The sequence below is a fragment of the Microchirus variegatus genome, assembly GCF_963457635.1.
Source record: "Microchirus variegatus genome assembly, chromosome: 16".
Lineage (NCBI taxonomy): Eukaryota > Metazoa > Chordata > Actinopteri > Pleuronectiformes > Soleidae > Microchirus > Microchirus variegatus.
Genome location: NC_139817.1, coordinates 11118094 through 11357982, shown reverse-complemented (window position 1 = coordinate 11357982; position 239889 = coordinate 11118094). Strand labels below are relative to the sequence as shown.

Here is a 239889-nt window from a genome sequence, read left to right as displayed (position 1 = left end):
AAAACTTACTGGAAGTGTACCACTGCACTGGAAGCCCGTGAAAACGTCAACCCGGGAATAACCATGAAACATCAAACTTTAAAGAAAAAGCAGATGTTTGCTCATAAAAAAACAAACAAACAGTTATATTATGGATCATTAAATTCAATGTATTTGTTTATAGAGCCAAATCACAACATACAATATTGTACATAGCAAAGCAGAAACTTTTATATAGAGAAGAGAAGAAAAACCGGAAGAAATAACAGGAAGAAATATTTGCCTCGACAGGTGGGGGTGAAAGGAAAAATGGGGGAGAGAAAGGTAGAGACAGAAGAGACAAACACATATATATATGTTGTATGGAGTTATAGGTCTAAACAAGATGATTCTAAATCTGTTATTTTTTTTGTTTTTATACACTTTATTAATCCCCTTAGGGATTTTTTTTCTCTGCATTTAAACCATCCTCTCTTAGGAACCTTCCTAGAATTAGGAGCAGTCCACCTCAGACCTGGCGGGGACTCGAACTGGCAACCCTCCAATTACAAGCCAAGTTCCGTAGATTGTCCGTAGACAAAAAAAAAATTATGGCTTTACTAGAGAGGACAGGAAGGAAAGGCACAAGGCAGGAAGTGGCAGAACAAGGTTAATGACATGTAGAACAGTCATATTCAGTCCCAGAGTGTGAGTAAGAGAGTGAGTGTGACGGAACCACAGAATTTCCCCAGAAAATAACTAAGAGATGGATTCATGTCTCCCTGAGCTTATATAACTATAAGCGTTATCTAAAAGGAAGGGAGGATAGATAGATAGATAGATAGATAGATAGATAGATAGATAGATAGATAGATAGATAGATAGATAGATAGATAGATAGATAGATAGATAGATAGATAGATAGATAGATAGATAGATAGATAGATTAAGATTATAGATTAATAAACCGCTTAATGTTTTCTGTATTTTCTGGACGTGTTCCAATGCAGTGATCCTGTAACGGTCATTACATCAGTGCTAAAACAACTAATCTAATTGTGGCCTGTACGACTCCTTTACACATCACTGCACTCGCATACATCACTTTCTACCAAATCCCATATGGACTTTTTATTTTTCCACAAATGATCATTTCCACTGTTGTGCAGCACTGACAAAGCTTTTTGCCCTGTTGTTCTTTTCCTCCCTTTCTTAACAAAGCGCCACAGGAAGCGTGTGTCCTGCCTGCTCCCTGCATCACTGCTATGTTTGACACGAATGGTGTCACTGACCCAGCGGACAAAGGCAGTTTTAACCTGAGGAGGCCTCACAGTTTCTTCAAACAGGAAGCTCGGATACATTCTGAAGAAGAACTCATGTAATATCATGTAATCTACGTTTACAATTCAGTTCTAAATGCCCATATGTGTGTGCCAATTTGAAACTGACATCCCTGCATTCTAGATTCAAGATAATACAGCAGCTGCTCCTGACCTGCGACATTTACCTGTCTATATCTGCCCTTCAGTACACAATTTACCTATAATGATTATATGATTAATAGGAACAGAACTTAGACAGGAGTAGAACCAGAGGAAGGCAGCGGCGCAACATTATGGACACCAACTGCTGTTAAACCCTTCTCATTTAAATGATATCATGTTTCTATTGCAGGGAATTCCCTGTGCAAATAATTCCTTAAACAACACCCACAGTTACATTTTTGTAAGAATAATAGGTCATGATATATCTGTATTGTCTGTTTCATTTGCACCCATTTGTTCCTATATTTGTGCTTATGTTTTCTGAATGTGTGCGACTGATGATCTGTCAGATCAAGTCATCATTGTTCTTTAATGATGAGCTGTAGCTGCTGTCATGACATGGCTCTGAGGTCAGAGCAAAAAAAACAAATCACAGTTCTTGCCTGAAATTGCTGCAGACAAATCAGAAACAAACTACAGGAAGCACACAAAGAGGTCACACCTCTGCCGCTGTTTCCCACAGTGTCACTGCACAAATCTCACAAAATGACATTTCCTTCAATCTGAAAATGGAGCTGTATCTATATCACCGAAAATATCACCATAGCACCATCCGTTTCTGCCTCGGGCCAATTTAGAATGAGTGAGAGATTTAGAGTGTTCAAATAACCTGTGCGTGTTTTTGGACTGTGGGAGGAAAACAGAGTACCTGTAGAAAACCCACACACACATCAGGAGAACATGCAAACTCAGTGTAGAAAGGCCCTCGCGTTTTTCTTCTCAGGTCAAAACATCCTCAGAAAATGTCTGTCCTTTTACTTTTGAAGTTACTCTGCTCACAGAAAAACCGAGACACTTCCTGTCGCTTAGCTCATCCGTCTTTGCAGAGGCCACATGTGAGTCACTGACCAAGGTGCTGAATGTGCACTGGCAAAGCTGGCACCGACTGTTGCTGTCCAGGGTGTTGCTAATGGTGAGTGCAGAGCTACACCAGCATCAGGAGTTTTCACTTCAAGTGTTGTACATACAGTGTGTACATGGTATAGATAGTGTATTTGGGATGGAGTGTAAATCAATGATGTGTAAATCAATGATGGAAACCATTTCCAAATCCATTTCAGTGCTGAAGGAGAGATCACTTATATGAAATGCATCCTCAAAGCCAACTGATTATTGTTCTTCTGCTCTCATCATCTATCAGCGATCTGAGTGGCTTTTTAGCAGCTACAACTTCATTCAGCCATTAGACATGGTCTGATAAAGAGTTTGATAATTAGACAGATAGAGTCATAAGTCTTCACGACACAAGGTTTACTTTGCCTCTGCTGTGGATTAGTAAACAACAGATCGTCTAAAGACCGACGAATGACCTTTTGCACGACCTGTAATTAGAACATTTAGCCAGAAAACACACGTGAATGTTAATGGATGTTGCATTAGCTTGGAGTCATTACAAAATGACCTTTTTCTGAAGTAACAACAAGGCCCTGGAATGCCATCACAGCACATCACTGTGTCATGAGGAGCACACGGTGCAGGGGCATATGATATTGTAAGACTCTGTGCTTCCATAAATAGTGCATAGTTATTATTCTGCCCGCCATCCCTCCCCTCTGCGTCATAACAAACCCCTACCCACACACCCATGCCAGTCCTTCTTCACTCAAATTCACTGCACTGCACCTTAACAGCTCTTATTCTATGAAATCTTTCAGAAGCATTTTTTTTTTCCACTTCACCCTTTATCTTTTACTTCATCCTTCAGGAGGATGATTCATGATCCCAGACAGTCAACACTTAGGTCTAATATTTTCTTTTTCTTCTCCTCTCAGAGGCACAAGTACTTCCGAACCAATTTCCGCCTCTCTGTCTTACAAGATGGTTGGTGGGCGTGTATGAAGAGGACAATCAAGACCCATAGAATTATTAAATAATGCATTATTCCAAAAATATACACATTCACCAACCAACTATCCACTTGTTGGGTTTGCTTAATGTTCTAATATGAGTATGGATTACATTATGTGCCAACTTTGTGAAGTTAATGCACCATTTACTCTAAATAGAGTTGGATCAAAATATCAATTTGGTGATATATTGTCATCCTTTCTTGTGCAATAGATAATCCATAAGGCAGGGCAAACACTGATATTTTAATAAAATGGAGGCGCTCTAAAGTAAACAGTCCCTGCCAGTTTCACTCACTCTCCTCATGTTGGCACTGCTCAAATGAACGAGGTGGAAGTTACCTGGCCTGAAGATGAGGGAGTTTACAGCGGGAGATTGGAGGAGAAAACTATGTTAAGAAATGCTCCCTTCACATTTAATACAAATACTTTATGCACTTTGTTCTCTATGTTGTGAATGAATAGAGAAATCCTGCACTTTTAACTTTTCACTTTTGACGTTTTGTTTTCTTCAGTGAGACAGATATCGTGATGTATCGCTATATGTTTGTCTTATATATTGATTATCACAGAATAATCGTATCATGATATTATTGGTATTGTGCACCAAGTATTGCATCGTGGGGTCACAGTGACTCTCAATCTTACATTTTAATGTCCTTATCCTTATTGCTTGCATATAGCAATCGTTGGTGATATGACTTGGACATAATGATGAAGAGGGCCACAGTAGTGGCTAGATCGGTTGCCTTGTAGCTAAAAGACATAGTCATGTTGTTAATTTGACACTCAAACCTGACCATGTGTGAGAGTGAATGGCTCTTTTTACAAGTGTCAGCTGTAGTTGGCTCCTCCTCTTTAGGAGGATAAAGCAGTAGATGAATGAATGAATGGTGGCAAAGAGAGGGTGAAGAAGTGTAGTAGCTCCAGCAGATGGTGCAATTTTGGCCCACTCTCTACATCTAAGATATATTAGGGAGCCACACGTTGAAAAAAAACAACCACATAAACAACAGAAATGAACCTGAAGGACATCGAGTATGCTCTTCATACAGGATATGTCAAAGACTTTTGTCAATATGACACCACCTGCTGGAGCGCGTTTATTCTTACACCCATTCTGGGAAACATGTTCCTATTTGTGGAACACAAGAATAAAAAGACAAATATAAAAATATATATGACCATGCTTGTCTGTCAAACAGTTTTTAGGTGAAAAACAAACAACGAGTCTTTATTTCACCAGCCTCAAAGTAACACACACCTGCTGTGCACTGGTAACAGTGATTACTGTAATGAAACCATTACTGGAGTGGGTGGAAATTAAGCAGTCTAAGCTCAAAAGGAATTAGCAACTAATTCCCTGCTATACAGCTGTGGCTGACTGGAAACAAGCACACGGAACACAAGCCACTGTGTCATTTAGAGACATTACAAGAAAATGGAATTTCTTTGTTTGTGACAGTTTTTTTTCTCAGGGTCATGGGTTTCAGAGCAGATGGTTTGTGTTTACAATTTAGAGACACAACATTTTACTTTGCCTGTTTCACGTGGCTGTGTCGAGACTTATTCAACAGGAGCTACAGACTTGGAGAGTTGAGAAACTCAGCAAAGGATATGAACTTGTGAACTTGTGTGTTTTGGCTGAAAATTGCCTCCTCGTCAATATGTTTTGTTAAAGAATCTGTTTACCTGTAAAGCACTTTCCCTATAGGTTTGTACAGGTGTGTTTTTTCCCAGAACCACAGGATAATTAATTATACACGTCGTCTTCCTGTTAGGATGTCTGTTACAGAAAGTAAAACAGACACTGAGAACTCGCTTCATCTGTCATTGGATGTAAGGTTTACAAAATGCCACCTCAATGAGCAATTGACCCTAGAACACGATCGCTCGAATTCAAAACAACATTACTAACGCCAGGTGATTTTTACCCGAGATAATACACCCAATAAAAAGTACTTGTCATCAAAATATATCAAAACATGACAAATTTGAGTAGTGTTCTTTTATTTGTGTCTAACAAAATGACAGAAAAGCATCATGAGGGGACCATGACCATGGGTAAACATAACCAGCTGACTAAAATAACTATAACTAACTATCATTATATGAATTCTCTTGGAAAATCACCACTTTGTGATAGTTATTCACAACCACTGCACTAAATAAAGACAACATGCAATTCCAGGACCACTCTTATATAATAAGTCTTATAATCTAATATGATAATGTAGTGCTTGTCTGAAAGAAAGAACATGCACAGTATGCTAGCAAGGTAATGTAGCTTCAAGCTAAAAAAAAATAGTTAAATGTGCCATATGTAAGAATGTGGCCAAAAACAGTTACTACATTCAAATTCAAAATACCGAGGTCTTTTAGGTTTCGTTTTCTGACATAACTGGCAACCCGCGGTTGCTCGGCAGCTGAGACTCTACGGACTGCAATGATTGGTAGACGGCGGTAGGTGGTAAATCAACCTTAGCTAATTTAGCTATTTAAGCATTGTATACAGATAAATAATCATATTCTTTTACGACAATGGGAGGAAAAGGAAGATGATTCAGAGCAGGAAACCGACGGCATAAGTTACAGCAAGGAGGTTAAACTGGAGAATATGAGGTGGACCATTACTGATGCATGAATGTCTATTCGAGTACACACACACACACCGTAAAACACTTCCATAGAAACTCTATCTTCATCAGGATTCACTTCGCTTTAAGAGAACATATTAATATTTCATTATTGGCAAAGTGACGTGTTGTGGTTCACTGGTTCACATTCAGTTAATCACCTCAAATTGTTTTCGGGTGAATTTTCAAAACCTTTGTCAAAATCAAGTCAACGTATTTTGGTCTTTATTGATCCTTTTTTCCAGTGCATTCGGCAGAAAAGTTCATCAGCTAAGTGGAGAAAATGTTTCGACGATTCAGATGAGGGAGCTCTTTCTTCACCTTGCAGCGCCCCGGCTATCACGTAGTTAATAATTTACACAGATGATTAATCTTTTAAAAGAACCAAACTGCGCCAGGGAGCGAGGTTAACAGGTATGCAAGATGAGTTCAGTGATAACAGTCGTTGTGTCATTGTAAAAAAAATACACTACAGCATGTACAAGTCAAACTGTACAATTTGAATCATTACTTTCAAATATTAAATGCCTTTAATTGAGTCAGATGTCCCTTAAATGGTAAGTTCAGGAATGTTTAGGCCACACATTGTGGTGTTATATCCTCACTGGACACCTAATTATGTGCTAGACGTGCTCTGCTTCCGTAGCCCGTAATTCTCAAGGTCTTCTGCATACCTCGTTGTAACAAGTGATTATTAGAGTCGCGAGTGGCTGTTCTGTTCATTTTTAAACCAGTCTGTCCTTTCTGCTCTGACCGCTGGCGTCATTTTCTCCCAGAGGACTGACGCTCGCTGCGTTTTCTCTCTTTTTTTAGACCGTTCTCCGGAACCCCTAGAGATGTTTGTGCCTCTCAACCTGTCTGCTATAGCAACAAATAAACCACATTTCTTTTCTCCATTCAGACGCTCGATTTGCGTCCACGTGCCTAAATGTTTCCTCCACTGACTGTAATTTCACAATGACGCCAACTCTAAAAAAAAAAAAAAGCAATATGAATACAAACATAATATTATAGTGTTGTTTGTTCTATACAACGCTTCTGACTCAAGCACCACTCACTCGCTCATTCCGGGGCCTTTGAAGGTCGTGTTACAGAGCTGAGAGCTCCACAGTAAGTGACTCTTGAGGCTGGATTATTACCTCAATAGGAAAAAAAAATCCCAAGTCCTGATATTTGTGAGCAAAGAGTGGAAAAAAATACAGTTTTTAAAGCATGTGTTTGGTAATTTCTGCATGCTGCATCACCCTGTTACTGTTTCTGTCTCTGTGGACATTAAATGGACCATATTGAACCTTGAGGCATTTGTCCCCCCCCACTGCTGCAGCCTAGTGTCTTCAGAGAGTGGGGAAGTGATGGGTGAAGAGAGACATTTATATAAGGAGAGTGCTATAAATGTTGTTAATGAACAGGTCTCCTGAATGACAAACATCTGTGTTTCAGTCGCTCGCCATAAAAATGTTGTTGTCTCATAGTTGTGCAACAGTGGCTCGGCACATGGTGACACTTTTGCCAGCACTCGATGAGGTGCACGAAGGATGAATAAGGTACAGCAGAGGAGCCGCAGCATGGCGGATGTTGCGTGGGGAGAGGACGCGAGGAGAGATGGGGTGAAACCTTCCTTCTCCCCGGAGCAGAGGAGACAGAGACACAGATGTCAGAGAACACAAATTCCCCAGAGAAATGAAGGCAGAAAGCTGCTCATTTCTCAGAGTCTTGCTGCGTTTGTACCACACTGAAGTCTAATTGGCTTCGGATATATTTACATCATCACATACGTTTGCCCTGCATTCCCTGGACATCTGCTGCGAGAGTTATGACCCAGGGTGTGCAGATGGGACAGCACTGAAGGGCTGTCACGTGCTTATTTATTTAATTTTTTTTTTTTATCTTCAGTCAACTCTGTTATGTTCACTGGCAAAAATGAGACATCATTTTGTTTGTGTGTTGATGTTACGTAAAGAAAAAAGCTATTGAGTTTGAATTAAATTAAATTCATATAGGAGGCTGTTCTAAGCTCTTAAAGTCTTCATTGAATTTGAAACTTGAGATGTTTGATGCTTAAGATGATGATTCGGTGACACTTTGGTTGGACTTAATGTCACAGTTCTTTCTTGTTCTAATTCTAGATCCTTCCCTCATTACCTTCACCTGTTTCCTTCTCCTATTGTCTCACCTGCAGCTCATCAAGTCATGAGTTCCTCAGTTCCTCTGCTAGATTGTTTTCACTCCAGCATCTAAGTTCTCATTTAGTACAGGTCCCTACCTTTAATTCTGATTATTTCCTGCCACATTTTTTGGGGGGGATTTGCTTGCCTGTTGGACTGATTTATTTTTATTTTTGACCAAATAACTTGGCCTTTGGTTGGTGTAGTGCAGAACTCTTGCCTTTGCAGCTAGAGTGCTGCAACAAGGTCCTCTCTGCATGGAGTTTGCATGTTCTCTCCCCTTGTGTGCGGATCCAAAATGGGGATTAGGTAAATTGGCATTGACCATATGTGTGTGTGTGAGTGAATGGTCTTTATGTGACCTTGTGATGACCTGTCCAGGGTTCTTCACTGGCAGTGTCTAACACATCATGACTTGTGATCTGTTTCTTATACGTCTAATCACTGAATGGTTCCTCACTGTTTCTATTCACAGCTTAAATCACCAAACTAAGCACTGAAGTGTGTGAAATCATCTCTTTTGTGGAATTTAATAGCATTTAAATATTTTTTTTCCAACAGTTTTGAACCAGCATAAGCGCTCCAAAGATTACACTTTACGCATGGAGCGCCTGAATCGCTGCAGATCAAAGGAAGCAGTCGCACAAACTTAGCGGACCCCCTGTGACGCGTCACATCTCCATCCATTCACATGTTTCATCAGCCAAGACTGTAGTGATGCTGGAGTGCGTGGATGAGGAGTAAAGAGGGAGGGAGAGAGGGAGGGAGGGGGGTACAGCTGATCCTGAGCACCTGCACGTGGAGGAGGACTGTCTTCATTCCCTTTTTTTACTCGACCCCCCAGCCTCCTCCAGCAGATCTTACTTCTCCTCACAGCGGCCAAACATGAGCTCCTCTCTCCCAAAGAGCGAGTCCACGACTTCTCTCCTCAAGTCGTCGGCGCTGAACCGCAGGACTGCGCACTCGGATCCCCGCGGTCCTCACGGTCAGAGGAGTCACCGCTATCACTGTCATCCCACCGGAGCTGGAGGCGGCGAAGATGCTGCGGACTGGACTGAGGAGAGCGAGCCCAGCGCGCGCAGACCTCTCTGTCAGCCAAGACACGGAGACTCTCGAAGTTCATCTGGTCATCAGCGGATGCAGAAAAGTCATTCTCACAGACAAGCCAGCCTGATGGAGGATGGTTACCCTCCCGAGGATGAGAGGCACGGGGCGAGCAGGCATCACAAAGAGCGCAGCAAGTCCTGCAAGTCCAAGCTGCCTCCCGCAGTTCTGCGCCACCAGGACAGGAGGACTTCTCCAACACCGTCCAATCCCAAATCTGACGCGGACGACACCACTTTCTTTTTCGAGCCCAGGAAGAGAGTCGTCACCGGGTCAACCTCCAGCCTCAGCTCCGACACACCTGCGACCTGCAGCGCACCTGTTCACCAACACCACCATCACCACCACAGCCGCAAACCCAAGAGACTGAGCACAACCTCCTCTGAGTATGACTCCAGTCTCCATCCCATTGTCAAGTCCGTGTTTGGCCAGGTAAGCAAACATCCACTCTTAACTATAGATCCTTTTAAAAAAGTTTATTAAGATAGTCAGCAGATAAAATAACACAACATTACAACAACAACCTTTTAATCTTCTTTCTATAATGTGATACAAAGGGAAAATCAAGCTGCAAAGTGAGCAAATCTACATTTACAACAACCATGAATCAACAGATCATTTGCAAGTTTTTATCTCAGCTTCAGTGACACGATTTGATGTTTTCTGTATAAAAAAGGACAAGACAGAGATGGGAAAAAATGGAAAATGATTACTAAAATGGCAACAGAGAGGTTTGCCTCAGTAACCCTGAAATGCAGTCAGTCTCCATCTCTCAATCCACTCACATTTACTTCAATTACATAACACCAACAATCTCAAAACACTTGGCTTCACTGTGTTATCTGTAAGACGCCAAAAAAAACAAGATTATAATGGAGCTTTATAGTTATTTACATATGAAACTCATAATCTTTACAGTGTAGCATTGGTGGTGGTGATAGTATTGCCATTAATATACGTTTGGCTTTTTGTACATACTGTAAAAGTACAATATAGGCTGATTTCTCAGTGAACAACTGTGTTTGAGACTTTAACGACCAACAGTGTTCAGTTCATGGAAGTCAGGACATGCATGCACCAAGCTAAACTGAACTCAGCCATTGTTCATTTGCTTGTTTCCATTTGCACGGCCCATAATGAGGCAAACATTTTCACTACATACTTATAAACACTGCACTCAGTCACATGTGACTTCACCTTCAGTCACCCCCCAGTTAAGGCTGATTAAAAAAAAATGGACTCATGCGTGTGTCATGCGTCCCCAATATGAGCTCTCTTTGTGGCTGTTGCCCGAACAACAGCTGTGGGATCGACTTTCTTGTGCGTGGAAAACTTCTCGGCGATGAAAGCTCATCAACACGCACACACAGACACGCACTCACACACAAAGGTAAGTGAACCCTCGTGCTGATATACCGCACATAATGAGAGACGTTATTATCCCTGCTGCCACCTTCACTGACCCTGTGATGAGAGTTGAGGGCAAAATATCTCTTCTTCCTCCCTTCATCACCTGCTCACCCACTAACACGCCAGGTCACGACAAGGCCCCCCCCGTGTTTCTCTGATCCCGTCGTTCTCCTTGTGTCGCTGAAATCCTTTCCGTCTGTGTTGATGATAAAAAGCTCAAGAGGAGACAATTACCTCTGTGTGTGCTAATGTGTTCCAGAAATAACTGCTCTCAATCCAGGCCAGAGCTTCAATCAGTCTTAGGGGTTCCACTGAGGCAAAATCCAGTGCAGTGGTGTGCTATATAAATATAAAGCCAGAAAAAGTGAAGAAACATGTGGGAATTCAGAGTTTTTCCTTTCCCATTGAATCTCTCAATAATCGTCTGAAAGGTTGATGCAACAGTCGCCTGCAGTTCATCGAGCACAAAATTGTGTTTGAAGGGTCAATCTTGCTATAAGCACAATACATTTTGTAATCCGAGTGAGAATTATTAAGATTAGTGATGTTTAAACCACTGTGCAGCATTTTAGACATGCATGTTCAATAGTCAGATTGAACTATTAGTCGTGCACATCAGCGTTTGTGCAGGAGTCCGGAAAGAGAAGTGAGAGAATGTAAAAGAAAGGAAACAAAAGAGCGCTTGAACACGTGCACGTTTCAGGTCAGATGTTACGCACAGCAAACTCTTTGGTTTCATATTTCTCTTTTCTTATATAACAAGAAGATCCACAGCACATACTATCTCAACACAACTCAGTGGCTGCCAGTGGAAGACGCTAAAAATAGCTCATCAGGACCTGATTATGGAGGAGGACAGGAATATTTATTTTATTATTATTATTATTACATCCTTTTGTTTGTTTTCCAATAAAATCGTTCCAATTTGAGTGGACGGGGTTTATAGAATTGTATAGTTTATGTTGACATATACTTATTTCACATTTTTTGGCAAACTGCGCTGCCTGACTGAGGGAATTTGAGGACTTAAAAGCATGCAGCCCGAGGAAACGTTCTCGTAATGTGCTTTCATATTCATGAGATGAATCACGAGCTCCAACAGGCGAGTGAGGCGGTTAGAATAAGGACAAATGTGCTTGTGCTGTAGATTGGTTGTTTTGTTGCTGTTGTTGTGAAAAGGATTTTTTTTTTTTTTTTAATGAAATTTAAATGGGATAATCTGTGTTTCAACCAGCAGAGGGAGCAAGCACTGCTTGTGCTAATAGGCTCACGTTCATTGAGAAGAAAGTGTGAGGGAAAGAAAAGGAGACCAGTGTCACATCAGCGAGCAAGGAAGAGTGACTGCATGGGGCAGGGGGAAGAAAGTGAAGTGTAGGAAAGGACATCGAGTAGAATAGGAAGAGAGAGTTTGTTGGAAGGACTTGATCAAAGGCATGAATCTCACTTCCCTTCCCCGCTCTCTCCTGACAGATCTGACAACAAAGCAAGGAAAGGTCTTCAAACACAGATTAGCCCCTTTATTTCCTCAACTGGGTTTTCCTGCGACTCATCTCTCACTCGCAGTCTCCTCTTCCTTTTTTTTTATTCGCCCTCACTATACCTCTCTCTCTCCCTGTACTCTCTCCTCATTCTCCTGCCAGGGTCACATTGACCTTGATGACATCAGAGAAAGAGAGAGTGAAAGGACTGAGGAGATAATGTAGCACATAAATTAAGAGATTAAGGTGAAAAGGAGAGAGTATAAAGCTTCATCATCCTATTCACCACACGGCATATGCCTCCAGCATGTCTACAGTATAGCACAGGCTATTTTTAGACACAGATGGGTATTTTTATGTCTGTGCCGGGCCGAGGAGGAAGTAGGAAATTCACTCTTTGGCTAAATCCCCCCCTTTTTTTTTTTTTTTGACGAGGATTAGGCAGTGAGATGTAAAAGTGCCTGAGAGCACAACTGCACATGCTTCAATGTTAAGTATATGCATTTGCATGATGATGCTAAATCATCATGCAAAATCAGAGAGAGACAGAGGGCGAGAGGGTAAATGAGTCAGAGGTAAAAAAACAACAACAACAGAGGTTTAATTGACTAAAATGAGACGTGCCGATATTTTTTTTCCCCTCTGCTGACGCATTTAGACCTTTAATCTGACCACTGCCTGAAATACCAGAATAAAACTTGAATGAGTTAATCATGAGGTAAGATTAACGGTGACGTCTCGAACGAGAAGATGACGCAAGTCTGTATTTTATGCTCTTTTTATGGCCTAAATGACGTCTGACGGTGACAAAAATGCACAAGCAGAATCTTCCCGTTCGTCACATTGTTGCCTCTGTCTTCACATCCTGATGCACTGCAGTGGAAACACGGTCGCTTAAATGACTCGTTTGACCATGAAATGATGGCATTTCCATTTCCACTGTGCAAATAAAAAAAAAAAAGACTCTCGTCTTAACATTCGAGAAGAGCAGCTCAGTGGACAGAAATAAAGAAAAAGGTTAATGATGAACCCACAATAGCTTGTAATAATTACACTCCTCCTTCTCCGTCTCTCAGCTCATTTAACACACTGGATGAATATGAATACATTTGACCTTGAAATCTTTGCTAAAAAGCAGAAGCATGTCATTTACGGATTCTGTCGTAGATCATGATGTAGATCATTTTGCATTGTCGGCATTGTAAAATGACAATCAGATCAACTATTCTCCCCCCTGAGATTCTGCGTCCGCTTCAAAGAAGTTACGTAAAATGTGAAAAAGTCAATTGTGTGCAACTAAGTGAACGAGATTGTGAGGGGGGAAAAAGGAGAGAAGGGTATAGCCTAAGAGAAGGAGAGAGGAGGAGAGAGCAGAGAGACAGATCCCGTGCCTGTGCTGCACTACTGTCTGACATTATGAGAACTGACGGCTCCTGTGTCTGACGTCTGATGTATTCTGAAGTTCACAATGAGCCTCCAGTGAGAGGATGGATGAATCATCCGCACAGGAGCCGCAGAGACGCCGGATGGAAGCTCGATGCGAAGCGGCTCCGGTGTGAATGCGTTTATTGAGGTAGCAGAGAATGGACAAGGTCAAACAGGAGAGGTTAATAAGACGGTGCATTAGTGCAGCCACGAGTGCAGCCAGTGAAGTCGGCTCAGGAGCAGAAGTGCTTTCCAAGTTCAGAATAAATTGCATGTATGTGGTGGAAGAAGAAGCTCTCGGACGTTTGGTTTTTCCTTTTGAGTGCAGAACTTTGATTTCACGTATGTGATCGGTGAGCTCCTTAAATCTCACTTACAAATGTATATGATTGAGTGCATTTTCGTGAGTATTTGAATGTTGTTTTTTTTGGAAACCATATCAGTGCAGATTATTTCAATGTTTTAAATCCAAACTGTGGTCCGCAAGCTTCCTCTGGTGGCACGCGTTCAGAGGAATGTTGGCCTAGAAAATGACCCGAATAACACTTTAATTACAAAATTTCTCACTCCAACTTAGGGTGAATTCCAATTCCTTGCTTAACCCTCAATTTTAACCCTCAATCTCAAAAATGCGCTCTCCCTCTAGTGCAAGTGCTGTCCCGATTCTCAGAAAAATTAAGTTGAGGGGCGAGTTTAAGGGCTGTATCGCCCTCAATATTGAGATTTTCCGAGACCACCCTTGGGAGCAAGGGCTACCCAGAATGCTTTCCGTGTTTTCACATAACAAAGATGGTGCTGAAAACAGCGAAACGAGTACGCTACAAATTAAGTATTTTCTTTGTTAATAGAGATATAAAAATTATGAAAACCATACACCACAAGCCGTGGTGTGTGGTAACTGTCAGCTGAATATGTCCGTGGTTGTGGTATTTGTTTGAGTATCATCTTATAACTAACTGACAACCTAATAACTTGACTGACAAATGGATCGTAAAATAAATAATTGTGACGTAAATGTGTTCTTCTTCTTCTTCTTTTTTGGAGTTGACAGACTGGACGCAGCTTTCGCGTTATTCTGCCCCCTACAGTCTGAAGACGTATCTGCATTTAAGGGGTGTCCCAATTCTAAGTGACAAAATAACCCTCAACACTTGGTTTTGAGGCCAGTTAAGATTAAGGGTTGAGCTTGAGGGTTAAGATAGGAATTGGAATTGGCCCTTAATCTAATTTCACTATATCAGTATGTGAAGAAGAGGAGGATGATGAGGGCGCAAATAACCAGTGAATAGTCTATAGCTGACTTTGCTCACTCTATTTACACCACTGTATTTTAAAGTTGAGGGATAATGGTGTTACTTCAAGAGCTCAGTATTTTCTCAGCTGGTATTTGGTATGGATAGTTTGAGAACCACTGTTTTATGTCATTAATGGATGGAATCTCTTGTGGAGAACTTCATACAGGTCTGCAGAGAAGCACACATTCATTCTGACCCCAAAGCAACTTTATAGCGCAACCTGATTCCAATCAGTTAAACGCGTTACGACTGTATTACATCATCTCACCACATACGGAGAAACCTGTGCTCAGTTTTATCGACATGACGCCATTTCACTTCATCTGGAGTCAAAAGAGTGACCGTTACTTTAACGGTTATAAGATGGCGCACACAATATATGTATATATTAAATCCACCAGTGAAAGATTCCCCCCCTCCACACAATTTACAAATAATTAAAGAACAAATCCAACATGTGACTATTAAATAAATGTAGTGGCACAAAAAAAGATTCCAGACCATATAGGACTGTAGCAATAGCCCGAAAGAAGATGGGGTTTACATCCTGGGTGGTTCAGAAAACCTTATTTGTAATTTCTGAATCCAAATCCTTCAAGCTTAACATGACTTTGTGATGTTTCTGTGTGTGTGTGTGTGTGTGGGTGTGTGTGTGTGTCTGTGGGAGAGAGAGATGGAGAAAAAGTAGGGGGATGGATGCTGAGGGTAGCGTAGGGAGGGATATGGGAGAGTAGGGGGAAGAGTAAGCGTGTTATATTTTTAGCATCACAGCCCCATATCCATGTGAGTTTAATCGAGTGTGTGTGTGTGTGTGTGTGTGTGTGTGTGTGTGTGTGTGTGTGTGTGTGTGTGTGTGTGTGTGTATGTGTGTGTGGTGTGTGTGTGTGTGTGCGCGCAGATTACTGTCTCCAGCATCTTGCTCAGGGGAAGGTAATGTGCTCGTCCGAACGAGCTTCTTCTGTCACAGTCGCACAGAAGAGAATCAAACTGTGGCAGGAGCGAGGGAGAGAGGGTGAAGGAAAAAAGAGAGTATGAGACAGACAGATGGACAGACAGAGATGGAGAGGTAGGAAGACAGAGAGAAAGAGAGAGAGAGAGAGAGAATGGGTAGAGGGGAGGGAGTGAGGACAGACAGTGTACGGGAGAGGATGGAATGAATAAATCTTGCTTTTTCTACTCCTGGCGCTTGCATCTCGCTCTGTTCACACGTGCATGCTTCCTCCTCTCCCTCGTCGATCTGCTCGTTCCTCTAATCTGTTCTTTGTTCTTGTTTACATATTATTTCCTCCCTCGTCTTCAGTGTTCCTCCACCTCGTACTTCCCAGTGTCCTTGCCCTCAGGTCCTCCCTGCACACGTCCTCCGTCCTTTTCTCTCCTCACCTGTCTAAATCTCTCCCTGGCTCTCCCTGCGTTTCCCCCCCAAATGTTGTCTTCTGTTATTAAGTCAATGACCTGCTGAACCCTCCCTGCCTTTCCACTCATTCCCCATCTATTCCCATGCATGCCCAGGAACATATGCAAACACACATGCATCCATGCAGGAAAACCAACACTGACACAGTTAGAGAGAAAACATAAAAGGATTTCCTTTTTCTTTTTTTCTTTTCATTTTTTTTTTTTGCAATGGGCAACTCTGTTAAGTCGCTTAAACACATCGACAAGAAGGTAAGCTCCATTCTAAAGGTTTTTCATGTGGCTGTGGTTTTCCCTGAATCCCCCTGCATGCTTGTCTCACCGTGTGTCTCTCACCTTGACTGGAATAGGACTGACTGAGCACAGCGTGGTGTTGTCACTACCAGACGGTGTTTTACTGTTGACCTGTGTTCTGTGTTCAAGCAGGATTAATGTAGGATGTTAATTGAGAAAGCTGGATGTTATCGTTTTAATTATGGATGGAGGACTGTATTGACTTACATAAAAACTTGCTGTATTAATATGATCTTTTTTGGATAAAAAGTGCTCCTGAATAAAACTTGTCTCAACTTCTCAGAGGAGGCGACTGATGCGGCACGTGTTCGCCCCATTTAGTGAAGCCAAGTGAATTTGAATGATGTCTCCAATCTCAGTGGATATTTAGCACATAATATTTGTGAAAAATAAGGAAATGCTTTTTATTTGTATTTTTCCAATCCCAAAAATCTACTTATCTTCATATAAGCAGCTGCAAACCCTTGAGAAGGCACAGGTTGAGCAGCAACTACCGATGGCATCCTTGTAAAAATGGGTTGCATTGCTGAAGAAGTTGTGTCGTTGTGTATTTTGGAAGGTGTGGGGTGGGGTGTGTGTGGGGGGGGGTTATATAACTAACTGCTAGCACGTGGCTTCATAGTACTTTTTCTGGCACGATTATGCCCGAAGACAGCCCTGCTCCACGCATCACTTGGTCAGATTAGCCAGTGGGCATCCGTTCCTGTGGTGGGAACTGTCGGAATGCACGAACTGGCATTAGGACTGGCGTGGCAACAGATGGAGAGTAAAGGTCATTAGTAAAGAGTACGAAGCGCTTTTACATGCTTAATTTACATGTATGATTTTTTGGGATTTTTAAATCTGTAGCCATGGGAAATCTGATGTTTACTGCCGTGACCCTCTGATGATGGGACTAACTCAGCCGTGAGAGATTTAAAGCGGCAACAAAAAATGGTTCCACTCTAATTCACTGTGACGCAGAGTTGACTTCGCTTGCTTGTGGCTGAATATCCGATTGATTTGGATGCAACGTTTTGGTCACTGGAGCTCAGGTTGAACGGTTTGTAAATAAAGTAAGAGACTGAGGAGCGAGAGTGATTATATTAGACAAAAGGTGTTAAAGATGGAGCTGCCAGGCAGAAGGAAAAGAAGAAGACCACAGAGATGTTCACGGTTGTTATGAAGGAGGACATGAGGACAGTTGATGTAACAGAAGAGGAAACAAGGGATAGGACAAGATGGAGGCAGTTGATTAGCTGTGGCGACCCCTAAAGGAAGAAGCAGAAAGAAGAAGAAGAAGAAGAAGAAGTCAGGCCAGTGGCTAAGCCTTATTTGTCTTTATTTTTTGTATAGCTGCAGGTAGTGATCACTTGTTTCTTAATTAAGCTGTAGTCGATATAATTGGATTAACTGCTGTGAGAATAACTAATCCCCTAGGTGAGCGACTAACTGGTGATTTGTTGACTGACTTTCAGCCTTATCTTTGGCTGAATAATAGTTATTCCTTGCATGCAAAGTAACTCTTGCCGCATGAGTCTCATTTCATTTGTCTTTCTCTGAAATTCTACCGGACACTGCTCAAGCAGCTACCACCATTTACTACTTCCTGTTCAACCATTTTCAATCCAATCCATTTTGACATCCTAAAAACACACAGAATTATGACTAAAACGTGGCTATTAAAGGATTAGCCGAGTTGAATTTAGTGCAAATATTTGTAATCTTTATAATTTCCTCTCAATAAGTATGGTAAATGAACTGAATAAATGTATAGGAGTAAAAAAACGATATATATGTATATATATATATATATATATATATATATATATATATATATATACTGCCCACAGGAAGTGATTTGTGTTATGTCAAGTCAGACGAAGGCAACAGAAACATTGCGCGAGTAAAGCGAGATAACGGACAGCTTGGAGCAGAGGCCAGATTTGATAATGTGAAGATTCCGGGGGGGCCAATGGTCCCTTCAGACCATATAAATGTACTTTTTAAATAGCAATGTAACCAAATCTAAGCCACACAGGACTGAAAAAAATGAAAAAATTCTGCCTTTCTTTCACATCTGGAGTCAGATAAAATAATGATAAGAGGTGAATGTAATTATCTGTCTGTCACTAATAGGTTTTGAACCAGGCCAAATTTCTGTCCCACTCCATCGCAGGCCATAAACAATGCATGATAAAACTGAAGCTGCGGGCCGTACAAAATCTAACAAAGGGCCGCGATTGGCCAGCTAACCGGACTTTGGACATGCCTGGCTGAGAGTGTGACAAAAATACTCAGCCAAGAAAAGAACACTCAGAAGTGAATTCTGCTGTAGTTTGACAGGATACATGCTAACCATAACCACTGCCACTGTGTACACACAGAGGCTCAGTCAGGTCTGATAGTGTTGCTTGACCCAAAGTTGCAAACTGAAGCTTTAAATGAATTGAGGCTTGGTAGTGCTTTGCATGAAGTCCATCTCTCTGACTGAGGTGCTTCCCTCATGACCGACCTGAATACACACCTCTGCATGATCTATCACCTCCTGCCTGTGAACCTCCCTCCATGTTGGCTCGTATTTGCTCCCTCCATGCTACCACGATCTGAGTCACAGTCTTTACCACTGTCTTTGCCCCCCCCCGCTCCTCTGTTTTGGCCCCCACCCTTGCTCCGGATGCTGCTCCAGGACCAGCAGAAGAAGTACAAAGCAGTGCAGTCCTGTGAGGAGGGGGGCTCTGGGGGGGCCTATCTAGAGCCGTTAGTGGCCCTGGCCCAGAACGGAGCCAACATGCACAACATACTGGGGCCTGCATGCATCTTTCTGCGCAAGGGCTTCGCTGAGAGCCGGCAGGCTGTACGTAAGTCCAGAACATATCATGTGCATGCATGCCAAGAGAGATTAGCACACAACACTGTAGCCACAAGTCACCATGAATGTGTGTGGTAATCCTCTCTCACTGTGATGGTGGCACTTAAAGGGATAGTTCGGGTGTTTGCACGTGTGGTTGTATGAGGTATTGTCACATGATCAACACTGACTTTATTGAGCTGCTGCCACATGCGGCACCATTTTTGTGAACTAACCTGGAGCCCAACACTTACTCTTAATGATAACATGGCTGTCGGCAAGGACAGAAGGGAAACATTTACATTTAACCTATTCAAATCTTTTTACGCCTGCTGAAGTCCACAGTTTTCAAGTTTAAACTACTCTCTCCCTGCACAGAAGTCCGTCGGGAAAATCAACAATTTTACATTGAGTTGTCATCATATGTATTGTCATATACTTAGACTTGACTTTATTAATCCCTTGGGATGACTCCCTCAGGGAAATTAGAGTTCCAGTAGTGTACAGTGGTGAGGACATAGAGCAGCAATATAATGTAATAAAAGAAAAGAAAATAAACAGTAAACTCTTAGACACAAAATAATTAGAATAAGATGAATATACTATGTAGATATGCAGTATAATCATACCACCTCTGTCACAAACTTCAATTGCTTTTGTGACTTTGGCGAATGGCTTTACACAAACGTACCAAATGATTTTCTTAACAAACTTCGGTGCGGATTATACATCTGACTGTAAGATGAAAAAAATATCCTTAAGGCATCACAGATTCATGTAATCAGTGAGTGGACGTGTGCAGCTCCCAGGCTGGTTTGTGTAAACTGTTAAGCATTCAGCAGTGATGTGATAGTGATGCGTCTGTAGCAACTCATAATGTAATAATAGCCCATAGTGTAATAAATTACATGAAATAAAAGTTTATGAAATAATAATTGGCTCATAATGTAATAAAATCATGAACTTAATCACGTCTTTGTATTTATTACATTATGAGCCCAACTGTATATCAACCCACAAAAAACAGCTAATGATTAATAGATTATATTGTGAAAAAGTGTTATTATGTTATGCGCTCATGATTTTATTACATTACGAGCCAATTATTACATTAGGAACTTTTATTACATGTAATTTATTACATTATGACTTGCTAAATGCGTACATACACCACAACGATTCAGAAAAACTGAACTATCCCTTTAAAGTGAGTACAGTAGCGTGGTAGAGCTGAGACAATATGACACCCTTAATTCCTGCATTGATGACTGCATCTGTGTGTGTGTGTGTGTGCGTGCGTGCGTGCGTGTGTGTGTGAGAGTGAGCATTACCCATGAATGAAGGAACTGGTTGTAGGATTATTGTGGTTATAGCTCAGTACCTGGCGATTGTGTCTCTTTGTTTATTTGCAGCGAGGCGTGTCGCGCACATGTTGTCATGTAGATGACCGCTGTTTAACTGATTCTTCAGGTGGATGTTGTTCATAGATGCACAAGTCAATGAGTTCAAGTCATATTAACGTAACAAACTGGCAAATTATTGGACTGTTAGCGTAGTTTACGTCTCTGCATATTCACACAAACATCAAAACACACACTCAAGTTACATGTGTTTCATTATATTCATATTCCTTTTTCCTATTTTAACTGTTACAATATTATGTTTATGTCATTTCAATGTTGTTATTTTATCATGACTTACACTACCGTTCAAAAGTTTGGGGTCACCTATACAGTTTTCCTTTTAGAGTCACACTTTTATTCATCAAAAGATTTGCAAAATGAGTAGAAAGTATAGTCAAGACATTGACAAGATTAGAAATAATGATTTTTATTGAAAATTATAACTTTGCTTTCATCAAAGAACCATCTGGTTCTTTCATCAAAGAACCAGCACAACTGTTTTCAGATTAGCAAACACAATGTACCATTAGAACACTGGAGAGATGGTTCTTGGAAATGAGCCTCTATACACCTATGTACATATTTCATTAAAAACCAGACGTTTGCAGCTAGAATAGTCGTTTACCACATTAACAATGTATAGAATGTGTTTCTGATTCATTTAATGTTATATTCATTGAAAAAGGTGTTTTTTTCCTTCATAACAAAGGACATTTCTCAGTGACCCCAAACTGTTGAACGGTAGTGCATCTTTTGATCATGTGTTTTATTGAAACACTTACTATCTGACAAGCTCTTCCTCTCTGGCTTGAAGGAAACCTGCTGAAGTTTTTGCAGCATTATGTTGTGTGTGTTTGTTTTGAAAATAATCCTAAATTTGCACTCTGCTTTCGTCCACAGGACCGAGAGTTGAGGCCAGAGGAAATGGATGGTAAGTTGTCCTGCTTCAGGACAAAAAATCTTAGATAGATTCTGCTCTTACATCGCATTCATACCTCTTATCTCGTGCTGCTTTTCAGAACTGCGTGAGGCTTTCAAGGAGTTTGACAAAGACAAAGACGGCTTCATCGGCTGTAAAGACCTGGGGAACTGCATGAGAACTATGGGCTACATGCCAACAGAGATGGAGCTCATAGAACTGAGCCAGCAGATCAACATGAACTGTGAGTACATCTGTGTCTTTGTGGGTCTGTCCATGAATTATTATGACATTTAACAACAGTGCATATGATGGAGCATAATTCTATGAGTTATGGACAATGAATATTAACCCAGCTGTCTCTTGTCCCTCTGTCCAACAGTGGGAGGACATGTTGACTTTGAGGACTTTGTTGAACTCATGGGGCCCAAACTTCTGGCAGAAACTGCAGACATGATTGGGGTGAAAGAGCTGAGGGATGCGTTTAAGGAGGTGAGGGTGATGTCAGACAAACTGTGGCAAACATCTGGAGGAGAACTTTGGAGAAGAAAGCGTTTGCTCTCTGTTCAACTGTCAACGTTTCTCCTCTGTTTTCTCTTCATTTTACAGTTTGACACCAACGGCGATGGACAGATCAGCACTGCAGAACTCAGAGAAGCAATGAAAAAACTTCTAGGACAACAGGTACAGCGAGTGTGTCCTCCGCTCTGTGTTCTCTCCATCAATCATGTGAAGTACACTTTGCACCACAAACTTTCACACCTTGACTGTGGCCTCTTTTAGGTCGGACACAGAGATCTGGAGGACATCCTCCGAGACATAGATCTCAACGGAGATGGACATGTAGACTTTGAAGGTGAACGATAACTTGCCGCGCGCGTGTGTGTGTGTGTGTGTGTGTGTGTGTGTGGCACTATAAATAATGTCATTTTACTGTCTCTCTTCCTTATCACACACACATTTCCAAATCCCAGTAGCATGCTGACAGTGAGGTGTGGGGATGAAGGCAGTGGGTCTGCCTGTCAGATTATCTTCATACCCAGGGATTATGTCACATTGTAGATTACCCACAGGGAAAAAAGATGCATGCATGCATCCACGCTGGCAGGAGCTGTTTTTAGGACTATCTGTGTGTCATGTAGAAACTTTATAAGCATTGTTAATAGTTGTTATTGTTTAGATAGCTGTGGATGCTTCTAACTCATCAGGAATTATGTATAAGCAATGTTTGTTCAAGATTAGGCAAATTAGGACACTCTAAACTGACCATAGGTACAGTATGAGTGTGAGAGTGAACGGTTGAATGGTGTCCCTGTGATGGACTGGTGACCTGTCCACAGTGTACCCCGCCTTTAGCCCTATGTCAGCTGGGATTGGCATCAGCGATCCCCCGCGACCCTTGTAAAGCGGTAGAAGATGAGTGAGTGAATGTTTGTTCAAGCAAATATTGAAGAAATGGAACGTGTACTTCTCTAAGGAGTCTGTAACCCCAAGGGCGCGTCTGTTACCCTTGGTCAATTGCATTGGGAATAATACACAATTCCTTATATGGACATCTTCTTCGTGTTCTTTTGTGTTGTTGAGTCAAAGTTATGATTAATTTTATACCACAAATTTTAAAAAAAAAGAAAAGAAAAAAAAAGAATACTGCAGTGATATTTGTGCAGAAGTTACAAAATAGACCATTTCTCTTTTCTTTTTGTTCATAAAAATGAGCCAAGCAAAACTCTGAAAATTGTGACTTATTTCCAATAGTACTTTTTGCTAAGGTGTGTTTATATAGATGGCGAAAATGGGAAAAAAAATCATCAGATTACCTATGTGTAGCAGAAAAAAAGGATATAACACACTCTCTGTTGCACATTCTTATAGCCTCTGTATATGTTTTAATATAGTAATGGCAAAAAAGCAGCCTAATGCTCCGTGTTCTCATGGTTAAATACATGCAGTTGAAATTGGTTATGCCGAAAACCAGTCGTGATGTCACCAATAAGAGTATGAACTACCATTGTGAAGCCATGAGACCTCACCTGCAACCATGCAGGCACCTACTGAACGATATCAGCTGTCATTCACACTGGTGTCCCCTAACGTGCTGTGCTTTATTGCCCATTTCCTTATATTGTCCATTTTCCATTTCTCATGTTCAATAGGAACAAGACCTGAAACTAGTTTTGAGTTTTTTTCTGCAAGTAGTGATGTTGCTTCTTATGTCCTGATTGACCATATTAAGCAAATCAAACCACTATATGTTATACTTATATACCATAATACCGTTCAAAAGTTTGGGGTCACCTATACAATTTTTTGGTGTTTTCCATTCAAAAATAGGGACATTTCTAAGTGACCCCAAAGCAATTTGGCTCACTAGTGCAGCATCACATTGAAACCAAAAACATTGAGTCTTGTTAACTCAAACTTTTCTCTCATTCACAGAGTTTGTGCGGATGATGTCACGGTGAGTTTTCCATGCAGAGAGAGAACGCTGAGATGTTACCAACAGACCCAGTGGGGACAATGGGAGGAAAAAAGGAAATAGACGGATTTCGAATTTAATGAAAACAAATACATATCAACCCTGCCCTGAAACTGCCACACACACACACACACACAGAGAGAGCGAGACTGACCTCTGCAGCCTGCAGGAGCAACACTGTCCATGACAACGCTGCTGTTTTTCTGAGAGCATTAATATAATCAACAGCTGCGTTTCTGACTTTCACAAAGTGTATTTTGAAAAAAGCTTAATATTTTCATTCATTGATGATGTTTTTAATGACAATATCATTCACTGATGATGTGATTTTTGGGTAATTCTGCTCAAAGTATTTATTATCAAGAAGACATATTTTCTGCAACAGTATGCCAGCAAACAAACGGCAAATATAACACTTTCCTTTATGATGCTGAGAAGCAGAAATACTGATATAATAATATAGCAATATGGAATTATTTCATCCCCTTGTGTTTTGTGCATACTGTTGTTTCTCTTTACCCCATACTGTAGAACTATTAGTATTAATAATAAATGACAAAAAGTATTTAATATATGCTCATATTTGTGTATTCTGTATGAGCAAACTGTACTTACTGTGTTAGTTATTCCATTTTCAATGCTAATGTTTAATGAGACTATATTTTCCAACCCTTACATGAAAGCAAAATCTTTTGTAACGATGTGTAAACGACGTAGCACTGATGCAGTTCTTCTGACGTAAATAACTTTATGCCTATATGTGTTACTGTGAATTGTCATTTTCAGTGTGTGAGCAAATACTCTCTACAATGAGTTGACTACTGTGATCGGCCTTTTTTACATTAACATTATATTTCACTGATTTTCAATATTACTCTGCATGAATACAAATCTGCATTCGATCTTTCATTTACACATGCAGATTTTGTTACGTTCATTGTTATCAGAAAGCTCTGATAAATGTACGTCTGCGGGTCTAACGTCGTCTTTAGCTGATACTTAATATCTCCATAACTGCAAATACAGTAAATATGATTTTCTACCTTCATTGACAATATCCTTAAAGAGGCAATTGCTTCTTTAAGGAAAAAAGCCAAAGAAAGTTTCTTAAAAAACAAAAAATATTACAGTGTATGCAGTATGTTTTTGGACACATATTCACTCATTTGATTTTTCTGTCCAAATGGCTGCTTCTAATGCCCGTGTGGCAGCTGAATTATTGCTTGACTGTTCATGAATGGACAGACAAAGATATATGTGCATGCTCTAAAGTTAACATGTTCCTCTAAAGGGAAAACCGACTTTGTGATACTTTTTGTCTTAAACTGTGTGAATCTATGCATGCCAGAAGACAACTGCAATCTGTAGCATAATATATACATACATATATATATTAAAAGTTTTTACTGGACAAAAGTGTGTGTTTCTCAGAGCAATAACAAAGTATATTTGTGTTTCTTTTATTCTTATGTGTATCTTTATTTATTTGTGTGCACCTATTGGAATTGCAACATATTACATATATAAGGAAAAGTAGATTGAATATGTCCATGAGATCCCATCCAACCAACCATCCATCCATCCATACAACATCCATTCATCCAACAACCACCCAACCATCCATCCAACCAACCAATCAGCCATCCAATCATCTAACCATCAAACCCTCAATCATTCATCATCCAACTTTCCATCCAACCCTTATTCATCCATCATCCATCCAACCATCAACCAAAAAAGCATCCAACCATCCAATCAATCATTCATCCAACATCCAACCATCCATCATCCCTCCAAACATCCATCCATTCAACCATCCATCCAACCATCAACCAAAAAACATCCATCTATCCATCCATCCATCAACCAACAAATCCTCATCCATCCATCATCCATCCAACCATCATCCATCAACCATCCACCCAACATCTGTCCATTCAACCATCCATCCATCAACATCCATCCATCCAGCCATCCATCAATCCAATCAACCAACCAACCATCCATCCATTCAATCATCCATCCATCCATCCATCCATCCATCCATCCATCCATCCATCCATCCATCCATCCATCCATCCATCCATTTCCTAGTGCTTTATCCTCCACATGAGGGTGACAGGGGGCTGGAGCCTATCCCAGTTGACGTGGGGCAAAAGGTGGGATACAGGACCCTGGACAGTTCACCAGTCCATTGCAGGGTCAACATAGAGACATACGGAGACAGACAACCATTCACTCTCACCTATGATCAATTTAGAGTGATCAAAAAAAAGAAAAAAAGAGTTATCATCTAACATGGAGAATCAAATTCCCAGGAGAAAAACCACACATGCTCACAGGGAAAACATGTTAATTCTACACAGAAATAATTAAAAGGAGCACAGTGTATGTGACAGTATAAAAGCACTAACAGGGATGATGCAGTGAAATATATATATATATTTTTTTTTTTTTTTAATTGTCATTTATGATTAGTATTATTTGCATGCTGGGATGTCGGACCTCCCATTGTGCTGGTAACATTTAGAATCCTCATGGTGCGACACTTGCAATTGGCATTTATGACACTCAGGATACAGACTATTTTCTGGACTGTGTAATATATAGACACCCTTGTGAATGAATACAGGCTTGTATAATATCAGTAAGATGGGTCAAAGAAGGGTTGTCTCTCTATTCTGAGCCATTTCATTTCGAGAGAGTGAAAATCAATGCTGGCCTTCTAAAGCAGCACTTAGTCATTAACACTTGAACATATTACAACCCTGTTATAGAGGTAACATAGGCCACACACACACACACACACACACACACACCCTCAGATGCTGCACTTCTCTTCTTCCCATTCCTTGTCTTGTAGCGCCATCATCAGGACAAACTACAAAATAGCATATGGATAACATTGGCGATGATAGCATATTCAGTAGAATTCATAGATTGTCCCTGAGTGTCAGAACAAAGATGAACCAGTTGATATTGCGCACTCTGCAGGAGAGAGCAGCAGGGTTGGAGTGTCAGAAATCCCTGAGGTTTGTGTTTGTATGTGTTAAAACCCAAACAAAATGTCTGTAAACATATTATAACATTAAGAGTTTCCTCTTCTGTGGAGATGTTATTCTATGTTTAATTAGTGAAACTAGTGAATCTACTTATTTTTATTATTGTTATGCTCGCTGTCACAAGAGAAAATTAGTTTTCAAAAAATCAAACCCTAATTATAAATCGTTCAATTCAGGAAATACATGGAATTGAGGGCGCTCCTGCAGAACAACCATACACTATACGAAAAAAATTAACAAGAAAAACAAATGACATAAAGAGTATCAATGAAGAATTATGAAAAAATAACAATACATGGAATAAAAATATTATCTTAAAATAGAGAACAGTATGCAAACTTCAAAGGTGCCATGTGTAAGAATGTGGTCAAAAACGGTTACTACACTCAAATTCAAAATACAGAGGTCCTTTAGGTTTAGTTTTCTCTGCCATTGTAGCTCAGACCTAACTGGTAACTCGGCAGCTGAGACTCTACTGACTGCAATGATTAGTAGACGGCGGTAGGTGGCGCCACATGCCAAAACATGATTTCAAGACATAAACATGATTTGTGGTCTGCAAAATATATATTTTTTAATGCAAATATTTTGCCTGTCCTGTTGTTGTTGGTAAATTCTGTTTGTTATATGAATATTATTCCTGAGTCTCTGTGACATATTAGGAGGATTTTATGGCCAGTTGCTTTAGATTTATTACATAATGCACCTTTAAAGTAAAGAAAAGATGAATATATGTATATATATATAAATGCTAAAAGATACTAATCATAAGCAACAGTAATAGCCTCTTTGTTAAAACGATTATTTATCTCATGGTGTTAGAAAAAGCTACTGCACCTCAGTATAAGGATACAAAAAAAACAACACATTTTATGATTGATAATATGTTGCTGAAAACATCTGCTGAACAAGGGAATGCAAACATATGAAGTTTTCACTTTCTCTGACTGATATTTGTATTTTTTCTATCCCACACGAGCAGCTAGCGACCTCTTCCTGACTCTTGCTGCAGTCATGAGGCTTCATACAGAAAAGTGTAAAGCTCAGACTCTCAGCCTCGCTGCACTCTGATTCACCTCTGCCGTGTCACCTCGGCTGACAGCAGGTCTTGGATTACATTTCCCCATTAACGACCTGCTGTGCAGGTTTGTTGAGGTTGACTCTCCTGTGCATCCTCATTATTGTGCCTGCTGTGATGAGAGTCTCATTAGGTATGTGCAGACTCTGTTTTTTTACTTTACTTTTATTTTTGTGTTTATTTTTTATGTAATGTGAATTTCTGTTGCAGTATACTTAAACATGCATTCCCTGCAGGGAAGTCACATTTCAGGGAGACTGTTAGAAACACATGGGGTTTACACTTTTCCTCTGGGACTCAGGCTTTGAAACCCATGAGAAAAACAAGCTTCTTCTTCTTCTTCTTCTTTTTCTTTTTCTTTTTTTTTGCTGTGGGAGTATTATAAGAGGTGGTGTAAAGACAGCAGGGAGCTCAGACTCCTGGGACGAAGCTAAGAGGATCGTTATTCTAAAGTTTGTTGTTTCATGTCACTTCAAATCTTTTCATGGTGTCATTGATAGTGATTATTAAAAACACATGATGTTCAGAAAGGGCAGCTTTGAAAATGATTGCACCGTCTATGCTGTTGCCATCAATGTAAGCACTTCTTTATTTTGTCATTTCTGCTTAATTTACTCTTACATCAGGTTGATATTATGACCTTATTTCAACTTATTTCGTGTGTTGTGGAACAGTCTTGTAGCTGGTATCTTACCTTGGTATCTGCTCTGAACAAGTGAAAGTACTGTATATATTATGTCACAATGTCAACTATGACACTGAGTATTGTGTAACCTTTGCCAAGATTCAACACTCCCATTAAATTCACTCAAACCTGACAGCTAAGCCAAATGCCATGAACGGCAATCGGTTCTTACTTCTATGATCCTAAAAATAAACAAACCAGGAGACCACTTAATAATTCTGTCTGCTTGAGTATTATTTATTCATTTTCAGTTTCCCGACAGAGTGAAAGCTCACAAGGAGGCTCATTACGTCTCATTTGGAGAGTTATTGTTGGATATTTCTATATATTTCCTTCTTTTACCCCCGTCTGCTCTCAGGGACGGAGGCCTGAAATGAGCTGAAGTGAATGAAGAGAAGCAGCAGAAACTCTGCAGCGATGTTCTGCTCAGTGAGAAGAAATACAGTGGGTGGAGGATGGAGGATTAAAAACTTAGAGCATATGGTTATTTGTATAATCTGTATGTGAGAATCAAAGGAAAGTATTTCATGTTGTAACATTAAGAGAGACATTTTTTTTTTTTGATCTATTCTGTGAGTTTTAAGTATATTTGTAATACTTTGACTTTTTCTGTCAATAATTAAAGTCTATGTTACTGTCGTTATTACATCACGGGCACGTTGACAGTTTGACGGGTGAGACACCACTTTGTTAATTGGCTCACTCAGCTTTAATCTAGGCTATAACATAAAGGTCAAAGGTCAAAGTGAGCGTTTATCAGAGACTGTGTGCTTCTTGATTCAGGGATTTTTTTCTTGTCTCATCGTGTTGTTGGAAAAATACTTTATTTAAAGCTTTTATGACTTGGGACGATACAAACCCACAGTACAGTAGCTCATGTTAGTTGTGTTCCCCTCTTCGAACAGCAGGTGTCAGTGTTCAGACATGAATCACCCTGTGGACCTGCTCTTTATGTCTTTCAGTGCTTCCACTCAAGGATAAACATTTAGATGGACTTTAGGGGTCGATTTAAACAGCTGCATATCCAAAACACTCCCCGTCCATCCTAATCTACTCAGGCTCATGGAGATTATTAGCACTTATATGCATCGAGCAGAAAGTACATCTATGAATGCTCCATTAATCCATTAATGGGCTAAAACAAACAAACAGTCAAACTATTAAAGAGCCTTTAATTCATTTCATGTTGAAATGAAAGAAACACTTGTGTAGAGTGTGTGTAACCGTTGCCTAAATAAAATACAACTTGGATCTGCATGTGAAATTGAATCCATGGACCCTATCAGCTGTCACGGTCTTGTCAGGTAACCTCCTCCTCCTCCTCTGTGGCTGCTGCAGGTTCCAGGCTCTGAATTATATTAATTCAGAGCAGAGAATTCTTGAGCTTTTATTTAGGACACAGTCAAACAAGGAAGCAGAGATCCATTTTACACACACACGACAAACACCAGACACACTCTTCTGAAAAATGTCAGCTCGTGTTTCAACACCACGACTCCAAATTCCTTCACTTGATGAGGACAATTCCACTGGACTCAAATGTCACTTCAAATCGCTTGTCTTGCAACTCACTGAACACAAGGTGCATCGTCGGGCAAACTTTTGGTCGCCCGGCAACAAAGACCTTCAAAATGCAAAACCCTGGTTGCACTCACAATATAATCATCGTAGAGTCACAGCATAAAAAAGGCAAATGAGATATACTAAACATTTTTGTTGTTGTTTCTCATTTGACCTACATGGATTAAATTTTCAGGTTTGGCTACATACTTTTTTTTAAATTCCCTGTGTCTGGTTTTCTGTCCCTTGTTTCCTTGTTTTTCCTTGTGTGTACTTTGTCATATTTTCCTTCCTGTCCTGTCTTCCTAATATGTTCTGATTATCCTTACTGTTAGTCTCTGTGTTGTGTCTTTGTTGCTGTAGTTTTTGAGGTTTCTCTGTTTGGTTTTTTTCACTTTTTGCCTCTTCTGCAACCTGTGTGTGGGACAACAACAACAAAAAAAACCACTACACTTTTCCACTTAATTTGAACATGAATCCAAAACACACAAACAAGGTTTATTTGATTCTCTGTAAGATAGTAGGACTCAGTTTTGTGAGCGATGTGTTTTATTTTGAAAAAGTAATTAAATCCTTCAATTATTTCCCGCCAAATTGTTTATGAACACACTCTGGAAACTTTGACCAAGTTTCAAAAAACTCCAAACTGAGGAGTTAAAGGTGCATTATGTAATAAATCTAAAGCAACTGGCCATAAAATCCATAAAATGTCACAGAGACTCAGGAATAATGTTCATATAACAAACTGAACTCACCAACAACAACAGTACAGACAAAATATTTGCATTAAAAAAAATATTTTGCAGATTGCAAATCATGTTTGTGTTTTGAAATCATGCTTTGGCATGTGGCGCCACCTACCGCCATCTACCAATCATTGCAGTCAGTAGAGTCTCAGCTAACGAGCAACCACGGGTTGCCAGTTAGGTCAAAAAACAAAAACTAAAAGACCTCTGTATTTTGAATTTGAATGTAGTAACTGTTTTTGGCCACATTCTTACATATGGCACCTTTAATTATGTTTACAGTACAATATGTATGTGCTACACAAATGTAAGTCTTAGTCTTAATTTAATCAGGCAGTCTAATTAAAATCAATATCTATTATACAAGAGAGACCAAAAATAGGACAAAGAACAATTATAAAACACAAATAACAATATCATAGATTAGGAAAAGCACTGACAAGAACCATAAAATCACCAATGAGAATGCAACAGTCTGACAACAGTTTGGGTCTCATTCCATATTAATGAAGCATTAAAAAAGTCACTTGACAACTCATTCTGACTCATTTAAGTGTTCTTCCAATGGCACAGGAGTGTGAGTGAGGCTAACTGGTTATCAAGGTGTTGCATGGTGAAGGGCATTGTTCTCAGGTGACAAACGTTTGCTAAGTGATTCATTTTAAGATTTAGAACGACATTTGTGTGAGAACAATTGAATTGTGCTCACATAATTTAAGCAATTTGAGAGTTTGGAGTCATAAAAGTGCACACATTGCAATTTTTTGCAGCTATTGAGCCTCTCTTTGTGGATATATGTGAGGGGGAAACTGTCAAATTATGTCCGTGAGTCAGTTTTAATCAAGTGCAGCTGATGACGCGGATGCGCTCTGACAGGCGCGTCACCGTGGATCAGGTGCGTCCCCGTCGTGGTGCGTGGATGAGCGCGCGGCAAGTGCACCTGACTGCAGCGCGCAGATCGAGGAGTGGCTCAACGTGGGTGGCGCTAAACGTGAAGTTAAACGTTTGACTCCGCCCGTTGCGCGAGTGACATCTGGTGGCGGAGATCAGGCAGCACATACTCAAACGTCAATGCTGTATAATAACAATAAATATATATATATTATATTATATAATTTATTATAGTATATTATATTATATAATATTAGATTTTATTATTGAATTATTTAAATGCAATATTATTTAATTTATTATATTATATATATAGCAAGAGATAATATAAATATATAATTGTTGTTTTGTAAATCCCTTTTTAAACTACAAGCATTTATTAATGGATTAAAATATTATTTACAAGTTGTTGCTATAATTTCAATTTTTATTACCATTTACAACGGCAAATTAATAACATCTTGTATTACTTTTTCTGTGACACCTGCAGTCCTCTATACTCACAATTCACGTACTTCTTACGGCTTCTAACTTATGTATACAGTACATATGCACATATATATGTACTGTACATAGACACATACACATATACACATGTTTTTTACACTCAATTATATTAGCTAAGTCAAATGAACCAAAGACAGAAGACTTTGCATCAATGATTTTTATTAATAAATCTCCCTATCCTCCCTCCCGTGGAGGATAAAACAGTAGACGATGGATGGAATTTACTCCCAGACGTTTGATCTGTAAATAGAAAAAGGTAGATGTTATAGCTTAATCAAGTACATTTCTCAAGCGTTCCATGAATGCTTTACAATGGCAAGTATCAAGGTATTTCGCTCTCCTGGTGGTATGATCAAACAAGTTACCTTTCATGGTGCTCGGGCCCTAATAAAGGTTGCAGAAGGATGAAAACATTGAAATAAGAAACACCCACAACAGGCAACATACCCCGTTCCCTGTTCAAGGTCTGTCCTGTTCTCTGCTTCCTCTAGAAAGATAACAAATTGTGGTTGTTATAGGCACAATAACAATGAAAGATGTAAACAAGATCAGTAGCTGATTTTAAGTATACTTGTTAAATGAAAATGGAGAAATGATTGTAAAACCACCTATACAACATAGATGGATGTGTGTACAATACTGCTGTAAACGATACCTGATACTGAATAGCACATTTTCTTTGGAGGGACAGCTTCCAAATCCTGAAATAAGTGGGGGGATTATGCTTTAGTCTGCAAGCAATAGTTGACTACAAGACTAATTAATTGCTGTGACCTCTCACCTGTTGCCCTCTTTGCTGCCGTCGTCTCTTTCTCTCCTGCAGTCTTTCCTCTTCAGGCCTTGGTGATTTAATGACAACATACATTCACCATGAAAACATTCACGTTGGTCTATTGACAGTGAGTACATGTTTTTTTGTGATGCCATTCTAAAGTGTGATATTGAGGGCACTTACGGCATTGGGAAGTTCTGCAGCAGCACAAGACACCACCATCTCCGGATTTGCAGCATGTTTTCCTTTGAAGAAGGAAATGTAGGAAGATTTCAATATGTTTTCAAAAATAACAACTTACTAAAAGCAATGTGTCACAATTTACACTTACCTCTCTGAAATCGCAACTGGCCCCCATTACAATGTACAGAGCGTACTGTATGTGAAGAGGTACTGGTTAATATAATGTCATGCATATTCCCCCCAGGATACATTTTTTAAAATCCAAATTGATCTCTTTTGATTGTAGCAATCAACATTTTATAGGTCTAATAATATAATAGGTCTTACCATCAAAACAAACACGCCACAGTTGTTGGAGAAAAATTGCTTTGTTAGGCCCTGAGGTGTGAACAACGTATTTTAATAAAAAGTGGCAAGAAAATATTAAAATGGCAGCAAATGCTATTATGTAATGTCTCACCTGGACATCATCCACACCAAGCTCCCTCCAGGGCCCAGGAGATAGGCTGTGAGCAATGTGCCTGTTCAAATAGTAAGCAGAAGTAAATAAAAGTAACTCGACGACAAGGAACTTTTGATTGAAAAGCATGCATAAACGCTTGGAACAAAGCTTGAACTGAATAAAGAAGAGGTTGTAAATTCAAATAAAAAGTTTTCATAACGGGCTTAAACAGAACTGCCCCACTGGAGATATAAGAGAGAATAAGATACAGAGTTCTGTTCTCATCTGTTTAAGGAATTAAAATAGTTTGAATATGTAATGTAATATTTTAGATCAAATGAAAACAGAACCATTTATTAAAACAAACAAAAGGACAAGTGGTTTAAAACAGAACTACCACTGTCCAGATAGGATGCTGTGAGGTGCCCTAAAAACCTGAAGAGAGGGGTTCTACTTTCATCTCTCCAACCGCTGTCACAGAGGGGATCTAGAAAGAAAATCTCTCTAGCCTGTGGCCTCAGTATCTGTTAAATGTTCACATTCAAATATAACAATACATTGACTTGTGGAATGTTTCTGAAATCCCAACATAGCTGACAAGCATTCAATTATAGCAAAACATTAAAATGCAAAGAGCATCTATGTTGTGTAAGTAAAAAAATAGAAGGAAACATAAAAGGTATTTACACAGAGTATCCAATGTCCAGGTACAAACACTGGCAGAAGAATCCACTCCAGACTGGCTGCATTGACCTGTAAAAAGACATCAATAGCTGAATATTAAATGCTCAAACTTTACTCAATAAAGCAAAATGTTTAAACAAATTACCGGCAGATGATCCATGGGGTTCCTCGATGATGGTGGGAACCAAGAGGAAATCACGTAGCTGTCTCCAGCAAACACATTTTCTGCTCTCTGTAACAGAGATAGTTTACTAAATCTCTTACTGTAAAAATATATTGACTATTGAACTAGACTATCCAATCCATTTGAATTAAATATTCCATGAGTGGGGGCCTGTGCGGGAGCCTCTGAATGCTGAGTGGGGGCCTGGGCGGGAGCCTCTGAATGCTGAGTGGGGGCCTCTGGGGAAAAGAATAGACATACAGTAAGGCACAACATCATTTAAAACCCAGATAAAACATAACTTTTACCATCTGAAAGGTACATGTACAGGTTGTGTGTGTGTGTGTGTGTTTTTACCACATTTCCTTCATCAGGGATGGCCTCAGGAAGAGGAATGATATCAGCCTGGGCTTGACAAGAGGCGTCCATTACACCTGTCATGCACACACACGCAACATATACACACACACACACACACAGTCAATAAAAGTAACTGTAGGTAACAAATGGACACGGAGAATGAAGGGATGTATCTCAATTATTGATTACCTTCTTTATTTCTCTCACACTAGGGTTTTATTATATTATATTCTAGGGTAGAAACACATAAATACAGCGCATTAGATACTGTGTTTATATACCTGGATTTTCTACTTGAAAATTGCCAAAAACACCACCTGAATGCTATTATTCACACGAGATAAACATGAGGCTTAAGTAACAAGTTACTTGCATGAATAGTTCTATTATCAACTTGCTCGTTTATCCATAAATTAGTTAATAATTTACACGAACAACGAACGGCAACTTACCTCGTGGCAGAAAAGCGCGCAATAAGGGAGTTACGTTCTCCCTCTTACGCCTGGTATTGGGAAAGTGAGTAAGTGGCCCAACGTGGGTGGAGTCAAACGTCGTTTAGCTCCACCCACGTTGAGCCACTCCTCGATCTGCGGGCTGCAGCCAGGGGTTACTCGCGCGCGGTCAGTAACCTGTTAATCTGTGGGAGTGTCTTGTTTTATTCAAGGCGCAAACTCAACGCAAACCACTCCCAATCAGCTGTTTCCTCAAAGAGCAGAAGAAAACTTTTCCTCCCTCCCTTCTTCACTCCAGTGTAACTGTGACGGTGAACCGGTGGTGAAGTGGACGCCACCGCGTTCCGTCGTGGGATTTGACTTTTCCTTTTGTTAAATCGAGATAATCCCGGCAACAGGTGGTGGTCAGTATGTCCTTTGCGGATCCGCAGTGGTGTCCCACCAGCGTCCAGGTAACGGTTCTCCAAGCCAGAGGCCTCAGGAGTAAGGGCAAAAGCGGCACCAACGATGCGTACGCGGTCATGCAAGTGGGCAAGGAGAAGTTCCAGACCTCGGTGGTGGAGAAGAGCGTGGCTCCGGTGTGGAAAGAGGAGGCGACTTTCGACCTGCCGCAGAGCGGAGGAGGAGGAGGAGGAGGAGGAAAGGGCACCCTGCATGTCCATGTCCTGCACCGGGCCTTGGTGGGTCCAGACAAAGCCCTCGGACATGCTGTCGTCGACCTGTTGTGTCTCAGTGAAGACAAAACCCGCAACAAAACAGAGTAAGTCCACACAGCAGCAGCAGCAGCAGGGCTGCAGCGACTTAGGGACACTGAGGGGCCCCCAAATATTTGCTCATTTTATTTTTCCTGCATTTATAACATATTATGTGCATATGTTTCCACTTTAGGGTTTGAAATGCGTTGTTGGGTTTTACAGAAGTAACACAAACACGTGTCTTTATGAGGGGGGAGAAAGAAAAAAAACCCTGAAACAAACCTCTGTGGACTTTGAGAGAATGAGTGCTTTACAAACTTCAGTTTCCAGACAGAAAAGTTTGTCTATCAGTGAGATGAGGCAGGGTTACAAAATGAGGAGTAAGAAAGGAGTGGAAAATGGCAGCATGTGCTGTGGCACACTAGTTGAAATCAGTATTTGAAAACTTCATACAACAGTACTTAAAAAAACTTGTCCCTTAATTGATTTTCTTGGACCCTGCAGGGGAGTAAATGCTGGCTCTGACATTGTGAAATTACAGAAAGCAAGGGAACGCCATTTCCCTTTTAATATTTCCACTTTTCAAAAGTGGAAATATATACACACACACACACACACACACACACACACACACACTGAGCCATGCATCACAACACATATCCACTCTGGTGGGTTTGACTTATGAATGTTGCCCACTCTCTCGCTCTACTGCGGCTTAAGGGATTTGTTCCCTTGGTTGCAGCCTTCAAAGATGCCAATCAGCATTACTTACCCTCAATTTTCACTGGCTTAACTTGACCATGACATGCATGTTTCTCAAAAGAAACCTTGTATTTTATTATTATTATTATTATTATTATTATTATTATTGTACTGCAATGGCACATGGCAAAATACGTGAAGTAGATAAATGAACTATTTAAAATATCACCCAACTTTTAACGCACTGTTCCCATGATGACATTTTAAGGAGGAAATAATGCATGTTCAAAGAAAAGGTAATCCGCAAAAAAACCACAATATGAATAATCCTGCCACCGTTTCATGGTTTTACTTTTCCAGCATTGAACAGTGTTTGGGTATTTTAGTCTCTGACCATGTGAGTGGTATTAAATGAAAGCAGACGGCATACCAGAATCACTGGGGTTTTTTTTCAGAGAAGCTTTTAAATGAGTTATTCCTTGAAAATGCCACGTCTCTCACTCATCTGTCTCCTGCTCAGGTTTGTCTCTCGTCCAACTGTTTGACCTGAGAAAAATCACGAGAGGCCGAGCCTCACCTGGCTGCAGTGCAACGCTGCGTTATGAATCATGCATAGTTTTGGGCTCGTGATGTGCACTCGTCTGACCACGTTTGCCCACTCAGAACTTACACCGCTGCTTTATTTTAGCACATGCATAGAGTTCATACACTGAATATTTCTGTAGTAGTTGTTGTCGATGGGGTTATTTTTTTTGTCAGCAAACACGCTGGTGTTGTGTCAGCACTCTGTTTGTTTTTTTTCTTTTTGTGTGAATGCACCTCCTGAGGTTTGAATCCAACTTTAACCTCGCATTCCTGACAGTCTTATCAGTGACAAACAAACACTGGTGACATCAGGGACAGTTCTCAAAGGTCTTTTTTTTTACCAGAGAGAGAGAGAGAGAGAGAGAGCCATTGTAGCTGTGCTGCTGTACGTCACATGTCACAAATGCTGCCAGTATAACAACTTTACTATTCAAGCTTCACAGTGTTTATCAAACTCTGGAGAAATCATCCAACGGCGTTCTGTCAAAGCCCATTTTAAAGGTCTTGTGTGTAACCTTTACGAGGGAACACGGTATGCGTGTAGACGTCGGAAAGCTGCCTTCTTGTGCCGTCCGTGTTTCTACAGCAGCCCTGATGGACAAAACACAAAACCAGCGTTACTTTAATAATGCCAACTGTTTCTGAAAGCTGAGAAGTTGCAGGTCAAAGTCCACATGTGTGGTTATTACGGTAATTTCACTCCCGCTGTAGGAGGAAGCTGGCGAATCAGCGTCTTTGTTACCAGAGAGGAGAGAGTTGGAAAAACGCCTAAACATACTTTGCATTTTCTGGCCTGTTTTGGGAAATTTAAGACTGAAACAAAATGTTACCTTTAATATGTTTTATACTGTTCAAATTTAACACGCAAAATCTTTTTTTTCTAAATAATGCTTTAACTAAATTGTTAATAGTGTTTTAACATGCAGTACATTATGGTTAAAATAAGCAAAAGAAAAGTCCAGATTGACATTTTGAGGCTTAAGAGTTTATGGGTTAAGGCAGAATCTTACTACACAATTAGACTATTGTAGTTTCCTGATGCACGTGGGAAAGAGAGGACTGAGTGAAGGAGTTCTATTACAATCTGCAGTCTAATTGTTAGTAGTAAAGTCACTAATTCTTATATAATGGACCATTTTAAATACATAATGCTTGCAGAAGACATGGATGTACAATTTGATGCTGTTGGGTCTCTTGTTTTGATGCGATGGAATCATGGTATGGTTGTGTTTTATGTTGGGCACATACCATTATTTTATTTATGTATTATTTTAGTTTATTCGTTTTTCTGAGCATTTGAAATACTGCAAACCTGTGTTGGGTTAAAATGAGTGAGCTGAATTTAGACGGTTTTACAATTACAATTACTAACAATACGTCAGCAATATGACACGTTAACACAGTCATATTGATGTGTTGTCATTGGTCCTTTTAGCAGACATTTGAACATTTTATGAACATATTATTTGTGGGGTTTTTTTATTGGTCAAACTCACATATTTTCTACAAGGACATGTCACAGTCTCTTCACAAACTGACGCAATCTGCTACAAGGACACTGGAGTAACATTTAGTGCTTAGAAACTGAAAGTCACAGTCTGATACCACTTTATTATCAAAATCTGTTAACTGAATAGCTCCTCTGCTGTACAAAATAAAAATGTTTGGGAGGGAAAATAAAACCTTTTCAGAATCGGTACTGAAGCTTTTGTCCAGAACACCGTGTGCTCCGTAAATAGGTCGAACAAAGTCGGCTTTTCCCATCATGCTCCTCTTCCTCACATGTGTGATCTTCTTGTCGAGTGAAATTAGATTAAGACGGAGCGAGAGATAAGGCGACTACTATCCGAGGAAGCTCGCGTACCACTACTGGTACATGTACCCACAGTTTGAGAACCATGGCTCTACAGTAGTGTTGTCATTGCCTTTGCTATAGCACAAGGTTCAATCTGTGGTTTGTGACACTTTTTTTTCTGTGTTGCTCCGACTCCTTTGTTCAGGCTTTAATTTTTTTTGACTCCATGCTTGTGGACCAATACAATCAGCCTCAGAAAACTCTTGGTCTTTGGACATTATCAGTCCACGCTTTGCCGTTGCTTTACTGGTTCAGATCCTCTCCCACACATGCAGCTGTTTTTGTGTGATAAGGGAAAGCTTGAGCCTTTCGGAGGAGGGGGAGGAGGGGGAGGAGGGGGTGCATTGTCTTATCAGCGGGTCAGGTTCAGCAAGGAAGGATGTGTTTTGTGCAGAAGAGCGGGGTTAGGATACATTTACAAAATGTCGAGTCACTTGTTCTCCTCCTCCTCCTCCTCGTCCTGGTTCTGTCTTTACGGCAGAGCAACATACTTTGTTCCATTCACACGGGTAGATTACAGAGTTAAAAGGCATCATCATCATTACCCAGGCATTCCTCCTCCTACATACTGCTGCGTACTACTTCAACAGACTCGAGCTGAAACACTTTTGCAACTTCCCTCCTGATTCAGCTGAAGTAGTTTCTTCTCTTTTTTTTTTTCTTTTTTTTGATAGTGACTTCTGTCAGCATGAGGGAAGTTGGTACGATGGTTGGAAAAAAAGCTTTTGAATTACAGCCTTCTACTATAATATACAATTAGTGTGTGATTTGTTATAGGCTACTTTATTAGATACACAGGACGTCTCACGAGGTGTCACAAGATACTCTTCTTTTTCCCTCCAGACCACTCTCTGTAAACTCTAGAGTTGGTTTTGTGTGAAAATCCCAGTAGATTTGAGATATTCAGACCAGTCTGTCTGAGCCATCAACAACTAGGCAATGTTCACAATCACTTAAATCCCCTTTTTTTCAACTTTCTTTTCGTCTCCATTCCATCCATTTGAACCTCAACAGGTCATCTTGTCCATGGCTACATGCTTTGAACGCACTGACTTCCTGCCATGTGATTGGCTGATTAGATTAGATATTTACAATAACAACCATTTTTGAACAAGTCTACCTTTTATAAAATGGCTTTTTTAGTGGTGTAATCTCATGATAACCATACTGCATGTTATACAAATAGGAATTATCTGAAAAATAATACCAGTCACTTAATTATAAAACAAACTTAAAGGTGCATTATGTAATAAATCTAAAGCAACTGGCCATAACATCCTCCTAATATGTCACAGAGACTCAGGAATAATGTTCATATAACAAACTGAACTCACCAACAACAACAGTACAGCCAAAATATTTGCATACATTTTTTTTTTGGCAGTTTTGAAATCATGTTTTGGCATGTGGCGCCACCTATTGCCGTCTACCAATCATTTCAGTCAGTAGAGTCTCAGCTGCCGAGCAACCACGGTTACATCTGAGCTACAATGTCGGCGAAAACAGAACTTAATAGACCTCGGTATTTTGAATGTGAGTGTAGTAACCGTTTTTGGCCACATTCTTACATATGGTGCCTTTAACTAACAATCATGATGCATCCCTAAGATATCAACAATACTTTCATATCATCCCCAAACCTTTTTCCAAAAACACTCTTTGCATTTTTAGGTACAGTTAACATTTGTTTTTACATAAAAAGTGTGAATAAGAACACCAGAGAGGATTGTGCAACACATATTTTTCGTTACTTTGTGCCAGAAGTTAAGTTTTCACTGCTCGTGGGAAGAAGAATATTATGCACACTGACTGTGTCCAGGTTTTACTTTAGAAATAAAAGCACCGATTGTGGAGAGGTGCTCTGCTGAAGGACAGTCATCGGGCAATTCATTCATATCGAGGCCTGATATTTGCAAAGCACATCCCACAGAACTCGTCAGCAGTAAAGAGCTGAAGAGCTGTGACAGCGTGTGTCTCACCCGTTTCATAAATTCCCTCCTTGGTTTGTTTGCGCTACACATCTGAAGCATTCCTGAGGGAAGAACAGCAGCAGCAGGAGGAGGAGGAGGAGGAGGAGGGATCTCAACATATCTGATTGAGGATCTCTAAGAAAAACACTGCATTTAGCTGTGTTTATTTATATAGTGTATATATCAGGGGAAATGAGATGAATACACAAAATTATTTTTAGATTACAATTCACCTTTAAAAAAGAAAAAAAAGTCCATACAAGCTTAGTCTTTAATTTTGTTTTGTCTTTTTTTCTTTTCTTTTCTTTTTTTTAAAATGAAAGATGCTGATCCACAGCCATATGGCGGAAATGTTCTTTACACACAGTCCCTTACTCATTTCCTCAGGATTTCAGATGGGCTTGTTTGTTCAGCGGTGAGCTGACCACAGATTTCTGCCCGATAGGCACTTTTTTATGCTGACTCTTCCTTTTTGGTCGTTCTTTCAAATGCTCGCTCTGAGACTCGGACCGTGACACAGGTGCACAAGCAGCACCAAGTGGACACAGGCTCGCCCGAGTCCGTTTTTAGCCTTTTGTACGTTTTCATTTCAGCAGTTTAAGCTTTGAGATTCATAACTGGAAGAAGAAAAAAACTACATTGCATTCTTAATGTTGTTAATACTGGTGTGGAAATGTGAGTTTGCACTGTACAAACATTCATAAATTGTCGACATGAGCGGCTGCTGCACACAGAGCAGTATTTAAAAAAAAAAAGAGGAAAATCTTTCCTTCATGGTGAGTTTGTTGGTTGTGCTTAAATTATCGCAGACTTTCCAAGAACATTGGAGTTGCTGTTGAGTCACTTTCCATTTTACCGCAGCATTGATCATAGTTTCCACAGAGACACGAGGAGGAGACTGAACATTTATGTATGATTCTCAGTTTAGTTTTTATCTAGTTTTAGACAAATACACGCAGATAGTGATCATTTAAGAAGATTTTTTTTATACTTTGTAATCTTTTAAATGTCCAAGGTTTTTTTTGGAAATTATGAATGTCGGATAAAATATTATTTTTTTGATTTTCACCTTTCATATCTCAACGCCGGGTGAAGGTTATGAATAAATGATGGTGGAATGTCATCATAATGAATATTAACTGCACGTTTTTTGGTAGAATTGAATTTATTCAATAATGATGTTAAAAGGAAGTTTGTGGATACGGGTAGTTGTGATTCTTCGTGTAAAATCTGAACATAAACAAATATCGTCATTGGTAATTAGCACCTGGTAGCACCTAATTTATGATTTTTGCTACTTTATAACCAACTGTGTGAATAATGAATTGTTTCTGCTGCCCCCAGGTGTTCAAAAAAATGCATCATTTGCCAAAATTTTTTGACCTTAAAAAATAAGTTAATTACAATACTATGCTAATGTGTTATTTCTTAAAAAAGCTTTGTTTGAGGAATTTTGCTGGTCTGTGGGTAAATGTCTGTTTTTTTTGGTTTTTTTTTACAGATGGTTTAAGTTACTGGACAAGACTGGCAAGGCAGACAAAGACCGAGGAGAGGTGCTTCTGGACATCCAGTTCATGAGGAACAACATGACTTCCAGCATGTTTGATCTCTCTGCTGCCGGCAAGTCCCGCTCCCGCTTGGGCAAGTTCAAGGACAAAGTCCGCGGCAAGAAAAAGGAGTCCGACGCCGGGTCCGGTGTGGTGCCGTCCTTCACTCAGGTTCTCACCGACAGCGAGGACGAGGCAAACGACGAGGAAGCTGCTGCTGCGGGGAAGGACGAGAAGAAGAAGAAGCATAAAATGAAGTCGTTATTCTCTTCCAAGTCCAACCTGCAGAGGAACATGTCTCAGTCCATGTCTGTTCTTCCTGCCAAAACCTCCTCGTTAAGCAGAAGCCAATCGTCTGGTCTGAATGTGGATTCCTCTGAGGGTCAGAGACTGTTTTTAATTGACTCAACTGCCTTCATGCCATTCTGTCACTGTTATGAATTTGTAACATCTTTTTCGTTTTCCTTCCAGGTAAAAAGAAGTTTAAGTTCATGATACATAAACGCTTGAGCAGCTCAGATGGGAAAGATTCCTCCTCTGGACACCAAAAACAGGGCGGGGCTGCAGAGCAGAGCAACATGTGCATTAATGGCAGCCATGTTTACTGCGACGGATCAAACTTCAGTCTGTCCAGTTCAGGTCATGGGTCCATGGAAGATGTCCCTGGAAGCTCCCCTCCATCTGTTAATTCGCTCAAAGCAGTGACACAATATTCTCCTTGGACTGAAGAAGAGGAGGAGGAAACTGCTGAGGTAGAAAACATAACGGAGGATGTGGATGAAGAACAGATTAGCGTGGAGAAGGAGAAGATTAGAGAAGAAGAAAGGATGAGGACGCATGAAGAAGCACTGGAGAAGATGGCTGAGGAGAAACGGAGGCAAGAGGAAGAAGAAACTAAGAGGATTGAAGAGGAAAAGGAAGAGGAGAGGGCGAGGAGAGAGGAAGAACATGAGCAGGAACGATTAGCAGACGAAAAGAGGAGACTTCAGGAACGCGAAAGAAAGAGAATTGAGGAAGAAGAAGAAAGGCAAAGAGAGGAAAGGATGAAGAAGGAAGGCGCAAGAAGGAGACTTGAGGAGGAGCGACTATTGGCACAGGAGACGAGAAGAAAAGAAGAAGAAAGACGAGCTGAGGAAGAGAAGGCAAGAAAGGAGGAAGAGGAAAGAATTATCAGGGAGGAAGAGAGGAGGCGAGAGGAAGAGGAGAAGGCTGTAAGAGAGGAAGAACAAGAACGTGCACGATTAGCAGAGGAAACGAGGAGACTGGAGGAACAAGAAAGAAAGAGAATTGAGGAAGAAGAAGAAAGGAGACGAGAGGAAGAACATCAATTAGCGGAGGAAAACAGGCGAATGGAAGAAATGAGAGCTGAGGAAGGTAGAGTTAGGAAGGAGGAAGAGAGAAGGAGAAAAGAGGAAGAAGAAATGGTTAGAAGACAAGAAGAGGAGGAGCGTGAGATGAAGAGGAAACTCGAGGAACAAGAGAGGAGATGGAAGGAAGAACAGGAAAAGAAGAGGGAAGAAGAGGAGAAAAGACAAGAGGAAGAGGAGAGGGCTAGACGGGAAAAGGAAGAACGTGAGAGATTGGTAAGAGAGGAGAAAGAAAGGGAGAGGATTGAGGCCGAAGAGCAAATTAAAAGGGAGGTAGAAGAAAGGATTAAGATGGAGGACGAAAGGAGGAGGGCAGAGCAGGAGAGGGTAAAGAGGGATGAAGAGCAAGAGGAAAAGAAGAGACTGGAGGAGCTGGAAAGGAGGAGAATCGAAGAGGAAGAAGAAGAAGAAGAAAAAATGCTAAGGGAGGAAGAGGAAAGGAGGAGACGAGAGGAAGAGGACAGGTTTAAGAAGGAAAAGGAGGAATTTGAAAGACTGGCAGAAGAAAAGAGGAGAGTGGAAGAACAAGAGAGGAGACAGAAAGAAGAGGGTAGGAGAAAGAGAGAAGAGGAAGAAAGATTGGCAGAAGAAAAGGGGAGAGCAGAAGAACAAGAAAGAAGGCAGAAAGAAGAGGATAGGAGAAAGAGAGAAGAGGAAGAAATGGAAAGATTGGCAGAAGAAAAGAGGAGACGAGAGGAACAAGAGAAGCATAGGATTGAAGAAGAGGAAATTCAAAGGGAGGAAGAGCAGAGGTTAAGGAGGGTGGAGAAAGAATTGGAAGAAGCCAGGAAGTTAATAACAGACGCAGAAGAACCGAAAAACCAAAGCAAAACAAAACATGGACACGAGTCCACCATGGCTGCACAGGTCACTGCTGACGTCACCTCCACTAACCCGTTTGATGAAAACTTCCCAGATAATCCCTTTGAAGATATTCCACGTTCTCCTAACCCATCTGACGGCAACACGGCCAAGTCGAGCGTCCAACAGGGGTGAGTTTAAACCATCATTATTTCAGATTTCAGATGTTTTTTTTCAGAAGTGGTAAACACTCAGCTGCAAAAGTAGCTTAAAAGTAGCTGGTTTATCTCACACTGTCTGTGTGCATTCTCAGCAATGGAAATAAAACCTTTGCAAAGTTGAAGCCCGTGTTGAAAACATGTGTTTGGTGTTGCACAGCCAGCAGTAAAACTACATTGCATTGTTAAAGCAACAGAATCGCAAAAGAAGCAGTGAATGAATGTTGATGCCTGATTAAAAAACTAATATAAACAAACCACCCGTACATAAATGAATGTGGATATTAAAGTGACGCTGTCTCACTTGTTTTACAGTGAGCGATTCCACAACAGCAGTTTCTCATTGTGATGCAACCTAAACTCGACTCCCATCATGAAAATTGCATAGACCTGTGTGCTTGTTAGGGTCAGTGCAGAGTAGACCGACGGACACAGAATATGTGCGTATTTGCACGCAGACTTGGGTCATTTGTGAAATGAGACTGTGAGCTCAAAGGTTTGCCTTATTATGCTTGGACAGGGAGTGGTTAATTAAAATCCAAACCAGTTTGACAGTGGTGGACAGAAATTTCACAGTCGTCTCTGGACATTTTTGCTTTTTAATGGTTCACTGCTTTGTTTTGACTGAGCAGACTTCTGCTTCTGTTGTGTGGTGTGTTTTTGTTTTGTCTTTTTAATTATTTTTTCTCAGTGAAGCACTTGCATCTTGCTTCCCCATGAGGATATTATTTTTGTTTTGATGGTAATTAACAACAAGAATGCCAAAACAAAATCATTTAGTCTGCTTTTTTTTATTTTCAGGTGTCAAATTGATTTGTCATCAAAGATCATTTCCATGGATGAGAAGAACCTGATTAATGCTCAGCGGGAGAAGCGTCCAGCTCCTCCGCCTCCAGGAAGGAGTATCGCTGAGAGTCGGAGGGAGCAGGATGTGGCTTCACAGCATCAGGCACAACACAAAAAGCAGAGTAATGACAAAGATGTCAAGACTGCCAGTGTTCTCCCTCAACGTTCGGGTCAATCCACCCCTCCTCTGAGTCAGTCTCGCACAGATGCAAAGACCGCTCGTAACTTAACACAAAGTAGTTCCACCAAAGGAAGTGAAAGTGCTGGTAAACACGGTAAACGTCTCGCACCGTCTCGACCTGCCGAGGAAGAGTCGTCGTCTGAATCCAAAAGAGTGTCGTCTGCTCGCGGAGGAGGCTCGAAGACGAAACGAGTCCCTGTCGTCTGTGGCTTGAATCCATTTGAAGATGATGAAGATGAGCTCGCACTTCGAGATGATGATGATGATGACGATGTTAAGAGATCAACACAGGGGCCCTCACCTGTGGCCCACGCTACTGATGAATCAAAGCTGAGATCTTCCAAAGTGACCCATGCTCCTCCGCCTCCACCTGCCACGTCAAGCACTTTAAATCATCCATCCACTGACAGGTGCCATGCTATGGATGCCACAGTTGTGCCTGCACCTGATAAAGGTGCACACCGAGCATGCGGCCCACAGCCAGAGGCCACGACGCTCTCCGTTCAGAACACGTCACCGAAAGAGCCCGTGAGATCACAGAGCACTGCAGAGGTCACGCCTGTGAAGAAGGAAGCCCCTCCTATAAGTTCACGCAGGTGAGGCAGTTCAGTTCCACCGACGGATAGTTAATCCAGCTCCGTCTTAAATTATAGATCGCGCACGTCTCGCTGCAGATTTTGTGGTGTACGGTTATCGTGCTGCACGCGGTCTTCTATGATTCAGCCTTTTATCATCTTTGCTCCTCCAGCTTTAATCCTGACTTGTATGATTAATTTAATAAAGTCATGGTTTTTAATGAATATTGAATAATGTATATTTAAAAAGTTCTCAGATTTGGAAACAACCTATGAGTAGCTCATTTCCTTTCACTCTAATACAACCAGTGCTTTTATTCTTCTCTGTGTTTGCAGGCTTCTACCTGTGAAGCCACTAAATCCTCTGGAGCAAAAGACTGTCTCCATCGTTCAGGGGGGTAAAAGTCCCAAATCCATTGGAATCCTTGGTGATGCTCAAGAGAAAACAAAGGTGTGTGTGTATATGTACAGTGTGTGTGTGTGTGTATATATATTACTGTGGTCTTAATCGCACTGTAGCTGTACTGTGTAACTTTAAATATAAGCAGTTATCTGGTACATTCAAACCATTGTCAAGCCTATCAGCTCCACTTTTTCCCAGTATAGCAGATTTTTATTTTCATATTTTGCCGCATGAATGAGCGATGAATTTTATGTCACGAGTAAACGGGCAAAGCAGAAGAAGCACACAGCGCAAGTAAAGCGAGACGGCTTTGTGACACAAAGAATTATCCACACAAAAAATGGATTCTACTGCTAAAAATAAACCTGCTAGTTCAGTAGGACTTCATAATTATATATATTTTTTATATGTTTCACAATCACAACTTTAGCTTCTTGAGAATCTGATTATCTAATGTCTGCCTTTGTTGGTGTATGAATATGTGTGACCTGGAAATGTTTTTTGGGGGAGTTCACTGGGAGCAATAGAGGCCCTAAGTTCTATGATTGACTAAATTGTATGTGTTTTTTAATACAATCACATTCTTTCTATTCCAACAGATAACGACTGACTCGGGGCTTAAAGGGCCGTATTCCCAGCTAACGCGAGAGGAACTTGTGTCCCTGCTGCAGAAACAGGAGAACCAGATGTCTGACAGAGACAATAAGATCTCAGAGCTGGAACAATACATTGACAAATTAATTGTACGTGTCATAGAAGAAAAACCAAGCATCCTGATGTCCCTGAACTCGCTCACGTAGGCTGTCTATGCAGAGTCGCGGCTCACGCTTCTATTTCTGCTCCACCCAATTAGTGAAGACTCAATTTATCATGGTTCCAAAATGAAACATTCACTGTAAAGTATATGTGAGATGTTTTGAAAGATGCTGATGATTTCAATGTTTTTGACACTTTTCTATGTGCTTGTCTGACTTTGAAACTAATTAATTGTTTTGTTTTTTTACTGATTTTCAGGTTGAGCAAAAAATGATGTGTAAAAAATAATCACTGATGTGTTGGCTTGCTGTTTTTCTTTTGGTTATATGTCAAGTATAAAGAAGAGCCTAACGTTGCTGTAAAATAATCTTACTGCTCTTGTACTACATGAAGGTTTACATGATGCTAACCTAAACGAGCACTTTTAAAAAGCCTTTAATATGATGTGTTCTGAATCGGTTTACTGCACTGAGGTTACTGCTACATGGTAATAAATATGCAAAATTAAATAAAATCAAAGAATGAATGGGTATTTTTTTTCCCCCCATGACAATCTACATGTGTGTCAGTGATGCATTTTTAACAGATTTCCTTGAGTATATACTGTTAAATCAAGTTAAATGATCTTCAAAATTCTAGGAATAGGATGCGTTCTTCCATTTCCTGTGACTGAATCCATCTAAAACATTACAAAATTGCATTACTACTTTACACAATACATACTTTTTAGACACTTAAACTACTACTACTATTTTATAAGTGAGTTCAGTGCCTCTTATGCTTTTAATAAAAACTTGAACTTAAAAGAAATCCTAGTTTTGTGTATATATATATACATTATATGTATGTGTGTATATATATATGTATGCATATACATATGTATGTATGTATATATATACAGTATGTATATGTGTATATGTATATATATACATATGTATATACGTGTGTGTGTATATATATATATTCACATCATGCTTTGATTAACTTGCATGTCACCCATGTTTATTGATATATTCATATTTAAATAAGATAAAAGACACAAAAGAGGTGTGTCCTGTTAGCATTGTGTGACAATAACATGATTAAATGTTGAAAAAGTAAGGTGAATCTCTTTTTTTTTTTTTTTTGAATATCAGTATTTTAAACAAATATAAGAACTAATAAACAATCTCAGAATGAGTTTGATCTCACTGGGTCACATGGAAGCTGTTACTGAAAAATATTGTTGATATTAATATTCACGTAGAATATAAAACACAAAAGAAAATCCAATATGAGGAGACACTTCTTATTGGTCCAGTGTAGTAATAAAATGTGATATTGATTTAAAGTCTGTGGGTCACATGAAATGGAAACCTTTAGAGTTTATGTAATTCTCCCTCTCCTGGAGTGACTTTCCCAACTGCATTAAGCGGAACCTTAGACGCTTTAAACCCTGTTCCGTCCCGGACACATTTAATTCGCGCACTTCAAACCAGGCGACATACGTGTTTACATCGCGGTAGTTTCCTGTTGGTGATAACTTAGCTGAGCCAACACTGGTGGCATAATTTATTAGGTTTGTTGAGAAAATGTCTCGCTCGGCTCTGCGCTGCCCGGGCTGCGGCTCGTCAAACATCATCGACGATGATTTGTACGCGCAGGCACAGCTGGTGTGTGTGGACTGCGGCGCCGTGGTGTCAGAAGGATCACTGGCCGACGAACACGTCGAAGGATCAGGTATGAACAGAACACAGTGTTAAACAGGTGTCGATTCAATGCGTTTTGGAGGCTGCAGATTTAAGTACTTGTTTGGTCTGTAAAATGTCAGAAAATGTTGAAACATGTTCATCAGAACCCGGAAATGATGATGTTATCGAATGTCTTGTTTTGTCCACAAACCAAAATGCACCAATGTTTTAATGATTTAACTGATTCATTGATTATCAAAAGAGTTGACGATTAAGTTACTATCATTGATCGAGGCATCATTGAATCTAGTTTTCATGTATTTCATAACCTTAATGTTATTTGTGTATAACCACTACAAGCAGACTTGTCACTAAGCAGAGGTGTGCCATATGAGGCCCTCCAGTCGATTTGCTGAGGCCCACCACTTAATATCAAGATATGAGTTATTTATGTATGTTTTATTATACAGCATGAATACAAATACATTTGTATTTGGAATTATATATTGCTCTATATCAATACTTTTGTTTTGGAATTCTGTCATCATAATTAAGTTATTGCAATAACAGATTATGGTGATATAATTTTCACATGCACCCCCCCACCCTGACTGAACAGTTGCTTTTTTCACTTGAGAATTTGAGAAACCGCTATATTTGTGGAAAACAGGTGGAGATCCCTAATATTCCTCTGACATCGCAATTCCTGTCAAAATATTCGCAATAGGATTGAGAAACATGGTGGTGGCCAATACTTAATAATAACAATTACCCAGCACCTCAATTGAACTTGCAGAGCTTTCTGCAAGGTTGACTCAAGGTCCACATTTCAACCGTTCTCTTTCATTAATTAAATGTTTAATTATTTGAGAACTGCTGCCTTCTCACCCCACACATAAAAAAACACTGTTGTTTTAGGTAGCACATTGAGAGTCATGTGGATAGCTGATAGGCTGAATAGGTATTGTGTGAACTAATTTGATTTGTTTACATTGCCTATAACTTTACAAACCAAAGTTTAGGTTATTCTAAATGCACTCTGCATATTTTGACAGTGTCATTAGTGTAATCTTCGCTCATCATTATGTTTGCAGGAAACTTGCAAATGAGTTTTCCTGCAGAGGGATAAAACTTGCCCCGCTCTCCTGTCCGTGCTAATTTGGATCAACACATTTAATCAGGGAGATGCACTTTGTATGTTTTGACAGTGTTTCTCCTCCAGGAGACAGGAAATAATTATTCAAGAAGACCTGCCTTGAGGTCCATATTATTTCTGTGGATATATTATTATTATTATTATGCGGTGCTGTTGCATATTCCAAACAAATGTACAATAAATTAAATTACCACAAAGGGTGACCAACACCAAGTGAATATGGAAACTTCAAGCCCTCAAGAAAAATTGAATTGCATCACGTTGTCTGTTCCTGCTTCATAATAATAATAATAATAATGATGGTGATGTTCTATGTTGGCGAATGGGACGAGTATTTATTTATTTAACAGCTATACAACAACAAACTTTGCTTTGCTGCTCTTTGTTTCTGCACTCCTTGCTGTGCACAGTGTGACAGCCTTTTCCAAGAAACACTGCATTCTTCTGTGGTTTGTTAAAGACTGTCAAAATATCTCACAACAGTAGGAGACATCTTTTTCCACCCAACAGTCAAGAACTTAAAATGATGAATAATGAATATTTAGTTAAATCTGTAACCCTGAAAATACCAAATGTTTGGAGTTTTCTTTTGAAATAACACTGATAATGAAGAAATTGCCATTGTTCTGTTCTCTTTATAAGGTTTTTGAAATTTTGCTTCGACCAAACCTCTGACAACTCCGTTTGATAATATTTTGCCTTTGCTGAATGTTTGATCTTTTCACAGGCGTGAACTTCGTCCGAGCCGTGACTTCAGACAAAAAGCCGTGTCCAAACCTGATAAAAGGTAAGATCCTCTCACCACGGGGGACTTTTGCCTAATAGATACAGTGTTAGAGACAACTCCTGCCACTGTATGCTGATATATCTTTGATGAAATTTCTTTTCAGGCCTGCAGCGTGTTAAAGTCATTTGTCAGACTCTCAGAGTCCACAGTGGAATTGAGAGTCTCTCACAGTCTCATTACCAGCAGGCCTATCAGCATGACAGTTTCATCAATGTGAGCCTCCAGAAGAAAGAAGTTCTCGCCGGTTGCAGCGTGCTCGTAAGCTGCCGACTGCTTAACTGGCCCATTACCATGGGAACCATCGGCTGCCTCGTGGCTGCTGATCTGGAGATGGTGGGAGCCACTTATAAAGAGATGGTCAAGATTCTGGACATTACCGCTCCGATTGTTAGCGTCACAGATGTGATGGAGGCCCACGTTCAGGAGTAAGTGAAGGAACTAACTTAAACAGGGTCACTTAATGTCCTTATTTTTGAAGGAAAAGCTCAGAAATACACTCTATGCATTGTTAATGTGGTAAACAACTATTCTAGCTGCAAACGTCTGGTTTTTTAATGGAATATGTACATAGGTGTATAGAGGCCCATTTCCAGCAACCATCTCTCCAGTGTTCTAATGGTACATTGTGTTTGCTAATGGCATTAGAAAACCCTTGAAAGCCCTTATACAATGATGTTAGCACAGCTGAAAACAGTTTTGCTGGTTGTTTGACGAAAGGGCAAAATTATTATTTTGAATACAAGTCATTATTTCTAATCTTGTCAATGTCTTGATTATATTTTCTATTCATTGTGCAACTCTTTTGATGAATAAAAGTGTGACTTTTAAAGGAAAACACAAACATATTGTATAGGTGACAGTTTATGCATATAACATTATTATTTTAACATTGACAATAGGGATAACAAAGATTTGAGAAGAAAAAAAGTCACAGTTTATGTAGATTACTGACTGCAATGTCACTGATTGGTGTAAATGTTTGCATTTGGGATGCTGCTCAAAAGCTACCGGACACACAAAAAAAGAACCAGACGTGTTCTGGATATTACGATAACCATTGCTTTGATGCTGCAGTTATACAATGTCTTCAATTTGAACTACACTAAATGTTTTTTGGTTTTTTTTCTGCCAGGTATAAAATCAGTTCTCTTCATGTTCCTGAAGAGCTGGCCGAGAACCACAAAGACTTGACCAAACGAGCCGTCGCTCTGGTGGAGCTGGCAGCAGACGCCTGGATTGTGACTGGCCGCAGGCCCATCCCCATCATGATGGCGGCGATCTATTTGGCTTGGCAGTCCTTGAAACCCACCAAGCACCGACTCAAATTCTCTTTAGACAAATTCTGTCAGATTGCCAAAGTGAATAAGCATAAGCCAGCTATGAAGAGAATAGCCGAGATGAAGGAGCTGCTGTGTAAACTGGGTAAGGAAATTCCCTGGGTCAGAGAAACCGTTACTCCAGATAATGTCGTTTTGCAGGTGGACGATGTTCTGCAGCACAGGTACACGCTGCTGAGGAGGGCGCTGAGGACCCATGACAAAGCTCTGCTGGACAATTGTGAAGCCAGTTGTGGGGACTCTCAAACCGAGGATGAAGAAACTTCAAATTCATCCTCTGTGGAAAAACACGAACCACATTCTAAACAAGGAAGTGGATGCGTGGATAACACGTGCACAGTGTCCGATCCACACGGTGACAGTCAGAAAAGCCAAGGTCCAGCATGGAACTGGGGTAAGAGAGTGCTGTTTGCTCCCCCATGTGTGGTTCATGCTAAGAGGAGGAGGAGAGCGGAACAGCCGGAGCTGAAAGACGTCACCGGTGATGAAGAAATCTCCGACAGTGAAATCGACTCTTACATTCGCACTCCGAAAGAAGCTCGAGACTTTGCTCTGAAGCAGGAGATGCTGGATGCGCTCAGAAGTCAGAAATCGTAGGAAATCAGTTCTATATGGAGAGTTGGAGACCGGTGTTTAGCACTTTTAGTCGTCGATTATGAACACGCCTTTTTATATTTTCCGACTTTATTTATTTTGACAATAAAATGTTGTCCATACTTATGCTGTTTTGTTTTTTCAAAGGAACACATTGTTTGAGATGAAATTAGCTTAAAGGTGACGTGTAATATGTACAATATCAAATTTTAAGTTAAAAACTCCAATCCCAATTGAAAACGTTGCAGGTACAAGTTACTCAGAGTGTCCACGGGATCTTAAAAAGTATTAAAAAGTTGATCAATTCATTTTGGGAAATTTAAGGCCCTTAAAAAGTATTATTTACAATTTCATGAGATTTTGAATTTTGTCCATAGAGTTTGACTGCAAAAAGTGTGCATGAATTGGCTCTGGGGGCCACGTGAGTACACGTGGCGCTACACGCCTCGCCTTTGGTTTAATTTATTCTTTCGAGCTTTGTTCCTTTCCACCTTATGAGTTCCTTTGTATGATTATGCTCTATAGATTTAATTGCAAACTAAAATTGTTTTGTAAATTAAATGTGTGATGATTACAGCTTGATGTGGCGATAAGGTCTTAAAATATTATGAGAAGGTCTTGAAAATGTATTGAAATTAACTTCAGGATTTCTGCATATACCCTGAAAACGGGGTATATGCAGAATGCAGAATATGTATATGTTTAAAGTTGATATACATACTGTTCAAAAGTTTGGGGTCACTTAGAAATGTCCTTATTCTTGAAGGAAAAGCACTTTTTTTCAATGAATATAACATTAAATGAATCATAAATACACTCTATACATTGTTAATGTGGTAAACGACTATTCTAGCTGCAAACGTCTGTTTTTTAATGGAATATGTACATAGGTGTATAGAGGCCCATTTCCAGTGTTCTAATGGTACATTGTGTTTGCTAATCGTGTTAGAAGACTATTGGATGATTTGAAAACCCTTGTGCAATTATGTTAGCACAGCTGAAAACAGTTTTGCTGGTTCTTGACGAAAGGGCAAAATGATTTATTTAAAAAAAAAAAAAATAATAAAAATCATTATTTCTAATTTTGTCAATGTCTTGACTTTATTTTCTATGAAAGGTTTGACTTTTAATGGAAAACTATATATATGTATATATTCTTTCATATATATATGAAAAAATTATATAGTTGACCCCAAACTTTTGAATGGTAGCGTATGTGATATATGTGTAAACTTAAGTTTACTGCAGTTACTGGATTCTCCACTGCACAAGATATTGTTGGCTTACCTTGGCTTAAATTCCCTGTACTGCTTCACCTGGTGAAACATATCCACACCAGTGTGTTTGCTGCAATCTGTACTCTGCTTCCTCTCCTGTGAACACTCTGGATAGTGGGTAGCAAGGCTTTAAAGGTTCAACTTGGCTGAAGTTCCTCACGTTGCCTCCCTGTCCAGGAGAAAAGTATCCATTGTGGCTTATCTGTCATGGTCCACTGGCTACTATCTCTCCCCTTTTCATCAATCTATAATATTTGAAGCATCTCCGCTGCGGGCCCTTGTTTTTCTCCTCTGGATCGAGGTGTACGGAGGCTTTTTGGCTCCAGTAATCAGTATTTTCTACTTAAGCTGGGAGTTTTGCTCGCCCTGCTGGTGAAGTGCAATCGGCTGCATTATTGGCTGGTTTTTCCAAAACCGAAACATAAACAACAGCTTGCAGCCCCGCAAATGAAAATGTACTTTGTGAATATACTGGCAGAAACATTGCTGTGAGTGAAGACAGTATATCAAAAGTTTCCTCAATCTCTGATGACACCTCATGGTCATTTTGTCAGTGATACATCACATTTTTGGAAATCAGGGTGAACGCGATGGTAAAATATAAATAAAAAGGAATTAGTTTAGTTTACAAAACAGCCACACTCGTTATGGTCTTTTACATTTGGGGAATGGAAAAATTTAGTAAATTATAAATGGTAGAATTCATTGCTTGTACTGTCATAGCTCATTTGGAGACAAGAATAGAGACGCATCTTTGTTAATGATTTCAGTTCCACCTGCCAGGAAAAGGCTCATAATGCCACGTTTCAAAGAAAAGCCTTTTGTTGTATTAATTGACAATATGCTTTTTCAGGTATTTTCACTCCGCTCTGCACTTGAAACTTCCAGATCATTAAAAACTTAAGTGTGTCATTCTGAGCTAAATCCAAAATCCATTTTCAGAGTGAAAAAACCTCTCTACATTTACACCGATAAAACTGTAAAAGCCTCTACAGAAGAGTTTTGAGGTTAAGGTACAGAGAAAGTTTTAATTTGTTTCCACAAATGCTGACTGACTTTAAAATAATTTGCTGCAGAACACTGACCCTGATTTAATAAGCTGCAGACAGAACTGACATACTAAAAGTTACACATGGTTAGCAGTGAAGAGCTCACCCATTTTGATCAGAATGAACAGACACAAAATCGCATTCACAGTGGGAAAAACACCAGTATACGTCTGTGTCAGAAAACAGCAAATATGCTGATATGATGAAGGAGATGAATAAATATATTTCCAAGCAGTTTCAGCGCAAGAACATTGAACAAGCTTGGTTTATATGCAGCAAAAAAAAAAAAAATGCTTATGTAATTGAAAAAACTAGGCATTGACAAACATTTAATTTTCAATCATAAGTAATCATGTATAATCACTTATAAATATCATTCATATGTCATTTATAATTCCTGTCATCAATACAGTATGCATGTTTTTTGCATGTAGCACCACAAACCATATACATGACTCACTAATAATTCTGATGATATGCTTATGTACCCATTCAGTCGCTGATTAATGCTGGGGAAAGGGCAAATAGGACATATTTTTCTTTTCATTTCAGTGACAGGAGTTATTACTGCTCTCATTCCCACTGGAAGCAGGCAAATGCACAGAATGTCACAGAGAGAGAAGATGCTTCACCGCCACGTTATAATGGTTCCACTTTTACAGCCGTGTTTTCATATACACATGAGCAATAACACAATGCTATCAGAAATAATTGGATAATTTGTACAGTGAGGTGCAGCTCAGGGCCACAAGTCCATGACTTCAATTTTACACCACATTATTAAGTCTTTAATCATTGGCCTGCTGCCTGGAGGAAAACAAACACATCTTCACTGACCTCTTCAATGGTCTCGTATGCACTTCACCTTGAGTAAAGCTACACTTTTTTTTTTAATCACGCACTCATCTTGCTCATTTATCTGTTAAAGGAAAGCTGGAAGCTGATTTCATGTTTTCATTTCGATATTTCTGCTGCTTCTGATCCAGAGTCCACAGTTAAATCTCTGGACGTTACCCAGATAGATTTAATGTCAGATGGATCGATCGATCTGTTTGTCCAACACTATCTTCCAGACACAGATATCGTGACAACTGTTGTTTCTGGTCTGAACATTGGCGCATGGGTGGTTTAATTTCACACCACCGTCATGGGAACGTTTCCTTCAACCCAAACTAAACACCTGACATTTTCCACAGTTTGTCCCTGGATAAGACACTTAAATCCGACATAGAAAAAAAGTGCTGCATATTATGGGTGAGGGAATGGGTATGAAAGGGTGAACGGCATCGGTGTATAGCGCACGACTTTGAAAGCGGCATATAAATGCACAAATGACTTTTTCTATAGAATCTGCTGCTGAAATATATATATTTTATTTCCCAGTAAGTGGCGCCGCACATCATTTTGAATGTTGTGAACAGTAATGACAATCCAGTTAGCAGATGCCCATTGAATTTGCCAGTCTTGCCATGATAGACTCTGTACATATGTTCTGTCAAATGATCAGCAATCTTATTCATTATCCAAGGTCACAGAGGATGAATACTGTAAATTGAACCAAAACACCTTCCCACTCCCCAGAACAATCAGAACTCTCCTGAATGGCCATTTCTGTGGATATTAAACGCAGCCGTGCTGAAATCCACAAATATGGCGCCACATTAAAGGATTAGTAAGTAACTCGGGCGATTACAAGACCCCACTGGCAGCACAGTGATTGGCGGGCACGCCGATGCGATGACGACACCGGCACTTGAACATCTTTCGCAACTCGGCGCGAAAGCGGGCGTGCAGCCACGCGTAGAGGAAGGGGTTGCAACAAGACGAGCTCATGGCGCACAGGTGGCACAGCAGCTGTATCAGCAAAAAGTAGCGCTTGTTGATGAGGTGGATGTCGATGTCTCGCAGCACGTTGAACACGTGGATGGGGAGCCAACACGCCGCAAAGGCAGACACCAGAAGTGCAACCAGGCGAAAGATCTTCCTCTTGCGAGCCTGCTGAGCGCCTGCCTGGTCTTGCGTCTTGTGGCCCGGTGCGACACACTTCCTCAGTTTGACGGTGATGCAGAGATAAGAGACGAAGACAGCGGACAAGGGCAGGACATATGTGACCAGCAGAGTGCTGTACGCATAAGCGCGCCTCTCCTTCTCCTGTCCCTGCCAGAACTCCTCGCAGATGGTGAAGCCTTCTTCCTTAAACTCCACGTGATAGGTGTGCATCACTGCAGGAGCCACCAGCCCACAGGACAGCAGCCATATGCCAGAGAGGACGAACGCACACATGCCCACAGTGGTGCGCTTCTTCAAGGGATGAACGGTTGCATAATATCTGCAATTTAAAACGACAACAACTATATATTTAATAATGCTATCACAAAACTTATAATATGACTAAATGGTTTATACCAGGGGTCTGCAACCTGCGGCTCTAGAGCCACATGTGGCTCCTCAGCCACTCTGCAGTGTCTCCTTGTAGCTTTAGAGATCAGGGCAACAAATACAAGTGTTTTAATATGTTGTGCATCACATCCAGCGTCGACGTAAAATGCAATATTCAGTACATGTTTGGATGTGTCCTGTCCGTCTTTGGATCCACATACCGTTTTCTCGAGCATGAACAACATACAATCCAAATATTTGCTTCATTTATTTAATAAGTGGGTTCATTTTAATTTCTTTAATTTGCCACAAACAATGAAACGATGGAAGAACCAGGTCTACGTGGGTCTAGAGGTTGGGTATAAACTGAACATGTTGTAGTTCTTAAATGCCATAAATGAAAGAGACTATTACTATTTTATATAGTTTGTCTGTATAAAAACCTTTATACGTGTTATTATCTTCATCTTGTGTGTTTTTTTGCGGCTCCAAATGATTTTTATTTGGGTGGAGAGACGACAAAAATGGCTCTCTTCATCCTAAAGGTTGCAGACCCCTGGTTTATACTGAACTCCTGTAGCACAGTTTTTATTAAAGTTCAAGTCACTTTGCGTGCATGTGATGACTCATACGTAAGATGCAGGAGAACAATTACAACAAAGAAGACCTGGATAACATCGAGAACAAAAAGAAAAAGAAACTAGTTTCAAGGCGAAGACTCAACTCGTCCAATCCTCACGTCCTCAAACCTCCACAGGGAGATAAGTCAGTGTTTTTGAGTGCAGAACAAAGCTCGCTGCGTCTGTTTGGGTTCTCGCTGAAGTGTCTTCGTGTCTTAGCAACAGAAACCTGAATTTTATTTGAGTGCACAATGTATACAGCTGGATACATCTTTTTTTTGAGTTTCATCTGATCATGAAACTCCAGTGTTAAATCAGTTGTACGTGAGATAGAATCTAGTATTTCTATAAAAGGTGGACGATTGGTAATAACTGCCTTTAGAACTATAGGTTCTGCCTCTGTGATAAAAACCCCATTCATATTTTATATTGAATATTGTATATTACAATAGTGTGCATGTATAAAGAGGAAGTTCATATTATCGCTCCATTAAATGTAACCCCAAATCTGCACTAGAGAGAACCCATACATGATGATGATAATAACCATCACTCCAATCTTTTTAGCAGATTCTTGGCCAAAGTGGCAGAGCAGTTGTTTCATAAAGCTACGGATTAATATGTGGAATAATTAAAAGAGGAAAAAAAAAGAAAGAAAAGGAGGCCAAAACTGAGCAGAGTGCAGAGAGATACACCTACCTGTCCACGGCGATAGCTGTAAGTGTGAAGACTGAGACGTAGACTGTGACGGGCTGGATGAGGAACACTAGATAACACATTGATCGGCCGAAAGCCCAACCGTGTGGATTGAAGGCGTAGGCGAGAGTGAAAGGGACACAGGACACGCACATGAGCATGTCAGAGAAGGCCAGGTTCCCGATGAAGAAGTTGGTGACGTTGTGCATCTTCCTGGTTCGCCAGATGACATAGAGGAGCAGGTAATTCCCAAAGACGCCCACCACCACCACCAGCACATAACAGGGGATGATGAGGGGCTTGAACCTTTGCAGCAGAGCCACATCTGCAAACTGGAAGCTGTGATTAGTGGAGTTGCTCTGTACGGCGACCTCATAAATGCGTCCGTCCATCTGTCCCCCTGACACAGATGGGTGTGCACTTCCGGCCAGGCTGCTGCCGTTTTCCTCCATGGCTGCTGCAGAGCGGGGTTCCTGTCGGTATACCTGCAACGTTTCAAGAGGTTCACAGCTGTAAATGGAACATTAGCAGTGTTGTTGGGAAAACAGGAAGCCACATTTAAGAAATGCTAGGCCATTACTGAGTAACCGTACTTTAGCTGCACAACTGAAATGTCAAATCACATTGGTTTACTTGAGATTGAAGGGTCACTCTGTACTAAGGCAATACGCTGATTCAACATAAGTGCATTATAATTACATGTATTATTATTATTGTCATTATGAGGCTTTCAGTTAGTTTTGCACCTTGACGTCACCATTTTCCTGGAACTTTTTTAATGTATATGTCCCTGATACATCTACAGAGACACTGTTGACAGAAATTCGCAAATAGGAATCTTTTTCATGAAGAATTATTTGATATTTGATGGGGAAAAAAACACTGTTTATTTCATTTTTTAATAATGGCTGTTGGATACGTGTCTTCAGCCACATTTTCTGTCTCCTAATATTTCAGGAGGCTCAAAAGCCTTTATTTTAAATCACTGTGATTTGAGAAGAACATGGTTCTATCACCTCTATTAAAAGGAAGTTAAGCTGAGTTGACATGCACGCAAGAGAATATTATGCAGACTTAATTAGACAGATTAACCCAGAAGGCGTTCATGCTCATGTTACTCATTGACCACTGCTCATCAGTGGAACTGCTCCATTTGAACTGCCGTTTAAAAGATCAATTGCAGAGAAATTGAGTGCATAAATTCAGTGTCATGGGCAAAGTAAGTGCTTTTATTTTGAGCTGTGTTTACACTCTAAAATGTGACTGCAGAATATACGCTCCAACTAAAGCTTTTTTTTATGAGGTGCTGATTAACTGTGAAGTCAATCAGCACTGACTTCCCCGTGCATGACGCCAGTATGATGTCTTAGGAAACTGTTCCGTGTTTTTCCTCACAGCTGGGCGGTCGTTTCTGTCTAGAAATGGATGCTAGGTCACCACTTACTTTCTCACACTTAAGTCCATGGAGAAAAATCAGTTACTTTAAAGGTTCATTATGTAAAAAATCTAAATCAACTGGCCATAAAATCCTCCTAATATGTCACAGAGACTCAGGAATAATGTTCATATAACAAACTGAATTCACCAACAACAACAGTACAGACAAAATATTAGCATTAAAAAAAATATTTTGCAGACTGCAATTCATGTTCGGCATGTGGCGCCACCTACTGCCGTCTACCAATCATTGCAGTCAGTAGAGTCTCAGCTGCCGAGCAACCATGGGTTGCCAGTTACATCTGAGCTACAGTGGCGGACAAAACGAAATATAAAAGACCTCGGTATTTTAAATTTGAGTGTAGTAACCTTTTTTGTCCACATTCTTACATATGGTACCTTTAAAGTTAAAATAAATGATCTTTTGACTTCAGTGTCTAAAATCCGCAATTATATTGCCATAATATCAGGTGTAGATTTTATTAGCTGAGCCACAGTGGTCGATGCCAGTACATCAGTACATTTCAACATTTCCTAACCTAGTGTGAGAAAGTGATGACACCTATCCAATCATACGTCAATATAAAACCATCTGAATGAACATAAAAATATTCACATTATAAGCCATTACTTAACAAATGGGAAATAAAGGATAATATATAAAAAAAAAAGTGTTGAGATCTGTGTCCCAACAATCATTTTTAATTAAATCTTGAAGGAAAATGTGCGAATAATAATACAATAAATAAAAGGGCATGCAATCAATTACAGATAAAAGTCACAAAGCAGCTTACCTCTTTATTATGTTGGTATAAAGAGGATAAAGAGGAGTTGTGTGAGAGTGTGTGTGAGTGTGAGTATCAGAGGCAGACCTTCCCTGAGCAACTCCACACAGTGAGTGAGCTGGAGCTGGAGCAGCAAGAGAGACAAACACACACACACATAGAGAGAGAGCGAGAGAGCGTGAAGTCTGTATTTGAGCCAATAAGACAGCAGAGACCCCCCCCAAAAAAGATGAATGTCCAGGTGTGAACCAAAGTAATTAGTTGGTGGTGAGTGCAGCACAAACAGTTTCTATGTACGTCTGAGAATGGCAGCAATTACTGACACTCTTTAATTCACAGGTACGTTGCCTGTTGTCTTCTGAATTAACCCGAATTATAGGTTCCATAGAATTAAGACAAATCTATTTACTACCACGAGTTTGTCCAGAACCAAAGATTTTATCTGCTCATAATAACAATAAGTATGATGATGGACATGCGGCAAAGCTTTAATCTCAGTTTAGAGCATCGTGTTCTATCTCGCACTCGGCTGCTTTTAGACTTTTTATGAAGAAAATGAATATAGTGTAGACCAGTGGTCACCAACATGGTGCCCGCGAGCACCTGGTAGCCTGCAGGCAGCCAATAAGGTTCCCATGGTCTCAATTCACTTGCATGTATCCATATGATCACTCATTAAAATGTCATTGATATTGTTTAATGTGTATGCAATTGAATGCATAATATTCATAATTTCAATGGGAAATTGCAAAATATGTAATTATGATAGCCCTCCATATTATTGTTTATCTTCAGATTGTTATTATATCTGTGGCTTTGTGGTCATTTTTTGGGGGGGTTAACATGCATAACAACTGCAAAAATACAATATTGTCATTGTGCTAGTTGAAACATGGATGGAGCAAGCCAAAATGAAGTTGCACTGAATTTCACAAAACTTGGGGGGTGGGAACGTGTGAGAGCCCGAGATGAACAAAAGAATCCATCGGGACCACGGCATCGACTCAACAGGAAGTCGGCCAATTTTGAATTTGGCATCGATCTTTGCACGTTTCATAAAAGAGCGTTTATCGTACCAACATAAAAACAAGACAGAGGCAAAAGTTATCGAAAAAGGTTTTAACGAATTCCAACCGTGACGATACCCTGCATGTCATCCATTCACACTCTGAGATGCTGAGTTAAGGTGCTGCCACATTAAATGGGGAAAATCTTGGCAAGGATCACACCTCACCAGGAGACGCACAGAGAAAACAAGAACAAACCTGCCACAAATATCACACTATGTTTGGAGAGAAGAGGCTGAACAGGATCGATTCGGCCTGCTGATATATCAGGGGAAAGAAAAATCCACATCTTATACAATTCACATGACAGTGTATGGGACTAGATTTACAAAACATGACGATGAAGACATTTAGATGGAACGGAGAAAAATAAATAGAACCCCTTATTCTCCAAATGTGAACAAATCCAAACTGTACAAATGTCAACTGTGAGTTGACATTTGTTCCGCGTGTGTGTGTGTTCAGTGATGTTTTGGGCTGTCTTAAATGGATTAATCGATGGGTCCCAAAAAAATCCACTGACAGACTACAGCTCATCCAAAACTCTGCTTCTCGTTTATTAACCAGAACCAGGAAGAGAAAGCATATTAGTCCAGTCTTAGCGGCCCTATACTGGCTCCCTTTAACCCTTTAAGGTACGCACCAAGAAAAATTATTTCTTTGGATTTTTTATTATTTTATTTTATTTACGTATGATAACAATAATGACAATCAATATTTTTTTTTATTTTTTTTTTTAAATTAGACCCTACAGTATTTTAGATACAAGCCTCTACCAAACGGTTGAGTCGTCTGTTCATAATAAACCTGGTTTGCATAATTTATAAAGTACAACATTCAGAACAAGTGACATAAAGTGTTAGTGAGTTCAGCTATCTATTTTCTTTTCTGTTTATTGTGAAGCACTTTGAGCTGCAATGCTTGGATGAAAGGTGCTATACAAATAAAGTTCATTATTATTATTATTATAGTTCAAAGACAAGTATTAAAAAAAAAGCTCTCTTCCCATCCACAATCCTCACTTTCGTGTTTTCAGATTTTCAACTCATAAGTGACTTGACCCACTGATCCTTTTACAACTTTACTCAGCCACACAGAGCGTCGTTCATCCAGCAGCACTTTTCCAAAATCATAATAGAAAATATGAATAACGCCCACGTGATGTAGTGATGTGAGGCGACTGTGGCATGTTGGAGGTCATTTCTGAGATGATGTGATTTTTCAAATCTTGGTTTGACCAAGTGTCTGTTATTATTGCCCTGGACTGGCGTTCTGTCCAGCAGGGATTGGCTCTGGTGACACATCATCAAGTTCTGCCCGGCTCAAACTACATCATTGTCCGAAACCTGGTGTCATTGGACAATTTTAAAGTTTTAAAAAATGTTCAATTGACTTGGAGACAAAAATATGACTGTAGATGTTTTTCCCTACATGCACTTTGTTGAGTTTATTGAATAATTTGCTGATTATGTGATTTTATATCCCAGATCTATCTATCTATCTATCTATCTATCTATCTATCTATCTATCTATCTATCTATCTATCTATCTATCTATCTATCTATCTATCTATCTATCTATCTATCTATCTATCTATCTATCTATCTATCTATGTATTTATTTATATGTATGTGTATCGTATATATATATATATATATATATATATATATATATATATATATATTACCTTTAATTTAATTAAAAGTTATCTATTTCCCAACAAGATTTTCCCTTTAAGAGAACTAACCTAATCTTAGCAAAAAGGCATCGCCATGACAACAACTCTCCAGGAAAGATTTGACGGAATGTTTTCGTACAACACTGAATAATAAACATATAGCTGTAAAAATGTGTGAAGCTCAGCTGACCATCATCTGGCTGTATAGCTGTGTGGTAATGGTCTCACCTCACTCTCGCTGCATTATAATGTTTTTGCACTTCCTTGGTTTGACTGCAGTGAAGTGCAGTCAAGTCCCGCCCTCCAAAATAAGCTGATTTCATAGCCACGAGGACAAATATGACTCTGTTTGTGACGCGGTTGGTCCCCGGTGTCATAGAAGCAAACATAGAAGTTTGATGTTTATCTATAAAACATACCCCTTATTTCTGCCCCACATTTCTATTTTCCAACCAAGAAGTTTAAAATATCCTTATTTCCCCCCCACAAATTGAAAGACCTCAGTTTATTTCAATTTGGCCACATATTTCATTAGCTGGGAGGTTACACATTAAGTATGCATCAGGACATGTCTGCGCTCGTGATGCATGTTATTCCCGTTGCCACGGCAGCACTGTGGTTATTTGCTAATTTGGGGGAATATTTATGAAGCAATGAAAACAGATGTGAACACACCGAATGTAAAGTACATTTCTTGACTCATGAAGTGTGTGACTGTCTTTTTCTGTCCCGGGCTCCATCTCGATTATTATACCTGCCAGGCCTGTATGTCTCACACATCAGAGGACAACATTTTTTAGTCCCTTTTAAGTGCATTTTTGTTTGCTGTAAATGTATATTTTATAGTGTGCAATGAAAAATACAAAACCCCTGAGGTGAATTCACAAAGTGATTGTAAAACATTTACACCGAGCACAATCATTTTGAAATAATTTAATTTGGATCTAAACCTTGTTGTCAAACCCTGTTTCCTTGAAAACCTCTGAGATTACTAAACAATGACATGACTGGAGAGCCCCCTCCCCCCAACACACACACGTGACAGACACAGATATTTGCAGTTGTTTGACTGTCCAATGTGGTGACAAAAACCTTTTAATTAAACCTTAGTGATGTTTTTCTCCTTCTTTGTTTCTCCTTGGCTTTGTGTTTACACTAAAGCATGTGAAAAGCCAGTGGGATGTGCTAAAGAATATATACAGCTAATGACAACTTCAACAGAGGAGTGTGTCCAAGGACAGCGCTGAGCTGCGTAGCTCTTGCGACAAAGACACCAAAACAAACCCAGAGATGATTCATCGTTTGCAAATCAATTAAAACCTGACATTGAACACTGTGCTATTCACACACATACATTCATCTCCAGCACTGCTGCAACAAACTTTCTCTGGAGTTATTTTACTTCCACCTGGTGGTCACCTTGAGTACAACCACTGCATGTTATTTCCTGGACTTGTAACTGTGATGGAGCTGCAAGTTTGAATGAGCTATGGGACATCGTCCTTAACTTGATTAGGTCCCACTTTACTGCATCCCCAAAATAAGGCTAGCATCCCGTTAATGTAATTGAGTCAAATGATGCAGGGCTGACTCAACAAATGAGGAATTGCAACCAATTAAGCAAATGGACTTTGCCAACCAGACAGTGATTAAAATGTTGTGCTGTAACAAGAGCAGGGGCAGGAGGCTAATAACACTCATCCTTTATGAGTATACTGCCATAAATCAGTCCATGACACATGGTCAATAACAAAAACACAGTCAAGTGTAAAAGGTTACAAATCTTTGGTTTAATTGGTATAAACAAAACAGCTAACTAAAAACAAGGCATGGTGGTCAATTAGTGAAATGTAAAGGCCATATAAACGGGAAAGGAATAAGAAGGAGAGAAGGTGTGGTCTCTGTAGCTCCGATGTTGCTCTCACTCGCCTCCACACAGCTCCAGCAGGATTTTGCGGTAGTCACCAGATGTGTCTCCCTGTGGAGTGAGAGAAAGAATCTGTGAGACTTCAAAGAAGAGGCAATGGGAAGAATTGCTCTCATGAAACTCAGTGAACGACACCAAACATTGCTGTTGCTTAAGGGCAAATCTTTGGCCAATCAAATGAAATGAAAGCAGTGGTAAATTAGTGCAAGTAGAGGAGCACATAAACTTAGAATTGCAATTATCATTATAGCACATAATGTATTGCAGTGCTTTTGCTGACTTCTACATTGCCACGCCCCTTGGATCCGGCGCTCACCTTGATGAAGGAGTGCAGAGTCTTGCCATACATCTTCAGGAACTGTGCCTTAATGTCCAGCATGTCAATCTCAGCCCTGGAAACCATAATTCTGATGAGGATACTGTCCGTGGTGCCCAGACCCTGACCAGAGAGAGAAACTGTGTTAATGCCAATTTTAACTATGATGATTACATCACTCAGCTTCTCTTATACTCCATGTTGAGTAATTATGTTGAACCTTTACTCTAATGACTCGCGAGGGAAGAATCAATGAGCTGAAAACATGCTTGTGACGTATTTTTTCAGGATAAGGTATAATTAATAGAGAAAATAGCACTGTGACTAGACACTGTAGATACAGTGTGTCTGTGAAGGATGTGATGGTTATCCAGGACAGTTGAAGCTGTTTCACGTATCATCCAAGAGGCTTCTTCAGTTCTAAATATTCATTCATTTGTCGATTGTCTTCTGCTTTATCCTCCACATGAGGGTCGCTGGCGCCAAATCCCGTCTGACATAGGGTGAAAAGCAGGGCACACCCTGGACAGGAGACAAACAACCATTCACTCTCACACCTACGGTCAATTTAAGAGTGTCCAATTTGCCTAATCCCCCAATCTGCATGTTTTTGTTTTTCAAAGTCGGGAACCTGGAGTGGTAACCACTACACCAACCGTGTAGCCCCAGTTCTGACTATCTGTTGGAAAAGTCCGGGTATTTAACCTCTGAAGACTGAATACCCCTCAAGAGAGTTGAGATAACCCTTTAAATGTAATGTCACACTGGGGTAAACCAAACAACCACTCCATAAACACATGGCACAGAAGAACAAACGGATCTGGACAGGACTTAGCTGTCCAGTTATTTCTGAAGGACACTCTTCTGATAATGAGAACGTGCCCATTTGGTCCAAGGAAGACAGATGGTTTTGAAAGAAGAGTGAAACAAGCCATTAATCATTGATGGAAGTGGCCGTAAGACACCAACTATTAACCACCTACAGTGTCGTCCTGCAGAGCTCTCCTCCTTAAATGGATCACAACACAGGTGAACTCTAACACTGTGCCTGTCAGGTGACATTAAGGACCATCTATCACACGTTGACAGGTGAAATGATCAACCTGGAACTGGGTCAGGGGGGGTGAAAGACCTTAGTTTTCTCTAGACAGGTATCCAGAGGCTAAATACCTGGATCCATATTAGGGTCACGAGGGTCTGGAACCAATCCAGGCTGACATCGAACAAAGGGCAGGGTACACACAGGACAGCTCAACATTTCAACGCAGGGTCAACATACAGATACGCACAAGTGTTCACTCTCACACTCACAGAACCCAGAGAGAAACCACAAACACACGGGGAGAACATGCAAACTACACACAGAAAGGCCTCCGTCAAACTGGGATCCAAACTGGTGACATTCTTGCTGTGAGGCAACAATACTAGCCACACCATCTGACCTTGTTTAATTTAAAAGTAAATATATATATATGTATGCTCACAGGTGGATGTGCATATGTAAGTCAACACCATGTTTATCATTTCTTTATGTAAATAATATGTCATGATTTGTTTATAAAATCCTAACAGCTGAAGCTAATTCATTAGATATAAGATAAGGAAAAAAGGTAGGTAATCATAGATTCTACATTCATCTAATGCACGTTACTGGCAACATATTACAGTCACGACAAGGATGAAATATTTACCTTCATTGATTTGTATAATCGCTCGGCAAAGAACGCTGGCTTGTTCCGCATGCACTTCACTGCAAAGCAATAACAAAGTCCCTGCACATTAGATGCAATAACCTTTATAACAGTAAATGCTTGGCTAGCTGTAGCACAGAGGAGTAGTAAAAATAAACCCTCTAAACTGTAAAGGGAAGGCAATATCACCACCACTTAGAGGCTCACATCACTCCTAGAGGTTAAATTTGTGCCTCAAAAACAGCGTTAACAAAACTTTTCAGCGTCGTTTTAGTTTTCTAGCATCTTCTTTGTCTTGGTCTCATTTGAACTTGAAAAATGAATTAAATGTCATCTATTTTTAGTCACATAAGGACACACACCTATGGCCAGGAAGGCATCCTCCAGACAGCCGGACATCTCTCTCTTGATGCTGTCCTCAATTTCTCTTCCAGAAACCTTCTTGTACTCCTCAAACACTGAAAGAGGGTACAGTGTTTCATTATCAGAGTCATGACTGCTCCTCAAAAGCCCACAAGGGGGCAGTAATACCACCGCAGTCTTACTCATCAACAAAAAGGAAGTATCATCATATGACACGAGCCACTCAAAGATATTGACTCCGCAGATTTTGACACAGTTTTGTCAATGTGCAGTAAGAATACCTCGCAGCAGATGGTTTTGGTTCCTCACACAGAGCACGGTGAGGAATTTAACCTCGTCTGTGCCCCATCGAGCCTCGCCAGCCTCGTAGATTTCCTACATTCACAAATGATTTTTTTGAGATATAAAAACCACATCATGATGTAAATACACCCTTTCATCGACAGACATGATCTTTACCTTGGCATCTTGAGCAGCCAGAGCTTCGTCCACTTTATTGCCTTCATCCCGTCCTGCCTGCAATGTAGGGAACACAGCAGTTTGCGATTAAATAAATGAATTATTAACAGAGGAGGAAACATAGGGGAAATAGTGAGAAACTGGTGTTGGACAATACAAAAGTGACTGTCCTTCCCTCTGCCTTATAATGTTTAACAAGTCATCTTGCTGTAAAAATGTAATGTAGAAAAAACACATAAACGTAATATTTCAACATTGAAGTTATCCAGAGGACAATGAATGGGATGAATGATTTTCCTTCATCAAATGTGATTATAATTTAACTTTTAAACAACAATGTGACATTTAAAACAGTCCCAGATAACATCCAAATGTGCCTGGAATTTCCAAAAAGAAAAAAATGTTGTTACTTCAAACACAGAGAGGTTAGGGAGTCATGTTTGCTTACTGTGAGTAAAGAGACCAAAACTCTCTGAAACATTCCAGATGTGTCTCCACACACATCTTTTTCCAAGTTCCCGTATTCTGAAAAAAGAAAAAAAGAATATAGAGCAGCAACTAAAGACAGAAAATCAAAGGACTTTATCTCATACTTGATAAGTTTTGAGTAACATGAAAGAAAAGCTTATTGTTTGGTCCATAAAATGTCAGAAAATGTTTGTGTTTTATCCACAAACCAAAGGTTTTAATGATTCTTTGTTATATGTTGTTCTCTGGAGCGAAGATCCAATGTATTTATGTTATGTTATCATTTTATGACTTCCACCATTTTCCACCATCACTGGTTCACAGTATTGGATGTCATGCTCAGCTCACACGCGTCAGCTGATGTCAAATGCTTTGGTACCTTTCTTGTAGAAGGCGCAGATGGTTTTAATTTCATCATTTGTCCTTGAAGCGAGAATATCGATGAGACAAGCCTCTTCTGTTCCGGCGCCCTGGCACGGAAAAAGTATAGAATTTAGTCAAAACAACATACATTAAATGTTGTACAGTAAATACACACTTTTGAAAGTTAGTCTGTCTCATCTCCAGCAGCCTTGTTGCCAAAAACGTTAGCTTTTCTTTTTCTTTTAAAGAAAGAACGTTCTGTATTGTTTGTGCGCTAAAGCTTTCAGTACTGTTGCTGATTAAAAAATATTTAGTGAACTAGTGGATATTTTTTTTTCAGCACTGTAAAGTGGCCTTGGACACCTTAAAAGGAACAATTCCCCTTTTAAAGCAGCAGGACTATGGAGGTGGGATTGCTTCAGAATAACCTTTAGTACACCAATTCAATTTGACAAGAAAATACTTAACACGCTGTGGCTCACAGATGTGTTTTTAATCGTTTTTGAACACATCGTCTTTATAATTCACAAAGTAATATGCCCTTTCAGGCTTTAGCAATGATAAAAGTCCACCAAACTTATCCACTAAAGACGAGAAGAGTGGATAACAAACACTGACCTTCATAGCACTTCTCAGCTCGTAGGCATCATACACAGGTGCCAACATTAGCAGACCTAAAACAACACTCCTGAAGTTCGCACTCAGCTCTGTGGACAACTCTGAAGCCAGGTCCTGCAGAACAGAGCGGGGAAAGATGGGTTAACAAAAAAAGAATTTCCAGATTATCAATACATTCATTTGTAATTAGATGTTGAGCATCTTAAAATCAAGAAATACTGGATTCAAGTTCAAGTTTTCTGTCACATATTTCACGTATATTGCAGCAGCATAACTAGTTTCCAGACAGTGTTTTTGAGAATGGAGAAGCTGTTCCACAAAGCTGGCCTTGTGTGACCACATGAGGGCGTAACCACGAGCTGCATGACTCACTCTTTCTGCCTGTGAGATTTCCACTCAGTCTTCGCTTTCCCTGCCGCTCCCTGAGAGGAACTTTCAGATCATTTTATAGACCATTTGCAGAACACTGCACCACGACCCGGGTCAATATGTCTTTATGTCAATACCATTAACATCCCATACTTCCCCCAGAGTTAATATATAGAAGTGTATTATAATGAAACAAAGAAAGTCAGTGGACTCTTATCTCTGTGGGTGCTTCTTTTTGACGAAGTGAACATTTCTACTTCCTACAGATTGCAACTCCATCTCTGCCTTGGCCTTTCTTTACAGGTACTTCTCATTTCTGCTTTAAAGTTAATAGTTAACTTGCACAAGATAACCCCGACCAAAATGCAAAAATAATGGGGCGAGCACCAAATGGAGAAACAGGCTTAGAGATAATACATCAGCTGCCAGTAATCTGGTTTTCACATTCCTGTAGTAATCTGTCATTTCTTTTGCTTTTTCATGTGTTTTTCAAACAAATAAGCAAACAAAATGCATGTTTTGGAGAAACTTTGTTTGCTGCTCCGAGTTCAAGCCTCGAAAAACTCTTACCTTCCCCACAGCTTGTTTGAAGGCCTCTTTAATGCGCTGCCTCTGAGCGATGGTACGATGAGCTATTACATCGGTAATGGCTGCTTCATCAGTGCCTGCAAGACACAGCATCGAAAACACTGAATCTCATAAATCTGCTTGCAATTAATTGTCAATTTCTAAAAAGTGCAAGTCACATATAATCCTTGTGCTGGGACTCAACCCTGGAGATGTTACTATCACAAAACCCTTTGTTTGATATTGACATAGGAACCTGTCTGTTTGCAATAGAGCTCAAACTGGAGTCAGGAGAAGACTATTAGTCTGTTAAACCATCAACATTCCACCACAGGAAAGTTTGCTGAGAGATTGTTACACACTCCTGAATCCTGTTTGTTAAGATGTTTTGAGAGTCATAACAGAGCTGATCCAATATCGTTATTGAGCGCCAACGATACTTGACATAATTCACTTCACTGATCCATATACCGATCCAGACACCAGTCTGTTGTTTTCATAGTATTTTTCAGATGTGTGTATTTATAATGCAATTAAATATATATATATACTTCATGTGATTATCTTTGATTAGAATGGATTTGTAATTACTTAGTTGTGTTTTACTACAGCCTCATTATACCTACCCATGACAACGATAAAACTCTAGATGCACCTCTGTAAGTAGAACCATTCACTTTCTGCATGGTCAGCAGAGTCTTGTGTACTTTAAACTCCATAGTAGCAGTGAGTACGAAGCTATACAACACACATAGGTTAAGGTGAGGCAAAGGGAGGCTCAGCAGAATTTCTATTTGATTTACTGTCATTTAGTACAATTTCAGTCACACTGACTTCTAGTGACCACTAAGCTTTGAATCCACAGCAGCAGTAAAAAGCCATTTTTAATATAACTTAACCCGGTCTCATTTGGTTTTACTGATGTATCTCTTATTTTATTTTATTTTAGCGTGTTGTTTTTATGCACACAGTATACACACAGGTGTACGCAGTCCACCTTTTATGGCAGTTTTTCACCTTGGTGGACAATGAAATTCTATTCGATTCTATTCTATTCTAAAAGTGTGGTTTTAGTTAGTTTGGTTTAATTCATTTATTTATTTGGCCTGCAGGAAATTTTGGTTTTAGTTTTTAATTTCCTGGAGAAGACGAGATAGAGGAGGGGAGATTACATTTTATCTTTCTTCCACTGAGCTTGAGGCCACAGTAAGACGTACAGTACGTTTATGTATGATGTTTTTTGTATGAATGGTTGGATCACTCACCAACTCCCTTCATGGCTTCTCTGAGCTTCTGAACATCTGCTTCTGGATCAAAACCAGACGCCTCAGTCACTGTTCCACGGTTTCCAATCTGAAAAAAAATCACATAATTACAAATATAACAGAAGCAAAACATTAAGATTTTGAGAGCTGCACGTCTATACACTTCACAGAGAATGATTGAAATCTGGCACATTAAGGTGATTTTCACATTCATGTGTTTAAATTAAATTGATTTATGTGTCTTTTATTTGACTTACAGTCCAGTTCAACTACTTTTTACAATTAACATTTTCCTGATTAGAATTTTGCAAATTGTTCAAAAGCAGTTTGTACAAAATATTAGTATAAGCACCGTCCTAGAATCTGAAGTTTTCTAGGAATAAGACGACTGTTACTGTAGTAAATACATTAGGTAATTGTATATGTGTTGAAATGCATCAAGATAGTAACAGCTGTGAATTCAAGGTCCAGTGTGTAATAATTAGTGACATCTAATGGTAAGACAGCAGAATATAACAAATGCAGCACTCTTTCCCATGTGCGTTAGGGAACAGAATATCTGTTTAATGAGATTCACGTTCAAAACACAAAACATTTGTCCATCTGAGCTCCTGTAGAAACATGGCAGCAACAAAATGGCGGTTATTCACTTGTAATATACTCATTTTCTGCCTCCTAAATATTACACACTGAACCTTAAAGACAATAAAGACCACAACCTGAGTGGCGCAAATTTAGTTTATGTAATTTGCAGTTATTCTTCATGCACTAATTCTACATTTTTAATGTCTTAGTGAGTACCATAAGTAACAATTACAAAATAATTGGTTTGATGTTCATCACAATTTGTGTTTACTATAAAATGAACATGGAACCAGTCCTATTATTCAAATCATGGGTTACAGTGGCACTGTTGTGTCACAGCAACAGCTGTGAACTATTTTAATTCACATAAACAAATGATGGTGTTCATTTGCAAGACCAGGCAACATGAAACTGAATATAGACTGATGAAATTCATGTAAATTTGTTGTTTGACCTCTTCCCTGTGTCACAATGGTGAAGACTTACCGCTGCCATTGTAGGAACTAGGAAGAGTGGATTTCCAAACAGGAGATGAGAGAGCTAGAAAAAAAAGAAGAAGAAAAAAAAGGAAATGTGAGTATGTCAGCTGCTTGGGAGAGCCTGTTAACGACGACACAGAAGGAAACACTGAACTATAGCAACGGGTTCAGGGGTGGTTAAGGGTCTCTGTTGTGAAAGTGAACCTCATTAACCTCTAATCAATATTGCATGCAGCTCATCATCTCAGAGAGGGCTTCCGCCACACACGTTCCACTGGATCTCACGTTTGTGCTCTCCCAGGAGCTTATCTTGTTAAGATATAGTGTTTGTGTGTGGACACGCCTGTAATTAGTCCACTGAGGGAAAAACAGTGGTGTTTCCCCGACATCTGCAGGGATCAACATGCTCACATCATAATGTCAATATCCACTTAGTTAAAACACACCTCCAGGTGACCCGGCTCGTCTACAAGACACTGTACTACACGTGGGTTACACAAATAAAATTGACATTTCTGTTCAGACTAAAATAGGACTCTCATACATACATTTAAACAGGGCTGCAATTAATCAATTATTAATTGTTTACTACTAATTTAATCCATAGCTAAGCAAACACGTTTTGTGGTTTCATCTTCTGAATATATTTGGTTTGTGGAAAAAAACAAAGCATTTACATTCCATTATATGGATCATACATCTTATTTATTAATAGGGTGGAAAAATCAACAGATCCATCAATAATGGAAATAATCATCAACGCTTTAGCAACTGATATTATATACAATTTATTTTTTGTAATTTAAATGTTATTTTTTAAGTCATTTTATCTTGTACCCTTTACTGTTGTGCTCACTAACCTTGTTTCTGTTTTTAAAATGATTTAATTGCTTTTTCTGGAACGCACTTGCGGCTTGTGTGGCCACAACTAAGTGGTCTATTTTTATGTAAATAGAGGGCAGGGGGTTTCAAAACACACACCATATGGATAGACTTGAGTGACTCATGTCACAGAATCGATGTAACCCTTTTCAGAGCGAGTGACAGCTTGTAAAGTTTGAAGTCACTTCACGACAGGACACAAAAGCTCTTCCTTAGACATGTGAGAACAAGTATGATTTCAGAGAGTCTGTGGAATTGATTGTACAGACGGCACAGAATCGAGGTGTTTCTTTATTGGTGAATTATTATTACACAATAGCCAACAGTTAATTTGACAGTTTAGTTTTTCTGATTGCCGATTTCATGTATAGTTTAATTTAGCTTGTAAATATTTTGAAGATATGCGAGGGTAGACACAAAATGCAGATAGGGCGGGACAGACAAAACAAGTGTCGTCCGGTAAAAGGAAATGTGTGTATCTGAGGGAAATTTGAAGGCAAAATAAATCAGCATCACATTTCATCCATCAGCTGATCTGATTTCTAAAGGTTGACATTGACCAAAGAAACTTTAATACAGGTCAAACTCTAGCATATGGCATCTAGTACATGTCATGTGTGTATTTATTGCTCATTTGTTCATGTAGAATAGATATTTAAAAGCTTTTTGACACATGTTTCTGCTTATAGTGCAGTCACTACTCATTGTTTGACATTGTCTATGCTGTCCATATCTGTGTGTGAATTCAAAAATAGCATTACTAACAACAACAACAACAGCAATAATAAACAAACGACATAATAATAGTAATAGTAATCATGTTTGAGTTAAACAAGTCATTGAAATGGGCCTGTCAGAACTGTTAATACTTAGCTCTTCTTTTCTAGGCAATTCTATTCAAATTCGTTTGTGTAGTTTTTCTAGGGTTACAGTAAATACAGTAGTATAAATGCGAACTTAAATGGAAGGTGTAGAAAAAAGTAATGGAAATCATCCTTTAAGCAACAACAATTGTGACTGACTTTTTTCCTCTCCAATGCCAAACATATATATTATAAAGTATAGTGTTCAGTAAAGGTTATTTGACACAATAAAGAGTCAGAACACAGTAAATCAGGAAGCAGCAGCAGCAGTTTGGTGGTTAACAGTTAACTTGGCATGATGTTCGCGGGCACACCCTGCCTTACAGGGACCACCCGTCTCAGTCTGACCTCCACACTGTCAAGTAGAACGAAACAAAACACGACGAGAACATGAATGCGCGTCAACTAAGCCACGTCTTACCTTTACCTACTTTGGCGGAGACAAGACCCTCAGGAGGATGACAGAAAAGTAAAGCAGCACGTCACCGCGACAAGGTAAAGCTTTTTAGTCACTAGACGTCGACTCTGAAGATCCGCCCACAACAGGATCCTCCTATCACATGCACGCGCGCATACGAGTAGCTGGTGGATTCACGGACTCGACAAAAGTGCAGAAAACTCCACTAAAGTTTTAATTGACACGCTGCATTATACAGCTATAGACAATTGTGTCGCCCAAGATTATTAAAATATAACCCACTTTTTTACTGTTTGTAATTATGAGGCGCCGATTGTAAAGCTGTGCATGCAAAAATAAACAGCACCTTTTTGCCACATTTATCAAAAAAAACGTATAAAAAACATGTGAATTTTTTGTTTTGAATGTTAGTTTTTACCAGATTTACAGCAATATTTGTGAATTTTGTGATATTTACTTCTCTTGTGAAAATATAATTTCAATGTTTAATCTGAATAAAAAATCTAAATCTAAATGTTAAATATAAATGTTAAATATAAATATAAATATAAATGTTAAATCTAAATGCTAAATATAAATTTAAATCTAAATGTTAAATCTAAATGCTACATCTAAATATAAATGTTTAAACTACATATAAATGTTACATCTAAATCTAAATGTTTCGTTTGAAACCAAATGTTTAGCTAATATGCAAATTCATACTGCCGGTAACATTAAAGGGATACTTGAGTAAAAGTACAAGTATCTTACCAGAAATAGACTTTGGTGGGTGATCCAAATTAATATTATTTAAGTAAAGGTCTTTAAGTCTATGACATTTACTGTAGTTTTAGAAGTAAAAGTATTAAAAAGGTGAGAAGTTACGATTGAGCAATGGTCGCTCAGTGGTGGGGATGTGGGTTCAATTCCTGGCCCTGCTCGTCTATGTGTCTTAGACACATTGGTAAATGATCACCAGTCATTTTCTTTCTACAAAATGTCTGGTATCTAAGCTCTGATAAATTCCTGACACATCCAATCATATCACGTTGGCTGCTGAGTTATTATGCTCTCGGTATGGTGTCCTGTTTTGAACGACGTCACGTGAACGCAACATACGACCATAACACGTAGGAAGGGGGCGGGGAGGTTCATCTGCTCCTTAAACTACAATACCCAGAGTTCCGTTCGCGCGTCAACAGCAACAGCTAGGATGTTGCGATAACGGTGGCAGCCAAAGATTGCTGTGGTTGCAGGGATTAGGCTGCAGGGAAGAAACCTTTACCTAATGTTTTTTTAGCTGTCAAATTCTTGTGGTTTCTGATTTGCAGCGACAGGCGGAGGCCCTCGCTTTCCTGACGTCTCCTCGCTTGTTTGTGTTAAAGAGAAAAGGCTGCATCGCGCTTGTGCGTTAGCTAACTAAAAAAAAATCTCAGTTTTTTTTTTCATTAATTGAAGGAAGGAAGGAAGGAAGTAAATAGCCAGACGAGCAGATATGTGGCAACCAACGGACGCTTCACCTGAATGAGAATGGAAACATTTTTTTTCCGGGGAACACAATCGTACAAGTTACACGTCGGATATATCGCATTCGGGGACGTTATTTTTAGAGGATAACCTGGATAACCTTACACGAAATGTCATAGCGCGTGAGTAGCTAGCACTGAGCTAGCTTGGTAACGGTTGGACGAGATGGAGAAGGACACGGTGTTATCATCATCAGCAGCAGCATCAGCCGAGCATGAGCAGCTGTATGGGTAGCTAAAGACAGACTTTCTCCGGAGATGCTGGGTGGTGTAATTCACTTACATAACAGCTCTACAGTCGCAGCCACTCCAGCCTTTCACAGGGTGGCTTGTGTTGGCAAGTGAATGGGACATTTGCCACCGACATTCTCAGCTTCATCATCATAATACGTCGGGAGAAAAACGGGGGCATTTCTGCATGTTTTGAGGCTGCACGCATCATATACAGTAGACTCTCCTACAGCGTCGGATTCAGTGCACATATTCAGTGCAGAGGGGGGGAAACAAGCATCTCATCCCTGTGTGTGTGTGTTAGCTTCACATATTCCTGACGTTTCGACAACATGAGGAAGTTCTTTGACTCTCGTCGGGAGTTGGTGAGCTCTGGTTCTGGAGGAGGAAGCTCGGGGTCCAGTCACGCAGGCGGAAATTTTATTGGACGAGGCTTCACTGTCGGGCGACACCAAGTCACAGTTGAGGAGGTTATTGCTGAAGGTGAGGAAAAAAAAACCTACCCAGGATTCAGGGGTGCTGCTAAAAAAAACTGGGTTCTGTGAACCAGTATAACACTGGGGCCCCACCCCCCCCAAACCCCCCCCCCCCCCTTGCACATACATGGAAACCTAATTTCACCTCGAATTTCACATAATTGTAGACTGGTAGCTTTACTGTAGTCAACTGAAGTTTAGTCTACATTCATGCTGCTGAGATTTCATTAAAAAATGGCGTTTTCGGATAAAATCAGTGATTAGAGAGTGCTATACTGCGACTAAAATATAGCTGTGTGGGACGGTCGCTGTCACTTTTTTTAATCCAAAGTTGAGCTATCTCGACAAATTTTGGCGTTTCATAGCATCCAAAAAGCAGGTTTTGGAAGTATTCCGGGTTCTAAACTAACAAACAAATCCCCACAGTCACTCGTTAGGTCCACTTAAGTAAGGCAGTGGAAGATGCATCACAGATGGTTCAACTGTCCTATGAATTCATATCATAAAGTTTGTGTGTGTGTGCATGCAGGCCAGGGAAAATCCCAGGATATTGTCAAAAGAATAGCGTGTCCCCTAATGTTTATTCAAGCTTGTCTTTTGAACCTTGGCTGATCATTACCATTGCAATTTAATGATTCCCCTCCGTCCCCATCTCTATCTTTCATTCAAACATGTTTTGTCATATGGACACTGACAGAAACGGAGGCCGGTGAAGTAAAAGCCTCTTAAACAGTGAATTAGTCCAGTGCACTTCATACAATAAGTCATTTTCTGATCTAAAGACAGACAAAACACTTTGATACCATGCTAGTAGTTGGCCGTCAGGTTGTTATTGTCTGTCTATAGCCCTCGATGGCGCAGTGTGTGTGACAGGAGTCAACGAGGGTCAACAGATGACTATAGAGCATGTTGAACTGATGTAACCAACCATCTTCTTTCATTAATAGGCCCTTGGAATTGACCTAACAGCCCTGTGCCCCCTGTCCCTTATTTCCATGCATGTTGTTGCAGCAAGAGTATGGTGTGTGTGTGTCCCAAGCCTAAAGTGTGGGTCATGTGTAGGGATGTAACCTTATATCCTCCCCACAGGAATGATGGAGCTCTGCATCTACCCCATGCTTAAGATGCAAAAACAGAGAGAGGCCTGCTGCTCTCTATTAGCTTCACTCTGAGTAGCAGAACAGTTTCCTCCCCACCAGTTTTTGTGATTCAGGGAGATGGAAGATCTATTCTGGTGCCCCACAATCAAGCTGTTATTTGATCCCATTTGAAATGAATGAACGGCTGAATGGAGGAGAGGTTTGCGTATCTGATGAGGTGGAGATCATTCACTCGCAGTACTCCCTTTTTATAAGAGCAGCAGTCAGTTCTTAGGACATCAGCACGCAAGTGATGCTGAAATGGAGGCCTGCCTACGACCAAAACAGTCATTTCATTATTATTATTGTTGCATTTAATGCATTCTTTGTGTTATTGTTCATTTTCAGTATTTGAATTATCCTCATTCATGATTGTCTGTGAACAGACACATGCAAATCCAAGCAGTAAACTGTGAATTACACACAGGACAGGAATATTCAAAGCATTCCTTTACAGTATTGATTACTAATTGAACACACCATTTCCCCTATTCTTTTTATTCTTTGCAGATTTTAAATGATGTAGAAAGACGGTGTTTTACAGCTGACTGTACTGACATGAACTTTGCATCAAAAGCTGACGCAGACACGGGCGTCTGTTGAACTCATCCCTGTCACACATGTCGAGCTGAAGATGCAGTGTAAGCTGCATTGTTTGCCCGATGACTGATGTCACTCTGTTACAACTAAAGTGAATTTGTGGCCTGAGCTATACCAGATGGTTAGGCCTCAATGTAGGCCTCTACACAATCCCTGCAGCAATGACATGACTAATACATAACACTAAAAGCCTGCAACATTTGCTCTTGCTTGTCCATATTGATGGAAGTCTGTACAGATACAAACCGTAAAATGTCTTAAAATCTGGATGGCTTAAGAAAAACTCAAAAGAAGGGTGTTTTGCTGACGTTGTGGAGGTACACCCAATTTTGTTTTGTTTTGTATTCATTATTGGCTTTTGTTTATCCGTGGCGTTTTAGCTCATATGTCTGCCACATGTCTGTGTGTCGATTTGGGAAGTTCCATTTTAATTCAGGCTCTTTCTAAAAATCCTGCAGGTGGTTTTGCAATTGTGTTCCTCGCGCGGACAAATCAGGGTGTGCGCTGTGCCCTGAAGAGGATGTACGTCAACAATGAGCACGATCTGCAGGTGTGCAAACGGGAGATTCAAATCATGGTGAGTTTATAATTTATCGCCTTGTTCTCACTTTGGCCTTGAGTGGCTTTATATTAACCACATGCAGGCAACAAGCAAAAGTCACTGTGCCTTTTGAAGCTCAAAATGTGCCTGCAGAATGTCTCCACACATGAAAGATGTCGTATTGTGTGGCAATTGAATTCAGTACACGGTCGACCTACAGCAGTTCTGTATTTATTCATCTGTTTTGTTAACTGTTATTTTGCTTGCTCAATCTTCCTCCAGATATGTTTTTTTAATTAGTTAGTAGTTATTTCAATGGAGATCAGTTCTTAAAAAGACTGCCCAGTACATTATTTTATTCCAGGATTAATTTATGCAGTCCTTATGTTAAAGTTGTGCCCTATGGGTCTGTAACACTTTGACAAATGAATGCTTCCTAACATAAAATAAAATCATCCATTCATGTCCGAGGTATAAATTCACAGTTTGTACTGATCACGTGCTGTAATGGTTGGGGAAAACAAGGATATTCTGGCACTATTTGACTGCTTGACCCGGTGAAATGCAAGAGCAGAACTGGGATTTATTTGGTCTATAAATAGACATGTTTGTCATTGTAGCCTACCACTAAATGTAATTTCAGCAGTCTTGGAAAAATCATTAGGTCATTTCTGAAGAGTTTGTCGAGTTCAGGGTCTGCACACAGGAGTCGTTCTACTCCGTCTGAAGGAGGAACCTTTGAGGAAAGTAAGGAAAGCAGTGGATAACGTTGCAAGAAAAAGTGGCACTGGAACAATGCAGTGTCTTGTATTTACTTCTGACACTAACACTGACATTTGATTCAAAGATGATGTCATGTGCCATTTTTGTTTTGTTTTTTTCTTTTGTTTTAATTCTCACACAAAGTCAGATTCCTGACTTTGATGACCTCACCCAGCACCTCCTCTCTTACACACCACACTTTATAAAAGGCTTTGCACTATATTTCTTGCTTGTGTCGCAGAACATGTTATCAAGGCAATTGTAATACTCTAATCCATTCACTTCTCGAGCCATATAATATGAACACTTCTGCAGCAGTTGTCCATTTAGTTGCAAACTTCATGCCCAGTGGTGTGTGTGTTAATGCTCTGACACTCGTGCTCTCCTTGCAGAAAGACCTCGTCGGCAACAAGAACATTGTTGGTTATCTGGATTCCAGTATCACGGCCGTGGGATCACGAGATGTATGGGAGGTTTTCATACTGATGGACTTTTGCAAAGGTGAAACCTCTCAAGGATCTGGGGTTCATTATTGTGACTATTAGAATAGGGGTATCTTAAAAGACTATGCGTTAGAGGATGTTTGTCTTGCCTGATTATAGAAACAAACACTAATATTGCTGGGGTTTTTTTTATTTTGCAGGAGGGCAGGTGGTCAATTTGATGAACCAGAGGCTGCAGACTGGTTTCACCGAGGCTGAGGTGCTGCAGATATTCTGCGACTCCTGTGAAGCCGTCTCTCATCTGCACCAGCGCAAGACGCCCATCATCCACAGAGATCTAAAGGTGACACTTTTTGCCACCTTTGTTCTCCTAAATGCTCTGCCCTGCAGTGCGGACGACAGAATAGGCAGGACATTCTCTGCCAAACGCAGGTGCAGATCATCATCACGCTGTGAGGCCCTTTGAAGGATCATGATTGATATGTTTATGGAAAGTGTTTAATTATGGATAGCTCCAACAGGAGGAGATTGGTGTCAAAATGCTTCAGAAGCCGCAGAGCTCAGTCAACTGTAGCGTGGTTGTTGAATTCATTTTAGGTAATTGTCACTCAGGAGTTTAAATCTGAAGATAAACTTTTTCCAAAATCTTGAACGAGATAAAACTAGAGTCGGCGAGTTTGTTGGATGATGAAAGCAGCATGTCTTTTCTAACTCTGCTTTAAATCGGAGTGTGACTGCACCATATCATTTGTATTCATCGTTGTCTACCACTTCCTGACACTTGAAAGTCCAAACTAGGGCATTGTCTTCATCGAAAAGCAGCTCTCAGCGTCTGTGGAGAGTCTCATCTGTGGTGCTATCTACAGGTGGAGAACATCCTCCTGCACGACAAGGGCCATTATGTGCTGTGCGACTTTGGCAGTGCCACCAACAAGTTCCAGAGTCCGCAGACTGAAGGAGTGGCTGCCGTGGACGAAGAGATTAAAAAGTTTGTGCCTCTTTTCACCTGTTTTGGAGATATTTGCAGCTCTCAATCACTCGCACTTCTGTTAGTTGATGCTTTGAAGCAAACATGAGCAGTGCTCTGCTGCTAAAAATACTATGGTTTCAAGAGTATATGCCCATTTATGAGTATGTTGCACTTCCTGTGGCTGTGCTGATTTAATTAATTAAGTTTCTGACTCGTCTGTTCATGTGCTCTTTCAGGTACACCACTTTATCATATCGTGCCCCTGAAATGGTCAACCTCTACAACAATAAGATTATCACCACCAAAGCAGATATCTGGGTGAGTGAGGAGAACAGATCTCTGTAATTAAGCACTGCCTGTTACTCACAATGAAGGTTTAACTAAGTCTCAGTTTAAGTAAAACAGATTCATATATAAAAAAAAGATTGATTATAGTGTCATTTAAATAACTGTATGTACACGGGGTGTTTTCCAGTTCGACTCTGTGGCCTTTTGTGAATATATGAAATTCAGTGGCTTGTTAAGTTGTTTTAGGGATTGTTGGTAATTAAAAGGAAGTTAAGAACTGTAAAAATGTGTTGTTGTACTGCTTAAAAGACAGAAATACTCCCTCTGTGTTGTTTTATAACCTTCCGCCTGCTGCTGTTTGGGGAAAATTACTTTTTTTTTTAAGATTCCTCTTTGCATATTTGGTAACCTCTCCTCTCCTCTCCTCTCCTCTCCTCTCCTCTCCTCTCCTCTCCTCTCCTCTCCTCTCCTCTCCTCTCCTCTCCTCTCTCTCTCTCTCTCTCCATGTGGTGTGATGGGGCCTACTTGTGTTTCTCTTCTCTAGGCACTGGGTTGTTTGCTCTACAAGCTGTGCTTCTTCACTCTGCCCTTTGGTGAAAGCCAGGTGGCCATCTGTGATGGCAGTTTCACCATTCCAGATAACTCTCGCTACTCTTACGATCTTCACTGCCTCATTCGTTAGTGCCTCTTCAATATCAGTATATGTTTTGATATCAAATTCCATCCTTAATTCTTTTTAGTCTCACTGTTCTTTCTTTCATGCTTTTTTTTAGGCTACATGTTAGAGCCAGACCCAGACAACAGACCAGATATCTACCAGGTGTCCCACTTTGCTTATAAACTAGCTCAGCGGACCTGTCCTGTTCAGAATGTGAAGGTTAGTCCCTGTCAGCACGAAGGTCAGCTGAAATATTTGGACTTGCTCTGCTTTCTCTGGTGAGGAATTGATTTCTCTTCATTTCAGCAGATACTGCTGTAGTTTTCTGTGTTTGACCTACTTAAAGAAACATGTTTTTTGCCACAGTGTGGGGAGGGGAAACCTGCACCAATTCATCATTTGCACACAGTCGAAAATACTTACAATTCTTAATATTAATCACAGAACTGTCAACTTAAAGGATCACTTTTATTTCTTTTTTTTTTCTTTTTTCGCTTTTATTGATGTTTTCTTTCCTAAATCACAGAATTCTCCAATTCCTTCTAAACTTCCTGAGCCAATCAAAGCGAGTGAGGCGGCAGCAGCAAAAAAGAGCCAGAATAAGCCCAGGCAAGCATGACCTTCTTACAGTGTATTATCATTAAAGCTGAACTACATCATGTTGTATTTCGGTAGCGGCATTGTTCTGACACTCTTAAAAATAATTATGTTGACACTGTTTGCCACAATTAAGTCCAACATCCTCCCTTTCTTTGTAGATTGACAGATCCAATTCCCACCACTGAAACCTCCATCACCCCTCGCCAGAGGCCCAAAGCTGCACATACGCAGCCCGCTGCTGGCATTCTACCCATCCAGCCTGCTGCTCTGACCCCACGCAAGCGGCCTAATCTCCCTTGTGGTGCAGTTCAGCCTGTCGGTACGCATGGAAACCAAGTTTTTTTTACATTAAGACTTGAATCCCTCTCATCCTTTGTACTGAATTATACAATTGCTGCATTAACATTAAACCTTTTATGTTGCTTGAACTATAGATTGATGTGCTTACATACCACCGTTCAAAAAGTTTTGGGTCACCTAGACAATTTTGTTTGGGTTTTCCATTAAAAGTCACACTTTTATTCATCAAAAGAGTTGCAAAATGAATAGAAAATATAGTCAAGACATTGACAAGATTAGAAAGAATGATTTTTATTCAAAATAATAATTTTGCCCTTTCATCAAAGAACCAGTAAAACTATTTTCAGCTGTGCTAACATAATTGCACAAGGTTTTCAAGGGTTTTCTAATCATCTAATAGCCTTCTAACGCGATTAGCAAACACAATGTACCATTAGAACACTGGAGAGATGGTTGCTGGAAATGAGCCTCTATACACCTATGTACATATTCCATTAAAAACCAGACGTTTGCAGCTAGAATAGTCATTTACCACATTAACAATGTATAGAGAGACATTTCTTAGTGACCCCAAACTTTTGAACAGTAGCGTAGATCAAACGGTTTTTGTGCTTTCAGAGGTGTAATGTGCACAACGTGTTGTTTTTTTCCCCACATCCCACAGGAGTCAGTTTAAACCTGTCCCAGCCAGCTGCAGCTCTGCAGTCACAGAAGGCCCAGACCTCAGCGCTGCCTCTCATTCAGTCCCAAAACAGTTCCAGTCAGGTGGTGGCTCCACAGAAGCAGGTACACACTACTACTACATGCACCAAATCGCTTCTCTAGATTCAAATGAATACAAAACATGTCGTTTACCTGCAAGACGAAGTATGTAAAAGCAAAAAAAGTCGTGCATAAACGTGTGATTTGATGAAAGAGATGGATGATTGTACTATTTCTCTCCCAGGTCTTTATAGTCAGACATAATTACATTTTCTAGAACAGACCTTTTTATGTATTAAATGCAGCATAATGGAACATCAATATTGCATTTGACAGCCAGGCATTGAGATAAACTAGTAAACTAAAGGGGGTCACTTTTCCCAGGTTCTTCTAGTAGGTTTAAACTTTCAAATGATCATATTCTGCATTTTTGTGCATGATCTTAACCTATTTCTGGTATATTAATGGTGTTAGCCCACAAATCTAAAGTTCACACCTGTTTTGTGAGCTTGAGCAATCGCAGTACTGAGCAAAACTCTTAGGGCAACACCAGCTTTCTTGTTTTTGACTTTCAAACTCTCGGATCATTGGAATTTTGATTGTAATAGTGTCTGTGAATGTAAATTGACATTCACAGTTTGAACAAGTTAAACTCATATATATATATATATATATATATATATATATATATATATATATATATATATATATATATATATGAAACCCTATAATTCAAGTGTAAGGGTGGGTTACACTAAATACTTGACACTAACCTGGAGAAGTTGTTTTTTATGAAGATGTTTTGTTATTTTTAAAACTGCATACATGTTTCCCATATCTTCTGGTTGTGTTCCAATAAATGAATCAATAAATAATTAGATTTATTGTTTTAGCAATGCTATAATGACCACGCAGCCTCAGACTTTAACACAACACTGTATGCGTTCTTCTTTTGACAATGCTTGGCTGATGTAAGCGTTGAAGTGACAGTACATAACATTGTCTGTGTGTTTGTGTGACAGGTCTTGCAGCCGGCTGCAGCGCCGGCAGCGGAGACCACAGCTACAGTATCACCAGTGACTAAGAGTGATGTTCAACCACAAGCACAGCCAACAGTCCAGCAACAGACCACACCTCCCTCTGCAGTTCAGGCGGCAGTGACGCCATCCAGCCCGGCCCCACCTCAGCGCCCAGCTCGACGCAGGCAGGTTGCCCAGCCTCAGCAGCCGGCTTCGCCCAGCAAAGTGGCCTCTCCTCAGCCACTTGTATCTCAGCAGCAGATCAGTCAGACACCAGCTGCACAGGTTCAGCCTGCCTCCATTGAGATCAGCCAAAAATCAGCTGAGACAGTGAGTGGTCTGCCATCGTTGTTACACAGTTGTATTCTGCGGGTTTTATTTCGGTTGTTTTTAATTTCATCTGTATCTTTTGATCAGACTCCACCGGCTTCCCCAAAGACAACGGAAGAACAAAGTCACCAATGCATTCTGAGCGACGCCACCGCAAGTAGCATTGCTGCAGTTTCAGTCAGTGACTCTCAGCAGCTGCAAGGAATTAATGGGGATGCTGGACTCAACCAGTAAGAGACACATTTAGTAGATCAGATTCTCTGGTCCTGAACTCTCTTTTTTTAATTCATGATATTTTGTGCATTTGTCTCTTTAGAACACTCACATCTCAGCCAAGCACCACCCTGCATGTTCAGCCCAGTGTTGCAGATGAAGTCCAGGACCAAAGCCAGACGGGATCCACTGTCCCTGCCTCTGGTGGTGCGACCAGCAACACCGCACAGGCTGCGTGGAACCCCTTTGACGATGACAACTTCTGCAGCCTCACCGCTGACGAGTTCAAACCAGAAGACAAGAAGCCTAATGGTAAAGTTTATTTTGGTATGTTTTGTAGTATTCTCAGTTACTAATAAACAGGACGTGTTATGACCATTTATTTTATTTGTTTAATTTAATTTGACCTACTTTTAGAAATGGAGACATCTTCTGAAGAGTTGATACCAGGCCTGCAGGCCTCAACTGTGGAAAATGAACACCAGGAAAAAAGTATGTTGCACTTTTTCTCTGTAGAGTTGTGTTTTCATTTCCACTGAGCGGTACAGTTTGGTTCAGTTATGTGCATTGCCCAATTATTTGTTTTTTAATTTTCCAAAACACAGATATGTACACTACCTTTCAAAGGTAAAAAAAAAAGTTGCAAAATGAATAGAAAATATGGTCAAGACAAGATTACAATGAATTATTTTTGTCGACATCAGTGCCATCCAGCCTACACGTCCTGTGGTGGAAACACAATCCAAACCAGGGTTTACCATCCCAAACTGTTCCATAACGAGCTGAACTGCACTGTACCGCTTGGTAAAGAAATGTGAAACAGTCATTCAGTTCCATCATTAAAGTGTTCTGTTTCTGACAATACAAATGGTCTCTACATGTACATATAATGACAATAAACTTGAAGCATATAATTCAGCATAAATTAGCATGAAATAGATTGGGTTAACATCACAACGAAGCAAACTTTAGAACACTCAGCCTGACATTGACATTCATATATATCTCTGATGCTGTGTAATGCATTGTCTGATCTGTCCTAAGCTGTGCAGCGTGATGTCAATCCGAGTCTTAATGCATCCGATAGCTTTTATGATGCTTTCTAAAGTGATGGCTGCTTGTGTATATCCCATAAATTAAACAAGGGTTTCGGTCGGACTGAAAGAAACACTGACATTTAAATGACTTTTAATGAGAGGAGTTCTGACAGGACCGCTGTTTTACCGAGAACGCGCAGCCACTTATGGTTTATGAACTGCTTTTAACAGGAGAATTGATTTGATCGTGAATAAGGTAATACTGTAGCTTTGAGTCTCCTGGTGTTTAAAAACATGTGAGGGAGAGTCACTCCATTTCCTCATTTGCTCTTTTGAAATGTTGTTAAAATAATAATTTGGCGTTCTGGGAAATACTTTAATTTAAGAGTTCGATTAGTCAACTTTCACGACTTAATGGTCAATAAAAAGCTACTTCTAGCTGCTAATTAGCTTTGAAGTTTGAAGCATTAATGTCGAAATGCATCAAGTGACTCCACCTAAAATACTCTCAAATACAAATCTGTGTTATGTGTTGTTGTTGTTTTGTTTCACAGATGAAAGACCATCAGCCATTCTTGACCTTGATTCGGAAGCCTCGCTGTTGGTTGTACCTGATCATTTCCATATCATCGACCTGTCCGATGCACCAGGTAAACACAGTTTTCTCTGAATGAGTGGTGTTTTGGCTTTCAGTCGCACAGTGTATGATACATGAAGTCAGTTCATCTACTTAGTTAGTTTTGCCTTCCAGAAATATTTACGCCCTATAAACCAGGGGTTCTCAAAGTTTTGATACCTGAGGGCCAATTTAGGAAACCAACATTGGACTGAGGGCCACCAAAGGAAAAAAAAAAAACATTCCAAATCCCATTTGTTATAATTTTAATGACCAGATTGCAGTTCTACAGTTTAGCGTTAAGTAATATAAGCGTTAATATAATGTAATTTAAGCATTAATATAATAACGCTTTATAATTTACTGGGTAATTACCCAGTATTTTGACCATTGTTCTTACCTTCTAATAACAGGTTAATACCAAGTAACACATTTCTGTTACCATATATTTACTGGGTAAATAGCTAGTAATTGTGGGCTGTAGCTACCTGCTTATAACCCAATAATACACTAAAATTCACCATATAGAAACCAGGTAAATACCCAGTATTTTTGTTTACACTTATTGGTCTGTATCCAGTAATGTCCAATAAACAATTAACAAGCTTAGTACCTCCTGGATTAAAACTATCAACTGTAATTCATTGCGGTGCACCAGAAATGTTTCTGTGGGCCGCCATTGGCCCCCGGGCCACACTTTGAGAACCAATGCTATAAACTAATGTGCTGGTTGTCCTAAAATATCCATACCCATATTAATAACAATGAAAAATGAATGATAACATGAATAAATAATGATATGCAAGTACCCGGTGTAAACATTACATATATGAGCAGCCAGTCCGGCTCCAAAACCGAGTAACATCACGTCGAACTATTGAATGTCTTAGATTTTCTCCTCTGTTGCTGTGGGACTTTCTATTGTATTTTCAGCTTTGTGTAATGGAGTGTGATGGAGTGGAAACACAGCTTGTTTTGTTAGCAGTGTCTTTCTATCAGCTCTTCAAGTGTTTTACTGCAGCTGATGCGGTGTTTTTCTACTGGGGATGGCTTCATACCACTTTGTTTGTGCCTGATACAATACCAACATTACAGCCTTCAATATCTGTATCTAATACTGATATCAGTCCAATAGTCTTTGTCCCACTTTTAAACAGCTAAGTATTTAATACGACATTAAATGGAAGTGTTGATGCATGTAGCAATAAGCTTTAACCAGCCCTTTCATATGCATAATGTTCTACCACCTTAGTAAAATGTTCCTGGATTTTAGCAATTCCATCATACACTACCGTTCAAAAGTTTGGGGCCACTTAGAAATGTCCTTATTTTTTAAGGAAAATCACTTTTTTTCAATGAGTATAACATTAAATGAATCAGAAATACACTCTATACATTGTTAATGTGGTAAACGACTATTCTAGCTGCAAACGTCTGGTTTTTAATGGAATATGTACATAGGTGTATAGAGGCCCATTTCCAGCAACCGTCTCTCCAGTGTTCTAATGCTACATTGTGTTTGCTAATCGTGTTAGAAGGATGATTAGAAAACCCTTGTGCAACTATGTTTGACAGCTGAAAACAGGGCAAAATTATTATTTTGAATAAAAAAATCATTATTTCTAATCTTGTCAATGTCTTGACTATATTTTCTATTCATTTTACAACTCTTTTGATGAATAAAAGTGTGACCTTTAATGGAAAGCACCAAATCTGCGTAGGTGACCCCAAACTTTTGAACGATAGTGTATAGGATGTTTTTGAAGTATTCTATCAGCTCGCCCAAATTGTCTTTCACTTGTTTTACATATGTCTCCTCCCCTTTTTTCTATATTTACAGAGAAGCTGATTGAAGGTCTCAAATCTCCTGACACATCTTCACTGATGCTTCCTGATCTCTTGTCATTGTCTGATCCCTTTGGTGGCTCCGTGGAAGAGTCTGCAAAAGGTGAGTGCTATAAAGACAGAAAGCGGTCAATCTTCTAGTCAAAACTAAACTTCACCCTCCTCCCTGATGTGTCCCCAGACTCTCTCACTGCAGAAGATTCTCTCCTGGGCTGCTCCCTCATCTCAGCTCCCTCCACCACTCCTGCAGCAAGCAGCACCACCTCCTCCGTATCTTCTGCTCCCACCTCTGCTGCCTCTGTTCTGGATGACTTCAGTCTGTTGTCTGGAGACTCTGCACAGCCTAAAGCAGGTACGCTCTGGAAGACGCTCACAGAAGTAGGTGGCAGAAGTCCCTGAATGTTACAAAGTATGACGATCCAGTTTAGCTTGATCAAGGTCCATAAGTGAAACACGGCCTTTTCATTTAGACAAATGCATTCTCTTCTGTTTGTGCTGTTAAGTTCAGCTTTTATGCCTCCTTTATGCCACACTTACGGAAAACATGTGGGTGTGTAAGATGAAAAGGATTTCATCTGGCTCCGTTTTGTGCAACAGTCCACAGTAATGGTATAGAACAGTTTCAGCTGGATGTAGAGACATGCATTTTCCTGCAGTATTCCTAAATAATTCATGCCCGACTTGAGGCTGCCCAATTATAAAAGCAAATTTACACTACATGTCTCCCTTTTTGGTCTTTGATTTCTTTGAAAGCAGACGGAAATATTATGTGCAACTTGCTGTAAACGTCAACCACTGGGTGGCAGGATTATCATTTTATTTTTGAACCAATGTCTCCTCTCAGTCTGTGTTATGTTCGTCTTCACGGCTCGATAAACGTTTTCACATGAATGAAAATGCCTATTTTTAATGGAATCTGTCAGAACTGTGCTGTGTTCACAGCTGTTTGCTCTCTCGCTGGTGAATAAAGGCATTTGACTGTTTTTGACAGTGCCAGCTCCTAATCACCAGCCTGGATGTGTGCACCAGCTGCATGATCCTAATTACAACTAATCTCTTCTCATAAAATCCTATCAAACAGCCATTTTTACCACGTGAGAGCAGCGGCTGTGTCTCTGCAGTTAGCTGTAATGATTTTATGAAAATGTTATTGTTAGACATTTGTCGTGTGTGTACTCCTCACGTTTCTCCTCTCCTTTTAAAACTGAAGGATTTCGTTCTGTTGCATTAAACACCCAAATTCTTTTGGTTTCTCTGCAGATTCCTCTCTCCTGATCTCAGACTTGGAGCCACAACAAGCCGGCGGAGAGGCAGGCACAGAGGACGACGAGTTTGATCCTATTCCCGTCACAGGCCGAAAGAACTCCCAAGGTAAGTTTTTTTGCAGTTTCAACTCTAGCTGAAACAATTAATCCATTATTAATCGATTACTAAATGAATCGTCAGCTATTTTGATCATCGTTTGTTGTAATTTCCAGGTTTTTTTGAACATTGTCTGACATTTTATGGACCAAACGATTAATCGTGAAAATATTCAACAGATTAATCGATTCCGAAAATAGTCGTTAGTTGCAGCTCTCGTTTCAACACGGGTGGGTCAAGATTAAGGATTACAGACAACACCCAGGGCTGTGTTGTTGTTCAGTCGCATGCTAGTTTGCTAACTAATCGATGACCTTCAAAGCTACTGATAACAGGTCTGCACTACTTTAACACCCTCACGTGAGGACATTTGAAAACCTGTCGAGGTAACTGGGTATATTCTGCCCTCTTCTCCTTCCTTTCTCTTTCTCTTTCTCGAATCCTCTCCCTCTCTCTGACTGCCGTGTTTGCCTGTTGTGACTCCCACTCCTCTGCTTCTCCTTCCCCCTGTTTTGCCTGTCCCCCCCCCCCCTCCCTCTCCCCCCTTGTCTATCTGGCCAGTTTCAGGAGGCCACTCGCGCAGTAACAGTGGCGGCTCTGAATCCAGCCTGCCAAGCCTGGCCCGCTCCCTGCTGCTGGTGGACCAGCTCATCGACTTGTAGGCGGCCCTTCCCCCCCTCTCTCCCCCGAGTAGAAGCTGTAACACTGGATAATAGACTGGCATAGCATAACTGCAATCAGCACTGTTGTCATAACTAGCTTCCTGCATCCCTGGCTGTCATCTTCATTGTAGATCCTACAATAGAAACCGCCTTCGCCTTCTCGTGCTTCTCCACCCCCACCCTCTCTGCATACAGATGACATTATCTGGCTTCTCTTCACCTCTTTATCTCTCTCACCTTCACACCTACATTTTCTCTCCGTCGTGGTCTCTCTGTGCATCATGTACCCCCCCCCCCCCCATTCTTTCTCAAGATGAACCTTTGCATCTCTCTGTCAATCCAGATATAATATTGCTATTATCCAGTTTGTTTGAATAATACTGCGTTCTGTCTAATCGCAAAACAATAGGAGATCATTGTTGTAATGTACAATAGGCATAGTTCTAAGTGGTTGTAGTAATTATTGTGCACAAGTGAATTAGTCGTTGTTTGGCTTTTTTAAGTCCTCCCCAGATTTATTTGCACATTTTAAAAGAAAAAAAAAAACAACTTTAAATATATATTTTCAATTCAGGTCATTTTATTTCTCCTGCGTAGGGAAACCTATTTGAAACGTGTCATGTAGCTTAAATTTGCACAGTAGCATTAGTGGCACCTCTGTCAGCTTTGAGCTGGAATATCTTCTAATAATATAATTTAAAGCTGCTATAGATTAGACTGAAAAGGACAAAATAATATCCTAATCTGGAAACAAAACAGCCATATCCACACATCCTGCTTCTCTTTCTGCTTCTGCACCACACACAGTTACAGTGTCGTGGAAAACAAAATAAAAAAAAAAAAAAGCAGGAGACGAGGTGTTTGTCTTATCGGACGAAACAGCAAAGTGCCATAAAGTAATCTGTGAACTGCTGACTGGAGAAGTCATGGACGTGTACAGTGTCTGCTAATCTCAAATTATATAACTACAATACATATATATATATAGCTGGAAGACGATGTTATTAAATCAAGGTGAACTTAATTTCCAGACAGAAGTGTACTTGAAGAACAGGGACCTGCTCTTATTTACTGTTGTTTTAATCTTTAACTTTAATTTTTGTCCTTTGGAGACAAAGCAATAGGTGGCTTCGGAGTTAGAAGACAAATCATGGGCCGTTCACCAGTGTTTATAGCAGTGTGCCATACCAACAGAAAATGCATGAAATCATGAAAATAATAATAATAGTAATAATAATAATAAAAATAACTACGTAGAAATGGCTATTCAGGAAATAGTCGGCACTAACGGGAAAAGATTTTCTTGCACTCGCATTTTTTGTCTTTTTAAAAAAAGAAACGTTGATCCCGCATCATGCATTCCTCCTTCCTACATTCCTGCCATTTATTCGTTTACTCATGACTTGTGTAAATATATATCTGGACCGGCCCCCGCCCCCCTCCCTGCTGACTCTAATCCAGATTATAGTCTGTGGACTATGGTGACTGTCATGAAGCTTTACGTTTGGAAAACATTCTGCTTTACTTGTGTGAAATCTGTCTCTCTCTCTCATATATATATATACATATATGCACACATATATGTATGTATATTGTTTCCTTGTTAATAAATGTTAATATAAATAGAGTGTTAGAGAATGAATGTAAAAAATAGATCTTAGTCTATGATTAAATATATATATAAATATATATATATATATATAGATATAATTCTTAACTCCGTAATCTATGAATACTATTGAAGAATACTCTATAAATATTTCATTCCTCCTTGTGTGATGAGAAAGTTGTTGTTTTTTTCCCCCCTTCAATAATTGTCAGTGCATTCAAATGTATAGATGACGATCCCTGGACGATTAGGCTGAATCCCTCGTGTCTTATTATCCGCCTGTGTTCTATTTGTTTACATGGACTGATGAAGGATTCTATTTTTTAATTTCCGAAACAGTCGACCGTTTTTCCGGAGAGAGTGAGAGCTTATAACCTCTTGAATCTTGTTTCGTGTCATTGCTGAATTAGGACTTCTTTTATTTTTCTCCCCTCTTCCTCAGAGATTGTGCTTTTGTTTTCCTCGCTTGACTGGTTTTAGTGATCACAGACTTCATATCGAAAAAGCATGGCAGTGTCGTTGAATGTTACGTTCATGTGTGTTGGTGGTATATACCGTGTTATGATCAGTATGTGTGTGTGTGTGTGTGTGTGTGTGTGGAGTCGGATTTGTTGGATGTGTTTTCCAGTAGCCTTCTTTGTGTTGTTGTTTGCAACAAACATGGCGACGGTCACCGTCGTCATTAAAATCTCTTCTGAAAGCACAGCCCTCTCCCTCTCAAATTCTCTCAGGTCGTCCGTGCTCCATGACTCTCTCTCTCTCTCTCTCTCTCTCTCGCTGACTCTCTTCTTTCTCTGAGAGTTGGGACTCATATTGGCTTTGTCTCGCTGTCCTTCGGAAGTCTGCGCTCTGATTTACAGCGAAGAGAATCTGTGCGACGTGTGATATGTACGGTTTTTGAGGGGCTCTGTGAAGTGTGAGAAAGGCGAAAGAATCTGTGTGAAGGTGCAGCAGTGGGTTTGACGATCTGTCAGCTGTCCAGGGTTTGAAAAGTCAGCTCTGAATCCGCAATATAACAGGATCAAACAGTCTCCACATGCATGATTAAAGTGGGACGACTAATCGCCAGCCCCTTCCTCTTTTCTATGTCCTATTAGAAAACAGTAGCATACAGTTTCTGTGTGTTACGATGTCTAAATAAACCTCATTTATTATTATTTTGTCATAACCATTTTCATCTTTAAATCTGTCATCGGTGTCGGAAAAGCCAAATCAAATGTAGTTGCCTATTATTAAAAGTATGAAATAAATAACACATCATTTCAAAAACGTTGTACGCTGTAATTATAGTGACTTATTCACATGATTAAAAGGGTTCATGTTCTGTTAGCCTGCAATGTAACAAATCGATAAACATCAAGGAGTCTCTTTTAGGTGCTGCATGTGCAACTGGTTGCCTTTTTTTTTTGTTTTTTTTTGAGTAATTCATCCTCCTTCCACTGAACAGCTCGAGTCATTTTTGCAGTCACTGTTTGAACCTATGCAACTCCCCGAGCTTTCTCCCTGTAGCTGCCTGTGCGCTGTTGTAAAAGGTGAAGCCGAGCAGGTTGTGTCCAGATTAGTCCTCGACGTGAGACAGGAGCCCCTCGTTCTCTTCTCTGCTGTTTTGGCCCCCACTCGAAAAAAAAGAAAGCGAAATCGGATCCTATTGAGTGTTTTGAAAATGCCTCTTGTCTGTTTGGCCCAAACCTGCGTCAGAGCTGTGGTATCGTGTGCTCCTTCTATTTTTGTGAGATACTTAGAAAAATTATAAAGGAATAGCAAATAAAATACAAATGTGAATGTCAATGTGTTGAGTGTTGATTGTAAGATTCTGCCAAAAATCCTTCAGTGTCAAACAACACAGCGATTTTGCCAAATTGTATGTACATTACTCACAAAAAGTTATGGATATTCAACAAGAATATCACTTTGAAAAGTTTATACTAAAGTGATATTCTACCATGAAAGCAGGGCATTTAAGTAGAAGGATGCAATGGTCATTTCTTTATCTCAAACAAGCGCTAACAACTGTGTTGGTAATACAACAACAAACAATCTCAATGTCTCAAAAACTTTTAAAATCAAGTTTGAATACAAATTGTAATTGAAACACAACATTTAGTGGTTCAATAACAATTGAATAACTCAATTCAATAATAATTGAACCACTTCATCTGACAGTTGTGATTTTTGCCGTTAATGTACTGAAACATTGAACAAGTGCATTAAAACGTTTTAGAGAAGGTTAACTTAAGTTCACCTGTAAAGGTTATAGTACAGTTTAGGTGCATTCTGGAATTGAATCCAAAAGCCAAACGTCCATAACTTTTTGTGAGTACTGTATAAGAAGAACACCTGTTTCTCTGGAGACCTGCATGTAAATATCATGTGCATGACGTATTTAGAGTTGGAAACTAACATGACTAACACTGGTTTGTTAAATTGGAGCAGAATATTTAAGGTTGGTGGGTGTAATTGTGTAATCACCACCAGTCAACGTCTTATTCTACTGGGATAACAGGTTAAATCCACTCAGGTAAGCTGAAACATCAATGGCTCCATGCCCCATTTTAAATCGATTTCTTTTTGTTTGTACATTATTGTGGCAATAACTTTCTCTTTCTACAAGTAAATACCATTTTTCATTTCACCTGAACACAATAGAATAAGGTCAGGATAATTAATTTAGGTAAGAGGTCTCAAAATTCTACTTTATTTCTGTCTGTTTGTGTCATTTAAAGATTAATTTTGCACCTTATTGTGGATTGTATCGTTTCATATCAAAACAAAGACTTTTACTTTGAAATCCTGGGGAAAAAAAAATCATTGTGAATAACACAATATTCCAACATATGATGGAATATTATGATGGTTTAAGTCGTCACAGATGCACAATCAGCTTTGTTATCCATCGCTGAATCACAAGAATGGTGCGGTAAAGAAGGGATGACGTGTGTTTGAAGTGTGTGACAATTAAATTAAATTTTGAGCCATAATGTCCCACTCAACAATTGTAACCATTCATTTAAAAAAAAAAAAAAAATGTAAATAGAAACTGAGACATAATGAATGTGCTTTCCCCTTTATTGGCTTTAAAACTCCAGTACTGACAGACCATCTCAACGCTTTAACTTTAATTCTTTGTAAAATATTCAAATATAATCTTGTGAAAAACCTTTAATCGATCAACTTTCTGTCTCTGTATTTTGATCCATTTGAGAAAAATGTAGTTTGAACATTAATTTCTGTGTCACTGAATGAAAATGATGCATTTTCTTATTATTTCTTCATTTCAAAGACCGCTCTCTGGCATGTCTCCTCATGTTTTTCCTGTTTTTTTTTTCTTTCACACTCAGACCTGCAGAGGGCGCTCCACAGTAATGTACAGCAAAGCTCTGGAGCTGTTGCGTCTGTGCAGCTCTGTGAGGAGAAGCCAGTGCTGAGGATCCAGCAGACATCTCCTCCACGTGTCTGCGATAAACACATGTTGCAACCAGATGAGTGGAGCACACAACACCACGCCATACAAACGCCCACCACCGCTTTTCACTTCAACGAAGCAACTCAATCCCAGCCTCCAAACAGCCTGGTCACCCCTGATGTCTTTCAGCTGGCCCCCTTTAAAACACCTGAGAAGATGGCTGCCTCAGGCTCCTGCTCCTCTTCCTCTCATGATGTTTTCCTCCAGGCACCCTTTAGAAAGAAGCAGGAACCCAAAGAAGCTGATGCTCAGTTATTTCCACAGCAGATTCAAACCAGCAAACAGTGTCACGTGACGCCGGTGTCATCATCTCCTCCTGCCCCTCGGCCTCTCCGTACGTGGGCTCCTCCTCCTCAGCTTCTGCTGCAGCAGCAGCCAGTGGCCGTGCACAGGGTCGTGTCCAGGGTGGGCCAGCAGGCGGCCGTGGGCTCCGTGGCCGTGGGGCCTCTGCACTCCTGGACCATAGGGGGACGAGCTCTGGAGGACCCATTTACCGCCGCACCGTTTCAGCCACGGTGTTCTCAGGGGAAACCCTGACTTTGTAATCGTCTCGTTTAAAAATGCCAAGTCATAGCTTTTAAGCCAAAGCTTTTGTGGCTGCAGTATCAAACAAACTAAATTATCCCTTTACCAAATATGTTACCGTTTAAACTTAAAATGCTCTACCTCAGTCAACTGATCCACTCTCAAGTCTGTGTTCAACATGTCAGCACTTTACAAACAGTGTGAACTTAGACTGAGAAATCATTTGGAAACACTTTCGTGGATTGATCAGGCACTTCATTTAAAATGTTAGATTTCTAATTATAACACGCCAAACATGGGTAACACTTCATAATAAGTACACACTATTACCATTAGCTAACCATTAATAAATATTGAATTCATCATTTATAACGTATGAATACTGATTAGTATGTAGTTTATAAACACAGTTCACAAGAGACTGCTCTCTCAGTACATGCTAACACTTCAGCACATGAGTAAAACATTTAGAACTGTGTTTATAAACTACATACTAATGAGTATTCTTGCGTTATAAATGATGAATTCAATATTTATTCATGCTTAACTAATGCTAATAGTGTGTACTTGTTATAAAGTGTTACCCAAATATGTTTTGTGACCATACCACACATTTAATTTGTGTTAAATGTGAGGTTTCTCACTTCAATCGTTTCATTTGTGCACAAATAACAGCATCACAAAACAGAAGAAGAAAAAATAGATTTTGCAGTAATTGCAAGTTTTCAATCATGATTCCATTTATGATTTGCCTCAGTGTTTAAAAAAAAAAAAAAAAAAGACACACTGTAAAAAAATAACAGATTATTTGCTGTCAAACATTAAACACAGCTGAAGGAGGGGAAATAGTTTTGCTGTTAACAAACATGTTCAGGAAAAAACAACCTAAATGTGTGATTTTGAACCAATAGTTTGCCTACTTTACTTATTCACAGCAGGTTAGTGCAGCCGTTAAATTACACTCAGTATTAAACAGAAACTGTAAACGTTTTTCTTTGCTCTTGGTGTTTTGAATGAAATATATCGACTTCACAGACGAGCTGTGGGTGGAATAAGGAGGGCGATACAAGCTGTATGTTCTCGAGAAGTTTTTCCAAGTTTTATTAAAATGTAGCTTTTTACTCTGGCAGAGACGTGGACTTTTTTCATAAACCATGCTGCCTTTCTCTAATAGCATCAGTGCATGCATAGTATTCATCATTTATATTGATAATGGACATCGGAAAATGTCAGTGAAAGTTGAGCTTTGTATCCTATTAAAGGTTTTTGAAAATATCGACGACAATCTGGTTGCAGTGTATTCAAGATTGATGTAACCAGCACGTATATGTATATATATGTGTATATATATATATATATATATATATATATATATATATATATATGTGTGTATATATATATACATATGTGTGTGTGTGTATATATGTATTTATACGTGTATATATACTGTATGTATGTGCATATACTGTATGTTTGTGTGTATGTATATATATATATATATATATATATATATATATATATATATATATATATATATATATATATATATATATATATATATATATATATATATATATATATATATATATATATATGCAGCTCTTATTGTGTTGACAAACTGAGATGTTTCTTATCGTAAATAATGTCTCTTCCATTTGTCTGAATTAATCCAGTAGTTCTCTTCAAACCTCAGCCTGAACCAGTTGCAGTCAGGTCTCGGATGTCAAATGTATTGTTTTTCCAGGAGATATTTAAGTTTATTGTCCTTTTATTTATACTTTAGCTGGCAGATTAAACCGCACACGCAGAGGTAAAATGGAAAAAGACGTAAAAACACGACAAGGATTCAAAATACTATAAATTGTCTGCTATTTCAGTGTAATTTTATACCTTTGCAGGACGAGCTGTAATTGGAGCTTGTGACAAAGATGAGCCTTGATGTTGTGTAACATCAGTCTTTGTCAGGGGAGATTTACAAGAGCACATGGAACCAGGGAGAGATTAAGTGAATGGAAATAGATAAAGACAGGAAAAAAATGTTTTTGTTATTCTTACACGACACGGTGACGTAAATGATGTTCTTTTGAAAAAATGTGAATTGTTTTGTCTGTTATGAAGGCCGTGTGGAAGCTACTGTGGAACTCATGTCATAATCCAGCGTGTAAAGATTGAGTGACATTCTGAGCTGTGTCTTACACCCACTACAAAGTGTCTTTACCATTTTTGTAACTGGACACAAGTTGTCATTTCCACACCCAGTGCCCTTCAGTGCTTTGGGGGGGTCATAATTATACCCTATTTTTTCAAGTTAACCTAGTTCCCTGGTGTCCTAATGAACATATCTTGTGACATGCTTTGGTCAAAATACCATAAGGATGAAGCACCACAGCAGTTCAATCACCCTACCAAAACAGCCCTGTTCAGAACGCTCTGTTTCGTGGTATCTCTTTATGTCCACCTTAAAGGTCCACCTTAAAAAAAGTAAAATAAACTTAAGGGACAGGAAATGACATCAGCCACAGAGGCTACTGGGAGCATTTGCAGGCTCTAGCAGGCACATTGCCGTCATATATAACATGTATCCACTGGACAGATAAATCCTCTGAGGCTGAGGAAGTTTGTGTAGAACTCTGTGATGCACTGTGGAGCCAAGAATAGAACTGTTTGCGGACTTCCGGTTTTCGGATACCGTTGCCCTCACCTGCACTCTCGCGTGTTTTACGGACAAGGCGGAGCTCCACGAGACAACAATTCAAGGAAATTTAGCACATTGTGACGTAACAATGAGTGCGGAAGTCAACATCGCGTGTTTTATCTCCTGTACTTAGACTGAGGAGGACCACAAAAACATGACTGAGTCATCTTTGTTCACACTTTGCCGACTGATGGGACATCCAGAGTCCCAAATATAAGGATTTAAATGATCAATAAGTTGATTTTGCATAATATGGGTCCTTTAAAATGAGGTTTGGTCATTGGTGTTTTGTTGGTGATTTGATGCAGTATTTTAATGCTTATTTAAATGGCGGTCAGATGTGCTTATCTGATTGCTATGTTCACATTGTGTACCAGAAAGTATGTTGTTATTCTTCGCTTGCTTCATTACCGTCTGTTTGGAAGCACAAAATGCTCCCTCTGGCTGCGGTCAGAGCCTTTCCTTAAGTACACATTAGAGGCTGATAAGGCTATGAAAACATAAGCAATTATACAAACATACTTATGGGTAGTAAGTATTCAGTTTCTGCTAATAAACCCCACTATTATTTTCTGAAGCTACGAGAAAGAAAAATGGCATTTGCAAAGCAAGAAGCAGCCAGGAGATTTAAGTCTTAAACTAGTGCTCAACTTTAAGTTCATACACTTGATGTGCTTAGCAGTTGGTGCTCTCATGTGAAGTGTAAACATCTCTGCCAGATCTCCACGGCGTCATCGTTAGATTTTCATTTTTTATTGTTTGTCTATAACTCGACTGCCTGCGCCCGTTTCTGGCAGTTTTGTCATACACGCCTCCGTGAGCTCACGCCGCCCACAGGACTGCGAGTCTGACTGTGTGCATCTGCAAAAGTATTTCCAATCGAAGGAAGAGCTGTTACTAAGTAAAGCACATGGAAAAAGATATATTTGGTTTTATTCGAGCTAAGCTGAGTAGAATAAAACTCCTGGTTGCATAATAGCAAGCAAAACTCGATTCGTTTACCAGTGTTCTTGAAAACGAACAGGGATAATTTCACACAATTTATTCATCGGACTATAATTGCATATTTTCTGTGATGCCAGCCAGGAAAAGAGAAAAAGAGCACCCCAGATTTGCTTATTTCAAGGAAATTCCTCCACATTTTCCACATCTGGTGGACCCTGAAGTATTTTCATTGTGCCCAGTCATCGTTAAGACAACTTTACCAGGTACACCCCATCTGCAATTCACCTCCCTTTTGTCCTGGTGGCAGAGCAATAAAGGCAGCCACTAAATTGCCTACGGGCAATAAAGTACGCTTTCCCCTATAAAGTCACAGTGGATGAGTCCACAAAAAGATCTATGCACCTATACTGAGTTTACATAATGCCTTTTGAAGTAATAATAATGACTCTTATTATGTGTCTCTATAAGCAGGGACCTGATTTATGAACACACTGTATCTCTCTATCTTAAACACACACAGGTTCACACAGCTGTCCCTTTAAGGACATCCATCCATCATCTACCGATTTATCCTCCACCGGAGGGTCTCAGCTGACATAGGGCGATAGGCGGGGTACACCCAGGACAGTTCGCCAGTCCATCTCAGGGTCACACATAGAGACAAACAACCATTCACTCACACTCTCACACCTACGATCAATTTAGAGTGAACAATTCACCTAATCGGGGAGAACATGCAAACTCCATGCAGAAAGGCCCTTGTTCCAACCAGGGCTCGAACCTGGGTCTTCTTGCTGCAAAGGTGAGAGTGCTAACCCTGGGCCCTTTAAGGACATGGATTTATATTAATTTGGACAGCCTAACATTAACCATAACCAGTATGTACAGTATGTAAGTAACTAATCTAACTAAATCTTGGGCCTTATCTTCCCCCTTAACCATCCATCCATCTTCTACTTAGGAGGAAGCTGGAGAACCCAGAGAAAACCCATGCACACACGGGGAGAACATGCAAACTACATGCAGAAAGACCCTTGTTCCAACCTGCAAAGGCAAGAGTGCAAACCACTACAACAACCGTGTGGCCCTTAACTAACCCAGTTAATCAGATATGAGGTTCTGCCTTGTTAGGAACAGGTCGCCATGAGGACTGCTGGTCATTGTTTATGCAGAAAAGGTCCTAAAGAGGCGACAAATACAAGTACGCACACACATAGTAGTTAGATATTGTCGCTATAAGTGAAATTAAATGGAGGGAAATTACTGCATGACCTTTAACTGTCATAAATTACAAGCATCGCTCTCATCAGGTCTGGTTGATGTGTTACAAAAAAAGAAGCAGACAGGTCACATACAGTATATACATAACGTATGGATTTAATTCAGATTTCTTTCCACAAAAATATACATTTGAAGACAGCACTCGTCAGACAGCTTTGCATTGAAATATGTGGCACATTATTGCTCAGGCAGTGGGATTGTCTGTTATTTTTTTCAAAGCAGTGAAAGATCAACTCATATCAGGCCCAGATTAAAATGCCAAGTTTGTAACGCTCGACCGATGGCGACAACATTTTGTTCTCAACCACGGACTGAATTGCATAGCTATAATCGCGTTGAATAGCCAAAGCTGTGCTCGCTACACTAAATATTAACTTTCTAGACTTTAAAAAGAAGTCATAGTTTGTTGCACACGACGAGTGAGCCACTTGTTGAGGGAAAAAAAGCACAAAGTTTTCACTGTGCACGCACGGCATGTTGAATAACCAGCAGCAACATTATGCAATGACACAGTGCAAAACGTCCCTTTATCGTTCCATCGTCAACATCATTATCATCATTGGCTTTCGTGATTTGGCCGTGGAGGAGGGCGTGACGGAGGAGGCGCTCTACAGGGAGGTGGCCCCTGAGGTGGAGGCGGCAGGGAGCCGGTTGGAGAAGGGGGTGCAGGGACGGAGTTTGAGTTGCCAGGAGGCAGGGCTCTGTTCGGAGGAGGCGTGTACATGGGAAGGGTGGAGGTGGTGGAGGAAGAGGAGGAGGAGGAGGAGGAGGAGGAGGAGGAGGAGGAGCAAGGAGGAGGGGGAGTGGACGGCAGGGGCGGGAGCACTGAGGTCGGTGAGGGGGGCAAATTAGAGACGTGGCCGCCCTCCGATGGACACTGCTGGAAAGTGTGTGGCAAAGTGTAGACGGGTGTGGACGGATGGTTGTAGATGGGGTAGCGAGGGGCGGCGTAGGGTTTGCCGCGGGTGAAGTTGATGCACTTGCCCTGTAATTAGGGGAAAAAAAGGTTCATTGTAGAGACTTTGTTGATTAACTTTATTCACGCATGAATTATGAAAACCTCAGTTTTTATTCAGCTTTGGCTACAGTAAACTATGGCCAACGGTCTCCATGGCCAAACCTGATCACAGTGGGTAGGTGGCAGTGCATGTGGGGGTGCACAAAGGTCCAATGGGGTGGCTCGTGTGCAACTGCACTATCAACGCCCACTATGCATGAAAGGGTTAAAACCTACACTACTGTGTAGAAGTTTGGGGTCACCGATACAATTTCTTTACATTAAAATGCACTTTTATTTTTGCCCTTCAAACATCTGTGCTAACATAATTGCACAAGGGTTTTCTAATCATCCAATAATCTTCTAACACGATTAGCAAACACAATGTACCATTAGAACACTGGAGAGATGGTTGCTGGAAATGGGCCTCTATACACCTATGTACATATTCCATTAAAAACCAGAAAAAGCACTCAGAGAGCGCAGACCCCCTGCCAAGGCAGCTCAGTGCCTACAAAATACACCCTGCCAGCGCGCAGCGTCTATGGATCTTAAAAAATGTAATTGTTCCTGGTACCATTGTGGACATTTCCTGAAAATTTCATCCAAATCCGTCCGTGACTTTTCAAAAATAAGGACATTTCTAAGTGACCCCAAACTTTTGAACGGTAGCGTATAAATAATCAATATTAAACTTTATATTACGTAGGAACTTTTCTTTACTGTGTGTGTGTGTGTGTGTGTGTGTGTGTGTGTGTGTGTGTGTGTGTGTGTGTGTGTGTGTGTGTGTGTGTGTGTGTGTGTGTGTGTGTGTGTGTGTGTGTGTGTGTGTGTTGGACTGCCTATCGCCCTGTGTCAGCTGAGATTAAACAGGTAGCTAATGGATGAATGGACTTGCAAATGTAATGTAATGTAAAAAGTAGTGGTAAAGTTAAACTTAACTGGTTACAATCAAACAAGCAGTTGATTAAAAAAGAAATCTAAAAATCTTAATTGCAAATTTCTCCTGTAGACAAGACACTGCCGTGTACCTAATAAAAAATGTATTGACTCTACTGGGAAAGTGTTGGCCAGGATCAGAGAAATAAAAAGTTTTCAACACACTGAAAGAGGAAATTCCTGCGTTAGTGAGGAAAAATAAGGAAAACAGTATTCCTGCCAAACCAGCCGTCCTGACGCTGGGAGCTGGAAGAAGCAGGCAGCATCTCCTCTTAATGACTTCTCCAGAAATAGAGCATTCTTCCAGACAACACTGCGATTGTTGTTTTTTGTTTTTTTTTACCTTCAAGGGAACTCTCAAGTGCTGCGGTGAGCAGCACTTGAGAGTTCCCTTGAAGTCGCCATACTCATGAAATGAAGCAGATTTTTCTCTTTTTTTTGAAATAACACAGATTAGATTACAGCTCAGTCGTCGTTGTTTGATGTTGGAGCATGGAGACCTTCCCTTATCCCTCATTTCCACGGGCCATGAATTCAAACTCTGGTAAATTGTTAAACATCTGCCTGCCAAAGGTCACATAATTGGTTCACGATGAATATGTGTGTTTATCTCACAGCTGTTAAGACCCTTTTTTTCCCCCCGTAGTTGTCGTCGGTTTTGTGTGATTTCTGGTTTGCTCACCTTGTCTCCAGGAAGAGGACGCATCACAGACACTCGGTCATAGCCTTTTCTCAGGAATACACACAGAGCATCCAGCTTTCCCTGGAAAATGATCACACACAAAAAAACACGGATAAAGAAAAATGATCATTTAATGTATAGGTTAAGAAATCAAAAACGTTTATCTTTGTGGCTCTGCAACACTGCAGTTTACTGCACTTTCTCTCCTCCGCGTCTCGCGCCGATTCGTGCAAAGGCAAAGGTTTAAATGGTAGGAAGGACATTTAGATAAAGAATTTATTTTCTTAGGAATAACACCCACTCAACAGATTCCATATTCAGGGGTGAGCTCAGTTCATGTCTGGTTCGTATTACTATCCGTTCAGCTGAATAATATGTGAGGAAGTGGATTTATTAACTATTTCCTGGTAACACATCACTCTCCCAGATATAAGTCGGACCCGCTTTTAAAACATGTGGCTCATACATATGTTCACAGTGTCATCGAATACATCCAGTGACAGCGGTACAGCTTTGTAATAAATGGTTGAAGGGAGGTATGAAAAAGTGGATGTTGAGCTCATGCGTTGTTGTCTGCAGACTGCAGTTATTTGAGCTGATGGGAATCTGATAATAAGCAGAATCTTGAAAAATGCATTGGTGGTAAAGGAATTTTGAGAACCTTGATGGGAGAATACCACTTCTGTGGGCGGGTGGACTTGTGCGTGTTGTAGTACGGCCTCATTGGAAGTGTATCGCACTCTTCAGGCATCACCACCCGAGCGTTTTTAGCCTTTTCCAGTTTGGCTCCTTCTTCAGTGGAGCCTTTATCTCCCCAACGTACCTGAACAAAGACAAAAGCTCAGAGTGAAAATAATGTACTAATCATAATGTTATGGTCTGTAACTCCTATAAGTTCTGCTGCAGATGCAAAGAGCTGCAGTGTTTGCCAGTGTTTCCATCCACACTTGTGGTGGTGGTGTGGCTCCAGTGTTGAATTTATGATTAGGCTGGTCCACCACCACTCGCTCTGCTGCAGACTTAAATATGTCAACATCTGCTGGATGGATTGTTACTTTGCAACTTCACTGCACAAACATGGATTGTTCACAGACAATTGACCTGATGATCCGCTGACTTTTAGCCAAAATGTCTCCACAACAACAAGCTTTCAATCTGCGTTTGGAACAGATGTCCACTGAAGGAATCTGGAGAAGTGCAGACGGTAAAAACCACAAGTTTGGTTTTTCACCAAAAACCTGTAAAAGCAGTTAACATTACCCCCGAGCCTGAGCTTTGCATTTATTTCCAATTAGCAAACATTAAAGGTGCATTATGTAATAAATCTAAAGCAACTGGCCATAAAATCCTCCTAATATGTCACAGAGACTCAGGAATAATATTCATATAACAAACTGAACTCACCAACAACAACAGTACAGACAAAATATTTGCATTAAAAAAAGATATTTTGCAGACTGCAAATCATGTTTATGTTTTGAAATCATGTTTTGGCATGTGGCGCCACCTACCGCAGTCTACCAATCATTGCAGTCAGTAGAGTCTCAGCTGCCGAGCAACCACGGGTTGCCAGTTACGTCAGAAAACCAAACCTAAAAGACCTCGGTATTTTTAATTTGAATGTAGTAACCGTTTTTGGCCACATTCTTACATATGGCACCTTTAACATTCTAAATTCACGTTTGAATCCTCACAAAACCTGCATTCCCACAGACGAAGCACGTCACTAAGCTTTTCCCCAGGTCTCTCCTCCCCCGACTAAAGTGTCAGTCGTGATTTGACACATCGACAGTTGAAGCCTGTACTGTCAAAGAAACCGTGGAAGGTCGATAGTTACTAAAATTCCCTCCCTTGCAGCTGCGACAGACAAAACCATGACGGCTCTGAGTTGGCCGAGGAAGCACTGAAATGAGGCTGCACATAGTTTCCACTGCTCTGTTTGGAAGCGGCACCAGCGGCTGCTCTGTGTGCGCCGCCATAAAGCACTTAACACTAAGTAAGAAGTGCGATTATATCTCCGTGACTTTCATTCACTCAGACAACATACGCATGTGGTTCTTCTTCTTGACATGAAGACGTGTCAGTCGGTCTCCTTTCTGTTGTTCTGTGGATGTCTGAAGACAAACTTCATGAACTTCTGTTACCGTTTTTCCATCCTTGTCACAACTAAGAGTTGATTTCTGTTGCCAAACTCATTTTTTGGAGTTCTGTGTCTCCTGAGCTGTGTGAGATACCTGAATTTCCCCCAGACAGGATTCATAAAGTCTACTGTGTCGAACACAACAACCACTACATGCAAACCTTTCCTGGTTGCAGATCTGCACAGACATTTTGGCCTAAGAGTCTTTAAAAGCTTGTGGTTTACTGACCAGATGGTCTCACGTTAACTCTCACTGGCTCCCAGAACAAAGCCATAACGACAAAGCGACTCTTGCCTACTCATCTCTTTTAAGGTATGAGTCAAGTCCTGCTTTTTCTTCGTAAGCCCACGTTATTTCAACAAGAGCTAAACGTGCTGAGTCGCAAGATTCAAGCTCGACACATTTGTCATCTGTGGACCTGATGCCATACCCTGATTAAATCTACTTTTAATAATGTCCACGTATTAAATAAAGCATTTCCAGATGATTTGGACCTCATTTAACCTCCAGTAGAGAGATTTTGTTTCACAACCTCAGACATTTATCTTCATTTACATCAAATATATTGCACATAATGAACATTTCAAGTTTTATTCACAGATGTATTTGCTCTTTAAAGCGAGAGTTACCTCCATTCTCTTAATGCCTCCAACTCCACGTCCTCCATAGTACGAGGCGTCCACAGTGGGCCACCTCTTCTTGGGAAAACCGTCTTCATCATCCTGTTTAAGACCACGTGTTTGCTTTATTAGGTAATGACTGTTGTAAATAAATGTAAATGTCTTTCTGATCGACTTACAGAGCTGTCCTCCATTACCGGAGGAGGCGGGTCACGGATGACCTGCAGACAAATAAAGTGTCCTCTTACTTAACATGAGTATTTTTGACAAGAATGTCGATCGTCACTTTTCAGGGAATCCAAGATGGCTGACGTACCACAGTGCAGCAGAGAGGCCAGAACCACCACAGCAGAAGGACGATGAGCAGGAGCAGCAGGATGAGAAGAGCGATGGCCACAAATGTCCCGTCAGACTGAAAGAGGGGAAAAAGATACAGAGCGTAAACAGTGGTGATAGTCACACACGTGCTGGGATGTGCTTTAAATGAAATGACAAAAAAACATTAGACAGACTTGAGTTTATTTAATTCCTTTTAACCTCACTTTCCTTCTTGTTTACTTACACAAGTGACTGCAGATATTGTGACGGAGCTGGATATGAAGCTCAGGCCGTTGTTCATGCTAACGTGGAGAGTGGCTGACCTGCAGAAACGGTAAGATCACTACTTTGATTGTACAAATATACTCAGAAGAGCACAGACGGTATTTCCACCAAGGTCAAACCATTTTTCTTTTTATCCCGAAAAGACCAAATTATTACGTGGATCTCAACACCACAAATATGCCTTAAGTCATTTCCTGAATCATAAACAAGTCGGATCTGATCATGGATCTGCGCCAAAACAGATCGAGTTCTCCTTGGTTCAGTCCTCTTTCCTCCAGAGTTTAACGCAAAATGAGTTCAGCACGTTTTACGTAATACTGGTGTCAATCAAACAAAAAAACCAGCAGATGTGAGTGAGGTAATATACACTTAATAATCAGCTCACACGATACAACAGAACAGAGCATATCGATTGAGAGTTGTGTGATGTAATGAAGTTTCCACTTGAATGAAATGTTCCTGTTTCTGTTCCTGTTTCTGTTCATCAGTGGTTAACTTACGTTCCATGTTTTTCCAGAACAGGAGCTGGGCACAGAAGGTAGGTGTCCCTCACCACCAGAGGTCTTTTCACTGTGGAAGAGAGTGTGTTTGACACTACATGTGTTAACAGAAGTGTAAAAGTCATCGTCAGCATGCTGCACGTCTGCTCATGAAACTTCAATCCCAGACTAATATGTGTACACTCTTAGAAATAAAAGTGCTAAGCAGAACCATATGAGGTTCTTCGGCCTGTCCTCATAGGAGAACCCTTTTTGGCTCCAGGTAGGTAGTTCTACCTGGAACCCTTTTAAACCCCTTTATTCAGGAAAGGGGTTTTAAAGGGTTCTCTGGATCAAAATTGAAAAACCCTTTCTTTGAAAAGGTGCTTTTCAGAAGCAAATGGTTCCAGGTAGAACCTCAGCCCTTGTAGAAGAAGGACCCTTTTGGAACCCTTATTTCTAAGAGTGTACTGCAAACTCTGGTCGTGTCTCTGTTGTTGTGCAAATGGAGCGGCTGTTACGCAAGTCAAACTTCAGACTTAACTGTCGGACAATAAAGTATATCATCATCATCATCGTCATCCAATTATTGTGTTACCCAATTTTTTGGACTTCCTCTCTTCTATGGAAAATGAAGCAAAAGAGGGAGTGTTGTGGTTCATGCTGGTTCCTGATGAGATTCACAGAGGAGGAGGAGGAGGAGGAGGTGGAGGGTGCTGATGGCTTTTTTTGGGGAGGGCAGGGATTTAAATCATTGTGAGCAGTAATTAACTGTGCCCCCATGTTTTAGGTGGAGCTGATCTTCTCAGGAAGATACATATAATATACATACTGTATTTCCAAATCAAACCAATGATTTAAGTACACATATGTTCCACTTGCTCAAGGTTTCAGACTGGAATAAGAAAAGGCTTGACAAATTTGGCCTAGACCATTAGCATTCATATGACTTAGCTTAGCATAGCTTGTTTTTGTTTTGTTTGTTTTTGGTTTCTGACACTTCCTGAGAGAAATAGCTGGCTTTTTAGCTGCTTAATGCTGTGCTATATGTAAAAAAAAAAGTTTAAGATGCTAATTTGCTATGCTGAGCTAACGGGAAGTGTAGAATTGTGTTGAAAGTAAGCCGCTCCTTTGCACAATCCTTATCATGCACAATCTTATGGTTTATATGTATTCTGACTTTAAACTTCTAAATGTTATCATATTGTCGATCTGTAAAAGCTCTAAATATCCCAAAGCTTAACACTGTCACACAGCTACTCACTCATCGTAACGGTGTCGTTGATGCGAAAGCTGCACAGAACCTTCTGCTCGTCTCTGGCTTGAAGGAAACCGTTTCCTTTGACGACAACCTGAAATGATTCTGAAACGACAGATGCGCTGATGTTCAGTCAATCTTGAAAAGAAAACACGAGTGGAGTCGCTAACTTAAATTGAGCACATAGCTGTATATATTGTGTTTAATCCGCTGGTTTGTTTCCTCACCTCCTTCACAGATGCTGGAAGGCTCTACGGCCAGGATCTCGATGCACGATTTCTTCAGAATCTACGAGGGGGAAACTGCAATTTAAGTACGTGAACTCTTATTCTTAGCAATGTGCACATTTCCATGTCATGCTTGTGTTGTTTGTACCGAGTCAATGACCCCCTGTAGAGCCTCGAAGCCATCATTGACAGGGAACACGTGGTCCTGACTGTCAGCTATTGTAGAGAGCTGTCAAGAAATGGGAAATTATTCAGTTGTCTGGTCTCTTTAGCTAATTTATTTATTTATTTATTTATTAGCCTACTTGGTTTACCTGGGTTTCATTGAAGTCTTTCACTCCGACACAGTAAACAGAGGCACCTAACTGTCGTGCTCTGCTCGCCTGAATTCAAATAAGACAGAGTGGTTGATGTAGGTCGTGAGAGGATATGAATAAAAAAATTAATAAAAAACCTTCCAAAGGGTTTTCACATCACCTCTCTTTGTGCCAAGTCAAACTGATTCTCTCTCAGTTCACCATCTGTTAGAGCGATGATGACACTGGCTGTCCTGTAACCTAAGCACCAGAGCCAGATTAAAAGAGAGGGAGAATTTAAATAAAAACACAGCAATAACATTTTTATTGTATTTTTTAAAATAGGGAATTAATGAGACCAGAAAAATATCATCAGAGCAGCCGTGTTTTTGGATTAAATCTGTGTCATGTAAACGGATAAAATGATTACAGAAAAAGGGAAAATCTCACCATCTCCAGTTCCGTAGTAGATTTGCTCACTGGCCTGAGAGAAGGGATGTTTTGAATTATCAGTGGCTTAATGTAGCTAATCAGATTATGGTGAGAAAAGCAGGATCAGTTTCCTCTAAACTTCACATACGACTTACTCTTTGAAAACCTTTGTGCATGAAGGTGTCTCCGCCCGGCTGCACCATGCGCAGCTGCTCCAGTCCAGCTCGGATCTGCTCTCTGATAATGAATGCATCCCAGAGGACACAGAATGGTTTTAGTTGATGTGTAACACACTGAGCTAAGAATGCAAAATATATCATTTGGTTGAGTCTGTGTTTGTTCCACCTGTCTTCTGTTAGTGGCATGAGAGTCCTTCCCTCTGTTGAAAATACAATAAAAGACATCCGCAGCTGAGGACTGGAAAAAAAAAAAGAGAAGAAGAAGACGCAGCTGTTATGTTTCACCGTCTGTTGTTTTCTCCTTCTCTCTGTGCATTTACCTAAAAAAATTCCAGTCTCTTTTGTTTTCCGTGTGAACCCACCTGATGAACTTGTGTGCCAAGTGGTCGACAAAGTAATAAATCTCATTCCAGTAATGTTGCACACTTCCAGACCTGAGGAGGAGAAGAGTCAGAGGGAAACAATAACACTGAACGTTAACCTCGTCCAGATTCCTTCATTTGTCAGGTAATTTCTTTCTTTGACATGTGTTTATTTTTTTATACCATACTGGTATGCATGGTTTTCTCCATGTTGTAGTGATGGGCAAACTTTAGTGATGATAGTGATGATAGATGACAAGTCAGTAAATATAGGCTCTTTCAGAGAGTAATCTCCTTCATGTGAAGTGTTAAATAAACAATAAAACTCTCTCAGGGTCATCTGCTGTGTCAGTTGATGGAGCAGACAGAACCCGTTAATAATAAAAAAATATTCCACAACTTCAAAGACAATCTGATGACATGTGGATGCACAGGATGAAATTCCTAAATTTATTAGGAACAGATCTGGCCTAATCTTTTCTACACATTCGCTGAAGAATTGTTCAATGGTACATGCATTAAATGAAGTTGTTATTCATTTATTGACTTTATATCTCTTTAAAGGAGCTGGTTTAATGGTTTAAATGACAGTATTATTATCAGAGAAATGATATCACACATACATTTGCTCTTGGGTCATTGGGCGGTGGTGTGTCGGTGTGTGTGTCCAGAGTGACGACACAAAAGAATAAATAATAATCATCTGTGACTCTGCTGGTTCAATGGAAGAAACATGTTTGCTTCAAAGACATGATGATAGAACAATGAGAAAGCGTTGCATTATCAAAAATAGAAGTGATGTAAATCAGATTTCAGTTATCATGGTTATTAGGGTTAAGGTGCTGATTTCCATTGGTTTCTAAATGGAACTGTATCTATGGATGAGGGAAAGCAACAGCAATAGTATCACTAATCTCCATTTATCCAAAACACAGTCATATTCTCATACAGTTCATACAATCTTGTCTACTTTCTTGAGTCCCAGCTAAGTACCATACGAACGTTTGCCTTTTTTAACATTGAAAAAGATTCAAAAATTCATTCTCATTTCATTTATATCCAAAAACTTGATGGTACTCTTCAGTGATCTTCAAGAAGTGATAATAGAAACTGCTACTGCTTACACGTACTGTATATGAGTGCTACATCAAGGTAAAGTGCTTTTGTTAGTTTATTGTAACAGTCAACAACATCTTAAAGGCACCATATGTAAGAATGTGGCCAAAAACGGTTACTACACTCAAATTCAAAATACCAAGGTTTTTATGTTTCGTTTTCTGACATAACTGGCAACCCGTGGTTGCTCGGCATCTGAAACTCTACTGACTGCAATGATTGGTAGATGGTGGTAGGTGGCGCCACATGCCAAAACATGATTTCAAAACATAAACATGATTTGCAGTCTGCAAAATATATTTTTTTAATGCAAATATTTTGTCTGTACTGTTGTTGTTGGTGAGTTCAGTTTGTTATATGAACATTATTCCTGAGTCTCTGTGACATATTAGGAGGATTTTATGGCCAGTTGCTTTAGATGTATTACATAATGCACCTTTAAATATAAAATACCACCTTGGGTTAAAACTTGGACACATACGGTAAACCCAGAACATGAATACAAGCTGTCTGGAGGTGAAACACTGCACTTTTCCGTGTAGGCTGTGCTTCAAGGGTACTTTAGGGTCCACTTAAAGGGTTCTTCTTCCTGCCAGTTATTATAGTGCGGGGACTTGTGAGATAAAGAACATGCCGCTATTCTATACACTCTGAGTCGTTTCCTAAGAAAATCTACACACCTGAGATTATTTTTGATTTAAAAATTACATTAATGATTAATCTGAATTGCTGGCATTTTAGCATGTAACTAGTCAGTTGTATCAGCTCATCATCTATTACCATTATTGTCACTTCACACACAGGGGATCAGTGAGTTTTAGCTTTTGTGTTTCCCCCTGAACACAACCTCATCATTGTTTCAGCATCAAACCGCAGCTGCTGATTAAACAAAACAAATCGACAGAAGAAAGTAAGTGTTTTGAATAGCAGCTCAGTAAATGGAGAGAACTGTCAGCCTCCTCTAATGCCACGCTGCCTCTCTTCTTCTTCTTCTTCTTCTCCCTCTCCCTTTGCTTATGTTTTCATCCATCCTGTGATGTGAGTGCCAGAGACGGCCAAAAACTCGGGATAGTCTGGAACATCTGGCTCTAATGGAGAAAGGGTTCTGCAGACTGAAGCAGTGGGACCTTAAACTGAGTCTATGTGGGCTGCTGCGCTCAGTTAACAATAAGACAACAAGAAACCGTGCCGTGCATTAAGTGGCTGCATGAAATCGTCAGTCGACAACACGCTCTCTATCAAATCATACAAATTAAAGCTATAAACCGCTGATTGAAAAAAGCATACAAACACAGCTGCAGTGTATTTATGTGCGCACGGATCGACAGAAATTGCCTCTTTTGGTCCAGGAAACTATGACTGTACGACCTGGCCGAGTGAACAACTTCACACTGACACTGATTTGATCTGCCCTTTTCAGGCGTTTTACATTAGCTGCGTGACAGATGAACAGACGCTGTAATTCAAACCTCATGTCGGCCCCAAAGAGAAGCCTCATCTGCAGAAATCTGTCTGTGTTTGCAAGGAAAAAAAAAAAAAACACGAATCTGCAAATTAGCTGGCAACAAGAATCAATTGATTAATTCAGGCTTTGTTTGTTAAGAAAGTTTTCCACCCGCTCTCTGATTTATGCTTCTCATAAGTGATGGTTTCCTGCTTTTTCTTCTTTTATATAAAATGGGAAACTAAATATATTTAGTTCAAACTTAATGCAAACATTTAATGCAGAAAACTCTCAATGCTATGAATCTAGAAAACCGTCAGAAAATTAATAATTCCCATAGCTCGTTGCAAGACTGATTATGTATTCTTGACATCGGTAATGCAATCAAATTGTTTGATCAGCTGGAAAATGTAGGAGCTTTAAAGATTCACTAATAATACAATGTTTTTTACTTGACTACAAATAATTAACAGATTTTTAAACTGCTCACAAAAAGCAGGAAGAGCCAGACAAAGATAAGCACCAGTTTTCCTTTGTCCAGTTAAAATAAACACTGACGCTCATCATTACAGGTAACACAACCTGCAGCTGGATAGGTGCTCCATTAATACCCCTGGAGAGTGAATTTTAATAGTGTTTGCACCTGAAAAGTTGAAGCACTCACTTGTCCAAAACAAAGTAGAGGTCAAATCCTCCATAGCAGGATGACCCTGCCTCCCTCCTGTCATGGATCTGTTCTGCAGTGCCGGCCACCAGGACGGTCATCAGCATGCCCACCTCCAGACCGAGCAGGACCTGCCTGCACCAGCTGTGGGACATGACTCCGAACTTCAGATGGAGCATCCGCTCGACCTCAGAAAGGAGAACCATAAATACTCTCCTGAGTCTCGACTGACTTTTCCTTCCAACCTTCTCCCTCACCACCCTGTGACACGGCGAGCCATCCTTCGAGGACTGGGATCCTCAAAACAGGAGTTGGAGTTAGTTCCTCTCTAGGATCAGTGTCCCATCTCCTGAGCTGCAGATGTGTGCTGGCAGAGGAGGAGTGAAGCTGAGTGTGCAGCTCCTTCTCTCTCTCTCTCTCTCTCTTACACTCAATCATTTCAGCACATGGTGCCATGAGTTCATGCTAAACTAAAGAAAACACATGTATTAGTGATTTAGTGATTCTTTCACTGGTATGTATGAATGAGCCTCCACTTTCCACTTCTAGTTTGTTTTTTTCCCCCTGCTTTGAACAGTTTCTCCCTTTAGATTCTCCTGCAAGTTTTTCTGATCTCTACACCTTAACCGTCAGTGCCACTTAGTGGTAAACAAATGCATCATGAAGTACTTCACTGCACTATATGTGCACTAATATGTTGGATATCTGTTATCACCAGCCACTTTATTAGGTACACAGGACACCAAAGAAGATTTACACTCACTGGATATTTTCTTTTTTTTTATAGACCATTATCTACAAACCCTTGAAATATTTGTGTGTTAAAATTCCATGTGATTGCTTAAACAAGCTGTTTATGTGCCTAATAAATTATAATTTTTTTTATTATTTACTATTTAATGGCTCACAGCAAAGTGAAACTGAAAAATATTTCATAAATACACATTTTTGTCTTTAAAGGAGAGTATACTAATTGTTCATCCTTTCTCGGTTCCCCCCCACACATAGGTGCCTCGTTCCTGTACCTGACCACCAGATGTCCTCTGTCTGCTCTCATTGTCAGCTGACCCTAACCCTCCCAGCTGCTGCTTATCACCAATACGTGTCTGTGTGTTTAAATACGACAGTTTCTGGGGTTGCTTTTGCCAGATTCTATGCGTTGCTTAACTGCTGTGACTTTCAAGCTGTTCTTGGTTTCCTGTTTATGTATAAAAAAAAGCTGGAGTATGAGCGAGTGTACTGTCATGTAAAAGTGAGACAACTAAAATGAGTTGAAATGTCAGATAAGTAACTTTTTCCATTGCACTTAAGGAAGAAAAACAACTGAATGCACATGTTCTAACACCACTATACAGAATTTCAGGTCTGTATTATAAGATTATTATCAGATTATATGGAATGTTTGGCTATTTAGGATATTTAATTTCCAGTTAGAGGTAAATGTGAGAAACGTAAATAGAGTTTTCAAGGTGAAATCTGGATTTGTTTACGACTGGACTGAGGCAACCTAGCTGTTTTCATGCTAATACTATCCAGCTGGCTAGGTTCAAGTCATTAATTTAGGAGAGTTTATTGACAGAAATAGAATATACAAGCATGTTTTATAAGTGTATAATCATTTTAGAATAAAAATAATTTGGTTTTTGTAGCCTTGAAGGAAGCCTTTTATGTAATTTATGTCCCCTGCCCTTCATGTTTAAGAGGTTGTCTCGCTCCAACACACCTGATTCAAACAACTTGGACTTTTATTTTGAAATTATGTGAAATATCATCATAATGTTTGACTTTTTTTTTTCACTCGACAGGCCTCCCACTGACCAAACGAGACTCTCAGTGGCCCCATTTGTGTTTGAGACCCCTGCTTTATGGTGTGTAAAGGCCTCTGCAGATCCATGGTGTGCATGTGAAAGGGAGGGTTTGTTGCATTCTGCAGTCTCACCAGTAGATGTCACTGAGTCGTTCACACTGAACCTTTATATTGAACTGCTGAGACAACATATGAAGAGGTCTCGAACCTGGGGGCCACTGAGTGTCTGTTCTGGTCAGGAGGGACAGATGAAGTGGAAAAAAAGTCCATATTTTTGTGGAAAAAAACAGCATAATACATAACAATCATTATATTATTGGTGACATTTCACATAATTTCAAAGTAAAAGTGTTTATTTTGGTATGGAATGATAAATAGTTTACAATAAAATATGTGTTCGTGACACAAATTGAATAAGTACAAAAAGCTGACTTTATATGAAGTGGAGGGCCTCGTGAAATTGATTGAGTTTAAAACCTCTGACATATGATATCACAATCAGATCACACAATATCACAAAAATAAATTAAACTGACTCGAAAAAAAACAAAATAAACCATGGGGACATTCCTGTTTCTCTGAGACTAAATCTTTGACTATCACTGTATACATGGTGTCACTGTGCTTCGTGATTCATCACGTTAAGGCTTCGCCTAATTAAAGGGTGCAAACAAAAAGCAGCAGTTCACATTCTTCTGGTTGCAGTGTGGCCTCTGCAGAAGAGCTCGTGGGAGCAGTGGAGAGAGAAAGTTTTAATTTCTCTCACACACACTGAGAGAACACTCTTTTTTTAAATGAAATTCAAGCATGTGTCCGCTCAGCCTGCATTGATTATTAGTTATGAGGGACACGGTTTAATAATTCCTGTTCTGGAATGCAAATAAATAACTATAATTTGACATCTTAAAATGTGTGGTGAACAGTAATTATTCTATTTTAGCATTAAAAATATAATTCTAAAGAGCTTTTACATACTGTTGGTCGTTACATGTGAAAAGGAGTAGGCAGAAGTATAAACATATATGTTCCTGTAGCCTATTCTTATTACGTATAATTATGTAGTGTTCTCACTACAACACAAGAAAACATCTGGCTTCAAACATGACCATTTCCATCCACGTCCTGGATTAAATTGCTGTTCTTCATCCTTATTATTTATTATTTCAAATTCTGTATAGTATAACTTTGGGAAATGTTTCGCATTGGACATTTATCATCATCGCATGGCAGGAGATCAAAACTCTGTAAGTAGATTTAAAACAAACAAACACAAAAACACTTATTTAAAATGAAAGAAAGCATGAAATAAAGTATGTCACCTTGGTGTGTGTGGGCTGCATGGATGTGTGTGTGTGAACTCTCTCTCTCTCTCTCTCTCTCTAACTGTGTGTGTGTGTGTCTCTCTCTCTCTCTGCTGTATGTCAGAGTGCATCACTGCAGCAGAAGCAGTTCACAAAAGCCCGTGCTCTGTGTTCCAGGAACTTATTTCTCCTCCTCCTCCTCCTCCTCCTCCTCGGGCTTTAACTGCCACCACCACCACCATCTTCACCTCTTTGACATTACTGCGATCAGAAGTGATGGAGGTCCGTGCTCCGTCCCTTGTCCTCGTGCTCTCCTCTCTGTTTGTGTCTCTCGAGGCTCAGTGGGACTTTGTGGACACTCGTGTCCTGGACCTCGGGGATGACATCGACTACAAGGATCCATGTAAAGCTGGTACAGTGCATTTTAACCTCTGTTTTTATTCCTTTATTGGTTATGTTTTACTGCTAATTTTAGCCGTTTTTCTCATGTTAAATGCGTGTTAATAACAAAGAAAATACTCATGTTATTGATAATCAAGTCAAAAGTAATAGTTTTATGGAAGACAAATATCAGAATAAGCAGAATCATATAAGATATTTCATTTAAAACCATTGTCAGAATTGCCTTTATTGGCATTGTTAATTGCACTCCATTATAAAATAGACCACTAATAAATAAATAATCTTTGTCTGAATTGGTGGATGAAACCTTCTTAGTGAACCCAGGTTGTACTTAATTTGTAATTCTTTTTTCATTTTGATCTGTTAATTCTTAGTTAAATAATCCAAACAGGTACATTACAAATGGAAAAACTGACAATTTGACATTTTACAAGTACAAGTGCAGTAGCAGCAAAATGAGACTGTATATTGTTAAAATAATATTAACTGTTTGTCACACATTTCAGTTGGTTTAGCTAAATATGATGCTGAGATTGTTGAACACCTCCATCTCAGCTGTATTTTTTGTGTGACTTATTCATTAATTCATGAATATTTTAGAAATATTTGTTCCACAAAATTCTCCATTCTATAAGTACTTTGTTCGATTTCACTGCTGATTAAAAATGTTGTAGAAACTTTTAGTACTTTTGAAGATTTAAATAATGCATTATGAAATATCGCAGTGAATGAAAACCCAAAAACTCTGATTAGTTGTGTCTTAAGTGGAGAAAAAGAAGAGGAAATTGCAAGACTCTCGTTCTCCCGTCATAAAACATACTGAAGGTAACTCTGGTTATCACAGGGGCCTCCAGCTGATTGAGGTTCCTCTTCTTTCTTTTCTTTTCTTTTTTTTTTTCCACTGGTGACTTCTGTAACTTCCAAAACACACCGTTCTTCTTCACTGAGGCAGTCGCCTGGAGACCGGAGGTCATTGAGTCCGTGCCAGCGAGGGCCGAACCTGGCCCAACGCCACTGAAGTCCCTTTTGGCTTCGGGGCATGGGGGTGCACACTGCGAGGGTGACAGTCATTTACAGTCACCCTTTGCATGAGTGAATGCACTTCCAAGGCTGACACGGGGTCTTTTTTTATTGTTATTATTTGGACCTTCAGGCTATCATTACATCATCAGGCTAAATGAGAGATTTCATAGGAGTGAGTGCAGTGAGCAGGTTGGCTTTGCAGTAGTGTAGTATCAGATGTTTTTTAAGGTCCAGTGTGTGACATTTATAGGCGTTTAATATGCACATATGTGTGTTTGTATTAGAGTATAATCATTCTGGGGTTTGTATTGTTATAATAAGCAATGTATTGTGTTATGAAGCCATCTTGCACCACAACTGCAAACAAGTGTATAATGTGTCGTGAAAGAACACAGAAAAAAACTTATCGACTTTGTAATTCAGGAAGGACTGCAGGGTCTTCTCCTTTCATTTGAGCTTGTGGCATTATTGATTTCTTTTCACTCGATCAATAACATCAATCAGTTTAAGACCTGCTCAGGTCCCTTTAGCCTGAAGCCCCTTAAGTCCCTTAAAATGCGTCCTTTTTTTGTTGAGTGTTGTGAATCTTGTGCTCAGTCACTGTGTTTGTTAATAAAAAAAAATCTATTTCTAATTCTGATGTTATTATCATTTTCATTACAATTTACTTGGCATTTGATGCAATCGTCGAAAAGATAAAACAATCAGGAACTATTGACCTCTAAGTTCCAATTCCAATACAATTTAATTGTTTAGTTCTTGCAGTATAGCTGTTTTATTTCATCTCATCAGGCCTGTAAATGTATTTCCTTTGGTCCTATCCAGTAATAACACTGACCTTACTTACTCAACTGTATAAAAAGATAAAATACTGTGTCAAATCAACATCACTTCGTGTTTGTTGATAATGAAGCTTGTGGCACATGTTTTGCAAACATCGTCAAAAAAAAAATCCCCCGTGGCAACGAGGCAGCCATTGTGCGTGAAAATGCTGATTTGTACAGTATGTCATCATCACATGGTCCTGTCCATCGGTCCTGTATCATAATCCACTGCACCATCCTCAGAGTGTGGTGTAGTCTGTGTTCAGGTGCCTGCAGAATAACGTTGTGTTTGACAGCCACGGTGGAACACTTTGAGTTTGATAACTGACAATCCTTCATCGACTGAAACACTGAGCTTGGACTGTCATTTCTGTGCATTAAATTAAAAATGTACATCCTGTAGACATGGAGCCTAATGTAGCATAAAGTCTGGAATCAGAGAAAGAGCTTTTCTGGCTCTGACCAAATTTTTTTATATATATATATATAATCTACCCGTCAGCACCTCGATAATAGATTATTTCATATGATGAATGGAATTATCTTGGTGCTTTTAGGCTAGTTTTGCTATCAAGTCCAACATTTTCGCTTCCGTCTCAAGCCAAGCTGATTCTCTCATAAACCAATTGAGAAGACATGTAAATTATAGTATTTTTCATAATATAATTCATATACATTTATTAGGCCACCTGTCATAAAAAAACAGGACATTTTTAGGCAAATAACAAACTGAATTTACCTTTTTATCTCCTAATGTGAGCCGTACTCACTGTGCATCTCTGAGAAGTTAGACATTAATCAAGCATAAGATTCAACCAGCAACACAACCACAAAAAACTTCTATTCAGAAATCCAAGTAAATAACTATAATTTGACATCTTAATCAAGAAATAATCATGTGCTTTACTATTTGTCCATTTGTTGTTGTTGTTGTTTTGTAAAACAGTACATTTGAAAATCCACAGATAACAATAAATATAATCGGTAACACTTTAGATTAGTGAACACATATTCTCCATTAACTAGGTGCTTCCTAACATGCGTATAAATCGCATACTAGCCCTTTATCAGTTAATATTATGCATGTAACACCATATGTAGGAAAAATAGAATAAGGTTATGTATAATAAGGTGTTAATACATGCTTAGAAATGACTAATAAAGGGCTAGTATGTGACTTATATATGTTAGTAAGCACCTAGTTAATGGTGAATGTGTGTTCCCTCACAACAAATATTATTATTAACACTGCATTCCAGTTCACAGTGTCTCTGTGTGTCCCTGCCTCAGCTGCCTTTCTGGGAGACATTGCTCTGGACGAAGACGACATCCGCATGTTTCAAGATTTCCGCGGCAGCGATGGTGAAGAGCCCGCAGCCCGCAGCAACCAAACAGACTCAGGTATCAAAGCAAGAGTGAGTTTAATTATCAGTGAATATTCTGACTGACTGACTCCTACTCTTCAAAGTATACTTTGAACTTCTTCTCCTGTTTTTTTTTTTTTTTTTTTTTTGGAGATCAGACAGAGCTAATCAATGAATAATGTCCCCTATTATTACAGTGAACATTTCCACCTCAAACGAGACTATCAGAAGTAAAAGAGCGGCCAAGATGGTTCTTCATCGCCTGAGGAGAGCGGCCACCTCCAGACCTGAGCGCGTGTGGCCCGATGGCATCATACCGTACGCAATCAACGGCAATTTCAGTGGTGAGATGTGTGAGATGTGTTATATTCTGCTGTGCTGAACAGCCAGAATGTGTCTGTTATGATGTGTGGTTTCCAGAATCCTGGAGCTGTAAGATTCAGCAATTCAGAGTTTCCTTACAGGCAGTCAGCGAGCCATTTTCCGTCAGGCCATGCGTCACTGGGAGAAACACACGTGCGTAACGTTCACCGAGAGGACGACTGAAGAAAGCTACATTGTTTTCACGTACAGGCCGTGTGGGTGAGTTGGAAGCTCCTCGACCGTTCTCAGAGAAACGGTTTCCGTTTAGTTATGTACGCACTGTAACAAATCAAATATTAATGGGGTGACATTTTTAAAGTGTTGATAGCAACTGAAAGTGCTTTGCACTAGAGTTTTGTCATCCACACCCACATTCACGCAGCACATCTATTATCCAGTGTTGGATTCACACACTGCTGACACAGGTTTTCATTATGTAGTGTACAATCAGAGGTGGAAAGTAACTAAATACATTTACTCAAGTTACTGTATTGAATAGTTTTTTTGTGTATTTTGTATTTTTTAAGTACAATTTAAAATCAGGATTTTGTATTTTACTTGAGTACATACTGACTCAAGTATTGTACTTAGTTACTTTATAAATCCTACTTTTACTGAATAAAATAAAAATTCAGCACAATGAAGACCAACAGGGGGAAAATATGCACCAGAACCAGACCAATGATGATGTGATTAGCACCAGCACTGGCGCGTGAACAAAAGTGACGTAATATCCTGTGTGCGCCTGGCGCGTGAGCTACAAAATAGATTTGGATTTCTGACCCCTTGTCATATTTCTACTATCCTCACACCCCACGCAAAGTAACTAAGTAACTTTTACTTAAAGTACATTTCAAATGAACTACTTTTTACTTCTACTTGAGTACATTTTCAGATGACTACTTTTACTTCTACTTGAGTAATATTTCATCAAAGTATTGGTACTTGTACTTGAGTACAATATTTGAGTACTTTTTCCACCTCTGTGTACAATCTTAGAAATAAAAGTGTTCAGTAAAACCATATAAGGTTCTTCGGCTTGTCCTCATAGGAGAACCCTTTTTGGCTCCAGGTAGAACCTACCCTTTTGGAGGGTTCCACCAAGAACCCTTTTAAAACCCTTTATTCGGGAAAGGGGTTTTAAAAGGGTTCTCTGGAATAAAATGGTTCTTACTGGAACCATTAGTGTTACCAAGAACCCTTGAAAAACCCGAAGCAAATGGTTCCAGATAGAACCTCAGCCCTTGTAGAAGGACCCTTTTGGAACCCTTATTTCTAAGAGTGTAGTAATGCAGTATGAAATGTAGACTAAAGGATGCAGGGATCTCTGACCTCTGACCTTCTGCTTATAAGATGACCCCCATCCCAAACCACACTTTAAGTTGCCTCATATTTACTTTACATATTTTATCAGAATATCTGCTTGAAATCTTGTCATCAATGGATCAAAGCATTTTGTGTATTCCAAAGGTTTTTTTTCTCACAGTGACAAGGCCAACGTTGGACTTTGTTACATGAACCAGAAGCCTTTGAAAACACACGGAATCTGTCCTATTTGTTTGAGTCGTAATACAATTTGGCCTTGATCTGGAGTCAGTAAGTCGTGTGAAAAAACAAGCTGATGAAATAAGGTCTTTCAATTATTAATTCAAAGTATAATCATCAATTAAAACCAGCATAAACAGATGTTTTGGTTTGCTTTGATTTGGAATCTGTGCGTGATCTATTTCTATAGGGATTGGAAAATGTTTGATGTTTAATAGGTTATTGCTCATCAGATGACCCAAACATCTGTCTATAATAATGTTTTATAATGTAACGTGCAAGTTTCAAGAGGATTGTAAAAACAGGAGAGGGATAAACAGAGTAAATGTATCTGGAAAATCTATCTCTAGCAATCTAGTGAAAAGTAGCTTCGATTTGTAAACACTCCTAATATTCACAAGTCGGAAGGAGTCGTACGTTTGCTCTGCAGGTGCTGCAGGGTGTGGCCCTGAACAGTGTCGCCCCCTGCAGGTGTTGCTCCTACGTGGGCAGGAGGGGTGGTGGCCCTCAGGCCATCTCCATTGGAAAGAACTGCGACAAGTTTGGCATCGTGGTCCACGAACTCGGCCACGTGATCGGTTTCTGGCACGAGCACACGCGTCCGGACCGCGACGAGCATGTCAGGATCATCAGAGACAACATCCAGCCAGGTACTGTGACTGTGTGCACATGTACACTGTGTTTTTACATTTACTCCAGTGACTGTGTGTTTGTGAGCAGGACAGGAGTATAACTTCCTGAAGATGGAACCGGGCGAGGTTGACTCACTCGGGGAAGTGTACGACTTTGGGAGCATCATGCATTACGCCAGGAATACATTTTCCAGGTTGGTGTGTGAGCATTTTTCAGTTGGGTTGAGGATTTTGTCACTTTTATGTCTTCAAATTTTTTTTCTTTCTACCCTGACTCACACTCATTATGCCATTTTAACCTTTAGAACACAGAGTGTTTAGCTGCTTTTTTCCTATTACTACACCACTGTTCAAAAGTTTGAGGTCACTTAGAAATATCCTTATTTTTGAAGGAAAAGCACTTTTTTCAATGAATATAACAGTTTTACTGGTTCTTTGACGCAAGAAAAATTATTATTTTGAATAAAAATCATTATTTCTAATCTATTTTCTATTCATTTTGCAACTCTTTTGATGAATATAAGTGTGACTTTTAATGGAAAACACAATTTCTTTTTACAGTTGACCCCAAACTTTTAAACAGTAGTGTATGTTAAAACTTGAAATATAAGAATGTGCAATATAGAGTGTCTTGTATGCTTTTTTTCAGCACAACCTATAGGTTATCTGATGAAAAGGTGTTTTCTTTTTTCAATTTTCACACACCACACAAGTTAGTTTTATTTTTCAAATCGGATTGAATCTCTGAAATTTTTTAAATAAGTCAAAGTTCACTTGGCTCTTTTTTAGTAACAAAAATAAAAGAAAAAAACGTTTATTTTGTGCACAGATGTGTGCCTACGAACATAGGGAGAACGTGCAAACTCCACACAGAAAGGGCCATCGATCAATCCGGGATCCGAACCAGTGCCCTTCTTGATGCAAGGCAACAACCTAAACCTATTTGAATTAAAATTAGAAGGTCATTCTTGCCCTCACACAAAATTAATGATTGTGAATTTGACCTCTGCATTAGTGAACACACACAAACCAGGCTACTTATGTACACCTGGGGAGCAATGAGGCGGTTAGACGCCTTGCTCGTGGGCAACTTAGCCCTCAGCCCTTCCCAGGATTGGACCAGTGTGTAGGATTTAGTGGCATAAATGGATGAAGTTGCATATGCAGACAGGTGGATTTAACAGTAAAGAAAGTAAAGAAAGTGCTTAATGATTACTAATAAAGAGCTAGTTTGCTACTTTGTTAGTAAGCACCTAGTTAATGGTGAATATGTGTTCCCTCATCTAAAGTGTTACCAAAAGTTCTTGAAATGCATTTTTTTTACAGTATTTTATGCAGCTAATATCACGGTGCATAAAACTAAGCCACTGATCCACCGTGTGTCCCTTTACTCAGCTCCGTAGGAAACCTCAGTCGTCTCCTGAGTTTCACATGTCTCCTTTTCACGACTGTGTCGTGCATGTTGTTGTCCCGTTGTTTCTCCCTGAGCTTTGTTTTTTTTTTTTTTTTTTAACCTCGATCACTGCTTTGCTGGTGTAGGTCATGGAGGCAAGCCAAGCTAGATAAAGGCCTGGCAGTTCAGGCTTTGTTGAACAATTTGGGCTGGAGTGGCCTTTTTCTCTGGCATTCGGCTGTTGGCTCCACTAAGCCGGCTGGCACCGGCAAAAGGCCCCATTCAGGGCACTGTGTTTACACATGGCTGTCATTCATGGGTGCATCGCCATGGGAACTGTGCAAGAGTCAGCTCCACACTCTAGAGAGAGATTATCAGAATCAATAAAGTATCAAGGTGCTCATCAGTCTTTCCAATTTGACCTTTTAAAAAACACATTTTCGTTTTGCACATCATCGCTGTCAGAGGATGTTGATCCACGTCAGGCTTTGTTCGTCTGCGTCTGAGATTGCATCGCGTATGTCGTGTCTGTGATTTGTCCAAACCAGAGGGATCTTCTTAGACACAATCTTGCCACGTTACGAAGTCAGTGGAGCCAGGCCATCTATTGGACAGAGGACCAGGCTCAGTAAAGGGGACATTGCTCAGGCCCGCAAACTCTACAAATGTGCAAGTAAGACACATTTGATTCTTTTTTTTGTTTTTATCCCTGGGATTTGCATTTAATGTTTCTGGAGGTGACCATTTTCTAGCAATTGTTGTGTTTTCTTACGGTGTGATGATTTGACAGAGTGTGGGGATACCCTGCAGGAGAGTGCTGGAAACCTTTCCTCTCCTGGTTTCCCCAACGGTTACTCGGCTTACGCTCACTGTGTGTGGAGGATTTCTGTCACTCCGGGAGAGAAGGTGAGCAAAGACTAAGATAAGATGATCCTTTATTTGTCCCACATGGGGAAATTTGCAGTATTACAGCAGCACACAAACACAACAGCTAGAAAAGTAGACATACGGTAAGGAAATAAAGACAATTAAATACTATTAAATGTGTGCAAGAAACAGAAACAACAAACAACTAACTCACATCTCATCTCATTACAACTTTATTCCATAAGGCCAAAAACCACCAAGGCACCACTTGAATTGTTAATGACATTAATGTGACAATTCATTTGTGGAATATATTCTTCCAGTTTGCAGAATGTACATGCAAATAAAGCTGGTTACTGTCAGATTCAAGTTTATTCATGCAAAACATTTTACCGATGCCATGCGATGTAACCATTTCCCTCAGATTGCGCTGAACTTCACGTCCATGGACCTCTTCAGGAGTCACCTGTGCTGGTACGACCACGTGGAGGTGCGAGACGGGTTCTGGAGAAAAGCTCCGTTAAAAGGTCGCCAGTAGTCATGGTAACGACGCTCCACCTCTCTGTGTCCTTGTCTCATACCCGTGTGTATGCACTCTTTTTGTGTCCATTTGCAAGTCGTTTCTGTGGCGACACACTTCCTGATTCAGTCGTCTCGACTGACAGTCAACTGTGGATTGAGTTCAGAAGCAGCAGCAGCTGGGTGGGCAAAGGCTTTTCAGCTGTTTATGAAGGTATATACAGTAATACTAACTACTTTCATCCAGGATTTTTATTTGATTCCACCGCATAATAGTTGAATAAAGCAAAGACAGTGAGTCATGATGAAACAAACTGCCGTTTAATGTCATTTCTCACCTTCTGTGAAGCCATATGTGGGGGAGAGGTGAAGCGAGACAGCGGCCAGATCCAGTCTCCCAATTACCCTGATGACTACCAGTCCAACAAAGTGTGTGTGTGGAAAATCACAGTGGAAGAGGGTTTCAATGTCGGCCTCTCGTTTCAGTCATTTGAGGTAAAATGTTCTTTTTACTGGAACAGTAAATATGAAGAGTAATAAAGTGTAATACAAGCATATTTGTGGATTATTTCTGCATTCAAATACCCCACAATGATTAGATTAATATTATATACCCTATTTTGTTGAGTAGTGGACTTGCATTAGCCAAAATCTTGGTCACCTTTTAATGAAGTCATCCACATTTTACCTGCTATAACTTTTGGGTAAAGCTCTATGAAACACAAGAGTGAAGAAGTATTTGTTACTACAGTAATTAGCCAGTGCAACTGTATGATGATAATGATCAAAGTCAGATTTGTATGTTGTCTTTGAAGCGATTTCCATCACATTCTTCATGTCCAATGAGACATTAAACAGAGAAAATGTAACAAGACAGCAAATGTATGATGTTAAGTGTATTGGGACTGTGTTTTCAAATTTACTTAACTTAAATCTCTTTTTTTAGGGACAAATTTTGGCCAAGTGTATTACCATGTGTGTATTTTTCTGAGAATGGATCAAAACAACTCGAGCACAAAGGCTTTTAGGAATCAAACAAGACAAAAATGTTGTTGTTTTCCTTTTGATTGAGAGCCCCCCTAGTGGCAGAAATGATATACTACACATTGAAAAATCCAGTGTGTCCGAATTAATGACAAATGGTGAGACTGAGTCATTTGTCTTTCGTTTTTATAGTTATAGCTTCCTCTTCAAAACACAAAAAAAAGCTAGCTATACCTGGTTTGTCCTTTCAGGCTGCTGTAGAAACATGATCCAAAATGGCGGCCGCCGTAAAGCAAGGCCTTTGCCTGAAGTACTTAATACGACAATGACAACCAACACAACTTTCACAAATATCATTAAACCATCATTAATGTTTCACACCTGATCTTTTACTCTCTTGTATTTCATGACTCCGTTTGACTCCAGGCCTGTCTGGTCCAGTATCCGCCCTTTGTAAACATCCCAGTGTTCTGTTTCCTCTGCAGACCGAGCAGCACGACAGCTGTGCCTACGACTACGTGGAGCTGAGGGACGGGAGTTCAGAGAGCAGCCCGCTGCTCGGCCGTTTCTGCGGCTACGACAAGCCGGACGACGTCAAGAGCAGCTCCAACCACCTCTGGCTGAAATTTGTGTCGGACAGATCCGTCAATAAAGCCGGGTTTGCAGCCAACTTTTTTAAAGGTGAGTCTGCAGTTTGTGGTTTGGTTTTGTCAGGATTGCTTGTGTGAGAGAGCTCAAAATGTTGATTTTCGGTAACACACACATGCATATAAATAGCGTACTAGCCATTTATTAGTAAATGTTAAGCATGTATTAAAGCTCACATAGAGTGGTCCTGTTGCACATATGTGAGTTGTGGAGGTCTACTTACATACATTAACTTGTTTTTATGGTCAAAAACCTCCTAGTTGCTGTAAACGAGCCGATAGAAATCTCTCTTTTCTGACGCTCTCCTCAGCCGCGATATTTCAGACATAAATCTCACCCCCAGAAGACAGACTGTGTTGTGATTGGCCAGCCAGCGTAGAGCCTTCCCAACTGTCTTGTGATTGGCCAATACCCGGAAGTGACATATTCAGCATACCTGCTCTCAGAGGCGCAGCTCCCCCCTCTGGAACGGTGTATGCACTGCTACTCATTATCAAAACACAACAGAAGTCACTGTCGCTCGTGAAACACCTCAACAACGGCCGTTCTTCTTCTTCTGTGGCTCAATGTACGCAACCGAATGTACCCAGACTTGTGCCCGGACCAGGAGGATCTGCTGTTCAGGAGAACCACTGTTTACGTAACCGGACCGGGTTTTTCCCGAGATCTCGCTGAGCCCGAGATTACAATAAAACACAGGGTTCTCAGCAGTGGCTGAACTGTTTGTTTCGAAACTTCAGGGCTTCGTAAACAAGGTAATGACGCATATACACACTAAAAAACAGCGTTAATTGGAACTTCCGGTCTAGGTCCGCTTTAACACCTTATGTTGGAATATCTTCATTCGAAACCGTAATCGTGGTAGAATAAGCTTATGTAGAATAAGGTGTTAATATGTGCTTAATGAATGCTAATAAAGGGCGAGTATGCTACTTATATGCACGTTAGTAAGCACCTAGTTAATGGTGAATATGTGTTCCTAATCTAAAGTGTGACCTGATTTTCTTTTCTTTTTTTTCCCTGACAGAGATGGACGAATGCTCCAGACCTGACAACGCTCACTGCGAGCAGCGCTGCCTGAACACACTGGGCAGCTACAGGTGTGCATGCGACCCCGGGTATGAGCTGGCAGCTGACAGACGCAGCTGTGAGAGTGAGTGCACAACAACATCATCATCATACTGTCAAATGAAAATGGGGGGAGGGGGGGGGGGGGGGGGGTAAATAAATAAATAAATGAAAAAGGCCTTTAGAGGAGCAGCATTTGTTCATGTGTTCCCACTTGAGTTCATTCAGCCCTTAGTTCCATTCAACAGCTCAACCAGGCTGAGTCAATAAAACCTGAGAGCGTCTGCTGGGAAATGTTGACATTGCACAATTAAGTCCATAAAGTGTCCCTAGTTGAAGTACTCAAGTATCATCTGTTTTGCATAGTTGAATATTTCCCTCTTCTACCACAAGAGGGCACTACTCCCTTGCAGCAACCTCCTCCCCACTTTTTTTTTTATTCTGCAACCTTACTCAGCACTACAATTTCCAAAATAATTCCACGTCATTTCCTTTTCTTCCATTTAATGTGTTGTGATTCAGGTGCTCGTCTTTTATCTTGCAGCGAAAAGATTCGACAAAAACAGCAAATTCACACTGCGAGCTGCGTAATTTATTGTTATGCAAGTGCTTTTCTTTCAAACTCCTACCACTAAAATCACTGCTTTCTCCCCACCAGCAGCTGCCTGTGGTGGCTTCATTACCATGCTGAATGGCTCGCTCACCACCCCAGGCTGGCCCAAAGAATACCCACCCAACAAGAACTGCGTGTGGCAGCTGGTGGCGCCCATCCAGTACCACATCACTCTGGTATTTGATTTGTTTGAGACTGAAGGGAATGATGTAAGTTCACAAACTCACTCAACAATGGGAAAACGTTTCTGCGACAAGTTGTCTGTCTGACAAATTTCACTTCTTCTTAAAATCTTCTCGTTTGTTACCATCAGGTGTGTAAATACGACTACGTGGAGGTGCGAAGCGGCTTGAGCTCAGACTCAAAGCTTCATGGGAAGTTCTGCGGCGCGCAGAAACCGGAAGTCATCACGTCGCTGCAAAACAACATGAGGATTGAGTTCAAGTCGGACAACACAGTGTCTAAGAAGGGCTTCAAGGCTCACTTCTTCTCTGGTGAGTCAAGAATTCAGGGAGAACACAGGAGGGATTGTCAGGTGGCACAGACTAATGTCCAGATCCGGTGTCGTATAAGACGTGCAAAATCACACTGAGAACAATTCAGGTGTTTGTCTTCATTTTTACCACATCAAAGAAACCAGTATCAGTCCGATACTGGATCGGTCGAAATCACTGGATCGGATATCTGACAGATACAAATCAAATCCAATCCAAAAAATCCCATATATTTCTCATGCTTCTTTAAGTAAATAAAAATCAGCAATTGCATTGTAGCTCAGTCATGTTTTCACTGTTTATTTCTTCTTTTTAGGAGAACAATAGTTGTGATACAGTTGGAGAATGATTCAGTGTTTAAAATTTCTAATATTGGTATCGATAGATACTCAATTTTCAGTATCAGACACAAAAAAAGTGGGATGGTCCCTAAATTTAACCCATGAAAGTATTATTTTACTGCCTTTTATCTGACAACTTTTATTATTATTGATTATTGATATTTGCTGTTCCACTTAAAGGGCACCATATGTAAGAATGTGCCCAAAAACAGTTACTACATTCAAATTTAAAATACCGAGGTCTTTTAGGTTTCGTTTTCTGACGTAACTGGCAACCCGTGGTTGCTCGGCAGCTGAGACTCTACTGACTGCAATGATTGGTAGACGGGGGTAGGTGGCGCCACATGCCAAAACATGATTTCAAAACATAAACATGATTTGCAGTCTGCAAAATATTTTTTTTAATGCAAATATTTTGGCTGTACTGTTGTTGTTGGTGAGTTCAGTTTGTTATATGAACATTATTCCTGAGTCTCTGTGACATATTAGGAGGAGTTTATGGCCAGTTGATTTAGATTTATTACATAATGCACCTTTAATATTGAATGTTTTTATTTAACTGTTCAAATATTTATTTGTTTATTTGTGTATGCATTAATTTCTCTCATCTTACAGCCTTTATTCTTCAGTTTAGTTGTCCTTTTTTACACTAAACCAGCACCTGAAGGGTGATTTCACGTGTGATCGATGTTGTTTCATACAGCAGATTCTTTCCTTGTTTTGTGTGCGTGAAGAATACAGAAATCCTTTGTGAACTGCAGATCCTGACAAACCCCACAAGCTGTGATGAGGAATTCTGACCCCAGGTTGTTGTGTCATTTTCCTCAGATTTGGACGAGTGCTCCAAAGACAACGGAGGTTGCCAGCACGAGTGCGTGAACACCTTCGGCAGCTACAGCTGTCAGTGCCGCAGCGGCTTCATGCTGCACGACAACAAGCACGACTGCAAGGAAGGTAGAGTACAGTACAGTATGTGTGGCCCTGCTGCTGACCCTCAGACTGAAAGGCTCAGTTCAACTAGATTTGTGAAGGCGTCGTGATGGGATTTCTCTGGCTTTTGCACAACTTGAAGCTAAACTGAGCTGCTGCGTTGAAGTAGCTAAAGCTGTATGAACAAAGGTGATAAACATGTTTTTACATCAGCGACCTGTTTTTGATTGATGTGAAACTGGAGTCATTTCTCTCAAACATAATAGAAACCTGGGCTGAACAAATACTTGCTTTCAAATTAGTTAAATATGAAGTCCTTCATCCATCAACAGGGCTATTATTATAAGATTAATTGATTATTAATTGATTACTGAAATAATTGTCAGCTATTTTGTAACAAGCTTTCTGATTTTTCAGATTCATAAATGGGAATATTTTCTGTGGGGTTTTTTTCTCCATATAACAAAGAAATCATTAAAACTGAATTATTTTGGTTTGAGGACAAAACAAGATCATTTCCCGGGTTTGGAAACACCAATCAACTCAATTCATCGATAAAATAATCGACAGATTCATCCATAATAATAATAAAAATAATCATTCATTTCAGCCCTAAACTGAGATATTTTACCCAAATTGTTGAGCCCTAACAGAAACTTTGGGGTTAAAAATGACAATGCCAACAATGATGAGATCATTGAAGACACAACTTTACCTGCCTGTGTTCGCCTCAGCACTTGAACAATTGCGCAAAGATCGGCACTTTTTGTTGTTTTGTTGAAAACACTGATTCAAACTTGTTGCTATGGTGCCACTAACCTGCTGGTATGTTGGTGACTGCGTGAGTGTGTCTTTGTCCCTGTATTATGTGCATCTGTGTGCTAATGTGTGAGTGCACGTCTAATCATCTGACCTGAATCAGATGCATGTGTGTGTGTGTGTGCGTGGTCAGCTGTGGTTTAACGGTTGCCATAGGGATCATAAGAGATCGTGAGGACACTTCTTAAAGTTTTCTTTATCACTGAAGGACCGTACATTACCGTTCAAAAGTTTGGGGTCACTTAGAAATGTCCTTATTTTTGAAGGAAAATCACTTTTTTTCAATGAATATAACATTAAATGAATCATAAATACACTCTATACATTGTTAATGTGGTAAACGACTATTCTAGCTGCAAACGTCTGGTTTTTAATGGAATATGTACATAGGTGTATAGAGGCCCATTTCCAGTGTTCTAATGGTACATTGTGTTTGCTAATTGTGTTAGAAGGTTATTGGATGATTAGAAAACCCTTGAAAACCCTTGTGCAATTATTATTCAGCACAGTTGAAAACAGTTTTTCTGGTTCTTTGACCAAAGGGCAAAATTATTATTTGGAATAAAAATCCTTATTTCTAATCTTGTCAATGTCTTGACTATATTTTCTCTTCATTTTAATGGAAAACACAAACAAATTGTATGGGTTTCTATACCCAACTTTCTATAGCAACTCTGCTGAATGCAGCGATGTTAACTGTGTTGATGATAAAAGTGACAACACGTTTTAAAAGTCCCTCTTGATTTTCTGGTCTTACTGAGTCAGTTCGATGATTCTTCTCCTTGTAAATGTTTTTTTATTAATCCCTGAAGGGAAATGACTTCTCTGCATCAAACCCATCCTCTTCCTAGAATTAGGAGCAGTTTGCAGCCACTGAGGAGGAATGAGTGTTGGGTATCTTGCTCAGGGGTACCTCAGCCCTTTTGACCTTGTGGGGACTCAAACCGGCAACCCTCTGGTTACACTACAACTTACTGCCTTATACTCACAGGCTCCTCTCTCAGTCGCTGAGCTTCACTAGTTTACATTTACATTTGTTCATAAATCCCACTCATAACATTCTGTTTTCTTTGTCACCGTGTGAGAATCATCTGCAGCTGCGTATAAAAACGTCTCTGGCGGTGCAGAAAGACCTCTTCAAAAGGCCTTATTTTTGCATACATTGTCACCACAGAGACCTCCACAGTGTAAAATCTCCATAGGAACTAACCTCAGTGTGTTTGGATGTGGAAAAGTTTATGTTTTTTGTTTATTTGTATGATGATTTTCTCTCTCTTTTTTTGGGGGGGGTAGGGAAAATGCCTCCGATGACACACAGAGCAACTAGCTTTCTTTGTTTTGTGCTGATGTCTTCTTGTGTTCTGTTTGCTTTCAGCTGGATGTGATCATGTTGTGAACAGCGTGTCGGGTGTAATCAGCAGCCCCAACTGGCCTGACAAATATCCCAGCAAGAAGGCCTGCACCTGGTCTCTGTCCACGACCCCGGGCCATCGAATCAAACTTGTATGTCAAACCTTTTTGTTTGTTTTAAATCCAAATTAAAAGCACTGAGAGAATAATCACAGTTTTTTTCATAACGGCTTTCAGGTTTTCAATGAGATCGACATGGAGGCTCATCTAGAGTGTGCTTATGACCATCTGGAAATCTACGACGGACAGGACGCCCGCGCGCCGAGCTTTGGCCGCTTCTGTGGCTCCAAGAAGCCGCCGCCGGTCATTTCCAGTGGCAACAGAATGTTCCTGCGTTTTTTCTCAGATAATTCCGTACAGAAGAGAGGCTTTGAGGTCTCATACAGTGCAGGTGGGGAAAAAAAAATGTTACCTACCGTTCAAAAGTTTGGGTCACTTATACAATTTTTGTTGTGTTTTCCATTAAAAGTCAGACTTTTATTCACCAAAAGAGTTGCAATATGAATATAAAATTTGGCAAGACATTGAAAAGATTAGAAATTATGATTTTTATTCAAAATAACCATTTTTGCACAAGGGTTTTCTATCCAATAGTCTTCCAACACGATTAGCAAACACAATGTACCATTAGAACACTGCAGAGATGGTTGCTGGAAATGGGCCTCTATACACCTATGTACATATTCCAAAAACATTAGACGTTTGCAGCTAGAATAGTCGTTTACCACATTAACAATGTAAAGAGTGTATTTATGATTCATTTAATGTTATATTCATTGAAAAAAAGTAATTTTCCTTCAAAAATAAGGACATTTCTCAGTGACCCCACACTTTTGAACGGTAGTGTATATTGAAAAAAAGGGAAAGAATAAACGACTCTGCCAAAAAATGTGGCATTCCAAGTATGAGTTAGTTTTCTGCTTTGTTTAGAACTCTGCATTCTTTCCTCACTTTTTATGAGTTCCCTTCTTGTTTGACCCTCTAATTTTGTGGTGGTGCCTTCCTAGGATGCGGAGGAAGCCTGAAAGCCGAGGTCAAGACAAAGGATCTCTACTCTCATGCACAGTTTGGAGATAACAACTATCCTGGTGGCTCCGACTGCCTGTGGGTGGTCACTGCGGAGAAAGGCTACGGCGTGGAGATCATCTTCCAAGTGTTCGAGATCGAGGAGGAGGCAGACTGCGGCTACGATTACGTGGAGCTGTACGACGGCGCTGACATCAAGTCTCCGAGGCTGGGCCGATACTGTGGCTCTGGGGTAAGGTCAAAAACCATCAATCATGTGTATTAAATATCTTACAAATGAAATATAAACCACGCCTGTTCTTTGCAACCCAGGTTCCAGAAGAGGTCTACTCAGCCGGAGACGCCGTTGTTTTAAAGTTTCACTCAGACGACAGCGTCAATAAGAAGGGCTTTCACGTACGCTACACGAGCACAAAGTTCCAGGACACGTTACATGCGAGCAAGTGACTCGCTCAAACCTAACCCCCAAAAACCTAAATGGAGACTTCACCCCTAACATTTGGGCGTACACACCCTTCTCCAGACGAGGAGTTGAATGCATGGACTGATACCACAAAACCAACACGCATACTTCACATTCACATCTGCTTGGAGAGAGAGTGAAGCCTCTCTTTTTCTCCCTCTTTCTTACTCTCCCTCATTATGTAGCTTCGCCAGGATGAACAGATCACTTTAAAGAGGCTGTTTTCCTTCAGCGTAGTCACAGTTATAACACTGTGATACCGACATATAAACATGTATATATTGTGATATAGTTTGCTTTGTTCGTTAACCGTGAAGACTTTGATCATTTCTGAAGAATGTAATGTTCTTTGATACTTTTACAAATGTGCATCGTTGTCATTATCACGAATGCAAAGTCTAATCTGTTTTAAAAGCTTTACTGGCATTTAATTTCCTCCTCGCTGGCTTTTTGCTGCAGATCGTTGTTTTTTATTTGTTTTATTCCTCTTGCAGAAACATTAACATTCCCTCATTCCCTCCCAACATTTTTTTTAAAAACCACTATTGTGTGTGTGTGGTTTTTTTTTTCTCATGCAACACATGCTTTACCTCGGACTCTTGTTTCTGTGCTTAAACTTCTCCTGCAGCAGTTCAGCCTGGCCAATCGTTTTACCCGCACCTTTATCTCTACGTTCTAAAACCTCAAACTCACACGTGTGGTTCTAGGCTTTCTTGACAAGGTGTACTCCAATAGATCATGTTTCCTATCACAGACATGTACAAAGAAAGCTGCAGGTCCCACTGTCATGTCGTTCTTATAAACCCTCAGGTTATAAAACTTATGTCAGATACTTACATCAAAGTAGAACACACACCGAGTCACACTCTTAAGCAATTTGAGAGTGAATTACTGGTAAGAAATCAAACAAATCAGTTGACCTTTCATCCAAATTAAACAACTACGGTAACACTTCATATTAAGTACACACTATTAGCATGAATAAATATTGAATTCATCATTTATAACACATGAATACTCATTAGTATGTAGTTTATAAACACAGTTATATATGTTTTACTCATCCCATAAGCTGAAGAACAGTGTCCAAATAGCTGCTGTACTCAAGCAGCCAATCAGCATCCACCTGCAACAAACACTTCAGCACGAGTAAAACATTTAGAATTGTGTTTATAAACTGCTAACTAATAAGTATTCATGTGTTGTAAATTATGAATTCAATCTTTATTCATGCTTAACTAATGCTAATAGTGTGGACTTATTATAAAGCGACTGCTGCATGTCGTGCCCTTCTGTGTGTGCAGGTCTAGTGTCATGTTTAGTTTTCACCTGAACAAACAACAACTCGAGCTTCAATCTACACTCTTTGTTTCTTTTATTATTTTTCATGCCGGAATAATATCAACAAGCACACAGCAGAAAGAAAAATCATTTTAAGGTTCCCCATATTGTTCTGTTTTTAATAAATGGTGTCACTCTCTCACATGCATCAGGCTTTGGATCAACAAGGATAAGAAGCTGAAACACTTCATACGTTTACATGTGCAGAAAGTGCATAACTATCGCATACATTTAAAACATCTGCGCAGATAAAAACATACATGTTTTATTTCACATTGAAGCAGATTTCTTCTTCCTGTTCTTAATATACTGAGTCAACTCAAAAAAGCCTCATGTTTTCCAAAGCTTCTGAATGTTTGAGATCCAGGACACTCGTCAACATAAACACCATGTACATTTACAGATAATAACACACATAATAATAACTGTATCAAATGATTCATGATGTAAAAAATATGGACTTGTATACATAACCGTAGCACATAGGCTATTGAACATTAGAACAACAGTCATCACTGAAGCGTAGATCCAGTCTACGTTCTGAACAATGCGTGTGTTTTAACTGAACACATTAGTCGACTCATGTACATCACTGTCTGTATCTAATTCTTGACACTATAAAGTTTGTTTTCTCTTTATTTCCCTGCAATTTCATTCATTGCTTTGTTTTGGTGTTTTGTTAAATCTTTGGTAAGAAAACTTTAAGTGGCTCATTCTCATGCACTTTGTCCAGGAAGCCCAAGTTGAAGTACGGGTACAGCGTCTCGGTGAAGTTCTCCCTGAAGGTGTACAGGTGTGTCATGCTCTCCGCGTTGTAAAAGGACACCAAGCCTCTCTTATAGTCCAGGTAAACCCCGATCCTGGCCAGTGGCTCCTCCAGGGACAGGACGGTGGGAGGGGAGGTGCCGGCCATGTACTGTATCCCATAAGACAGGGACAGAGTCCAGAAGCCATTCGCTGGAAGGGCTTTGATGACTCCTTTTCGAGGCACCGACTCCCGAGCCACACCCACAGTCCACACCGTGCTGCTGTACACTTCGATCTCCCAGTAGTGGCGCCCGTGGGTGAAGCCCTGGCTGCCGAGCAGCGACAGGGCGGCGTTGAACCTGTAGGGGTTGTCTTGCACGGTGTGGTTGAAGGTCTGGTAGCGAACGCAGGTGAGGGACGAGGTCAGGCTGAGCCACGGGTTGGCCGTGCTGGAGTTAAACGTGATGGCTGCTGGGACTACAAACAGGAAAGAGTGTGAGAGAGAGGATTTTCTACATACACTACCGTTCAAAAAGTTTGGGGTCACTTAGAAATGTCCTTATTTTTTGAGGAAAAGCACTTTTTTTTAATGAATATAACATTGAAAACCCTTGTGCAATGATGTTAGCACAGCTGAAAACAGTTTTGCTGGTTCTTTGACGAAAGGGCAAAATTATTATTTTGAATAAAAATCATTATTTCTAATCTTGTCAATGTCTTGGGTATATTTTCTAATGGAAAACACTGTATAGGTGACCCCAAACTTTTGAACGGTAGTGATCATTTGGGGGAAATGGTCTCTGTCATTTACATTTTTAAAGAGCCTTTAAGTACCTGGATAGATGCTTCCTTTCATGGATTTCCACACTCTGTACTGCAGAGGTCCTGCAAATCGACCCTCGCACAGACTGGGTGGCGTAAACGCAGGTTTCTCAAACTTCAGCGATGGTCTGCCAACAAAAGCCGAGCCCAGCAAAGACAATGAACAAAGAGAAAACGAATAGAAACGAAACCAACATCCAAGATTAAAAAAAAAGAAAAAAAAGAGCTGAATGTATTTATTCTGACACTCACCTCTGGAGCAGAACTTTGATGCTCTGAAATGAGACACACGAGAAAACACAGGAAAGGAGCGGACGGAGAGTGACGATTAGCTTTGTTGTATCAAGAAAGAAGAGAAAGCTTTTTTTTCCACATTACATCAATGTCTGAGCTCACACTATCCCACCCTGTGGGATCTCCCTGTGGCTGGGGGAAAGTCCCGCAGCTGAAGCCAGAGTGTATGGCCCTGTGCCTGCACGAAACTCTTTATCCTACAGATCAACGAGTGAGCTCACTGGCCTACATCCTGTCTGCTCTCGCTGCCAGTAAGTCTTTTGTTATTAGAAAAGCTTACAACACGTCAAACATTGCGTACAAAGCGACATGGTCAGTGTGTTTATGGCCTACAAGATGGTGTTTAAACCCAAATCTGCACACTTAGACAGGCAGACTGTTCTTTTTTTTACTTTATAAACTACAAGTTACTTTTCTTTGCCTGACAAATTACCTTGAAATAAAAAGAGCTCAGCATTTTTCCCTCTTATCCATTCCCGTATGTGACTCAACATGTTATTGTTACTAACTTCCAGATGGACTGTATCGGTCGTCTGTGAGGATTCATGTTGACTCACACTTACTCGCAGCAGCGTGAATGGGTCCTGCTCACTCAGCTTGTCCTCGATCTCGTGGACGGCCCTCTGCAGGCGCGAGATCTCCACACAGAGCAGGGCCTTGTGCTCGTCCAGGCGGATCAGCTCTCTGCGCTCCTCCGTCTTCAGCTTCACCTGCAGCAGCTTCTCCTCCTGGTACAGGAACTGGTGCAGGTCACTGAACTGGGCCTCGATGCGCTGCTTCAGGTCAGCAGTGTGCTCCTGGGAAAATGCAAAAAAGAGAGTATATGACTTCTCCCCTACTCTCACAGACTATTAGATACACATACACTACCATCAAAAGTTTGGGGTCACTTAGAAATGTCCTTGTTTTTGAAGGAAAAGCTCTTTTTTTCAATGAATATGACATTAAATGAATCAGAAATACACTCTATACATTGTTAATGTGGTAAACGACTATTCTAGCTGCAAACGTCTGGTTTTTAATGGAATATGTACATAATGTGTATAGAGGCCCATTTCCAGTGTTCTAATGGTACATTGTGTTTGCTAATCACGTTAGAAGCCTATTGGATGATTAGAAAACCCTTGTGCAATTATGTTAGCACAGCTGAAAGCAGTTTTGCAGGTTATTTGACGAAAGGGTAAAATTATTAATTTGAATAAAAATCATTATTTCTAATTTGTCAATGTCTAGACTATATTTTCTATTCATTTTGCAACTCTTTTGATGAATAAAAGTGTGACTTTTAACGGAGAACACCAAAAAAAAATTGTATAGTTGACCCCAAACTTTTGATCTGTAGTGTGTACATCTGTGCGTGTAGATGTTTCCACCAACCTTGAGCTTCTTAACCTCATCCTCGGCTTCTCTGTCGTACTGCAGCGCCGTGTTGAGCTCAGCTTTGAGTGAATCCATGGAGCTGTTCAGAGACGCCTGACAAGACACAAACATCATCACTGCATCAGGAACTGCCTCACACTTTGAGTTCACTAAATGGCTTTTGTTTTGGAGCAAAAAGATGCTGAGAAAGAGCTGGTGTTCCTTTCAAAATCAAGGCTGATATCGCTGACTTTAGAATAGTGGCAGACTATTAAAAGTGTCATAAAAGTGCCAAATATGATGCTTAACACCATTATCATCAACAATTGTTGAGTTTTTTAACATTAAAATGCCAATTATCCATTTTTTTTTTTGACCTATCAACATTCACCTAACTCATGTCAGTAAGTTTTGAAGTACAAAGGAAAAGAAAAGGGGAAAAAAAAGGAATGGAATGAAGTTTGCATCTCCACCCCTTCAAAAAGCCCTGAAGGCAGCACAAGTGATCCACAGATGACTGAGAAAGAACAGAGAAAACAAAGCTCAACATTATTCTTTTTCAAATAAATGTTATTATTATAGATTTATAGCAGGCACAGATAAGAAAGATTGTACAACTTAGAAAGTCTGCATGTTTGCTTGAGATTTTCAGTTAGTTAGACAACATAACCTTCTGTGTTGAAACAATACACATCATCACAATGTGTTTATTCACGTTTTTTTAAGGCAACAGGTGAACTTTCATTTCATTTCCAAGTTCAACCATCTTGAAATGTGACAGTGAAGATGCACACCTGTGTTTTGATCCAAATGCAACACAAAAAACAAATGTTCAGTGATGAAACAGAGCAACCCGAGTGTAATAAAATTTCAGTTTCCATTACTCCCACCGTAGATCAGGAGAAGGCCACTGTTGACTCACCCTGTACTTGAGCTCAGCCTCCTGCACACACAGCATGGTGTGGTTCCTGTGCTCCTGTGAGACCCCGCAGACCAGGCACACCAGCTCCTGGTCATCCTCACAGTACAGCTTCAGCTCCTCTCTGTGTCTGCTGCAGCGAGGCACCGGGGCCGGAGCCCTCTCTGCCACCCCGACATCTGCCAGATGAGGAGCCGCTTCAGTCTCCTCCAGACCGTGACAGTAGCTCTCCACTATGTTGGCAACGATGCGGTTGGGCCTGTAGCTCGCTCCGGGGTACACCTTCCTGCACTGGGGGCAGGAACCTGTGCCCCCCTGCCCAGGGCCACGGGGACCTGTCCAGTATCCCTCGATGCAGACCTGGCAGAAGGTGTGATCACAGGGCAGAGACACCGGCTGCTTGAACAGATCCAGGCAGATGGAGCAGGTCAGATCTCTGCTGATCCTGTGAGCCGAGCTCTTGTTCACTTTCCCAGCTATGGGAGGCTGCCGCAGCTTTTCCATTGCTGTCTGCACAGCGAATTCTCCCTCCTTTGGCTTCCAACTTTTCTTTTCTGGCTTTATCCCTTGGTTTAGTTTCTCCAAGTTCTGCAGATAGACTGACTGGATTTTCTTCACTTCTTTCTGATTCTTGCTCATTCCTCTGCCTTGATTGTTTTCCTTTGTTCTAAGAGTACAGCTGGACCTCTACGTCCTTCCTCTCCTGCAGAGTGTGGACCAATGTCTTTGGCCTCCAGTCTTCCTGTTGACTGTGGGGAAATGGAGGGGGTGGTGCAAAAAGCAGCCTCAGCCTCTCACATCACCAGAAGATAGTGAGAGGATCTCAGAGGGCCCCCCCCTTTTCCCCCCAGAGTGACATCACGTCTTAGTCAGGAAACCGAGGTGGGACATGGATATTCTATCCTTCGTGTGTTTGTGTTGAGTCTGGTCCTTCAGAACTGCTTCAGATTAAGTAGAGAAAATGTAAATCCATTGAGTGTGACTCTGACTATGTGTGTGTGTGTGTGGGTGTATGTTTGTGAGCGGTCACAATGCCCTCTGCTCTCCTCCCTCTAAATAATCACTGGGAAATGAAAGTAAACAAGATCATTAAGACGTTTTCACAAAGGAGGAGGAGAACATCTGACAGGATGAAAACCTCAGAGAAAACATGAGTACAGTACTGCAGGCATCCTGTGATTTCCCTTTGCCTCGCGCGGTTATTATTATCATCATTATTACAGATATTTACAGCTTGTTTCTCTGACGAGTAAAACATCTGTGCAGGAAATTAGACTTCCATTGAAAATTAAAGCTGTGCGCTAATAACTATTGTGACTTTCTAACACGAACACACGCAGCTATTCTTCTCAGGAAACAGCATTCATCTGGCCAGCCGAAACAATGTGTGCTCTCTAACCTTAACCATAACCAGTGAATGTCTTACCCTAACCTTAAACTAAACACAATTCAAATTTTAGCCCTAAACTTCCTCAGAAATGCATGTTTTGATCTCCTCTCATGCCAGAAAGTGTCCTCAATAGGCAACAAATACAAGAACACACACTCTTTAACACACTCTTTAATGTCAACTACATTTTAAAATATGACCATAGCCATAAAAAGATACATATATACAATAAATGTACATGTTCAAACACAACTTTCATTACACCAAGAATAAACACTATAAGTCCTCAGCGTCCTATTAGTCCAGTTATAAAACAGACAACACATCATTTGGTCCAAACCACAGGAGGCTTCAGTCTGCGCTGCTGCATTCCATGACCTTAACCAAAAATCTGTTATGAAGAGAACGACCTCGACCCTCACATGAGCACAGTAATATTCTGCGGTTTGGCCTCATGGGTGAAGAACTGAGAGTGTGTCCATGTGCTGTGCGTCTTACAGACAATAGTGCCATCTGGTGTGCAGAGTGACATTTGAAACGTACGCTCAAGCTTGTTTGTGATTTGACATGTATTCAATATTAACACAGTAAAACACAGTGAAATAATAAATAACTGCAACAAGTGTGATGGAAATTTCAAAGGACAATCACCCTGTAAGATTTGCCATCTAATTTTAGATGGGGTGCTTGACAAAGCATTGTTTCACGCACATGTGTCAAACTCAAGGCCCGGGGGCCAGATGTGGCCCGCCATGTCATTTTATGTGGCCCGCGAGTGATTAATTGGTCTTTAAAATATGTGTTAAAATATGTCTATGCTGCTTTAAAGGTGCATCATGTAATAAATCTAAAACAACTGGCCATAAAATCCTCCTAATATGTCACAGAGACTCAGGAATAATGTTCATATAACAAACTGAACTCACCAACAACAACAGTACAGCCAAAATATTTGCATTAAAAACAATATTTTGCAGCCTGCAAATCATGTTTATGTTTTGAAATCATGTTTTTGGCATGCGGCGCCACCTACCCCCGTCTACCAATCATTGCCGTCAGTAAAGTCTCCGGTGCCGAGCAACCACGGGTTGCCAGTAACGTCAGAAAACCAAACCTAAAAGACCTTTGTATTTTGAATTTGAATGTAGTAACCGTTTTTGGCCACATTCTTACATATGGCACCTTTTAGGCGTGCGTTGACCCTAAACTACATTTCCCACAATGCATGGTGATTGTGTTACCCGCAAAGTGACGGCATCCTGCCCCTAGATCGCAGTGTGTCATTGTATATGCATCATGCGACGAGTGAAATTGAGATTGACAATGTGAATTGCAGCAGAATGTGTTCACAAAAGTCACAACCAAAAACCATGAGGCAGTGAAAGCTAGCTTTATTGTGGCTGAAGAAATCACCCGTGCTTCAAAGTCATTTTCTGAGGGTGTGTTTTTGAAGCAGTGCATGCTGAAGGTGTGTGAGCAGGTCTGACCTGACCAGATACAGACACTTAAAACTGTTAGTTTGTCAAGAAACACCATCGTGGACCGGGTTACGTCTATGATGCATCATATTTGTAACTTGAATTAGTAAGTAATAAATACATAAAGTTATTTAGCAATAATATTATATTACATATTATGTTACGGAGTAGTTACCTTTATTTTACATTATATTTGGTTACATTTAGTTACATTTATTCTGTATGACAGTTACATTCCAGTTTTCATTATTTCTTTCAGAGATTATTTAAAACATATTTTTAATTTTTGTACATTTTCATGTACAAATAATGTATAAAAAATAATCTGTTATATATATTAGTGCTGTGCGGACCAATGTTAACACGCGCGTTAACGCACGACACGTTTCCATGACGACTGACCGGAAATAGACGCAGATGACGTCATGTTTACGTGCCGCGACACCGGAGTCCAGGCACCTTGTGTCAGTTAGCTCCATTAGCCTCATTAGCTCCTTTTAGCGCCGTTAGCGCGCCTACAGTCGAACTGGAGCGGTCTGTTCATTAAAGGAAAAGAGCAGCTCTACAAATAACCAGCGTACCTGTTTAACTGCGTATGTGTGCCTCTGTTTTTTAAAGTTTAGCGTTACTTTAGAGACTCATTTTAACAATCGGGAGTCACGTAAACATGACGTCACGCGCGTCTTTTCCCGGTCAGTCGTGCGATAACGTTGACGCCGTTAAACGCCGTTGACGTGTTAATGTTTGACAGCACTAATATATATACTTTTGTTGTTTTTTTAAATTTGACTTGTGTTTCTTTGCTTCCTGTTTTATTTAGAAGTTTTTCCTTCCTGTGTACCTTGTGAGCATTTTTACTTCCTGTCGTCCCTGATTGTCTGGGGCCCCGCCCTCATGTGTTTCACCTGTTGTCTTGTTTGTCACACCTGTGTTTAATTAGTGTTTAATGAACTAGTGTGTTTAGTCTCTGTACTCTGGGTCTCTTAGCTGTTTTGCTATTTAGTCTTTATCTTAGAATGCCGAGTCATGTCTAGTTTGTTTTGTAACTGAACGCCAAACCACATACTCATCCTGCTGCACAACAAATCTACCTACAAGTATAAATAAATGAACCTGAATCAAAAACAAGGTGAATGATGTTGTCTTCTCGCTGCAGATGAAGGCCAGTTGAGGATCAGATGGCGCCAGGATCCATAACGCAACCAAGTGATGGTACATTTAATTTATGTTATCGTCTAAAACTCTTCCCTCTTGAGTAACTTAGTCCACAGAGACTACGGTTAAGTGCACAAGCTGTAAATAATAAAAGGGAAATGTGAAGTGTGATGCTCTGTTTGTGGATGTGTTCTCTCCTTCTGCACCAGTGCAGTGTGCAGCTGAAACAATAAGCTCTTGTGTTTCTTTTAGGCTGGATTAGGCTGACACAAAGACACACAGGGAGCTGATGGAGGAAGCAGGTGAGGAAGGACACACATGGTGCCTGTGAGTATCCACTCCACAACAGCTCTCACCCTCTCCTGATTATGTTTGTATGGGATGCAGCTGTGTGTCAAGTAGCCCAAGAATGTGTTTATTTTTACTTCCTGATCTTTAACTCTGTGGTGTGGAACATTTCCAGGTATGCAGCAACATTCCTCAGATTAAACATGTTTCCAAATACAGCAAAGACTCTACGACCTCACCTCTGATCAGAAATGCAAAAAAAAAGAGCCAGACTCTCCCTCTTTTAAAGAGGTTGAATTTCTTCTTCTTCTTTAACTTTTATTGAAGGCTTGATGATGGGAAGATTACAGCATGAAATTGGAAAAATACCAGACAATATTTACTAAAAAAAAATATTACATTCAAACCATTTTATGTGCAACCACATAGATTCATGTTTCTCTTTTATTATTATTACTTGTGACTTCAAAATGTCAACATAAAAGAAATCACATCTACACAAATTAGGTTTATTATTGTTGCCGTGTAAAACCTTTTAACTGAAATATTCTCAACCTATAAGAGAGGGCATGTTATTCTAAGAATATGTTAACTTTAACACCAGTGTATACTGATTTATATGTCGGCACAATACAAATATCACAAGCTAGAGTATCTACCGATGCTGATATTAGTCCGATACGGTCATTTTAAACCATTTATGAACATATGAAGCTGTTAACAAGTCATTTCAAAGACGTAATTCCCCAACTATGTGACAAATATTATAATTAAATAATAATAATGATGAAAAAATAATATGATTAAAAAAACACATAATATTATAATAAATTATAATTATAAAATTGTATCTGAGATTTTGACCAGTATCAGACCGTTGACAGTTCTTCCCATTCCTAAATATGTGAAACTAAATTGCTGCTCGGACACATTTGACACCATGAACCTGGTGCAAGTACATTTGTTACTGCCAGACAAAAGAAAAGCAAGGAGAAATAATTACGAAATAAAACTTTAATCTGCTGTATTTCACCTTTTGTACCGTCAGGAATGTGATTGCACATGGTTTAATTAACCTGTAACCTTTGTGCGGTCCTTAATGACAACGACCATAACGGCGTCTTCAGACCTGCTCAGGACCACTTTTACTTATTTCTCATGTGGAACAGATTAGGTTTTGTTAAGTTAATTAAAACGTGTAGCATTAAGATTCCTGCAAGTCTCATGAGTCATGGGGAAATTTGAATGGAGTGCAGTGGAGGGTGAATTGGTATAATATACTGTTCTTTGGAAACAGTTTTTTTAGCTCTGTGGGTGTGATAAATGGAGTAAAGTCAAGAGCATATGAAATGTGTTCCAGCACTTTCTGCTTTTCTCTTTCACACTGGAGTTGTGATGTTGTTTGCAACAGTGCAGAGTCGAGAGTGATGAAGAGCATGAGAGGAAGACTTTGTGCAGGACAGATTATTTCCCTCTAGTCTATGGCTGAAAGTTTTAATAAAAGCTTTACAGTATTGCTGTAGAAAAAAATAAACATGTTCTGAAGTAGTTTATTGTATAGTTTTGTTTACTGGGATAGATGCACTCATTTTAATCTCAGCTCTTCTATATTATTTCTTTTTGCTTTATGATGTGTTTGGCCCTTTTGGAAGAAAGAATTCAAACTAATTTTATCTGCCCTAAATCCTAATTTAAAGAATTAACGTAAACTCAAATTAAGTCACGAATAGTGGTTTCAATGTCATTTCTTTTACATCGAGGAAAAAGTGGAACAGTCGGGTGTGAATATGTGAACAAATGAGTGTTTGTGGAAAAACCTTTAAAAGAGAGCGAGAGATTCATCACAAAATGACCAAAATCTATCCTAAGATTTACACATTTACTGACCTTTTGTTGAATATTAAGAAACAGAAACACTGAATTGAGAGTAGATGTTTCTGCATTGGTGTGTTCTTTGTTTTTGTATTGGACTTTGCTCAATCTCTGTCTTGTTGTGGACTCTCTTCCCGACCTTTTGACTGCAATTGTCATCTTGAATGGCTTGGACACATTCATATTTTCTTTTTGTAGGCTGGCTTTTTCTGTGCGTTTTCTTGTCCATTTGTTTTTTTTATTATTATTATTGCTATGTTAGTATTTTGTTTTGATAAAAAATATAGCTGTACTGTGTCAGCTAACCATTGTCAAATGATTTCACACAATGCTGATAACGTCTTAGTCAGACTATGGTACTAAGGTCACCGCCAATTCAGACCATAAGCAAGGAAATTTAAATATCAATAATGGCTACATTACATGAAAATTTACAAAAAATGGAAAACAAAAGAAAGACAAAGAAAATCAAAGAAATACAAAGAAAATCAGGTCCACAAAATTCAGACTCAGTCAACTCATGTGTTTACATTTTGTATTACAGTTCACAGTTTAATCGAGCTAAGGCCGTAGTCTGGCTAAGAGGGGCAATCGGACAACTTTCCGTGTCTGAGTATACATGTGGAGGAGAATATGATTTTTTTTTTGACCGTGTACGTCTGACTCTGCCTCCATAGGTGGCGCAGTGTCTCTCTTTTGGCAAGTGTGAATTGAATCAGTTGTTGACCTTTACGTCACACACAAAAAAAATTTTGAACAACAAGATGGGGCAGTGAGATGGATCGTGCTGTGGTTCTGTATGTTTCGTCCATGCTGTGCATGTTAATCGTAATACAAATTAGATCGAGGAGGATTCTTGTCTTGTGGTTGCTGTGTTGTCCAAAGAAAGACACCATCGTCGTATTGGAGGACATTTTGGCTGCAGACTCCAGTCCAGCTCAGCGTATACATGCAGGAGTAATCGGACTATGAATCACATTATCCGGGTATGTTAGTCCGATTAAGACTAGTGTCATTTTAGTCAGACTAACGTGTTTACATGACATTAAGAAAGTTTAGTCCGACTAAAATCGGACTTTTAACGTGCATGTAAGCACACTGAGTGTAGTTTTGTTTTCGTGTCTGTGGCTACACTTTCTACATCGTAACTGACTGCAACTCGAAGCTCCAAGTTTTCAGACTGTGAGAGACATGAACAACACAACTCGAATGTCATGCAAACAGACAGCTACATTTCCTGTGTGTATGTGTGTGACAGAGAGGAGGGGAAAAAAACTAGGTCATCGAGACCCCAGTGTTTTGATAATTACTCAGATGTCCACAGGGGGCGATGGAGGTTTCCGCACAAGCGCTTTAAAATGCCTATAAAAATGTGCAATATTTATGAGAAATTAAAAGAACCGACTGTTCACAGACACACATCTGCACTGAGCACATATCCTGGATTAAACCCTGCACTGATGTGCGAGGCACCAGGGAAGGAAACTGGAGGCTCTGGAACTGTGGAACTAAAAATAGCTCCAGTGTCTGCAGGAGTGAGACAGAACAGTGGGAAGATCAGAGCCACAAGGACAGACGGAACAGAAATATTGAGTTCCTCAGTTTTTCCTCAATGGCTGATGAAGAAAGAGATATTAATAATTTTCACATCAACTCCGATCAACCCAATGATGTTTAATCTACAACACATTTATGACAGGTGTGTTGATGAATTACTAAATAGCTCAACAACTAATAGCTGGATTATGTAGTGACATTCAAGTGTCATCTCCTCCACCAACAACTATCACTTTAGCTGTAATCATCATAATTTCCCTATATTTCCTAAATAAAAAATGAGCGTGAAAACCATGAATTATTTCTACGCATCGTCCAACCATCACCATCCTTCTCTCTGTCTCCCTCCATATACTTCATGACTGTCCCGGAATTGGAGAGGAGGCTCTCAGGCGATGTCGGAACATATTGTGGGCAGCTTTTCTGCACTCATACTCATTTACCTTTCAAGTTAATGTGAAACTTTGAGTGCACTGTACAAAGTGTACCCACCCTGGGTGGTAATCCTCAAAGGAGAAGGACTTTTTACAGCAGCATATGATTTTTTTTTATTCTGTATTTATTTTTCCTTACAGTAAATTCCCTCCTAGTAACAAATACATTTTTAATGTATTTGAATTTTAATGAAAGCAGCACATGATTGAATATAAGCCAGGGGCCTAAAATGACCCGGTTGAGTGAAAAGTTTGGGAAAAAATTAACTGTTTAGAGATTAGAAATTAAAATTATATTGTGATAATCCATCATGACGTTGCAATGAAAAAAAATATATATTAAGGATTAAAGTGTCTGTCCTGAGATATAATTCACAACACAATATATGTTTTTGATGCAAAATTAACAAAAGCAGACAATTGTAATTAAAGCTTATATATATATATATATATATAAAAACCAACATTTTATATATATATATATATATATATATATATATATATACATAAATAAATATATATATATATATATATATAAAATGTTGGTTTTTTGTTTTAATGTGATACATATAAACATTTATTATTGTAATATAAAGAACATTTTAATTAAAATAAGTGTTGAGACCCCTGATATAAGCAGTAAAAACTTGGAGCCACATAATCATGAAGGAGTAATAATCGGGTTATATAATCGATTAATCTGTCTATTTTCTTGTTTAATGAGTACTTGTTTGGTCCATTAAATGTCAGACCTGATGATGTTTCTTAAATGTTGTCCATAAAACAAAATTAAACAATTTTAATAATGTATTTGTTATATGGAGCAACGAAACCAGAAAATATTCACATTTGAGAAGCTGAAAAATGAGAAGTCTCATAATTATTTAAAAATATCTCAAATCGATTCATAAGAATTAAATAATTTAAAGCCAAGTGTGGAGCTCACACAAGTGCACACATTATTATATAAAGTAAGAGCAGGATCATGCAGGCAGACAGATTAAATTAAACAACTCTCAAAGTGTTTATGAAACACAATGATGCTGTTTAATTTCCTCTGAGACTGTGTGAGTTTACACCATCATCATCATCATCACTGCTCTTCATGATCACACCTCTAATAACAGACCAGTCACAATGCACACGTCTCTCTCCCTCTTCACCTGTGCAGAGACTCAGTCATTTCCTCTTCTTTTTATTATTATACTCTCTCTCTCTCTGCTCTGACTCTGCAGGTGTGCGCTGGTTTTTCTCACCTGCAACACGTGGATGTGGTTGTCACGGGTTAATGGTGACTCCTCCTCAGCTCAGTGGGGACCAGAGAGGCTTCACTGCTCCTCCTTCACTATCAAACAGCTGCTTTAAGTCTCTCTCTCTTTCTTTCTCTCTCTGCAGGCTGCAGCTCCCTCCCTCTCTCTCTCTCGCGCTCTCGGACCAAGCGTCGTTAAAAGAGCGCGTGCAGGATTGCAGCGGATTTTCTCTCCGCCAAAAGCGACACAAACCCGGACGCAATGCAGGTGCAGTATATACACATATGCTGTTTTCACGCTTTAATAATTTACTTGTTGATGGAACAGTTCTCTGATGACATAATCCCAGATTAATCACTGTAATCCTGCAGTGGAGGAAAAAAAAAGTACTGCTTTCAAAATGTCACTATAAACTATAGTTTTTTTTTTGTTTATTCATTTATTTATTTTATTTATAGAATGATACAGAAGTTGGAAATGTGATATATCAATGTTTTTATTTGTATGCATGCATAATATGTTATAGAGCATTTGGCTTTATTTGTTGCAAGTTTTTTTTTTATGTTTATTAAATTCTAATTTCACCTTTATTTTACAAAGTCACACTAAGATTAGATGCAAGTGAAATGATTTGGATTTAAAGTAACAGTAAGAGTGTCAGATGAAAAACTGACTGAAATAAAAGCAGATTATAGAGAGAAGTCATTGTTTTCAAACAAAGATGAAAGGCTGAACAATCAGCAGCAGAACTGTGTTCATGACGATGATGATGGTGAGGGAACATCTCACACTCGGCACACGTCATTTCATCTGACCTGAAATCACCCTCTCTTCACATCCTTTAAACCCAGTTATTTTAATCTCACTGTGATGGACTCTGATTCACATTTTAGAAATGACTTTATCTGTTTTTGTTATTATAACTCGACATGACAGACGGCTGAAGGAACCGCACATATATACAGTATAACATGCATATATGAATGAGAAAGCTTCATGCGCTTGAAAATGCAACCATGCATATGTATTTCCCATGTGTGATGTCTGCCATGGATGCATACAATATGACTATAGGTGTTCATGTGTATGTGTGCGTGTGTGTATTTGGTTGTTTATGTCTCTTTTGGATGGTCGATCAAGTGTCGGGCTGTTTTATTCGGAGTCATCATTCGCCCCTCTCAGCTGCGGCCAAACTCAGATCTTTTATTGATGCCGTTTTAAAGAGTGTGAATTATTGAGCAACACTCTCTTTGGCATCCTTTCATATTCAAAAAGGGGGCAAAGGGAGCTCTTCCCCCCCCCCCTCATAGTGCGTTGGTCTATTTTTCATGACAAACTCTTTACATTGCTTCCTCAGCCTTCCTCTTAAAGAAAGGCTGCTTTATTGTGAGACTGCAGAGACGGAGGAAGGAGACAAGAGCCTTAAGACTGGGATGAGAAAAGCCAAAGGAAAATAAATGAAAACTGGGAATCACACACTCAAGGGAGGAAATGAGCATTTGACTGAATTAAAACAAGCTAGAAAAGCTGAAAATGAAGAATCACTGTCATGCAAAAGATACTGAGCGTTGTCACATTTATCTTCTCCAAAACTTTTCACAGCAGATGCATAATTGTACCATTTTACAGTCAATGGGTTGTATTTGAAAGTGCACGGTCACTGAAATATTAATGCGCGAGTATAGAAACACTGAATGTGTGTTCAGTGTCTGAAGATCAGATGATGGCGAAAATAAACGGAAATACAAGAGTCCTCGTACGTGTTTCTATTCTCAGACGAGCTCTCGTTACGACGACAATAGATCATTTTACAATCGTTGTTTGTTTTTCTCCCCAGAAATTGAACAGGTTTCAGACTTCATATTATGTATTTTATTTGTAATGGGACAGGTACATATTAATGAACATATAAATGTAGAGCTGCAACTAACGATTATTTTCGTAAATCGATTTATCGAGAAAATAATCGACAGATTAATCGTCCATAAAACGTAAAAGAATATTGATGGGAAAAAATTATTCAGTTTTAATGAATTCTTTATGTGGAGCAAAGAAACTATTCACATTTAAGAAGCTAAAACAATCAGAAATCTTGTTTTTAATAATAAAAAACTTAAAACTATTAATCGATTATCAAAATAGTTGGCGGTTAATTTAGTAATCTATTAATAATCGATTGTGTTCAGCTCTTTATCAATGTAAATATACAAGAAAATACTGTATTTCCATCAGTCTCCTTCAGTCCCTTTGCAGACCAGTGCCAGCCACACAACACAACATCAATAAAATAACAGTGGGATTTAAGTGCAGAATAATAAGAGTTAATGTTAAGAAAGAAATATTGTTGATGTCAGCAAAAGAAAAGTACCACAAATGACCACAATGACCAAGATGTGCTGAGTGTTAAAGTGCATTATTGATAGTTTGTGCAAATTTGCACACACACACATATACTGTATATGACCTCACATGAGGTCACAGGTCTGTTTTCAACAAATAGATAAACAGACAATGCAGTTATAATGCTGTACACATAAGGAACAATAGAGATTACAGAAGAGAACCTGCCGTGTTAATATCAAGTTTTGAAGCCTCGATATTTACAATTTGGCCACTGCTAAATTAATGTCTGATAAAGGGAAGTTCACACCAGGCACGGCAGGCAACTGCTTGGGGCCCCGTGCCTATAGGGGGCCCCCCGACACTCGGAGCCAGAGGGCTGTTTTTACTGAAATGTGCAGTGACCAGCCGCCTCCCCGTCCCCCTTAAACAACAATGGGTGATTTGCAATGACATCTCAGTAGGAAACCTCCCTAAAGGGGCCCCACTTCACTTTAACCTCTGTGAAGTTATCATTCTGCAAGTTGGAAAAAGAAGAGGATTGTTTGCAGTGTAATGCATATCTTTTTTACTCAGTTTATATGTTTTTTCAGTTATTTACAGTATTTTATTGTTCTATATATGTATTTTGTTTTATAATGTGGGTTCTTTACAGTGTAATGTGTTTTTTTAACTAAGTTTATATAGTTTTTTAAAAGCTATTTACAGTATTTTATTGTTCTTTACATTTATATTTTCACATACTTTTTAATTACAAGGTTGTTCCATGTTATTTCATTCATTTTGAAAAAAAATATTTTGAACTTGAACCAATGAACATTTTTCATTGGTGTCAGATTATTTGTAACCTAAAGGCCACATTATACTTCTCCGACTGCGTATGCGTTATCCGTCTGCGTCACCACGGAGACGCCTCGAGCATTTATACTTCTGCGTCGTGGTGACGGACACTCGCTGCAATTTCCCGCCCGATCAGTAGGGGTCGCTGTGCAAGGTTGTTGTGCTTCTGGCTACAGTGAGCAATGGCGTCCGAGAAAGAAAGAGAGAGAAAGACTGTTGTTGTTGAAAAAGTGGCCGTTTCTCACTTTTCTGTGTCACGGAACGCAGTTTTAAGATAATTTGAGGCGAGAAATTGGCCATTTAGAGTCTAAACATGTGCTGAGTGTGTTAAGATATGACGTATTTATAGTTCGGCAGCGGCGTTATCGGCGGGGATCAGCTCCGCCTCTGTCAGGACGCCCGGAGCGCACTGAGAGCCGGCACAGAGCAGCTTAGCTCAGCCTGTCCTGAGGACCAATCGCAGCTCTTGCCGTCTCCGTAGTCCCTTGACGGAGTGACGGACACAAGAATATTTCGTGCAGACGGAGACTACGCAGAGGCTCTTCGACAGTCTCTGCGTCGACGCAGAGTCTCTACGTAGCCTACGCAGAGCACTTTACGCAGAAGTATAAATTGGGCTTAATGGTGATGAACACTGGTTGGAAGGGCCCCCTGGGACTTTTTGCCTAGGGCCCCTACAGACTCTAGAATCGCCTCTGATGGCTGAAAAAATTCACACAATTTACTGTTGAATTAGACCCAAAACTATAATCGAGACCACTTCTTATAGGAAAGTGTTTACTGACATGATGAATCAAGTATTTCCCCTGCATCCAGTGGAGTCGCCCCCTAGTGGCTATTCTTATTTCCTTCTTGGCTTCAGTCGGGAAAGTTGTCTCCTGTCAGAAGACAGAACTACACACAAGTAGTGGTGTTTCAGTGGTGAAAAGTGTCTGAAAGTAACTTTACATTTCAACAACACTGACATAATAATCTGAAGTTAAATAAACACCACACAATAGAAACGATGATGCAGTGTAATTAAACACAGATCTGTCCCTGAAGTGTGATCTCATTTGGCAGGTGGTTCCAGTATCTTGTGTCCATCTCTATTTTTTTTCAACCCCTGGAGTAAATGGATGAACTCGCAGAGCGTATCAGACTGCATCCTGACTCGGATATACAGTAAAAAACAAAAACAACACTGCAGTGAAGTTAGAATCTTCTGTGCTATAGATATTAATCTGACGTTTATTGTGTCAAAGTGTTTTCTTCAATGTGACCCACTGATTCCCCTGAACTGGACACATCTATGATTATTATAGTCCGACCTGTATATCCATTAGAGCGGCAATGAATTATTATTTCCATAATTACTTAATCATTTGGTTCAGAAAATGTCAGAAAATGCTAAAAAAAAAAAAAAAAAAGATTGTTGATCAGTGCTTGTCAAACCTGGAAATGACGATGTTCTCGAATGTCTTTTGTCCACAAACCAAAATGATTCAGTTTTAATGATTTCTTTGTTATGTGGAGCAAAGAAGCCAGAAAATATTCACATTTAGAAGCTAAAACAATCAGAATTCTTGTTTTAATCATGAAAAAAGCTTCAAACCAATTAATCAATTATCAAAATAGTTTTTTGATGTCAAGTTGATCTCCATCTGTTTGAGTCTGTCCATGTCATCAGAGCTGATGCACACAGGCTAATTCAACCTCTTAGATTTTATCTGGGTTAGAGTTAAAGTTACCCCATTAAGGTCAAATAACACGGACGCTAATGAGTGGGTGTTTTTCCAGGTGTGGGTGTGGCGCTTGTTTTCTTCTCCCTGCCTGAGTTCGGTCAGGTCAGGTGATTTGTCTTTGTCAGAGCTTTTAAGCGGTCTCTCCTCTTGTGTTTCCTTTTCCCTCAGGCCAATGAGAAGGTGGTGGATGGCAGTTTGGTGCCTGATGCCAATGGAAAAGATCCAAACCCAGGCGCTCAGACCGAGGGCTCCAAGTGGCAGAAGCCACGTCTCAACCGTAAATCTCTAATGAAGTGCTGTCTCGTCAAGTGGATCATCGCCAGCACCACGCAGCAAGGGCCAGGTATTACCACCACACCGAGAAAATCTATACAAAACACACTCGTATTGAACGCCTGCTTGAAAGTATATGACAGCCAAGGGGGAAGGAGGAAGAGTCACTTGGGACGTACAGACACTACAGAATACATGCATTTTAAAGCAACTGCCCCATTTACAGTATAGATATACATTCAAAATTCAGTGTTCGTGCCTTTTCTTCTCCTTATTCAGTATTTACAGCACAGACCTCTCTATTACTTAAAAATGTCCGTCTGGACTTTGTTTTTGCTTATTTAAACCATTAAAGGGCCAGAAATATCTCCTGCGAGTAAGTGCTTTTGCCCATTTTTTTCAGAATAACTTTCAATATCTGGCAGTTGTTTACAATTTACTGCATTTTAAAATGGTAGTAAAGCAAAAAACACTGTAGATGTACATGAACACCAGATTCTGCATGTTATACTTGAAATTTTAACAGTATAAAACATATTTAAAGTAAAATTTGTTTGAGTTTTTGTCTCAATGTCCAAAAACCGGACCACTATGTACAGGCGTTTTTCCAACTCCCTCCTCTCTGGTGACAAAGACGCTGATTTACTGGCTTCCTGCAACCACGTCGGCTTTGACGTGCAATTTTTCCCCATAGCACAAACCGTGGCGTAATTGCGGTGATACGAAGTGCACTTGCGCAAACGTGTTTGTGTTAAAGGATTAAATCTATAGAAATATGCATTTCTATTCAATATACACTACCGTTCAAAAGTTTGGGGTCACTTAGAAATGTCCTTATTATTTAAAGGAAAAGCACCTTTTTTAACTGAATATAACATTAAATGAATCAGAAATGCACTCTAAACATTGTTAATGTGGTAAACGACTATTCTAGCTGCAAACATCTGGTTTTTAATGGAATATGTACATGGGTGTATAGAGGCCCATTTCCTGCAACCGTCTCTCATTTTGCAACTCCTCTGATGGATAAAGGTGTGAGTTTTAATGGAAAACACACAAAAATTGTAAAGGTGACCCCAAACTTTTGAAAATTTGACTCCACACATGTGCTGTGTGTGCTCCCTGTAGAACATCACTTTACAGTCCAGTCAGTGGCTCTGACCCTAGTTTTAATCAAAAGTGACAATGAGCTGTGTGAATGCTGCGGGCATCGCAAACAAGTCTCATCTGAGAATATCACTTTGTCTGGGCAGCCGGACTGATTTATTGTTAGAATGTATTATCTTTCTCGGTCATTGGTGCATTGATATGCAGATTAGAAACTCGACGATCCTGCTGCTGTCATCAAAGACTCATTCACTGCTGACTTTATTTCTCTGCCAGCAGACAGATGCAGGCTGTCTGCCTTGGACATTGGCCCATTTTAAGACAGTAACAGCCAGAGCATAAAGCTCTCCTGGCTAACAAACCATTTCCTGTAAATCAGAGACGTTATAATCATCATATTTAAACATCAGCAAGAACACGGTCTTGTTTCTTTTGATTTATGTGATCTTTAGCTCGGTCTAGAGTTGGACTCTAGTACACTCTTAGAAATAAAAGTGCAAAGTTGAACCATATAAGGTTCTTCGGCTTGTCCTCATAGGAGAACCCTTTTTGGCTCCAGGTAGAACCTTTTTTATAAAGGTTCCACCTTGAACTCTTTAATTCAGGAAATGGGTTTTTAAGGTCTATTGGGGTCTTACTGGAACCATTAGTGTTACCAGGAACCATTAGTGTTACCAAGAACCCTTGAACCAAAACCCCTTTCTTTGGGAAAGGGTTTTTCAGAAGTAAATGGTTCCAGGTAGAACCTCAGCCCTTGTAGAAGGACACTTTTGGAGCCCTTATTTCAAAGAGTGTAGATATGAAGTAATGTGAAAGTCCTGAAGCTGAAACGACATTCTTAAGAGCTTTATTCAATACAGTTGCCTTTGTTTCATTACTGCATGATTTCATCGCCATCTGCTGGTTTGTAGATATTATAACACCCAAATGTCTCCTGCAGTCTTAGCTCGGCATGTTGATGGTAGCGTTGCAGTGATCCTCAAATTGATTTGTTTTGGCGTTTTTTCTGAAGATTTCAGGTCTTTTGCGGTCAAGAATGCTCACCACAGAACATATAAGACTTGTTTTGTCGTTGCCAGAAAATGTTATGCCTATGCTTTATATGAATTTGTGAATCACACAGGATCAGCACCAGAAAATGTCACACTGTGTTTTGAGTCGTTTAATTTACCGCGCACATACTCTGTTAGAAATAATTTGTTTACAGCCAAATAAGCTTTGTCATCACTGAACAAACTGACCGTACATTATGACATAATATTTTGCTTTGGCCTTTGGCCGGAAAATCCTATGCTGTGAGGTGTAGCGTTGGTGAAACTGACGGCAGCACTGTCGGCATCTCCGGGTGCTTAAGCCACCTCATTCTTATCTGTGTTTAACAGAAGAACGTAGACCGTTCAGCACTTAAAGGGCATTAAACATTATGGTGTTGCATTATTTTTTATGGCAGGCATCTTACATGAGCGCAATTAACACACCCATTAGTAATATAATGCAGAAAGATCCACAGGGGTATGTAATACCTTGCCGAATGGTACCGTGATCTCACCGTTTTGTCATATTTATTTATAAGTGGAGACAAAGTGAACAAAACAAATCAATCGCATCAAATCATTTGATTGAATCAAATCAAAACATCATCAGGATAAAAAAGCAAGCTTAAAATCTATAACTTAAAGTTGTATACATTTAATGTATGTTAAATATCCACTGGAAAAGTGTACGAGTAAAAGAGAGTAAGAGAAATTCACTGTGTTGTTTCCCTGTCCACTCCAGCATATCTGTGGTTTGTCATCAACTTCCTCTCCGTGTTCAGCTGCCTGTATTTTAACATATCTCCACTGCAGACCCTCGGTTTTATTCTTCTCTGGTCAAGACGTTTTTTTTTTGGTGTTTCAACGGCTGAAGTAGCCCATGTTGTTTTCCACACTGTCACATCTGTCACTGTTTCTCATCAGCTTCCTCTACTTTCAGCCATTTACACCATGTAGCATCTGCACTGCAGACCCTTGTCTTTCGCCGTCTCTGGTTGAGATGTTTTTGAGATGGTTACTGAGACTTTTTTAGGTCCGATATCAAGTAGTATTTTCAATGCTTAGCAGATTCAGTAGCTGCTCTCTACACTTTATACTGCTGGCATCCCGAGCTGTGATATTGGCTGAAAGGCTGAGTGGCACAAAAAACACCAAACCAAAACATGAACAGTTTACTTCAGAGCGACTTATTTCTTGATCAAAATATGGATATTTGCTCAATTTTGACTCACCGTTATTTGATTGGTAACTAGTGCATTTGTTTTAGAACAGGAGTGATTGTTTAATGCTTTTTTTGTACGTTGTCAGTCTGGTGGCAGCTGCTCTCTTGACTATCTGTAATCCGAAGAGGGGGAAGTAGGAGTTGGTCCCATGCACTAATCTAAGCAAGTGGATCTGAAAGTATAACTGTTTCTAGGTCTTTTAAAAATGATTTCTACCTGATAAAAGTTGGCGCCCGCAATGTCAGGAAGGGCTTTAGAGAGAAGAGACAGGATTTGTGATTGCAGAGTGAGAGTTGTTCAAAAGGGCACCAAGTACTTGTGATAAACTCTGGACGGCCAAATGAAGATTACTGCTCACTCATAAAAGCAATGTTAAATGATCATTCTACATATGAATACATCGCTCCAGTAACTGGAAGATCACAATTTTATGACCTCAAATATATAAAGAATTGTTTCATCAGAACTCCAGAAGAGTGATGAATTCCCCATGGTTTTTTGCAGTTAATAATACACCTACAACATTGTCCTAACAGTGCTTTGCAGCCATAGATTTTGTTTTTCATAGCCTCTGGCATTATCCTATAAAGCTCATTAGTTATTTCAGTAGTTGTTTGACTCAGACATTAAGCACAAGCCCATTTAGAGTCTCTAACTTACATAAACCCTCCTCAGCCACTGAAATGCATTTCTCTGCCTGCTCCTTCAACAATATTTTATCCCCCAACAATTGATTTGCCCTCCTCCTCCTCCCCCACCACCGCCGCCACCACCCTTTCCTACTTAAACTGAGTCCATTATGTTGTGCAGAGTCATCAGTTGTGAACTATACGCACATTCGTCTTTACGCTCATTTGTCCTCCACCGCAGCGCGATCGCACAAAGAGGCAGGAACGAGGAACAAAACGCGCACTCAGGGAAGCGACGATGCTCGACCTGTGAACTGTGCGACACGTCAACTTCCCCGTTCTTAACTACAAAGTCGTGGCTGTTTGGTTGTTTTTTTTTACAGTCACAGTGGCCACATTGTTTCTGGGCTCTGAGTTATCGAGCCTGTGTATCGCTGAACGACCCAGTAGACGCACAAGCAGCGCCACAAAGGGCAGGGCAGGCTCCTTCACTCTAAGTGCATATCCCAAACCATCAGTGGATGTGGATCAATGCTTAGTTTTACAGCTTTGCATACTTGAAATGACTGAGCAAATAAAGACAGCTCAGACTGTCAATCAGAGTCTATTAGTAAAAAAAATTCCTTCAGTAACAACCACACACACACACACACACACACACACACTCACCGCTCAGGGCAGAGTGATGGAGGATGTGGAGTAAGTAGGGGTGGAGCCCCTGAGTTGATGGAGTTGCAGGACAGATCCTAAAATGAACAGGAGTAGAAACGGAGATGGATGTTTGGCGCGTGGACATAGATTTGGATCATTTTGGACAGTTAAGACTGTGAATTTCACTCGTCATTTTGCGAGAACACATGATGGACCTTGGACCTGTGTGTACAGAAGAGGATGCTCTCCACTCACTCTGAAAGAATGTTGTTTTTTTTCCCCCCATCCCTGACTGGTCAGTGGTTGAAGTCATGGGTTTCATTTAAGTGAATATAACTGCTGATGATGCCTGAACAAAAGCGCTGATAAACAGGAGGCGGCTGGAGGGAAAAGGAGATGATTGGCAGCAGGTGATGCTGGTGGACGCGAGCTGTTCTCATCAAATTATCTGTTTAGGAACACCCAGAGGGGACACAATCCACAATTCCTTCAAATCGAAGCTTCCGCACAGGTCGTGTCTAATGCAAGGCAACGATGGGGTTGGACGGCATGGAAGTGCTTGCCATTATTGTTGTGATTGGACTGTTTATTGTCGTGCTCAAACAGTTTGGGATTTGGGAGCCCTTATCACTGGAAGGTAAGGTTGTTGGTGTTCTGTGCAGCCGTGAGATTCTCAAGCATCGCTGTTATGACTAGTAGTAGTCACACAGGGTCTCGAATAACAGAAGTTAAAACAAAATAAATGCATACGGTATATAACCAGCAGCAACTGCAGTGATCTGTCCTTTAAAGTCATGTTAACTGTGTTTGGTACATTTGATTGACCTGTGACTTTCTTCTCCCCCCTCTGATTCCTTCACTGCTCCTCTTCACTCCCTCCCTTGTCTTTTTCAACTTTCTATTTGAATATAATTCATGTAAAGATGGTGAGTACATACTGTACATGTGTGCCTGCAGCGGAAGTTTCATTTTAATCCTTTCCCTCCATTTATTTAGCTTCTTGTTATTTTTTTAAAATCATATTTAAATTGAACTTTTATCCCCTTTGGCTGATTTATAAAACTTTGTTATGGTGGGTTCAGTTAAATGATTGTTACATTATCCCAATTTTCTTTCTGCCACTTTATCTAAATGTCAGTTTTGGTTAAGGTTTTGCTCAGTTTTTGCAAAAAGAAGAAAAGAATACCTGCCCTTACCCTAACTGCTATAAGTTACTCTTGATCATAATTTCCCCTCATCTTTTCACCTGTACCAAGGATGAAACATATTTTTAACCAGAATGTGTCTTTTTTTGTGTCTGTCTGTTTGTGAGCAGTAAATCTTAACAGATATTGAGTAAAGGTTTTGGGGATGTGTAAAGAAATTTTGTTGGTGATGCACATATGAATCCGAATTCAGGAAGTGTTGGCGGTTTATTCTCCTCTGATTTCTTCCTTTTGTTTTATCCTTTTTAATGATTACATCCGGTATTCATGTCTATTCTTCTCCCTCCCATTTCCTTGTCTCACTATTTCTTCTTCAACCTCTCCTCCATTTGTCTTTTGGTTTGTGAAGATGGTGAGTTTCTTCACCTCTCGTCTATTTTATTTTTCCAATATGTGACTCCTTCCCTGCCCGTTCTTCCTCTTTTTGTTATTCCTTCTTTCTTTCTTGTCTTACCTTCTTATCCCACCCACCCCGTTTTGTGTGTGCGTGTGTGGTTTTTTTTGTGTGTGTGCTTGTTCCCCAATGACAGATAGCTGTGACGGTGACCTCGAGCTCTCCATGGTGCGTCACCAACCCGAGGGCCTCGATCAGCTCCAAGCCCAGACCCAGTTCACCAGGAAGGAGCTGCAGTCTCTTTACAGAGGCTTCAAAAATGTACGATTAAACAGATTCATGATGCAGTAAACTATGAAAAAGTCATATTCTAAGCACAATAATATGATATATATGGACAAAAATATGTATTTACTAATACTATTAAATATCTCATTCATCGTCTGAATAATCATCATCAGTCACAAGAGTGGGAGATGACTGTTCTTTGGGGTGTAGTGAAAACCTGGCTTGCATGTGCATATACAGGTTTAAACATCTTCTACCGCGTTATCCTCCACATGAAGGTCGCTGGTGCTAATCCCAGCTGACATGGGGCGAAAGGCACAGAGAAAAAAACAACCATCCACTCTCACACTCGTGGGGGTCAATTTAGAGTGTCCGATTTGCCTAATGGGTCTGATGAAAATGTTTTCACTTGACTCAGCATTCTGGCCTTTAATGATATTCTCGTTATTGATAGTAAACCAATATGCAGATATCATACAATTATAACTAGAGACATTATAGAGAATGATTTATCCCAGATTTGCCCAGAAAGACAAGGAAAAATCAGCTTCTCTGTGTCTTATATCTATTTATTTCTGGGGATGAATGTCAAGCTCACAAAGCTCACAGAGACAAACATCTCTCAGGTTATGAGGATACCGTTCATTCCACGCCCTCTACTGTCCTCATCCGGGCACTGCAGGCAGTGGTTGTCTGTATTTTACTGAAAAATATCAATAAAATCAAAATGGGGCAAACGGTTCAAACTATTCACAGTATTTAGGTCATGCATGTGTCTGTTCTCTATAATCACAGATGCTAAAAGTCCACACATTTGTATTATTAAGACAAATTATAGAACATTTACTATAATGTCAGCACACATAGTAATGGATTTATTTTAGAAGAGATGAATGTTCAGATTAACAAAAACCTGTCTTTTATTTGTTTACTTGTTGGTAGGAATGTCCCTGTGGACTTGTGGACGAAGAAACATTCAAGAACATTTACTCACAGTTCTTCCCTCAAGGAGGTGCAGTATGTTTTTCCAAAAATGTTGACCATAAACAGTCCAGTTCAGTTTATTACCAAATAATAAAAAACAGATGATGTCTCAGATGTTTTTACTTTTGGAAGTCGCACACAACCAATCAGTACAGAAATCAGTACAAATTGTGAAGGAAAAAGAGTTTGAGAAGATTAGAAGTGTTAAAAGAGGTAAAACAAGTACAACAGGGCATCATATAATCAGTATTATACTATATTGTATATGTGATATTATTAGAATTATTATCACAACTGCAAAAGTATTGTTCAGTATGCGCATTATCACTTGGCACAATTATTGTAATCACATAATCTCTTTTAATGTGCATGTCTTGGTTATGAGGGTCATGGTGGGTCACATGTTTATGTTATTAATTCAATAAGAAATGAAAATTATAAAATGGTATTTTTAATTTTTTTTCAAGTATATACATTATAGATATGTGTATATCTATATATGTCCATATATATATTTATGTGTATATATATATATATTTATGTATATGTATATATGTGTATGTATGTATATAATATATATATGTATGTATGTGTGCATAGGTATATATTTTTTTTTTCATTAAATGTGTTATTCACCATCATTTCACGTTCATTTGCCTCACTTTATGTCCATCACTTGTCCTCAGATGCAACCACGTATGCACATTTCTTGTTCAACGCCTTCGACATGGACAGAAGTGGCTCCATCCGCTTCGAGGTGAGTTCATCTAACACCGTACGTCACTTCCTGTCATTCTGATGAGCAGCAGCATTAACACTGACAGAGTCTTTGTTTCACAGGACTTTGTCATCGGCCTGTCCGTGTTGCTCCGAGGCTCCGTGACAGAGAAACTCCGCTGGGCTTTTAATCTGTACGACATCAATAAAGACGGCTACATCACTAAAGACGTACGCTCACAGTACTCGTACATGAAATCAGAATGTATTGCTGTGTGTTGATGCACTTTATTCACTTTATTTGTGATTTCTGTAGGAAATGTTGGCAATAATGACATCCATATACGACATGATGGGCAGGTATACTTTACCCAGTGTACGAGACGATTCCCCTTTTGAGCATGTGGAGAAATTCTTCCAGGTGTGTTATCTCTATAAAACTATATACGTAAATGTTATTACAGACAGATATTTTAGTGACACATCCTGTATTTATTGTTTTAGTGCTAGAGTTGTTCCTTTAGCAAGAGAGAGAAGATCATAATGAAGTAAAATTTTACTTCTACAGTTTAAAATAAGGGGATTAAAAGAATTAAAAACTCAAGTTCTGCACAAGTAGATAAAGAATAAAACAAATTATAAGAGAAAAACTGCAAATGTCAGTTAGTGTCACAGTACTTACTCACATTCCCTTAGTGAAACTGGCCTCCGCTGCATATGCTATAATAGTATGCTATGCTATATAAAGTATTCGGGCGCCAACATTACACCAACATGGACTGTAATGACATTCAAATACAAATACAGTACTGTAATATGGAGTCAGTCCCGCCTTTTGCAGCAAAAACAGCTTCCAAACGTGTGTCCATTCATTCTGTAGAGCATTTTCTAAGGTCAGGCACTGATGTTGGACGAGAAGATCCGGCTCACAATCTCTGTTCCATCAGAAATGGAGATTGTTCTTTGTTCCACTTCTGATGGAGCAGAGATTGTTCCGTGCTGGATGGGGTTGAGGTCAGTGGGGGCTCTGTGTGCGGAAACCGTTGCCACCAAGTTGGAAGCATAGCATCATCCAGAATGTCTCCGTCTATAGTCCAAAACAATATCCACTCTCTACTTTTACAGTTACAGTTTGTCACATGTGATTTACTGAAACAAAGTGTTCAGGTTTATTTTCCTTTATGTTACGTCTCAAGATTAAAAGTCTCTCTCGTGCATAAATGTGATATTCCACAGAAAATGGATCGCAACAGAGATGGAGTGGTGACAATAGATGAATTCATAGAAACTTGCCAAAAGGTAAAAAAAACTCTGATAATAATAAAGTATGCATGATGTAATGAGGCTTTAAACTACGTGGATTGGCTAACTTCAACAGCACATCTGTTTTTCCTCACCAGGATGAAAATATAATGGCTTCCATGCAACTCTTTGAGAATGTCATCTAAGCGTCTTTCAGCGACAGACGTGGTTCAGTGACGCTGCATCGTGCTTCCCAGGTCTGAAAGAGTCACGCGACATGTTTTTTTTCCTACATTTGAATACAAACACCCCTATTTTTCCAGGCAGACTCTGTGCAGAAAACTCACTTGAAAGAAAGAAATGTTTCTTTGCATGACAAATTCTTCTTCTTTTTTTTTTTTTCTACACATGCAAAAGAAAAAGAAAAGATGCCTTATCGTTGCTACAAGAGCATGAGTGATTGCCCCACAAGTTAAAGCATGTGATGCGAACCACAGTTGTTGAACAATTTTAGAAACTCAGGCATAAGTGGGATTGGAATTATATTGCACTGCAGAGAACGTAGTCATTTATTCAGATGTTTTTATTAGAGTATGTCGAGTATCATCTTTTTTTAAGTTCCTCACAGACGGTAATAATAAATCCTAAATGTGCCCAGATGCTCTGACTTGTTTTTATTAAAATGCACAGTATGCAATAAATGCTAAAGTAATATCTTATCCAGGGGTGTCCAAACTCTTTTTTTTAACAGTGAACGTTACACACAAATGCATTTTCTAAGAATTGGATTTTCACTGTCACAAATATAATTTTTTAAATGGCAATGTAACCAAATATAAGCCACGCAGGAGTGAAACAATCAGCTTTTCTTTCACATCTGGAGTCAAATAACATAATAACAAACCACAACTCCTTACCAGCCTTATGTGACTAGGGCCGATTTTCTGTCCTACTCTGTCCCGGGCCATAAATAATCCCTTCTAAAATCGATGCTGTGGACATGTCACATCTAATCTATATAAATGCTGATATCTTGCATAGCAGCTGCACTCAATATGTGGTGATGAATTTGAACTAGTGCGCCTGCAAAGCCACAAAAACACAGATCCAAGCCAAACAAAACGGCAATTGTCCAAACTGTGCCCTGAGGACGATCCTCTAAACCCGTGACTCAAAGAAAAGTCACTTATTTGATGTCGTTTCACAAAATTGTCTGTTAATTCTTGGAGTTTTTAACCAATCACATATTCCCGAACAGTCGTCTCTCTTGTTCGATGTATTTCAGGCTACATCATCGTCTTGTAATGCCACATGAATAGTGCGGGTCTCTTTGTCGCCTGCCATTTAATTTTTACTCAAATGTGTTCACTTGTGCTCTGTCCTCATTGTGCGTGACGGATCTTTTCACAGAAGCACGCTACAGATTCCACAGATTGTTTTTCTGGGTTGATGATAAGACAACAAAAATAAGACACTGAACCTTTTTTATGAATTACACAACCATTCAAAAGTTTGGGGGTCACCTACACAATCATTTTTTTGTTTTCCATTAAAAGTCACACTTTTATTCATCAAAAGAGTTGCAAAATGAATAGAAAATATAGTCAAGACATTGACAGGGTTAGAAATAATAATTTTTGTTCAAAATGATAATTTTGCCCTTTTGTCAAAGAACCAGCAAAACTGTTTTCAGCTGTGCTAACATCATTGCACAAGGGTTTTCAAGGGTTTCTAATCATCCAATAGCCTTCTAACACGATTAGCAAACACAATGTACCATTAGAACACTGGAAATGAGCCTCTATACACCTATGTACATATTTCATTAAAAACCAGATGTTCGCAGATAGAATAGTCATTTACCACATTAACAATGTATAGAGTGTATTTATGATTTATTTAATGTTATATTTACTGAAAAAAAGTGTTTTTCCTTCAAAAATAAGGAAAACTTCTAATTTAAAGGTTTTTGAAATTACTTAATATAAAAGGTATGTATTTATAATAATGGGAAATAAAGTCACTGCTTATTATAATAATAATAATAATGTGTTTGTTTGCGTGCACATTTGCTGTGTCATGAGATGAAACCAGGTGCCAGAACTTGTGGCATGTGAAATGCCCCATCATCAGAAATCATTGAGCCTGCTCTGTATTATCAATCGATAACCAATAGCAGCGCAGGGTCTGTTTTTGGGGGGGGAGGAGCTGTGCTGTGGCTGTTGATATGGAAATGATATTGAAAACCAACATGCAGCTCTACTTTACTGTAAGTGTTGTGATTTGGGAGGGGGGAAAAAAAGAAGGGGACCAGCGCTGCAGCATCGCCACGTCTCTGCCTCACCTGTCACAAAGGTACGTAAAAAATATTGAACCCATATTCAATGGATTCTTATATTATCAACACTAAAAGATGTGATTGTTTACCTGTTGGTTTTAACCTTGATTTCAGTTTCTAAACATGTATTGATGTAATTTAATGTTTTGTTTAAATTAATAAATAAATCATGGGGTAATGCATTTATCTGAGCCGGGGAAAAACAAAAACACTATGACAGGGAAAAATATGCATCACACACACACATAATGTCCAGCTAATCCATGTGTTGACAGAACGTGTGGATTGTTCTGGACGTCTTTTGTGTTGGTGTGACGTTGGCTGTGCAGTGATCAGAACTGAAAGCTTTTATGGCAGTTTAACATTCTGGAAGGTCCAGTGTGTAACATTTATGGGCCGTTAATTGGCAGAACTACTCATATTCATGTTTGTTTAAGTGTATAATTGCTTTAAAGTAAAAAAAAATGTGTTGGTAGCCTTAGAATGATAATTTTAGCTATACTATAGTACATTTATACAGTGCACTATAAAAACATTTTAATGGTAGAATATTGTGAGGTGTGTGCAATGCTGAGTAAAGCCATTAGGTGGCAGCAGTGAACAACAAAGCTCCTGTTGTTGTAAATTTTGTGTCGGAATCAGGATATGATAATGCTGCAAAATAATAATATGCATCATAAACTGTTTTTACATTTCATGTTTTGAAGCAGAAGCATATACCGCACTGATGAGGGAAAAAATATGGCTCCGCCCACATAAATCCAACGTGTAAATCAGCAAAGTCCATTTGTTGCACTCACTGATTCCCACACATTGTGCCTTTAATTCCTATTAATATACTCTGTCCAAAAATATATCAAAACATCAACAATCTAATATTATCCGCACGAGGAAGAAAACGTTTCAGGATTATTTCTGTCCTCTGCGTCTCCATGTGACACTTTAATATTATTATGATTGTGCATTGATGTGTGTTTTTGCAGCGTGTGCACTTCCCAATAATGGCCGACCTGCAGAAGCTTGCCTCGCTCTGGGTTTGGCTGTTGCTTATGGCAACACTGTGCCCAGGCGCACAGCATGTGTACAGTAAGCACACTGGAGACAGCTCCAGAGGACGAGGAAAAGGTGACGGCAACAAAGTGTCTCTCTCTAAGAGCAAAGGCCTCCTCCCAAAGCCGGGCCTGAAGTGGGCAGGAGCGGCTGCAGCTGGTATGGTGGGGGGCACGGGCACTGGGTACGGCCTTGGGTTCCTCGGGAAGCCTAAGCACGGCTCTGGGAATCGTCACGGCCACAGGTCCGCCTCTGATGGAGATCAACAGCGTTACTACAACCAAGGCCAAGGATATCACAACCGGAGAGCCTTTGGAAACGCAGCTGCCCTTGCTCCCTCAACTCACTTCCTCTGTCTCACATTTGTGGTGTCTTCTCTCGCAGTCTGGGCAAGAGGTGATTCATTTATGCTCTGATCAAACCAAATAAAAACAACTTTCAAATTGGCTTTTCTTCCTGTCCTTTCTTGTTTATTTTGGGATGATTGTCTTAAAGTCTTAAATTCATATTGATATCCTGTTGACACGTGGTAGCTGTATAGAGGCCCATTTCCAGCAACCATCTCTCCAGTGTTCTAATGGTACATTGTGTTTGCTAATCGCGTTAAAAGGCTATTGGATGATTAGAAAACCCTTGTGCAATTATGTTAGCACAGCTGAAAACAGTTTTGCTGGTTCTTTGACCAAAGCAAACGTATTATTTTGAATAAAAGTCATTATTTCTAATCTTGTTAGAAATCTAATCTAATCTAATTTTTATAATATCAGTTTTTCGTTTATCAGTATGTCAATACTAAATATTCCGGAATCAAATGGTCCACAAAGCAAAAGAAGAGATGATCCACAAGTTCCATTCTATTTGTCTATTTAAAAATGAATGAATGACAGTGTGTGACAGTGTCTGTGAAATGACATCAACTCCTCAAATACGTTGATTTATTTATGTTTATTTCACATGTAAATGTCCATGACAAATATTTGAATCATACTAACCTTAAAAATTAGTTGAGTGGAGCTTAGACGATTGTAAAAACCACAAACGAAACGAAACGAAATCAAAACGACACACGCGGATGTCTACAAACTCAGTGCAAGCTCTGCAATGCAGTTACAAAATATCCAGTCCGAAGGGGAAATAAGTGCACTTTACACATTTTACAGCAACGACATAACCAGGATTTTCAAATCAACTGAATTTTGCCAGAAAGAACAAAATGGACGATCTGTGGGTGTAAAAGAAAAGCAACAACTAAAGAAGAATCATCACAACAAAGTATGTGTAAATGTCACTTACAGTTTTTCTCGATTGTTTACACACATTTTCTGAAAGCATGCCTCATGCTCTAAGAACTGTACACACAAATCTAAAAACACACACACAATGGGCAAAACCCATGAAAATGTACATTCAAAACAATGTTATTTCTTCTCGAAATGGTATTTTGTTTTCAAATGACACACACAAACCATCATGTCGATAGACATTTATAAGAGCCAGTTCAACACTGATGTGCTCAATGTAAAACACTATGATGAATGGATAGTAGATAATGGATGGGTTGTTTTTATACTCAAAACACACAAATACACAGTGGTCTACATACAAAGCAGAAGAGCTCACCCTTTTATGCCCTTTTGTGCCAACGCACTGAATGCAAATTGTAAACCTGTGTGACAGGTTTTTTCCCATGTGACGAGTCAGTTTGCAAAGTCGGGAAATTAACTGGAATTTTGAATGACAGTTTTGTTCCTTTTATTTTCAGTATTAGTACTGCAATTTGAGTGTAAAGCAGGAACTGTGCTTGTAGTTTAGCAGAGTTGGTTCAGGGGGTTGGTGCATGATGTTACCTGTTGTGGTCATTGTGTCTCAAGTACCAGCAATTTGTGTGTAAACATTTGAGAAAAACTAAGATATACAGCACACAGTGGCTGCACAGAATCAACCGCTCTTGACTTGACTTGACACATTAATACATATTGGTTATTACACACTAAATAATGGAGCTTGTTATCCAAATGGAGAGAAAGAAAGAAAGAAAGAAAGAAATAGTGAAGCTAAAAGAATACACAATAAAATGCACCAAACACACAACTGTGTGTACTGCACAGAGCTTCACATCTTGAAACTCACAGCATTTAAACGATGGAGCTACAAGAGGACGGGGGGATAAGGACGAGAATTCAGGGGCCTGGAATGTCTCACTGAAACATCAATTTCATTCAAATGAGGCTATATTCATGTCCAATGAAAATCAAACATCCACTGTAATTTCCAGTAATTCCCAAACATTTCAAGTTGGCACCAGTGCCTCCAGTTACTCGTATGAGAGTGCGACACTAAAGTGTGACAGTTGAGGGGCGTGTTGCAAAGTGAGAATGTTTATGGAACACTGAAATCGTAAAAAGCCTCCGGTTTAATTGACCGCTCTCAGCGAGAGGCATCGACGCCGTCGAAGGCATCATGCTTCCTCTTCTAAGACCTGTGAGATGCACTCTGAGACTTCACAGGCAGCAAAACGACAAACAAACACAGCGAACGAAAAGGGCAACACGTACCTGAGAGAGACATGACACACCTATTCTGCATAAATTCAAACTCCTCACAATCATGACCTGGATAAATGAGAATCTCCACAGTTGCTCTTCGTGTTATCCTCTTATTCTCTAAGTCAAACAAACATGTACATGGGTAAAATCTTCCGTTGTGCAAAACATACTCTTCCAGTATCTCCCAGTTTAATTAATGTTGTTTATAACTGTTGAGGAGCTTAATGATGATTTCTAGGGAATCCGTCAGGGCCTTTATCATCTCACAATATCATTGTGGTAAGTCTTTACCAAACATTAAAGGTGCCATATGTAAGAATGTGGCCAAAAACGGTTACTACATTCAAATTCAAAATACCGTCTTTTAGGTTTCGTTTTCTGACGTAACTGGCAACCCGTGGTTGCGCGGCAGCTGAGACTCTACGGACTGCAATGATTGGTAGACGGCGGTAGGTGGCGCTACATGCCAAAACATGATTTCAAAACATAAACATGATTTTCAGTCTGCAAAATATTTTTTTTAATGAAAATATTTTGGCTGTACTGTTGTTGTTGGTGAGTTCAGTTTGTTATATGAATATTATTTCTGAGTCTCTGTGACATATTAGGAGGATTTTTTGGCCAGATGCTTTAGATTTATTACATAATGCACCTTTAAATCCATGTAATTGCCTCAAAGGAATCCATCCTCATATATGTGTGAATGATAAACAGTGCAGTGTTAAGCAGTGACACAAAGTTTTGAAACGTTATCTCTCTTTGAAAACTGAAATACGTGGCATCTGTGCAAATATTCATTATTCAGACCTTGATTTTAATTAACATTAAACTTGTTCGCCCATATGTTGTTACTGGTGAAAGGGTGACTACATGGTCTACATATACACTGTATAAAAGTCGGATACATTCCCATTGTATGCAGTAGCAGATGCAACTATAATCGTAATTTAAGTCACAAAAACACAAAAACCCTGAATCTGTTCTCCGTGTTCACTAAATAAGAGAGAAGATGCAAAAATGCACGGCACAAAACTAGCTGATATTAAACTGACTGCTGCATCTTCAAATGCTGTTAAATGTTTGTATGATTCACACGTAAACATGTTCTTACTGTTTGTTAGTCTGCAGTGACACAAAGTGCTTCACTAAATATGACATAACGAGCTCCTACAGGATGTACAAGCGTAAGTGGAGACAAATATTTATACGTAGATTGCGGTCATGCACATACAGTATAATGGAGGAAATCGAAACCCATGTGGGGTTTGGTGAAAGAGAGGCTAATTGTTCTCACTGGAGAAGGAGCATGCTGCACAGAAGCATGGCAAGGGAGGCGAGCAGCTCCACCAGCCCACAGCTCAGAAGGCTGCTGCGATTACTGGGTTTCCTGGGATTCATGTGGGGCCCGGGATCCTTTTGTTTCTCGGCTTTTCGTTCCACCAGAAATTGCTCTGAATAAACCATGTAGTTCTCCACACATCGACGCATCTTCATCTGATCAATCAGAGCCGGGTATCCAATTTCTTCAATGCCGACGGTGTCGTCGTCCCCTCCGTCGTTGTTTTTCAGCAGGTCGGACCTGTTCATGCAGCGCTCTATGAAGCTGTCGTACGACTCTGCCCGCGGTGGAACTTTGTACTCGAAATCACGGCCATAATCCTTTTCATCTGTGGAGCGGGAGCCATAGCGGCGGTACATGTAGTTGTTGTAGTACTGCTCTTCTTCCGGGCTGCGGAAATTGAAATGTGGTCGAGGGAAGCGGCCTAGACCGTAGCCAACGGCCATTCCGGCCACGGCGCCGACACCTGCTGCGACGATGGCTTTTTTGGCGAAACCTGATGACTTTGGCCTGTATCCCATTTCCTGCACTGATCGAGAGAACGGCGACCCTCCCATCCCATAACCGCCATGTCCATAGCCTCCTCCCCCTCCACCGTAATGTGGACTGTGGATCTTATTGTTTGGGTTCCAGTTGGGATGACCACCTGGGTAGCCACCACCGGCTGCTGGGTAGCCACCACCGCCTGGGTACTGGTTAGGATATCCTCTGCCTGGGTATTGGTTGGGATAGCCACCTGCTGGGTACCCACCACCTGCCGGGTATTGGTTAGGATATCCTCTGCCTGGATTTTGGTTGGGATAACCACCTGCTGCCGGGTACCCACCGGCTGGGTTCTGGTTAGGATATCCTCTGCCTGGATTTTGGTTGGGATAACCACCTGCTGCCGGGTACCCACCTGCTGGGTTCTGGTTAGGATATCCTCCCTGGTTGGGAACACCTCTGGCAGGATTTTGGTTGGGATAGCCACCTGCTGGGTACCCACCAGCTGCCGGGTTCTGGTTAGGATATCCTCCCTGGTTGGGGACACCTCTGGCAGGATTTTGGTTGGGATAGCCACCTGCTGGGTACCCACCAGCTGCCGGGTTTTGGTTAGGATATCCTCCCTGGTTGGGGACACCTCTGGCAGGATTTTGGTTTGGATAGCTACCTCCCTGATTGGGGTAACCACCAGCTCCTGGATTACCTGCCGGGTTTTGCCTGGGATACCCACCTGGGTTGGTGTTGCCTGCTCCAGGGTAACTTCCACCAGCAGGGTAGGGGTTGGGGTTTCGATTGGGAGTCTGCGGCTGTCGAGGATAGTTTCCTGGCTGAGAGCTGGATGGTTTAGAATTTGACCCACCCCTGTTGGAGGACGACGTCTTTCCTTTGCTGCCGCTGCTGCTGGAGGAGCTGCCAGACCTTTTAGCCCATGTGGATTCAGTGTTCAGGAAAACCATAATAAGGAGGGTGACAACTGCAACCTCACACAGCTTCCCCATTGTGGCTCTGCGGATAAAAGCATTTGAATGTAAATGCAAAAAACACAATGCATGATGCACAGCGACGCTACATTAAATGAGAAATAATTTATTAGTGTATATTAGAATAATTATTAATCTGCTAATCCACGCTGCCTTTATCAATCCTTCAAAAATTAGTATTTAAAATACATTTCAACATGACCATCTGGTTAATCTAACAACAGATTAATACATTACATCAACATGTCAGCCCTAACCTACATATGTAAGCACTCAATGTACCAGGCCTGTCTGTTTTTATATTTAGAGCAGTAAGAGGCAGCGCTTCTTCGTCATCATCATCATCATCATCATCCTCATCATCAACCGGCCGTTCCGTTATATTTATCATGAGCTGAATTGTTTTGTTGTCGATATTTACATAAAATCATCGACGTGTATATAATGCGAATTGCTCCTGATTCTTACCGTGAAAATGGATGTCTCTCCCTCTCTATCTCTGGGTGTCTCTGTCTCGATGAAACTGAGCTGTTGTGCTATATGGCATCGGTGTGGGGTGGGCCTGCGTCGACGGAGGTGCGCTCGTTTTGTTGCACAGGAAGTGCTCTGGGGGGGGGAAACACGTCACTGGTTCGAAATAAATCATTTGATGTTTTAAGAAATAAATGTTTAATGTGAATAAAATCAATCACGAAATTCATAAATAAATAAATACATAAATAAACGAATGTAGATTTGAGTACAGTTGATTATCCGTTACAGAGGGAATTCACCTGTTACAGCAGCAAGTGACAAGTGAAAAATATGATTAAAATATGAATATGAATAAAACGAGATTGTTTGGATTGTTAGACATAGGTTTCTTAAATCAGGACTATCAATAACATAGCTCACAATAGCTTTTGAAAACAACTAATTATATAATTAAAGGTGCCATATGTAAGAATGTGGCCAAAAACGGTTACTACATTCAAATTCAAAATACAGAGGTCTTTTAGGTTTTGTTTTCTGACGTAACTGGCAACCCGTGGTTGCTTGGCAGCGGAGACTCTGACTGCAGTGATGATTTGCAGCCTGCAAAATGTTTTTTTTAATGCAAATATTTTGGCTGTACTGTTGTTGGTGAGTTCAGTATGTTATATGAACACTATTCCTGAGTCTCTGTGACATATTAGGAGGTTTTTATGGCCAGATGCTTTAGATTTATTACATAATGCACCTTTAATTAATAGCAAACAAAACACACGCACACAAAAAACCACATTGGAAAACAACCTAATGTCTGAGATAATTTTCTTCTCAGAAATCTGACTTTATTTTCTCAGAATTCTGGATTTTTTTATTTTTTTTACATTTTGTTTGCCAAAGATAAATCATAATGGGGCCCTTATCCTCTTCCCTTGTATCAGCGTGTGTGACGCTGATACAGTGGCTGAAAATGCAAGTTTCAGCCACTGGGTGGCGAGCTATTCTGCAGAGCAGTGCTGATCAAACAGCTGTTCCCCAGGGGTGTTTTTTGTTTTGTTTTGTTTTTTTCCAAAAAACTTGCCAGCACATACAGGTGCATATACATACAATAGATAAAAATATGCTGGTTTTATTCATTTATTTATTTATTAAACAACACAAAAATTAAACACTTTAGAAGAACAGCATTCAATAATATTTAGTCATTTTAATATTTCATCATTACTATTTTTGATGTCTTTATAGTTCTGTGAGGGGGAGATTGTTGATATAAACTATTATAATGTTACTGATATAACACATACATATGTCCATATTTACTGTGGAATTTTGGAGAAAATCCATTTCAAAAATCAACATTTTGACGTTTTTATTGCAACAGTTGCTGATTTTGCAGTGCCACCTAATGGCCAAATAATGTTTCCCGTTGAATGTCTCACCTGATTCAAATCGTCGTCAGCGTGTGTGTGTAACGTTCTGACATTACCACCCTAACTGTTACACACTGGCCCTTTAGGTAAGACTAATATAATATAAATATAAACCATTATTCTGCCATCCACCTGTGGGTCCCGACGAAGGCTTTGGGAATGACTCTTTGATGGGATACGATCTGACCGTTACACCCCGGTAAATAGAACAAGCGCACCCCTAAATCCTGCGCAGTACCGCGGGGCTGTGTGCTTCTCGGAAACTTCAGTGGCAGCAACAGATCTGGGATCAGCGCAGCTGTCATTGGTTAACACGGCGAAGGCTTGTGACGTGCTTGTAAACCGTCAAACACCCGTATGTTCTCGCGGCTCGCACAGTCCGGTGTCCACGGGCGGAATCATGTTGGGAAGGAGAGACCTCCACGGAAGAACTGCGTCCACGAAAGTAACAGCGGGCACCTAATCAGTTGTGGGTCGCACGGTAGCGTTTTATGCCAGGTTGGATGAGCGCTACTACCCGGGGACTGTGTTAGTATTTCACGGAAGTGAGACTGTCGGTGTCGAATGGACGGATAGAGAGAGGCAGTCAGCCGGGGCTTGACACGAAGTAGTAGCCGAACAGGGCAGAGGAGGAGGAGGAGAGGAAGAAGAGGAAGAAGAAGAAGCGCGTGCGGGGCTCACATCTTCAGCTGGGGGATGTTATCGGTACTGTCTTATGGCAGACTCGTAGCCAGGGCGGTTCTGGGTGGACTCTCTCAGACGGACGGTCGGGACTACAGCCTGATAACCGCCAGTTATGGCTTCGGCAAAGACTTTCGTAAGGGGATCCTGAAGAAAGGGATGTGCTACGGGGACGACGCCTGCTTCATAGCCCGGCACAAAAGCGCGGATGTGTTGGGTAAGCTTCGCCGGCACAGACTACACCGACACCGGCCTGCGGGTGTGGGTTACACACCCTCTGTGTGTGACCTTCAGTGAGATGGAGCCTCTACACGTGCAATGACCCCTCGGATGAAAACACATCACCCACCACCACCATCCTGCAAAACAATGCTACAATCTTCCAGCCCTTTGTGGATTATTTAAGTCACAATATATAGTTTCCTTACAAGTAACACATTACATATTAGCCTGTGCTTCACGTGTCAAAGTCGCGTTGTTGTTTTTATAGCACGTCCTCTTTGATTATATGTTTGTTTTGAGGAGAAACACCGAATGACCTTTCACCTAGTTGCGTCTTAAAGGCAGAATACACCGCGGTAACGCGACATATTGAACACATTTAATCGGGGGTTTCAGTTCTCAACAGTTCGGCGTGAATAGACCCGAAAAGCATCTCATGGCGGCGTTTAAGACTGAAAACTACAATGTCTTGCAAAGGTCAGAATGGTTGAGCATGGAGGCGGCCATATTGCAAACACCGTCGTTAGCCTCCTAGCTTAGCCTCGCTTCGTTTGTTTTTGCTTTGTCCTCATTGCACACAGTCACTTGAGGGCAAACAACGCGATATACTCGATTAACCACGCTGCTTATTGACTTATACGAAACCCGTCTAGTACTAGTTAAACGTCAACGACACGCACATGTGTTTGGTTTGTTTATATGACGTTAAATAGGCAGGAACCACAGTCTCGTGGCTTCACACGTTTACACAGGGCAAACTCAAACTAACATGTCAGTGCTGGTGTTAAAAATACACGAGAACTATCAATATAACCTTCAAAACAATACAAACCTGTTTGTATGGATCATGTGTTATTTCTCCAACAGCACACGAGGAGCTTCACCAAGCTTCACAGGGTTATTTTTCACTTATTTCAGGATTTTATCTAGGGTTAGCAACGATGACATTCAGGGCCGTTTCTGGCTTTGTGGGGGCCAGTGTAAGATGCTGTTTATGGCCCCCTAGCTTGCCAAATTACAAGATCCACGAAGATACCACTATCTATGACAATTCACAAGCAAAACCGGTAACGGATAACCTCAAGTTCTCACAACCCAAAACCCTTAGAGTTAGACAGCATCCAGCTCGATGTGCAAATAATAAAAACAAAACCCCACATGAGTCTGAACATGCAGCTTAGAGGGCCCTATGTCGTCGCATAGTCCACTTACTTTACTTTCTTAAACGTATATATGTTCTCCTTTCTTGACTTAATATAACGAGAAGAACTGGTTAATGTTGGTTCATGGACAAAACAAGACACCTAAGAACACCTAACAACCCTTTTCAGCTTTTTGTGACATTTTATGGACCATAACAATACTCGGTTAATCGAGGCGGTAATTTCCAGATTAATCGATTATGAAAAATAATTGTTAGTCGCAGCCATAATCTTATCCAACAATGTTGAATAACTAAACAATTCAGTAAATGCTATGTGTATTTTTTTTTTTTTTATACACTTGCTGCAACAAGTATTCAATTGTTGTTAAATTGTCACCATCTTTCACAATAGCTTTTCATTGTTTTTGTGAAAGTAAGTTCACTGATTTCAGCTTCTTCACTGTGAATATTGCTCTTCCATGATGATTCGATTGAAGGATGGACACATTTTTGGCAATGGAAAATAATTGTTCATGTCGATTAGATTTCTCTTAAAGTCTTGCAGTATCGTTATGGTACATTGTAGTCTGTTGGCTTACTTTTTTAATCAATCCCTTTTTAGTTAAACACCAGCTGTGTGTTTGTAAATGTGTGTGAGAGAGAGAGGTGTGGTGTCATCTGAGGTGTTGTCACATTTTCATTCTGGCCTAACTTAAAAAGTTAATTACTTAAGCAGATGATTAATAATTGACATTGCAACTGAGAGGAGTTTTTTTTTTCAGTTTCACTTCACTCTAAAATGGAGTTACACTTCTCCTCAAAATGTGTGTGAATTAAATGTATACCTTTTTAATGAAAGTGAACAGTCTGGTGTTACAGAGATCAACAAAGATGACATTATCCTAACTTTTATACTGTTCTCATTGAAGATAAGACAAACAGTGCATTATCTCAATACTTTTATATTTACTCTTATTTTTAGCATTGGTTTGTGGGATGTATAATTAAGCACAAAAATAACCTTTTGTTCAATTTTTGTCCCATCAGGTGTGGCAGATGGCGTAGGTGGTTGGCGAGATTATGGAGTTGACCCTTCTCAGTTCTCTGCCACCTTAATGAGAACCTGTGAGCGACTGGTGAAGGAAGGACGATTCACTCCCAGTTATCCAGTGGGCATCCTGACCTCGGGCTACTATGAGCTTCTACAAAATAAAGTTCCCCTGCTTGGTGAGTAATTTCGTCGTGGTGTACAGACAGCCCGTGGTTGAGTGAGTCACGCTTGCCATAGCTAAAGTATGAGTCAGTCGGGACAGAAATTTTAATGGGGTAATTAAAATGAATAACAGATGGAGAAATGCAGAAAAGATACTCTTTGTATAATCATTGTCATTGCTTAGGGTTATCATTAATTCAAGCTCAGCTATGTGTCCACCAAGTGACGTTATACCCACGAGGTAACTAGCTAACTTGATCTCCCTGTGTTTTGTTATGCCGCCACTTGAAAGTTGAAACTCTGTGACCTTATGGGGTTCAACAATTTCCCTTTTGCACATAGTGAACATTTTGCCTCCAGAATGGTTGGGCGTGCACCTGTGACATTGCTTGTTGAAGGCCTGAATAGATTTTAAAGCCTGGCTGTGTCAGACATGTGACCAAGGTCACATTTCTCCTGAAACTCAGTATCTCTGACCCACAGTCAGTGCCAACACCAAATGTGAACCTCCCCCTCATGTTTACCAAAGGGCCTACTTTCATTTTGGGAGCCGTGGCAATGACTAAGTCTGTGTTTGACCTTCCCTGCTCAAGGTCAGTAGGACTGTTTGCTCGTAAAGCTGCAGTCTCTTGGGATCTCGGGTAAGCAAAGTGTGCATTTGCATCACTTTCATGGGGAACATGCACACATAAGCAGTACATGAGTACTCTTAAGGCAGCATTTTATGTCCAGCCTCTGTCTAAGTTATTTTTGCACGTTTGTATTTTCATTGTGGAGTGACCAGCTCTTCTTTCGTTCACAGGGAGCAGCACAGCCTGCATTGTGGTTCTGGATCGGCAAAGTCACCGGCTACACACATGCAACCTTGGTGACTCGGGTTTCCTGGTTGTTCGGGGAGGAGAGGTGGTCCATCGTTCAGACGAGCAACAGCACTACTTTAACACGCCCTTCCAGCTGTCCATCGCTCCCCCTGGAGCTGAGGGCGTGGTGCTCAGTGACAGGTCAGTCGCTCAGTGTTGGAAACATTCTTATAAATCACACGCGAGCATAACTAAAGGGCAAAAAAAACAAAAACAAGCTATGGTGACTGAGCGAATGTCTCTGCGGTAGGAACTGTCCCACCTTGTTTAAAGGTCACACTCCAGTGTGTGCTGGTGGCGACATGTTTGCTGCCAAACTAAGCTATGCATCTGGAATTACCAAAAACTACTTTGGAGTACTTTTGTATTCTCCATTTTTGTTTGTTTTTTTCTTTTTGTTCCTGTCTGCAGATTATGTCGATAAGCACATAACCGCCTCAACTAAAAATGCATTTAGTGTCTTCTTCATTTAGAGTCGATTCAAGGTCTTTTCCCCTCACTTTCTGCACAGGTTTAATGTCGTAGCTATGGTTTGAGATAAAGTACAACAACGAAATGTTCCTTTTTTTGGTGTGTAGTATGCTAAAAATAAGTAAAAGCCCTCCTTACCAAACAAAACATAATGTTAAAGGTTCCCAGTAAATAAAACTCAGTATTGTGATATGTGCCAGTAAACTGGAGGAAGTCTCTGAGTCTGCTGAGGACTCACAGGACAGGCAGCTCCCAAGTCAGCTGTGGGATTATCACCCATTGCCGTGTCTTTAGGATTTGGGAGAGTGACATGCTTAATGCTGACCTGCTTGATTACACACCAGAAACTGTCAGCAGCAGCTCAAGCATCACGTGCTTGTGTCATTTCTGAGACTAACCTCGCCCTGCTGCCCTTCTGTCCTGTAGTCCTGAAGCAGCCGATAGCTCCTCTTTCGACGTGCAGCTCGGGGACATCATCCTAACGGCAACCGATGGCCTCTTCGACAACATGCCAGACTACATGATTCTTCAGGAGCTCAAAAAACTCAAGGTGCCACGTCTGAACCTATTTCACTAACACTGTCATGAGCTGTGTCCAGTTTAACATTGCACGTTGTGCTGTCACATTTCAGCGTTTTCTTTGTTTTTCCATTCTAGACTACCAACTATGACAGCATCATGCAGACTGCGCAGAGCATAGCAAAGCAAGCACATGACCTTGCCTACGACCCAAACTATATGTCACCTTTTGCACAGTTTGCCTGTGACAATGGCCTGAATGTAAGAGGTAAGTGTACTGTGCTGTGTCACTTGTAGTGCACACCTTTTTTCTTGAAGATGCACTGCAATTCCTGGTGTTTTTGGTTGTATTATTTGTAAATTTACTTAAAGGAGAGGTTGCTGATTGGCATCAAAAATAGAATTCTTGATGAATTGCTTGTGCAATCGTAATGATATGTGAAATACAGTATGGCCTCAGCTCCTCACACTCTTTTGTCTTTTTCTGCAGGAGGGAAACCAGATGATATCACGGTGCTGCTGTCTATTGTGGCTGAATATACAGACTAAATGTGTGTCTGTCTGTGTGTGTGTATGTGTGCTTCTTTGGGGCTGATCCTTCCTTCCCGTTCCCATCTGCCTGAGTCTTCCATCTGCAGCCCTCCCAAAGTGCACTGCGTCTCGAGGGCTGTTCAGAGAGGCCCAACGACATGACACGACACACTCCTTGCTGCGGGACTCGCATGCATCCGTGTAACAGTTGGGGTATTTTATTGTTTCGGTGCTTGGAACGGTTTAGAGGACGCAGGCAAAGAAGACAGTTTGACGTTGTTCCGGATGCAGTAGGAGCCGAATACAGTGCGTTGAAGGATGGTGTCATGGTATGACATTTACACTTTTTAGGTGATTTCACGGAGACGCAGTAATCCGCAGCAATTTGGATTTACAATGGGTTTTAAAATTGGTAGACCTTGTGTATAAAAAGTGATAAGAGGAGTAAGCCATGGTTTTTGGATTTTTAAAGACGTAAATAATGTGTTGTACTTTTTTTTATTATTATTTTAAAAATCTGGTCCATGTTGTGAACATGCTTGAACAAACCGCATCGGTGGACAGAGTAAGATGATGTTGGGAGATTTATGGAGAATAAAAGACTAGGCGTTGGTAATGTTGAACTACAGAAGGGTGATTCCATCAGATCGATGAAATCACATGTAAGGTTAATAGGTTTCGTCACTTGACCAAGGGATCCGTCAGTGCACATCCTGATAAGTTGTACATATTTTTTCGTTGTTTTTTGGGGGGGGGAGTTCCGGCCTTTTCTGTTGTTCTTTGTTCAAGTAAAGAGATATTTTGTTACTGTTGTGGATGAGGTACACATGCATTCATAAATATATTTTTCCTGTATGTATAGACGTTAATTTGAAGTGAGCTTTATCAATCCCACACTTCCGTTTGCTGAAATGAACAAGACATTTTTGTTGAGATCGATTGCTGCAGTTTGTGTGGTCGGAGGGATGTTAGGTGTGTGTGTGATGTGAATAATGGAATATGTGATGTATTTTGATGTTGATATTTGTTATCTCACAAAGCTAAAGCTAGCCTCTGGGAATGCTTACAATTGCAATGATAGGTCAGGCAAATAAAGCAAAATATGTATTTTTTTATGTTGTATAGTTTTAAAAGAAATGAGTTTGAAAACGTCTAACATTTATGTGATGGATGAGTGAGTTCTTATTTCACTGTTTACCTTTTCCCCTCTTTATTTGTTTGCTGCCTCTGTTTAGTAATCGAGATGTCTGAAATGACAACATTTATTGTGTGTGTGTGTTTCTGCTGGCTTTCATCCAATTACGTTTATCAAAGACACAGACAACAATACTGTCCTGCTCATGATATTCCGTCCCTTTGTCCAACTGCTAGCCCCATTTGTTCAGTCTTTACCTTTTAAAAAGCAGGTGCACCAAAGAGTTTTCTTTTGTATGTCATTATGCTTTGTTGCTGTGTAAACCCCCCCTGTGCGCCTCCATTCTGAAGTGTCAGTTAAATATCTAGTATGCCTGAAGTAGTGTGAAAGACGAACATACCGTTTTCTTGGTCTAAGTTATCTTAAAGAACGTAAGCCACAGGTTTACAAACCAAAGAAGGAAAGCCATTCATAAATATGTGACGAGGGGGCAACGCTCTATACGGCCCGCTGTAAAGACAAGATTGTGATGATGGAGACCAGTATTGTCACTTTGTTGTTCTCATGGTAGACAATTTATAATTGCTGCCATATGCTACCAACAAATCATCCATGTGATGGCTCAGCAGTGCAACACATTACCACATTTGACAGAAATTTAACACGGTAGCAAGTTATTGAAAGATATTTTTTTTTTTTCTGTTTACTTTGTTTGCCCCAGTTTCCACAATTGTATCATGTTCTCACCTTTTGGAAGTTTGTGTACAAATGTTCTAAACTTGTATTTAGTCTAATGATAAAGCTATATTTGACAGAGGGTGTAACCTATACACAGAGGGAGGGGTTGGTGGAATGGATCATGGTGCTGTGTACTTAAAAAATGTGTGAGTGAGCACAGTTTCAGCCTTAACAAATAGCTAGACCTGTAATCAAGAGGCCTTTCCTGTCATTGCAAGCTTGTCTCGTCTCCCTCACTTTGCCCAGTGTTTGATGTCCGGTAAATGCCCCCCACTTGTTCTGTCCTTCAAAGTTGTTCTCAAAGGTGCTTCTGCAGTCTCTATGGTGTGATTGTCCTCCAAGCAAGCAATGTTTGTGCGTATGAAAGACACACCTACAGCGGTGTGTACAATGTGTAACAATACAGGTCTAATTTATGTAAATATGTTTTAAAATATGTACAATATTTAAATAAAGAATCTAGTATTTATACTAAATGTTTTTGCTTTTCCACTTTCTTGCCATGTTTCATCTTCAAATGAAGATTAGACAAAAGGATGGGTTAAATGAGGTCAAATTCACTGTCTCTAATTGGTGTGTGTACAAAAATTGCTAATTCTAAACAGTGTGTGATTGAAAATATTTACATAAAATATAACATGCACTAAGATCCATCCAATACATAAAGGTGTGTACTGTTCGTCCAAGTACTAAGTCACTATTTGGAATGGTTTGGAACCATTTTCTCTTCCATTAAAACTGGAAACTTGACTGTCATCATCCAACCAATAACGAACTTCACCCCTCATTCACAAACTTGTGAACCTGCGTGTGATGTGTGTTATTTTCAGCAGTAGGTGGCGGTGGAGAGTCATTTAGGACGCCGTGGATGTTTTGTTTACTAATCCACTCCACCTTCCTTGTAGCCCACACACGGCTAACTTCACATTCCTGCTGACAGCAGTGATTCCTACGTGTGTGTGTGTGTGTCAGCTGACACTAGTATGATGCTAGCATGGTAGCTTCGGAGTTAGCAGCTACATTATCTGCAATAGTTCGTCGAGATAGCAGCGCTCAACTCTCACATGGTTTGACGACTTGAATTGAAATCGTTTCTCCTTGGCGCAAACACCAATCAACGTGTCCAAAGGGGGGTGTTTTACTTTCTTACAAAACTAGTCTACCTGTTTGGAGCATTAGCAGGCGGCTAGCAGCTAGGAAGCAAATCCTGCTAGCAACAGTAGCGAGCTATGACTTCAGGTTAGCTAACCTGCGGGCGTCTTCATGGAGAGCTTTAAAGTCTTTGCGAAGCTTTTCACTCTGGTGCTAAGTTGTGAGAACAGACTGTGAGGTAAATGTTAATTAAATGGCAAAAACTAAGCAGGGCAATGGACTGGACTTTCGGGGCAGCACAGACAAGCTGACAGATAATGGGAAAGACGGGCTGTATGGACCTGAGGCAGAGGTAAATGGCAATGCCATCCCTCAGGAGGAGCGGGTTGACAAGTACGGATTCATCGGTGGAGCCCAGCAGTCCGGTGGAGAAGCGTAAGTTGAGTTCCTTAAAGCTTTGCAGCTGCTCACAGAAACTGAAAAACAAGTGGTTGACAGCAACATAGCCGCATATTCTCTGTCACTCGCACACACTTGTGTCTCTCTATAGTTGTGAGGACACTCACAGATATAATCCAGTCTGGGTATCCCAGGTATGGGCCCGATATTTTCCCCAAAAAAGTTAACCATAACCATACTTTTGTCCTCATTAGGACTACAGCTACTGAAAAATCCAGTGTTTGTAATAGAAACTGTGATATAACAAAACAAATATGTGAGTTAACACACACCCTAGAAAAAAGCACATTGTAACCAACAGTCCATGTAGTATCTGTCATTTCATTTGTATGAGGAATTTTGTGTCCATTTGAATATGGTTTAATTTTTATTGATTAATTTATCTTGATTTGAATGCTTTTTTTCCCCAATGTAAAACCTTTTAGTCATGCCACATGAATCAGCTGTTCCCAGTGTGTCTACATGTCACATGTTTTTTATAGGTTTATGAGTTACACAGCAAGAGGAGTGTTTTCTTCTCAAAGCACCATTGGTAAATATGATTATTTTGTGAATTAACCAGGACACCCCCAATATGGGAATAGGAACCAACACCACAGTAAACAACTTTTTAGGCGGTGTTCTTTGAGCAACCTTCTTTGCCCAACCTTCCTCTTGCATCACATTATTTCTGTGCTTGACTCTTCATATACAAAGAGTATGTTTAACATTCATTTTGATAATAGTTTGTTAAAGTTCTTCTGGCCTAAAGACTAATCTAGGTTGTTACATTGATCATGTTACCTACACTTTGTTTGTCTTGTGTTGGCAGATAAGTCCCTATTTATACACATTAGTTCAGCCAAATCCCTGTGATAAGTTTAGAAGTGTCTGACAAATTGTAATCTATTGTTTGAAAAGGCATGGAAATATTGTATTTGTTTGCCAAGAAAAACAGACTTGCGCTGTTCGGGAGTCAAAATGACCCCTCTGATCTTCAGTAGGGATCCAGTGGAGGTGGGGTGGCTTGTGTTTTGTGTTGGTGGTCGAAGGGAACTGAAGTAGGGGAAAGTTCTCCCAATGCTTCCTGTTTTCCTTGTTCTTCGCTGCGGATGGCAAGTGGTCCACTGTATGGTCTGAGAGTAGGTTTCCTGTTTGGACAAGGAAGAGATGAGCCCCTGCACAGTGCACACGCACTCGCTCACTCACCTACCCCTGTGCCTATGATGGGGAAATCCCTGTCATAAAAATACTTTGTCTCTTATCATAATCGTTTCTCCTGCTGTCACAGTACAGAAGAAATTCCCATTGAGGTCCTGAGACTGCGAGAGTCAAAATGGCTGGAGATGCTCAACAACTGGGACAAGTGGATGGCCAAAAAACACAAGAAGGTCTGCACCATTTACTTGTATCTTCATTTTGTTCATTACTAATAACAGTAAAGGGCATTTTCCATGTTATTTAGTAAGCAATGGAGTATTTTTGAGCTGTAAAATCAGAAGGCATTTGTGCCAGGTTTCAGTTTTTGTATTTAAGTGTTAAAGAACATAAACTTCAAAAGTGTCCCAGCTGCCAAAAGAAACCAGAAATCTAAAGACAGTCTTGTTAAAGGCTCTTGAGTCTTAACTGTGTACATGTTGAATACCAGGTGAAAGAGCGCTGTCAGAAGGGTGTCCCCCCATCGCTGCGTGGCCGAGCCTGGCTCTACCTCACTGGGGGTAAGGTGAAGAGGGAGCAAAACCAGGGCAGATTCCAGGTCAGTTATCTATATATATATATATATATATATATGAGGTTGTGAGTATGTGCTTTAAAATTGTTGTTGCACAAATGTGTTTCTTTTTTAATGTTGCAAAACTGATTGTTTTTAGGAACTGGATGATCAACCAGGAACTGCAAATTGGGTAGACATAATTGAGAGAGATCTTCATCGGCAGTTTCCCTTTCACGAGATGTTTTCAGCAAGAGGAGGTCATGGGTAAGTGCTGTCGTCCAAAGGTCTATTATGATTTTTTTTCACTAATGCTGCAGTGGTTAATAAAATATACTGAACATATATATATTTATCCATACATGTAGGCAGCAGGACCTGTTCCGTGTTCTGAAGGCTTATACTCTGTATCGTCCCGAGGAAGGTTATTGTCAGGCTCAGGCTCCCATTGCTGCTGTTCTCCTGATGCATATGCCAGCTGAGGTGAGCATATAGTAGAATTTTAACATCAACAGATGTATTTTTCTCTCTAATATATAAATAATAATTCACATGTTCTTACTCATAGATACTCAAGTGGCCTTCTTTTTAATGCCTTACTACACAAAAATGCATCTAAAACAGTGATATTCTCATTCTGAAAGAATGTTATCTGATGACATAACCTTGAGTGTACTTTCATATCTAGCTTTTTCTGAAACCGGGGGCGTTTCGGGTCTAATGGGCTTGTGTGTGAACACAGCAATTGCACACCGTTTTGGCACAAAACAACCGCCCAGAGAGGGTCGTCTCAGCTTAGTCGCAATTGCTCCACAGAGCGGTTCGTTTACAGTGTGTACACTATTTAGGAGTAGTACCCAGCTACATTTACCCACGAACCGGTACGACCAAGAGCGCTGATGCTGCCACTTCCAGAAACAACTTTGGTAAACAGAGTATAAATGGGCTATGTAACCAAGCAGTGAGTCGGTCATTATGGTGTCTGGATGCAGCAACAGTGCATCTTCTTATCACCATCAGATACGTGGCATTGTTTTCTCGGCGCAGCCCAGTTGCTCGCTCAAATTGGAAATGTTCATTTACTGAACACTGGTTTATCACCAACGAGAGATCAGCACATTTCCCACAAAATTATGACCAATCACAAAACTAGCATTGCATGTCGAGTCTGGACTACAATGTGAAAATTAATCAAACTAAGGTTAAGTGCATCATTTTAACATATTACTCCGTGAATCTGAATGAATTTACAGGTATGAAAACACCCTGAAATATAATAGGCGTGGACAAGATCAAAGTAGAACCTGTCAAGCTGGTTTACTAATAATTTTACTAAAATAAATACCTTCTCTCATTCTTTTCTTTGTTGCAGGATGCTTTCTGGGTTCTTGTCCAGATTTGTGAAAAATACCTTCCTGGATACTACAGCACAGGACTGGTATGTGACATGAAAATACATCATACGACTGAATCTTTGCACTCATTTTTTTTTTGTTGTGTCATAAATTAAATTTCTAGTTGAAATGATTAAATCAGCAGTCATAATATGTCTGTCATGAGGTGGTGAGTGACGAGGCCGCAGGGCAGCATAATCACACAATCAGGTTAGACTGAAGAGAAAAGAATGTGCTCCTGTTCGCTCTTCACTGACTGCTGTTCCGTCCGTGTGTCCACAGGAGGCGATCCAGCTGGACGGCGAGATCCTGAACGCTCTGCTGAAGAAGGTTTCCCCTGTGGCCTATGGTCACCTGAAGAAGCACAAGCTGGAGCCCATCCTGTACATGACCGAGTGGTTCATGTGCGCCTTCTCTCGCACTCTGCCGTGGGCTTCGGTGCTGCGTGTGTGGGACATGTTCCTTTGTGAGGGTGAGGGTCTCACACACACACACACACACACACACACACACACATACACTTATCTAACAACAAGACATCATGACAACAAATAAGACATCATGATGGAACGTTCTATGTGCTGTACATGCTCTTAGGTATGTAGTTCTAGTTTTACCAGTAAGACCCAGCCCTTTCCTGCAGATCCTTGTTGTCATGCCCTCTTTACCTTACTTGTAAAATATTAGAGCAGTGGTTCTCAGACTTATTATACCAAGTATTGAGCACTCAAAGTAACTCTGTTAAAATACAGTGGTGTAAACAGGCTGAGCAAAGTCAGCTATAGACTTTTCACAAGAGGCAGATCCAATTTCAAAATATTGGACAGCGTTGCGACGTGGGTTGTCTTGGAGACATTATTTGAAGGTTGAAATCTTTGAAATGTATTTTTCTGAAGATGTATCATAGCCACTTGTTAACTCATTAAAATAAACGCATTTCATAATGTTCTTCAGCAGTTATGTGAAGCTTGTGTGCTGTCGCTTGTTCACATTCGTTGCAAACCACGTGTCTCGCTGCTTTTGTCTGCTCCTCTCAGGAGTGAAGATCCTCTTCAAGGTTGGCCTGGTTCTCTTAAAATGCATGTTGGGATCTCAAGAGAAACTGAAGGCCTCCCAAGGTCTCTATGAAACAATGGAGCTGCTCCGAGCTATAAAGCCTCAGTACATGCACGAGCGGTTCCTGGTGCACGAGGTACGGTTAAACTCACTGTGTTTAATGTCTCATTGTTCTGACTAGAGCTGCAACTAACGATTATTTTAATAACTGATTAATCCGTCGATTATTTTCTCAATTAATCGTTTGGTCCATAAAATGTCAGAAAATGTTAAAAAACGTTGACGATGTTCTCAAATTGTTTTGTCCACAAACCAAAATGATTCAGATTTAATGATTTCTTTGTCATGTGGATCAAAGAAACAAAGAAAATATTCACATTTAAGAAGCTAAAACAATCAGAAATCTTCTTTTAATCATGAAAAAAAGCTTCATAATCAAAATAGTTGACGATTAATTTAGTAACTGTTTCAGCTCTAGTTCTGGCCCAGCACCAAACTCACATATACTATCCCCATCTCTCAGATTGTAGCATTACCAGTGTCTGAGAGAGACATCGAGAAGGAACATCATACTCAGCAGCGCCGCTGGAAGGAGACTCGCGGAGATCTACACTGCAAGTCCCCTCCCAGAATGCACGGCGCCAAGGCCATCATGGCCGCCGAGCCACCCAGCCGGCAGGACCTGAGACAGAGGCCCACCATCATCGTGGAGTCTCCCCTGGTGACCAAGACGGGCGGCGTGCAAGCAGAGGATGCAAAGTGGGGCAGGAATTCGAAGAAGAAGACGACAGTCCTTACCCCGGTGGAGACGGTGAATCCTTATCCTCCTTCCAGTGACCCGTCGCCTCTCCTCAAACGCATAACTTTGCAAGAGTCCAAAGAAAGTCTGAGCAGTGCAGAGCATGACACTTACCTGTAGCAGGGTGGTAAGTATCACACCAGTTTACCGATGGAAAAAAAATATATTGCATATACACTACCGTTCAAAAGTTTGGGGTCACCTATACATTTTGTTGTGTTTTCCAAACTCAGTCACACTTTTATTAATCAAAATATTTGCAAAATGAATAGAAAATATAGTCAAGACATTGACAAGATTAGAAATAATGATTTTTATTCAAAGTAATCATTTTGCCCTTTGGTCAAAGATCCAGCAAAACTGTTTTCAGCTGTGCTAACACGATTAGCAAACACAATGTACCATTAGAACACTGGAAATGGGCCTCTATACACCTATGTACATGTTCTATTAAAAAACCAGACATTTGCAGCTAGAATAGTCGTTTACCACATTAACAATGTATAGAGTGTATTAATGATTAATTTAATGTTATATTCACTGAAAAAAAATAAGGACATTTCTAAGTGACCCAAAACTTTTGAACGGCATCGTAGCCTTTACTAATTTAGTGGATTATAGTCGTCTGTGAGCCTGTCCTTCACCTCTGACAGGTTTCAGCTTCAATTAATATTTTCCTGTCAAGACACTCCGACAAATGTTTTGAAATGAATAAAAGAAAGTCAATTATGAAGTATTTGTAAAAGTAATCAAAATGTTTAAATCGGACAAAAATCAACGTTTGCAGTGTCAATCATGTGTCAATGCCAGGGAGTAACAGCAGGTGGCGACTGTGTGCACTTTTCTACTCCTTTTGTAAAGTTGAATATGACAGCTCTGAGCTTCGTGTGACTGAACATGTAGGGATTTACAGACTCACTATATCACTGTTAACAGCTTCTGCTGCTATTTAAAGTCTTAAATCAATGCTCTGATTCTCTGCTCAGTTTAGAAATGAAGTTTTTATTATTAGTAATCTTAATTTTCTTGAGCACTTTCTAGGTGACATCAGCCAACACAGAGATTTGCATTCTTCCTGCTTTGTCGTTTTTGGTAATTTGCAGACAACACTTTACTGTTTTTTTGTTTTTGTTTTTTTGCTGCATTTGCTATTGTTTGACACTAGAGGGCGCTTTGAGATTATCTCTCTCTGCCTCAGCAGAAACCATCATAAATGGGATTAGGAGAGCAGAAACTGACTTGCTGGGTGACTCGAATGAAGGAAGAAGTGTGCAGGGATATTTTTTTTTATTTTTGAACGCCACTAAGCCAAAGATTTATATAACATATTGTTTTTGAAAAGTATGTTTTCCAGACAATTTATTTTTGACGTACAGTGTTTAGTTGATGGGAAAATGTAGGGTTTATATTAATGTAAAATATTTAAAAAAAACGCTAATATGAAGCTGTTTTGTACAATCAAATTTATAGAAAAAATATATTTGATGCTCGTAAAAAAAAAAGAAGAGAATATGGCATTGGGAGATTTTTTTTCTTTGTTTTATTAAAATGCTTAAATAGTTGTATATTTTCAGATTACTTTGGGGTTTTTTAATCCAAATGAATTACACACAGAGAAGTATATGTTAAAGCATTGTTGTCAAAACTGCATAAGCTTATCAATCAACCACGAAGGTCAAATAATGCTCATTTAAATGGCACCATTAGTTCATACCTGCGTGTGATTTCCAGGATTTTATGCACTTTAATTCAAAGGACTTTTCTTAAAATTCTACAAGTCAAAAGGCAAGAGACGTAAACCTTTGATTGAGCGATGATGTGCAGATGTTCATCCTCTTTAGGATGAGGAAACAGATTCATAAGCAATGAATATGTAACATCGCCAGTTCTTGAGATCAAGTTATGAAAGTTCATCATAAGAGTCATAAAAAATACTTTATTTACAAACTCTAAATGTTACAGGTTTATTTTTCACACACACCACACTTTTCACTGACATGCAGTTCATACTCTACTGTCACTGAGCTTCATTCAGGGATTACAAAGAGTCGCTGTCCAGTTATTCTCAAGGATGAAGGATACACAGGATGTTGTTTGTCTCACAAAAATGTTGATTTCCTGTTTTTTTTCTGTCTGTAAGATACTCATTATTCCTCAATTATGCTGAAACATTACAATGATTTAGTCTGCGGGCCGTGTTAATGTGCGACTTCGGCTGTTTGAATCAGTATAAATTATATCAAGTCGTTTTCTGACTATTTTATTTAAAAATCAAATTAGCAATACGTGCAAGCACGTTTTTGTACCAAATTACATTCAAATCAATAAAATTTGAACCTCTTGCATCACGCTTATCTGTCCTACTTGTTTTGTTCCAACATTTTCTCTGTAATTTACCAAGAAACAAAGGAAATGAGACAAGAGGAGCAAAAAGTGCCACACAGAGTGGCGTGAAGGAGTGAATTCAGCCTGTGTTATCATTCAGCGCTCCCTCGCTCACCCACACAGCAGCACACTTCCTTGGACACCTGTTTCTCCGGCTCTTTCAGCTCTTTGTGGAATTTGCATCTCAAATAGGTCGAATTCCCACAGCGTCTCACCCAGCCATTTGCCTTTGGTCTCTGAAAGGACTGCGTACAGAGCAGACCCTGTCCTCCTCCTCCTCCTCCTCCTCTTCCTCCTTCTTCTTCTTCTTCTTCATCATCAACAAGACTCAGCTGCGGTCCAAAAACATGACAGCCAAGAATGCTCTTCTCTATGTTTTAATTTGCTATTTAAAATGTATTTAGGGACAATTGCGGGTGGCTTTGGACGTAATTGTCGTCCCGCAGTTCTTGACGTCTCAACACTTCCTCGTCTTTTGAGAGTACACTTGAGGACAAAGATGAGAGATTTATGACGTCCATCTGTCAAATCATCTGCATCACATTCTGGAGACTCTCTCTCTCTGTGGAGCGCTCACAGTGGCTTTTTCCTATTTCTGCGCTTCCTGCGAGGTCGCCTGTTATTTGGGCATTTTTGTATTTCTGTCTCCTCTCATCATCATCATCATCATCGTCCCCTTTTGTGATTTTCACCCGTCTGTAAACAATGACAGCTTTTCCGCCCGTTTGCAACCCTACTCCACCCTCTCACCTCAATCCAGCCACACCCCAACTCTTCCCCCCACCCCCCACCTGGCTGTCAGTCACTCTGTGCTGGCATAACCGGGGGGGGGTGACAATGGAAGGGTGGAAGACTGGTTTCATGGCTAATCAGAGAGGAGGAGGAGGAGGAGAAGTGACCCAGTCGTTCCTCAGCCGATGAGACTGAATCAAGTGTCAAACCTTCAAAAACAAAATGTATAATAACACACCTTGTTGGAGCAGTCATTTCTTTTAGTGCATTTTTCTGCATGTGAACTGCAAAAAGCATTGCATACAATCGTTACTGTCAAAATAATATTGTGTACAATTCCTTTTTAGCCGATCTGCTCTGGACAGGTTCAGTTCTTGGGCCTCTTCTCTTCTCCCTGTACTGACTTCCTCTTGGATCAATTCTCCATAAAATCGCTGGATCGCCATCTTTGGCTATCCAGTTGATCTGGGTTCTTCATGTCTGGAAAGCGATCTTAAACAAAGCTAAAGCATTAGCCAAAGCTAATGTCGGGCTTATCTAGGTGTCACTTGCTCAACTACAGTTGATTCAAAGCTCAGCTTTTAACTGGTAAATTATTTTATTTATTTTTAAATGTCTTTGTGGTTTTTCCCGAGAAAGACAAAGAGGAAGCTCAGAGGTGACCATATATTTACAGTTTCTCTTTACTTTTAAGGCAGGTTCTCATTTCCTGTTTTTTAAGTTCTCTCTTAAAACTCATTTTATTTCTCTTTGGCTTTTAACTCCCTTAGATATCGCCTTTTACTGTCCTTATTGTCTTATTGTTTTTACTAATTGGTCCTCGTGTGTATACAGCACTTTGGCCAACCCTGTTGTCTTTAAAGTGCTTTAATAAAGCTGGATTGGATGTTATATACAGATGCCGTTCAGCCTGAGACATGGCTGCCAACTGTTTCCAGGTGAAAACAGAAGTTTGTAAACGCCTCATAATGTGTGAGTGTCTAATCCAGCAAACCTCTTCACGATCAGGACACTTTAACACACACTTCCAGAAGCTGAAAAATGTACGCTCACACTCTTCACAATCTTCTCACGACACACTTGTGTGTCTCATCTGTTGGGAAACTCATGTGTCTGCAGTATGATATCCCTCACATGCGATGCCTGTTCATACACCGTGGCTGTTTACGGTGGTTGACAGAGCGCAGTGGAGTGGATGATCTCATGAGACCATATGTGTGTGTAGCGTCTGGGAGATTATAGTCTGGCTTTATGAGTTGTAAAGCTTCTCTAAAGCTTTTTGGTAACGAGGATTGATGATCTGCACTTTTATCCCTGCTCCTCCTCCTCCTCCTTCACCAGCAGCCTCATGCAGGAGTGGATTACAAGAGGTGGAGGTCAGGGTCAAAACAACAGTAGCTTGAATAGTTACATTTGGTTACAGCTGTTTTTCCTGTTTGTTTGTACATATGTGAATTGAGGCCTCGTGTTGTTTTTGAGGTTCTCCCACGTTTTTTTGGGGGAAAGCTTTGATGAAAAAGCTTGAAGTGGTAGAGTTGCACGTGTGCAGCAGGAAGCAGAGTTGGAGTGGAAGGTGTCAGGGGTCAAACAGATGTCCATTGAATGTACGGTGGACAGGAAGTGTGTGTGTGTGTGTGTGTGTGTGTGTGTGTGTGTGTGTGTGTGTGTGTGTGTGTGTGTGTGTGTGTGTGTGTGCGTGTGTGCGTGTGTGCGTGTGTGCGTGTGTGCGTGTGTGCGTGTGCGCGTGTGCGCGTGTGCGCGTGTCCTTTCATGGCTCCTGCTCAGGATCAACGGTAGCCGCAACATGCGGCCCTAATGATCTGAGATACCATCAACAGTTTTTTGTTTTTTTTCTGATTCTGATTTGTTTTAAGGAAATGAGACAAACACCTGCTTGAGTCCAGCTGGGGATCCCCCTGCCCTGGTCTCCTTCAGAGCAGCTGAAGGAGCCTCGTGAATCAGAAAGACTCATTTATTCTCATCAGTGCATCACAACGTCAGGTCAGTGTCCAGGCCATTGTTCCTGATCTCCAGCTTCCCCCCCGCTCACACTGCATTGAGTCTGTATATGACGACCAAACGGAGGCAGAAATATGACATAAACGTCAACAAAACTTGATCACACAGTATAAAGTACAACTTTCAAACCTGTGACCTTTGAGCTGTCAAACAGATTTTCTCCTCTCTCTCTCACTCACTGTCCCTCACTGTTGACTGTTTCAACTTCCTGCTTACATCTTGATTCCTGCTTACATCTTGAACTAAGAAAATAGTTTGAATTTTATCACTTAATTCTATTCATATTTGCTACCGTTTACAGAAAGATGTGTAAAAGAGGTTGAATAGCGTGCAGCCATATGGTTTCAATATGACTACAGAACTTGTGTCAAATTGATATTAATTTACCCTACGATGCATTTTTCGATTGCAAAATACAGTAAACTTAAACTATTTAAGCAGCTGACGTAGTATTCTAAAGTCATCTCAGACAACTGTTTTGTTTTTCTTGCTCTGCTGGATGATTCCTTTTTACGCCACGCACGTCCTCACGACTCTGTGTTTATTTGGGACTGTTTGTGTCGCTGCGTGTTTATCTCTTCACTGGGGATGTTTGCTGTGTTAGTGTCTTTTCCACTAATCTCAATTGATCTGAAGTCACTTCCTGCCATTATTGTGTCACATCCACGCTGTCTCCTCTTTTCCCGTCCATCTAGTCCTCTCTTTGCCCCGCAAGGAAGTCGGGTGCTCAGAGAGGATACACAGGAGGGAGGGGTGCTGTCGGTGTGCGTGTGTGTGTGTGTGTGTGTGTGTGTGTGTGTGTGTGTGTGTGTGTGTGTGTGTGTGTGTGTGTGTTTGTGCCAAGCCAAGAGAGAGAGAGACATGCTCTGCTCCTGCAAACCTGAGCCAGACTCAACCGAGACAAGCAGATGGTGAGCCTGTGATAAGAGAACTGTTCGACCCACTCGATTCAAATAAAAAGAAAGTTCGCCTCATGCAACAGAAAAATAAAAAATTTTCAGACAGTGACCTTGTGCACGTCCTCGGGATAATTACACAAATACAGTGTTCTAACATGAACTCAATATCTATTATAGCCGAGTGTTTGGCAATGCAACTTGCAAATGTTGCAAATGTTTTTCTTTGTTTTTGTTTTTTTAATGCTTGCACATTAAGTTGGTTCGTTGTGCATGTGTGTGTGTGTGCATGTGTGTCAACAGTGAGTGACCCCACAGCCTGTTATAACTGAGGCTAATGACAAAAGCACATGAACATCAAGACCTTTGGTTTGGTGTTACAATAGCTTATTGTATTGCACACAGTGTAGTCATGGGTGTTACATAGTGTGTGAACATGTAGGACTGTGTGTGTGTGTGTATTTCAACCTTGAAACTTTAGAGTGCAGGCTCGTGTTTCAGAACTCTGTGAAGTTTTAACAGCCATTAAAGTCTACAAAAATGATTCATGAAAGAAAAATACTTTTCTAAATCCTGCTAAATGCTTTGAAAGATATTCTCACATTTCAGACCTTTTGTGTCCACTTACACAAAAGTGCTTTATTGCTTTTTGTTCCTCTTATCTATATTTTTAACATTTTCTACTGCTTTTTATAAACATTGTTGACGCTGAATTCCAAGAATGCACTTGAAAATTTCTGGTATTTGTGTCAATAGAATAGAAATTAGTGAATTGTGACGTTTGGGAAAAAACAGCTTGACCAAATGAATATTAATAAACTTGAATACATTTTTTTTCCCCAAAGAAATTAAAAAAGGAAGTGGAAACTGCGGAAAGAGCAGAGGAATGGAGAATGTTTCCATCGTTACTGGTATGTGTGGAGAAAAACACAACTAAGATACATACAGTACATACATTTGGGCCAATGCAGTCTTGTACGTTCTGAAACCAGGGCTAAGGACATAATAATAACAATAATAATAATGATAGTAATAATAATAATGCTTTGAGCTAAATGCAAGCATCAACACGCTCACTGTGACCACATCGATGTTGAGCATGTACAGTAAAGTTTTGCATGTTCATGTTTCTTGTCTTAGCATGTTTCTCTATCTGCAGCAAAAGACCATACTTCATGTGGCTTTTGAAGTATGGTCGAGGAGAATCTCATCTGTTAGATAAAGGTTGCTAAGAGAAGACATATCATCATCTGTTAGCTAAAATGTAGCTAAAAGAAGACTGCTAGCTAAGAGAAGACATCTATCTCTATTATCTGTTAGCTTAAAGTTGGCTAAAAGAAGACATTGTGAGCTAAGATCTATCTATCTATCTATCTATCTATCTATCTATCTATCTATCTATCTATCTATCTATCTATCTATCTATCTATCTATCTATCTATCTATCTATCTATCTATCTATCTATCTCATATGTTAGCTAAAAGAAGACATTGTGAGCTAAGAGAAGATCTATCTATCTCATCTGTTAGCTAAAAGAAGACATCATCTATCTGTATCATCTGTTAGCTTAAAGTTAGCTAAAAGAAAACATTGCTAGCTAAGATAAGATATCTAGCTTTATCTTCTGTTAGCTTAAAGTTAGCTAAAAGAAGACATGCAAGCTAAGATCTATCTATCTATCTATCTATCTATCTATCTATCTATCTATCTATCTATCTGTCTGTTAGCTAAAAGAAGACATTGCTCAAAGACAAAGTTAGCTAAAAGAAGACATTGCTAGCTAAGAGAAGACATCTAGCTATATCATCTGTTCATTGTGATCTATCTATCTATCTATCATATATTAAAGTAGTCACCACTGCTCCTGTAAATAATACATGAACGTCTCCCTTTTGTCCCTTCTGTTTTTAACAATAATGTCATTTGTCAGCTGTGGTAGAGACAGGGCGGCGCCCCCTGCCTCTCTAGCAGTTATATGTTCACTGGTGACCTTGGATACAAGTCTGAGCTATTTATGTGACTGTTTGGGGCTTTCCCCGCTCCTGTCTTCACGTCCATATTTGATAAATATTTTTCTGTCCATGTTGATATTTATACAGTAACAGTGTCTCCTGTTCAACTGAGCCACACACAGAAATCCCCTGACTCTGAGGGGAAGTGCAGAAAAAAAAAAAAATACACCTATACGGATAATTACTGTAAGGGACTTGTTATTTTCCCATATGAATCTAGAATGTGATAAAACAATATTTTTTATAATGTAGGAGGATTCACACTAGCAGTAATAAAATAGTAAATTTAACAACAAAAATCATGATTTACTGGCTGTTATTAAATTAAGGTCTGTATTCTGGTTTTAATAGATGGTTTTCTGCATTGAGTTTGAGGATGAACGCACAAAAGTTATAAAATAACTTATTTTCAGTGTGCTAACATATTTATTTGCAGAATGTAGTAAATGGAAGACTCCTCACCTCTCACCATTTCCCAAGTGTATCGAGGGAACTATGATGACATTTGAATGACAGTATTAGTATTATATATTATATAGTATTATAGAAAAAAATGATACAAATGACTTTTTTTTCTTTCTTTTTTTTTAAACTTCCAGAAATAACCACAGTCATAACTTGATATTAAAGTTTTTCTCAATTGTTTACACTCAAATACTGGCACTTGAGACACACTTGACCACAACAGGTAACTCATGCACCAACCCCCTGAACCAACTCTGCTAAACTACAAGCACAATTCCTGCTTTACACTCATATTGCAGTTCTAAAACACACTTTTTTTTCCCAAAACACTACACACAATTCTCTACATTTGGCACAATTTTCATGAAGAAAATCTCTTGTTTTCACCAGGAACACACTGTCATTCAAAATTCAAAAAGTGAATTTCCCTACTATGCAAACTGACTCATCACATACCTGTCACACAGGTTTTACAATTTGCAATCAGGGCATTGGCACAAAAGGGCAACAGGTGAGCTCTTCTGTTTTGGAGCAATGGACGCCAACATTGGAAACAGAGGCAGAGACAGAAGAGTGAGAGGACGAGGAGGAGGACGAGGAAGGCCAAGGACCGTAATCTCTGATGAGATCCGAGCTACTTTGGTCGACCATGTGGTGAACCATGGTCTAACAATGAGGGAAGCTGGGCAAAGAGTACAGTCACATTTGAGCAGGTACACTGGCATCCATCATACGGACTTTACGAAACAAGAATAGGTAAGAAATGCAAATGCAAAGAAAAATAATAGAAAACGATGAGATATTTCAAAATATTGATAGGGTAAGTTTATCAACGCTGGACTGTGTCTTGCGCAGAAATAATCTGAGGATGAAGCAGGTCTACAGGGTGCCGTTTGAACACAATTCAGAAAGAGTCAAAGAACTGCGATATAACTATGTGCAAGTAAGTCCTATACGATCCCCACAATTGATGCATACTCTCAACACATGAATAGTGACCACTCCATGTCTATTTCTGATATTGTCATGTGTGTTTCAGAGAGTCCTTGAGTTGGAGGCGGCTGCAGTGGAGCACCAGGTCATCTTTGTTGATGAGGTTGGATTCAACATCACAAAAAGAGGAAGGAGGGGAAGGCGTCATCCATCACCATGCTACCCTTGGCCCCTACGACACTGCCCATCTGATCACATTCCTGGACACCCTGCACATCACACTCATTCCAGCAGATCAGATAGATGAACCAGAGCAGCTCAGGTACGTCGTCATTTGTTTCCACCGGGCTGCTCTGGTTCGTAACTGGTTCGCTGCCCACCCCGCGCTTTTTAGCTGTTTATCTCCCTCCATATTCTCCATTTCTCAATCCTATCGAGGATTTTTTTTTGTCTGCCTGGAGATGGAAAGCGTATGACCGAAATCCACAAACGCATATACGCCTCCTCCGAGCTATGGAAGACGCATGTGGAGATGTAGCAGTTGATGCTATTCGTGGCTGGATTCGCCATGCTAGGCTTTGCTAGATTTAAGCTTCTGCTTCCAGCGAGTGACTTTGAGACTCTACAAACATGGTAAATCACATCTTGTCATAATCTTCTATTTCTTTCCTGTCCTCCTAGTCCTGACATGCCTTCTTTACATTTTTTTCCTTTACATTTCCCATGTATCAACCACAGTTTATGTATTTTCTCATCCATCCATCATAAGACAGCTGCTTTCCTGCAGTCATGGTATAAGTTACAGCTCTATGATATCAAGAGTTATCATGGCACCAAATTTGTCCCAGTATAGAAGCACTAGCTAGGAATCAGTTCATTGATTTTTAAAAAAAAAATCTTATTTTATGTTCATTTTTGTTTTTTCATTCCACAAGCTATTGTCTCACCACTTTAACAATGCCCTGGTATGGATTTCACCATGTTTTACTCACTGTTGTCTTCTTTTATTTCCAGGTCAAAACCCATGGAACTGTGGAACACGTGCAGAGATCCAAGGCCAGACTGTGTCCAGAAGAACACGGCACGCACTAGCAATTCAACTCTTTCACTTTAGAGCCATTTTAGCCACACTAACTTGTGGACATGTTATTTCAAGGTCCAGTTTTGATTCAGACTAATACAATTAGCCTTTCCTTTAGTTTGCACATGAGAGAAGGTGTGAACCTCTCCCACCCTGGTGGCCTTTGTGTCTAACAAGCTGGTGTCAATCACCCCGTCGTCCCTGCTGAAAGGACATAATGGGGAAAATGGAGTGGAGCGGGCGGCAACAACAACAACCAAATGTGGAGCCCTCCAGCTGTGTGCAGAGTGTTAGTTCTGGCATCTCTCAGTTAATGAGAACCTTAGATCCGACTGTCGATGCCACCGGGTTATGTAACTGGTGCAGATGACGGGTCGAGTATTTTTTTTCGCCCGAGAAACTGTTAATCATCACTGCCGTCAAGCAGATATCGGGTGATTTGATTTGGAACGTGTGATGTGCAGCGAAACTCCAGTCAGTGACTCAGAGTTGGTCAGATTGCAAATAAAGGCCCTGGAGGAACCAGCTGTCTCAGCACAGAGGGGGGAGTGCATGCATGTGGTCTGTGACAGCTTAACACACACATCAAACAACTGTCAGACCCCCACCAACCCTCACACACACACACACACCGTCAACAAGAACACACACAACACATCTCAAGCTCATTTGTTGCCGAAAGTATCACCAAAAACAATCGGGCTAATAAACAGTCCCGATCATCAACATCAAAGGTGTTCCCTAAGGCCAGATCTGTCACTGAAGAGTGCACTCAAAGAAAATCCTCTTCTATCTCCTGTTTTCTCTAACTTCAGTCGTTGTTGATGGATGACAGGCAAGGAAAAAAAGAGTGTAATGCCACCAGAAAGCTCCCGGTGTGTGGTTTACAGCACCGGGCCACACACAGGAGGACGACGACAACAACAGCAACAACAATCAATTTAAGACACAGGTGGGGAAACAGAAGACAAACTTGTGGAAACAGGGTCTCTGGAATGCCGAGGGGCAGAGACGGATGCTCTGCGAGGAAGGTTCAAGCTCAGTCATATTGGAACTTGTCACTCACTCACAGAGGCTTAAAATAGAGAGGCGTGAAGTGTGAAGAAAATGTGGTGTCACTCAGAATTTACATCATGTTGATTTGTGGAGTCTTATGTCAGGGTGTGTATGTACGATTATTCATGCGTTTTACAATGACAACGTCCGACACAGGGACTCAAGCCGAACAAAAAAAAGAACGAAACCCAATCGTTCTTTTTAATTCAGTGCTCCGGTCATAAAGGAAGTACTGAACTACACCGAAAACAACTGGTTTGCTCTTCACTAATTTGTGTCTTTGTGTGTCGCGTACAAAACGACGTCACGTCGGTGTTTCGTGCAGCCGCGCTATGACGACTCCGCCCACAATGAGACGGTGCTATAGTAATGGAAAACGACCTGTGCCTTATACCAGACTGAGTAGAGTAGAGCTGAGCCGTGCTCGAACTGTATCATGGAATATCTCGACTCACAATTGCAGAATTTCAGTTTGAATTAGGGATGGAAATCGGTCCGATATTGGTCAAAATCACTGGATCGGATATCGGACAGACAAAAAATTTCAGTCAAAAACAATCCAAAAAATACAACCCATAGATGTTGCATGCTTCACTGTGCACAGACTCTTAAAAATCTACATTAAAAATCAGCGGAACCATTTTCGCTGAGTCATGTTTGGGGCCGTTCATTACAACAATATTTGTTCCACAGTTGGAGAATTATGTCTTTGAAATGACTCAGCATAAATGTGCTGTTAACAGCGTCACTAAGTGTGTAAAATGTCTGTATCAGACCAATATCGGTATCGGTACATACTCGAGTTTGTGATATCGGTATTGGTATCGGACTCAAAAAAAGTGATATTGTCCGATCCCTAGTTTAAATGACATGTTTACACAATTTTAAAAGCACATTTAAGCATTTCGGAGACGCTTTTAAATCCAAAGCGAATTACAAAAGAGGAATATGCTACATGCTAATGTCTTCTATGTCAGACATGAGCCTCGCACGCGTGAGCATAGCGAGGCTGCAGTTTTGGAACTTTAGCTCCTTTACGAAAAGAAAAAAAAAGTTGCTGTCAGAACAAACAACTTTTCTTATTCATGTTTCACACCACTACTCCCATAATGAAAGGATGGAGTGGGTGGACTGATGTTTTTATCGGAGCCTGCTGTTTTTCATAGCTGTCCATTCACGTTCCTGTCAGCAAAGTTGTCTAAAAACAGACCAACGTCTTTACTACGGAGCAGATAGGAAGCTCGCTTGATTCCCTCCACTTTGCCCTTTTCCTGTCCTGCAGTGGACGGCCGCACGTACAAAGAGTTGGACGGACAATCAAACGGGGGCACGAGAGGATGGAGCTCGGGGCGGAGGAACACAAACACAATCGCATCATCAGTTTGATTATCAACCGCCACACGCGTGCATCACCATATCTGGCAACAACAAACAAATTTTTTTCTCGCTGGTAAAAGCAGAGGAGACGGGAATCAAAACCTCGTACTCATAATCAGAGGAAGGCAGAGACGCGTGGTGGGGGAAGGGAGGGAGAGAGAGGAGGGTGGTGGGCCGGAGGAAGGGATCAGTGGAGGGAAAAAGATTGTTGAGTGATACAGTAGTTGTGTCTAAAATGTTGGTGCTCCGGCGCCACTGCTGCCACTTTGCTGAGAGACAGAGCAGAGTGGAGAGTGAGCGGTTCCACCTGGGACAACAAACACCCCCACGAGATGGGAAAGAACACAAGGAGAAGAGGAAGAGTGTGACTTATTAGTCGACCGTTCAACGCAAACTTCCCACTCTTTGTTTGGTTGGGAAAGTTGGCAAAGTCAGCTCATGTTGTTTAGTTAAATCTATATATTAACAGTTATAAAGTCAATCCAAAAAGGGATCAAACTAGAGCTGAAACAATGAATCGATTCTTCTATTTTTTTCATTATTAAAATGTGAATATTTTCTTTGTTTCTTTGCTCCACACCCAAGAACGATTAATCGAGAAAATAATCAACAGATTAATCGATTTCGAAAATAATCCTTATTTGCAGATAAAACTGTATGTTTTGTAACCCTTTAACACAGAGAGCATCGCTGACGTCGCGTTTGCACAAGCGTGCTTTTATGCACCGTAGTCACGCAGCGGTTTGTGCCATTGGAAAAATCCCACCAGTTTGTGAAAGATAAGAAGCCGACTGTGGTTATTATGGTAATTTCTTAGTTACCGTTTTTTGGCCTGTTTTTGCGCATTGAGACAAAGACTCAAACAAATGTTTTTGTAAATACGTTTCATACTGTTTAAAATGTAAAATTTAACACGCAAAATACAGTGTTCTTCTCAACAGGATTTTTGGTTTTCTTCATTTTAAATTGTTAAAACACTTTTTTAACATGCAATAACTGTGATATTGGAAGTTATTCTGGAAAAATGGACAAAAGCACTTAGTCACAGGACATTCTATGAAGCATAGTACGATTTAAACCACTTTCAACCTATGAGTTAGAAATCTTTCATTTCTGTTATTATATTGAAATATTTATTTAAAAATAATATTTATATTAAATTAAATTAAAAAAAACTCCTATTTGATTTCTGTCAAATGAAATTACCTCAAAAAAATCTTATTGGTTATTTTCACCTGAAGGCCTGAGGTCAAAGGTGTCTTCCTCTGAGCTGTGTTTCTCTGTGTGTGGACATGTAAAGACATGAAAACCAATAACACTCGCATGCTAATGTGAGTGCTCTGACGTCCAAACGACTCTCAATTGACATTTTAATTGACAACTTCATGAAACTTGTCAGGCCCAGGCCTGACTCCTGGGCTTCCGTCCAAACATGTCTCGCTTAATGAATCTTCATTCCCTCAAGGGGGAACAAAAAATCATGTTGCACTCTTATTTAAAGTGTTGTGGTTTCCTTTTTAACCATGGTTTATAAAAATAGATCCTGAAACAAACAATAGCATTACATTGGGTTTCCAAATAAGCAGTAGAAAGTGAGATTCAATTACTGTGAATGAATGGGGAGAGGAGGGGTGAGCATGTCTGGGCAACAGCGTGTTGATCCGAGCCAGAGGAGGAGGTTCAGTGGGAGGGGAGGAGGCGGAATCCTGGTGGTGGAGGGCGTATATAAAGGACAGCCCATTTCACATGAGGTTCAAACCCCACAGAGCTGTCAACTGCTGTGGAGCTACCTCCTCCTTTACCCTGTTTCAAATAAGAAATAAAAATGGAGCAAACTGAAGGTCCTTATGCCTACGACTATGACTACGACGAGACAGAAAACTCCTCCTCGTGTGACTACTCTGAGTGGACTCCGTCGTACTCCGTCGTCCCCGTGCTCTACATGCTCATCTTCATCCTGGGCCTCTCTGGAAACGGGGTGGTCATCTTCACAGTATGGAGGGCCCAGGGCAAGCGGCGCACTGCCGACATCTACATCGGCAACCTGGCCCTGGCTGACCTCACCTTTGTGATCACGCTGCCCCTGTGGGCTGTCTACACCGCTTTGGGCTACCACTGGCCCTTTGGAGTGGCCCTGTGCAAGATCAGCAGCTACGTTGTCCTGCTCAACATGTACGCCAGCGTCTTCTGCCTCACCTGCATGAGCTTCGACCGCTACCTGGCCATCGTCCACTCGCTGTCCAGCACCCAGCTGCGCTCCCGTGGCCACATGCGCGGCTCCCTCATCGCTATCTGGCTCGTGTCCGGTCTCCTGGCCGCTCCGACTCTGGTCCTCCGCACCACGAAGTACGACCCGACCATCAACCGCACCTCCTGCGCCATGGACTTCAGCCTGGTCGTGACGGACAAAGAGCAGGAGACCCTGTGGATCGCTGGCCTCAGCATCTCCTCCTCAGCCCTGGGCTTCCTCCTGCCTTTCCTGGCTATGATGGTGTGCTACGGCTTCATCGGCTGCACCGTCACCCGCCACTTCAACACGCTCCGCAAAGAGGACCAGCGCAAGAAGAGGCTACTGAAGATCATCACCACCCTGGTAGTGGTGTTCGCCGCCTGCTGGATGCCCTTCCACGTGTTGAAGAGCGCGGACGCCCTCTCCTACCTGAACCTGTTCCCCGACACCTGCGCCTTCCTGCGCTTCCTGCTGGTCGCTCACCCCTACGCCACCTGCCTGGCCTACCTCAACAGCTGCCTCAACCCGTTCCTCTACGCCTTCTTCGACCTGCGCTTCAGATCCCAGTGCCTGTGTCTGCTCAACCTGAAGAAGTCGTTGCACGCGAGTCCCGCCAGCTCCCTGTCATCCCAGAAGACAGAGGCCCAGTCTCTGTCCACGAAGGTGTGACGTCAGCCGAAGGCCCAGCGGCATCCTGGGAAACATGTGAACATTGCAGAACAATGCAGGTAAACAAACCAGACGTCCACATTGCTGCAGAGTGTCTTCCTCACAGCGTCCTCTGCTGCCCTCTGACCTCGTGGACGGCTGCAGGGATCTGTGTTGACGGTGATGGTCAAGGCTTGTGGATTTTTCGATTCTAAAACTGAACCTCTTTACACAAGGGACCAAGCGTGAAGCAGACTTTAGTTTTTATTTAAAAAAAAAAAAAAAAACTTAACAACAAAAAATTAGAAAAAGAAAAAGTGGAATGTATTTTAAAATGGACAATACACACACTGTGGACTTATCTTATGCAAAGTGCTTTGAACTCAAAGTCTGTTACTCGAAACATTTGCCGCCCGCTGTTCATGTTTTCATTTCTAAGCACTTGGGGTGTGAAATCGACTAAAATGACCCCCCCACACTCTGCCGCTCAGTATCTGCCTCACAGCCTGCGAAGTGTAAAGTGTGCGTATGTGTCTGCATGTGTGTGTAACAAGGGTTTGCCAGCCGCCGTGGGGTGTTGCAGTTTGATAAGGGTGTTGTAAGGGGAGACGGGGGATAGTGTGAGCCAGGGTGGGAGTCCCAGACAGACTGACAGACAGATGGCAGCTGACAAATGTTTTCAGGCTGGTGGCCAGCACCAATTAAAAGGTGACTGCTTTAGCAGCCTATGTGAATGTGAGTGTGTGTGTCTGTTCATGAAGGAATGAGACGTGTGTGTGTTTGTTGATCGTCAGAAGGACAATGAAATGACTCCTGACAAATACATGAAAAGCATTTTGTGAATATTTTTGAATTTGTGTCTATATGGTTTTGTATTAAAAAAAAAAGGAGAATAAACAAGTTGCTCTAAAAAAAACAACAACACAAAGCTTCTCTCTGGTGTCTCCCAGTCAATTGTTTTTGAAGCTTGTCACATCATCTTGCTGGAATGTATTTTCTCTCCCATCCAGTGAATGTGCTTCTTCCTGTTGGTGCGTTGCTGAGGGGAGGGAGTCAAACAGCCATTGTGTTTTTTGCAGGGGCCATAATCAGAGCATGTGTCTTACAGGAAATGCACGTTGGAATTCTATTTCCTTCTCCCAGCGCATTTGCTTCTCCTCTTTTCACAGTCACAATCAGTGAATACAAACATTCCCGACATTGGATCAAGCACGGGGACATTAAGCTTTGTGTTCATTATAATAATCTAAATAAGTCTTAAATGCGTTACAGTGAAAAGTATTGTTACCGGAAAACAACAGGTTGTTGAGCTTTAAACGAGAATTCAGGGGATTAATCATCTGTGACTGTAATGAGCTTTTTTACAGGACATAATCGGCAACAGCAGGGAGATGGAGAGGGAGTGGATTTATCCCAGGTTACTGCTTTGTAGTGGGAGTGGGACGATCTGAGCCCTCTCTAATACCTGTTAATGAGAGTGGCTTAAGTCTGAATCAGCTACAATTACAGAATGCTTACAAAGCTGAACTCCTCATCACTTCATATGTATGTTTCATCTCAGAGAGGTGGAAAAAGTTCATGAAAGACACATGAAAGGGATGGGAAAAAAATGCAACAGCTGCAACATTCACTCTGCCTCCGTCACCACCGGGGTCTCAGCACTCTTTAATCTGACTCACAGACATGCAAACAAAAGCCTGAGCATTTTAACGAAGGAGAACATTGAATATTAAGACGGCCTGACAGTGAGTGGAATAGGCTGCATGTTTTATTAGGGGGAAACATCATACGGTACATTACAAAATTCCACGCTGCGGCTATTTCTTACAAGATGACTCGTCACGTTATCCTCCACCTGTCGGCATCAAAGTCCAATTCCTCCTGTGAAAGTTAATACGGACTGATTGTTTTTCATCGCTTTCCACGTGATCGTGTTACCGAGATTTCACGGAACGAAGTTGCTGTATAAAAGAAACGAGTGCCGTTGACCTTTGCCCCCCACACCGTGAAAGGCCTGGTGCAAGCGTGTCTGACAGGACTGTTTTCCAAACCGTCACACAAAGGTTTTCATTCTTCTGTAATAACAGTGTGTGCGGAAACGGAGTTTGCGTCCACACCTGCAGAACGGCTCGCCAGGCAGTATAAACAGACCTTACTCTCCATTTCAGCTACAACATCTACAGAAAACATGATTATCATGCGCTGCCACTCATTAAATAACAGATCTCTGCACTGATGATGTGAGAGATATTGTCAGGAGGAAACAGTTGTTCTGCCAGTGAAAACACACCTGATGGAACAGAACAGTAACACCACCATTAAAAAAAAATACACCTCTAATGAAAACTGATGAAGCTTTTCCACTGACAGAAAGTGCATTAACTCAATTTTGACTTAATCGTCAAATTTGAGGATTTTTCGTACATAGTTACATATTTTAGGAGGAAATACAACATTTTATATTGACTTTATACAACATCATCTTGTATAAAGTATCTAAAACTATCTTACAAGAAAATTACTTTAATAGACATTTAATATTACTTATAAGTATATGGCATTTACTGTACTAAAGAAGTCATTTTCTGATATAAAACTTGTACTTAAGTTTTAAAATTAAAAGTATTTTCTTTAGAAAGTGTGCAGTTAGGATTGAACCATGGCAGCACAAGTTTTCTTTCAACTGGTAGGTTGTGGGTTCAATTCCCGGCCCTGCTATAGTCTATATGTGTCCATGAGCAAGACATTTAACCCCATGTTTAAGCATGTGAATCAAAACTACACTCTTAGAAATAAAAGTGCTAAGTAGAACCATATAAGGTTCTTCAGCTTGTCCTCATAGGAGAACCCTTTTTGGCTCCAGGTAGAACCTTTTTATAAAGGTTCCACCTGGAACCCTTTTGAAGGGTTCCACCAAGAACCCTTTTAAAACCCTTTATTCGGGAAAGGGTTCTCTGGATCAAAATGGTTCTTACTGGAACCATTAGTGTTACCAAGAACCCTTGAAAAACCCTTTCTTCAGGGAAATGGTTCCAGGTAGAACCTCAGCCCATGTAGAAGGACCCTTTTGGAACCCTTATTTCTAAGAGTGTATAGTGCAAACCAGTTCCAACTCTTCTTCTCCTGATTTTATTTGGTAATAACGAGCAACAAAGACAGTTAGTGGAGTAAAAGTAAAAGTTGCTAGAAATATATATAACAAAGTAAAGTAAAGATCTGTGAATGTTGTACTGAAGTACAGTAAAGTAAGTATTTGTACTTGTGTTACATTACAACACTAAAAATCATGTATCCCACATAACATAACATCAGCGTCAAAACCAAAGCATTTGTGATGACAAGCAACAGTTGTGTGTGTGAAAATTTTTGTTTGGGTAATTCCAGCTTTAAATGGTTTTCGAGGCAGTAAAAGAGAACCGTGGAGGTCAAGGGAACAGCTGGGGAGATTAAAAAAACTCTATGAAAATGTGAGAAATAATAGAAGGTGACAAAAAAATAAAAACACACACACACACACCACAACCCCCTCAAAACAAACAGAACATGTTGATTCTGTTGATATAAATTCATTTAATTAATAAAAAAAAACAATGCATTTACGGTTAAAGAAAGGTTTATCTCTTTGCAACACAGGGTTCAAAGTTCAACAAAATGGAAAGTATCCAGTGTTGCCTAATTGTCTTTGCTTGCAAGAATAGATACTGTAATGTAGTGTGGCCCAAAACCAGATACAAGATAAATACAAATGAATAAATGTTTTTATTCCCTGAACTGGCACTAAAAACTCTCTGTGCCTACACAGAAACTCAACCCAGGGTGAGAAAGCAGAGTTTCAATGGGGTGCTTTCCTTCACTCGTTCATTGTCATATCAATGGGTGGCAAAGTCTTTGTTATTTTAAATCAGGCCTGCAGCCAGGCACACTGCTGCTGCTCAAGTCCACGCTGTAATAATTTAGAACCCAATAAACCAGGTCAAGCAGAAAATAGACAGAGGAAGTTTGTGCACATTTTCCCCTCCGTCTTAAACAATGGAGCCCGGTCCTGACCACGGCGTAGTAGGATGAGATGTTGACCCCTGGAGCGTCTTGAAGGACCTTTCAACTTCCTGCTGCCTGGTCCTTCGGGCTCTCCTCCCTGCACCGTCCCCCGGAGGATGACTGTCTTCACGGACAGGATAGGAGTCAGCAGGCCAACGCTGCAGGAAAAGCGAGTGGAGGGTGGGCAAGGTAGAGGTTCCTGGTCAGGGATATCCTGTCATTCAGAAGCATCTCTCTGTGCATTTAGGGCCCCCGTTTGCAAGAGGTGCAGGCTTCCCCTGAGGTCTTGAGGACACTTCATGAAGAATACGCACATTGCATGTGGAGAGTTTCAACCAAGAACTAAGTAAACACTACATTTTGAGCACTCTGAACCACTCAAAACTGATATTTTCACCTGCGTAACATTTCCAAACTCAGATCTTTTGTGTCATAGGAGTTAGAAAATGATGCTTTTATCTTATCTCGTCTCGACTATTGCATTAGTCCTTTTACTTGTTTCAATAAGAAGGAGCTTGACCATGTGCAGACTGTCCAGAATTCAGCAGCTAGACTTTTAACTCACACAGACAAAAGAGCACGTATCTCCCCTATTTTAGCGTAATTTTAGAATACATTTTAAAGTCCTTGTGACTACTTTTAGTGCTTTAAATTGTCAGACTCCTTCATACAGTGCAACCTTTACTACCCAAGATGTAATCTCAGGTCAGCAGATCACTGTGGTTCCCAGATCAAAGTACAAAACTAGAGGAGACCCTGCATGACATGTGTCCACTCTTAAAAGGCAGCCGAAGACTTAGCTTTAGTAATGATTGTCTGTGTTTGTACTTTGGCCTTTCTTATTATTTTATTTTTATTGTGAAGCACGATGTGATCTGTAAAAGGTGCTATATAAATACAATGTACTTACTTTCGTTCTATTAACATAGAATGTTTCCTATTCCTATAACTATTCTGATATTCTGAGAATGTTAATCTCTCGTAAGTCACTTTGAATAAAAGTATGTGCCAAGTAAAAAAAAGAAGGACAATACAGGTTGAAATAGAGGTTTACATATGACTCAAACACCTGAGAGATGACAAATGCGATGTCTCTCCTTCCCGCTCTCACCCTCCACTCTCACTCTTCATCATCTGTCACTGCTGAGATGGCAGACATTTCAAAGGCATTCACAGGAGAAGATCGGCCATCGTTAGTGGGGACACGTCGTTTCCGACAGCAAAAAGAAACAGGGAGCGGATGAGACCAAGCTTTGGGTGACTCCGGATCTTGGTTTATGTGAGACTCAGGGTTGATCATCCTCTTCACAGTGCACAAAGTGTTCCTTCATTCCCTCCTCTATCCTCTCTATTGTGCATCCCCCTTTTGCTTTTTGGCTCTAAATGAGACTCCCTGTCTTCTGCAGCAGGAGCAGACCAGTTTAGAGGCTCAGCTGCACTGGTGTAGGCGTCGCAGGTAGAAAAAGATATACAGTAACACACAGACGGGCACACATGCAAGCAAAAAAAAGACCTGGTTTTATGGTTAAGGTTGGAATTATTTTTATGTCAGGATTAGGTTAAGGGTTAGACATTTAGATGGGATGGTTGAGGGAAGGGTCTCAGTGATGTCAGTGTTCTAAGAGGAAGATGTCTGCAAATCTGTGTGTGCAAGTGCATGTGTGTACTTGTATTTGTGGCTTTGTGAGCACTGAAAATCGTACATACCACACAGAGTGAAGACATTTTGGGGGTTAAGATCTGGTTTTAAGGCTACGGGTAGGGTTGGGTTTAGGCATTTTTTTAGTTGTGACGGTTAAGGTTAAAGGGAATTGGGAATGAAATAAGTCTATGAATCAAAATGTTGTTGTACTGTGGTCCAACAGGGCAGTGTAGATAAAATTATTAAAATTATTGACCAATCTTAAAGGTGCTATATGTAAGAATGTGGCAAAAAACGGTTACTACATTAAAATTCAAAATACCGAGGTCTTTTAGGTTTCGTTTTCTGACCTAACTGGCAACCCGTGGTTGCTCTGCAGCTGAGACTCTACTGACTGCAATGCTTGGTAGACGGCGGTAGATGGCGCCACATGCCAAAACATGATTTCAAAACATAAACATGATTTGCAGTCTGAAATTTTATTTTTTTTAATGCAAATATTTTGGCTGTACTGTTGCTGTTGGTGAGTTCAGTATATTATATGAACATTATTCCTGAGTCTCTGTGACATATTAGGAGGATTTTATGGCCAGTTAATTTAGATTTATTACATAATGCACCTTTAACTTCTGTAAAAACACTTGTGCAAGTTGCAAAATGGACTATGATCAGTCCAAAAAGTGCTGTGCTGTAACAAAATGTCACTCATTTCCTCTTCTATAAATGAATATGAAACATTCAAATTCGGGATATCGATGAGTTAATTCTGATTATCTTAAATGGACAATGTCGATATCTTCAAATGTGTCAATTAAATATATCTAATATGCCATATTTACTGCACTAGTCTCGTCTTAGTTTGTACTGCAGTGTTGTATAGAAAAAGAAACTGGTCAATACTGACCCCTGGTGGCAGCACCGGAAACACGCAAGTTACTAAGGCCGAGCTTTGAAAGGACGACCCGGAAGAAGTTTACAAGCTAACAACCATAAGCTAGCTTGGAGAACAACACGTACATATGTGTCCATGGTGTCTAAAAAACAGGAGCGGGTGTGGAGGTACGTGGACGAGGGCAATTTCCCCAAGCTCAAGTCGTACCTGAGCAAACACCGGGACCTGAATGTGAGTTTCAGCCTGGGCTCGAAGCAGAGGAGCCCGCTGCAACTCGCCTGCCGCCGCGGAGACGACGCCGCGCTGCGGTTGCTGCTGAAGCACGGAGCCGACGTCCTCCAGAAGGACCGCAAAGGAGACACGGCGCTGCACACAGCGGCCAACAGGGCTCTCAAACGCGGGTGGACAGGTGACGAGGACCCGAAGAGAAACGGCTGCTGAATTATTACGAGTTCTCATTTTTGTTTTATTTTAACACTATTGTTTGGTTGTCTTTCAGCGTATGAAGACCTGGTTGTCCCCCTCAAGGCGAGCTGTCCAGAGGCCATGGCTGTCCCTAACAGTGCAGGTGTCACACCCGAAGATCTGCTGGGTTTCATGAAACGTACTAAGGTAAACAGCTTTGGGAACTGTGCTTAAACTGAAAATGACATAAAGAAAATGTTCATCACCACATACAGCTTCCATTTAAGTAGTTACAATAGAACAAATAAACACATCATGACCATATTTTTGGACTTACATCTCTGTTGAGTATGTTTGCTAAGTGACAGTTTTTTGAAAAACGCTGGATATCATTCACATCCCTTTTCTTTGGACATTGGTCTTAAATCAACTGACCAAAAACATCCCATAAATTCTAATGATGATGGCAAAAAGCCACAACAAAACACTGGCTCAGAGAAAAACTGTCCCTCTGCCAACTGCTTTGTTTATATTGTTGTACTGTTACATTTTCTAGTGAGGATGTCCCACTCTTTATGTTTCTGAAAAATCATTAGAGGAACACTGGAGAAAATGGTGTGGTTATTTAGCCAATGATTCATTGTGTGTGAACATGACGTCTTTTTTTCCAGGTTTTCACTAAAATGTAATTGAAAAATCCAATTCAATTGAATAAATTCTTCATCACCAAATGATAAGACCTTTGTTGGCTGTTCTGTTCGATCATACTGTATGTATATTTTCCCGTTTCGTTTTCACAGATGGCAGAAAATCAAAGTCGTCCACGTGAAAAAGATCCTGAGAAGGAGTGGCTTGAGAAGCTGTTTGGTGAATGTGAAGATGAATTCAATGAAACCTTTGGAGTATATGATGGTAAATACTGATTTCCTTCATTGGTGCTGTTTTTATTTTAAGTTTTCTCCACTTGTTGATAACACTGCTGCTGTATTTAATTCACAGCTGATGATTTCCTTCCTCTTGATGACGATGAGGAGGATTTTGGAGACTGGTCCGATCGCATCAGGAGAGAATATTTTGATAAAAAGAACGCTGAAGCTCAGAGACTGGCGTCGATGGCGTCCTCAGGAAGGAAACCGAGGAAGAGCAAGCAAGAGAAGGAGCAGGAACAACAAAGCCACAAGGATTTGCATGAAAAGCTAAAGAGGGAACATGAGGACTATCTGGCTCGAGCGGCACGCAAAGAGGAAGAGACCCGACTGGGTAAGAAGCGCAGTTACGACGAGAGGTGCGCAGCTACTTTCCACGGCGAAAGTTCAGCTGGCAGCTCAAAGCTGAGCTACAGTGACATCCCATGGCCAGCTCCCAAAGGCACAGTGCAGGAGATGGTGGACGTGATGCTGCACGGCGTGGACCGCAAGGACGTGCCCGCGTTTCGAAAAATGCTCCTTAAGCAGCAAAGGCTGTGGCATCCGGATAAGTTCGCTCAGAGGTGCGAGGCCCGGTTAGAGGAGAAGGATAAGCGCAGGATCCTGGATACAGTCACAGCTCTGTCACAGGAGCTCAACAGACTGGTGCAGAGTCTGAGGACTTGAAACTCTCAGCATTATTTTAAATAGAAGCCTATTCAAGTATTTGTCTGGAAATGTGTCAATTTTAAAAACTCCATACATAAATGATTTACACCAACAGCAATGTGTCTGCTACATTTGTGTGGTGGAAGCATTTTTCCACAGATGTGTCTGGGTTTCAGATGTAGCATTTACCCACGTTGTTCTTTAATTTGCAGTTAAATACGGAATCCAAAGTTCTCCCAGTGTATGTGAATGTGGGGTAAAAATAATAAATTATTAAGTATGGTTTCCCTGCAGTGTTTAAATAGTGTGTTTTACACGGATGGTCATGTGGGATTACTACCGGGTTATTTATTCATGTGACCCACAGCTTTATTATTATTTCTAACGAAGGTCAGAATGCAACATTTTTTTATAAAATGAACACAAAAACCCCACCACAAATAAAGGATTTCTCACACAAAGAAGAGCAGATGGTCGGGCCGTTTTCAGTGATGGAACGGAATACGCCGGTTGCCAGGCTTGTGAGCTAATCCCCTTTTAATAAAAAGTTGCCAAATAGTCAGGACATGTACCAGTCATGGTTACAACATAAATGTAAACGGTGTCTTATTCTCACTTATTTTCCAAGTGGGATTAGGATTATTTAATGAATGTAAAGTGAATGAGAATTCTGTTCTTCAAGTGTCTAAGATGTCTGATAAGTATTATTACTATTATTTTTACATTGTAACTATTAACCAAGCATTGGTTTATGGTGTATATATATATATATATATATAACTGGTGTATCTATATACTGATTTGAAGAGGAGGCAGGAACTGGAAATTCATCCAAAATAGCATAATTATGTGTAAATGGTTTTGAACATTTCATTGTTATTATTATGAAGGTAAGATTTAAAAAAAAATTGTTTTAATGTATTTCTTTAATAAATAATTACTGTTACAGCAACAAATATAATCAAAAGTAAAGGTAATATCTGTGAATATAGAAAATGTCAACATATACGTAATATTTAATATGCACACATTACAGTTATAATCATATACATCATTATTACCGCCTAGTAGTAGTAGTAGTAGTAGTAGTAGTATTTTCTGCATTTTTTCGTTTGTTCATATTAATTTTGTGATAAAATGCGATTGTTCACTGGGATGCGACAAATCTGGCAACCCGGAGACGCAATCCGTGTCAATGCCGGTGGACGTAGCGCGCGCCGAGGCCGTACAGCCTGTGTGCGTGTGTGCGCGACTGTGTCTCGTCTTAAAACGTGTCTTTTGTCTCCATGTCAGGCTGACGGTGATTGTCTCTGCGTGTTGTTGCCTGTTGCTCTTCGCCGCCGCCTCTCCATGAAGAAGAAGATGATGATGATGGCGTTGACGAAGATGGTGATGATGATGATGATGGCAGGTGCTGAAGGGAGAGAACATCAGGAAGACGCCTGACGCTGCGATCTCTCGGTGCAGGAGTCGCATTAGCGGAGGATTGTCTCTTTGTTTTTCACCGTATTTGTCCAGCCTACGTAAAGCGGCCGAGGAGAAACACAGCGGCGCCGCATCCACACGCAAAATGAGGATTTGTTCGCTCGCGAGAACCGTTTGCAATAATAGGAATAACTGTGACAACAACGGACAATAATCAGAAGCCGAAGGAGCGGGTTAATTGGTTTAAAGCGGCGCGCACACTCGGTGAATTTGTGATGTTCTATTTTGGGGAACGGCTCGTTGATTAGTGTCAGTGGGCCACAGCAGATTATAAGGCACTGTGTGTGTGTGTGTGAGTGTGAGAGTGTGTGTGTGTGTGTGTGTGTGTCAGAGAAATAAAGATGGTGTTCAGGAGCGAGGAGATGTGCTTGGCGCAATTGTTCCTGCAGTCTGGCTCTGAATATGACTGCATCAGTGAGCTGGGAGAGCTGGGGCTGGTCGAGTTTCGAGATGTGAGTACACACACACACACACACACACACACACACACACACACACACACACACACACACACACACACACACACACACACATATAGTAACACACACACAACCTAAAACCAAGTCAAGAACCTCCTAATGACCATTGAAGTTGTAAAGATCTGTCCAATAACCAAGATATACAAAGACACATACACACAACCCTAACCCTAAAACCAAGTCTTAAACCCTAAGTTGTAAGGACCTGTGAAAAAGTTACAGAAAAAAATATATACAAAGACAGAAAGAGAAAGACACACAAACACAACCCTAAAAACCAAGTCTAGACCCTCCTGATGACCACTGAAGTTGTAAAGACCTGCTAAAATCTCCAAAACACAAAATATGCAAAGACACAAACACACACAATAACGTTTTTATACCTTAGCCAAGAACCATATCCCTAGCCATAACCATCACAACTAAGTGCCTAAACCCTAGCTCTAAAACCAGGTCTTAACCCCCTGAAAAAGCCCTCAGAATTTGTGAGGACCAGACAAAAATGTCCCCACAAGGTCAAAATGTCCTCACAAAAATAGGCTTTTTTTGGGTTAGAGCTCACAAAAGTACACACACACACACACACACACATTTCTAAATGTGTCACCTGATTATGTGGAGGCTCTTAATTCTAACAAGGTCAGAATAAAGTGTCTCAACCCTCAATTTCTTTACTCTTTTCTCCTTTTTTTTTTACCATCCATCCATCCTTTCTGTCTTTCTTAATTCTTTATACAACGAAGTCAAGAACAGATCATGCACAGAAAAAGCTTTTATTTACTACTAACAAAAGCAGTAAGCTAAAAAAAAAGGAAAAAAAAGAAAAACCCTGTGGAAATTTAAGAATTAAAAATCAGCACAGGCCAGGTAACCTCATTGGAGATGCATTAATGTGTTAATGATCATTGCAGTTATCATTTTCCTCAAGAAGAAATCCTTTAGTCCATTTTCTGTTAATGTTTTTCTCATATTTTGAGAATTTCTCATGATAACCTTTTTGGCCTGAGCAGTGAAGTATTTATATTCCTGAATTGTAACACCATATAACACGAATGAATGGACGTGCACTGACTGATGATGCAATGTCTTGCCACCTCCTGACCTGTGATTCTCTTCTGGCTTCAGCTAAACCCGAGTGTCAGCTCATTTCAGCGGCGCTTCGTCAGCGAAATCAAGAGGTGTGAGGAGATGGAGAGAATTCTGGGTAAGCGAGAGCAGAGCACCTGTGTGTGTGTGTGTGTGTGTGTGTGTGTGTGTGTGTGTGTGTGTGTGTGTGTGTGTGTGTGTGTGTGTGTGTGTGTGTGTGTGTGTGTGTGTGTGTGTGTGTGTGTGTGTGTGTGTGTGTGTGTGTGTGTGTGTGTGTGTGTGTGGATGCAGCCTTAGAACACAACGGTCCCTCTTGAGATTAGGCTTCCACAGCTGGCTTTTTGGCCATTTCACTGGTTCAGTAAATACCTTGAAACAAAACTATCAGCGTTTTCTCTGTTGACAGGTTTCCTACTGAGGGAAATCCAGAAAGCTCACATCGCCGTTCCTGAGGAGGATGAGAGTCCACTTGCTCCTCCCCCCAGACAAGTCCTGGAGATAATGGTAGGAAGGGTTTTTGTTTACTTATTTAAACTGGATTTTACAATCAAAGTTCAAGCCCAAGTCTGTCAAACTTAGATATGGTATACACTACCGGTCAAAAGTTTGGGCTCACTTAGAAATGTCCTTATTTTTGAAGGAAAATATATGTTTTTTTCCAATGAATATAATATTAAATGAATCATAAATACACTCTATACATTGTTAATGTGGTAAACGACTATTCTAGCTGCAAACGTCTGGTTTTTAATGGAATATGTACATAGGTGTATAGAGGCCCATTTCCAGTGTTCTAATGGTACATTGTGTTTGCTAATCGTGTTAGAAGACTATTGGATGATAAGAAAACCCTTGAAAACCCTTGTGCAATGAGAAACAGTTTTGCTGGTTCTTTGACAAAAGGGCAAAATTATTATTTTGAATGAAAATCATTATTTATAATCTTGTCAATGTCTTGACTATATTTTCTACTAATTTTGCAACTCTTTTGATGAATAAAATTGTGACTTTTAATGGAAAACACAATAAAATTGTATAGGTGACCCCAAACTTTTGGACTTTTAGGTTATTTTTATTAAGTAAAACTATGTAATCTTACCTGTACAAACATTGTTTCTTTGACAAATGAAGTTGGATATTTCAGCAGGTAAAGCGCAAGCTGATGGTTTTAAAGTCCTTGAAGTCGTAGTAGAACTCAGCCGTCGTTAATTGGAGCATTTATTACGTCTCCTATTGTGACCTGTGAAAAAGTTCCACAGCAAACATCTTAGCGAGTCTTTTAGACGGCATTCATGACTAACTCCTATCGAGAAAACATTATCCCACTATTGTCATTTGTAACCACAGTGGTCACTGTGAACCACAGGCCTCTCTCTTTGTACGCTTACAGTATTACAACCTGTCAGTCCCACATTATACTGTCCACAAATGAGCAGATTGTCCATCTGCGTGGTGTGTTCGATGTTGTGTTCAGGAGCAGCTCCAGAGGCTGGAGATGGAGCTCAGCGAGGTGGCGAAGAACAAAGAGAAGCTGCAGAGGAACCTGCTGGAGCTCACAGAGTACACACACATGCTGAGGATCACACGCACCTTCATACACAGCCGCTCCAGAGTGAGTGTGTGATTATCTACACAGCTGCTCATTTTAATCATCTCAGACATAAAGGTCTTGTTTCTGTGGCTGAAGAAGTGCTGATCATTCCAGTGTGGAACCATTTTACCCGTTAAGCTGCTATGAATGAACCCTGTCTCTTTTTCATACTCAGCACGAGGCTCTCGGTCCCCAGTACGAAGAATTCCCCACGATGGAGACGGACTCGGTGACGGGATGCACTGGTATGCAAAGACTTGGAGCCAAGCTGGGGTGAGCTGCAGGATGTTATACTGCGTATAGTGCCATTATCATACATACATCATTATCATAGAGAGACTCCAAAGCTGATGTGATCTCTTCTGGCTGTAGGTTTGTGTCAGGTCTCATCCAGCGAGTGAAGGTCGAGGCCTTTGAGCGCATGCTGTGGAGAGTGTGCAAAGGTTACACCATCCTCAGCTACGCAGAGGTGGACGAGAACCTGACCGACCTGGACACGGTGAGTTTGCAACAACAGAGATCAGAAGGAACGCTAAATATCAAGCAGGATATCTTTAGATACGTTTTCGCAAAGTTAAAGTGAGTGTATGCATTTCGTGGTCTGTGTTGTTTTTTAGGGCGAGATCAGCAAAAGTGTCGTGTTTCTCATCTCGTTCTGGGGAGACCAGATTGGACAGAAAGTGCAAAAGATCTGTGACTGGTAAGGAGAAAGCATCATCGTACCACTTTACCACTTAACTTAACTAAGATAAAGATCCTTAATTTACAGTAGCTCTGTATAATAATATTAAAAAACAAGTAACCTATAATAAAAGAGTATAATAATGACATAAAGTACAGTGCATAAACACTAATATGGTATAGTAGAAATATAGTCTAATAGTAGGTACAGGGTTAGGGTACAAGACCGCTAACCGTTCAAAAGTTTGGGGTCACCTATACAAATTGTTTGTGTTTTCCATTAAAAGTCACACTTTTATTCATCAAAAGAGTTGCAAAATGAAATAGAAAATATAGTCAAGACATTGACAAGATTAGAAATAATGATTTTTATTCAAAATAATAATTTTGCCCTTTTGTCAAAGAACCAGTAAAACTGTTTTCAGCTGTGCTAACATCATTGTACAAGGGTTTTCAAGGGTTTTCTAATCATCCAATCGCCTTCTAACGCGATTAGCAAACACAATGTACCATTAAAAAACTGGAAATGGGCCTCTATACACCTATGTACATATTCCATTAAAAACCAGACGTTTAAAAAAGTGCTTTTCCTTCAAAAAGGAAATTTCTAAGTGACCCCAAACTTTAGAACGGTAGTGTATAGATAGTTATACTATATATAAATGAATAAATAAAGTACAGTTAACAATAATAATATGTTACTGATGATTATCAATGCATGTTATATAGTGATAATTTTAGTATTAACATGTGTTCTAAATTATGTATTCTGTTTTATTAAAATCCCTCAGTTATCACTGCCACCTTTACCCACACCCCGAGAATGACGAGGAAAGGGCCGACATGGTGGACAGACTGAAGACGCGCATCCAGGACCTCAACAATGTAGGCTTTTCATCCAAAACGGGACTCAATAACACTTTCAGATATGGTATTAAAAAAAACTGGCGTTTCCTTCCAGGTGCTGCACCGCACTGAGGATTATTTGAGGCAGGTTCTGCAGAAAGCCTCAGAGTCGGCCTACGCCTGGGTGGTGCAGGTGAAGAAGATGAAGGCCATTTATCACATCCTCAACCTGTGCAGCTTCGACGTCACCAACAAGTGTCTGATTGCCGAAGTGTGGTGTCCCGTCAGTGACCTGGCAAACCTGCGGGGGGCGCTAGAAGAGGGCTCGGTAAGTGTAATAACCAGAGACTGTACCCTTCCAGTAGTGGTTAGCACTCTTGTCTTTGCAGCAAAAGACCCGGGTTCCTGGGTTCGAGCACCGTTTGGAACAACTTCGGAACAAGGGCCTTTCTGCAAGGAGTTTGCATGTTCTCCCCGGTTTTCTCCGGGTTCTCTGGCTTCCTCCCACAGTCCAAAAACATGCGATATGGGGATTAGGTGAATTGGTCACTCTAAATTGACCGTAGGTGTGAGAGTGTGAGTGAATGGTTGTTTGTCTCTATATGTGGCCCTGTGATGGACTGGTGAACTGTCCAGGGTGTACCCCGCCTATAGACCAATGTCAGCTGCGGTAGATAATGGATGGATGGATGTACCCTTCCAGGTTTTTCCTGAAGCCAAATGGGAAGTGAAAATATATTGAATAGCCACTAGGGGGCAATTCTGCTGTGAGCAAAATGGATCTATGGGGAAAATGCAGTGGTCTAGAAGTGCAAAGCATGATTACAAAAGCATGAAACACTTTTACAAAACCTTTTATAAATTAAAAAACACATTTTTGCAAATTAGTTTTTGGAAAATATAAATTTGTCTTTTGAAAACCCTTGTGCAATTATGTTATCTTCTTTGTGTTTGTTCAATCATCAGAGAAAAGGCGATGCTACTGTACCGTCCTTCGTGAACCGCATCCCGAGCACAGACACGCCACCAACTCTGCTGAGGACCAACAAGTTCACGTCTGGCTTTCAGAGCATCGTGGAGGCGTATGGTGTGGGGGATTACCGTGAGGTAAGCCCAGGTAAGAACTCACACCACATCCTGTAAAAAAAAAAAACTCAGAAAAGATTCTCTTAGTTTCAGAGTTAATGAACATTAATGTGTTTATCTCCCTGGCAGCTCCTTACACCATCATCACGTTCCCCTTTCTGTTCGCTGTGATGTTCGGTGACTTTGGCCACGGCCTCATAATGAGTCTCTTTGCCTTGTGGATGGTGCTGATGGAAAAAAAGCAGCAGAAGAAGAAGAAGTGCTCGAACAACGAGGTGGGAGCAATTTCTCCTCCTCCTCCTCTCATCCATAATGCAAAGTCTTATTTTTGTATTTGTTTCTTCTTCTTTTTTTTCCGCTGACGCCTGTGTTTGCTGCTGCCAGATATGGGCGACATTTTTCCACGGGCGCTACATCATCCTGATGATGGGGCTCTTCTCCGTGTACACCGGGCTGATTTACAACGACTGTTTCTCCAAGAGCATCAACATATTTGGCTCTCACTGGAGCGTGAAGGCTATGTTCGCAAACCAGCAGTGGACGTGAGTTTTGAAGGAGACATATGATGCAAAATCAACTTTTTTAATAATTTTAATACTTATATTTGGGACTCTAGAGGTCCTATGAGTCGGCAAAGTGTGAAAAAAGATGACTCAGTCATGTTTTTGTGGTCCTCCTCAGTCTAAGTACAGGAGTTAAAACACGCAAAGTTGACTTCTGCGATCATTGCTACGTCACAATGAGACATTCCTGGAATTGTTGTCTCGTGGAGCTAAAAAACGCAAGATTGCAGGTGAGGGCAATAGTTACCGGAAGAGTGGAAGTGTTCTATTCTTGTCTGCACAGTGCAGCACAGAGTTCTACACAAACTTCCAGCCTCAGAGGATTTACGTGTCCAGTGGATACATTTTACATATGACGGCAATGTGCCGGCTAGAGTCGGCAAATTGTCACTTTTCCAAATGCTAACTGCTGTTAGCTGCCGGAGCCTCAGTGATGCTGACATAGTTTTGTGTGTCTCATTTGCATTTAAAGAGACAGGCACTCAAAACATAGAGTTCTGAACAGGGCTGTTTTGGCAGGGTGATTGAACTGCTGTGGTGCTTCATCCTTAAGGTATTTTGACCAAAGCATGTCACAGACATAGATGTTCATTAGGACACCATGGAACTAGGTTAACTTGGAGAAATAGGGTATAATATGTCTACTTTAAATACGAATACACACAAACTCAGTTCACGTGGTGTTTCACGGTCGTGATTCTCTATTTTTTTTTCTGAACACTGCAGAAACAAAACGCTCCAAACGAACGCTTTGCTCGCGTTAGACCCGAACATCAGCGGCGTTTTCAGAGGACCGTACCCGTTTGGCATTGATCCTGTGAGTAAATGTAATGACGAGTTAGAACATAACATCACTCATTGTCATTTCTTTTTTACTGAAATGCATTTTTGTTTTATCAGATATGGAACCTGGCGGTGAACCGACTGTCCTTCCTCAACTCCTACAAGATGAAGATGTCGGTTATAATTGGGGTCGTCCACATGACCTTTGGAGTGGTGCTGAGCGTCTTCAATCACTTGTGAGTCCGTGTCAGCAGCCGCACACCGTCTTTGTTCACGTCGCCCGCACATGACTCACTGGAGAAACAGGAAGATGGGTTTTATTTTTAATAGAACAAAGGAAAAGGAACACTAATCGCTTTCATTAAAACCCATACTTTGTCCTCCTTTGTTCTCTCTCTCTCTCTCTCTCTCCTCAGGCACTTCCGACAGAAATTAAATGTACACCTGCTCTTTCTTCCCGAGCTGCTCTTCCTGCTTTGTCTCTTTGGCTACCTGGTTTTCATGATTTTCTACAAGTGGTTGGCATTCGGCGCACAAGACTCCAGCCAGGCTCCCAGCATACTCATCCACTTCATCAGCATGTTCGGCATGCAGGGGAAGGACATCGCTCCTCTGTACCCAGGACAGGCACGTGTGTCATCCGACTGTACCGTCTTAAAGCTGTAGCGTGTAACTCTTTGAATGTCTGATTGAGCCTGTCGAGAGTAACATCGTGCTAGTAAAGCAATATTATGGAGCCCAGGTAGGAACATGGTGGGACATACACTACCAGTCAAAAGTTTGGGGTAGAAAATATAGTTGGCAACATTGGCAAGATTAGAAATAATGATTTTTTTATTCAAAATAATCATTTTTCCCTTCAAACTTTGCTTTGGCCAAAGAACCAGCAAAACTATTTTCAGCTGTGCTAACATAATTGCTCAAGGGTTTTCAAGGGTTTTCTAATCATCCAATAGCCTTCTAACACGATTAGCATAACATAATGTACCATTAGAACACTGGAGAGATGGTTGCTGGAAATGTGCCTCTATACACCTATGTACATATTCCATTAAAAACCAGACGTTTGCAGCTAGAATAGTCGTTTACCACATTAACAATGTATAGAGTGTATCTGATTTCATTCATTTAATGTTATATTCATTGAAAAAAAAGTGCTTCTCCTTCAAAAATAAGGACATTTATAAGTGACCCCAAACTTTTGAACTGTAGTGTATGTTGTGTTGCTCAGTGACGTCGCTGCTCTGCACACAGCAGCTTATTTGTTTAATGTCAAGATGGACAATGGGTAATATTGTGCTAGTAAAGCAACTTTACGAAGCCCAGGTAGGGTCATGGTGGGACATATTTGTGAGAATTAGACTGAAACTTTGCTTTGGTCTCCTGCCCAAGGTCAGCACTCATCCTACAGCCGGAGCTCCACGGCTCCAGTAAATGTTACAAATTAATGAAATGTCTGCAATATACGGAGAACATTTCACTTGCTATTTGAAACTTGGGCTCTATATATTGTAGCCATTTATTGAGTGAAGTGAAGGCGAAACAGTTTGACTCAGGCATGGGGAGAGGAGGAGCAGGTGCCATGCACGGCTGGGCAGGGGTATCTGTGAGGCACAGGGAGAGCCGGGAATTGAAACACAAAAGTTATGGCAAGGGAACTGCTAAAAATACTTCCCACCATGACACCTACTCATGCTCCATCGACACAGTTAGACAATGGCTGAAAACACAAAGAAGCGCCCACGAAATGTTAGTTTCAGAGGTGAAATCTACTGTTCAAAGAACAGGGTTTTCAGCAGTTTGACGGGATAACCCTGTTCTGCTGCTGTATACGTACAAATGCTCCCTCAGTCAGTTCCGATAGTATTGTGTGACACAGCGTACAGATAATGTTACATCATTTCTGTTCAAAAACACCAAACAGAGGCAAACTAATCACAACTAAAAAATGTTTTACCAATAGTTACGCACTGCAGCTTTAACTAAAAATCTAGCAAGGTTGAAAAATTGTTGAAAATCCCTAAATTTACATTTACATTTTGAGTTATTCTGCGTTGTTATTAATGGCTGTGCTTGTTTCCATGATTCCACAGACCGGCATTCAGATCTTCTTAGTCGTCATAGCTATGCTCTCAGTTCCTGTGATGCTGCTGGGCAAACCTCTGTACCTGTACTGGTTGTATCGCGGAGGCAAAGGTCTGCGCGGCTGTGCAGTAAGTCCAGATGAGCATGTACTGTATCTGTATCATAAAACTGTCTCCTCCTAACTAAGCAGTTTTTTTTTTCGTGGGGTGGAGAACATTTCACGGAACGTTATTGTCGCATCGCAGGGTTACGAGAGGGTCAGGCACGCCAGCGAGGACGATAACTCTGCAGCGCCGTCGTACGACGATGATGAAGAGGATGGCCTTGATGAGATGACCAGCAGAGAGGCTCTTTCCAAAGAGGTCAGAGAGGTCAAACCTCATCCCGTCTTTGTAAAAATAAATGATGCAGCGACCTTCAGTGACTTCGCATCACACACAGGACAAGCTCAATGTCAGGAAAAGTGGGTCGAGAGTGGCCCACTCTTTGGAGTTAGTCGTTCACATATCTAATACAATCCAACAATAAGAGGGCTAAAAGACACACATAAAAGCCAATAAAAGAAGCATTTAAAAATGAAATAAATAAGAAAATAAGCTAAAACACACATAAGAAACAACATATGACCATAGACGTGTATATAAAAATGGACATAGGCACCTACTGGACGATGCCAGCTGTCGCCTTATTGTCTATTTAACTAAAAAGTGGGATCATAACTCACAAAAGTGACTTTTAGTTCTTGTTCTGATCTGAAACTTTGCGCTTGAGAACATTACCTCCTCAGGGAAAATGTTTACGGGTGTTATATAAATCAAGCATGAAGCAGGCTCAGTTTCCCCCCCCATCACCCCCTGGTAGCTCACTGACTGCTACTTTCTACGCTTTGCTTTTCAAATCGGACGACGACTTCTGTATTTTTCACTCATTTGCTGTGAATTATCCAGAGATTTTCCTTTTGCATTCACACATAGGCTCATGTTGGACATTGTCCACAAACATTGATGATTAGGTAGATGAAGATCCAGACAATGTCCCCGTCAACATTTGCAGTCATATGCTTTCTCATATACAACAGGAAAAACATCTGAAAACAGCTAATGGAAAGTGAGTGTTTTTTTTAGATGTGCTGTGGTTATGGGGCTGAGGTTGGTGGTCACTTGAAGAGGAAAACAACCATTTTAAAATGTATTATTCATATTTTTTTTTTGTTACAGTTTGACTTTGCAGATGTGTTGCTGTACCAGTCCATCCACACCATAGAGTACTGCCTGGGCTGCATCTCCAACACTGCGTCCTACCTGCGTCTCTGGGCCCTGAGCTTGGCTCATGCCCGTAAGTGCTCTCACGTCTGCACACGTGCATTTCTTTACCTGTTGATGTAGACGTGTGTGTGTGTGTGTGTGTGTGTTCGTCTTATGGTTTCAGAGCTGTCTGAGGTGTTGTGGGCCATGGTGATGCGTCTGGGTCTGAGGATCACGACGCGTTTCGGGGTCATGTTTTTGGTCCCCGTGTTCGGCCTGTTTGCCATGCTCACCGTGTCCATCTTACTCGTCATGGAAGGCTTGTCGGCCTTCCTCCATGCTCTCCGCCTCCACTGGTGAGTCACACTTAGTAGTAATAGTACTTGATCAGTCAGTTCAGCCATAGAATGAAAACACTGTAAAATCATAATTGTCCTATTTTTTATTATTTGCATATATAGTTAAAGGTCCTCTGTGTAAGAATTAGCAAGAATAAGTATTTTTTTGACACTAAAGCAAATGAAATGAAATAATTTTCCTTAGAAAACTACATAAATATAATAAAATTAATCACATGTTTTTGTATGTAATGGTGCTAGTAGTCTGGCTACCCATGCTTGGATGCTTTGAGTGTGTTTATCTTTTAGGGCTGCAACGAACGATTAATCGTGTAATTGTTAAATGTCGAAAAATGTTCATCATTGTTTTTCAAACTTTTAATAATTTCTTTGTTATATGGACCAAAGAAACCAGACAATATTCACTTTTTAGAAGATAAAATCAGAAAACTTAAAAAAAAAACTGAAACTGAAAACAAGCAACATGAAAACCAAACATTTTTTAGGATTTTAAAGCTCCCATAGAGTTGTCCTATCGCAACATTAGTTATGGAGGTCTACTTACATACATTAACTTGTTTTTATGGTCAAAAACCTCCTAGTTGCTGTAAATGAGCCGATAGAAATCTCTCCTCACTGAAGCTCTCCTCAGCCGGGGTGTTTCAGACCGAAATCACCCCCAGAAGACAGATTGTGTTGTGATTGGCCAGCCAACGAGAGCTTTTCCAACTGTCTTGTGATTGGCCAATACCTGGAAGTGACGTAATTAGCACACCAAAAAAACATTAATTCCGTAATAATTCCGTTCTATGGAGCTTTAAAGCAACTTTATACACATTGTATAAACCTACTGATTGGTAGAATGTTCGATTTCTGCTACTAACACACTGGACCGTTGAGAGGGTGGTTATTTTCACCCACTGTATCCACACATTCCCACTCTCATGTTTATATTTGCTTCACGTTTCTTCACATTTCAGGGTGGAGTTTCAGAACAAGTTCTACCATGGGACCGGTGTCAAGTTTGTACCCTTTGACTTCTCCCTCCTTCCGTCCGTTTTTGAGCAAGACGGCTTGCTTTAAGTCGAACGCGGACCCGCGAAAGTGCTGGATATGATTTCGCTGAAACAATTCACACTGTGATGACAAACCTTTGGGAGGCCGTGGATTGGAAACTCACTCTTGTAGCAACATTTTTTCACCATGACGATTTTTTAGAAAAAGATCTCTCCGGCTGTGCTGACTGCCTTACTTATACTATACCCAGCAAACCTTTAAATATACAGAGGTTCAAAATGTTTGTTCTTATGTTGACTTTTTAGGGTGAGATAGTCACACCGGTTAAGGGTTGATTTGAACGTTTTAATTTGCATCGTGCTGTGTAACCTGGTATTTAAAGATGAATCGACTCATCACCACCACGCCAAGCATCCTGTTATAGTGCCATAGAGATATATTTCTGATGATGATGATGATGATGATGATGATGATAGGGGTGATGCCTTAGGGTTTTTCAAAAAAAAAAAGAAGAAGGAAACACATTTTACTGTAGGTTTAAAACTAAAAAAGACATTACAACCCTTTTTGAGGCACATTGTCACAAAGCACTTTGCAGAAAATGATTGTACATTTTACAGTTTTCATGAATGACTGTGACGATGCCAAATGAAAAATAATCAACTGTTTGCTCTTTGCTTCTTTACTACTTATTACTGCGTTTGTTCCCCTGTAACGGATATAAATGATCAAATACCGACGAGACAAAAGTCTTTCTTTGGTAATATTGCTTCTTCACAATTGTTAAAGGTTATATATACGAGACTTTAAATGTTAATGCGGGCAGCCGGGCAAACCTCCATCGCGGGGGTGACGGCGTCATGTTGGGCTTCTCTCTGGGTAACTACTGTACTCAGTTGTGCTTCTGGTTGTGTGTGTTTTTTTACGTGACATCCATTGGCAACAGACACATAATATGTATATATGTATAACCTTTAATGATCATTGTGTTTATTTAAAATTGTCATCCGTACAAGAGTCTTCTTATAATATTTTATCATTTTAATGTCGTCGTTTTGAGAAATGCAAGCAAATAAAGGACTCATGCCCAAATCCCGTCAAGTGGTTCATTGATAACGAGAAATAAATTAAAGCTCCCATAGAGTGGTCCTATCGCACACAAACCTGCTAGTTGCTGTAAATGAGCCGATAGAAATCTCTCGTCACTGAAGCTCTCCTCAGCCGCACTGTTTCAGACTGAAATCTCACCCCCAGAAGACGTGTTGTGATTGGCCAGCCAACGAGAGTCTTTCCAACTGTCTTGTGATTGGCCAGGTACCTGGAAGTGACGTAATTAGCACACCAGCTCTCAGAAGCGCAGCTCCCCCCTCTGGAACGGTGGATGCACTGCTACTCATTATCAAAACATTGTTTTAACAGTGTTTAAAAATAGCTTCGTCATGAATCCCCGCCGCAGTTTAAGCTTTTGACCCGGAGTCGGACCCAGAGTCAGAAGACACCTCCACAATGGACGTTCTTCTTCTTCTGTGGGTCAATGTACGCAACCAGATGTGCCCGGACTAATGCCCGGACCAGGAGGATCCGCTGTTCAGGAGAAATGCTGTTTACGTAACCAGAACAGGTTTTTTCAGACATCTCGCTGAGCCCGAGATTACAATACAACACAGCGTTCTCAGCAGTGGCTGAACTGTTTATTTCGAACCTCAAGGGCTTCATAAACGACTTAATGGCGCAGATACACACCAAAAAAACTGTTAATTGGTACATCCGTTCAAAATATCGATTTTGGTCATTTATCGTTATCCTTCCCCGTGCAATGCGATAATTGATATTTTAATTAAGCAAACCGTTCCACTTTCACTACTTCATGTCTGCTCATGGTGTCATCAAATATATCATTGTCTTGCAATATAGTGATGATCACAGAATCGTTGTATTGTAATATTATCGGTATCGTGGATCATGTATCGCGGATCGTATAGTGTGGTAACCATGTGATTCCCACACTACTTACACTTAATCTGGGTCTTATATTTAAAGCCAGTGATAGCTGCATTTTTCTGCTACATCACCCCTCTTTAAACAGTATAACCCTCAGAAAGAATTCACTGAATTAGACTAAGGTAGATGTAAAATATGTGTATATAAAAGCAGATCCATTGTTCCATCCATATAATGAACTGCAAGTGGTGTGTATTATATTGCACCACTGATTATGTTCTAAAAATAAATGTAATCAATTTTTTTCCCTCTTCCTCCGACAGACTCTTGTAATGATGCAGGAAATTGCAGTGGGCTTAATACCATATGTTACACACACACACACACTGTGCACACGACGCAACTTGCGTCATCAACGCGCAGGCTGCTGTGTGTGCAGCCCAGATTTAAGAAAGTGCAAAGAGTGCGTTGGGTGTGCGTAGACAGCGCATGCGCCTACTGAATTACCGAACCACTGGAGGAGTCGGTGGAGTGAGCAGAAAAACCATTTTCGACAACAGAAGAAGTAGTCGCCAAGGATAGGCATTCGAGCCTCAACCTACACTCTTAGAAATAAAAGTGCTAATAGAACCATATAAGGTTCCTCAGCTTATCCTCATAGGAGAACCCTTTTTGGCCTCAGGTAGAACCTTTTTTTTATAAAGGGTCCACCTAGGACCCTTTTGGAGGGTTCCACCAAGAACCCTTTTAAAACCTTGTCATGTTTAGGTTATTTATTGTTATTCTTCTTCTTTCTTTCCGGGAGAACAATATTTGTTATACAGTTGGAGAATGATGTCTTTGAAATGTCAAGTGCCGCATCTAAATGACAGTATCGGACTAATATTGGTATCGTTTGAGATATCGGTGTCAGTATCGGTCACAAAAAAGTGGTACGTTCCGTCCCTACTGTACACACACACACACACTCAAAGAGAGAGAGAGAGCTGCACGCACATGCTGCTAACCTCATGTGGGAGAGACGTCATGATGATGATGCTCTCTCTCTCTGTCTCTCTGTCTCTCTCTCTCCCTCCACACCTCGTGTTATTATCATTATCACATTATTTATCAGACAGATGCAGCAGCAGCAGCAGCAGCAGCAGTAGTTTCACGTCCTCTCGTGTCGCGTTGCCTCGCGCTCGCTTGTGTCACGCGACAGACATTTAAAACAATCTGAGAGTGAGACAGTGAAACAGGATCTGCTGCTGCTGCTGCAGTGTGTGCTGCAGAGACACAGAGTCCACACAGTCCTCTTCCTCCTCTTCTTCCTCTTCTTCTTCTTCCTCCTCCTGAAAACGGGGTCAGATGAACGAGCTCGTGAGGAGTTTACCGTCCCCGACTCTGCCGGGACTCCACCTGCCGACGTGTCTGCTGCTGGACACACACAAGGGCTGGCTCTTTAAATGGACCAACTACCTGAAGGGTTACCAGAGGCGCTGGTTCGTCCTCAGTAACGGCCTTCTCTCCTACTACAGGTAAACCTACACTCAGTACATATCAGTTTATATACATATGTATATAATAAGTGTTATCCACAGGACTGGAGTTTTACTTTCTTAAGTGTAGGACTGAAACACATTCTCAGGCTGTTTGGGTTCATTTATACTCGTTTTGGGGTTGATTTTAACATGTTATTGCTGTTGTTGTTTTTTAAAGCTCTTAATGGTTTCTCTTAATGGCTCTAAACTCCTCCTTCTTCTTCTTCTTCTTCACACCCCATCCTGAGCTCAGAGGTCTGATTTTAGATGTGCCAAAATCCAGACTAAAAAACCCTGGGGCATTTATTTAAACATGGAGTAACACATGGAAATGAAATCTGTCTCCACCACTGAACATTTTAAATCACTTTTTCTTCTCTTTGGCCTTAACGTCAGGATAAGAATAGTTAAATCAGACACTTTACTATCTTATATATGTCACTATTTAACTTGATAGTTTTTTGCCTTTAACTCTTAACTGAAGCACTTCGGTCAACCTTATTTGTTTTTAAAAATGTGCTCTCGAAATAAATTTGACTTGACTTCACTATAAAGTATCGTATACAAATCTATTAAAGGACAGAATTAGAATTTCTTCATTACATTAAAAACATTTGAATTAGACAATGTAGGCATTAGAAATATTGGAATTAAAATAAAATACAAAGGTTTCAAGGCTCTGAGGTATCAAGTTTGAAAAGGGAGCAACTATACCATAAAGAGAAGCAGCCCTCTGTTTAAATTGGATCCACTATTCCAAGATGGATTGTTAAGAGTTTGAGGCCGGCTCAGCAAATCCTGTATGCCAGTAGAAGCCATGATGCACCTGGTTATCATACCTAAAGATCCTCACCTCACTACTCTGATACTGAAAGTACATCACTGAGTACATTACTTAACTGAGATACTGACATTCTGAATTGAAGTCTCAGTTTCTGGATCCCCACTGCAAATTCCACTATAAGGAGATTTCTGTCAAGATGCGTCATCTGCAGAAAGGTCAGAGCCAGAGTGAGGGGAACAAAAAAAATGGCCGACTTCAGCCAGACAAACCATCGTTCGCACATGTTGGCACGGACTACTTTGGACCATTTTTGGCTAAAAGAGGACGCTCATTCGTGAAGAGATTCGGAGTTATAGTCACATGCTGGACCACAGGAATCAGGAGGTTTAGGTGCAGTAGAGGTCAGCTGCTCGGTCAGACAATGGGACCAATTTTGACTCCATGAATCAAAACAAAATACGAATAAAGACACAATTCGTCAAAAGGAAGTAGAGTGGATCATTAATCTTCCGGCAGGTTCACATTTTGGTGGTGTCTGGGAAAGGCAAATTGGGACAGTGAGAAAACTTCTAAAAGCTGCATGAAAGATCAGACTATTAATGATGAATCCCTGTAGACACAAATAAACGACCTGTATGACCTCGAAGCTTTGACCCCAAATCACCTCTTGTTATCAAAGATGGAGACAGGTGCAGTACCTCACTGACGTGAACATCTGCCTCTTCTACAGGAGTGTCAAAAACTCAAGTGAAAAAACAAAAAAGCTTGATCCTGGAGACAAAAGTGATGGGAAAAAAAGTTGTCGTTTTATAAAGTTGCTAAATATGTACACGCAAACGACATGAAACATAAACAAACAGACATTATTTCCCTTTCTGTCCTCTGGCCTGGTTCATTCTGTCTCTGTTTCCGTTATTGTTTATCTTTAATGTTTACAACGTCTTCTTCTCTATTTTCGGTGTAACGTTACAGCGCCACTTACAGCCCAGGCATAAGTACTACAGAGTTTTTGAGTCGGCATCGTTTCAGGAAATATCTCAGTCCGCACGGAACCTCCTGAAACGATGCCATCATTTTGAAAATTCCAACTTAATCCAGATTTCCTTGTTGCAGTGAATAGTGGGAGTAGTTAATTGTTGTCTAGAAGGTAGATAGAAAATATCTAGCAATGTTTTGACTGTTATATTACTGTTAAATCTATAAATCGGCCTTCACAACCTTGTATGTGTGGTTGATCCCAGAGAGGCTTGGATATATGTGGATGGAAATGTAACCTGGCTGTGCACAGTGCATACTGTATACGACTAAAGCCCATTGGAACCTGCCCATAGCTAACGGCTCTGGGTGGCTTAATCATTCAAATCCTTATCAAATCCTTATATTTGTGCCTGCTCGAGCCTGCAAATGATCACTTTTCCAAATGCTAACTGCTGTTAGCTCCCAGTAGCCTCTGTGGCTGATGTCATTTCCTGTCCCTTAAGTTCTGTTTTACTTTTTTCACAGGCATGTTCATTAGGACACCAGGGAACTAGGTTAACTTGGAGAAATAGGGTATAATATGACCCCTTTAAACTTTTACGTTTGCCACGAGTATTGTTGACTCAGAGAGTGCACTGGGTTTCCCCTGTAGGACTCAGGCGGAGATGGCACACACTTGCCGGGGCACGATCCCACTGGCCACAGCGCACATCGAGGTGGGGGACACCTGCCACTTGGTGTTGACCAACGGGGGGCGACACTACCACCTGAAGGCCACGTCAGAGGCGGAGTGTCAGCTCTGGGTCACGGCTCTGCAGCAGGCCAAGGCCAACGCCACACTCCTGATGCATCACTCAGGTGAGAGGGACAAATACAAGCACATTCATTTATTTATTTATTTATTTATTTATCATAAATAAGCTAATTATGAATGGCTTATTATGATAAGAGTTTTTTTCTTGTCCAAAGATCCCATGCATCTCCTCACACTAGCAGCCTTTATAGGACGGAACAGTTTGAAGTAATTGTTCCTTTCAGCGAATAATAATATCGCACAATATAAAAACTTCAAACTGAATTCAGGCTCCTGCAATGGGCTCCAGCTTATGGGAATGCTTTTATTTATTTATTTAAAACATAAACAATAGATAAATAAAAAATGTTTGCAGCCTTTGTGCGATCAAGAGCCACTAGAGGGCAGTGTTGCTTTAGAAGTGAATAATTGTTATCATGTCATGGAATTTTTTCCCTTCAAATGTCGTTCTTTTTAACATATTCACCTTTGCCAATGAATAATATACATAATATGATGTGATATAATATAATGCAATGTAATGTGATATTACGTAATAAAATACAATACAGAAATATAATATAATAGAACATAATATAATATAATATTATGATTGTTTGTAAACAATAATCTTGATAAAATTAGATGGTTTTAAAACTCTTTCTTCTGTTTTGCACAAATGCAGCCACTCCTATCTCCCTCCCTCCATGTCTTCCTCACTGTCTCCCTATCTCCCTCCCTGCTTCCCTCCCTGTCTCCCTCCATCTCCTCCATGACGACAGTGAATGTTGAATGAAATGACCTTCCTTTAGACGCCTCCCTCTATCCTGGTAGCAGGAGGAGTCAAAAAGAGAGAGAGAGAGGGAGAGGACGTGAGAATTTCATTAAAAATATTTTTTTCACTACACACTCTGGACAATAGGGAGACATGAGTGCAGCCGTTTCTGTGAGTGTCACCTTGTAAGTAACACGCTTATTATTATTGTTCTTCAGACTGAATGTAACAGAGGCAGAGTGTGTGTGTGCTTTTTATGTTTGCCTGCATGTATTATTATAATAATATGTGCATTGGTACTTGAGATACTTAAGTTTTGCATGCATGGGATTTGTCACAGGATATCATTTTTGAATGAAAAATAACCCTAACCCAGCATAGCAATAGTTTACACTTGAATTTGATTTAAATCCACATTTTGATGACATTAAATCCAGATACTAGAGGAAATCACCATTAAAGGGGGGTGTGTTAGCGTGTGCTGACGACGTCACGAATGAGTAAAGGATTTGCACCTGCGTGATGTAAATCAGTGTTAAGCATAAGGAGCCCATGACTAATGTGTGTGATGTGTGTTTACTGTTGTGTGACCAAAGACTCAGTGATTGCAGCGACAACACTAAACCAGGCTTTAAAGAGCCGAGCCCATTTAGAAGATTATTCTTTCCTATGGGTTTAGAAATTGCATTTGTGTGTGTGTGTGTGTGTGGTCCAGGTATTACTCATGTTGAGGGGACCTACATCTGTTTACACAGTCACATTATGGGGACTCGTCTTCCTTATGGGGACACACATCAAGTCCCTATAATGTTAATTACTACACTGGAAGGTGAAGACATCTTTTAAAGGTTAGGATGAGGTTAAGGTTAGAGTTAGTCTCCACAAAATGACTGTAAGTTAATCTAGTGTCCTCTGAAGTCATGGAAACCAGACTGTGTGTGTGTACTTGTATTTATAACTTTGTGAGGTCTAAAAAAACCCACACAAATCTATCTTTGTGAGGACATTTTGACCTTTTTCAACTCCAAAGTGCGTATTCAGGGTTTTAGAGTTAGAGTTAGAATTGGGTTTAGGTTAGGGTAAGATTAAAGGTTAATGTTAGGCACTTAGTTGTGATGGTCAAGGTTAGGGAAAGGGGCAAGGGAATGCATTATGTCTGTGGTGTGTGCTCACTTAGACATAAAAACAAGTATTTGTGTGTGTGTTAGCATGAACTAAATCTCCTTTAAATCTTTAATATTACAAATCTCTTTCAACCCTTCACACAGAATAACTTGTGTTTCTATTGATTTGCACGTACAGACTCAAATGTCTCTTTATTTAAACATTTGAATTCATTAACAGCAATGAAAAGCAGCGACACGGACCTCATGACGGTCGCTCTGCCGTTGCTCGATTAGCTCACATTCTCCACGTCCACAAGTCTCTTCTTCCCACGCTGTGTCCACGTTGACGCTCTCTCCACCACCTGTGGGTGTGTTGTCTGTGATTCAACCATGAGTCACCGGTTTGTCTCCTCAGAAGCTCATCGGCGGTGCCATGTGTGTGAAGTGCACACGTTATCATTATTATTATTACTAATATTACGCCCATTTAATATGCTTCATACAGATTCACAACCGGAGCATCTTAAGCACTAAGTTCAGCGACATCCTTGTTCTCTCTGTTGTATTTGGGTCATGAAACCATTTCAGACGAGAAAAAGGATTTATCGCCCGCTAATTTTTAAGCTTCTCCTCCTGAGACTTTGGAAATCCAGTTTGACCTAATTGTTTTTATTTCTCTCTCTCCCCCCCCCTCTTAATAAAGTGGAGGAGTTTGTGTCTCTCTTTGCAGACGTTGGCCTAGATTCAGTCAACACACTTTTTCGCAAAAAAAACAATCTCTTTGTTTGTTTGTTTTGACCCAGAAAAGTCACATTTTTTGTGACTCAGGCAGTTGTCTGATGTATTATTTTTGGTTGAGAAGTGACTTCAGTATGGAACCAGGCATGATCTCATTTGTATACTTATTGCAGGCCGTATTACAGCCTCCAGGCCACCACAGCTCTATTATTACAAACACCTATTAAACACTCGAGCACTATTTTAAGCGTCGGGGTCTAGTCAAGGTCTCAGAGCTGTGTGTAAAAGGGAAAAAGCTGCACTTTTCATTTGATGTCAAGGTGAAAAAAAAGCTATTGATAGTGCAGTGGGAGACAACTTTAACTTATAGTGTTTAATAGTGTAGTTAATTTTATTTGAAGTCCCCTGGTCTCCTCCGTCTGATGGCTCACACTCACGCCAATAAGGGGTAGAAGGAGAGAACGAGGGGAGGAAGAGGGTAGTGCGTCATCTCTTTTTTTTCCTCCCTCTTCTTCTAAAAATAGCCGAGCCTCCTGATTGCATAGGACTCCGTTTCCAAGGCAACAGTGTTCATTCACAGCTTTCTGATCGTATGGAGGGGCGATTCAGGGGTGCGAAGTCTTTTCTTCCTCCATCCGTTCACGCACTAACACTTTCACTGCAGTGAATCGTTTCACCATATTACGACAGCCACAGTTTCTCTTTTACATACTAATTCTGATGTGTTTGTGTGTGAAGATGACTCAGGAGATGAAGGCCCTGTACCTCAGGAGGACCGGGCCCTAACCCAAGGGGTGCTCAAGACTCTGGCCAGCAAGCTAGAAGACCTGAGCACCTGTAATGAGCTGATCGGCAAGCACGGCGCCGCTCTGCAGCGTTCCCTCAGTGAACTCGAGGAACTGCGTGGGTCCGCTGACAACACAGACAAAGTGAAGGCAGTTAACGAGCGAGCCACGCTGTTCCGCATCACCTCCAATGCTATGATCAATGTGAGTTTCACGCAGCGCAAGTCAAAGCTTGAAGTCAGTGTGGTAGACTGATCAAAAGCAAAAAAAAAAAAAAAAGAGTCCCCGAAGGCTCTGCCTTGCATATTTAAACGACCGCCGTGCGTTTTTTTACACTCGTCAGGCTTGTCGTGACTTTCTGGACGTCGCCGAATCTCACAGCCGGAGGTGGCAGAAGGCCCTGCAGCATGAGCGAGAACAGCGTCACCATCTGGAGGAGACCATCGAACAGTTAGCCAAACAGCACAACAGCTTAGAGAGGGCGTGGAGAGAGAACCCCGCCTCATACGCAGGTCAGAGTATTATCTGGTAAACAGATTGTGTGTGTGTGTGCAGCATTACTCAAACAACAAAACAAATCACAAAGACAGGTTTAAATGCAATTTTTGGGGATGCCAGTTATGGTCCAAGGCATTTATATAGCACATTTCAACAACAAGGCATTTTTACAATGAAAAGAAATACAGCAGCAGCATTCAAGATATAATAAAAGGCATAAGAAAACACAATAAAAACACTTGATAAAAACTGAAGGAGGCTCTGGGAACACAGATCAAACCTGACCCAGATGACCTTTAATGGTCTGAGATGGTTCATAGGTCAGAAATGTATTTTGGGCCTAAACCATTCTGTGTTATATAGACTTACAGCAACATTTGAAAGAAATTCTTCAACAACAATTACATTTTGGTGGTCATCCAGACACAAATCTGGCTTCTAAATAAACGCAAATGCTATTTACTGAGGAACCTTTGCATGAGTGCCTTTTTCAGTTTTACAGTGTTTTCAACTATTCAGCAGCTATTTTAAACCACATTTACTGAAGCGGAAATACACATTCTTCACAGGAATAGGAAGCTTTTTACATAGCTATAAATAACCCTAAAATGTCTTCTAACCACTGTGAAATAAAGTGTTATTTGGTCATCCCTCCCTTAAAGCTTTACTACATCATATATCATTCATACAATATACTGACTGTATGAAAAATGAAGAAATACACTACTGTTCCAAAGGTTTGGGGTCACCTATACAATTTATTTGTGTTTTCCATTAAAAGTCACACTTTTATTCATCAAAAGAGTTGCAAAATGAGTGGGAAATATAGTCAAGACATTGACAAGATTAGAAATAATGATTTTTATTCCAAATAATCATTTTGCCCTTTCGTCAGAGAACCAGCAAAACTGTTTTCAGCTGTGCTAATAGTCGTTTACCACATTAACAATGTATAGAGTGTATTTCTGATTCATTTAATGTTATATTCATTGAAAAAACAGTGGTTTTCCTTAAAAAATAAGGACATTTCTAAGTGACCCCAAACTTTTGAACGGTAGTGTAAAAAAAAAATCAATTCAAACATGTATCTTAAACACAGTACATTGATAATGAGAGACGCTCAGGTAACCCGTGCACTTACACCTGTGTCTTGCTGTAGGTGTGGATTGTTCTCGGGAAGGGGACGCGAGTGACGAGAATGATGACGCAGAGTTCTTCGATGCCATGGAGGAATCCCCTGCATTCATAACCGTGACTGCGCGTGGTGAAATACAGCACAAGTGAGAAGAAGAAGATGATGATGATGATGATGATGATGCATCACATATCACATATTATGGGTTCAGTTTTTTTAAAGTCTGCTGTTTTCTCTCAGGCGCTCGGGGAGTAATCAGAGTATGATGAGCGGAGGAGTGCCCACTGACTGGACTCACAATGAGAATGTAGGTCTCTGGTTTACTTATATTTCATAAGGTGAACTTAAAACTGTGGTGTGTAACTTTTAAATATGATAAAATGCAGTTTTTGTTACTTTAAAACCATTAATAAATTGGACTGAATTGGAGAAACGAGGGTTGACTTTTTGAGACGAGATTGTCTGACATTGTTTCTGTGAACTTAACA

General features: G+C 40.3%; 16 protein-coding genes across 20 annotated transcripts in view; 11 read left to right on the top strand and 5 right to left on the bottom strand.

Moving 5' to 3' along the window:
• Positions 1-9035: 9035 nt before the first annotated feature.
• cabp1b (calcium binding protein 1b) lies at positions 9036-24183 on the top strand (the record flags this gene model as incomplete). 2 transcript variants are annotated; one of them, XM_083903096.1, is made up of 8 exons in its annotated part: positions 9036-9686; positions 19238-19405; positions 21703-21733; positions 21822-21965; positions 22104-22213; positions 22331-22405; positions 22505-22577; positions 24158-24183. In XM_083903096.1, 8 exons carry the CDS (start codon positions 9036-9038, stop codon positions 24181-24183), a joined length of 1278 nt encoding a protein of 425 aa, XP_083759222.1. The 2 variants fall into 2 exon arrangements, with proteins under 2 accessions (XP_083759222.1, XP_083759223.1); XM_083903097.1 differs by lacking the exons at positions 9036-9686; positions 19238-19405 and adding an exon at positions 16486-16527.
• Positions 24184-49854: 25671 nt separating this feature from the next.
• On the top strand, positions 49855-53897 carry brf2 (BRF2 general transcription factor IIIB subunit; the record flags this gene model as incomplete). The annotated part of the gene is made up of 4 exons (XM_083903073.1): positions 49855-50002; positions 51837-51896; positions 52000-52321; positions 53029-53897. 4 exons carry the CDS (start codon positions 49855-49857, stop codon positions 53828-53830), a joined length of 1332 nt encoding a protein of 443 aa, XP_083759199.1. The 3' UTR covers positions 53831-53897.
• A 3945-nt stretch (positions 53898-57842) lies between these two features.
• On the bottom strand, positions 57843-60300 carry LOC310938503 (prolactin-releasing peptide receptor-like; the record flags this gene model as incomplete). Its single annotated transcript, XM_083903018.1, has 2 exons — positions 57843-58482; positions 59852-60300. The coding sequence occupies 2 exons, from the start codon at positions 60298-60300 to the stop codon at positions 57843-57845; spliced, it is 1089 nt and encodes a 362-aa protein (XP_083759144.1).
• Positions 60301-66589: 6289 nt separating this feature from the next.
• anxa4 (annexin A4) lies at positions 66590-76560 on the bottom strand. 2 transcript variants are annotated; one of them, XM_083902780.1, is made up of 13 exons: positions 76462-76560; positions 74293-74346; positions 73222-73309; positions 71960-72054; positions 71021-71134; positions 70419-70509; positions 70020-70096; positions 69572-69628; positions 69394-69487; positions 69112-69207; positions 68750-68808; positions 67059-67181; positions 66590-66793 (listed from the first exon to the last, which is right to left on the bottom strand). In XM_083902780.1, exons 2-13 carry the CDS (start codon positions 74299-74301, stop codon positions 66737-66739), a joined length of 960 nt encoding a protein of 319 aa, XP_083758906.1. In that variant the 5' UTR covers positions 74302-74346; positions 76462-76560; the 3' UTR covers positions 66590-66736. The 2 variants fall into 2 exon arrangements, with proteins under 2 accessions (XP_083758906.1, XP_083758905.1); XM_083902779.1 differs by having other exon boundaries at positions 76452-76549.
• Positions 76561-77976: 1416 nt separating this feature from the next.
• On the top strand, positions 77977-98359 carry LOC310938116 (AP2-associated protein kinase 1-like; the record flags this gene model as incomplete). Its single annotated transcript, XM_083902557.1, has 20 exons — positions 77977-78670; positions 80861-80979; positions 82098-82206; positions 82349-82491; positions 83015-83136; positions 83355-83436; positions 83951-84083; positions 84180-84283; positions 84591-84673; positions 84823-84983; positions 85629-85750; positions 86689-87015; positions 87103-87245; positions 87332-87540; positions 87646-87720; positions 88820-88915; positions 90722-90829; positions 90908-91078; positions 91987-92097; positions 97698-98359. The coding sequence occupies exons 1-20, from the start codon at positions 78520-78522 to the stop codon at positions 98357-98359; spliced, it is 3231 nt and encodes a 1076-aa protein (XP_083758683.1). The 5' UTR covers positions 77977-78519.
• A 5004-nt stretch (positions 98360-103363) lies between these two features.
• On the bottom strand, positions 103364-116018 carry LOC310938119 (anthrax toxin receptor 1-like). The gene is made up of 18 exons (XM_083902560.1): positions 115708-116018; positions 112484-112555; positions 112288-112359; positions 112098-112179; positions 111961-111994; positions 111692-111771; positions 111529-111597; positions 111363-111443; positions 111215-111275; positions 110994-111092; positions 109751-109820; positions 109210-109288; positions 108964-109059; positions 108827-108868; positions 108657-108749; positions 106548-106709; positions 105887-105967; positions 103364-104253 (listed from the first exon to the last, which is right to left on the bottom strand). The coding sequence occupies exons 1-18, from the start codon at positions 115911-115913 to the stop codon at positions 103825-103827; spliced, it is 1908 nt and encodes a 635-aa protein (XP_083758686.1). The 5' UTR covers positions 115914-116018; the 3' UTR covers positions 103364-103824.
• A 2914-nt stretch (positions 116019-118932) lies between these two features.
• On the top strand, positions 118933-136527 carry LOC310937925 (bone morphogenetic protein 1-like; the record flags this gene model as incomplete). The annotated part of the gene is made up of 20 exons (XM_083902315.1): positions 118933-119227; positions 122355-122465; positions 122626-122772; positions 122893-123010; positions 124808-124986; positions 125057-125162; positions 126910-127034; positions 127152-127267; positions 127653-127762; positions 127846-127961; positions 128097-128242; positions 129217-129412; positions 130407-130532; positions 131106-131269; positions 131374-131554; positions 132724-132849; positions 135020-135147; positions 135232-135445; positions 136062-136312; positions 136393-136527. The coding sequence occupies 20 exons, from the start codon at positions 118933-118935 to the stop codon at positions 136525-136527; spliced, it is 3090 nt and encodes a 1029-aa protein (XP_083758441.1).
• Positions 136528-138274: 1747 nt separating this feature from the next.
• trim69 (tripartite motif containing 69) lies at positions 138275-142667 on the bottom strand. Its single transcript, XM_083902562.1, has 6 exons — positions 142029-142667; positions 141125-141220; positions 140311-140544; positions 139706-139728; positions 139466-139581; positions 138275-139108 (listed from the first exon to the last, which is right to left on the bottom strand). The coding sequence occupies exons 1-6, from the start codon at positions 142662-142664 to the stop codon at positions 138564-138566; spliced, it is 1650 nt and encodes a 549-aa protein (XP_083758688.1). The 5' UTR covers positions 142665-142667; the 3' UTR covers positions 138275-138563.
• A 13882-nt stretch (positions 142668-156549) lies between these two features.
• On the top strand, positions 156550-166312 carry LOC310938128 (calsenilin-like; the record flags this gene model as incomplete). Of its 2 annotated transcripts, none has more annotated exons than XM_083902570.1 (8): positions 156550-156696; positions 163006-163130; positions 164040-164109; positions 164768-164838; positions 164922-165029; positions 165115-165219; positions 166035-166097; positions 166199-166312. In XM_083902570.1, the coding sequence occupies 8 exons, from the start codon at positions 156642-156644 to the stop codon at positions 166244-166246; spliced, it is 645 nt and encodes a 214-aa protein (XP_083758696.1). In that variant the 3' UTR covers positions 166247-166312. The 2 variants fall into 2 exon arrangements, with proteins under 2 accessions (XP_083758696.1, XP_083758695.1); XM_083902569.1 differs by lacking the exon at positions 156550-156696 and adding an exon at positions 161805-161907.
• A 4052-nt stretch (positions 166313-170364) lies between these two features.
• prnpb (prion protein b) lies at positions 170365-175281 on the bottom strand. The gene is made up of 2 exons (XM_083902563.1): positions 175245-175281; positions 170365-174801 (listed from the first exon to the last, which is right to left on the bottom strand). The coding sequence occupies exon 2, from the start codon at positions 174792-174794 to the stop codon at positions 173265-173267; it is 1530 nt and encodes a 509-aa protein (XP_083758689.1). The 5' UTR covers positions 174795-174801; positions 175245-175281; the 3' UTR covers positions 170365-173264.
• Positions 175282-177063: 1782 nt separating this feature from the next.
• LOC310938127 (protein phosphatase PTC7 homolog) lies at positions 177064-184625 on the top strand. Its single transcript, XM_083902568.1, has 6 exons — positions 177064-177572; positions 179769-179948; positions 180737-180935; positions 181692-181815; positions 181923-182052; positions 182275-184625. Exons 1-6 carry the CDS (start codon positions 177371-177373, stop codon positions 182331-182333), a joined length of 894 nt encoding a protein of 297 aa, XP_083758694.1. The 5' UTR covers positions 177064-177370; the 3' UTR covers positions 182334-184625.
• A 554-nt stretch (positions 184626-185179) lies between these two features.
• Positions 185180-220701, top strand: LOC310938123 (TBC1 domain family member 10A-like). Of its 2 annotated transcripts, XR_014593026.1 has the most exons (10): positions 185180-185715; positions 187010-187109; positions 187367-187474; positions 187590-187696; positions 187798-187912; positions 188802-188867; positions 189106-189295; positions 189861-190015; positions 190403-190910; positions 220674-220701. XR_014593026.1 is itself a non-coding variant. In XM_083902564.1 (9 exons), exons 1-9 carry the CDS (start codon positions 185534-185536, stop codon positions 190796-190798), a joined length of 1419 nt encoding a protein of 472 aa, XP_083758690.1. In that variant the 5' UTR covers positions 185180-185533; the 3' UTR covers positions 190799-193016. The 2 variants fall into 2 exon arrangements, 1 of the variants encoding a protein (XP_083758690.1); XM_083902564.1 differs by lacking the exon at positions 220674-220701 and having other exon boundaries at positions 190403-193016.
• On the top strand, positions 205461-207031 carry LOC310938126 (apelin receptor B-like; the record flags this gene model as incomplete). The annotated part of the gene is made up of 1 exon (XM_083902567.1): positions 205461-207031. The coding sequence occupies one exon, from the start codon at positions 205461-205463 to the stop codon at positions 206532-206534; it is 1074 nt and encodes a 357-aa protein (XP_083758693.1). The 3' UTR covers positions 206535-207031.
• Positions 213221-215082, top strand: nfkbil1 (nuclear factor of kappa light polypeptide gene enhancer in B-cells inhibitor-like 1; the record flags this gene model as incomplete). Its single annotated transcript, XM_083902566.1, has 4 exons — positions 213221-213494; positions 213585-213697; positions 214291-214402; positions 214490-215082. The coding sequence occupies 4 exons, from the start codon at positions 213221-213223 to the stop codon at positions 215080-215082; spliced, it is 1092 nt and encodes a 363-aa protein (XP_083758692.1).
• atp6v0a2a (ATPase H+ transporting V0 subunit a2a) lies at positions 216891-228414 on the top strand (the record flags this gene model as incomplete). Its single annotated transcript, XM_083902558.1, has 20 exons — positions 216891-217001; positions 218154-218232; positions 218521-218618; positions 219589-219726; positions 219881-219978; positions 220078-220204; positions 220323-220405; positions 221178-221271; positions 221348-221560; positions 222199-222349; positions 222448-222593; positions 222703-222860; positions 223608-223698; positions 223782-223900; positions 224081-224291; positions 225758-225877; positions 225995-226111; positions 226967-227084; positions 227178-227349; positions 228312-228414. 20 exons carry the CDS (start codon positions 216891-216893, stop codon positions 228412-228414), a joined length of 2547 nt encoding a protein of 848 aa, XP_083758684.1.
• Positions 228415-231636: 3222 nt separating this feature from the next.
• Positions 231637-239889, top strand: part of osbp2a (oxysterol binding protein 2a) — a gene marked incomplete at both ends in the record, with an annotated part of 13855 nt that continues 5602 nt past the window's right edge. The window contains 6 exons of the mRNA XM_083902559.1: positions 231637-231806; positions 234224-234429; positions 237722-237972; positions 238112-238280; positions 239426-239546; positions 239642-239708. Coding sequence (XP_083758685.1) covers positions 231637-231806; positions 234224-234429; positions 237722-237972; positions 238112-238280; positions 239426-239546; positions 239642-239708 — 984 coding nt within the window. The remainder of the gene's footprint in view (positions 231807-234223; positions 234430-237721; positions 237973-238111; positions 238281-239425; positions 239547-239641; positions 239709-239889) is intronic.

Excerpts from the sequence above, each read along its gene's own strand:
- anxa4 (XM_083902780.1), bottom strand. Across the intron at positions 70,510-71,020 it reads AGCTGAGAAGTGCTATGAAG|GGCGCCGGAACAGAAGAGGC; the intron begins GTCAGTGTTTGT and ends TTTCCGTGCCAG. Across the intron at positions 70,097-70,418 it reads CTGCGCCTTCTACAAGAAAG|AATACGGGAACTTGGAAAAA; the intron begins GTACCAAAGCAT and ends TTCTTTTTTCAG.
- LOC310938119 (XM_083902560.1), bottom strand. The coding sequence starts at position 115,913 with ATGGTTCTCCTTTCTGAGGTCGAGCGGATGCTCCATCTGAAGTTCGGA. Across the intron at positions 105,968-106,547 it reads AGTGGTATTCTCCCATCAAG|GGAAAGCTGGATGCTCTGTG; the intron begins GTTCTCAAAATT and ends ATCATTTTCCAG. Across the intron at positions 104,254-105,886 it reads GTCCTCTTCCTGGAGACAAG|GGCAAGTGCATCAACTTCAC; the intron begins GTGAGCAAACCA and ends CCCTAATTACAG.
- trim69 (XM_083902562.1), bottom strand. The coding sequence starts at position 142,664 with ATGAGCAAGAATCAGAAAGAAGTGAAGAAAATCCAGTCAGTCTATCTG. Across the intron at positions 141,221-142,028 it reads AGGCTGAGCTCAAGTACAGG|GCGTCTCTGAACAGCTCCAT; the intron begins GTGAGTCAACAG and ends GTGTCTTGTCAG. Across the intron at positions 139,729-140,310 it reads ACCCATTCACGCTGCTGCGA|AGCATCAAAGTTCTGCTCCA; the intron begins GTAAGTGTGAGT and ends GTCTCATTTCAG.
- prnpb (XM_083902563.1), bottom strand. The coding sequence starts at position 174,794 with ATGGGGAAGCTGTGTGAGGTTGCAGTTGTCACCCTCCTTATTATGGTT.
- LOC310938127 (XM_083902568.1), top strand. The coding sequence starts at position 177,371 with ATGTTATCGGTACTGTCTTATGGCAGACTCGTAGCCAGGGCGGTTCTG. Across the intron at positions 179,949-180,736 it reads AAATAAAGTTCCCCTGCTTG|GGAGCAGCACAGCCTGCATT; the intron begins GTGAGTAATTTC and ends TTTCGTTCACAG. Across the intron at positions 180,936-181,691 it reads GGCGTGGTGCTCAGTGACAG|TCCTGAAGCAGCCGATAGCT; the intron begins GTCAGTCGCTCA and ends TCTGTCCTGTAG.
- LOC310938123 (XM_083902564.1), top strand. The coding sequence starts at position 185,534 with ATGGCAAAAACTAAGCAGGGCAATGGACTGGACTTTCGGGGCAGCACA. Across the intron at positions 187,697-187,797 it reads TCAGCAAGAGGAGGTCATGG|GCAGCAGGACCTGTTCCGTG; the intron begins GTAAGTGCTGTC and ends CCATACATGTAG. Across the intron at positions 187,913-188,801 it reads TGATGCATATGCCAGCTGAG|GATGCTTTCTGGGTTCTTGT; the intron begins GTGAGCATATAG and ends TCTTTGTTGCAG.